This window comes from Phyllostomus hastatus, unplaced genomic scaffold (assembly GCF_019186645.2).
Source record: "Phyllostomus hastatus isolate PE091 unplaced genomic scaffold, TTU_PhHast_1.1 phas_scaffold_1674, whole genome shotgun sequence".
Lineage (NCBI taxonomy): Eukaryota > Metazoa > Chordata > Mammalia > Chiroptera > Phyllostomidae > Phyllostomus > Phyllostomus hastatus.
Window position 1 is genome coordinate 26506403 of NW_025334011.1, and position 288358 is coordinate 26794760.

Below are 288358 nucleotides of genomic sequence, written 5' to 3' on the forward strand. Positions count from 1 at the left end.
ACAGCTCTCTAATCAGATTCCTCACATTCAAATGGATGTGAGTTTTCCCTTCTTTGTGTACTTCCACGGTGGGAGAAACTGATGAGCAGTGAAATTGATAAGGCAAGGTCTTAGAAGATGGGAAGATGAGTAAGCTTTTTGAATAATTAGGAATTGGCTAAGGACCTTGATCTTGCACTGAAAGTTGTTTTGTGAGAACTAATGTTAAAAATTGTGATTTCAGCTGTTCTTTAAAGAGCTATAAACTCCTAAAAGGCAGCTCTGTGTGCTGTGCTTACCACACTCCTCAAAATACTGAGCTCTGGGTCTCATAAGTAGGGAACATTCATTCACCAAAGTAATGTTGAATAAAGAATGAATTAATATTATCATCACCACCAGTATTGGATTTCCATGTCATATTCCACAGATAAGTACAAGACACGATCTTATTAAGATAACATCAAGATTGTAAAAAATATTTCTGGCAGAGCTACATTTTTTCTATTTCTTTAGGACCCAGATTACTATGGATAGTAATAAGCTGAAAACAGATTAGAACGATTCCTTGACATAAAGAAGTGTTAGCATTATAGTAAAAACACGGAGTGTTCAGGAAAGTGCACAGACACTTAAAAAGATTTATGCCATTGGTTGCCAGAACATTTTTATGGTATTTTCTAATGGCACTTTATGTAAAAACCGAACTTTAAAGGAATTTTATAATTCACTTTAAACTTAATTTTGTGCATTCGTTATTAACTGAGAAGTATGCAACTGTGATCATGGAGCTTGTGCACGGCAGCTTTTGAGGGATTACTCGTACACCCACTCTGGTATTATGCAGTTGTTCTTTTGCATATTTCATTTCCTCGAGGGGAAAATATTATAATTTGTAATTTCCATATTGCCAGATTATCGAGAATTCTCCAATGATTACTCTCTCTATTTGTTTGGAATCTGTCAATTTCTGCACAATTTAATAAGACAATTTGACTTCCCAGACACCGGAAGAATCTCAGAGGGCTGTATTTCAATTGAAAATGGAAAAGCCTGCATTTTTTTCTCAGGAACACAAGCTCAGCATTACCGTTTATTAAGCTGCCTTCCTATTCCATCTCCCTCCCCCACTTTGAAGCTCGACTATTTGATTTCATCTTGTCACAATACCATTTCTAAGGATATAATCTTAAATACTATTTTTAAGTTGAAATAAGAATGTCTGAGGTGCAGTTATTATAGGTTTTCTATAGATTGCAATTGCATTTCAAATACACACAGATTTACATGAAGATGAGATACAGTGACTCTCTTGCAAAGATTCAAAAACAATTTCCACAGCATTTAATACAGCAACTGTATAAACAGTTTCAAAAATTATCAGGTTGAAGAAATTCTATTTGGCCTATACATTCTCCAGAGTTAACAGTGTTCTCCTAGCTGCTTCTCAGCCTGAAACCAAGATGCTCCGATACCTTTGTACTGCTCCTACATCAGCCCATTTAATTGTGCTTTGCTTCATCTAGTTGTTCCTCAAATAGATTTTCTAATTACTCCATGTTGTGTCAGTCACGGATATCTGCTGGTTTAATTCCATCCAGTCAGCAAGTTTTTATTGAATGCCCACTCAGAGTCAAATGATGAAAATACTTTTTTTTTTTCTTGGCATATTCTGAGCTGCTGGTTTGCTGGCTCCTCTAAAGACTTTTTTAAAAAAATTATTTCTTTATTTTTAAAGAGGGGAAGGGAGGGAGAAAAAGAGAGAGAAACATCAATGTGTGGTTGCCTCTCACGTGGCCCCCACTGGGGACATGGCCCGCAACCCAGGCATGTGCCCTGGCTGGGAACTGAACCTGCGATGCTTTGGTTCGCAGCCCGCACTCAATCCACTGAGCTACGCCAGCCAGGGCAAGACTTTTTTTTCAGGCTCCCTTTTTTAAAGTCTCAGTTCTTCAAACCAGAGAGCACAGATTGATGGGGCTTTTGTTAGTTTTATTTTTTGCATCCATTAGGGCTGTCATTGAGTCATTTTCATGTGATCCACACCGTGCTTAGGCACTGTACATATGTGTCATATAATAAATATTATACTATATACAAATTTGGAAGCTATCTATTAGATAGAATCTACATACTGATAGCATGATTTACTGACATCTGGTGTTTTAAGAAACAGTAGATGGAGGTCAAGTGCAAGAACTTGAAAGTTAGACTTAAGTCCTTGATCTGTCAGTTAGTAGTTAATGATTGTCAACTAGTTTATTTAGTCTCTTTCTCTGTCTCAGTTTACTCCTCTGTAAAATGGGAATAATAACAGAGAATGCCTCTTAAGGCTGTTGGAGGACTAAATGCTATACTCCATATAATGCACCATGTGAGGCAGCAAGTCTGGGTGCCCCAGAGTCTTTGTGGTGATCAGGCAGAGAGCTGGCTCTGGGGGGTCGAGGTAGTCCAGCAGAGGGAGAGCTGATTCAGTTGTTCATCTTCAGAGGCTCCCCCTTCCTAAAAAAAGAGCCATTCTCGTAATCCAGGAAGCTTCCAATGTTACATAGTCACATAAACCCCTGGGTCCCAGAACTATAAACGTGTGGGTTATGTTCAAGTCAGGGATTCCCTCTCTGCTTAAACACTGACTGGTGTACACAGTCCATTTATGCCCGATCAAAAGTGTGGATTAAGAACTCAGGAGATGGTGTGAGCTCTAATTCCTTTGCCTGTAAGTCACTTGTTTTGGTGATGTCAATAATGGTGATGATGATGTTTGAATTCTGGGTAGTAATATCTTAGTTCTGAGTTAGGGGATTAAGCTGCCATCCATAAAATCTGTAAAATTCAAACACACTTGGGAAACTTAAGCATATTCAATTATGCTGGGTATTGGTGAAAATGACATTATAAATTGCTTTTAGAAAAACAAATTGTCAGTATTGATCTTGTAAAGTGAAAATGTTACCCTATGTTTTTATTAAAAGTATATTGGACTAAAAATCAGGAGACTATATTCTATCCTCAGATAATGGATGTGATTTTTCCATTCAAGTGTGCATGCCTTGAGGTTCAAGGATTATGCTTTTTAATGTTTTAACCAAGAGAGTTCATGATATAATGTAAGCATTTATAATATATTGAATAAATGATTAAACATGTAAGTGGAATTTCTTCAATACAATCAGGTTTCCTATTGATGGGGTTTACATTTGCAGATTCAACCAACCATAGGTGGAAAACAGTATTTTTTCATTCCCAAACACAGATTCCCAAGTGAGGATCAAAAATACTGCTTTCTATCCACAGGTAGTTGAGTCCACAGATGTGAAAACTCATTGTAGAGTCAAAAGTTATGGCACTTTAGACTGTAGGGGAGTGGGCGCCCCTGATGCCTGCATTGTTCGAGGGTCTCCTATGCTGTGAGCCTGCGATGTGAGCACGGAGGAGGGAAACATCCCTCAGGCTGCACGTTTTAGAGAGTTGTTGTCAGGACTGGATGATATAATAAATGTAAAGAATCTGGCACTTGGTACCTGCTCCATAAATGTTAGTTCAATAACCCCCACCCTCATTTTCATTAGTCCTTGCTGCAAAGGACTCTCTCTACTGATAGAACATGAATTAAGCTGTTTTCTTAAGAGATGCTGGGTTTTTTTTAAGAACACTGATAAATGTGATTGTTGTAATGTTTCAGGATAGAAATAGCTCATGTTATATTAACTTTACCATATGCCTCCCAATGCAGTTAGATCATCCTGAAAATGGGGTGGAAACATCTTGCTACAAAAGGGCCTGTTTATTAATTCTAACATAGGCTCTTGTTCTCCTAGCTCATGGCTCTTGGAGATGTAAGAATATTCCAGACTTGGAGAGACTTGAGTTCTAATCCTAACACTCTTGACATGTAATCTTTCTGACTGTGGTCAAGTTTCTGTTTGAAACCTCATTTTCTACATCTGTAAATAAAGGTAAAGATAGTCCCCACCTCAAAGAATTTTTTGATAAGTCAGTACTATAATTCATGTAAAGATCTCACCTCATTTATTTATTCAACAAGTACTAATTGAATACCTACTCTGTACCACATTCTAAAGATATAGCAGAAAAGAACAGCAACAAAATTACCTGCCCTCAGGGAACTTACATTCTAGTGGGGGAGACAGAAAATAAATAAGTACAATATATAGTATACTAGCCAGTGATAAGAACTAGGAAGGAAAGCAGGGAAGAGAAAAATGAAAATTTAGGAAAGGAGTTGAAACCAGACAAGGCGCCTATCAAAGACCTGAGGGGCTAGTGCCTGGCACAGGCACATTTTTTATTTTTGCTCCACTTCTCTGGAATTGGATGTTGCAGCCAACACACCTTGTAGAAAACTGACTTTAGATGATGACTTGGAGCAGTCATGCCTTGCTCTCATGATTAGATTTAACTGTTTCACATTCACTAGTGAATGTGTTCCGGGCTCTTGCTACTGTCTCCCCCTCTTTCCTTATGCACATCTGAAAATCACATCAGAGGGTTCTTTTCTCAAAAACAAAACAAAGCCAAGACAAAAACAAGGAAAACAAACATTATCCCCTCTGAGATGACCTTGCCACCAGAGGACCAATAGAGTGTTTGCTTTTGCGTCTTTCATAGGATGGGTCCCCATGAAAGGACTACTTTGTTTTCACAATTGTTTCTCGGCAGATGCTAAGTGACATAAGAGGGTATAATGTTCAAAGTGAAACACAGGAGCCCCTTGCTCAAATGTGATTAGTGTTGCTAATGGGATTTGCACAGCTTGCTCTGAGGAGAGACCGTTATCTTGTCATAGAAGATGACATTTTAAATGACAGATTCCAGATAGAAATATTCAGCATGAATGTATGTGGTGACAGAGTTAACACCATACCACAATCTGAGAAGCCACTGGCACAGTTGAGTCTGTTGTCCATGTGGCTCTGGGGGAGATGAGAGCAAGGGTTCTCATCCATCTCTCCCAGCTCAACAAACTCCTGGATTCTAATGCAAGATTCTGCACTCTCTTTTTGCACCCTTTTCTCCCTTAAAAAATTACTTCCTAAGCTTTTAACCGTGTCCCTTCCAGCTTTAGTCAATAACTGCTAGATGTCCACAGTGTGGTCCCACTGTGCCAGTGCTGAGGGTGGGGGGCCAGGCTGTGTGATCTTGGGCAAGTCCTTCAATATGCCCAGGTCCCAGTTGCTTCTCCTGTGAAATGGGAATGAGGGCTCCTAACCTGATGTGACGTGGGGCTCTGTTGGAGGATTTTTGAGCTGACGAAAGATTCTTGGTAATAAAGGTGACACCAAGAACCAGTTCTCAAAGGGACTTCTTACATCACTGGAGAGATGACAATAACATGTGGATGAAGAGAAAACATGATATAACCAGTTGCTAAGGAATGAATAGTTCCAATAGAATAGTTTAATATTCTCTGCAATTCAGGGCAAGGTCTTTAACATGTCTACTCTCCCTGCCCCATTGCTCCACTCTAATTTCCCCATGTTCCTTCAGGTGCATTCCTTTGCACCTCAGCAAGGCTCTGTGTTGACCTGGCCTGGGGGTTCCTCTGCTCTCTCTAACCCGACCCTAACCTTCAGTGCAGAGCCCATCCAAATGCCTAGAAATCTCCCCAAAATATCTTGACAATTTGTTTCTTCCTTTCTCAGTAACTTCCACCCCTTGTTGACCATCATATACCGATTTTATGGTATTGATTACTTGTTCATCTTTATAATTTTGCCCTTAATTATACATCTGGGAGGATATATGATTCAATTTGCATGATTTTTCTTGTTTCCGAATTTTTATAGAAGCAGAACATAAAATATCTGTTTTGTTGTGTATAGCTTCTTTCACTGAATATTATTTTTTAAAATATTCATTCATGCTTTTGCATACAGATGTAGATGTATTTGATCAATTCTTATTGTTCTTTGGTATCCTATTATAGGAATATGCCCCAAATGATTTGTCTGTTCTCCTCATTAATGATGAACTAGTTGGGGCCATTACAAACAGTGCTTCTATGAACATTAGTGCACGTGTGTACTGGGGTCCATTACAATGCATTTCTGAGGGCACACTTCTAAAGAGTGGGTTATCTCATTTACTCTTTACAGCAATCAAATGACCTAAATGCTATTATCCCAAGTTTGCATATAATGAAGCAGGGGCACACACGTGTTTAAGTTACTTGCTCAAGTTACAGAATAGGGGTTCAAATCTCGTCAGCCTGACTCCAGGGTACCCACCCATTGCTTGTAGCACCTCCCGCCATGTCACATGTCCATCCCCCACTAGACTGAGTCTCAGAAAGAATGGTTGTATGGAAGGAATCTTGTTACTTAGGGCACTAGCATAGAGCCTTGAACAGAGTACTGCACATGCATGGATGCTTAACATGATAATTGAATGAGTAAATGCTGTTTCATATACATTACAAGAAAATGTATTAAAGGTTATTTTCCTGTCCTATAGCCTTGAAGAAAACACACATTTTAAGGGGAATAGAAACAATACAGAACTAAATTATTGATATTTTAAACCCAGAGCAATAAAAATGCCATGTTTTTACAACTTACTACCAGATGCTGTGGTTCAAGCTACCTTATCACTAGGAAAAATATAACATTTTAAATACCAGAAAAACACTTAAGAGACAAGAGAACAAACAATGTATGTGATCATTATCTAACAAATTCTGCAGCCTAAAGCGTGTATCTGAGTTCTTCAAGGATCTGACCCCTAGTGAAGCTCTCTTAAACTCACCATGTACTCTCAGTTCTCCTGATAGTTATTTCCTTGAACACCAGCAAGGCCCATGTATTACTCTATTATACCTCTCAATACACATAATAAATAGATGTTCAACTAATAAGGGAATCCTATCTCTAGCTTACAGGTACATTTTTCTGTTGGTACTTTTGTAGAAGTTGGCACATAATATCCACTTAGTTTAGAATAGCATTTTAGATTTTGTCCCACACTCAATTTGTGGAAAGTTTAAATACAAGATCTGTCTTCCAGAAGTGAAATGTTCAATCTCTTTGAGCCTTATTCTTCTCATATATCAAATGGCATCTAATAATGCTTAGTTATAGTGAAACTGGAAGCCTTACATCAGGTCATTTATATAAGTTCTTAGCAGAGAGCTTAGCACACCCTTGGTGCAAATTACTATAGGATAGAGAATTTAAAGTCCTCATCATCAAAATTCTCACAGAACTGATTGAGCTAGGTAAAAAAAAAAGAAAAAACAAATGAAAGATACCCAAAATTAAATAAAGAAAAATATTCAGGGAACCAACTGTGATAGGAAGGAAACCAGGACTCAAAGCAACAATTTGGAACAAAAGGAAAAAAAATAAACATCCAATCAGAAAGGAATGAAGAAACAAGAATTCAAAAAAGTAGAGACTTATAAACATCTGGGACAACCTGAAATGTTCCAATATCCGAATTATAGGGGTGCCAGAAGGTGATGAACAACAGCAAGAAATTGAAAACTTATTTGAACAAATAATGATGGAAAACTTCCCCAATGTGGTGAAGGAAATAGACTTCCAGGAAGTCCAGGAAGCTCAGAGAGTCCCAAAGAAATTGGACCCAAAAAGGAACACACCAAGGCACATCATCATTCAGTTACTCAAGATTAAAGATAAAAAGAAAATACTAAAAGAAGCAAGAGGAAAGAGGAGAGTTACCTACAAAGGAGTGCCCATAAGGCTATCAGCTGATTTCTGAAAAGGAACCTTGCAGGCAAGAAGGGGCTGGAAAGAAGTATTGAGTCATGAAAGGCAAGGACCTACATCCAAGAATACTCTATCCAGCAAAGCTATCATTTAGAATGGAAGGGCAGATAAAGTGCTTTCCAGATAAGGTCAAGTTAAAGGAGTTCATCATCACCAAGTCCTTATTATATGAAATGTTAAAGGGACTTATCTAAGAAAAAGAAGATAAAAAATATGAACAGTAAAATGACAACTCACAACTACCAATAAATGAACCTAAAAGCAAAGAAAAACAATGAAAACAAAAACTAAGCAAACAACTAGAACAGGAACAGAATCAGAGAAATGGAGATCACATGGAGGGATTTCAGTGGGGAGGGGGAAGGGAGGAATGGTGGGGAAAAAGAAGAGGGAAGAAATAAAATTAGTAGGCATAAAATAGGCGGGGAGAGATAAAAAATGGTATAGGAAACAGAGGACTCAAAGAACTTATATGTACAACCCATGGACGTGAACTAAGGTGGGGGTGATACTGGAGTGTTCGGGGGGAAGGGCGTAGGGCTTATGGGGGATAAAGGGAGAAAAATTGGGAAAACTGTAATAACATAGTCAATAGAACATACTGAAAAAAAGGATCCTACTTCCCATTTGACAGGTGAAGAAATGGGAAAGTAGAGAAAATTTACCTGATGCAAATCATAAAATTAAGAGCGGACTGAATCTGAAGGTTAGACTTGTATATTCTCATATCCAGCCTCTTCTCTCTCCTGGACTGAAATGGTGATGCCAGCTTGTACCTGTGCCAGAGACCCTTGCCTCAAAACCAAAACACACATGCACATATACATCCTGACATAGTAAAATAATATTGTGAGCACTTTCAATTTGACTTTGAACACTTACAAGTAAGCCTTTGAGTAGGAATTAATTCTGATATGTATTAACTACTGTCAAAATAGTTCAAAATTTGACTGCCTTGGAAAAAGTGATCACAAATCCCTTCAGTAAATGTCTCACATTTATGAGCAAATGTGTTGCCAGGTGGCAGGCTCCCCATTACGGTCTTTGCAGAATGAGCAAGGCAGAGATCCGGAACTCGCAGCATGGAATCTAGCTATGGATATTTTCCTTAGCCATCATCATCTTTAAAATGTTTTAATTTCTTGCCAACATTTAATAATTTGGAGATTTCACATAATGTTTACATGTCTGGTTCCCCTTGGAAAGTGAGAAGATGAGGCAACCATGGGCCCCGGTCTTACTGACAGCCAGCTGGAGGACAAGCCCCCGTGCAGGAAGGTGCGTCCTCTCCTGTTGCCCACCGTCCCCACCAGCTCGCTGCACTCATGTACGTTTACTGGGTGACCCCTGGAAGCTTTTAAATTCTCAGTCCCACTTTAAGGCCAGTAACAAGGGCTGGGGCCTTATACAGTGACCTGAAGAGCACAAACATTGCTTCTCTCCTTGGTCACAGCCTGAACCCGCATTGTATACACGTGAGCTCCAGTTTTCCCTTCAGCACGTGGTCTCCCTCCCTTCCAGGTGGCTTCTGCCCTTCCAAGCACAGCTAGCACAGTGCTGGTAATTTTCCTAATGGACTTAGCACCGTGCATCTGCTCAGCAGGTCTGAAATATTTTTGTTAGATGAATTAATGTTGTCTTAGGTTTCTTATAAGAAGAATTAGCTTCATATAAGCTTAAGTGTCTCATAAAGTGTTTCCATTTCAGTGCATTCATACAGATTATTGGGAAGGCATAGATTAACCTATTTGCATATTAAGGATACCCTTTTTCAAGTGAGTCGGTTGATAGGTGGCATGTAGCACAAATGTCTGTATTTTGAAGTGTCAGTACTTAATCATCCATGCCAACAGAGGGGAGAGAATGGATCACTCTGCTCAAATTGTGGGAGGGGAGTTATGAGCATCATTAGTGTATGGTATGGACCAATACAGGCCCAGTCTCCCCTTTACAGCACTCTAACTCCACACCTCTCAAGAGAGGGATTTCTGACAAGAAGTCAGAGGGGATAATATGCAAAGTAGTTTTTTTAAGCCATGAGGTTTTACTAAGAGTTAAAGTATGCAGAAGAGACATTTAGAAATGTCAACTAGCTGAGCATTTTGGGAATTGTAACTTAAATGAACCCCATGCCAATATGCATTTTCATATGTGTTAAAAATCTCATTTCTAAATAGCCTGAATAATGCAAAAGTTAGCTTCATTTTCAGAACATGCTCTAATACCACCTGCTGCTTGGAAAATTTTTTTTAAAGGTAGGTAATATCTGAAGACTTTTAATCAAGACGGCTCTGCAAGTTTAAACCTGGACATATCTCTTCTGTTCTAAACACAGAACAATGACAGATAAAAGAAAATCAATGAGGTATGGCTGAACTAAAAAATAAGGTGAACATCTCCAGTGACTAGAAAAACAACAGAAACACAAAGTGGTGAGAAAGGTTAAGGCCACAGGCTTGCTGGGTTCTGAAACAGGACCCCAACAGTTGTCACTGGGTGCTCTACTCTTGTGGAGTCATGTGCTCCATGAGAGACGGGCTGGGAGCTAGGTTCAGGGCTTGAAGCCAAGATTGGCGGATGCCTTATCCAATTGTAAAGCAAAACTGATCCTAGTGGATAGACTTGAAAAAGCAGGAGAGTGAAGACAGAGCTTAACCACAGGAAAGTGAAATAGCTGACTGTTGGCTCAGTGAGTGGACAAGCAACAGCCCCAATGCCACCTTGGGCTAGGAGTGCTCCGTCCCGAATGATATACAACCTGGCTCTGTTCAGTCTATGGGATGCACAGAACATGCAAAATCATTACTTCAATAAGCAGGAGAGGATAAAAAAATAAATACTTCCCACTCAAAGAAAACTACAATGCCAAAAGCATAAAAATCAGTTAATAATAAAAAAAAGAGTAAAAAATTCAGGATGGAAATTCCTTTTTGTTGAGTTCACTATAGATTCTGGATAGAATATTAATACATAAAAATCAATAGAGTTCTCAGTAATAGTGAACAAAACATTATAGAAAAAAGGTAGCTAAAATATATATAGGGAATATATTTTTAAAAATATGTATAAGACATCAAGCCCTTATTGAAGAAGTTATAAAAAACATGCATAAAAAAAAAGACTTACACCACCTTCTAAACAGAAAGATTCAACAAGATAAAAGAAGTCATGGTCTCTAAATTTTCCCATAAATTTCATGCATTTCCAATATCCTAACAGAGTTTCCTGTGGAATTCAACAGCTGTGCCTAAAATTCATAATGAAGAACAATATGCCAAATATAGCCAAAACAATTTTGAGTAAGAATAACATGGGGAGATTCCCCTTTCCAAGCAGCAAGGGTTATTATGAAGCCACAATACTTAGTGTGGTAATGGCAGAGGTACAGAAAAACAGATCAGTGAAACAGAATATAGAGCCAGACACAAACCTACACATACAGGTAAGACTAAAACATGACACAGGTGGAGTGACAGGTGAGCAGGGAAATGATAAATTCCTGGGTGATCGGAACAGAACAATTTAACTGCCCCATTCCATCCATTACTGTGCCATTTCTATACCCATCAGACCGGCAGTAATCAGACACACTGTCAAGTACCAGCATGTGAAACAGAGATGACTCTCACATGGCAGGAGTGTAAGACTGGAAATACCAACCAAAATATATGTATATTCTAGAGAGATTGAGAAAAGTAAAACTTACTAACTTTTAAAAGAAAACATAAGAGATCATACAGTGGAAGAATTCTCTCAAACAAGAGAATAAAAGCAATAACCATAAAGAGAGTAATATATTAAAATAAATTAAAATTAAGACATTTCTGAATTATAAAGGACAACATAAAGTAACAGAAAAAAACTAATGTAGAGAAACAAATTTGCAACACAAGCAGTTGGTATAGCATAAATGTCAAGTAGGTGAGTGGATAAAGAAGCTGTGGTACATTTATACAATGGACTACTACACAGCCGGAAAAAGGGAAGCTTCACATTTTGAGACAGCATGGATGGACCTGGGGTTTAGAGAACTGGATGAAAGAGGTGAAGGGATTAATTTTAAAAATATACATACATAACAGACAATGATGTAGTGAAAGCCAGAGGGAAAGGGGGTAGGGGGAGGGGGAGGTGGGCAAAGGGGAGAAAATGAGGATGGAAAGAAATTGTGGTTGTGACGACAGTTCATGATGCAGTACGCAGATGATGTTTTATCGAGTTGTACACTTGAAACCTGTATGGTTTTATGAACCCATTTCATGCCAATAAATTCAATTTTAAAAAGGTCCAACAGTAGGGAATGGACAAGTAAATCATAATATATTCCATGGAATTTATGCAGCAGTAAAAATAATGAGAGATACAAAATTAACATGTAAAAATCTCATAAAAATAATATTGAGCAAAAAGCAAACAGTACAAGTAGCTAACACTTCACTATCGTGTTAAAGACCCGCAAAGCTGCAGTGTACATTACTATGGTGATGTCACACCCAGAAATGAAAAACACTCGAATCAGAATCATTGTTACCCCTTGGGATGAGGGGTTGGGAAATAGAATCAGGAGTAAATACAGGGGGTTTCAACTACCGTATTTTTGGACTATAAGATGCACCCCCCCAATTTGGGAGGAATAATGGTTGTTAATGCTGCTGTGAGTTCTGTTTACATTTACATTGGTGAAATGTTATTTATGTTATTAAATATTTTACCACATTTTGCTTCAAAATTTTTTTCCTGTTTTCCTCTAAAACCTAGGTGGGTCTTATGGTCTGAAAAACACAGTACATTTGTAAGATCTTGTAAAATATATAAATCCCAAGTAAATATGGCAAAACATGAGCTTGGGCTGCGAACCAAAGTGTTACAGGTTCGATTCCCAGTCAGGGTACATGCCTGGGTTTCAGACCATGACCCCCAGCAACCGCACATTGATGTTTCTCTCTCTTTCTTTCTCCCTCCCTTCCCTCTCTAAAAATAATAAATAAATAAATAATCTTTGAAAAAAATATGGCAAAACATTGTTTTCAGAAACTGGGTGTAACATTTGTTATGTTGAATTATTTTTTAAAATTATGGAAACACTTAAAGTAAAAATATTAGACATATAAAAATACTAACTTCACCCCAGAGAACATGATTACAAACTAACTGTTAGTGGAAAAATTTTAGAGGCTACAAACTGCTTGATTTTAATACTGTGTTATAAACACACATGAAAATATGATCAAGTGGTAGTTGGAATAATGACATAATGAGGCAATTTAATAACTGCCCTTTGTTTTCCAAATTTTCTGAAATGAACACACGTTACTTCAATAACCAGAAAGAACATTTAAATTTGAATTTACAACCCATATCTTAAATTTAAAGATGATTCCTGCCACAAACCATCCCAATGACACAAGGCTGGTGGGTCTTCCACGCTTCGGATAACGACTGAATTTCACTAGAAAATTTTGTCATTGTTGTTTGCACATTGCATATGCGAGTGTAATAACAGTTGCCTCCCATCTCAGGTTAGTTCCCCAGAAAACAAGTTTACAAGCTGACTCTTCAGTGGTGGAATCCCAGGCTCAGGGAAGTTGGGTCTGGAAGTGGGGAAACTCAATGCAAATCACTTCATCTTAGAGCTGGCTGTGTTTGTACACACCATCGTATGTGGGGAAGCCCATCCAGGGGAGGACGGCAGAGGAGTTTATTTGCTGGCTACATCCTTGATCAAAGTTTGCCCACGGCACATGAACTTCCTAGCACTTCCAGGTTGTGTCACCTGAAGCAGTGACATTCCACAGTCCAGCATCTCCTCTGGGTCCAGAACAGTGGGAGGAATCAGAGGTTTGATGGGCCGGGTGCAATGGACTCTGAGTGCCAGGGTGCTTGTGGCTGACTCCATGGCAGGCGTTAGAGGGTGTAGGAGCTGGCCCTCACCCACGGGCCACCAGGATGGCTGGGGTGGTGGGAGAGGAGGTGACTGCGCAGTGGCCGGGGCCGTGCATGAAGGAGCCACAAGGCTGGGAGGCAGTGGATGCTGAGCAAACCTGCATTCACTGACTGAACACTGTCAATCCCTGTGCTGCTCAGATGGACTCACTTGCTTACTTGTGACCCAACTTTCCGATGCTGAGAACAAGATGCCTTTTTTTTTCCCCAAGAGGGGAAACATCAGTTCAATGTCCTGGCAAAATGTTTCTAAAAGGGAGCGACCCTATTTTTCACTTATATCCATTATACTTCCAGGCTTCTGACTGCTTTCTCAACTCAAGGCAAAGGACATTCTGGAATTTCCATCTTGTTCACTGTAGGCCAACATCTGGGGACCATCCCAGGCAATCCTCAGACTGGCTCTAAATCGTCCTTACAGGAATATTAAATCCCATGTTACAGGTAAATGCCCGATGTCCTGAATTTCCCATATCCAGTCTTCTGTCCTGCTTGGTCCAACAGCCTCATACACCACCACGTAGGTTCCCCTTTTGCCAGTGGACATTAGTCACTTCCTGTAATTCCCTTGGTATGTGGACTGTTCTTCCAAGACTGGGGGGCTCTATTAACCCCCAGGCTGGGCTGCAATCTCTCTCAATATTGTGAAAGCAGTGACGGGTGGGGGCACATCTGAAGAATAATGTCACTTTGCAAAGCCCCTGCACCAGACGACGTTGTTCTATGGTGTTCAGGTGAGGAAAATGCTGGAAAAGCATTTGATTACTTTATTATATATCCATCCTCTAAATTCCTTTGGCATCGAAGGTCTTCATTACAAATAGAAATACAGTGGTCGTACTAACTCAGCCACGCAACCCTTGAGCAATTTGCCTCCAGTATATTTGAGAAAGTAAGTAATATGCTTCCCATTTTTTGTCTGCCCTCTTGGGCTTTCCTCTTGTTATGAAAGCTTTACTAAGAGAAAAAGCTTCCATCATTAAAAATGAAACAAAAATTTCTATATGTAGAACTTACCAGCAAGGCAAAAGTATGTTAAGAGGCTTGAGAATGTGATTAGGAGAAACGTGCAGCATCGCTCCGCCTCATTTCCCTAAATGCCACCCCCCACCTTACTTCTGGCTCCAGGTCAGCTCACTGGAGTCTTTGGCAGGGGGGAAAGGGGCATGATCTGCCTCTGAGACCCCTGTGACAGGGCAGGGTGGCAAAGGGACCTCTTCCTTTTCCAGCTGAGATACCTAAGGCCCATTGGTGGCACTTGGAGGGCAATGATGAGTGCAAATGTGGTTATTTACTTATTACTCTTAAGGATATAAAGTAGTATTTCTACTAATGCACCAGGTAATCATAGAATAACTAAAGTCATTGAAAATGGAGAAGCTAGAAGTAATCATGTGAGGACAGAGAGTAATGTTTTAATAAAAAGAGTAAACACAAGTTCCTCAAATAAAATACTCCAGACCTAACTGGTGACTCTGAAAGGTAACACAGGACTTTGAGAGTCATGGTCATTAAAACTCTGTAACATGTTTTAGCATATGGCAAGGAAAAAAGAAAAAATCAATTCTAATGCAAACTCTAAAAATAGTTAATAACACAACACAAAAACAAAAACAACACCATTGAATTTATTTTTACTTTATTAACAATGTGGCTTACAATTCTTCAAGTAAAAAGGGATTTTTCATTTAGAATAAAAATTAAAATATAACTCTGATAAAGATTTTCATTTATTTACATGAAAACATATATACAGAAGACAGTCTTACAACAAACAAACCAATGACATGCCCTCGGCCTCACACATCTCAAAAGTAAAACCCCCCAATTTTCCCTTTTATGCACCAAAACATACACAAGATATATGAATCAAATTTCAATACAAACTATTCAAATTGGAATGCAAAACAGTAAAAGGGCTTTTGACATCCACAACTAGGGACAGTTTACACTTCCAGATATCATGCTAGCTCCCATTATGAACAGATGAGTATTTTTTCTGTCATTTAAAAAATTTTGTCTCCAGTTTCCCATCATAAGGTGATTTTCAGTTTGTTCCAAAACTTTACTTTTTCTTCAATGCCTCCTTCTCCCCGTCTGAAGCACCACTCTGCTTGGTTATGTGACAAGACCGACATACTCACTGGTACCAAATCCTGGCCATTTGAAACAAAAAGCAGATGGGAAGTCTACAACTCAGAACACTGGTTGAGTTATTTATCAACCAAAAGCCAAGGCAGCACCAGATGTCAGCAATTCCAGTTTTTTGGTAAGTGAACTAGGGCAAAACAGTCCAACTCGATTTTATCGTATCATGTTTTGGATGCTGGTAAACCAACTCTAGTGATAAAAGCTGTGAGAATCAATCAACTTAAAAATTAGACCAAGTTAAAGGGAGTACAGCGATTTCTAGAAATCCTGTGAGCAGAAAAGGGCAGTGGCTAAATAAAAGAATCATTGGACTGTAATAACTGCTAATTAGTTATTGCACCAAAGCAACATGGGCAGAATGTTTAGTCTCCAACAAGTTCATTCTTAAAAATGACCAACACCTTATAATTTAGTCTTTCCCTTCAAATAACTGCACACGCGATCACAGCTTTCTAAAGACAGAATAGAGCACTTGGAGCCTATGTTCACCATCTTAACCAAAAGCAACAGTGACATTTAGACCACGAGAAAGATTATAACACGACCATTTTTATAGTTCTATATACAGAAATACATGGGAATGGGTGTTGCACAAAAGAAGTATGAAAACCAACAGTGCGCCCACAACGAAGGGAGGAATGCTCTTAGAAAGGGTGACTGGTGTAGGATAAAAGGCAAATCTCAGAACCTGCCTGATGCAACACTCAAAGTTCTATGAGACAAGTTAGGAAACTGAGACTAGTCTTGAAAGTCTGACCAAAATCAACCTGGCAGAGATCGCAGTAAGGGTCGGAGGTGGCAGTGTTAGTTTTGAGTCATTTAACTTATCCGGGAACAAATCAAAGCAAACACAGGAAATCATCTTTCAGATATGATCAAATAGGGTGAAGGAGCCTCATAGATGTGCAGCTCAAACACCGTGTGCGAGTCAGACTTTGATCAGATGAACCTAATTTTAAAAGTAAGGAGTGAGTTCTCCATGCTCCCTAACTCCATGGCATAGGAAACTGGTCTTTGTCTTATTTTTTTTTTTTTTTGAAAAGCACGGAAGTTCTGTCATGCCAGTTGTACTCTGCCCTTTTTAGTTTCCTAGGTTTCCATTTTTGTGGAGTACTTTCCCAACACAGTACAAATGAAGTCAAGAAGTCAGGGACTGAAATGAGCTCCATCTGTTTCTGAGTGGGATTGAATGATGGTCTTTCATTATTGAAGATGAGGAGGCATTTCTACTTTTCACGTTATACACACATCCAGATTGTGAGGTGCCTGCTCAGCCAGGAGAGGGAAAGCACACTGTTTGGCTGTTCCAGGAGATAATGAGGAGCATGGTGTGTGCAGGGTCCAGGAACAGAGAGGGTGGGACTTTGGTCCCAGAGTATTATCAGGGAGACAGACAAACCATGGTTTGTGGAGAGCAGGAGGGAGGGCATCACCTGCAGGAATATTTTTACCAAGAAACACTTGACTTGGGGACTGTGATGGTTTGGGGGATGAGGTGGTTACAGGTACAAAATCAGTATTTCCTGCCCTAAGAGCCACAGTAACAATAAAGTAAAATATTCCTTGGAAATTGGCCCTATTTCTAAGACAGAAGCTGTTGAGAGGTGACTCCTGCAGAGAAATGAACACCACCTTACAATTCTGTAGCCCAGTTGCTCCTGGTGTGAAGTTATATCCACCATCACGGAAATTCCCAAAGAGCCCAAGTTTGGGAGTATGTTGGCAATTCTCAGAGTAAAAGTATCTTCTTGGCCCAAAAATGTATCTTGGCTCTCAGAATGGCCGGGAGATGGCAGGAGACCACCTTCATGGTGACCACCCAGAGCTGGCCGCCTTCTGCTTCTGGTGGCAGCCACCTCACGCACACAAAGTGCAAGCACAAAGAGAGGCCGAGGGTAAGGGGAGTCCCGGGTGTCCGGCCGAGGGGAGCAGGAAGCTTCACCAGCAATGGTGGCCAGGCCTTGTCTGGGCTGCAGGGCGGGAGCCTCCTTGCTCCTCCGGGAGCTCCAGAGAACGCCCTGGCGCAGAAGATCTATTTCAGTGTAGCATCTCTTCTTCTATGCTATTCTTTGAAAGGGCACCAGAAAGTGACATTCGTTCTATAAGCACGATGTTGTGCTGTATCTGCAACATGCCTTCATTCCCATTTCAAATGCAGCAGAGTTTGAAAAGGCCACAGTGAAGGATCGTAAATGAGTCAGCACAGGGAGAATGCCAAGATCTTGAAATGGATACCCTTTCCAACTTTTGGACGGAGTTTAACTGCACAAGACCGAGCATTTAAGGCCAAAAGCACATGGCTGAGAAGGCAAAGGTGCGAAACTGAGAGGGGTCAGAACTTTCACTTAGAAGAGAGAATGGACTGTGAGCCGAGCATGAATCGCCACAGATATTTCCTTCCTTACGACAGTGTCCACCAGCACAGCTTAGGACAGTGGTCCTTCCGTCAGGCGTCTCCAGGCAAATGCATTTGCCAAATGTTTAAAACTGGGCTGTAGAAATCAGCTACAGGCAGACAAAAATGTCTCCATTACAAAGTATTTGTTTTCCATTTTCATCTGGACCAGTGACAGAATGTTAGTACGGATTAGCATTAGTAATCAAATTTTTCCAAATCTGACATTCCTGCCTTGAAATGCAGCAGAAGCACGATAAGCTAATAAGCCCCCACTCCACACGGTATTACTGGGATTGTTGCGACTGATCACAGTGAAAAGATCAAGGTACTTACAGGACAAAAGTAACAGGGATGCAGCCTCTGCTCTTCGTGTTCACTCCTGAACAATTTGAAGAACTTGTTGCAAACAATTGGTTTCTTTGCATAAGTTTAAAAAGGTATTTGGGCCACCACGGTAACAGAATATAATAGGCCATTTGGGTTTAAATATATACATATGTTGGGTCACTCAGGGGCATGCACACATGGAGTGCTTGGTACAAAACCCAGCCCGTTCTCTGAGCCGTAGATCTTCCTGAAAATGACTTCACTGATTTGATGATCACTGCCCAAGAAGAGTCCTAAGAACCTCGAGGCCAGAGTGAGCAGTAGGAATGACAGAATTAAAGGCTGTGGTGACACACTCTTTTTCGTTTACCCTCTTACCCTCATTTTGGCTGATCCATCTGGGCTCTCCCTTCACAAGAGCAGGGCGGGGACAGGAACGTGCGCACACTGCTCGTGTCATAAGTGTTCCAACCTGTCACTTTGTGGGAAGGAGGTGCAGAGTGACTCTGAGTCACCCAAGATCACAGAGTCAGTCATTCGTCATGCCAGGAAAAGACCAGGCTGACTCCAGGCCCAGTGCTCACCCCACTGCACCCACCGGCCTACTGTAAATGAATGTTCCATGGCCGAACCAAATGCGAGTGGTGTTCAAAGGGAACCTGAGGGGAAGTTGGTGGTTTGTAAAAAGCTTATCTCAAATCTCTTCCTACTCCTGCTGTCTGAAATTAAACTTTTCCTTCAATATACAATGTCAACATTTCCTAAGAGACTACAGAATTCCCTCCCTGATGTGGTCACAATTAAATGAGAACATTAGAGATATTTGAGATTCCATCAAAGAACCTGCAAATTGAAGTCCTCTCTCGTCCATTACTCATGAAAAACTGTCTCACTGCAGTGACATGCCACCTTCCTTCACCCCCATACTTCCTAAAAGGCACCTCTGACAGGCGATGCAGGTTTAGCCCATCTTTCTATAACTGTATCCTGAAGCATCGCCCCCAGCTGTGTTTGAGAAATGAGTTGCCACCAAGATCGGAACTTCGGTGACAGCCACGCAGCCACAGCCACATGTGTATCAGTATGAAAGAAGCATGTACAGATGTGCCTGAGAATGAGTAAAACAAAAACTACCAGCCAGGCAACCTCCTTGGTCACATGGAAAAAGACATCAACTGTACCTGAAGGTGTTTTCAAAGAAACGTGGGCTGTGGTTTAGAGCCTTGTTCAAAGGAAGCTGCCTGGTGTGGGATGGGAGAAAAGCGAGATGTGGACATATAAAAAAGCTCTTCATATCCCACAGGGTCTGACAGAGAACTTTAATTTACACTCCCCAGAGGCCACCGTTGTGGTCCTGGTGTGTGCTTTAAAAACATGGAACTATGAAACACTGGTACAGGAAGCAGATCCTTCATGCTTCCTGCTTTCTGGTGACTGTGTATGAAGCATCTCGTGTGTCTGGGGAAAAATAAAAGTTCAGTCCCGAAAACCTTCCCAAGATGCTGTATCACCAAAAGGGTAGAGTCAGTTGGCATACTGGGCATAGAAAGCCACTTTAACTCTTTCGATCTGATGGCATAACTTGATGGCAGGCCCCAGCTTCAGCTCCATGCACTCCTGCACCGTCGGAAGAGTGAGCAGCAGGAGCGCCTGCCCGTCAATGTCCTGTTGGAAAATAAAGTAGGTTAGAGGCCAGGCAGTATGCACCAAGGCAACACGCTTGCCCCAGCAGCCTTTGCCCTGGGGCCAAGGGCATGAGGGCTGCTCTCCTTTCCTCCTAAGAGCTTGGACAAAGTAATTGGCTTGAGGGCTGTCTCATTTTTTTTGGTTAACACATTCTCTTTACAATAAAAATTTTTGGCTACTCTGAAATGTACATGCCTGGGCTGGTGGGGATGCAGAGTTGGAACAGGTGAGCTGCTACAGGAATTCCTCCCCAAGCTCACTGTCCCCACCCCCACCCCGCCAAGTCTATACTCTGCTGTGACTTACTTTGAGTACTAGAAAAGGGCTTTCTGGTAAAAGAAAAATCTCACTTCCCTACCAAGGTCTACCACTGCACCATCAGAATGGGTAAGAAGATGCTAGAAAAGTGTGCCAACGACACAGCACCATTTCCACAGAGGAAAGCTCGGGTGTTTAGACACACACGCATGCACACACCACACACATCTGCATCCATGTACCTACATTACCCAGGAGGAAGTGCTACCTGTACTTCTGTCTTATTTAGTCCTTCTCCGTCTGTACACGGGGCCCCACAGTGGTGATATTCATTAAATGACCATGAAATTGCACAGGCTTCAGGGAGAAGGGTACAAAGGCTTGCTTCAAAGCTTTAAGATCACCACTGGATATTTTTCCCCTTCACTCTCCTGTTCTATAAAAGTTGGGTTTAGTTCCGTAAATGTTTGTCTGGGTAACTGCAACCCCCCTTTCCATTCAGTAGGACGCTCTTCATATCCCAGAGGGAGTAACTGAGGCTCTGGGAGGCTGTAGGCCCAAGGTTGTGACAAAGCTCAGTGGCGGGATGAGAACGTCAATGCAACCCAGCCCGCCAGAAGTTCTACTACCTGGGGAAGTAGTGTGCCCAGGGCTCCCACAAGCTACAGAGACTCAGTGGATTTCATACAGGTACTCATTTTCTTAAACTAGTGTTTTATTTGGCTGTATTGAAAATGTCTACAGCAAAAAAAAGCCCAAAATGTGTATGAATGTTAGTTAGTCTTGGGAAGACTAATGTATAACATTATATGCAGGAGACTGAACCATTAGCTTTGATGAAATCAACAGAACAGGATAGAAGAGACCTGAACTTATTTTAGAAGATGGAAGCTTTTCTTAGAGATGGAAATGAATGCCAGAAAAGCTAGCTAGTTAGAGACAGCACTGGAACTAGAATCATAGTTTTCTGACATTAAACTTGGAAAGGAAAATTGTAGCTCCGCTTGTAACATCTACACTTAGTCATGATGGCCATCCTTGGACACGGAAAATCAATTACAATGGAAATCCAGCCCTAACATATAAATATAACCCTTTCCAGACAATTTCAGTTAAGGTGGCTGCCATATGTGGGCACCACATTTAAGTGGAGGATGTCACTCACTCAACAAGCATTTATTGAGCATCTACTAAATACCAGCACACTCTGATACTCTGAGGATATCATATTGAACAAAAGAAACATTACCCCCACCCTTCTATGAGACTCTACAAATCTCAAGGGAGGCAGGCAAATAAACAGACCATTACAATATAGAAGGATAAATGTATGGGCATAGAGCTACAAGTTCAAATACGACGATCAACCAAACTGATAAGAGTCAAGGACAGCTAAAGAGATTAGGTGATGCCTAAACTGAGGCCTAAGGGAACAGTAATTATTAAGGTAATAACTCCCTCATCAAGAATCAGAGAAATGCAAATTAGGCCCAAAATACAATATCATTTATACCCACAAAAATTAAGGTCTGACAATACTATGTTGACAGAGAAGTGTATTGAAAGGGAACTCCCCACACTACCAGTAGAAAAGCACACTGATGTACTACCTTGTAAAAATATACAAGAGAAAATCAACCACGAGCACAAGAAACACAAAATTCAGAATAGTATTTACAGTTGGTGGAAATCAAGGGGAATGTATCTGAAGTTTATAGGAGGTCTCTGTTTTGATGCCACAGTTGGGGGAACGGAAAAGTCCATCCCCCGTGGCCTGAATTTTGAATACGGGCAATCTGGATGGATAAAATCTAGAGCTCGTGTTGGAACTTCCCTCCTAAGGGCAGGCTAAATGTGTCTCATGGGTCTCCCAGTGCCCACAAGGAAGCCCCTGCACATCTGGGACTAACAACTGAGGAGAAACACAGCAGAACTCTGCCTGCAGAGACACTCCTAATGGCAGGAAGACGAAGATTACAGGGTGGGGGTGGATTAAGGCTAAACTATCTGATTCACCACAGTGATCCTTCACACCAGCTTTTTATCTGGGAAGCACAGACAACAGCTGGGCCTGACATCTGAGGTGGAGGAGTGGTTAACATGCGTGTTGTCGGTACTGAGCCACCTCATGGCCTCTGGCTGTCCTCTCTGGGTTCTCACCTCATTCTCCAGTTTCCCTGATGCGCTAACAGAGAACTCCAGCATGTTCTTGTTTTGAGAAGAATATGCTGCCAAGAATAAAGCCAGACCTCTGATTTCAAGACACCAGAGTGCCATGCTGCCTGCTGAAAGGCACAAGATTAGGGACCTGACCATCAGATTGTCACTGGTGTGGAAGAGCTACAGTGATGGCTCAGTGAGCTCAAATGTGGTTGAATGACATGTCTACCCCACCACTGTCACTCATGCTGCAGAGTGCATAACCAAGATCCCCACAGAGGATGGGAGGGAGAGATGGGTGAATGGAAGCAAAACTGGGCAAAATCCTAACATGCACCGAGTCAGGGAATGAGGGAGGGATTTCACTCTGCAGCTGGTCTCATATGCAGTTTTTGTTCTGGTTTGAAAGAGGCTATTTTTTTTCATTGATTTTGTAGTAACAGACCTCACAGTTAATTTAATTTTTACAAATATGCTTTCATATAATTCAGAACTGCTGGCAAATCACTTACCATGTTCAACATAGAATTACTATAAATGGACTACTAATTTTTAGGAAATGAAATACAATAAAATACACATCAAAGTTATACTTAACACATGGCAAAGTTAAATTTATTTTGTTAGATAGAGAGGTCAACATAAGACTTGGCAGTTCCTTAAGGGGAACATTCGGGTCTATAGAAATAGAAAGAGGAGGAAATACTCTAAATGTGAAGTAAACATGTAAATTATCTTGAAGTTTTTAAATTAAAATAAGTCACTAATCTGGGGACTTTATTATATGTCTCTGGTTCATACGAGGTGAGTGAGTAGGCAAAATTTCATGTGAGGGTTCTGGGTCTGTTTAGTCATAGATGCCTGGGTGTCACTGCATGCTGTGCACGCACACAGTGTGAAACTTGAGAGTGCAGATTGGCTTAAGCAGTTGCCATAATGTTTCAGAATTAAAAGGCATGTATTCCCATAATGGGAAGTTTATAATTTTTATAAATACTCCTGGTGATTATGACAGTCTCTGAATTTACAACACCCAGAGGAGCAAACTTATGGAGCTATTACCATTCCATGTCCTGGGATTTTTTTCACTTGCTGGTGAGTAAAGACCCCAGGCTCCTTCCAGTTCATCTGAAAACTCATGCAGCGCCTGGGCTGACCCACTGGAGACCTCACCCAGTCACTGCTGTGGCATTTGGGCTCAAAGATGATAGATCCAATTAGTGAAAGTTAGTAATTAAAGGTCTGAATGAACAGAAAGAGACTCAAGTGCCCACTACTTCAGATAGCACAGCAGGCAACAGCTTTTTATTACGACAGGTGAAACGGCCTGATGTGAAATTTAAAATTAAATAGGAAAAAAGATATCATCAGTTAAAGTCCACCTATGTTTCTCTCTACATGATAAATAATAGGTAAGTAGGACCAAGCTTTTAACTGATGCGAGAAGAGCAACGGAAGGGAGGGCCCTGCCCATTGCTTGGTTCTGGAAGTGGTAACATGCCGGGAACACTTCACTTCTTGGAAGCCTTGGCTTGGGAAGGCATGAAACTTTCTGAGATGTTGTTATAAACCAGGCTCAGAAGAACTAAATTGAGGAAGACTCAGCATAAGCAGTATTTTAGCCTTTTACCCAAATAAGCTTTGGTTTCACTTGCTTGCTTATTCACTTGCTTAGAAACTTGTAAAGGAAACCAACACAGGAGGCTGTGAACCCTCCACAGCACAAGTGGTCTCGAGCTCCCACAAATGACCCGGCACCTGGGCGGGAGAGGCTCTGTCCTCGGTTCTGTGACAGGGTCAACTGAAAAACACTTCTCAGTTAAAAGTGGGCCTAAATTCAGGCCTAAACCAAAACAAAAACAAGACTTCATACTAGTAACGAAAGCTGCCTTCCCCGAGTGCCTTCTTACTGCCGAAGCCCGGGCAGGAGCGTCATCAGCACCTGTGAGGCGCACATGCGCGCGGATGGGCGGATGCACACATGAAAGGGTGTCCTCAGCGCTTGTCCTGTATTTGAATGCAATGCTCCTGGCAAGATTTCAACGTTCTGCTGTATTTTCATTCTCAAGACACAGATGTAGCTTATAGCATATCTCAAATCACGCAAGTCCTCACATTTCTTGTAATTCTTTCTTTTCTGTTTGTGTGTTTTAAATGAAGAGATACATTACTTACCCAGGTTCCTTATGTCTAGCGAAGCTTCTCCCTAACTGTCTGCTCTAAGTGTTGGCCAGAGAAGACAGGCGGCCCGAGAGCCCTTCTCACCACCGTTAGTGCATTCTGGGTGCACTTACTGGTTGTCTAAGAGATTCTAATGGTCATTCGGAGCCCTCTGAATGTTAAGAACTACTCTCCCCTGGGAGGAGCTGGGAACCATATTAATTTGCTTTTCACAATTCATTACTACCTTAGTCTGAGAAATTCACTGGGAGCCTGGGAAATCAGAGGCCTTTCTTTTTTCTTCCTGATTTATTTCTTGTATTACCCTTTATCTAGACTATTGGTTTGTATAATCTAAGAAAAGACTGGATAGATGGACATATTTTTAATTTATTATATGGGAAACTTTTTTAAAAAGTACAGTGTCCTGAGAGACAGATTATTTACAACATTGTGACACAATGCAAGAAATTTCAGCAAATTAAGCAAACAGCAGAGCATGCCCCACAGGCTTAACCTTGAACTTTTTATGTGAGACTAGTGAGGCCTGCGAAGTGGCATGTGTGTAGAGAACAGCAATTTGTTTGCTTGTTAACTTGAGGGAGAATGTAAGTAAAAACCATCCTTTCCTATGTTTATCATGTCATGTCTTACATTTTAGCTGATTATAGTAATTTCTTCTGCTAAATTTAAAATTCCTGTAAGGTACAGATTATATCAACTCTTTTTGTATTTGTTCCTCATTAGCACAACACCTACCTAACCCACCAGAGGCTTTAAAATATTTTACAAACTCCGAGGGAGAAAGAAAAAAAAATGGTGATGAAAACAGCATGAAACAGAACAAAATGTACAAAAACTACTTCTGGGAAGACTGAGTCAGCATCCTTTTCCCTGTATCTCCCAGCAAAGGCCCTGCGTGTTATAAATCAAGCAAACTTAAGAAGAATTTGGAGGTGGCGTGAAGGCAGACCAGCGGGGACTCTGGGACCCGAGACATGACACGGTGCTGAGTGCTCTGAGTTTTCTGTTTGCCTCTATATGCAAGACATTGCTAAGGAAGCTAGGAGCCCAGAAATGCCAGTGGGCACAGCTCACAGGAGGCCCAACTGCGGCCTGCGCTCTCTAGCCAAAGGACTGGGAAAGGGGCAGCCGGGGGAGACAAAACCTTTTAGACAAGTACTGCTCCCCTGCAAGACAAAGCCGCCTACCCACCCTGCCAGCAGAGGTGGAGAGAGGGTCAAGTGGAGGGCCAGGACTTCTGTCTCCACTTGGCCACAAAGAGTCTCCCAAGAAGGTGCTGGTGGAGACCATATGTGTACCCCAGACTTCCGCTCCCCACCCACAGATGTGATGAGATGTCCCCTTCCCCTCCCAAAGCTGTGTCACAGGAAATCAGCTAAAACAGAAGGCTTAAGTAAAATCCAGAGTCTCATAATAAAAAAAGCAAGTATACCACAGAACCATCATACCTGTTCCTGAAATATTTTGGCCAAGGGGGCGCAGTCTGTCAGTTTAATGAACCTCACCACGTCAGTCACCGTCCACTCCAGTGGGTTGCTCTCCAGAATGAGTCTCTCTTCCTCCTCTTGCTTTACTTCCTGCAGAGATAAGGGAAGCAGGAGGTCCTTTTATCACTGCATGGTTGGTGGGACCCTCACTAAAACTGGAACCTCGAGGGGATGCCCCCCTAAAGTCTCTCATAAGACACCAGGACAAACCACAGGGACTTTGGCGTCTTGGGACTTTCTTAGCAGCTTATCTGGGTTACGACTTGGCCTCCGATGACTTGTGTGCCTTTGGAGGTAAAATATTTTTTAAAGGCACACTAATAGCAGTTGTGGAAGTCCAAGTTCAGGAAATCTTGGGTCTGCTTAATGAAGCATCCCTGAGTGAAGAGGAGAAATGAATGACAGGGGCATCTGTGAATGTACACAAGGGAGTGAGCTGTCCCCCCATTTGTTTTTGTGACGAGGGTGCCAGTGACCTTCCAGCTGGTCATCTAGCACCTGTGGGGTTAAGGGAGACCTGACAGGCCCATTTACTATTTTGCAGTATCACAGAGTAGCCTGGAAAAGGAGTCTAGTGTCCAATGGGACTTTGAGGACGTCTTCAGTCTGTGCTCCTTAAAGAATCCTTTGTGGTTTTAGAGTCTTCCATTAAAAGAGGTGCTATTGCTTCCCTGAGAGCTCCATTTTGACATCCACTGACCCACTGGTCAATGTACCTAGCCTTTGCCCTTGCCTTGGAATGAGGCTGGAGTAGCTGCTAGAATCTTTAGCATTTTAAATGGGTGTCCTGAAATCTAGCCTGCAAACTATAATGCGTTTTCTCTTTCAATACTCTGTTTTGACAAGCCAGTGCCAGAGCCCACGAGCTTTACCTGTCCTGCGTCCTTGTCCTGGCTGGCTGCCGGGCCCTTGTCGCCACCCTCAGCACAGGGGGTGGCCTGCACTCTCCGGCCCCGCCTTGCCCTTTCCACAGGCAGCCGGCGCTCAGGCTCAGAGCTGCTCCTCAGGGTGACGGCCCTCCGGGGCCTGGCAGAGGGGACCTCAGCCGAAGAGGTGTCTGTCTGGTCATCCCGCAGCTCAGAGCCGGTTTCCTCACTGCCAGTGTCATCATCCACGGCATCTGCATCCTCCTCTTCACTTTCCTATGAAGGAGGGACATGCATGGGATGGAGTAAAGTGAAAGGGACCTTTGTGAACACCAGAGGCTGGCCTCTAACCCTGATCTTTCCCCGCCCAGGTGGCCCTGTGAAAACCACTCAGTGAACCCTCTGAGGACTGATCTGAAGGTCCCAACCAGGGTCCCAATGGCAGCCTTTCTGTTGTGAGAGCAGCTGACAACGTTAAATCTGTTTTCAACAAATAATGAGGGGGTTCCTGGTATCTCGCGTGTGTAACCATTAAGCATCAAACTTTCACTGCGGCCTTCACCATCACACTCGCCAGCCAGGGCGCTGCGTCCCTGTGGAGTGTCGGAAGGTGCTTCGGTAGAGCGTACCTCCCCCGATCCTGCCACAAAGTCCACCGCAGAAGACCTCCGTTTCTTCTGCACAAAAATGGATTTTCGCCGCTTCCTACGCCTGGCTGGTTTAGAGTGTCCACTTTCAATGTTGCTTTCCCCAATTGGGGGCTTAATGATCTTCTTTCTCTTTCCATAATAATAGGCTACAAGGAAATAGAGAATTAAAAGCTTTTTAAAAAAAGGTTACACATGTATATATACATATAGCACAGAGACAAGAGGGACAGAGGAGGAGATTCCTGTGATTCCTCCATAAGTGACTGTGTGTGCAGAATGAAATGGGAATATACATATAAAATAGAAGGAAATTCACACTCTGAATAGTGTTTCAAGTATGTTCAGGTTCCTTGGTCTGATGCACAAACTGACAAATCCCAACTGGCCAGGGCCCACAGAACACCAAGTGTGCTTGTGGGGCCTGGCGATGCCCTGACAACTGGCTGGCACATGGGCTGGCAAAGCAAACTTCCAGGTCGTTGGGACAGGGGTGCAGGCACCCCTTGGCTGAGAGATAACCGAGGGGAGACGTAGAAAGAGCAGACGCCAGTTCTCAGACCTCACACTCTCCGCAGTGCAGAGTCTGGGAGTAGCTGATGCACAGAGGTGAGACCAGAACAAAGGCAGGGCAGGGCCCAGAGAGGCCAACAAGAAGAAGGGAGAGGTCACCAATGTGACGGGGAGATGGAAGAGGCAGGTGCTGGAAGAGAGAACATCCTACCAGGAAGAGGTCAAGGCAAAGGCGGTGTGGGTCATGGTAGCCACTCCTACCGCGGAGAAACAGAGACAGTCAAGAGCAAAGAAGGTAAAGAGTGCTTTGCACTATCAAACTACTCTACTTGAGAGAGAGTCTGAGTTAAGTGGTATACACAGGGGAGAAACTGATTGTGACAAGGAGGTTGCCGCCCCAGGGAAGGAACGGCAATGAGCCCTAGCTGGTGTGGCGCAGTGGACTGAATCCAAAGGGTTGCCAGTTCGATTCCCAGTCAGGGCACATCCCTGGGTTGTGGGCCAGGTCTCCAGTAGAGGGCGCATGAGAGCACATTGATGTTACTCTCCGCTTCCCCTCTGTCTAAAAATAAATAAATAAAATCTTAAAAAAAAAAAAGAAGGGCAATGAAAGACTTGTTATAATTCCTCAGTGTTGAAAGCCAAGAAGTAATTCTGGTTACTGGCCATTTCCAATAATCCACTTTGTTGTGCTCTTCCTTCAGCCACACAGTGTTCAGAATCAGCCAACCCCCTGAACTCAAGACGGCGCACACCTCCTCAGGCCAACGCCTACCAGTGAGAATTTGTCCTGAGTCTAGTCACCCCATCTGTTCCGCATAGCGAGCTAGAAAACGCAGAACTATCTGCCCTAGGAAATCTTACTTCCACACCAATTCCTATGAAAAACTACTCCAAAGGTTATTTTAAAAGCCACAAACACCATCTACATGACCCCGCAGTGCAGACCCTTGGACCAATGTTCTGTTCATTATTAGTACTCACTGTATTTGGTTTTGGTATGAATAGAGCAATTTTCTGGGCAGTTTTCAGAAACCAGCACAGGACTGAACAAATTTGGACAGCACTCCAGCTTGGCACAAACCCGTCTGCAGAAGTCTGCTACTTGGTCAGAAGTTCGTACAATCTTGGCCACAGCCCTGTATGTTTTGCCTCTGTACCTAGGAGGAAGAAAGGAAGGAAAGACGATGTCAAGAGCACAGAATTACTCAGGCCTATTCTGTACAGCGTATCCCAAAGTACCCCTTTATTTTCTAACAATAAAGCAGGCTTGGCGTGATTTCCATGTCATTTGTTTTTTTATTGTTCTTTATGTTCTCACAAAAATATTTTTCAGAAATGCCACAGTATATGTGATGGCAGTGCTAAAACAGAATCAGCACAATAAAGATTTCCATTTAGCAGATTCTCATGGCGGCATATGTAATTCTAGACACTCCTGGAATCTAGATATTATCATTTGTTGCTCATCACTTTTGAGGAAAAAAAACAAAAAACAAACAAAAAAAAACGTTCTCCTGCCCAAGAAGAAACATCTTCAGTGAAGCCACCAACATGAAACTGGAAACCAAACCAGATCTTCTGGAAAAGCAGGCTGGATTCTTGTTTTAAAAATAAGTCCTGCAGGCCTTGTCCACATATTTATGGCAATAGTAATGTAAATAATGCCTGGCTGAAAAGATGAGCATTTGGATGTAGGTTTGAATCACCTTTCAATATATTTTTTAAAAGTGTCATTGGTATAAAATAATGATAAACTTTTCAGTTGGCAACAGACCATAGGTCTTTATTTCCAGGTCACGCTCACTAAACTTAAACGTCCACTACAATGAGAACGCATCAAAACAGGGGCCTGTTGCACTATGCCCTCGGCGTGTGCCGTAACTGTCAAACTGGAATCTTGAACCAGAGCTCTTTACCAACGTGTTGTTCACACACATGTGTGCTCATGTCCCCAACAACCTGTCACACAACACAACAGGGACAGCCGGCAATTTGTGGAAACAGGAGTGTTACATGGGGAGATCATTACATTTGTATTTTGAGAATAAAATATTAAGTTCAAAACCTAGGTCTGGTTCACTAAAAAAATGATGATGGAAATAAATACAATAATAAACTGCTCCTGAATTTATTCCAACTTGGTTTATTTTTTGTCGTAAAGTATCTTCCCCCTAAAAATCATTGTTAAAGTATCAACCACAAAAACATTAAATTTTGACCTGGAAAAACTGGCTTTCTGTTCATTCACTGGCCTTTCATGTGCCAGTCCCTGTCCTCCTTTTTCTTCTGTCTCCAGAGGCCAAGCTTGACTTTCTGCATAGTAAGAACTAAAAGGAAATTCTTTGTAGATAAGATCACGTTTTAAGTCCCACAACCTTGTACAACTGTTGACTTTTCTAGGACCTCTATCAATCTGAGCTGTAGAAACGCCCCCTGCTCCTGAGGCATGGGGGGGTTGGGCGGGTGGCCTGATTCACTTGGGGTGGTTCTTGCTTACTGCTTCTGTTGTGTTTCACAACATACATACTGTTTATTGCATACCGTTAATGCTGATGGAAGCAGAGAATAAAAATGAGATTTTACTCTACATTTTCCCTTGCTGCATTTTTTCCACCACAATTTTGTGTTCCTGGGGCTGAAGAGTTCAATATCAAGGCTCTCAAAGTCCTTTTAAAATAGTAAAATAATAGAAGGTAAAAAAGCAAGAGAACCAGGAAGATAAGGTCAAAATTCAAACTGTGGAAGTAGGGACCAAAGACAGATAATTCTGTCCCCAGACTTTCAACAATTCTCAAGCAGACACTTCCAGAAACACACAAGAGGGAGGTAAGGAGGGGAAACAAATGCCATGGGAAATAAAAAATGGAAGTGTTTCAGTAAAACTCTTCACCATCAGGAAAAGCCAATCTACTTTCATGCAAATAGAATTACAGTATGGTTGGAAAGTAATGGACTCCTCTCCTCTTTCCTGCCCTTCTGGAACAATTCTGTCAAAAAGCCTTGGCAGTGGTAGTAAGGTGGGGGCACTGAGCAAGGCAGGAGTGCCGGCCGGGGAGGCAGGGGGCGCCCGCAGTGCCCTGACTCAGGGTGTGGTTACTGTGAATGCTGCCAGGACCTCCCCTCCCTGAAGACCTTGCTGTCCAGGGCGAGGAGGGCGTCAGTGTGCTGGGGAGAGCCCAGCATGGACTGCATGCCAGGACCAGGTGCTGAGTGTTGGTTCCCGAGTAGGGGGAAGGAAGAACCAAGTTACAAGAGACTGGTGCCACACCAGGGCCTGATCAAATACACAAACATACTGAAGGCAGAGAGGGTCAGGTTTCCCATTCACACTGGGACGCTGGGGCGTCGAGCCAACAACTTACTCTCAAATTAGTCTGGGGGAGGAACCGTCCTTTTATTCTGGACTTGCAATATTTCTACAATTCTTAGATTGTTTCAAAATCAACACTTAAAAATAACAAAAATAAATTGTGTTCTTGTATACATGACTGAAACTACACTAAGCTTAATATATATTTTCCAACAAATACTTAGTTTCTAGCACTATTGGTACAGGAATCATTTACAGTTATTATCACAAATGTGGAAGAAAAACTGTTTGGAACATCCAATTCCAGGCTGAACCAATAATGTGGCTTGTTTTGGAGGTGGTCAGCAAATTAGGGCAACTGTTCAAATAACTGTTTTTCACAAAGACATACGAAACACACAGAAATATTGACCTTCCAGGATACACAGGCAGAAGGCAGCTCTAAGGTTCTGACCAAAGGTGGGGTTGAATTAATACTGTCATTTCTATTTTCTTAAGGATGCTACCCATGTGATCATTATGTAACCTTCTGAGACAGAAGGAATGGCCAGGTGTCAGTACCCTCCCTGCCGACAGATATGCAGATATGGGAGGACAGTTGGGACCTTAGGCGGCACTCGAGGCATCCCGGTGAGCTGGGGAGCTATAGTCCTCATTGCCGCACTACTCTTTACCACAAGAGAAAAGAATAATCTGTTCTGTGGTTTTCCCTACCACAAAAGGCTTAAAAGCTGTATTCCAATGACATAATCTTGTAGGCAGGATATGTGAGGAGAAGAGTTCAAAAGCTTGGGATAATGCCTTTCCCTTTATCCTCTCATTGTAAACCTGGAGAGAAAAATACTGAGCCATATAATTTATTAAATGGCCCAGAAAAACTATTGTAAACACAAAGATAAGATTTTTTTCACAAGTTTTGTGAAAAAAGGAGAAAAATGTTGAAAGAAGCAAACAGGTTATTACATAGCAGAAAACTCCTTGGCATTGTAAATAATCTCAGAAAGAAGAATGGAAGCAAGTAGTGGAAGACCCTGGGTTGGAGCACAACAGGAGATGCTGAGATGACTCTGGTCTCGGATGCACACTTTGAAACAGTTTAGGAAGTCGGAGAACAACAGATGGACAGAGGAGGGATATTCTCCCTGGCTGCCAATGTGGGGACCCACTCAGAACCCCAGAGTTAATATAAAGATTATTTTAAGATGAACACATTTGAGATTCAACAGATGCAGAAAGAAGGCTTTCCGGAGCTTCCATTATCTGACGTAAAGCAGAGACTTCTGAGAAATGAAGACTCACTCCCATAAATTCCCTCTTTGAGGCAGCTTCTAATCACAGGAGAGAGACTGAGAGTAAATCTACCATAAATCCTCGCTCAGGGGAGTTCGATGGTCAAGACAGAAAGAAGGCTCGCAATGTGTAAACAAACACTATCACAAACTTTCTTATCTCTCATTTGTTCTCCTAAAAAATCATTTGTCTTCCCTAAAGAAACCCATCTCTTTCTTCCCCTAGAGGCCTTTCCTGCCTCCTCCTTTCCCCACACTAAGTTCAGTATAATGTAGGTGTAAGTTCCAAATTCTAACTGCCTGTCTGAATTACTCATCATGGAGCTCTCCTGCATGTATAAACATTGCACCTGTAAGTAAACTGCTTTTTTTGCTTGCTAATCTGTCTTCTGGGAGTTTAATTTGCAAACTCCCAGACACTGAACATAAGAAGTAGAGACAAAGTTTTTCCTCCTTCACATTAATAAAGAAGTGTGAGTGCCCTTCCAATATCTTTTGACCAACCAAAGCAGGGATTTATTTCCACGTGTGAATACACACGGCAGGATGGAGAAAGACAGATGAAGATGGAGAAGCAAGAGTGCTGGGAGAAAGGGTCTCTTCTCTTTCAGTCAAAAGACGAGAAAAATCAAAATGGATTTTGAGTCCAAAGAAATTCAGAGTAAAGAGACTGACACTGGCCTATCGGCCCATCCATAACCACCAGCATGGTCCAAGTAGGTAGGATGACTTCCACTTGGCCCACGTTTTATCATTTATCTTCAAGATGACTCACATCAGGACCTTTTCACAAATCTTCACAGGCAGTGAAAGGGGTGTGAGAATGGGGAGCAGGAAGGTCCCAGGCTGTCAAATGGAATTCACATCCTTGTTTATTATAGGAAGAATTAAAAGGGAAAACGGTGGACACCCCGATAACTCTGTAGAAATAGAGAAGCTTCACAAGCTGTGAGAAAATCAATCTTCTCTTCTGATTTCTTTCAAAATTGCATTGGTCACATCAGCTGAACTAGGGACAATATGTTGGTTTACTCACTGATTTTCAGTCTTATGATACTCAGCTCCTCAGAAATTTCTCCCTTCTTGATCCCTGCATTTCAAGTAAGGAGAGCTCTGTACAATACATGGGGTGTATGTTTATTTTAGGAATGCCTAACTCAGAACACCCCAAACTGGTCTGTGTTTGAACCAGAAACACCACACCCATAGCCTGATGAATCTGAGTATACACACAGAAATTCTGTCTTCTCTTCACATGCTGGCTCCCCTGCCTGCTTCATGTGATGTGTACAGTAGACATTTTCAGGAAGGCAAACTGCACAAATCTGAGCAAGGTAAAAATTAACAAATGAAGAAAAGAAATCTGTTTCAGCAAAAAGTCTTTCAGTTTTGGAATTTTTTTCACATAAATCTCCTTATAGCCAAATACTACATATTACTCTTCATAGAATATGGGCATGAATAAAAGGCCCCAAAAAGTAAAATAAATAAAAACACATACAAAATTAGTCATTGTTTCTGAAAACAAACTGAAATATTTTCCCCCATACAGCTGAGAATGGCTCACCTGAAAGTAAAGATTGGACTATGTTCTCGCTTCTGCCTAGTTGATACTGAAGTCTAATTCACTTGAAATTATATCAGGCTATATCCTCTTTAAATATTATGAATTACTGTAAGAAATGACTGGGAAAATTTATTAAGCCTTCACCTGGCTTTTTAAAAGATTATCACAAAAGTCATTCAAAAAAAAAGTTTCCCTTCTCCTCCCTAGAAGATACTGTAACATGTTGGAAAACATATTTAAATGTCCCTAGATGCATAAAATTGGAATTTCTTTTAATTCCTACTAAGTAGAGCCTAAATTCCTTTCAAAATAATGCAGGTCAATTTAGTACACTTAATTAATCAGAGAAAAGAACTTTCTCTGCCAGAGCAGCTGGAGGGAACTACAGCACAATCCACCCTCCCTTTGGCACTGCAGCCACTATGGTTTTGCCTTTCACACATGTTGAAGACATCTTATGACAGACTGCTTACATGATGCTCAAATATTACCACAGACTGCTTTAGCATAAAACTCTAATTTTTCGATAAACAGAAAAAAATAAAAATACTGAGGAACAACTGAAGGTAACAGTGTTAGTTCTTCTTTTGTTTACAAGTCAAACCTTCTCAGTGGCACCTCCATCCTGTTCAGTAAATGGGTCTTTAATCCTTAGAAGAAAAACCCATCAGAACCTCTAGATGCTCAGTGACAGCATTCACAGAGCCCTGTGGGGCATCTTATGCCCTTTCTTCCTGAAAACACTCTTTGTACTGTTATAAATCCATGACCACAACTAAGACAGCTGAATGCCTTAAATGCAGCAGGTCTCCCCTTGCTGAGTTAATTTATTCATGACAGTAACGTCAGCCTTTCAGGTCAATGGGCAGAAGCGAGCCCTCTCTCCTCCCATTTGCACCAAAGACGTAGCAAAGTTGTCGAGATCTAAAAAGTTGTAGTTTTACATCAGGAGGTAAGAGGTGACTCAACATGCAGTAGTAGAACAGGCACACTCCTGCTGACTGTAAATCTGTCATCATTAGCAGGTGCTGTGAGAGGCCGCTGTGATCCCGCACTCTTGAAAGCCAGGTCAGACAGACGTTTTCACCTAAGTTGCTGTGTAAGATGTTGCTCAGGAACTCACTGTTACGTCTGATATAACAGGAGCTACGTTGCCTTTACAACACAACAGGGCTGGGTCGCGGCGTGCCTGTTCTGATTGTACTGGGAACACAGGAATGAGTGCGAACACTGCACAGTGAGCACTCCCTGACATTTTGGGATCTGCAGCAAGTTCCTGACTTGCTTAGGAGCATGGGAGAATTTAATGGAATTTAAGTTATGTTTAAGTTTCACTAATTCCAAATCCATTAGGAATATTTTTGATGTATTGAATGACAGAAAATTTATTAAAAGAATTAACAAGGGTTTCTGTATAAATACTTGCTCATGTTTTCTGCCACCATTACTATGATGAACTGACCTTTATAATAAAAGTGTTTTAGTATTGCTGATGTTCACTTCCCTAAATAAAGTAGAAATATATAGAATATTATATAGGGAAAAAACCTGTTTTATATTTTTCTGGGATACATGTGAAGCTCATTTAAACATTTCTTGGGAAAGAAATGAAGGATGAGAAATGGTGCCCCCTTTCATTGGCATGCCATTTCTACAAGTGAATATTCTCCTTATTTATTTATGAGGGGGGGACCCAAAAAACAGAATTTATGTATAAAAATTGTGTGTTTATTCTTACATGTTTAAATTTCAGTCACTTTCAAAGCACTCTCCATTTGATGCAACATGCCCATTGAGATGTTTTTTCCACTGCTCAAAACAGTTTCTGAACTCATTGATTTTGATGCCTTTTAGTGCTTCCACCATTTTTTCTTGTTTCACCTCTTCCACATGGGTAAAATGTTTCCCTTTGAGGACTTCATTCATCCAGGAAAACAAAAAAAAAATGTAGCTTGGGGCGAGATCAAGTAAATAGGAACAGTGGGGCATACGATCATGTTTTTTTGATCAAAAATTACTGAACACTCAATGCAGTGTGGGCAGGTGCACTCATAAATCAGCCATCATGAAATGGGCAAACGTGTTGAAAGAATCTTCAAAAATAATTCACTGAAGTCAAATGTAGCCTCTCACAACAACACCAGCTGGTACACTGATACAGATGGGTTCCTAGAATACTTACCTAGTAGGGGAAGCCTGTACTACAAGGAACCTGCCCTCCAGAAGATAATTCTGTTTTTTTTTGGGGGGGGGTCCCTTCTCATATATTCCCTTTAACTTTTGTAATCTGGTAGAATATCAATAGACTATAAGTGACTTTTACTAAATCTAGAATCACACAGATATTCAAAAAAGACACTAGACAACAATGGTTGGATAACTGACAAAAATGTTGAAGAAAATTGCAGTATCTCAACAACTCTACTCAGTTCCAGTGTAAGTGAATTACAGAGTAATTATTGCTCATACAAATTACTTAATATTCCTCAACTTTCACTATGAATAAGATAAATACTTTCTTTAAAGAAGAGCTTGTAGATACATATGTTACCTGTTGAAAAGTGGTTCACTCTTTCCAAAAGCTTCATTTCCCAAATGTCAAATCTAAACGATGTTAGTTCACTTATACAAGAAGCTGACCAGTAAGATCTATTCCATTTGAAAAGCCTAACTAAATATTAAAAGCCCTCTTAGAACACCAAAGCAATTATTAAACATAAATTTAGCTAGAGAAATGGATCTTTTTCTATCTGTTTCCTAAGCAACAGAGTTCAAGCCTACTGACCCAATTGGTGTTCTCAAATTCAGAGTTCAAGAAACTTAAAGCAAAGCAAGACCAGCACCTTTCCAATTAGCCTATTTCCAAACACATGAGCAACTACATGTTAACCTGCAGACCATTCACCAAAACCAAACAGAGGTACTGTTTTTTGCTATCTTTTAAAAACTATCAACTCTCAGAGTAAAGAATGTTTGGATCTGGCTTAATTAAACCCTTTATAGTATCAAGTATTAAGAGCTGCTAATGAACAATGTATAACATAGATAAGTGATATCCTCTTTTTATAACAATGTCCCCCCCTTTGGATAAAGTAATCTCTTGGACCTGAACACAGTATGTTTTAATTCTGAATGTTTAACATGAAGTATTATTTGAGCAACCCTCTAGTTCACGTTAGGAATCCTAAACCTCCAGGCAACTCTGGAGAAAAATGCCAATATTCCATGTGCAGCACACAGAATTGCAGAATGACAGCCTTTCCTCTTGCTTCCATTTCTCTGTCAAAAGGAGGAACAACAAGTTTCATTGGAGCAGCCAACTATTACAAGAACCCTTGTTTCCCAGAATTGAAAACACTTACTTTGCCTTCAGCGTTTCCTCCTGAAAGTTCCAGTGTGGATCTTCCACCAGTTGTAATTCCCTCAATACCCTCCCAGGCTTATAAGCTGCATTGATTATCATGCTAAGAACCTGTTGGGAAAAAGAGAACCAGAATGAACTTGTATTGTACCCATTCCTGCTAACACAGGGATGCTTTGAAAGCCACCTTGCTGACACAAGAAGCATTTGCTTAACATTCCTTTGGGTAAAGGGCTCTGAAGACATTAGATAGGAGTTCCGCAGGCTCACCATCCATGGGAGAAAGCAGGTGGTACAATCCAATCCCTCTGCTGGTGAGTGGGGATGGTGGACTCTCACTAACATTTCTGGATGTGGAAAACCAAACCATTTCTTCCAATGTGTGTGTGTGTGTGTGTATGTTATGTGTCATTGAGTTGGCTCTGACACCTGGTAACCCTATGAATGAGTGACATCCACAATGCCGTGTCCTTGATAGCCTGGCTCAGCTCCTGTGGACCCACACCTACGGCTTCCAAAGAGCCACTGATTATTCTTCAACAGGGTTACTCTTCAGTAGGACTGGCTACTGAGAATTTCATTTTATTCTTAGAAGTAAATTTTCAAAAGGCATCAATAAGACAGAGACAACAGGTTCATAGTTAGACCTCAGATATGTGTAAAGTGGGTAACAATTACGTGAAAACCACCTGACACTGCCCCAGTTTATGGCTATTTAATACCAGGACAATTCTCTCTGAGATGGCAGTTTCAAAAGGAAGTATGGAACATCCAACACCATGCTATTTCCTCAAATTAACCCCTCATCCCAAATCACAAATCAAAGAAAATAAGCATGTTGTCTTTGCTGACTGCAACACCCCCAGAAGGATGAGACACTCCCCTTCGAAAGCACCGACTGCATGCTCTGAAGAGATGACATGTCCCTGTTAATCTTGATGCATTTCTCAGATGAAAAAGAACGAGGAATTTAGGGCCCTCACCTTTCCATGAGCAAATCATCATTAACAATGAACATTATTAACAAGTTCTGGCATGTTCATGAGTTGCTGTTCTTTGGATGGAGAACTGAAAGAATGTGAAGGCGCAGGGCCATGCAGAAAGGAATGGGAGACCAACCAGGAAGTGCCCCTTGGTCGGGATCTGCCGCATGCTGGCCCTAGGAGCACAGGCAGAATGCGACACGGCACCTGCCGCTCCTCAAGGCTCTCCCAGTCCAGAAGAGGAGGAAGCCAGGCACTGAGCTCACGTCTCATGTTTCAGAGAAAAATACCATTGAAAGAGTGATACAAGTATCTTACTGAGATGGCACACTGGCATCATTGCTGAAGCACCTGCTGTTTTTTGGAGACCAGCACAGTATCAATGGCAAAGAAGGAGACGTAAGTATGTTAAAAGAATTTTCATGTTTCTGATTGGTTCGTGAATGTAACTGGCATAGTTTGTGCCCTGATTTAATTCTGAAAAACAATACAGCTTTCTCATATTATAACTGAGGATTTGACCTGAAAACATTTTATACCATGCAGTCAGCATGGCAGGTACCTTTTCTTTCCTTGAATAGCATTTTGCTATGTTCCTGGTTCAGCCAAGGCGCTAAAAGGCCAGGACAAGCTGTTTTGGTGTACTTATGTTTTCTGCATTAGAATAATCATCTGATTTTATTGTTTACTGTCAGGACAATTTACAGAGACCCAGTTTAAAAATAAATCCAATTAGAACTGGCTGAAATAATGTGCAAAGCATTTATCAACAGACAATAAAAATTCAACTGATTCTTTTCATTGTGTTTCACTGAGAAAACCCCAGAGCTACCTGTTATTTGCTGTATATTGAAATGCATTTTGTGGCTGTGAAAAGAAAATGCCTTCCAGAGTTCAATTCAGTCTGGAAGCAGGCAGCAATCAAATTGTGACAAAGCATACAATATTGAATAATTTTCCCATGACTTTTCTCAATGTCACACCATTCATCTCTGAATTCAACAAGCTCCCCATAAAACTTTGGGAGTGTGAACTGATTTTTGTGTCCATGGCATCTTAGTGTATTGTAGTTATGTCCATGACAATAACTTAGTTGACAGCTGTTATTAATATCCAGAGTTAGACTGAATGACTGCACCTTGTAAAACATCGGAACTCAGTTCATTATGCTCTCAGTTAGAAAGTGGAACATGGGCCCTGCCTCCAATTAACAGGACATACTTCATGCTAGAGCAATGACTCACTCAGTTTCTTGGAGTTTATGAGATATTTCTTGAGAACATATTTCTATACAGAAGCACCCACAATGCATTATAGCAAAAAGGCAATATCCTTCGTAATTGTACAGATACCAGATCAAATCCCAGTTCCATCTTGCAGAAGCTATGGGTCCACAGGAAAGATACTTGATTAGATTTCCTCCTCTGTATAATGGGGGCATTGCCATTTATCTGGTTCATAACAAAGCAAATCAGAACATGCCACCTCAAAATATGCCACTTTGATGTTGGATTATTTTGCAATGAAAACAAGTGAGAAACAGCAGACAGAGAAGAGCTCTCTGCCCTCCCCCTTTCTGCCTAGAAGCAGGGCATAAATTTCCCTTTGTGAAGGTGTCCTTCCATCCCCTCTCTCCCATACCAGAAAGAGTATAACCCTTGTCACCGGAGAAAGACGTCACAGAAACAACTCAACAGAAACAAACCTTAGGAAAAGAACCCTTATCTTCCATTAGTTTTCCCTATGTATTTACCTTCCTGCAATACCAGCCTTAGAAGCTCAAACTACTTTTCCTTTGCCTTATCACCTCTCCATAATTTATTGCCTTTTGTTAAAATAGTATGTAAAAATCTTCCACTGCTTTTCTGTGAGGTCTGTGTATATTCAAAATAAACACTTGCCTGTCAATCTGTCTTTTGTCAGTTTAATTTGTAGGCCCCAGCCACGGAATTTGAGAGAGTAGTGGAAAAGATTCTCCTTTTCTACAACAGGGAAATTATGTGAAATAAAGGCAGTAACAACTTCCGATAACAAAATATTCAAAGACTACCCTCTTATTAATATCAACGCAGCCCTCCTCAACCCATAAAACAAACTCTCCTGTGCTTTAGCCTCTCTATGCCTATTGGTACATGTTTGTATTTGTCTTGCATCTTTGCAAAATAACTTTCCTTAGAAGTGCCTTGACTTTCTTATTACTGCTTCCTTTTTAGAACATTTTGTAAAAATAATTCATACTTTCAAATTATTTATCTTCATTTCAATTCTTAACATATCCAAATCTAGTTTCCTCTCTAGCCACCACACAAAGATGCTATGGGAAAGGGCGCCAAGGACCTAAGATCAAGTCCGGTGAGAGCACTCCATCCTCCTGGACCTCAGAGTGAGCAATTTGATAGTGTGCTTTGCTGCCAAGTCCTGCGGAGCTCCTTTGCTCTCCTATCTCTGCTCCACCAGGCACAAGAGTTTCTTTGCATACAGAGGATCCAGAGACACATGAAAAGATGTTCAATATCGCTAGCTATCAGAGAGATGCAGATTAAAACCACAATGAGATACCACTTCACACTGGTCAGAATGGCCATCATAAACAAAGCAACAAACAAGTGTTGGAGAGGTTGTGGAGAAAAGGGGACCCAGCCCTGGCTGGCGTAGCTCAGTGGATTGAGCACGAGCTGTGAACCAAAATGTCGCAGGTTCGATTCCCAGCCAGGGTACATGCCTGGGTTGCAGGCCATAACCTCCAGCAACCACACATTGATGTTTCTCTCTCTATCTATCTATCTCCCTCCCTCCCCTCTCTAAAAAATAAATAAATAAAATCTTAAAAAAAAAAAAAAGAAAAGGGGACCCTAGTGCACTGCTGGTGAGACTGCAGCCTGGTACAGTACTATGGAACTATGGAAAACATTACTGAACTTCCTCAGAAAACTAAAAATGGATCTTCCTGTTGGCCCAGCAATTCCTCTGCTGGGACTATATCCTAAGAACCCTGAAACACCAATCCAAAAGAACCTTTGCACCCCAATGTTCACAGCAGCACAATTTACAATAGCCAAGTGCTGGAAGCAACCTAGGTACCCATCAGTAAATGAATGGATCAAAAAACTATGGTACATTTACACAATGGAATTCTATGCAGCAGAAAGAAAGAAGGAGCTCCTACCCTTTCATGATAGCATGAATGGAACTGGAAAGCATTGTGCTAAGTGAAATAAGCCAGACGGTGAAAGACAAATACCATATGATCTCACCTTTAATAGGAACCTAAACAACAAAACAAAGAAACATGCAAAATATAGTCAAAGACACTGAAACAGAGGACAGGCTGACAGTGACCAGAGTGGGGAGAAGAGAGAATTTCAGGGGAGAATGGGAAGGGTTTACAGGAACAAGTATTAAGGGCACATGCATAAAAACTAGGGCGAGGGGTGGAAATGGGAGGGAGGGAGGGAGGGATGGGTGGGTGGGCTGAAATGGGAGTAAAAGGCAGAAAACTGTACTTGAACAATGATTAAAATAAAATAAAAGAGTTTGTTCAGAAAATGGTGAGTGGGTCAGGGTATGGGGAAGAGGAGAGGAATAATCAGAGGGAGGAAGAGACAAAGAGGAGAAAAGAATCTAAGTGCTATTATCAGGGAAAGGAGGAAACACTGAAATAGTGTTTGATACACAGGAGCTACTCCATGAATGTTAACACTCAAAGTGCATGGTAAATCAATGGGAACTTTTTTCTGTTCAGTTCATGAAATTATGTTATTCCATAATTTCCTCTCACATGTGAAAACTTATTCCATAATTTCCTGATCTTATGAAAATTTCTCCTCCCAAAACAAAAGTAATTTAGATAATTTCCAACCTCAACTGCATCTGAATTTAATGCAAAGTCAACAGATTCCCAACTTTAAAGGTTGATAGTGTGTTGAATTCTAGTGACCAGAGGGAGAGGCCTCTCTGGGGCAGACTCTTAGAGACAAACCGGCCCACAAGGATACATGAAGGAGAATGTTCTTTCTCTTGAAGGGTCAGAAAAAGACTACAGATGAAAAGGAGCCTTCCCTCATGAGTTCACTGTTCTAACAGACCTTTCTGCTTTGCAGTCTGTCCAAGGATCACGGTTATAATAGTTGGCTTTTTACAAAAACCAGAACCATCAAAAGCCCTCATAGCCTAAAAGATTTCTTCTTTTCAACTTCAAAAGCAGATGGAGTGGAGCTAATTTTATGAAGACTTTTTAAAAAAGTAAAATGACAAAAATTTTTTTTTTACTTAGCACTTTATCAATAGGGTTTTGCTCATGAACGAGATCTTACGTGGAAAATTTCAAAAGGATTAAAATGAGGAAAGATTCAGACTTCAGTATCTGGCCTTGTCGATATGATAGGAGGACAAGTGAATCGCAGAGCAAGACAAGCCCAGTCTTTAAGTGTTGGAACCAGAGTTCAATGGAGATTGTTAATTAAGACCTGCCTCCTTGGCTGAAGGAATTTGGGGTTTGGAAGAATTACAGCAGTTGCACTCCTTTTCCCAGAATTCTATCAAGCCTAGCCTCCACACCACAAGTGTGCACTGCATCAGCCATGATCAAGTGTCATCAAAAACTGGAAATCAGGAAGATGTGCTTGTATGAGAAGACAGGAGCCATGACAGTCTTCTCTTTAGTACAAACATAACCTTTTAATGAAGCCAGAGAAAAGCAGGAAACACTTTGAAAAGAAGACAAGGCAAGTAACTTTTTCAAGTTATTTACCTTTGAAAGTGGGTGTTTTCATTCTGTCTCTATGACATCTAATGCACTCACTGAAAAATTAATGATAAGTGTTCACCTCTCCTTTTGTTATTAGTTACAAACACTTTAATAAATAAACAGTAGTAATCGGACATTTGATCAGGTAGAGAACTCTACCGTTTTGGCCCAAACTAACCTCTACCTTTATTTAGATTCTTAACACAAGGCTGACCTCCCCTGGGCAATGCCCTGGAGAGAAGGTGCTCCCTCCCCGCACTATTTCCCTGGGACGCAGGCCCCCCCCTTCTCTCCGACTGCCCTCCCCCACCCCCGCACAAGAGGATATAATTTTCAGGAATTTTCTACCTCTCCCTGGAAGACCAACAGGAGAATTCCATCATGCTCTGTATCTTCAATCACCTCAGTCACCACAACACTTCTAGAACATTCTTTCTAGCCAAAAAATGATTCCCATTTGGCTCTGCATTTTCCCCTAGTTTGACCCAATCTCAAGCCCTTCCCTGTTCCCTAAACCTACCCATTATGCCCTCTGAACTCATTGTCCATCATCAGTAAAATATCATACACTGGAACTCTTTTCTTTTTTACCTTGCGGTTTTCTCTTCTGCTATAAATTGAATTGTGCCCCTCACCCCCACCAAATCATGTGTGAGACCACTAACTTCCCATGTGATAGTATTAGGAGATGGGGTTATGATAAAATAATACAGTAAAATGGCACTAAATGCATATCTATCAATAATCACCTTAAATGTAAATGGCTTAAATGCTCCAACCAAAAGACAAAGGGTAGCTGAATGGATAAGAAAACAAGACCTATATATATGCTGTCTACAAGAAACACATCTCAGATCAAAAGATACACAAAGACTAAAAGTAAAGGGCTGGAAAAAGATATCTCATGCAAATTGGAAAGGAAAAACAGCTAGGGTAGCAGTACTTACTTATATCTGACAGAATAGACTTTTAAAACAAAGCCTATACCAAGAGACAAAGAAGGACACTACATAATGGTAAAGGGAACATTCCAAAAAGAGGGTATTATCCTAGTAAACATTTACACGCCCAACATAGGAGCACCTAAATATGCGAAGCAAATTTTGATGGATGTAAAGGGAGAGATCAACAGAAATACAGTTGTAGTCAGGGATTTTAACACCCCATTGATTTCAATGGATAGATCTTCCAGGTAGAATATCAACAAGGAGACAGTGGCCTTAAAGGACACACTGGATCAAATAGATTTAATTGATATCTTCAGAGCATTGCACCCCAAAGCAAAGAATATACATATTTTTCAAGGGCACATAGAACATTTTCTAGGACAGATTGCATGTTAGGACAAAAAAACAAGTCTCAATACATTTAAGAAGACTGAAATCATATCAAACATCTTCTCTGACCACAATACTATGAAACTAGAAATCAACCATAAGGAGAACACTGACACTAGCTGGTGTGGCTCAGTGGACTGAATGCCAGCTTGCAAACCAGAGTCGCTGGTTCAATTCCCAGTCTAAGACACACGCCAGCGTTGCAGGCCAAGACCCCAGTCAGGGGTACAAGAGAGGCAACCACACATTGATGTTTCTCTTCCTCTCTTTCTACCTCCCTTACCCTCTCTCTAAAAAATAAATAAATAAAATCTTTAAAAAAAGAACACTGAAAAACACACAAAGACATGGAAGCTAAATAAAATATTATCAATAATGAATGGGTGGGTCAACAACAAAATCAAGGAAGAAATCAAAACGTATCTTGAAACAAATGAAAATGGACACAACAATCCAAAATCTGTGGGACACTTGGAGAGCAGTCCTAAGAGGAAAATTCATAGTATTACAGGCTTATCTCAAAAAAACAAAACCAAAAAAAAAAAACAAAACACAAGAAAAAGCTCAAATAAACAATCTAACTTCATACTTAAAGGAACTTGAAAAGGAACAACAAACAAAGCCCAATGTGAGTAGAACAAAGGAAATAATTAAGATCAAAAAGCAGAAGTAAATGAAATAGAGTCTAAAAAGCTGATACAAAAGATCAATGAATCTACAAGCTGGTTCTTTGAAAGGACAGACAAGATTGACAAACCTTTAACCAGACTCATCAAGAAAAAAGACAAAGGACCCAAAAATAAAAATCAGAAATGAAAGAGGAGAAATAACAACTGATACCAAAGAAATACAAAGTGTTGCAAGAAAATATGAACAACTATATACCAACAAATTGGACAACCTGGATGAAATGGATACATTCCTAGAAACATACAATGATCCAAAACTAAATCAGGAAGAATCAGAGACACTGAATACACAGGCTACACCTAATGAAACTGAAGCAATAATAAAAAAAATTCCACCAAACAAAAGTCCCAGACTAGATGGCTCCAGAGGTAAACTTTACCAAACAATCTGAGGAGAATTAACACCTCTCCTTCTCAAACTATTTCATAAAATTCAAGAGAAGGGAAGGGTCCAAAACTCATTTTATGAGGCTAGCATTATCCTAATTTCAAAACTAGATAAAGACATTACAAAGACAGAAAATTATAGGCTAATATCCCTAATGAACATAGACACTAAAATCCTCAACCAACCAAATATAGCAACGCATCAAAAAGATCATACACCATGATCAAGTGGGATTTATTCCAGGAATGTAAGTATGGTACAACATTTGCAAATCAATAAATGTTATACACCACATAAAAATGATAAATATCACATGATCATATCTATAGTATGTAGAAAAAACATTTTTTAAAATCTAGCCCATTTATGATAAAAACTCTCAGCAAAGTGGGTATAGAGGGACCATACCTAAACATAACAAAGGCCGTAAATGACAAACCCACTGCCAGCATCATACTCAATGGGCAAAAATGACAAGTGTTCACTTGAACATTGAGAATAAGACAGGGATGCCTACTTTCACCTCTTATTCAACATAGTACTGGAAGTCCTAGTCACAGCAATCAGCCAAGAAGAAATAAAGGCATCCAAATTGGAAAAGAAAAAGTAAAACTCTCTTTATTTGCAGATGACATGATATTGTACATAGAGAATCCCAAAGATTCCACCAGGCAACTACTAGAACTGATAAATGAATTCAGCAAGGTAGCATGATACAAAATTAATATTCAGAAGTGGGTTGCATTTTTATATGCCAATAATGAATTAAAAAAAGGGAAATTAAGAAATAATCTCATTCACAATTGCTTCAAAAAGATAAAATACCTAGGAATAAACCTAACCAAAGATGTAAAAGACCTATACTTGGAAAATTATAGGACACAAAGAAAGAAACTGAAGATGCAAATAAGTGGAAGCACATACCATGTTCACGAATAGGACAGATTAACATCATTAAAATATCCACACTACCCAAAGCAATCTACAGATTCAATGCAATTCCCATCAATATTCCAATGACTTATTTCACAGAATTAGAACAAATATTTCAAAAATTTATATGGAACCACAGAAGGTGCCACATGGCTACAGTGATCCTAAAAAAGAAGAAAAAAGTTGGAAGATTCATGCTACCTAATATCAAACTATACTACAGGGCTATAGCAATCAAAACAGCCTAGTACTGGCATAAAACCAGACATGTAGATCAATGGAGCAGAATAGAAAGCCCAGAAATAGACCCATTCCTTTATACTCAATTAATATTTGACAGAAGAAGCAAGCACATACAATAAGCTAAAGGTAGTTTATTCAATAAATGGTGTTGGGAAAACTGGACATATATGTGCAGAAAAATGAAACTAGACCACCTTCTTATACCACACACAAGAATAAATTCAAAATGGATCAAAAACTTAAATGTTAGACCCAAAACCACAAAAACCCTAGAAGAAAACATAGGCAGCAAAATCCTGAACACTGCTCATAGAAATTTTTTATCAGATATATTTCCCCAGGCAAGGGAAACAAAAAAAAAAATAAACAAATGGGAATTCATCAAACTAAAAAGTTTTTGCACAGCAAAGGAAATCATCAACAAAATAAATAAAGATAACCCACAGAATGGGAAAACATATTGGCCAATACATCTGATAAGGTGTTAAGATCCAAAAATTATAAAGCACTTAACAAAACTCAATGCCAAAAAAAACAAATAACCCAATTAAATAATGGGCAAAGGATCTGAATATATACTTGTCCAAAGAGGACATACAGATGGCCAATAGACATATGAAAAGATGCTCAATGTCTCAAATCACCAGAGAAATAGAAATAAAAAACCAATGAGACACCATCTCACACCTGTCAGAATGGCTATCATCAATAAACCAATAAACAACAAGTGCTGGTGAGGATGTGGAGAAAGGGAAACCCTTTTGCACTGTTGGTGGGAATGCAGACTGGTACAGCCACTGTGGAAAGCAGTATGGAGTTAAGAAATTAAAAATGGATCTGCCTTTACATCCAGCGATCCCACTTCTGGGAATATATGTGAAGGAACACAAAACACTAATTTGAAAGAACAAAAGCACCCCTATGTTCACTGCAGCATGATTTACAATTGCCAAGTTATGGAAGAAGGCCAAGTGTCTATCAATAGATGAGTGGATGTAACAACTATGGGACATTTACACAATAAAATTCTACTTGGCAGTAAAAGAGAAGGAAAATTTACCCTTTGCCATACTGTGGATGGACCTGGAGAACATTATGCTAAGTGAAATAAGCCAGTCAGAGAAAGACAAATACCATATGATTTCACTCATGTGTGGAATCTAATGAACAAACTGAACTAACAAGTAAAACCAAGACCGACTCATAGATGGAGAGCAGATGACAGGTAGTGGGTGAGGAGGGACTGAGGAAAAAGGAGGACTCATGGACATGGATAAAAGCAAGATAACTGTGGGGAGGGGGCATATAAGAGGACTAAATGGTAATGGAAAAATATAATAAAGATTATATATTTTTTTAAAAAGATTTAATCTTAAAAGCAGCAAGAGAAAAACAGATAATTACCTACAAAGAAGTTTCCATAAGACTGTCAGCTGATTATTCAAAAGAAACTGCAGACTTGGAGGGATTTGCAGAAAGTATTCAAAGTGATAAAAAGCAAGATTACTCTATGCAGCAAAATCATCATTTAGAATGGTAGGGCAGATAAAGTGCTTCCCAGACAAGGTAAATCTAAAGGAGTTCATCATCACCAAACCATTATTATAGGAAATATTAGCAGGAATTATATAAGAAAAAGAAGATCAAAACTATGAACATTAAAATGACAACAAATTCACAACCATCAACAACTGAATCTAAAAAACAAACTAAGCAAACAAGCAGAACAGGAACAGAATTATAGGTATGGAGAAGGGGGAGAACGGGGGGAAGATGCAGCAATTAAGTACAAATTGGTAGTTACAAAATAGATGGGGGGTGTTAAGAACTGTATAGGAAATGGAGAAGCCAAAGAACTTACATGCACGACCCATGGACATGAACTAACGAGGCAGGAGTGCTGGAGAGAATGTGGGTACTGGGTGGAGGGGGGCAAAGAGGGGAAATAGGGACAACTGCAATAGCATAAACAATAAATTTTTAAAAAAATTTAGTTCATTCCAAGAATTTATTTGATCCCATATAATTAATCTGAATGGAGGCCTAGGAGATAGCATTTGCTATTGATCTTTTCTCTGCTACAAAATCTTATCCTATGGTATGATGAGAAAGTCAACAAAAGTAGCTTATCTTCTTTACAAAGTGTAAAGATCTAACAACTGAAAATATTTGTGCATTTGCTTTGCCAGCCTCCCCAGACACCGTGTAGCATCCCGTCAGTTTCTGCATCACAGACTATGTGTGTGTGTGTTCGAGTGTGCACCCGCCCACGCGCTGGCTCATTGTTCTTAATGGGTTAATGTTCAGCATCAACTTAAAACACCAGCAACAAAAACATCTTCAATTTTGTTGACTGACTTAACTGGGTTTCACCCAGGCAAGATTTTTCCTCTGTCCATTATTACCTGAAAAGTGTAAGTCCTTGCTTTGAGGCAATATTTCCTGTGACCTCAACACCACCTTCTCTCAATTATACGGATAAACCCATGGACGCTTTGAAAAATAAAAGCTATCCTCTTTTTCAGTATCATTTATATATAGTTAAGGCAACTTTGGGTTTCTTCCTTTCTGAGTTCCCACATAAAGGCTGTCTTGTTTTTCAAAGTTGTGACAGGTAGCCCAGAAAAAATGGTCATGGATACATAACAAGGAGAAATTCAAAAAGGCATCACAAACTCCCAAATGGGGGACCTAAATTAAACACTGTAATCAAATCCAAGAAATTGAAGGAAATAGCTTAATGGGTCAACAATGTGGCAGAAATGCAAACTACAAGCAACAACTGAAGCCAAATTCTGAAGAGCTAGGTCCCACTAAAAACTTCCCAGACCAGGGGTGGGGGGGTGAGGGGGGTGGGGAGTGGTGTTGGGGAGGCAGTGGTCACTCTCCCTCTCTGGGCCACTCACATCACTATTTCACATGTCAGTAGAACAGAGAGAGCAGAGTCAGTGCAGGGCCCTGAACCCTCAGTGACAGCACATCTGCACACTCTCTTTCTGCTTTAGACTTGATGTTCAGTATTCCAACCTTCTGTTATAATGTTTGAAATCATACCTCACCTGATTGGCCTCTATTTGTCATACCTCATGGAAGAATCCCAAAGTCAGAGATTATCAGATGCTTGTATTAGGCAAATTTCCTCCCTTCCTATTAGCCAGTAAAAAAGGGTTGGGATGCAGGGTCTGGAGCACATGAAGCCAGTGAAAGAGGGACTGGAAGGGAGACCTCTGTAAGAGTCATCTTTTCATCCGATCTTACTGTCCAAGTGACAAACAGCACGGGCTTCCAGATTTAAAAGCCACCACATCCAATGCCCCCACTGACCCCAGATAACACAAAACTGGGGTGTTATTCTAACACAACCGGGCACAGACTCTGCCACTGTAATTGCACTTGTGTGGTCTTGTTACACTGAAGCGGGCCCAGAGTCAAGAAGAGAAGACAAGACTCCCTCCTGCCTGCAGGGGTTCTGTCAACTCCTGAGGCCCTCATCTCTTGCTCACCACAACTCTCCAGCTTCTAGCACAGTGCCCACCTGGTACATGGTTATGACTCATGAACTGTTCAGGGCTCAAAGGAGTGAATGGATGGATGATGTCTTATTCACTGCTGTGTACCCAGGGCTAGAAGGGTATGTGAGGTGGCAGATGCTCAGTAAACTTATCCTGAATGTTGAATAACTGAACACCTTGGTATTCAAAAGACCCTACAAAGATTGTGAATGGATGAAAATAAGTATACATGGACTGCAGCTGCACCGTGCAGTCCCCACATCATTACTTCTGCACTTTCTGAAGCCCCAGAAGCAGATTGAGGGGCATAAAAATTTTGTTTGAGGTGAACACTCCAGTCTCCTCTATGGTTCCCATGTGCCCTGGTGGCAACCTCAGGCTCCACATCCTCAGACCTGTGTGCATGGCTCTAATCATTTCTGCAGTCACTTTCTGCCAAGTTAAATTTATTATAACCTATTCATTTAATGGAAGAGTACCAAAGTGACTCTTTTAGATATGAAAGATAGATAGGATAAATGATGCAGAGATGATGAATGGATGGGTAAGTGACAGAGTGAAAGACAGATCAAAAGATGTAATGGATGGATGGATGGATGGATGGTAAAAAGATGGATAACAGGTAGGGTAGATGGGCGGGGTGGGGTGGGACTGTGTGGGTGCATTTGTATTTTACTTTGCCCATCAGTAACAACATTTCCGCCTTGGCAAGTGGAAGTTCCATCTAGTCTTACTTATTTTATCTCATCGCTCTACTGTATCATATGCAGACTGATCCCGGAGTTAGCCTGAGCACACGGGTCTCAAATCAGTCAGTGTCTTGGGGACTCTCAGCTAAGTGGGACAGAGAGTTCTGTTGGAGGAAAGAATAAGGCATGGAAGCTTAGCACTTGAGAAAGCTTCCCGAGTGTTCAGGATTCACGTTGCTTTCTCCAAAGGCTTCCATGAAGCATCAGACAGAAGAAAAAAGGGAGCAGAACATCAGTTGCTATGGTTTTAGCTTTTCATAGGAAATACCCAACTGTCGATTTTCCCTGTATAAAAGTTCATCCCTTAAATGACCAACCCATGATGCCAAAAAGCAGAAGGTAAAACACAGGTCATTTCTGCTGCTGAGCCAGCATATTCCACAGCAACTAGCAGCTTCACACATCAAAGGGTAACGGGCAAAATGTGAACAAGGACTCCTAGAGAGTTCTCCCTGCCCCCAGAAATGACAGGTTTCTCTTTTTTACTTAAAACAGAGGTCACATATTGGCAAATGACCAAATAATGCTTAAGAAAAACCATGGATGCTCCCCCATCTCTGCAATCCACCAGATACTTTATCCTGGAGTGCTGCCTTTACATTCACAGCCTGTAGAGTCTCAATAAAAGCAGGGCCTCCACCATTCTTCCTGAGCTGGTGTTTTCATGAGTCGTTTCTGCTCACAGGACTTGGTCAGTGTCTCCCATTGCATCATGTGCCTATCAGAAGATGGACTTTTCATGGCAGCACACAACATTATGAGTAAATATATCATTAGATATTCCACTCCCTCTTTTTCTATTGTACTCAGGCTCGCTCGCTCATTTAACATCTCTTGCACACAATAAGCATGCAACACCCATCTGCCTTAATTCATTGTATATAAAGTAAGTATCACAGATCTGGTGACTAAGGAGACTGCACATAAAGCATAAAGCAGAAATTTCCTGACACCTTTGTGAGTAACTGAGAAGAATGACACTAACAGTTTCTGAGGTATGGGCAGGCTTGTGATATCAAAACCTCATGTGTTTGCTGAGGGCCCATGGAGATATGCACTCTGTATATATTTGGGAGACCTTGGCATTACTGGGGGAGGCATGTGGGTGGAAGTATTTGGGATAGAAAAGGACAGTCCTAGTTGACAATGATCATACTGAGCACATGGGTTTGGGTGATGATAACCACCACCACTTACTGCCTGCACTTACAGGTCCTACCCTCCATGCAACAGGGTCCCCAGGTCCCAAAACAATGTCCCAGACACCAAGGGAGCATAAACAGACTGATAACCCCCACTCCTCCCTGACCCCAGGCTGTCTGCTCTGAGTTTCCTTATGTGGGATGACTGGACTTGACTGGAGTGTCTCCGTCTCTGGCTCTGGCTCCAGCTCCTCAGAGGTCGCCTGCCTCCCTTGGCTGGAGCCTTGTTGGGACCGAGGCCAGTCACAGCTCTTAGCCCCTCAAAACCTCGCTCAAGTCTAATGTTCAGCATGTTCACTGACCAGAAAGTGAATAAGCACACACATTAATAACCACTTCTGCCAAAAAACATAAAAATCACTTTTGCCAGAAACTGCTCTCTGGAACACCACTGCCCTCTCCGAGCTCAGGACCCATCTTCTCAGCCTGCACTAAGCCCTCCGCAGGCTGGCTCTGCATCCAAACCCACAGACGTTATCTGGTTCTAGCAGACTGGGCGGAGTTTACATTTTCCAAAGACATAAAAACCTGTAACTGCAAACACACTCTGTCTTTGCTCCAATTACCTCATTCTCTTGAAGCAAAATGAAATTTGAAACCATACAGAGGTTCTGGTGCTGAAGGGAGAGCATTAGCATAAATATTGGCTTGGCGGAACTTACATTTTTCTTGCACTGAACTGAAGTGCTTGCTTTTTTTTTTCTTCCTTCCTGCCTCATGCATTTTCTGAACATCAGCAAAAAACTAGTTTTGTCATCAGAAAACTGCTCTGGCCTGGCTTTTAAATCTAGCTGCTTGCACCTATCAGAGAACTGATCAGGGGTAACTACTTTTGACTAAAAAAAATCATGTAGTAAAATACCGACTCTGAAGAGAGCTGGAACCTAAGGTCACCGTGTCTGTGAACGGAGCCCGCAGGTGACTGGGATGTGCACTGTAAAAGGGTCTAGCAGGCAGCTTCAAAGAGTCTGTCAGTTCACCGTATTTTTATCAGCTTCCGTGTTCTGTTTTGATCACTTACAACAGAAACAAGCACAAATTCAGGCAGCCAACATCACCGCAGCAAAAATGCCCTCAGTCTGAAAGCACTGGAAGGCTGAAAAGTCACTCTTGGTCTAGGGGTCTTAATTTATATTGTGACAGAAATTCTTAGAGGTAATCCTGTTTTGAGTTCTTTGATTGAGTTTAACATCTGTAGGGATCTATGTCTGTGTCAGTTTATAGAGTTGGAGTTAACCAGTGGGCCTTACCACTTACCCACATCATGGCATCCTTTTAGAGGTAGTATCCTTGAAGGATGGCATTTTTTCTTTTCTAAAAATAACAGTCTTTTATACCTATGAATCATCCCCAGTCTAAGGACCTATCCTCTTCTCCGCCACACATGACCAACTTCTCCCAGGCACTACCTTGAACTTCCATCCGTGTGGTCTTATCCACGCTGTGGTTCAAGATCCTATACTCATTCTGCCTAAGCCAAAGCAAGTGTCACTTGCCACATACTTGTCACTTCCTCCTCTGAGCTCCCACAGCCCTTTGCTCCTATGTCTACTGTGTATTCACCGTAATGTACATCAAGCTCAGAATCATGCCATGTGCCCATCAGGAACATGAAAACCAAACAAGCAGAGGGCAGAGAATTTTTTTAACTACTGCTGCATGCAGTGCCTGGCTCCTCAAAGTTGCCCAACAAACAATTGTTCAATGGATAAAGGAATTGCTGTGCCCAAGGAATTACAACACATTCATCATAGTCCAGTAGCAATAGAGAAGATACATGTGTTGTCTTTTTACTTAAGAAAAAGCACTGATGTGTGTGAAAAAAGCAGACAGTTCAAGAGCAGTTTGGAAATGGTTCCAAAATTCCAACCTGTCTCTCAACACTGTCTGGGGCTAAGCTATAAAAATGTAATGGAGGAAACCCCCCACCAGCATGATTAGAATTCACCCTCAAAGGTGGGAAGAGAAATGAGAAATAACAGCATCAAAGCGATGAGCAGCTTAGGCTTTGCCTGGGTGCAGCCAGAACATCGACTTCACCCAGTGCCCGGAGACCATGGGAGCCTTCTTCACGCACCTCCTGCAGGCAGGCGCTGTGCCAGACGCTGCTCCTTATCCGCCTGAGTGTCCGTTTGTAATGACACGCTCCACCATCTCAGGAAGCCCTTTCTTTGACCCTTCCAGGCTTACTTACCTCTTCAGGAAAACCTTCACTTGCCAGCTCTCAACCCCTCACTCCACACAACTGGTCCTTCCTCTGTCTTCCTGAAGCTCTTTGTTCATGTCTAGTGCAACACCTCCTGTGACTCAGAGGACATACATCCCTCCTGCTTGACTGTAGGTCTCTCATGGGCACAGACACCATTTTCCAGCTTCGTATGACCATCTTCAGCCCACAGGATTGAGAGACAGGAGGTGCTTGGTAAATGTTACCTGAATTGATTCACATTTCTGTTTTCTCCGTCAGAAATTACACCTATACCTTAAGTACCCTGTGGGAATAAGCCAAATGCCATTCTGAGTGCAGCTTACCTCTTTAAGAACCAGCACACATTTGCCGGGTCCCACGGACTGAGGTAGCTCGGCAATTCTCCCCTTGTTTAGGTAAGGGCCTGAGAAACATCTGTGATTGATGAAGAGCTGAGGACAGCAGTATTTCCCGTTGACAGTACCTGTGGGGAAGAGCGACACAGCTGATGCTTCAGGAACCAACAAAAAGCTTGCTTCATCCACTTAGTTGGCAAAACTACCCAGAGGCACACAGTGTCTTAGTATCTTAACATTTTATAGACACAATAATATCTTAGAAATCTTGACTATTTTTCTACCATATAAAATAAATTGTTTATTGTGCAGTATTTAAGACACAGAACATGCAAAATTTAAGACAATGATAACTAAGGTTATCAGGATGAGGCTTAAGGGGAAAAAACCATGCAGAGCTGAGTCCTGGTGTGTCCAGCCCCAGAAACTCCTCCCAGAGGCAACCACTCCCTGGCACTGGTATTTATCATTCTCTGAATCCTACCACACACAGACACATGCATATGTTTAACGACAAGACAGATATATGTTAAGCCTTCCGTAAATGGTTTTTGGCAACATTCTGTTTGTCCAACATGAAGTTTCTGAGATCCACCCAAGTTGGTAAACAATTATCCCAAACACTCATTCATTTTTCACTTCTGTGTATTATTCCATTGTAGGAATAGATTACAATGGAGGTTTCCATTCTCTTTTTGATGGACATTAAGTTGCTTCCACCTTTTCAACGTTACCAACAGTGTTTTAATGAATACAACTGTAAAAATCTACTCCTGTTTATGGACCAGAGGTATATACACACACACACATGTGTGTGCACGTGTACACACACACACATATACTTGGACATATATATATGTCCAAGTATATAACAAGGAGTAAAGATACATAGCCATGGGGCCTGCGTATCTTTAGTTTTACTAGACGTGGCCAGACTGTTTTCCCAATGACTGCCCAAATTGATACTTGAATAAGCACCATGTAAGAGTTTCTCGTCTGCCACTAGGTATTGGGCTTCTTCATTCTGTCGATCTGATGGATGTGTAATGTCCCTAACACTGACTTAAATTTGCATTTCCCTCATTATTCTTTCAACTTAGAAAGTGAACAGGGCAAGTTGTTGGTCTCGCTGTATCTCCAGTTGCCACAGGGAAAAGGAGAATAACTAAATGGTATCACCCCAAAGCTCCTGGATACCTAAAAACACAGAATGAAGCTTCACTTTCAGCTGAGAGACTTACTCTCTCCCACTGCTGCTCCAAGCTAAGCTGCACTCTCTGTGGAATTTCTTTACAGAAACTGCTGTAATTATGATGGCAATTTAACAGTCCAAGAATTTTTGTTCTCATAGAACCTCAACTAAAAACCAGCAGGTAAGAAGGGAGAAATATAATTTTCTTCATATAAGAAGAAAGAAGTAAAATAATTATAGACTCTGAAAGAATAGCAGACGTGGCTCTTTTAAAGGCATTTTGAAGTTTCAATTCTATACAACAGGCAAAAAAATTAAATCTACCACTGCATTTACATGGAAATTTTTGGAAGGATTACTCTGCCCAAACATTAAGAAAAACAATTTTAGTAAACCTACTCATAAAACTGCTCTCTTTACAATGAGGATAACTTCAACTAATAGAATTTTTCCATAGCATATAGGTTTTAACCCCAGAATCCAGAGCAAGTTTCATTTTGACTAGAAAATACAATTGTTAATCAAATATATTACTTAATGTAACCAACTTGTCTATGATCAGACTTGTGGTCAAAGGGTAATTCCCTTTCATGTTTTCAAAGATCACTGCAAGATGTAGGATTTTGTATATTAAAAAACATATTATTCACAACCAGCTATTCAAACACAAAGGGTTTTAAGGAACAATTCTAAAGCCCACAGGGACTTAAGTATTAACCACCATTGTAAAAATGCAAGTGGAACTGGCATAAAATATTAAAAAACGAATACCTAAAAATGATTACTTTCAACTCCTTTTTCCACATTATTTTCCACAACACACAGACTTAACTGGGCTCAGAATTTCTCAGTAGTTCACGGGCCCTTTTCCTGCAGACCAAGAGAACTGTCTAGGGCTACAGACCAAGTAGTAGAAAACGAGAGGGACAAAGAATTTAGCTAAAAAAACCTTTTTCTAAAGTATAGGTATCCACTAATAAGTAGCAACAGAGTAAAAGAGAATAGGCGCAAAGCTGAGATATTCTTATGTCGACCTAAAATTGTGTGCATATCTCCACTCGTGGCAACAAACTGGGAAGTGACAGAGAGCCCTCAGTAGTTCATTTACCTGTGGTGTCCAGGGAAGGGAATAGACATAGGTCATGAGGTATTTTCTCGACAGGCACTGTGGATGGCAATCTGTTGATAAAGAAAATAAAACTTTCATGGGTCGCACACTGTAGGAGAAACCAGTACATTCCAAAGTCTTTTTATAATGTAAAGTGACTATTAGAGAAATCTAAGAGTCTAGTAAGACAGGATGTGTGCACTTGGGAGCAACATCTGTAGGAACACATAAAAAGATCACTTAGACAGGTTGTTCTCAATTCTCTAATAACACAAAGATATCTGATCCTCGTGCGGTCATCACTGATCAATGAGGTTCTTGTAGGTCATGGGCTGGTCTCTTGCTATAGAATTATAATAATGTCCTTAGTTGGATTTTGAGCATGCAGAAACATCAACTTACATTGACTTTAATTATATTCAGCTTTCTCTTTAATGTCTACATGAAAACCACTTTTTGGTGACCTTTGATTTCTGGGGACTGTGATTGTGTAGGACACAGCCACACCAAAAACAAGACTTTCGAAGAAAACCCATGAGCTGATGGTTCTTAAAATGTGAAGTAGGCTTATTCTAGGATAAAAGTCTACATTACATTTCAGTACAAAGTTGCTGAATAAATATAAAAAAAATATAATCTTAGGGGGAAAAAATAGAATGGGTTTCACAGGGGTATCCAGGTTGGCTGGGTAGAAATCACAATAGAAAAGCTACATAAAGTCGAAGTAAACCAATATGAGAGATATAGTTGGGTCATCTACAACACTGGTTCTCAAAGTTGCTTGGGAGCTTGTTCGGCATGCAGGTGCTCAGGCCCCACTTTAGACATGTCGAGTCAGAAGTTCTGGGGACAGGAGCCCAGCAACCTGTGTTTGACGAGTGGTATAGGTGACTGATCCATGGACTACAAGTTTAGGAGTTATAAATTCAAATTTGGATTCAATAATGAAACTACTTTATTACTTATTCTTTATGTCAATGTTATCCAGATAAAACTGGAATCAGATTGTTAACCTGATACACTGTTTAGGAATGAATGTGCAAGAAATAACCACAAAACTGTTACTCACACTCCAATGGCAATGCAGTTATTATTCAATTTCATTTTATTTAAATTTGGGTACATGAAAAAAATGCTGTTTTTAATTTCATTTCCATCAGTATATTAAGAAAACAGAAAGGCCTGGCAAGGGATATGTATTTTGGTATATTTCAGATATTTGCCAATATATAAAAATACTACCCACAGTTGCAAGTTTCCAAAAACATACTGCTGGCATCTATGCACACAGTCCTCATAAAGTTACAATACAACTGAAATGTGGGATAATCTGTATTTATTCAATAATGTAGGGCCTACAAATTTTACACATGGAATCTAATTTAGCTTTCCTAAACACCCCTGAGAAATAGGTATTTTACAAATGAGGGCATTGAGATGCAAAAACCTAAGCCAGCTTGCTAAAGTTCTCCCAGCTGGAAGTCTCTGACCCCCAGGCCTGGCCATGACCAGTGATGGGGGGCATGCTGGGTGGGGCTGCCTGGCCTCTCAGGCAGGACCACTGTCACAGAGAGCCATTGAGGATAATGTGTGAGACTTGGTGTCCTTCGGGTGTGCTGATGTGGAATCAAAGTGAGAAGTTATGATCTGGAATAGAAGTCCCTTCAGAAGAAGGCCCTGTGTTCTGTACAAAATACATGCACAATAAATCACGGTAGATATATTTTACTGTCATCTTCAACACCGTGCTGTGTGTTAACTCTCTGACAACAGCCACACTTCCCCTCCTCAGTAAAGACTCTCCACAGATTATTAGGAAGTTTCTGAAAACTGAACAACAAAAAAAGAAAAGAAAAACTTACTGTTTTTCTGGTTGCACAACTGCAACCTTTCTCTTCTTTTGTGCTGTAAAACAGGCAAAAAAAGAAAAAGGAAAAGAAAATCAACATGGCTAACTAGTTGGGCAAAAGCATTTTTAAAAATGGTTTGTGTAAAACCATCAGTTTTAAAGTAACAATTTAAATATGGAGAGTTATTTCATGCATGCCACATTTTATCTTAATTTCTTCTAGCATAAAATAGAATTCAACTTATCAGAAATGAGGTCTAAATAGAATTTAGTATTTAACCTTATCACTACACACTGTCTACTTCATTTTAAAATGTGATTTTAATACAAAAGAAAAACAGCACACATATCATACCTCACATGAACACACCTGATAAGATAAACTGTTGCAAGCACAATTACCCAGATGACTTTTTTCCCAAAGAAAGTGTGATAAGTCAAATAACATTACCATACTAGCTATTCCCAAATTAGGAGGAGAGGCATGTTTTTAAACTAAAACATTTTATTATTGAAAGGAGGACTGGTGCCTGGTAAATATGTCTGTCAAATATTAATATAAACCAGTCAATGATAATTTTTGGAAAAGACCATTTCCAGTTCATATTTATAACCGATTAGAACCATGTTAACAAAGAAGACCAGAGCTTTTGGCATCTATTAATTTTGGCACAGATATTCTTGCATCTTCCAACATAAGCATAAATTAATCCAACAAAACTTCTAAAGCTGTCAAGAGTTTAGTGGGTTTAGAGTTAGAGGGAAAAATTGAAAAAAGGATGCCTTGAGATTGAAATAATTATCCTGAGATCAAAATTTTAAAAATATTTTAAAGTGAGGGAAAGCTAATACTCTCACTAAATAGACTCATTGAGCAGCATGATACTTGTGAAAGAACAATCCCTTAAAATCCACCTTTGTCTACAATCAGAGCTACCTTCTTTATGCCACACAATGTCCCACCCTGCTCTTGAGGAATATCGAATAGGAGGACTCTAGGTTCCCTTCAAAATCTGCTGCCATCAGGGAATGAAAGGTCAACTGTGAGACGGAACTTTTTTTATAGCAATGTTCTGAGATTCTACATAAGAGTACCATATAGTATATTCAGTACGCACATAGTGTACACCCTGGTATACTGCTAGAAAGGAGTAAAGCTGGCATATAAATTACATTAAAAATATGGACAGCCTGTGGAATTCATGCTTTCTGCAAGATTGAAATCATGGCAGGTCCAGAAACTGATGCCCAATTCCAATTCACTGGTATCAAAAAATATTTCAACTCTTACACTCCCACAGGACGAATGAATTGTGTACTGGCTACATATGGAGGCATTGCTTTGCTGGTTTTATACTTTAAGTTAAAGCCTAAGAAAAATCCAGGTGTGAAAGCAGCATAAAAGGATTCTAAACTGTACCTCATCTGTAATTTCCCCTGCCTGGAGAAGCTAATGTCAACTCATCATGTGATACTCAATTTGTACAATATGAAAAAGATCCCTGGCCAGTGTGGCTCAGTTGGTTGGAACATCATCCTGTAGAACAAATGGTTCCAAGTTTGATTCTCAGTCAAGGCACATACCCAGATTGTGGGTTCAAACCCCATCAAGGTACATATGAGAGGGCAACCAACTGATGTTTCTCTCACATCAATGATTCATTCTCATTCTCATATTCTCTCTCTCTCTCTCTCTCTCTCTCTCTCTCTCTCTCTCTCTCTCTCCAAAAAAATGTCCTCAGGCAAGGATAAAAAAAAATACACGAGAAATATAATCTATTACATAAAAATTTAAAGCCCCTTAAGGACCCCAAATTTTAACTAGTATTTTTGATACACCTATAGTGGGATAATTAATGCCAAGATTTATTAGGTTTGAAGATTTTTAAATGGTACCTTTTCAAGATAGTGACCTATAAAACATGTTAGAACATACTATTGTATATATTTACATGTGTGGGATGTTGGCTGTTGGTTTGTTTAACCACTAGTATTTCCCCCCCTGCTCATATTGTTTTAAGTTGGTATTTTTGTTATCAGAAGGATGTGATGTAATGCTCTTTTCAAAGTACAGCTGAAATCTCACTGGTTAGTGTTAAGAGTAAGTAAGTGTTTGTATCTTTCACTACATTATTGGGACCAATTCTGACTCTTAGAGTAAACCTCATGAGAAAAACTAGTCCTTTCTCAGATGTGATAATACAAAAATATAATATTTAGTTTAATTTTTAAATCTACATAATGAATTGTATATAAGACAGAGTAAAAATTCCAGACATTATCTTTGCCTCTCTATGACATTCAATTGTCTCATCACTATTACTTAGTTTGTCAACTTGTGAAATGTTCATCTCATGCAAACAGGTAAAGGATAAATGGGATTTAAAAAATTGGTGCTCTGTGGGTAATCTAAAACCTTTTCCATTGTACAGCTTGACTATACTATCTCTACAAAACTGCATATTTGTTCACCCAACCCCAGAGGTTATCCATCTCAGCTCAACCTGGGTGATACTTACAGACTGTTTTGTGTGGTGTGGTCAAAGGGTAAGCATTCGCTTCACACCAGCCCACTGGGAAGATGTCCATGGACTCAACATCAACAATAAACTCTGGAGCAGGAGTCTGCAGACCTGCATTGAAAAGCCAAGAGGACAGGTATGAATAAGTTTAACCAAAAAAGGCAAGGGAAAAAGGAAGATACTGAGCATCCCTGAGACTGAGGAAACATTCTTCTGGATATTAAACACAAAACTGAAAAAAAAAAGCCTTAGAACAGATACAAATACCTAAAATATGAAACAGCAAGAGTAAAAGGGGTTCAAATAAAGTGGGGGTTTCAAAAAGAGAGGTACTTCCTACTGAAAATGGATGGAGGAAGTAACCTAGGAACCAGTCCCTCCCTTTCCCAAGAACAGCTTTGAAATTAAAGAAGTGTGGCTGAGCTTGGGGTCAGGGCCACAGGACACACATTTAAGCCACCAAGATATTCTTTATCCAACACCAAGCAAAGATCAACCTTTAATGAAAGTTAAACATGACTGTTAAAAAGAAATAGTAAGACTCCCTAACACCAATTACAAGCAGTGAACACAGAAGACACCATATCTCCAGGTAACATGTTCCCTTATAAGTTGGAGTTACTTCTTTTGAACTCAGTTTGTGGCCTGAAGACTTTAGCTATGTCACACAAAGTCATTTCTGTAGTATGGACCTTTTAGTGGGGAGCTGCCTACCTCCTGCTTCATAAGTATAATAATGCTCTGTGACAAATCAGCATCACAGCTGAGACTCTAGAAGAGAAGAGATCTGGATATAATACTAGCTAAAGTTTTAAGGAGCCCTACTACTGACAGAATAAATTTGGAACCCAGAAAACTAGGGAAAGAAGAAAATTCTACTCTGAACCAACAGGCCTTTAAAAAAACACTTTAAGAGAAGATATTCTTGAATCAAAAGATAAGGGCTCTATCAGTAGAGAGTGACTAATGGGCTCTGACCACTAAATCTTGCTTTGCTTTGGCTTCTTCACTGAGCACCACGATGAAAGCAACACAGTAGAGCCCCTCACACACCCACATCACCACAGAACATCTGATGAATTTTTAATCACAGCGCCTCAAAATATGTAACTTAACTTCAAAAAGCTGAACACCAGCAAACACACAAGGGTTCTAACCATTTTAACTCACATGTTAGCTACAGCTATATTGGCTCCTCACCTCTTAATTCTCATCCTAAAGTAGATATTGTGGAAACATTATGTTATCTGATAAATGTAGATTCCTAATTCAATGGTAAGCCAATATATTGGTGTGTATAAAGCGCCCTGAACACTCTCAATGCAGACTCTAATATATGTGTTGCTAAGGCAAGCACCTAATGCAGATTCTGATACACACATTATCATTGCCATTAGTCACTTTGAACTTTTGATTTGTTCTCGAAGAAAGCAATTACTGTGATTATCAATCTTAATGTACTGTTTACTTAATTCTCCTATAATTTAAAAGATATATAAGCTAAATAAATGCAACCATGTTTATAGGGATTATTTTTCAACATGGTTGAATGAACACAAATCATTTCTGTCTCATACAATTCAGTTGTGCAAATTAATAAACAGAAACCTCATTTAAATTTTTATTGGCTCTGACCAGTGTGGCTCAGTGGATTGCACATTGTCCCACAAAGCAAAGGGTCACAGGTCTGATTCCCGGTCAGGGCACATGCTTAGGTTGTGGGCTGGCTGGTCCCCAGTTGGGGTGTGTGCGAGAAGCAACTGATAGATGTTTCTCTCACACATCGATGTTTCTCTTCCTCTCTTTCTCCCTCCCTTCTCCTCTCTTTAAAAACAAATACAATAAATATAATTTTAATCAATTTTAGACAGAGAGAGGAAAGGAGGGGGGAGACAGCAAGAGAGAGAAACATCAATTTGTTGTTCGACTTGTTTATACATTAATTGGTTGGCTCTTATATGTGCCCTGACCAGGGATCAGACCCACAACCTTGGTGTATCTGGATGATGCTCTAAACAACTGAGCTACTGAGCCAGGATAAACAGAAACATCATTTAAAAGGGAGGATGGGAGAGAGAACTCTCACATGTGTCACTCAATATACACTGCTGACCCCAACAAGAAGACTCCAAAAGGAAGAGACTCCAAAAGGAAGAGATGTACCTTGCATCCCTGACAGGAAGTGGTACTACTCTACTACCTCAGAAGGAGAAGATTCTTCCTTGTCCTGCAATAGCTGAACCAATGAGAAGTCACTATACTTTGAACTTTTAGTTGCCTCCAATGAACTCGTCATTTACAACCCTTCCCAATTCTATAAAAGACTGTTACCTTTGTTTATGAGTGTCTGTGGTATGCCTAGACCACATATCCCAAATTGCAATTTTTTGTTGTCCTGAATAAACTCATTTAGATGGAGATACATCTGGTTGCACATTTAAGGTCAACACGATCAACAATTAACCTATTTGTCAAAGAAATCCTCAAATAAGTAAGAAGACACCCCAAACAAACAAAAGGTAAAAAAAACTTCCCAAGTAGCTTCCAATGCGGAAGTAAGTGATTGGTCTCGTGTGCAAAGGCACGCAGTTCTCCAGAGGGTGCAATGAAGAGAGTCTCTGGGCTGGTTCCCCGTACAAAGGGACAAAGATGCTCTCGTCTTCAGGATCACAAGAACAGCATGTGTTTCTAAGCTACTCGACAATTTTGCTAACAGGCTGAATTCATCTAGTAGACATATTTGTATTTCCAGATTTATGTTTAGGTACAAGTAAGATTTTCAAGGTCAAAGTAGTACTTCAAAAAGCAGTATAAACTGAACTTTATAGCTTATTCCTTCCTGAATTAGGACTTTTGTCTTCCAATGTTCTGCTAGTTCAAACATCACATCATATTAATACTTTAATATATACACTGTGTAACAATGTATACATTAATATATTTGTAAGATTGTCTTTCCAGTATTTTAAAATTCTTTGAGTATGATTTCCATTGAATTAAACACATATTTATGAGCTATAATATGTCAGTGACCATGTTCTCAAGTATAACCCTGCCTGTCTTCCACCCCCAAATCTAGCCCATTAATGTATGTGTTAAACAAGAACTAATGAAAAAGTGGGTTTTTTATTACTCAAGAAAGTTTTTCCCAATCCTGTTCTGAATGATGGGTACCACTTTTTAATTTCCTTTTATCAACCTTCATGAATCTGTATACATAAGGCTGGACTCAGAATAGTCTTTTAGAATATAACCCCTTATTTTCCAAGATTTGAGGCCTAGTAGCTTATAAAATAATCATTAAAAATGTATACCATATTCTTTCCTTAATTATCCCAGGATTGCCAAAACTAGCTCTGCAAAGCTAAATGTTGCACTAAGGAACATAAGGAGCATTTTTATCATTTCACAGAAAAATCTCTTATATATGATACAAGACCATGCTCAATATCTGACTTTATTTCATCTGCATGAAGTCAATATGGATTCTTCTTATTCACTGTTATCCAGAACTGGCATTGCAAAAACCATCAGGAAGCCTAAATCTATATCTATGGGGAAAAACTTAAATAAGTTATCGCACATCCATAAGATAGAATATTCTGATGCTATAAAAAAGTATAAGAAACCTCTTTATATACTTATATATAAAAACATGTATGTATAGTTGAATACACAGTGTTCGGCACCGTGCAGAACACTCTGTGTAGACAGCATGCTACCATCTGCTTAAAAAGGGGAAAAGGACATATGTTTATATGTGCATGAAATAAATCTGAAAGGAAAGCAAATTATGAATACAGTCGGTGTCTTCAGGGAAAAGAACTGAGTGACTGCAGGCTTAGGGGACAGGAGGGGGAGAGAGAATTTGACCAAAGATACTTTTGTGTATTTTGGGCCCTACTGAATGAATTGCTTATTTACAATGACAACTTCACCATCATCACAATAACAACACAACAAGAAATACTCAGAGAAGAAAGGAGGAGTCTCATACATGAATACAGTCTTGCTAAGGAGGATAATGGAGGATAAGTTAGTTTCCTTAAAAGAAAATAAAGCTAAACCATGAATTATTTCACTGCTAAGAGGAGACTTTCTATACTTACAAAGCAAAAGTACAAGCATATCAGTTTGTAAGGATCACTTTGGAACCTTAAAATAATATTGCTATTTGCTCTATCCTGAGACTGTGTCCTCAGACCAGCAGATACCATTCAGTTCTGCAAAGTTTCACTCACCCTTCTTATTAGGGAGACTGTGTCATGTTCTAATCCAGCAGATAACTCTGGGCACTGCAACAGAACATGGCCTGTTCTATTCAGAACATCAGCATGAAAGAATGAGATAGCTTGTGATGACGCTGAAATATCTTAGAAACACAACCCTATCACACTCCTAACACTACATAACTGCTTAATTCTCAGCCAATTATGGAAAAGAACAAGCATGGGCGAGTGCAGGAGCAGGAGAAGCTTCTGGGGGACTGGAGGTGAGAGGGATGTGAGAGAGGAGGCTAAGGGCCAACTGTGAGGAAGGTAATTGGTTTTTGTTGAGGCCAGTAAGAGAACTGGAATGACCCCTCCATCTCAGTTAAAAGCTGGGGAGGGAAGACGGGCAAGAGGTATTTGAGGAAACAGGTTAATCTAGCCAAGATGGAGGTGTAGGTACATACACTGTGCCTCTTTGCACAACCAAAAGAAGGACAACAACAAATTTAAAAAGTGAAAATAACCAGAACTGGAAGAAAATCAAACTGTATGGAAGTCTGACAACCAAAAAGTTAAAAAAAAGAAACAGTAGAAAATACACTGGGGGAGGTTAAGGATAGTATAGGAAATGTAGAAGCCCAAGAACTTATATGTGTAACCCATGGACATGAACTAAAGGGGGGGAATGAGGGTGGGAGGGTGTGTGCAGGGTAGAGGGAATAAAGGGGGAAAATAGTACAACTATAATAACGTAATAAAATATATTAAAAAAAGAAGAATAAACATTTATCTAGACCAGCAGGAAGGGTGGAGATGGAAAACCGGATGGAGAGGACGTGAGGCAAGGTGATGGCTGGCGGAGCAGGCACTCCCATATTTGTGTGCAGATAAACTGGGAGGAACAACGAGGGAGAGAGACAGATGACACAACTCAGGGTTCCAGTATGAGGAAAGAAAACCTCAAAACCTTTGACTGACAAAACCTGTGGGGGTTGAGGTGGCAGGAGAAATACCCAGCATCACAGGAGAGTTTGTTGGAGAGACTCACAGGGTCCTAGAACGTACACAAACCCACCCACCTGGGAATCAGCATCAGAAGGGCCCAACTTGCTTGTAGGTAGCAGAGAAAGTGACTGAAAGCCTCTCCAAGAGCTGAGCAAGTGGCACTGTTCCCTCTCTGATGCCTCACCCACATACAGCACCACAACACAGTGATGTGGGTTGCCCTGCCCAGGTGAATACCTAAGGCTCTACCCCTTATTATGTAACAGGCATACCAAGACAAAAAATATGGCTCAAATGAAAGAACAGATCAAAGCTCCAGAAAAAATACAACTAAGTAATGAAGAGATAGCCAACCTATCAGATGCAGAGTCCAAAGCACTCGTAATCAGAATGCTCACAGAAATGGTTGAGTATGGTCGCAAAATAGAGGAAAAAGTGAAGGCTATGAAAAGTGAAATAAAGGAAAATGTACAGGGAACCAACAGTGAAGGGAAGGAAACCGGAACTCAAATCAATGGTTTGGAGCAGAAGGAAGAAGGAAACATTCAACCAGAACAGAATGAAGAAACAAGAATTCTAAAAAATGAGGAGAGGCTCAGGAACCTCCGGGACAACTTTAAATGTTCCAATATCTGAATCATAGGGGTGCCAGAAGGAGAAGAGGACGAGGAAGAAATTGAAAACTTATATGAAAACATAATGAAGGAGAACTTCCCCAATCTGGCAAAGGAAATAGACTTCCAGGAAGTCCAGGAAGCTCAGAGAGTCCCAAAGAAGTTGGACCCAAGGAAGTACGCACCAAGGCACATCATTTATATTACCCAAGATTAAAAAGGAGAGAATCTTAATAGCAGTAAGAGAAAAGGAGACAGTTACCTACAAAGGAGTGCCCATTAGACTCTCAGCTGATTTCTCCAAAGAAACCTTGAAGGCAAGAAGGGGCTGGGAAGAAGTATTCCAAGTCATGAAAGACAAGGACCTATATCCCAGATTACTCTATCCAGCAAAGCTTTCATTTAGAATGGAAGGGCAGATAAAGTGCTTTCCAGATAAGGTCAAGTTAAAGGAGTTCATCATCACCAAGCCCTTATTATATGAAATGTTAAAGGGACTTATGTAAGAAAAGAAGATAAAAAATACAAACAATAAAATGACAACAAACTCACAACTATCAACAACTGAACCTGAAAAAACAAAACAAAACAAAAACAAACTAAGCAAACAACTAGAACAGGTACAGATTCACAGAAATGGAGATCTCATGGAGGGTTATCAGCAGGAAAGTGGAGGGGGGAGAACAGGGGTTAAGGTACAGGAAAGAAGACACATAAATGGTAGGTACAAAATAGATGGGGAGGTTAAGAATAGTATGGGAAATGTAGAAGCCAAAGAACTTATATATATGACCCATGGACATGAACTAAGGTGGGGCATGAAGGTGGGAGAGGGGGTACAGGGTAGAGGGAAATAAAGGGGAGAGAAAAATAGGACAACTGTAATAGCATAATCAAAAAATATTTTTTAAAAAGAAACAAGTTATCATTGTTCAGCACCCTCGTTAATGTAGTTAAAGGTCACACCTAATTCTGATGGGCTCAGTGTATGATTAAAAGGAAAAGCACTAGCCCTGACTGAATTGCTCAGCTGGTTAAAGCGTTGTCCCGTACACCAATGACTTGCAGGCTAGATCCCTGATCTGGGCATTTACAGGAGGCAACCATTCTGTTTCTGTCTCCCTGGTTCTCTCTCTAAAATCAATAAACATATCCTTGGGTAAAGATTTAAAAAAACAAAGAATTGGATGCTGGGAATCTTGTGGGTCACCTGTCATACTTCTTCCATCTACAAATGCCCATCTAGGAATAAGATTTTATAGTACACCTTTGTTAGCTCCAGAGCTAAATTCCTAAGAAATAAAGAGAAGAGGTGAACTGTGGCTAGCAAGATCCAGATATGATAGAAAACAGACAAATTAAAGAAACACCACAGAAATGGGATTACACGTGTGTGTGTGTGTGTGTGTGTGTGTGTGTGTGTGTGTGTGTGGAGACAGAGACATATACACTCACAGGTTGCAAATATTTACAGCACTTAATATAGGCCAGTCACTTTTCTAAGAGTTTAATCCTCAGAGACAGGGACTATTTTCACCCCCATTTTACAGATGAGTAAATGAAGGCACAGAAAAAGACCAAATAGCCAGTAAGTGGCAGATCCAGGATTTAAACCCAGGCAATCTAGCTCTAGAGCCTTAAAAAGCATGTGAGGTGGACAGTTCTCTCTCTGTCTTTCTCTGTCTCTGTCTCTGTCTCTGTCTTTCTTCAGTTTGTTGTTTCTAGTCTATTTAGCAAGTTTTAATTCCTCTTAGGGCCCCCTATCCTTTCTGCAGAATTCCACTAGGAGGTAGCCATTGCTGCCTACCGCAGAAGAAGAAGGTGCCAGATCTACCCTCTCTCTGCAGGCAGAGTTGGGCTCAGACCTCTTCAACAGAAACATGGTCAGTCAGAAGTCACATTCAGCACAGTGGCAGCTTGAAAGCTCAAACTCTGCTTTGGTTTCTGCTGCAAAGCCTCCTGTAGCATCCATCAAAAAGCCTCCCTCCCAAATTCCCATTTTGCTGGGACAGCCAGAGCCGGTTTTGTTCCTGGCCACCAAGCACCTGCTAGCTGAGCATCAGGTTTTGGGACAAAACAAATTCGGGAGTAATTAGGCTTGCTCCACAGATGGCTCCCATTGCTTGGCCACCTTCCCTGTGCAGGACACATTGCTCCTGTATCCTGATTTGCTGAAGCAGCTTCTCCCCAAAATACCTCATTGCAGCCCATAGCCTCTTTTTAAAGATTTTAAATTCATCCACACTGACTAGAAATGTAATGATTTTCATATTTGCATTTTCCTTTGTTTAATTTTTGCAGGTCTAAAGAAATGCTTATTAACCACCTGACTTTTTCACAAATTATGGGAAGGCTTAAGGGGCAGTTTTCTGCACCTGGTCTCCTAAACAGAACAGGTTGACTCACACACATTTCTTTGAACCACGCCACACTCTGGCCATTTGATCTCTGAGTCCTTTACAAACTCCAGTGTCCATACAAATCACCTGGGGAGGGAGACTTTAAAATGCAGATCCCCAGGCCCTGCTTCCAGGACTCGGAGGCACTGGGGTCTGTGGTAGCCCCAGGAATCTGAATTTTAGTAGGATTCTTGTTGATTATAATATGGAAGGTACTGAACCACGCATATAAGGCAATTGACCAAGGAGTTTTTAAATTCTAGCTTACAAGTATAAAATACCTCACGATTTCAAAATTCAGTTTGTGAAATAGTAGTTGTTAAGGGGTTGCTGTATCCTAAATTGCTTTCTCATTCGGGAACATATTTTACTTATTCCTCATGTGCATTCAACAAGCACTGAGTGAGCTGCACGTGCATGAACTCATGTACAAATACCACGCTGTGTGACAGGCCAGGATGGGAGCACAGCCCTGTGCGATGACTCTCAGCGCCGCTGGCAATACCGGGATGTTCTCAGACACCATGAGTGGCCTATTCAGGTGGAGCACAGGCTCCATGTGAGGAGGTAACGCTGCACTGAAGAGGCGCTGCTTCTCTCTTTGCTTGTCATCACCTCCCCTTACTGGATTCTGACTATTCTGTGCCAAACACAACTCTGAGCACTTTATAGACACTACTTCTCTCAGCCAATCTCCACAACCATCTTATAAGGTAGAACCAATTATTATATACATTGTATAGAGCTGTACGAATAAGAAAAAGGATTTTAAACTCAAAAAGTACTCATGCTCAAACATCTAGGAAGCATCTAGGAAGCAGTGCATAGACTGCAGGGGGGGTTGCAGAACTTGAATCTTAGCTCTGTAAGAAATACAGACTCCGCACCTGTTAGGAGGAAGGCAATGACTGTATTTACAAAGCAGCCACCTCTTAGAGCTATGTGAAGAGGTAGGGGAAAGCAGTTAGGAGACTCCTGAAATCCTAAGAGTAAGGGAGGGAGACCTAAACTGGGGTGTGGCAGTGAGAAGAGAGAGAGATGCGGAGGGGACACTGGGCTACCGCAGTGACTACCTGGTCATGGGAGCTGTGGGGTGCAAACAGACAAGAGTTATTCTAGCACTAACTCAGATGGCTTTGTGATTTCTAATTTAGGCAAAGTAATGGTGCCATCAGGTCAGACCAAAAACTGGAGGGGAGCAGATGCAGGTGTTACACAGTGAGGTCCGGTGGGAAGATACTGATGTGCACATGGATGTGCTTTGTAGGGAGATGGAAATGGGAGGTGTGACTGTTTGCTGTGACTGGCAGGTATATGGATGTGTGAGCACAGAATTGCTGTTTGAAGTCACAAAGGAAGACGAGATGGTATGGGCACCAGGGAAGAAAAGGACTTTGAAGAATTCTGACCTTAATGTGTGAGGAAAGCAGAGCAAAGGTGAAACCAGGAACCTCATCTAAGGAAAAGTCAGAGGGGAAGAGAAACCTGTCCAGCCAGTATTCTGGAAACCATGAGAGGAGGACTATGAAGGAGGGACCACTGTAGGTCAAAAGCTGCAAAGAGGAAGCAGGACAGAACCACCTCAGAGAAGGAGAATGACCAATGATTACAGGGAAACATACGTAAAAAGAAAACATCCTCCGTAAAAAACAAAAAACAACCAAAACAAGAGATGGAAAATGTGTATTAACCCTCCTCACAAGAGGAGAAGAGAAAACTGAATGTGCAGGGAAAATGAGGCCAGGAAAGGGAATTACTGGGAATGGAAAGGCATGACACCTGCCATGTCAGGGGCATGAAGTCGTTACAGAAATTGCCTCCCTTGCATCCACTGCTGCACCCAATATAAGAGCAGAGCTAACAAGGCATGTCTTGTTTCGTACTTAATGTTAAAGATGAAACTTAATGTTCATCAGCTAACTTGCCAATAAGAATAAGCCTCCATCACTTCATTATGTAATCTGAGATCTTGTAGATATGATTTCCACAAAACAAAGTTTTCTTTTAAGATTAAGTAGAATGAGGGAATACTGATTATGGCCGATTGGCTCTCAGCACCAAGTCCCCCTTCCTCTCTGCCTGCAGGGGATGGAGATCTAGAAAATTAAACTCCCAGACTCCCTTCCACGATAGAGTAGAGTTCAAAATCGGTTCCATCGCTGGCATCTACTCTTGTGGGCTTTGAAGGACAGAAAGGGGCACAGACCACCTTCCTGCTGTCATGACTACTGGCAAGCAAGGTCATGGAGTGTCGGCAGCTGGACTTGGTACGTCCATTTCCAGTCATAAACTTCAAGGGTCTCTGAGGCTGCTGGAGCACCTCCAACGTTTCCCCACAAGCTTCTCAGTTGTGAGCGGGACAGGAGCCAGTGGCAGGCCGCGGATTGCAGCTTCCTGCCCATGGGGTTCCACCGGGGCCTTAAAATAGAGTCTGTGTCAGCCTCATGATCTCTGTCTGGGCACCTCGTTTCCTGCCATAGTCTTTTCCTGCTTGAAATATCTATTGTGCTTTCTTGACTGACGCCAAGGCAGAAAGGATTATACCTCCAGTTTCTAAGTTCTATGGGTCCTCCAAGCTCATTTCATCTTACTATTAAATGCTGAAACTTACAGCCTGGCACTTATCTACTTATCAGAGTAAACTGCACTTTGCTGCCCCTGCATCCCAAGAAAATGTGAGTTCTGGGCCTAGGCAGACCTAAAGAACTTACTTTTGACCTATCCGAGCATCTAGAACAGTGCTGTTCAAAAGAACTTCCTGCGTGGGTGGAAATGTTCCGTGTCTGGGCTGTCCAAAATAGCAGCCACAAGCCTCACGTGACTACTGAACACTTCACTTCACAGAGTACAACTGAGGAACCGAAATTGTAACCTAATTTTAACTACTTTAAAATGATATGTAGCAACTTGTGACTAGGAGCCACCATGGTGCACAGCACAGATCTAAAATCCATTCATCTCCTGAGAATCTCTCCTGCAGGGATTGGATCTGGGGTCCATGAATTCCACAGAGATCCATTCAAGAATTGTTTTGAGGGGACTCGTGAATCATCTGAAATTGCACCAAAAATTGTATACACATGCAAGTACATTTTTCTGAGTGTTCACAGCTTTCATCAGAATCTCAAATGTCCTATAGAAAATGTAAAAAAAAATGTTCTGCGACTGCAGTCCATGCTAAGAATGCCGGCATTACTTAGCTCTAATAAGATAACCTGGTTCAAAGTAGACTTCATTTTTCAGGATATCTACATGGGAACCACCTAGGTCCTCTATCAAAATACTTTTCCATGTCCACCCTGGTTCTGGCCCTCATTCCTATGTCTGAAATGGAATCAATTTTGCCACAAGGGGCTCAGGCACAAAACTCCATTAACCATACTTAGTGTATTACCTCATTTATTCATTGATCAAATCATCAAATAGTTGAGAGTCAACCAAGTACAGAAGACAAGGAATGCAAGAAACAAGCCAATTCAGGCCACTGGACCCAAGAAAGACAGTGGCATTGGGGCAAAGGGTGGGGGAACCAAACAGAAAACACCAGCTGAAAGTCTAAGGAGCAGGGGGACCGCTCAATCCCCTGACAACTCTGCACAGCCAGGTCACACCGCCCCCCGGGGCTGATGGCTAGAGGTTTGCCCTCTAGGAAAGACGAACCAGAGTGACTTAGAGTTGGAAACACCAGGAGACATCCGAGAACAAGGAAAAAACAAGGGATAAAATAGGACTATGTGAAAGGCCATGCACCAAGAGTAAAAGGCCTGAACGTTTCCACCATCACTCCTAACAACACAGTTGTAAGCTGAGTTAGGACACTGCCAGTTGCAGGTGGAGGGGGTGAGGACAGCCCGGCCTGGTCAGGGAAGTGTCCTGCAAGGTGCTGTGCAGTGTTTCAGTCTTAAAGGACGTGGAGAAAAGGGAACCAGCAGAGGATCACACGCCAAGGTCTATTTCACCGCAGCCAAGAAGCTGAGAAAAAAAAAATCAGATACATCAAAACCCTGGCACTGGACAATTCCAAAGGGCATGCATTTCTTAAGAGGGAAAAAGGAGAGAGCATATCTGTCCTTGAATTGTCACTGCACCCTGTGTTTAAATACCTACACCAAAATTCTACAGAAGGCACACAGGCTTAAAGAGTCCCCGTGTTGCTGATGATGGCTGTCACCTCATGGAAACCAGGGGCCGTATTCGAACTGGGCCCTGGATATTCCAAGCTTGTCAATGTGGAATGTGAAGTTCACAGGGGAGGATGCAACTCCTGGATGCTAGAAAGCTACTGTCCGAACTACACAGCACACAAAGACACACAGACTGAAGTGCATACACCGTGGTACACAGACTGGGACTGAAAGTACTGGGTAACAAGCGCCTCGGGACGTCCTTCTCTCCCGACGTTCCCAGTGCAAAAACACTTGCTGGGAATCCCCTTTGTGTTCATTCATGACAGCGATCTCAACTTCAAAACCAGGTTTTGGTGCTCATGTTCTAAAGCTGTCTACCAAGGTTACTGTAGCGGCAACAATGAAAAGAACTACGTAACTTAGCAGAAATGAAGTCTGCTAGTCATCATGCCTTTTATGACATACCAGACACTTCTGCCTCAGCTGCAAGGAAAAAATACTTCATATTCAGGAATATGGAGCATATCACATCTCTTCTAAATGAGAAATCATATTAATAATAATGACCGTAAGAGAAACTAAGAAGGCAATGCAAAAATTTAAACTCTCAGAGAGTTCACACACTGTGAGGGTGAAGAGAACACCCTAACCCTATTTGCCCCTGAAGAAGATGATCTGAAATGTATGTGAAGTGACTTGTTTTGTACAATGCAAACTGTGTGGCCGCAATGCTGGAGGTATTAAAACTGAAGGCGATTTATATTATGTGGATAACGCTCGCTCATAACGGTACAGAGATTACCTAGAGGAGAACATTATTTTAAGAAAAAACATGACAATATCCTTCCCAAAACACAAAGCCCCATCCTAATAAATCGCCCTTGCTCATTGTCAGCAGCTTGAGAGAGCTTGAGATTCTATCCAAATATGCACCTAAAATAAGATTACACTGATCTCATATATTTTATTCATTGCTCCCCTTTCAACATCAGCTCCTTCGGACACTCAAAGGACTATCTGACTTCAAGAGAAGTGAAATATTAAATAAAAATCACCATTTTAATGACCTGAAAGTGGCCAATTAACCATGAGTTGAAAATACTTCAAATCAATTTAATGCACAAATATAACTGATAAATTGTTATGAAGTACTTCATAAATTTAAGTGCCAAATAAATGGTCTGTAATCAGAATCACCATCATCATAAAAACACTCTCACAGTCACAAACTGACCATAGTGAGTCTCTAATAGTTTATCCCCAGGACTGAGGAAAGACAACACCATAGACACAGAACTGAAATAATGAGAAGGAAGTGCCAGTAAACTTGCCATTATGTCAAATGGTAAATGTTCAAACAAGGGCCAAGAACAAAACAAACAAACCCCCCCAAAAAATTTAAGCCAGTTCAAGGAGACTGAGTGGACTTTTACTTTATTGAATGAGACAAATGCATATTTGTGACCAATAATTACAGATAGACAATATTCAACAGATCATTTAATTTTCTTTTCTTCAGCTGTGTAAGGTCTGGAGAAATGGACAATTTACTTTTTGACCTTCTTCCTAATGCTAAACTCACTGCCATTACTACAGAATGAAAGCACTCTGGAGAATGAGCAGAAGAGCTGGCATGAGCTGACATATTTCTTTGCTATAAATCCAGAAATTTATATCCAAAGAAAAACAGCAATAAGGCCCTGGCTGGTGTGGCTCAGTGGATTGAGTGACGGCCTGCAAACCAAAGGGTTGCCAGTTCAATTCCCAGTCTACGGCATATGCCTGGGTTGCAGGCCATGTCACTGGTTGGGGTGGGGGGGGCACGTGTGAGAGGCAACCACATTGATGTTTCTCTCCCTCAGTTTCTCCTTTCCTTCCCCTCTCTCTAAAAATAAATAAATAAAATCTTTTAGAAAACCAGCAGTAAGGAGAAAAGACTGACAAAAAATGTTAAGGAAACACTCAAAGTTAATCATCACTCTTTTACAAACTGGGAAGCTGTGGGGTCTAGTGAATTAAGCAACAAAGTTGTCGAGAGCAATGTAATCGAACCCTAGGCACATCTTAAGACTTAAGATGGTTTCTCTATCTACAGAAATTGGGGTAATCTTACTGCTGTCTGCATTAGGTAATTAACTTCTGTGATGCACTATGGAAGTACAAACTGTTAAATAAATTCTGACTACCAAAGAATTTTAACCAGAATGTGCTAAATAATAAGGATGACACATGGGTTCTGAACTTTACCATTTTTGTTTTCAAATTGATAATGCAAACAAGACTCCGACCTTAAAATTTGGCTTATAGTATTAGGTGGCATGTTCAACTAAGGCATTCAAAGTCGTCCTAGAGCTCCTGTTTCCCCCAGGGCAGTCGGCTCAGCTTCACGTGTAGTGAAGAAAATGAGGTCACATTCTATTCCTGTAGCTGCAGAAACATCACTATTATGCTGCCTGCATCTACATTTTGGCTAATTCCAACAAGAGGCCATTCTACTTGAAAATCTACTAAGCAATCAACTTTTTGAGAATTCCCTCTTATTTAAAATTGGAAATCCTAAACCACAGTAATGTTTTAAACCATTTTCTGGGAATTAACAACATTTATGACGTTCAGCTAAAATTACTGCTCTCTACCCTTCCCAGTCTCTTGAACGGTAATATTGATGAGATGCTGGGTGTAGCTAAAAACTTTCAATACTTTTTGACCTATTTACTGATGAAATAAAGATAAAGATATTAGCAGAAATTCTATGACCTCTCAAACTTTCTATTCCAATGGTAGTATGAATATGCTGTAAGATTCAAAATACAGACCAGGAAAGCTAATGTAACCTTATTATTCATATGTAGTCTTATTGCTTTTTCCATATACACTTGTAATAACTATTGAGTGCTATGAAACAGAAAAACAAACAAAAAAGAAGCAAAGTATTTTAAATCACAGAAAGATGGGAAAATCTTAAAGATCCAATCCATTTCAATTTTTTTCATTGAAAATATAACATCTAGAAAATATACTCTTCTATCTAAATCCAAAATCTGATCAAGATTTTACTTACAAACACACTGTTCTGTGAATTATCTGTACAACTGTAAATAAAAATGTAGCTATAAAGAACAGTTTAAACACCATTAAACAAACAAACCTAATTCCTGATTATACAGAGGTGGGCAAAAGTAGGTTTACGGGTCTAAGTGCCACATGGACTTTATTCTTGTATTATTATTTATTAATCATTGTATTATATATTTGTATCACAATTTTAAAACTCCTTTGGCCCACCCTTGTATGTTCGGGGAGAAAATCATCTCCAGTTACTCTTTTAAGGAAAAATTAAACATCTATGGAAGGAACCAAAGAAGGGTATTATTCACATTAAAATACACAGTTCTATCCTCATAAGAACCAAGACCTCAAATACTAGTTTTAGTGACTCATTAATTTGTGAAATTAGCTTTTATAATCAGAGATGTAAAAAACCACTGTGTTCAAAACAAAATTATTACTCCAGCATCTCATTTCATGAAATTCTTAAATTAAAATGTGAGCCTCCATACGGATTTGTGTTTGATTAGTTTCACTTATTTAAGAACACTGAATAATTTAAGATCTGTTTAAATAAAAGAAACACATGAAAAGGGCACTTCCAAGAAGTGCTGGAGACTTCAGCACTCTGTCATTTCTGGACCCTAAATTCTCCAGAATGATTATAAACTACACTTACCTTCCAGGTGAAGCCACATCAGCCTCCCCTTCACCCTCACAACAGAGGCCACACAGAGTTCTCTTGGATTCCTGGGGTTTACGGCTTCCAGCTTCATGTTCTTTGTGAAACCCCGACTGAATGATGTCTGAAAGAGAGAGCCGGCGCTGAGCCAGTAGATCCCACAACGAGATAGTGCGCAGCAGCAAGGCCGGCCAGCTGATGCGGCAGAAGTGCACATGCACACCCACGCACACAGACCTTATTCATAAGACAAACAGGTTGTTCACATGTTTGTCCTTCCCGCCACTTACGAGGAAAGAACCATGCCTTCTCCATGTGTATCCCAGAAATTAGAACTCTGCTTGGCATACAGCAGGTGCCTAATAACATGTGTTGAATGAGAGGATGAACACATTCTCTGTTTCCAGTCCCATATGCATGCTCACTTCTACTGAATCACTGAGACACACATAATTTCTTCTACTTCTCTGTATTCCTCACCCACATCAGATCTGGGCATATCTGGGGGCGTGAAAGGAGAGAGATCGAGTCTCTGCCTGGGATCATCTTCCTTTGGCCTGAAGAATATCCGTTAGCATTTCTTTTAGCACAGGTGTACTGGTGAGGAATTCCTCTCTCTGAAATGATCTTCATTTTATCTTTCTGCTTCTTGCTTATGTGTATTTACTTTCTAAATTCACATTTAAAAAATTTACATATAGGAAAATTCACTCTTTGTACACTGGTCCATGAGGGTAAGGCTGTTAGATAAATGCCTACAGCCGTATGGCCATAACCACAGTCAAGATACAGAGCAGTCCCTTCACCTCCAAAACACCCTTACACTGGCCTCTCGGTAATCAACTCCTCTCAGGCTCCCAGTTCCTGGACCACTGATCTGTTTTCTGTGCCTCTACTCCCACCTTTTCCATATGCCATATAGAAGGAATGATATACTATGGAGCCTGCAAGTCTGGCTTCTTTCCCTAAGCAAACTGTATTTGAGCATCATCCATGCTCGTGCATGACGAGTCAGTAGTTCATTCTGTTATACTGTTGAGTAGTTTATGTAGATGTACCACAGTCTGTCCCTCTGTTTACCAGTTGAAGGACATTTGGATTGTTTCCAATTTTTGGTGACTCTGAACAAAGTCATCATAAACACTTAAGCACAAGTTTTTGTACGAACATAAACACATTAGTCAGCGCCAGCTGCCAGACTAGGTGGCTTAAACAAGAGAAATGTCTCGCAGCTCTGGAGGTTGGAAGTCTGAGATGAGAGTGTCCGCAGATCCAGTGTCTTCTGAGGCCTCTCTCCTTGGTTTGTACACGGCTGTCTTCTCCTTGTGCCTCTACATGCCTTCTCCTCCGTGTATGTGGTGTGTATTTCTATCTCTTCTTCTTACAGGGACACCAGTCACACTGGACTAAGGCCCACCCATACGATCTCATTTTACCTTAATTACCTGTTTAAAGACTCTAATTCCAAATACAGCCACATTCAGAGGTTCTTGAGGTTAGGACCTTAAAACATGAATTTTGGAGGGACACAACTCAGCCTATAACTGTTTTATTTATAGCTTGTAACTGTTTTATTTCTCTAAAAAGAGAAGTGCTGGACCACATGGTAAAAGTATGTTTCTAAAACAACTGCTAAATTATTTTCTAATATATCATTTTGCATTCCCATCAGCAGTGTATAGGGTTCCAGTTGCTAAACATCCTCACCAATTGATATTGCCAGTTTTCAAATTTTAGCCATTCTTATAGGTAAGTGGTTTAAACTTGCATTTTCCCTATGGCTAATGACATTAAGCAATTTTTCACATTTGTCATTTATAAGTCTTTTTTGGTGAAGTGTCTATTTTTACCTTCATTCTTGAAATATGTTTTTACTGAATAAAGAATTAAGTTTTGTTTTCTTTGTAGTACTCTAAAGAAGTTGGTTCACTGTTTTTTGGCCTCCATTGATTCTGATGAGGAGTTTGTTATTATTCAAACTGTTATTCCTCTATTTGAAATGTATCATTTTTTTTCTGGATGTTTTCAAGATTTTTCTCTCCATGTCTGCATTTCAGTGATTTGACTATGTTGGGTTTCTTTGTATTTATGCTGCCTGGGACTCCCTGAGATTCCTGAACCTGTAAATTCAGATCTTTCAGCTACTTTGTTTAATTGGGGACCATTACTCCTTCATGCATTTTTTCCTTCCACACACTCTGTGCCCACTTCTTCTGAGTCTCTGATGACACACGAGATTGCCCCTCAGATCTCCAAGATTCTCTTCATCTCCTCCCAACCACCTGCCATTTTTTTCTCTGTTCTTCACATACAACAATTTCTATCTTCAATTTTATAAACTCTTTCCTCTCTCATCCCTATTCTGCTATTAAGCCCTTCCAATAAATTTACTTATTTCATATATTGTATTTGTATTTGTCAGGTTTAGAATTTCTCTTTTTTTGTATTTCTACTTCTATTCTGGCACTTCCTATCTTTTCATTCATTGGCAGAATCTCTTCCTTTATATGAATGTTTCTAAAATTTTAGAGTACATCAAAATCATTTGGAAAGCCTGTTAAAAACAGACTGCTAGGCTGCCTCCCAAAGTTTGTGATTCATTTTATTTAAAGTGAGGCCAAAGAATCAGAGAATCAGTATTTCCAACAAGTCCTCAGGTGATGCTGGAGGAGCTTGCCTTAGAGCCACACTTTGGTGACCAGTGCTTTCTACTAGTGAGCTTAGTTATAACAGGGGCTTTAAAATACTTGTCTACTACCAATATCTGGGTCATCTTGGGTTTGGTCTCTGCTGATTATCTCTTCCACTGAGAAGGAGTCTGAGTTTCCTATTTCTTCATGTGCTGATCAACAATAGATTGAAATCTGGATATTTTAAATGTTACATCATAGAAAATCTAGATTGTATTATATCCCTCCTAAGAGTGTTGATTCTTCTGTTTTAGCAAGCAATGAACTTCATTGGACTCAAACTATACACTCTTATCTGTTGAGAAGCAGCATAAACCTTAGTTCTGTTCTTTCATCCTTAGCTACTAGGTTGCGTGGAGTTTGCCTGTCAAATACGCGGTCCAGGGATCAGCCAGAGATTTAAGCAGAGTTTATGCACAGAATTCGTGGTTCCCCCTCCTGGCTTTTCCCTGTCTGTGACTTCCCTCACTTTCCAGTAGTTGTGGTTGCCCAAATTCGGCTATCAGGTCATATGCCCAGAAAGATCATAGATTTTATATCAGTGTTTTAGTCATCCTGCAAGTTGTCAACTGTGGCTAACTTCAGTCCACTTGTCTAAAAATTTGACGATGATCCCCCCATGGTCTTCCTTTCTTCCACACTCCTGCTCCCTCTGGCATCTGCCTGCTTTGGTTTACTCTCCACATCCCTCAGGGAGGTGTTTTTATTATGTCCGGTATTTAGTTGCCATCTGTGGGAGGGTCACTTCCCTATGAGCTTAGCCATTACTGAAAGCAACACTTCCTCCTAAGTAAATATAAAAATTTCCAAATTACCCACTACTGTAAATTTTAACCAGACATTACAATACAATATAAATATATCTATTTTGAAATATATAGACAGAGATAAGTGCCTATAAGTAATAGATTATATCTCTTTGTTACTCATGGAAGGAAACCAAGGTAATTCACACTTACATATCTTTTTATATACATTAGGTTCAAATGAAAGTCTATCTCTATGTAACAGAACAGAATTATCCAATGTACACTGAGAAATCAATTTGCTCTGTTCCTTTATGTTTCTTTGGAAACAGGAATGAAAGCTCCTCCAGGTGGGCCACTTTCCTGCACGTCATCTAAACATATCCACACATATTATGTACTGAGCTTCTTTCTGATAATACAGCTCAACAGGCTGCCTGAAAAGCCTCCAAGTAAGTTATAACGCATTTTATCCTATTATAATAAGGGAAAGCTACAACCACATGACCTATTTTAGTTTCCACTTACTGCTCGGGGGTAATTTATAAAGGATCAATGGCAACACTGTTACCTGTGAGTTTATTTTACTAAGCATTTGGCTGTGTCAATCTATTTCAGAACTGCCTGTGGTTGTTAAACATCCTCAGGGAAATGTCTTCCATGCATCCACTTCCAAACTACCTCTCCTGTGGTACACACAAGATTGGTGATTAAAAAAGAATTCATAATAAGCATTCCATTAAAGAACACTGTAGCAAGCTAATAAAATTCAGCAAAGTATCAATGATGCAATGCATACGTCAACAGGCAGATAACAATCCTGTCGATTAAATAAACAAAAAGCCAGAAACAAAGAGGGGCACATCTGTAACAAGTGCATCCCTAATGAATACGCCAGTGTATTTATCAGAACAGATTTAATCTAGGTAGTTAAATCCTAGAAGCTCAGAGGTCACCTGGGGATATGGCTACTTACTCCACTGTTAAAATAAAATCCATTTTGACAACAGCTGGCTGAATGGGAGCAGCAGTCAGCTAAAAAGATGCTTTGGTGGAACTATGCTATCACAGAAGAAACACGTCCTTAAATACAGAACTAGGGGAGATATGAGAGTTTTCTCTCCAAAGTTAAAGAATCAGGGGAAGATTTTTCTTCTTGTCAAGTAGAAAACACAAAGTAAAGGGGCTTGGGGAAGTGATGAAGTGTTCCTATGATCCAAAATGAAAGGCCATAAGGCCAGGAGATTCTGTCACAAGTGATTTCAACAGGGTAAAAAGTTTAATAAGACTGCACTGCACTTGATATGCTTTCAGTGGTAAGCAGCTGATATCCCCACGATGGTACAGTTACACAGCTGCCCCCTTCATACCACCTAAACTCTCGCCATACAGTTCTTTCAAAGCCACAGAAGAGCTGCCTTTGTGCAAAGGCAATGCCATCCAAGCAGAAAGTTCATTTCATCAGTTACAAAGCTTTGATTTCCACTCTGCCACTGATTTGTTTCTGTATTTAGGAGTACAAGTTGACCTAGTAATCAACCTACTTAATTCTTCAAAATCCATTTTTAACTTATGTTCAGTATTGAGTTTCTCTCTATGAAGTCAACCCTTTCCTCCTCTCAGTTCTCATATTCTGTTACCCTGCAGAACAAATTATAGGTGGGGTTGCAATGAATCAGCAGCAACAGGAACCCATGTCTAGAAAACAACTCTTTGATTTGAGAGAGCTTTGAATAGTAGTATTAGCAATCCCCAACTGGAAGACTTTTGTCTTGGCATAAAGATTACCTATCAACCTATCACGACTAAATGCATGTTCAACACACTAGGCTATACATTAATGCCTCATTCTTAAATCAGAGATAATAATCTCAGTCCCTTTTCATAGTTCCTAGGGTTGATGAAGTTTAAATGAATAATTTATGAACTACTTAATACAATGAACTCCTACAACTAAACAAGTACACACACATACAAACATACACACACGCGTTGCTATTTTATTTGTCACAAAAATCCTATTACTATGTCAGTAAGGTCTATTTGAACAAGGTAGAGGCTTAAAATAAGCAAAGGAAAGTACAAAATTGTTGGACTAGCATCCCACTAAAATAATCCAAGACAAAAAAGTAAAAATAAATATTTTAAGACTATTCTTATCAATATCACACTCCACAGCAAGTGCATAACTATTGGTGGCACAGGAGGCTAACTGTTCACCAAAGTTTATCCTCCTTCTTCCACAGCATGAAATTATGCTGAGGACCAGCAGGCCAGCCAGGACACGCCCACGCCTCACTCATGACCTGGGGTAGGGAATCATTCTCACCAATGAAAAGTGAGCAGAACAGTATGTGTCAATCAATACCAGCTACAGTGCTTAGAACTAAGACTATCTTCTCCTGGATTTCTTTCCCTATCTGTTCACCAAAACATATCTAGCCTAAGGCTCATCACAATGAGCCACCCGATAGTCAGAAACATCCTGGGCCCTTCCTTCCCTAAGTGAGAAGCACATTTATAACATGTTCAAGCCACATTATACATTCAGTAATCAGTTTGTTACAACATCTCAGAATTACTCTAATATACAAACTTGAAAGGAGAACTTTTCAAAAACTACGAAAATTTTAGGGTCCTACAGAACAAACCAGCATTCTAATCTTGCTCAATAAATAGAAAACAATTGGTAACATTTATAGTAAGCAACATCTATGATAAAAGAAATAACAAGAAACGAGTGTCTTACATTTTTGAAGCAGAACGGAGGGGCTTCTTCTGTTCCATGCTGCTTGTGATAATCTGCCCAGTCAAAGTCCTGGCCAGAGCACCCTGTGCGGGAAAGAACAGTGACAGAGCGTGAGTCAAGCTAAACCTCAGAGAAATGAACAGCTTTATGATGTGTCACTAATGAAAATAATAAGGGGTGCAAGGATAAGCCCCCAAAAGGTAAAGCCTTTTCTTAAGCCTGAGAGCACATCAGATTTTATGAGGGTCAAACAAAATATTTTGAAAAATGTGAAGTACTACATACAGATAAGGTATACCCTATTATCATAACATGGTGCCCAAAATCAGGGAAGAAGGTGGAATTTACCCACATCAGTGCACGACAGTGGGTAGATCTGCTTTGGGGAAGAACAGAAGATACTGAGGGAGGGGTTTAAGAAACAGTTATTCATATATGAGGTCTCTCTGGGAAAAGTCCAGCCAATGTTAATGTAATGAGAATGGTTTGCATGACATCAATGTAACCTGGCAGTCAAGGAGAATGGACTGGAATGCACATGTGTGAACAATGACAATTTCACTGTACTAGTCAGTGGAGGTGGTAGATGCCACTGAGTGTGAGCATGTGTACTGTGGGGCCGTCACATTCAAAATGACTAAGTAGAGCAATGAATCTGCATGAAATTTTGCATTAAGCTTGAACATTCCTCTGAGGAAAATGTCTGGATGATTCAGAAGGCCACAGCTATGGACAACTGAAGATTGGCAGCTTCATCACAACAACATGCCCACTCACGCATCATGTCTCGTGCAGAGTTTTTTTGTGAAACAGTGAATCACCTAGGTGACTCGGCCCCCTTACCGCCCAGATTTGGTACTCTGTGACTTCTGGCTTTTCCCAAAACTAAAGTCACCTTCAAAAAGGAAGAGATTCTAGACCATTGATAAGATTCAGGAAAATACGATGGGGCAGCTGATGGTGACTGAGAGAACTGTGTGAGGTGACAAGGTGTCTACTTTGAGGTGGACTGAGGCATCATTGTCCTGTGTACAATGTTTTTTTATCTTGTATCTTCTTCAGTACATGTCTCTATTTTTCATATTACATGGCTGGATGCCTTCTGGGCAGACCTTGTATACTAAATTTAATTAAATACAGATCTTACCAAAATGGGTTTTTCCTATCTTTATTCATTTCATTTGAGAGGGAAGGTGCAATTATGCAATATATATCCATCATAACTACAAGACACGGGAGAAGGTGAGAGAAGAAAACAGTTCTAAATTGTTAGAACAACATAGGGTATATGGCTTAACTAGACAGGAAAATACATTATATGAGTATTTGTGTTTTCTGTGAAAAAAGGATGGTGATGGAAATGAAAAATACAGTGGCTATTAGGATTCATTGACACTGTAACAAATGTCACTATACTCTTCACTTAGTGCTCTCTCTTTATTGTTTGGGTTATTGAACATACATGCAACTATATTTTTGATGCCAAAGAAACTGGAGAAATTTCTTTTCCTCCGCATTGTCCATAACCCTACACCCTCAAATTCAGTTCACATGGGGACTCTAGTCACTAAATCCCAAAGTTGCAGAGTAACTACAGAAATTCTTTATTAAAGAAACTCAAGACACTGGTTGCCTTCTACCTCCATCTGTACTCACAAGCACAAAACAATATTCTTTTCATTAAGTAAGCTCAATTTAACCAACTCTTCTTTAGAGCGGGGTATTATTCAAGAAAGCAGCTGTCCTCCTCTGGTCCAGGGACTGAGCCTTGATCCTCCCATCCCCTGCCACCCATCAGCAGCACAGGTAATCCCTTCTGCGTAAGATACCCGTCTCATTCTATAAAGACTGGCAGTTCCCCACTTCTTTCCAGAAAGGAGATAAGAAGTCTCAGAGTTGTGAGATGCTATGTACTCTTTCAAGCTGGTTCTGAAGAGGTCTTGTACATCTTCTACCTCCCCGCCTGCCTTGCAACACCGCTCTCTCCAGAGCTGTCCCTCCAGCCGGATGCTCTTGCATCAGAGGTTTCTGGAAGGAACCAAACCAACTTTCTCCCGAATATTCATAAAGTAAAACAAAATGTGTTTTAAATGAGGTAGTGCAAGTTTCTGTGCAATTACTATAACTTGCCACTTTAAGAGAATTAGTCTGTCTGAAACTGTTTGGGATCAAATACTCACATTAATGTATAAGAATAGGAGAATCCACCAAAAGACACCTAAAACTGGAGAGAAGTTATCTAACAGTACAAAGCGTACTGAACCTCAAGGTGGGACTGATTTTAGACCCAGTTCTACTAGGAACTAGATGGAATAAGGCAAAAGTCTTCTGTGCAACAGACTTTATCTACTAATTCACAAAACAAGATCTTTCAAGTCTCCTCTGGCTGCTGCGCTCCATGATTCAGAGCAGCCATCACTAATAGTGTACTGCTGCTGCTTAGGATTCTTCCCTTTCCCCTGTGGTTAATGGCCTTTTCTCCTCCTATGAAAAAAGTGTGAAAGGGTCGACAGAGGTTATGTAACAAGAAATCCCTAGTCGAGCTCTTGATTAAACAGCTGAAGGCAAGATGGCTCGCTGCAAAAGAAGGACCCTATTTGGTTAGGGGTGTCGCCAGCCCACAGTTAATCAAGGTCTCCCCCTGTTCCGTATCTCTTGCCTAGACCTCCACTACTTCCTTAGTTAATTTTGTGAGAAAATATTATCCACATCATGGGGGAAGGGAAAAAATAAGGGGAAAAAATGACCAATGAATAGTAAACTATGTTCTAATATGAAATTTAGGTTCTTTATGGTCAATGTTTGTTCAGATAAAACTTTTCAACTTAGAAGTCCCCTCTACTTCTATAGACAGGCATTCAGCAGGGTTTTCTATTATCAAGTCCATAATCACCAACCTCCAAAGGGCTTCGACCCACTCCATAAAATGTCATGCTCCACAGTTTCTTGGACTAACATTCAGTCCTGTCTATCCAGTTTTCAAGACTCTCTATGGGAAGCCATTTTTAATCTAATTATTCCAAGAGACAACCGAGTCTTGCTGAGTACGCTGGCAACAACTAATTATTCTGCCCCTAGAACTCTCTCCTTCCCCTGAACATTTGAACAGCCAAGACTTTTCTTCCTCCTCCTTCTCCTAGGGACCTTTATTCACTTAAAATTCTTTTCCTTCATGCTGATAATGAGCTCTCTTTGTAAGGCAGTTTTGTGACAGCTCAGAAAATAACGGCTACATAAAAACAAATTGCTGTGCCTTGTATAATAGAGACAACAGGGGTCAATTATATTCATTAATCAACAAAGACAGAACAAGGAGTTCTAAGGCTTAACTGCAGTCAGGAAAATATGTTTTAAACCTGGAAGAGAGGGAAATAGCAGAGGGGAAAAGAAAATAAAAGAAAATCAACCCCCCTTGGGCTATTAAAATTTGCAACAAGCTGCCATAGGAGACTGTTGAGCCACTACCACTAGACTTATTTCAGCTTTTATTAGTATTTATTCTGAATAAAGTTCCAACTGTTACAGGTCCAGAAAGGAACAGGTCGATGACCCATATCCATGTGACACAAATTAATTGACATAAAACAGCTCTACTTCCAAACATTGCTATTGGCAGTGTTAGTAGACAATTCTTTTAAAAAAACAATTTGGCAGTTAAAATGTTCATGGACTTTGACACAATTTCATTTCTAGGAATTTATCACATAAAAACAACCCTGAAGACCAAAAAAAGTGTTATATATTAAGATGCAACAACATTATTATTGATAATATGGGGGCCACTATGTCTCCAAATATAGCAAATTATATAAAACTTATTCAAGCCCATGAAAAGTCATACAGATATGAAATTGCATCTGGTTTTTAAAGATCATGAAAGATGATTGCTATTATTTTCAGGTACCTCCAACCTTTTGGTGTCTCTGGGCCACACTGAAAGAAGAGTTGTCTTGGGTCACACATTAAATACACAAACACTAATGAAAACTGATGAGCAAAAGAAAAGGTTTTAAGTAAACTTATGATTTTGTGTTGGGCTGTACTCATCGCTATCCTGGGCCGCATGCAGCCCAAGAACTGTGAGTTGGACAGCCCTGTTAGATGCAGTACACCAAGCAAGTGTGGTGTGCTGCACTTGCTTACACCAATCTTTGTGGTATAAGCAAGTGCAGCATTATCAATTTTATATTGAAAATATGCAAAGAAAAAGGCCAGAGGCAATGTAACAAAAACTTAACAGTAAATATCAAAATTATTATCTGGGAGGTAGGACTCCTAGATACTTTTTTCCTCTACTTATTTGCATTTTGCAAGCTTTCATTAATGATCATGTTTTATTTCAATAATAAAAATTATTTGAAAGCATAACATCTTTGCTCTATTTTAAAATACAATCAAGGCACTAGTCAATCCATCAAGGATCAATTCATCCCAGGGAAAACACCAGGATTGCCTCCCCATAGCTCTCCTCCCACCCCTGGTGTGCTCACGGATTCCTGACTGCACCTGGCTCCTCTCGTGAGTCAGCTCCCCGCTCACTGCCAGGAAATGAGCTCCACCACCCCGAGACAATCTTGGTGCGCAGGACCCTTGCCAGTGACTTGGGATGGAAAAAATATTTCCCTCTCTCATGAAAGAGACCACGGGAGTTAAGGAGCTGCTCTTCTATGCCGGGTGGATATAAAAAAAAAGGTACAGTCTAAATAAAAAACAAAAACAGCAGAAAAGTACCATGCTTGCCATCTCCTTGACTGGTAAAATGAGAACCAATGTGACCCCACCGCTGTGATGACTGCAGGGAGCAGATACTTTTACACATGGCTGGTTGTCATGTACCTGAGAAAACCACAGCAGACACCAATCTGGCAACATGTGTCTAAATTTTTAAGAAGGTATCTGCTTCTCTAACCTAGCCATTTGTTCATTTACATGTTCATTTGGAAATATTTAGTAAGTGCATGCTGTATGTTGAGGAGGGCCCTGATACTGGAGATACAGAAGTGAACAAAACCAACAAAAACCCTAACTTTCACAGAGCTTACATTTCAGTGAGAGGAGACAGATAATAACACAAATACAAAAAGTCAGGGGATCACACGCGCCGTGGAGAGGAAGCGGATGAGGGACAGGAGGGCTGCACGGAGGACGGCCTTAACGAGTTGGTGAACAGCAGGTGTCGTGGAAGCAGACTGCATGGCCACCCGGGGGAAGGGTGTGCCAGGAAGAGGGACCGCCAACTGCAACAGAAGAATTCTAGCAAAAGACAGCAAATTAGAAAGCTAACAAAATATCAGTTTTTCTAAATTGACCTATAAATCCAATGTCAATTAAAATCCAATGGACCTCTTTTAGAGCCATACAGATTGTCCAATTCATGCACAGTGATAACCAAGACAACTTGGAAAGGAAGAAAAAGTAGAGGGATTCACCTAATAGTTATCAAAACTTATTATAAAGTAAAATCATTTTTTAAAAGTGAGGCATTGGCACAGGGATGGACAGACAGACAGACGAGGCAGACTGACTGAGCACAAGACAAGGTTTACGCATGTAAAGGGGCTGGACGTGGGCCCCTGGGGGGCCGTGAACCAGGGAAGACACAGTAGACTGTTCAGCCAGTGATACTGAGACAACTGGTAAATCTGAAAATCCAATTCAATTCAAGCAAAAAAATTAAAATTAAAATTAAAATTTTCTGACCTCAGGGCATAGAAACATTTCAAGTATTAACAGCTAAACATGAAAAACAAAACTGCAAGGCTTTTAAGGAAAATACGGAAGAACATCAGTGGGATGACTATCTAAAGACATGCAAACAACAATTAACTTTTTTTAAAAAGACATGCAAACAATTCATAAAGAAGGATGGATTCTGACTATATTATAATATATAATTAAATTATAATTTAATGTTTCAACAGAACATAAAACACCAATGAAAAAGGAAAAAAGACAAGCCACAGGCTAGACTATTGTATTTGCGAAGTGCATTGTTGAGAGAGAAGTCACATTAGCCTATGTAAATACTTATATAATTTTTTAAAATAGCAAAAAATATAATTGACAACTCAGAGGAAATGCAAGTTGCTAACAAGCATGCAATGACCTGCTCAATGGTGCTAGCAGTCACGGCTCCCAAGTGAAACGGCGAGACCCACTTCACTCCCATCAGAGTGGCAGTGTCCAACAAGTTTGAGAGTGTTGCACAGCAGTCAAGATAATGCAGAATGGGAATGCTCAAACCCTACTGTCAAAATATAAACTAGTACAACGTGGTGGGCATTTGGCAACATCTAGGGAATGCCAGCAGTTCCACATTTAAGTAAATCCCCTAAAGGACCTCACACACTTGGGTACATGTACAAAGATGTACATTTGAGTGTTGTCTTTCAAAAAAGAAAACTGAAAATACCTAAAATGTCTAGCAACGAAATATGGATTTCAAAAATTATACTACATTCATAAAGCAGGTAAAATAAACAACCTACATGCACCAACATCAAAAAATATGAAGGGATACTAATGAATAAAAGTTAAAAAAAGACACATAGCATGATAACATTTACGGTACATATCAAATAAAATCTATTGCATGGTGACTGTAATAAAAATGAGAGACTGATGCAGAGGTAGATTGAGAAACTAAAGTGGCCACACAGTAAAGCATAAAGTCTTTAGAAGGTGTCAGATGGGTCTAAAGGGTTAAGGAGAGAGGAAGGGAGGGGACAGAATGGGAGCAGGACTTGAATCCCTTCAACACTCAAGGGATCTTTACCAGTAGCCACACACTATTCTAGTTACTGGAGAAGAACAGAGAACAAGATAGAAACCTCTGCTTTCACAGATCTTTCATTTCAGTGGAGACTGATTTTTTAAAAAAGACAAAGAAGTAACATATATATCACTTATTTGCATTTTACATGACACAGAAGTTCAGTGGAGGAAAGCCAGATAAGGAAGGCAGTAAAATCATTGGGGGTGGCGATTTGCGATTGATATTAAATAGGACAACCAAAATAGAGCACCTCAAAATGTGATGCCTGAGTCAGGACTAAGGAAGGGGAAGAGTGGGCCAAGCAGAAGGAACAGTGAAGGCTGATGCCATACAGAGGGGACATGGGCCATGTTCCAGGAAGGCCAAGGAGGCCGGTGTGATGGAGCTGACTAGAGGCATCTTAGTAGATGAGGCTGGACAGGGAACTGGTGGGTATTGCAGGCCATCATCATAACAGGGCCTTGACCACTGAGTGAGATCTGAGTGGGCAGAGGAGGGACCAGTGTGACTGACATTTTAACAAGATCCATCTGACTGCTGTGTTGGGAGTAAACTGAGGAAAGCAGGAGGCCACTGCAAGGACCCAAGTGAGATTTAAAGGAGACCTGGACCAGGTGGTCGTGATGAGGCATAGTCAGATCCCGAAAATGTTGACAGGATTCATGGTGGATTAGATATAGTCAGGAATAGGGTCAAGGATGACTCAGTCTTTGATTGTATCCATAATACTTTATTTCATTTAAAAAACATCTGAATCAAATATGGCAAAATGTTAGCAACTGGTCTATCAAGGTGGCAGGTCCATGAGTATGTGTTTATTTTCAGCCCCCTCTGGTCTGCAGGAAATATAGTAAATCCAAAAAAATGGGCTGAGTTCATCAGCCAGTGTCTAGGAAAAGGGAATACCAATTAGGGTCCACTACTTTGCATCTTGATAATAATTAAAATACACCTTACTTCCTAAATTGTGTTCACAGTTTGTGTGTCAATTAAGGTGGCCAACTAGTAGAGACAAAGCTAAAATAGGCAATTTAGTTCAGTCTTCACTCAGTTATCTTACAACAGAAATTAAAGGCTACACATTTTCGACAAAGATCCCCCTGAGTGGGATGTTTCTCTAATATCTCTTCGACTAATCTTGGACGTAATTTGCCATGGATGTTAGTAAAATAGTTTAAAAATAGCAAGTCAAGGTGGATACCCTATACATATTTTTGCCTAGTTGATTTATTCGTTTGATGGCTTTTTGTGCCTCGCACATTGAATTGTTGTTTACTGGGTTTAAACTAATGGGGTAAAACCTCTGCAGCTCTGGCCCTGGCCTAACAGAAGAGCATCTGCTCACACAAAGATAGCACTGGAAAAATTCCTCCCCATTCTAGCTTACACTGCTTGTCCATAAAGCCTGGGGACAGACTTTTTAAAAAACAGGAGTTCAAACCATATAAGTAAGGGTCTATATTTCTGCACATCTCCTAGACCACTGGTTGTCTTTTATTTCATTGCCAGCTGCTTCCCACTGACTAGAGAATGAATGGGGTGTTGTTCTGCCATTGGGTAACACATAATTGTAAAGCAGTGTTTATACTACTAACAGAAATCTAAATAATGTATTACACTCATGGAAAACATACACACAAGAAAACATCTAAACACTTCCCAGCATGTATAATAAATCTGACATACTCTCTTTATAAAGCTCAAAATTTAAGTTAAAAATAATAAACTTATTTTAAAGACAGTGTATACTTTCATACAGTAATAAAGCAAAGGATGGTGTTTGAGGAAACTCTACAGCACAGTTCCCAGCCCTGGTGTGACACAGGAGACATGTAACAAATTACCTCAAAAGAAAACCATCAAATTACCATTAGGGAAATCACCACCACCTCCTCTAAACTGTAATTTATTTTAATTACAAATATAAACATATTCCACTCTCACAAAATGGTAAGGGAGCTCAATAAATGAAGTCATGACTTTGTTTTATCTGCAAACACTTAGAAAATTATACCCGAGAATTGAAATTCTCCAAATGCTCTGACATCTAACCTAACCATTTCAGTCACAGAAAAGTCATGGTCAACTGACATCAGCTAACGCTCCACAAGGCCACTGAAATGCCCCAGAATTCCTGAGGATGGCTTTTGTGAAGACTCCAGTGAGAAACAACAGCAGTAAAGCGTGGATTTGGTTATTTTTTTAAAAGCACTAAGTGCCCATCAGTAAATGAGTGGATCAAAAAATTACAGTACATTTACACAATTGAATACTACCCAGCAGAAAGAACTCCTACCCTTTGCGACAGCATGGATGGAACTGGAGAGCATTATGCTAAGTGAAATACACCAGGTGGTGAGAGAAATACACCATATGATTTCACCTATAAGTGGAGCCTAATCAACAAAACAAACAAGCAAGCAAAATACAGCCAGAGACATTGAAATTAAGAACAAACTGAGAGTAACCAGAGGGGAGGGAGGTGGGAAGGGATAATGGAAGGAAAGGAGGGAAGGGTTTTCAGAAACATGTATAAAGGAGACACGGACAAAACCAAAGGGAGATAGGATCGAGAGTGGGAGGTGGAGATGGCTGGGGTGGAGGCAGGGGTCAGGGGAAATGGAGACAACTGTACTTGAACAACAACAAGAACCAAAAAAAGCACTAGACTTGGGATCTTAAGACAGGGATTTTAAGCCAACTTCTACTTCAGGACTTGAAAACTTCAATACAACTGAGCCTCTGAAATGATTAGAGCTGGTGAGATAATCTTTAAGATCCCCTTTAGTTATAAAAACCCTCTACTTTTAATAATAGATGTTTATTTTTAATAGATAATAATTTAGATCAAAGAGAAAAAATAAAAATATTTTAAAGTATTCTGTTCAAAGGCTCACTCCCATCCTCACCTCCATCTGTCCTGCTCACCACCTCCATACTCTGAACCTCCACAGAAAATTCTGTTTTATTAGTTTCTCGTGTAACTTTCTGAGTTTCTTCACAGAAATGTGATCAAACACTAATTTAACTCTTTTCTAACAAAAAGGCATCTCACTATAACCTGCTGATCTTTATCACAGTTCATCTTGAGTGCTTTCCATATCAGCACACAGAGATTTATTTCCCCATTCTTTTTAACGACTGCGCAGTTTTCATTATACGGTGTCTGAAATCTATTTAACCCACACAGATAGGCACTTAGATTTTTCCCAGTGCTTTGGTATTATACATCCTGCTGCAAAGAACAAACTTTTAGGCATATTATCTGTATAGTGCATCTTTAGGAGAAATTTCCAGAAATAAAACTGCTGAGTCAATGGGTAAAATCCATTTATAATTAAAATCTGCCAAAATGCCTTGGACACTGTTTGCACCTACCGGCATTCTCACCAGCAAATCTGAGAATTCTTGTTCCTCCACATGCTCATCAAAGCATAATTTCTTTTCCTTCTCTTTTGAATTTCTACTTCATCTTGCAAATACATGCCATCTCAGTAGGATTTTAACTCGCATTTCTCTTACTATGATGACTTTGCCTAAGAATCCTTGTGTTACTTTGGACTATCTGTTGATATTTGGAAACCTTTTTCTGTAAGTTGCTGGTCTTTTTCTTACTGGCTTATCAATAAAATCTCTACTATTTCAAGATAACAGTCTTGTGGCCAAACACAACCCTTACAGATTGCCAATGGATCCTTGACTAATGATATTGACCATTTCTTGAATGCTTTGTTAAAGAAAAGGGGTGGGGGGTTATCACTCAGATTTTCTTATTGGAAGATACTAACCACTATACTCAATATTCTACATCTAATATATAATATTTATGAAAAAAATTTTCTGTGATTTTGCAACAGATATGCTTAATTTTCAATAGGAGAAGAAAATAGTTTGGAAACCTCATGAAGATAGTTTTATTTCATCAAATATCACAAACACTTGAGAGACAGAGAAGAAAAAGTAATTATCACTAAATGCTAAGTATGAAAAAGCTTAATATATTAAAACATTTAATATCCTAAATACATTGGTATAGTCATTTCATTGCACATTTTAAGAGTTCAGTACACTAATGTACAATTTTCTTAGTATCATGGAATGTAATCACCTAAACAAGCACACACATTTTCCTAGTAAATATTCAAGCAATGCCAAAAATCTCATTTCTAAAAAATATTTTTATGAGTTTCAATTCATGAGTATATTTAAAAATTCTAAAAATGCTGGTAAACATTAAACTTCTGCCATAATGAAATAATCAAGCAGCCAAAATGCACATATTAATACTTTCCCTTTTTTTCATTATGTAAGGAAATATCCAACCAATTTTTAAAAAAATTCTTAAATAGATTTTATTACTAATTACAAATTTGCAAATTCCTATTAAAGCACATTTTAGATACCTAGAAAAGGACTTCCTTCAATGACGTGAAGCCCATCTGTGCACACAGTTTGATCATAGCCGTTAAACAGAAACCGAGGTGGCCCGAGGGGCTTTCAAACTCTGCTAGTGAGCTAATGCTAAAATTTACAATAGGAACAGACTTCTCTTATCTACCTCCACTATAGATTTTATCATGTAACACCTGTAGAGTCACTTTAAGGGATTATAAGAATACTTATGCATTTTTCCTTTTTTTAACTAAATTTTATTGGGGTGACATTGGTTAACAAGATTATACAGGTTTCAAGTGTACATTCCTAAGATACATGATCTGTATATTGCATTACATGCCCACCACCCAAAGTCAAATCATTTTCTGTCACCATATATTTCATTAGACTTTTGCCATTTCTTTGATTTTGCCAAGTACCTGTGGAATGCCACAGGTGTACCCCTTTGAAGGCCCTGATATCTGAGGCACAGGGATTTAGCTAGGCATCATGAGTGCCGCAACGGAGGCAACAACCTCGGCATCACACACAGGAGTGCTCTCATCACCACGGGGAACCGGAAGGCTGGGCTTCCTGCCTGTGACTCTTTGTGAGTGGCTTTGGGCCAGTTACATAAACTCTTTGTGACCACGTTTCCTCATAGGGCAGTCCTTGTTTTGAGGATTAAATGAGTTAGGCACTTAAAACAACATAAACAGTGTTACATAAGAAGTTCACCATGTTCTAATTAGACCTCATTCCATTACTGCAAACCTGCATACGAAGAATCAACAGACGAAACAGAAATATCCAAAAGCACCTCCTCCATGGGGATGAGCATGAAGGAAAAGCGAGGATAGAAGCTTAAGACACCCATGTCGGTGGAGTACAGGCATGCATGGAGGAGCTGGCAGTAATACAAGTTAAAGCTGGCACAGAGTACATGACGGCCACCAGGAAAACTGGAACTTATCCTGTGGGTGTCAGTTATCTCCCAGTATGATCAACACGACACGTAAACCAGACCCTGGTGAGCTGAAAGGTTATCACAAAACCCCTGTAATTATTTGTGGTTATCTGTCAAAATCCCTCCATGAGTTTACTTTTCTAATCTCTTCCGATTTTCTCTTCTATTATTCCCTTTATTTTCTCCCCATCTTTTCTCCTTTTGCCTTGATACTTTCTTCCCTGACTAAACCTTAGACCTAAGGGACAACAAATCATGTTATTAAACTCACAGTGTGGTACATGGATCTCAATGTAAAAATTATTTTAGTGTAACCTGGTTCCCAATTTAATTATTTTAATGTATTACAGCATCAAATTGTTGAGTATCTGGGAGCAACTGGATTCTGAGGATATTTTAATTTATTGTAAATAAAAATATGAAGGAATTATTTATAAAAACTTTATCGTATTTTTCAAAGCCACTTCATAGACACTCTCAAGTGTTTAACCTCGGTCACTTAGCAACACTGCACCCTCTATCACTCACAGCAGCAGCAAGGCCGCTGATCGTTCGATCGCCGAAGGGGACTGCACTTGACAGAAGTGGACTGAGAACCTCGAGGTCACATGACCCACCATGGAAGGGAGCTATACCTGACTCCGGCAGGAAGCTAACCATGAAACACACTATTTTTCCACTACTTCTGAATTATTTACAATATAACTTTCTTTAGAGACAACTGGACACCCTCCAGAATCACCCCAACCCTGCACATTTTCACAGAATACAAACCTTTGGGAGGTGTGAGATTGACTCCATTTTTAAGGCACCACTGTACTGGTAAAATCCCCAAGGAATCTGCATGGCACAGCATTGAGAGTTTACTAGGTTCTGGTCTTAGGTCATCAATAGTCACTTGAAAAAAATGATTATTAAAAACCTGAAAGAGAAAACCAACACAGGCAGTGGTAAGTTCCCTAGGATTATATACAAGGCTAGTAATGAAATACTGGCACAGCTTCCAAACATAATCAATACATTTCATCAAAATGATTTGACCACAAACTGGCATTCCAATGTGTATTACTACACTGATCCAGTTGCTGAAAGTTAGAGTAGATCACTGTAGTCACATTAATGAAAAGTAAACAAGTAAGAATACACAGGAGAGAGAGAGAGTGACATGTAAACCAATAGTCATAGCCAAAGGACAAACACACTGCTGAAGACGGACAAAGCCTGGCCTAGGCAAAGCCAAGATGGGCACTGAAAGGTCCGACTGGTTTCTCCACATCCACAGCAGCGACACAAGTTCTCTCACCCGGTCATTCAAGAACCTCCAAGGTCTGGCCTGGAGATTCCTTGTCTCCTCTAGTCTCATGTATCACTCACCTTATTACTGCCCCACTGCTCCACCCTCCAGCCCAAGAGGAAATCATTCATGCCAGACCTGCCCTTACCCGGCGCTCTCACAATCTAACAGCCAACTCCATTGTCAGTCTGTCAACTCACAGTGTATTATCTTAGGCCCATCCTGAAAGTCACGTTTTCCCAACCATTCCAAGGGAACACAGGGCCCTTGCTCTGTGCCCCCAAATCATCAGGCTCATATCTCTGAACTGAAAACCTATCTGCCCCACTGTGGATGGACACCACATCTGTGTCCCCCAATAGATCCCAAGTGCCTTGGGGACTGTGGCCTCTTCGTCCCTCATCAAAGTATTCCCACCATGCAGAGAAAATGCCTTGTACACAGAAAGTGGATAATCACCCACTGGATATAAGAGGAAAAAGAAGTCCATGAAGCAATAGGAACAAAGCATGCTAACAGAAAAAGCAGGATGCAAAAATCAGGTGAACCCCAACAGTGAAAAGCATGACGGAACTTAAGAACCAAGTATGTAAAACACATGTGGGGTAGGGGGAGAGCAGAGGGTCAACAGCACTTTCCCAACCCAACAGAAGTCAGCCACAGTCTTTCTTAGGAAACCTTGACACTCTTCCTGAGCTCTGATTCCTGGTTCCTTCATTTACAAAATATTTACTGAAAGCAATCTAGTTCAAAGATAAGCAGAAGGGTAAACTCACTTAAGTAGTTCTTGATGTTAATTCCAGTAAATAGTTAGAATTCTGCTGCCTGAGTTTTGCAAAGGATCAAACATCACCCTCCCAGGGAGGCTTTCCCTGACAACCCTATGTAAAATTGCACCTTCCCTTCTTCCGCCAACACTCCATTAGTCCCTTCCTGATGCATCTTTCTCCTTTTCATGTTACATGTAACATACTATATTTGTTTACTTATTACTTCAGAGAAAAGCTAAATGATTCAAAAACACTGGTCCATCTGGAAAACACACAGGTCTTGAACTGAAGTCTGGAGCATTTAACCAACTTGCCCAAGACTGTGCAGCTCAGAGCTAACAGAAACAGAAACAGAACCAAGACTTCTAATTCCAGTATACTTTGCTCTGAACGATGCAATATATTCCACACAGATGATATTTTCATCAGCACCATCATCTGTTAATATGTCACTGTTTTGGAGCACCAAAAGCATAATCCCACTGTATGAGGGTTGGTCATACAATACTGGATTTGCTACATGTATATCTGTTTTCTTGTCTATTTGCTTTAATGTTATTTATTTCTTCAACAGTTATGCCAACAAGAAAAAGCCCCAAGGAAAATAAAAATGAAAGTTTCATTATGATGAATAATAACAGCATAGTGCATTATATACTCAAACATTTTTCCAGGATTCAGAGAAACATATTTACTTATAAATACCTTCTACGTGAAGATTATTCTGATACTTTGCTACATGTAGATAAGTGCTGAACCTGGGGAGGTGCTCATCCAAGTTCATGCATTACATAACACACAGCCAATAGGGAAGGGGGTAAGGAAGAATGATTTCAGTATTTTATCTTTGGCACAAAGAGTGAGAAATACAAAAATGAAAATGTATCTTAAAAATCAGAAAAAATACCCTCCCACCCCTCAGCTCCAAGAAAATTTACTTAGGGAGCAACGTGCTTTATTGCGGAAACCAAACTACTGACACTGGAAGTCTTCCAACAGGACAAAGATATTCAGGCTCAAACTAATTATAATTAGTATGTCACATCCTAGTGTTATTTTTATATATATAAACATATACATATATGCATTTATATGTGTGTATATATGCACATGTGTGTATATGTGTGCATGTGTGTACACACACACATACATATATATATAAAACTACTTAAAGTCACAAAAATGTGAGAGTCCACCCCAGAAAGGCTAAGCACATCTGCATCTCTGTTTGGCTTTAAAAAAAAATTAATTCCAAGTGCCAGCTGACACCATAGCCTCTTAGAATGAGGACAAGGCGCAATATATATCCTGATAAATAGGCGGCTGGCATCACTATATCACCTGCTGCTTGAACAAAGGGAAATTCTGGTCAGGTTTCAACGAGATTTCACTCCTTAGTTTTCCACAAATGTGCAACAATCAGAATGCATGATAAAGAACCCCGAAGGCTGTTTCAAATAAAGAGGTTTTTAATGGATGGTGTATGAACATGACAGCATGCATTTCAACCCTGAGATGATCACTCAAAGAGGAAATCAATATTTTTCTCATATGTAGTTATTCTTTAAATAAATTACTGTAACAGTTGCAGAAATAATTTATGTTCATTAAAAGAAAAATACTTCAGGAAAAAAAGACATTTCATTATCATAACCATTTTCCATATTCTGTAATACACTGTCACTACTATATTTGTCAAATTTTAACAAATCATAAATGTTAAAAGAGTACAACTCAAATAACTTTAAAACACTCATCACTTCATTAACAAATCCAGTCTCAGAAAGAGGAAATTAAAATGAAATTAACTTTTCTTAATGTTTTCAACTTGATAAAATTTAGAAATCATTCTGTGATACCCAAAAGGATCACATTCCAGGACCACACATCTGGAGATCACACGTTTCACATCATTGTCCTCTGGTTGAAAAGCCCTGCTCCATCTTGCTTCTGGGGTGCCTCAGGCATGTGACAGCTACGAGGCCACTGAGGACACGTATGATCACACCCCAACCACAAATTGAGTCGCTCTGCCACGTGAAGTAACATCAAAGACACATCTTTGTTTTTACTTCCAAGGTCAAATATATTCTTGTGTTAGGGACAGAAAGAATAAATAGACCCAATTAATTTCTTTATAATAATTATGTGACTATTTCTTTGGAAAAGTACTTCACTGATCAAGACTCTCAGAAAAAAAAATGCACAAAGTAGTCCTTTCTTTGAGCTGCCCGCAATAATGAAATGCAGAAGTCCACAGCAGATAAACAATCAAGTTTTTTAAATAATTCCAAATCAAAATACAATTTTTTATCTCTTCCTTTTGGATCACAGATTTTGAGATAGACCATTTATTTCTCCATAGGAACCAAATGCAGTCTGATCAGCACAGGTGGTAAATGTTTCCAAAATAGAAAGGCAAATAAAAGATGACAATAAATGTACAATTAGAGGTATCCTGTTGGATCAGGAAAGCATCCCTTTCAGCTTCAGAATGACTGACATCCCGAATCACTGCAGTCTACCTTCATCATCCTTTTCACACAATATTTTCATTTTGGAAGTTGTATATGCACAGGAAGCCCATGGAAAACTCAGCAACATGCACGGCTTTAAAGGGAAAATGACAGACACACTTCCTTTCTCTCTTTTGTGGTTACGTTGAAAATATAGTGTGTTGAATGGTTCACTGGGTTTTTGATTCCAGTTGGAGGACTGGCCCTTGCTAAAATGGGTGATGTGTATCTTCCATTAACCACCACAGCACTTAGTAAGAAACAAACTTAAAATTCAGTTCTAAAACAACCAGGTATTATGTTTCACCAGCTAACAAGGTAAGATAACTCAATAGTTCCCTTGGACTCCCAGATGCCTGTGGAATGCTTGTTTCCAGGAAGGTAACTGATATACAGCACTCATAAATGGGACCAAAGGTCTGGGTGAACGTAGGTAATATTTACTGAGCATTCACATGTGCCATGCACTGTGCCAGGCACTTCATACATGATCCCTCACTTCTTTCAATGACATGAAGTGGACAATATAGCACCTACTGTATAGGTATAAAAACTAAGGCTCTTAAAATATGAGTAATTTACTAAGCTAGTGACTAGCAAAACTGGTTGGGATTTATCTGCAAAGTCATTTGTTTAGACTAAAACATTATGCCCCCAAGGAATTAAAGCATTAAACATTACTTTGCTGAGACTTGGGTTTGAATCCATGGAATTGACTTTTGAACCATTAACTACATTTCCCATGAAATTTGTCAAAGGTCATTAAATAAAATAGACATTGTTTAAGAGTGCTAAATTTGTTGGTTTCTTCCACCATTTATGAGACATACTTAAGGTAAAAACACATACTCCAGATATTACCATAGCTGGCTTCATTGAGATTTCTTTGATGGAGAAAGGAAATTATAATCGTAAAAGCCTATCAGACCATAATAAAAATCACTTTATATGAAAAAGTAATTTCATTTTAAATCTACAAATCTCAGAAGCACAATTTTCCCTGTAGTCAATGAAAGCAGATGTTTACAAGGAAGTAGCCAGGCTGACACACTGGCACTGAGAATTTGCTGTTCACCATTTTCAGGTATTTCTGAACTATAAATAGATCATATTAACTACTATCAGGCAGGAGGGACAAGAGCAGTGCAAATTCACAGCCATGCAGTCCCTCACGGGCACGAGTGTCCACATAGTGTACTGTCGGAAGACAAGTGAAACTTACCCGTCCATCATAGGAGGGAACATCTGATTAGACCCACTCTATGCTACCAGTGACGAGGAGAGAGCTTCAAATAGCACTGGCCATGGGAGAAGGCAATCCACCTTAGGTTTACTTGGCAGAGTGGCATGTCCTTGTGCAAGCATATTTCATCTGGTTGGCTTTGAGCAGAAAGACTTATTTGATCCACTCTGGAGGCTGAGGTGAGGCGCAAGGGAAGGAAACTCACCTTGGTCACTGATGCAGGACAGATATGAAAGGGTTCACTCATATTCACTGTTTCTAGCTTCATCCCAACTGTGAAGAAATGGCTTCGTAAATCTGCATGATCCTGCAGGGAAAGGGGTACAAATATTCAATGTGCCGGTACTGTAAATTAGCTCAGTGACTGTCTGAATGCTACCCTTGAACATTTAATTGGGCAACCGAAATCGGACTGAAATAATTAACCCTCCCCATTTCAAATTTCTAATCATTACGAGACACTGTGGATTTAATTATTTTTCTGCAAGCTAAATTGCTTTTCCAAGAGAGGAAACAAGCCTTTGTGGTCATGCTTAAATTTACACGAAGCGAAAAAAAATTCACGTTGCACTGCTTTGATCTTGTTCGGCACTATAAACGAAGCACAGCAGAGCAAGAGAGGCAATCAGTCATCTGAAGCACAGCAGGAGCATCTTCAGAAGATGTGGCCTCTGGTCACTGGGCTTACTTCACAGGGCTTCAGTGCATACCTCGTGTGTGACACTGCTTGTCTCCGTGTCCCATGTGTAAGAGCACACAGCTTACCAATCACTGGTGGTGAGCTGCTGATCTTGGAGACGTGTGCACACGAGGGTCCAAAAGAGCCCTGCAGACAATCAGACCCTGACTCTTGCTCAGTAAAGATGAGCGAGGCCCCAGCTGAATAGGTGTCTGGCAGTTTTATAACCCACTCACAGCCACCTTATGTGTGCGAGGTGGAGCTTTCCTGCTTTCTCAAGAAAAGAAATTTCAATACCCACTTCAGCTATACAGCATTAGATGAAGCTGGTTGGATTCTGGATACCAGGATTTATCTTGCTGAGATGGAGGTCACCTCATAACTCACAGTCTGTATAAACAGTAGTGGCCAAATAAATGAATGTACTGAAGACTGCCCTCAGGAAATAATCGCTGCAAATAAATCCCTCTATTTCCAAGTACATCAATTGGGTGAGAAGTACCAAAATACCTGGGGATCTACCGCTTTCTTTTATCTGCAAATCTAAAGTGGTTCTTTAATTAATTCAATGATGCATTCTACATCTGATGATTGTTAAGAGCCCCACCAGGCTGTGCCTGCTCCCCTGGCAAAAGCTAGCCAATGCAGCGGGTGCACAAGAAGACTGGAGAAAAGGAATTGCTTACACAATTCTCCACCACTCTGCTGCTTTACAGAATGCGACCACCTACAGAACCACAAAGACCCTCTCATTTCTCATGTCACCACAGCAGCCTGCAAAGGTCTCGTAACCAAAGTGTTGGGTGTGGCTGAAGCAAATAGCACCACATCCAGAATGAGAAGGGTTGTGGTCGAAGTGCAATGCCTCATATGACAAAAACTCACTGAAAGAACTGGCCCAATCTAAACCTTTATCGATTCCTTAAGAATTTACAGTCATCACTATAAAAATTTTACACATAAGGAAAAACACAAGGAAATATTATTCTTAGCTGCAGGAGATGATTTTAATTGAAAAATAGAGCATTTATTTTTAAAGGGGAAGCTGGGTCCAGAAAACAAATTAAAAAAGAAACGGTATAGAGAGTTCAATGTATATTAATACACATCAACCTTAATGCTAAGGTAAAGCCAGAAATCACCGGTGTTGAGACCAAAGTAGTACATTGCAAATGACCGACTGACTGACTTCTGTATTAAAGAGTTGAAAGTTGACATTCCTATCAGACATCAGTGCCTCCCAGCATCTCACTATCAGTGGAAATTGAGGCACATTAGTGGATTTTGCAGATATTTTTCTCTTTTAAGCACAACACCCTTTAACCTTTTGAAAAGACAAATTATTATACAACTATAATGCAATAAAACTTTGTCTGAATATACTCAACACATTTAAGCAGTCATTATACTTTTTCACAATACAGAAATGTCCTCATGTACTAATGATACATTTCTAACTAAATAAACTGCCCAGATGAATGTAATATTTTCACAGACATTCTTCTGTTCCCTTCTCTGCTGCAGTGGAAGTACCCTCTCACTACTCACAGCTACAAGGCTACACATTCTTGGGATGTGGTTCACCAATAACAGAAAACTTGTAAGTGCTTCCATCACCAGAGCTGCCCTTGCAATTTCCATCTCCCACCTGTTCTCCTGTTGGCTTCTCCTTTGTGTTTTTGTAAGGGTGTCCTGACAGTAGCAGGGTTGACCCCATGACCCCCAGACACCCTCTACATCTCAGGTTTTCAGTTTGACCTTGACCACTGACTTGAAGCTTTCAGCCAAATCTACAACTATCTTATATCTGTGCTCAGAGCCCCACAGAAAGGTCTCTCAATTACAGCTCCCAATGCTGTGCTGAAAATTCTGAGGCACCCAGGAATGAGGCACCCAGGAATCCTGCACTAATAGTTGTCCTTTAACTGCTGCCTTATTTTATTCTAAGTTGTCTAGTGGGACCAGGTAATAGCTGCCTTTCCTTTGAAATAAAGCATAAAGGCTTGGGATAGCAATTTGCTTCTTAGGTAATCTCCTTTCAGGGCTGTAGATTATATTATAAACACTTGTTATTAACAATTTCACTATATTCTGCATCAAACAGTATCTCTAGGTTAGGAGGGGATCACTTTGTGCAGATATCACATGCTCTCTTCCTTCTTTCCTAGAGGGTGTGTGTGTTTGTTTTGTCAACCACTGAACATCTCCCCCTCTCTGCTCATCCATAAAAAATACCTTTCACATCAAAATAATACATGGCCATAGGTGGGATGAAAATAAAATATTAACAACATTAAAAGTTTTAAACAGTATAGATAGCCCTAGCTGGTGTGGCTCAGTGGATTGAGTGCTGGCCTGCAAACCAAAGGGTCACCAGTTCGATTCCCAGTCAGAGCACATGCCTGGGTCAGGTTCCCAGTAAGGGGTGCACAAAAAGCAACCATACATTGATGTTTCTCTTTCTTCCTCCCTTCTCCTCTCTAAAAATAAGTAAATAAAAGTTTTAAAAAATAAATAAACAGTATAGATATTGTTGACAATATTTTGTCCTGATATTAAAATATTTTTAAATAACTTAAAAATAATGCTTAGTGAGCAAGATTAGGAAGAACCTTCCTTTTGTCAATTATGGCTCAGATTTCCAAGATCTTAAATTATTTCTACTAGGTTTCCATTGCAAGCACAGAAACTTCTTACTTGTGGAAATGCATCTGTTTTAGTCCCAAACTATGTGAAAACTCAACCCTGCTTGTTTAATACACTGGAAAAAAGAAGTCAGGCATTTTTGAGAGGCAGCTGCATCCAAACATAGGTACTTATATTCTAGCCTCAAATATTCATATCTAGCTATAATTTCTTATTAAATTTGAATTCCAAATAACAGAAATGATTTTGGAAACTATAAAATACATTCCTGTATCCTCAGCACTAACATCCACTTCCCTAAGGGCACTTTTTAAATATGCATTAAAAAAAACAAAGAAAGAAAAATCCTACTATTTAGAAATCCCACCAGTTTCAAAGGTAAGTCAAAATAATGGAATTTTTTAAATTTAGGAGCAAAGACACATAATAATGATGACTACCCTATTTTAATGCTTATGTTTTTTATGAACAATGATATCAGAAACTTTTTACTACAGAGACAACATAGTATTTTCTAAAATGGCTTGCCATTGAATCCTCTGGCTTTTGAAGATCTTTAAAAAGCATTACAGGGAGTCATGTAGTACGTGCAATACTTTCTGGTCAATGCTAAACACTCTCATTGATATTAGGCAGTTTATCCAAGAAAGATCCCAATAAATATTTATGGAGTTAAGTTGAAGAAACTTAATAACTGGGTAATTGACATCCATTCCAGTTCTATGTTCTATCATTCATAGAAGTATTCATTAGAAAACCAGTGAGGTACCACACAGTAGGCTGCGGCGAGATGAAGCACAGAAAACACACACACACACACACACACACACACACACACACACACACTACTGCATTTGTTAAAGAAAGAAGGACAAGACAAAGAACAGCTATAGAAGATCCAGGCTTAGAGGAAATTTCAGAACAAATATTTTTCCTTGTCACATATAAAAATGATCACTCTGATGATGGCAGTCCAAGCATTTACAGGAGTGAACCTTAATTTGAACTATGAAAAGCATGTGATTTAGAATGATAAGGATTCTGGGAAGGTAGCAGAGTAATTTTATTAGGGAGGCTAGGTTTTAAATATGATCGATGAATTTGCATCTGATCTAAAAGGCAAACAAACTTATTTAGACACTCCTAAGAATATGGTTTCCGATAATAAGTAAAGAATTCCACATCAGTGAATTTCCAAATAGGCCAGTACACAGACCTTCTGAACTGTGTGTGCATATACATCCAAATTAGTACGTGAGAAAAGGTACAGATATTCTCAGTGAAAAACAAATTTAACCACCTCCAGACCATTTACCATGGGGCTGTGAATGCAGTCAGAGAATATGCATTCATTTACACAAACACCAGCTCATCATTCTCTACGTTAAGCACAGAGAGTTCCTGGCCCCTGAAGATGATTCACAAAACCAATTATCTACTGAGAGATAATGGAAAATTCACTGTGGTTTGAAAGATACATTTTGGCCTTTGCAAAAGCTCTAGAGAATCATTCACACCTCACAATGACTGGATCAAGAATGATGTTATTCTTAAAATCAGGGGGGATTACTAAATCCCTGTACACTTACCAATATGCCTGTCACATTTAGGAAATACTGTTTATTTGCATATTCTGGAGTCCATTTAAATTGCTTATAGAAAAGACTCCTTTCATTTAAGAAATGCTGGCAATGTCGTTCCCATCTACATTCATCACTACACATTTTATCTTTGCCTTAAAGTAGTTTTATATTGATCAAAAGTAAAATACCATTTATTTCATTGGAGGAAGGTCTTAGCAGCCTCCCTTAAAAATAGTTCTTCAGGGAACCTTATTTTTGGTCGAAGGACAATGTAAAGGAGTTGATGGGTACATCAACTACTGTTTTCCACTCAGGTTTCATCAGCTTTATTCTCTCCTGAACCCAAGCAGCTCTCATGCTCCCCTAAGACCCAGTGACTGCACCGAGAGTAAGTCGGATGGGTGTACAGAAACAGTAACAGTGGGCATACTGTAAATACTTATAAGCTCTTTCTTTGTAATATCATTTTCTTCTCACAACTGACTGAACATCTTGCAGGAAAGAAGTCAAGACACAGAGAGGTGGAGTTACCTACGCAAGGACACAGAGCTAACAAGAGGAGCCAGGACTCACATCCCAGTGGTCTCAGTCCATGATTAGCTAGCATGTTACAGAACACGCTGGAAAGCAAAGATCAAAAAGAAGCTTTTATTTTTTTCTTGCTAATTAGTAAACAAATAAAACTCTTACAATCTACAGTCTCCAAACTTTTATTTCAAAGATAGATATCACCAAGTTAAAAGTGATGACTATTGAAATTGATCCTTTATAAAAACCTCCAATTGTTGCTGTTAATTCATAACACTTTTCAATGGCTGATGAAAAAATATGTCCAAGACCATTTATTTTGATGCTAAAAATTGCACCCAAAATGTTTAGTCAGTCGCAGTCTTCATCAACAATGGATGAATAATTTTTACTAACTGCTTTTGTATGTCCTTGAAGCAATGAAGGTTGATAAATTCATGCAACATTATGCCTATGGTGCATTTTTAAGTTGCCTTTTCTCATAACATTATCAGTGTTAACCCAGACAGGTTAATTGGATAAATTCAGTTAATTTAGTAAACATTCCTGGCTGCGAAGTCCACACAAATCTCAACCTGTCCGTGGTTTTGTAAACACTATGGGTTAAGCACTAATGTATGTGATTGAAGAGAAAAGTGAATGATGTGGTTCCTGACATGAGAAGCTTGAAATTTAGAAAATGACTAAGGAGTGATAAATACGAAGTACAATACTGGAAAAGAAATGTGGAAAAACTGCAATATATTTGGTTGTTTTGGCTGCCACCTCACTTTATTTCACCTATTAAACAGAGGAGTCAAGTAGATGAGACCCCCTCAGAGCATTCCCTGGGTACACACCGGTGACCTACCGCTCTAAACATTAGCCCCTGATGCAGCCTTTGAAGGGATTACCATGCCTGGAAAGAGGTGCTAGCTGATTCTGGGAGAATCAGATGTAGCCGTTAAAGGAACACTACTACACAGAGTTGCCTTAGAATTAGTCATCCGAGAGTAAGCACCAACCCAAACTTCTCTAGCAGAGTGACAAATCTCCAGGGTGAACACTTTATAAAAGAGACTATGACGATGAACATTAATCTAAGGAAGGAGGTGAAGAATAGTGCTAATGGAGAAACAGAAGAAAGAAAAGGGAAAAAAGAAGAACATTCAATCATTTTATTTAGGTCGCATACTGTCTGACATGGCTTGAACATAACGCCCCTCTCTACACACACTTTCGGGGCTTGAAGAACTGGAGGTTGTGCTGTTGTAATTGAGTATGTGGCTATCACAGACTCCCCAAATAGCCAATGCTTCCTGTCATCCCTGCTTCATTAGATAAATACACCTCTCATGATGTAAAAATATGAGGAATGTGGCACAGGGGAGAATGAGTTCAAACTAATTACCACCACACAATCCAAATGCACTTGCTGAGGATTTTAGTGTTAAGAAGAGCAGTGAATCATTCCCTGTGCAGAAACCAAAGTCTTAACCTGAGTCCCACAATCAATGGCTACAGGAAATTTCCTTCACTGGTGACAGTCTGAGTGTCAACTTTAATTCTCTGGTTCTTCCTTTCTGCTTATGTTGTTACAGAGTAAGATGAACAAAGAGATATGCAGCTCAGTCCCCTTCACATCTTTTAAGTACCGAGCTCATTCACGGTGTCTTACTTACACAAAAATACTGCACAGTATATAATTTTGTCTGTTCCGGCACACCAGCTTTTGGTCCACAAGGAACTCAAACATTGCATATGCATCTTTCAGGCCTCAATTAATTTGCATAATTTCTAAGAATAGGCTTCAGTGAAGTTAAAGGAAGGTTTTAATTAGTATTACATTCAAATTGATATATAATGAACTACGTTTTAATTCATTTACTTATATCAACATGTCATGCTAAAAATAGACCCAGTGCAATTCATCATATTGTTCCTTTTTGTTTTAACAATGATTTAGTGCTCGTGTTCATTAGAAAATTACTCTCATGTTCATTTCATCTAAAGCTGGACATTAGGATGCCAGCATTTATTAAGTCAATAGCATTATTACATTTCAATTCCACTGCACTGAATTAAATTTAGCCAATGAAATATTTATAACGAATGTAATAAAAGCTCTGTAAGCTGAACACTCATAAGCATTTCCATTTTTTACTTACAGTTGTAAATAGCAGTTTGATCTACTAGTCATGCGTTAAATCAAGTTAAAAAATAGTAATGAGGAAATGTAGTGTTATATACTTCGACCTGAACCACAAGATTTGTAACAGGTGATTATAGTAGGCCTATTTTATGGGAAGTACAAAAACTGGTACACTAGGTTGTTTTTTAAAAAATAGGGGCAATGAGAATGCTTCTCATTGATTAACATTTAGCACCATAAAAGCATTTGTAAGTGGCAAGAAATTCCACCTTATTTACAGCACCGTTATGAAAAAACAAGGCTGATTTTGTACGTGTAGGTCACACGGTGATTACTCTGTCTTTTCTCACGCTTAGTTAACTCTCTCCCAATAAGCGAGGGCATCTTGTTATGTTTCCACAGCAACACTTTAGGTAGTCTGAGAGCTGCTGGCTGAAGAGGAGCACAGTGGACACTGTGAGGGTCAGCCTCCCTCCCAGCCTCACATCCCACTGACAGGCTGTGGTTGGCAAAATTATTGCTAGGCATCCCTTCCACTGAGAGCCCTAAATGCAACTAAACTGTTGTCATGGAAATATGACCAACCAATGGCCCTACACTGTCTCCACTCAGGTAGATACCACCCTTCAGAGAAAGAAGGCAGAGCCAGGGATGAGCGAACTTCCCCATAAGGCAGACTGACTGTTTTCGCCTATTAGACACAGACAGCAGCCACGGGAACACAGGGAGCCGACACCTGCCAGGATTCCAAACTGGAAAGTGCCCAAATGTAAGATGAGGTCTCAAGCACCTCCCTAAAATCCTGGCTGCCCTCATCTGGTGTGGTTCCAGGTGAGAGAAGTATTGTCCTCTAGGCCAGGGTTTCTCTATCTTGGCACTGTTGCAATGCTGGGATATGGCCTGTGCACTGTGGGATATTTAGCCACATCTCTGACCTCTACCCACTAGATGTCAGTGGCACCTCCAGCTGTGACCACCAAGACGCCTACAGACATTGCCCAGTGTGTCCTAATGGGCAAATTCAACCCCGCTGAGAACCACAAGCTCAAAACGCCACCAGAGCCTCTACCAAAGACAAGTGAACAATGAGTGAGTCACTGAGCATCTTCCAGTTCATGTGTGACACTTGGTCGGCAACTCGTGCTCTCAGGAGTCATTTTCTGGTTCTCTGTTACACAATACTTGGCTTAAATATTCAAGTTTTCTTCTAAAATCTGTATAAACACAGCAGGAAAAAAAAAACACTTGAACTTGGGATTCAGACAGATTTGCATTTGGCCCCTGGTTCCACCACAGGCTCTCTATGAAGTAGGGCAGCAGATAACTCTTCGAAGCCTTGAGTTCCTTCAAGTGTGTGGTATGACTAGTAATACCACTGTGCAGGTTTTTGTGAGGATAATGAGACTACATATGGAGAGTGCCTGCTACAATTTCTCATCCTGCAGGTGCTCCGGAATCAAAATCTACCATCAGTACGACTAAAACACAGTCCACTGGAGAAAGACGTTGGAGTTCACATGAAGTGTCCATGGCTTTTTTGAGTTTTTTAACTCTGTGCCCCTGTACACTACCATGAAGGGTCTGAAAGGGTAAATATATATTCTAAAAACATACCATAGATATGTAAATTATTACAGGAGAATAAGGACTTATAACACATTGGCCATGCCTTGCTCCTCGTCCCCTCACTGATGCACTGCCAGTCTCTCAGAATCATTGGAAGCTCAGAAACAGTGGAGGTCTAGTGAGTGGCCTAATTTGTACAAAATCACAAGTGAAGTGACTAAATTTGCCCAATTGTTTTGCAAACTGGTGGCATGTGTGCTGTGTATGCATGCATTTCCTTTAAGAGAAATCAAAATGCTAGGGAAAAAAATGAATCCTGTTGGGGTCTAGTATCTTGCCAGCAACTACAAGAGTGACATCTTTTTAAACATTAATTAGTTTTAAGTCACGTTTCTACTATTCTAAATGTATTCATTCCTTCTTATAGTGTTAAACTCACAACATTATCTAGCCACATAAAAGTTTGTATGATTTGTTTATGTCCGTGTTTATGGTTATAAATGGGGCTGGAGATGAAACTGGAGGCTGATCTTATTCTTATCCTTAACCTAATGTCATCAGAACAAGGACACTCAGAGTAGAGTGGCTGTCCGAGGACATGGAGAAAGAAGACACAGGACTGAAGCCTTCCCACACTTCCGTTTCCATCCACAGTGCACACCTGCCCCCTCAGGCTGCTTTTCTCAGGGGAAGAGTGTATGCACTGAAGGTCAGGGTTCATAAGAGAATCATTGGTGTGCTGGGCCCCCCTCACACGTTGTCCTCATTTCCCACTAGACCTTAAACCTCTGAAGACCTAAAGGACTTAAAGTTCTCCTTATGTCAGTTTCCCTACATTAGATACTGTGATTTGCAACTGCCAGTTCACAGGAGGCACCATGGAGCTTAGAGTGTGACCTAGCCCACGAGGATCTGTGCCTGTTCCTGAAGGAAAAACTGCCTCCATACAATTTATATCTACTACCACGTGCTCCACAGGAGAAGGAACTATAATCAATTTTAATTATTCTCATTAATGGAGAGTGGCATGGAAAATCTGAAAAAAAAAATTAAAATATGACACCATGACCACTTTGAAATGATTGTTTTATAAATCAGAGATTTATAGCTCTTCCCCATATCCTAACACCAATTACTTTAAGTTCATGCTAATATTATCTTGCCTTGCCTGAAACTGCGGGAACTGGCGAGAGCCAGAATAATCAGAGGCAAACAGAAGCCACCGGGGAATGATAACTCACAGAGTAGATAAGCAAAAGTGGACTATATTCTTACATTCTTAATGTTCAGCATTAAAAGCAAGTCACTATCTAGCAGACTGCAGGCAGCAGCGCTCGGGGCCCTGCGATCAAGTGACTGTTAGGGCGAACTCTACTTACCTGGGGGTTGCGATTTTTATAGTTACATTTATTGTTTGACCAAAGGTGCCCTCTTTATATGTCTCTTATAAGATTTTCTTCAATACTTGTAAAAACGAGATGGCCCCCACGGTGCTTTTTGAGCGATGCAATTCATGGGTTTCAATTCAAGAACCCAGAATACAGGAAAATAACCATACACGAGCTCTCCCTCGGCTTTCTCTAAATCGCGAAGGACAGACATTACATAAACTCAACTTCTCTGTGATTTACCATCCCAGAGAGACTCTGCTGAACAAACCTCTCCGAGTCGGTAGAGAAGTGAGGGCGGCGAAGGAGAGGATGTGGCACAAGCCCGGCAGGGCCTGTGCTCTCAGGCCCAGATGTGCAGAGGGACCCTGAGTAAGACAGCCTGGCACCGGCCACAGAAGCCAGGTCAACGACACTGGCAGGTTTCCAGGGGAACGCCATCAGTTTGAGAACAACAAGACCCACTGCCTGAGACAGGCTTTCTTGGAAAGAACCATTTGGGTCTAACTCAATGACAAGGAAATAGCAACCACGCGCCTCACAAACATTTTTTGCTAAATTATGTGGTATCAGACACTGCCAGGTGGGACAGGGAATGTCAGCTCAAAAAAAATCAAGTGTTTTTCCTACAAATCTGAGAGAATTTAAGTATCCCACCTGAAGGCCAACTTAGCTGTGAGTTTTTTATTGTTGCTGTATTTAGCTGCTGAACAAGAGAAAAGGAAATCGGTCACCATGGAAACCGCAACATCACAATTTATCCTAACAGAATAGCTCACATCCTTTCTTACCCCTTTGGCTGTACCAGATGGAAAAAGAAAAGAAAGCTTTTCTCTCTTTGCCACACTTCATAGTCTCTCTCCGGCCTTTCACCGAGGTCTCAGGTGCTACAGTACAGAGAAGATTCCCTCCTAAGGGTTAAATGTACAACCACACTGACAGGTACACAATTCGAAGCCGGAAAGAACTAAGGAAATAACAAGAGGTGGATCTGCAGCATATTACCAGCACAGAATGAACACTTAACAGAGAAGAAATACGTGCAAGGAATGCCTTTCTTTCTTTAAGTTTACTTGTGTTCAAAAAAGAAAACAATTATGGCTGTGTACAGCACCTCTGAGTTACCAGTTAGCCTTTCCTCAGCTGCCTGTTCCCTTGTTTGCGGAAGGACTAAGTTACAGGGGAAGGGACATGGAGTGAACGAAGTATGACGGGCAGGGCTTGGGACCAAACCAAACTTACTGCTTCACTCACTGTTTTGACATCACTGAAAGCCCTTTATTGACAGATTTCAAGCATGACTTTTAACTGGTATCAGGTATGTATATATAATTCTGGATCATTTAGTAGTTATCTACGTCACAGACAAGAAAAACTGAGCTATAGGAGGGACAGAGAGCTGGGCGTTTAATCCAAGTTCTAGACTGGGAACATTTGTAACCCTGAGTCCTGATGAAGTTAAAAAAAAAAGAAAGAAAAAACCCTCAGTTGACATAACTTCAGCTCCCTTTAACATCCACGATAGCCACCGATGTTGACTGGGAATTGGTCAGGGAAGCAGTAACAGAATTGATCAAAGCAAGCAACCTGGATGTACACATCCCATCGAAAAACACCTCTCTCCTTTGCTTCCAATAAAACAGAAATACAGAAATAACCTGGACGCATTGGGTTGTCACTGCCCAACCACATCGCACTTACTCATAGTTACACATATCCAAGGAACATGGTTGTGATATTCGTAAAAGCAACACAGTGGAGTGGAAAACCAGACCAACCAGAAGGAGAAACAGCCACTTAGGGCCAGCTCGATTGCTGAACTGAAGTGTTCTCATTCCTCAAACTCATTGTATCTCCATTATATATGAGGAAGTAACATATTACACCATAACATCTTAGAATACGTTATTATAAAGACCCAGAGAGATCACAGACGGGGGCCAGACGTGCTGAAAACAGTCCCACATGCAGTACAGGTGAGACAATAATCAGCCTACTCTGTGATCATTTTCAGCAAGAAGCAAACATTGACATGGCAAGTTCATGAGCAATGGGACTTCAGAGAACTTGGGTATTTTTAATGCTGAGATGTTTTCTTAATTTCAGTTCACCCTAATATTCTTCTCAGTGCTCTCAACTACTTCCCCTTCTTAGCCACAAGCTTATCTGGGGCACTTTTAGCTGATTGTGAAAATACCAGCTTAGTTATGAACTCATGGCACTATAACAATCTCTTTGCTCTCTCAGTCACCCAACTATACACAGATTTACTTTACTGAGGTAATACTGGTGACTTCTCCAGGGTTTTTATTCTTCTAAGTTGATCTTTTTACTTGTCTCTTCGCTAATCCATTCAATAATTTTTATTGAGTGCTTACTGTGTGCCAGGCAGTGTCCAAGACACTGGGGATGAGGTAGTCATAAAATAAACAATCTGTATTTAGCTTACACTCCAGCTAAGAGAAACAGATATGATAAAAAAAGCAAATTAATACAAACTATGTATGAGGAGATGGCAGGAGGGTGGTGGAGGGTGCTATTTGTTGTTAAGCAGAGACCTGGAGAAACCAGGGAAAGGCGCTTCTGAGGCTGAGCACACCACTGCACAGGCCTGAGCAAGGCACCTTAGTGTTGGAGGGATAGTGTTGGAAGCAAAGCACACAAGGGCCTGGAGCAGCAGACGGACTCAGGGAGCAGGCGGCGAGCTGGCAGGACCCCTGAGTGGACAAGATGCCACTGGAAAGTTACATATCAAAGAATGACATGATGTGAATTCTGGCTCCAAAGGTTCACCATGGCTGCTCTCTGAAGAATACACTCTAGGCAAGCAATAATTAGAAGCCAGGAAAGAAGTTCTAAAACAAATGCCACAGTACAGGAGAGGAAGGCAGCTTGGGCTAGGGTCATCGTGATGGTCGAACAGAGGAGTGATGAATTTGGGATAGATTTTGAAGGTAGAGCCAATGGGCTTTGTCAATGGATCGAACGCAGGTGTGCACTAAGAGTTAACAAAGCAAGTTTGAGATTGCAACACTTAGAAAAAGCCCACTCGCTGCGTTAGCTGACCCAGGCCCCGGGCTGACATCTGAGAATACCACTGATAAACAGTACCCTACATCTAAGAGTGGCTCACTGTAATGAGAGTGTTTGCACAAACAATACAGTTTATACTCTAGTTTCCTTCTGGGAGTATGGAACGTGGGCACGTGTCAGGCAGAGGGTGCCTACATGATCAGACCCCAGTAAACACCCTGGGCACTGAATCTCCAGTGAGCTTCCCCAGCAGACAACAGTGAGCATGTGTTGTTGCAGAAAATTAAGAAAGGCATGAGGAGTCTCCTGTGGGACACTCCAGGAGAGGGCTCTTAGAAGCACGTGTGTGGATTCCAGAGATCACCCCATGGGGCTCTCTCCTTTGCTGGTTTTGTCTTATATCCTTGTGCTGTGATAAACCGTAACTGTGAGTGCAACAACACCTGAACCCTGCGAGCCCTGGGGAACAACCGGCCTGGGATAAATAAACCCAGGGACCCCTGATGCAGAGGTCTGAGAGAGGCTTCAAGGAGAAGGCCACAGTTTCTGGCCACTAGTCTCAGTCCTTTATACTTCCTTTCACTTTACTGCAAATCTCTAAAATAGCTTATTTGTAACTTCAAACACACTGAGACCTTTAACTTTTTTAAAATGACAAATAAAAGTTCAAACAATATGTGGGACAGAGGATGAATGGGTGGAGCATAGAGGATTTTATGGGAGTGAAACTGCTCTGTACGATGAGAATGGTGGACACCTGTCATTGCACAGTTGTCCAAAACCATGGAATAGACAACACCAAGACTGGACCAGATGTAACTACGGACTCTGGGTGAAAATGATGTGTCAGTGTAGCATCATCAGTTCTTGCCAAGGTTCAGCCTCGGCAGGGGAGTGAGGGAGGCTATGCATGTGGTAGGGGCAGGGCTATATGGAGAGTCTCTGCACCTTCCCCTCAATTTTTCTGTGAACCTAAAATTGCTCTAAAAAATAAAGCCTGTGCTTTATATAGTTCAAACAATTTCACTTCTTCAATAAATAAAAAATGGATAAAGGTTTTTAGCAACCTTTCAAATAATGTTCTTTCCTTGAAATTCAAGGTGTGGTCTGGAACAAAGTGAGCTGGAGAGCACATTTCCCCAGGCTACATGTTCCCCCACAGGGAAAATACTTTGTTCCAAGTCACTGGCAAATTGGAACTGCTGTTTCATATTTGAAGATCTTTTAAATGTATATATGAATTGTTAGTGAAATGTCTATAATTTAACATTTGCAAACAAGTGGAGTCACAAATGTAGATTACAATTTGCAAGAACTGCAGAGAACGAAAAGTAACAGTACTTACAGAAGGCTTATGAATGAGTGAAACATGAAATATTAGATTAATTATAATTAGTTAGGCTCTTAATTTTGAGTCTCCCTTGGCCCTATTTTAAAAACCTCAGTAAATTCTCAAAAGCCCATGCTTTGTATCTTAGTGAATACTTAGTGAATTAGCAACCTGAACCAGTACAGAAATTGCTGGCTAAAAAACTGAATTAACCCTGTAATCACTTCATTTTTTGAGGATAGAAACAAACTCTGAGAGAAAACTGTCCTAGTAGTTCTTTATAAAGCAAAAGTAAAAAGCTTTTGTTGAGACTAGGGCCTTTCACTTTGACAATGGGGCATATGTGTCATAAGTCAATCACATGATATCTTGCAAAGGGTACATAATAAGTAAATAAGCTAACCAGGGAAAGACCATACTGACCTGCAGTGCAGTAACCTCTACATACTTATTATTTTTTAAGAGTAAATTAGCATTAATTTATGAATTGTTTAAGCAATCTTTTACATCTCTTAATAATGAAGCTGGCTTTCAGATAAGAAAATTTTATTTCATTATTTATGTGTCAATAAAATTCATATTTTGTCTTTCAACTTAATGTACATTTCGAAGATTATCTGTATTTTCTTAATAGGAGAAGTCAGAATCTCTGATAAAATATGTTTTCCAAGAGCTAATCCAACTGTTCTCTCAAGTTACGGGTAAAAACAGTAGAAATACTAATAACTGAGAGCTTGCCTTTACACTGCTACTGTTTGTGTTCGGACAGAAAGGATACTCAGGGCACTAACTCTGTCAGGTTGCATCTACAGACATAGACACACAGGTCCCAATGCAGACGGCTGCACACACTGTGCATAATGACGAACACTGCAGCACGATGAGATTCATCCCACCTAAACACCATTTCATCTAAAGCATAAAAACAATGAAAAAGAACTGCTTTGAAATACTGCTCATCTCTGTCCATTAAATGTGCTTATTAGCTTTGACTTATGTCTCAAAACAGCTGCGCACTCTGGCAATTTTCTATAACAACATGCATCTAGGATGATTCTCAGATGAATTCAAACATACATACTTTTACCATAATGAAAGCAATAAAAATAAGTTTGCTTGCTGAGATACAGTGATAATCAAACAGCGGTAAAGGGAAATATACATATATTTTAAGTTCTGTTTTTGCATCCTGGATAATACTGCTCACAGAAACTTCCAAAAACTTGAGAGAGCCCTTGCCAGTGTGGCTCAGTTGGTTGGACCATCATCCCTATACCAAAAGGCTGGGGTTCAATACCCGGTCAGGGCATGTACCTAGATTGCAGGTTCAATCTCCAGTTGGGGTGAATACAGGAAGCAACCAGTCAATGTTTCTCTCTCTCTAGAATCAATAAACATTTTTTAAAAATAAAAAATTGAGAGAGAAAGAAAATTTCTCTCGTTTTTATAAAGTGAAGCAACTGCTAGGATAGTTTGAACCTCCTCCCATGACCCCCTTGTGCAATGTCTTTGGACTTTATTAGCTCTGTGTAAGTACAATACTCAGTAGAGAATATCACATGATTTCTCAAACTATTGTACATATATGAAATGTGGTTGTAGCACTGGGTTAAACAGTGTCCCCTGAAAACTCACATCCGCTCAGAACCAGTGCGTGTAGCCTGACTTGGTAATGAGTCTTCGCCGACGCAGTCAAGTTAAAGTGAGGTCCTACTGCAATGCCATGGCCCCAAATTGAATGATCGGTCTCAACAAAGTGGAGGGAAACTTGGACAGACACATACAGGCCACGTGAACATAAAGGCAGAGATCAGAGTATGCGCCACACCCCCAGAGAAGCCGAGGACCACAGGCCACCACCAAAAGCTAGGACAGACGCAAGGGAGGGCTTCTCCCTCAGCCTTCAGAGGAAGCAGGGCCCTCCCGACACCTCTATTTTGACTTCTCACCTCCAAAACTATGTCAGAAGAAATTTCCATTGTTTTAAGCAACCTGGTTTGTGGCGAATTATTACATCATCCTTAAGAGACGAATACAATGATTATTCTCATAATTTCAAAATTAAATGTGTAAATATTCTGTCCATATGAAGCAAGGTTAAGAAAGTAAAACTGCCCATTTGTTTTCCATCAAATGAAAAGAAGAGAGAACACTTATAAAAGTACCTAAAAAGCTTTAAGGAAACAATTTTCAACTCAACCAATTTTTTGTGACGTGCCTGTTCCATATGTCCTTCTGGTGGTGGGTTCTGTGAAAAATAAACACAACACTGAGCATCTACTCTCCCGACAACTATCAGTTTTGAACAAAATATTGGTTATGATGATAATGTGCAGATACTCCATCAAAATAGTGGTCTAAGCTCTAATAGAAAAACATTAAAATAAGGAAAGTAACTGTATTTTGGAATATGTAAGCAAATTATTAAACCATGGAATCCAGTCTGCAGTCTTTTGTGCAGAGTAGCTGCTCAATGTTTAATGAATAAATACATTGTTAATTAAAAATATATTAGGATTATTGATGTTTATGACTTTTAAATCTTTGTATTTATAGTTCTAAATAAGTCTACAAAGTCAAGTAATCTACATTAGCTCAAAAAAATTTTTTTTAGAGAGAGGGAAAGGGAGGGAGGAAGAGAGGGAGAGAAACAGCAATGTTGAACACCCCCTATGGGGACCTGGCCTGCAACCCAGGTCTGTGCCCTGACTGGGAATCAAACCTGTGACCCTTTGGTTTGCCGGCTGGCACTCAATTCACTGAGCCATGCCAGCCAGGGCTAGCTCAAATTTTTTTATTTCAAGGAGTTAAGTACATATGTCCATTCAAGAGTTAGTACATTTATTTGACAAATATTTGTTGAGTACTACTACAGCCAAGGAGTTACATTTGGTTGAATGATTCAACAATGAACAACAAAAAGACATGATCCTTGCCTTCTCAGAGCTTCAAAGTTAGGCAAAAGGAGATGGATGTTACACAACTGTGAACTGGTGATGAGGCAGAGCTGAAGGCACTCAGTGCAGCCCCATCTCATCCTGGATAGGGACTGAGGCCAGAGGGCCAGTGAGGAGCCTTTTCAGAATATTTGTATTTGCAGTTGCGAGATGAGTAGGAAGGTACAAAGGTACAAAGGACATCTGAAGAACAGAGAGAAGGCCAGCGTGTGTGCATGCAGCCCAGCCCACCAGTCTTGATGGCCTTGGGCGGACGTGGGAGCCGTACCCTTTCGTCCAAACTACAAGATTTTTAAAATGCGAGGGCCAGAATAAGATAGCTGACTAAAACTCCACACTCATTTAACTTTTCCTAAACTCTAACCAAAATTACAACAGAGATTTAAAAACAAAAACACAAACCTGTTCAACATCAATAAAGGTACGAAAGCTGAAGTTCAAACAAATAAGAAGTAACTAACTTTGTATTTGCAATATGGTCAAAACCCAAGCCGTCAGGAGAAAAGCTGAGAACCCACCTAGTGAAGACCTCAGAATACTCAGAAACTAGTAACTCCAAACATGTGCATAACCGGAAGTGAATGGAAGTGGATAAAATAAGAAGTCTGGGAAACTCTTTGGGAAGCAGCTGGGCCTCTGGGTCACGACCTCCCCTGGACTCCTCTAAAGAGGATGAAACAGACGGTCCTTGACCGTGCATCTGGCACATAAGCACTCAGTGCACAACCCCAGGGCCCTCTTCTCACAACTCAGAACACCAGCAGCTGGACCCTGAACCTCAGGGAAAAAGCTGACCCCCCACCCCTGGCTAGAAAAAAAGCTAAAGCAAAAAACCATCACACAAAGACATAGCCCTCCAAGGTGACCTTCAGTGTCCAGCCCTGCCCACAGTTCTCTTACCCCCACTCTGACCCAAGAACAGACAGTCAAGGGTTTTCAGGTATCTGAGGAAAGCCTGTAACAAGAACAACAGAAACCCAAAGCAAGGTGGAGCAAACACATCATTCAGGGAGAGAAAAACTTTTATCAATAATTCCAGCAACATAAACTCATGTTTCCATGTCAGGAGAACAGGAGGCTATATAAGCAATTCATTCAGAGACAAAATGCCAAACGAGCTCATAAAACACGCCAGCACAAAGAAGATGGGAAAACTTCTGATGGAGGTGTGAACAGAAAAAGGTATTTACAAAGAAAAGAATTGAGGAAAAAAATTCTAAATCCAGTGTAGGAGTACCATACCCATACAGGCACAGATTAAAAAAGCAAAAGAAAGAGAGGCAGAAGATAGCATTTAAAAAAAATATATCCCAAAATGAAAGGCATGCGTTGTAGATATCAGAAGTAAACCAGCATTACAGAGGAAATTAGATGCCCACCAAAGCATGCCATTGTGAAATCCTAGAACAGTGACAAAAAGAGAATATAAGATTCCAGAGGAGGAAAGGAAAAAAATGGGGGGAATGCCTGCAAATTCAAACCTAGAATTCTGTATCCAAGCAAACCATCAGTGAAGTGTGAGGACAGAAAGAGCCATTTTCTTTTAATGGAAGTAAGAAAAAATATTGTGGGCCATCACTAAGGTGTCTTGTCACATTTTATCGACTTTGTAACCTGAGGATCGAATGCCAGACCAAGACTGTTAACATCTGGCTCCTTCTGGCCCCTTCTGACCACAAAGCTCCCTGTCCCTGCTCTAGGCCCAGTTTCCTGGAGCAGATGAGAACACTCAGTCCATAGAAATGTTGGGCTTGGGTCTATTCCTGAGCTGCATGATCCACAAAAGCAGAAAGTATTAACCAGCGATTCCTGTTCATACTCTTGTCTAGTAACTGGAGCTCATGCTACAACTTTGGCATATGACCCAACTATGGTACCTAATTTTCTTAAGATTATCTCATGACTTTACCTACTCAGTTTTCTTGTACATTCTGAGGAAAAGTGAAGCCAGCTGAAAGCAGCCTCTCCGAAACAATTAGGATTGTGCCTGCTTCCTAGTTTGTCAAAGGTAAATAATACCACGTTCAGGAAACATACACAGCTGTAACACCACCAAGTGGAGCAAGGAGATGGTGACCCTGGCAGAGCTGGGAGAGAGGATCAAGCAGGGGCGGTGGATGGCTGTCAGCGCACTGGCAGCCTCCCATGCCCACACTGAGGGGCAGGTCTTTGTACTTTCATTATGGTACTCGTTAAACTCCTCACATGTGTATGGCATGCCACAGGATAAAATTTACTTTTCAAGGATGAGGGACGGGATCAGATTTGTACGTCTAAATGTTGCTAAGGCCACTGTAAAGAGAGTGGGTATGAACTGTGGAGGTCGAGGGGTGAGAAGGACAGGATGGACGGAGAAGAGGCAGTGGAGCCAGACAGGTTACGATAGAGAAATGCTGTTCTTCATCATCATTATTATTATTGTTGTTGTTGTTGTTGTTGTTGTTGTTGTTGTTATTATTATTATTTGCAGGGGAAGAATATTATCAGAAAAGACAGAGAGAGAAAGGAAAGTGAGAAGGAGAGACATATGAAGTATTTGGTCAGCCCAAAACAAAAACAAACAAACAAAAAAACCCCAAAATAATGTTCATGGTCAGTGATCACTATTGCTAACGACATGTTATATTTATACTGTTCCTCTAGCACAATAGGCTCAAGATACTGTAAAGGTCATCATTCAATTAAATTTCAGGAAAAAATCATATAACTAGTTTCAAAAGAGGCCTTAGAAGTCCAATGTTACTGACAACACAAGTGCTACCAGGAGGGCTTGTTATTTGCCATGACGGGCTAAAATCCTGAGGCAGGACTTCAGTATAAATAAAGTTCAGGATGCCACTGCCACAGTCCAAGCCTTGGCTCTTGCTGCATGTGGTACCTAAACACCATTTTAATTTCGTTTTCCGTAAGGAACTCCACGGCGCTGCAGAGATGTGCCCTTTTGGAACGGAAAACCAAGCCTCTGCCAGTCTTCTGCACACACTTAGTGTTCGAACAGAGAGTGCCGCGGTGCAGCTTTCTCACACATGTAGGTTCCAAGTAAGAAGAGCTTGTTTTATGATTTCCTCGGAGCTAAACAGATCATCCCTGCCCAGAACTTAATATTCCACTTCATATAAGCTTTAGGCATGACTTTAAAAGTGTTGAGAACCTGATGATCCATCTCAGCTGCCGTATCTTCCTTTCGCACTGTTAGCACCTCAGAGAGGGCCTACCATCTCTTGGGTGGGCGTGTGAGTTTCTTGAGCTATCAAGGAAACTGAACCACCAAGACAAGCATTGTTTTCTATTATCTTCACCAAACAAATGTCTAAAATAGACTTGCTCTATTTTATTTTCTTTTCTTGGTAAGGAGTGTGGAAGTGAAAATGAGATTTCTACAATAATACATTATGGAGAAAAACAGTAAACCTGAAAAATTTTAATCCATATCTTATAATATGAATCTTTGTGAAGATTACAAAACAAAGCAAAAGAGACTAGATAACATTTTAAACATTTAAAATGGAAACTGGCTAAGATGGTAACTTTTTAAATAATGAGAAGTAATTTGACACAGCAAGCTTTTTACCCAGTTTATTCTTGACAAGAGTGGACAAATTGCCGTGAATCCACCACATCTTACCTTAAAAACTTCCATTGGAAGAGGAAACTTTGCAGCATCAATAAGGGATTTTTCCAGAGCATATTTCCATTCAGAGGTCATCTTCAAAGGATAAATTTCTGTATCAACAGCAAACCACACAAGAGTTAAAGGACTAAAATGTTCAAACGAGAGGTTTTTTTCTTGAATTTAATCTTCCCAGGATTTCATAATAAGCCAGTACGCTCAGCAACCGTAAGAATTCACACCCTGCCCGCCATAAAAGGCCACCTGCTAAAGGGATTTTCTGAAGTTAAATAGCAACTTGGGATTCTGCTTTCAGAGATGAAGAATAAACTTAATAGGGCTCTTCTTCAGGGAACATTTGCATGCATTCTGTTGGCATTCTGTAAGTAATTTAATGGTATAAATCACATTAGCAACATCTTCAGTCATCCACTGCCCCAAATTTCGTATATTACCTGGGAAGCAATATCCAGTGATGAAGAACTTATTATCCGATAAATGGCTAAAGTGGAAACGACTCTTGCCTGGCATTTGCAGTTATTACAGCATATTTTTCACTAAATCTCTAAGCTCTCACATGCTAAAAATAGTCCATGTAAGTCAGAACATTATTAAAAGGTAAATTAAAATTTACCAACCAAGTTTAATATTTACACTTGAAATGTTGCTAACACGCCACATGTTGCCCACCATGTTCCCCAGGCAGTGGTGAGAGAGGGATTTACAAATGGAGGTTTCACTGTCTGAATGCAAAATTAAAAGGAAAAAACGGTGGAGCACTGTTTGTTGTTCACTGATTGCTGAAACTGCAGGGGAATTTTATGACCTGATCTCAAAAGATTTAAGACCTTATCAAAACTGGATTTGCAGAAGCACTCAGTTGAAGTAGATATGTTTATATCTTCCCTATATCAACCTTGGCTACCTCAGACAGACAGTTAGGGTATGAATATGAATCTAAGCACAGTTAAAAGGCAACATTAAAGCTTTGGGGCTATATTTTTAATTTCTTGCATGTCTGCTTTTTAGCATGGAGCCATATATTTTGATTCTCACCCTTTCTGAATTCACCTTGAGCCAGAAGCCCCTGTGTTTTAGCCATCTAGTTAGTCTTTCCAGACCACCATAATTTTGGTAGGCGAAAGACGCTGCCCAAACTAGTTGAGTTACCAAGGCTCTGCCCACTTCACTCACTGTCAGTACACAAAGGCACAGAAAGGGGTATTGATGACTAAATAGGTTCCATTGTGTGTCTTGTCTAGAATCCTTTTCAGCATTTCATTTATACTCTTCTACCTCTGAGATTCCCCCCGACCCCAATTTTACATTTCTATGTCAGAAAAAAAAAACAGAATGTGATTCTTCTGAGGAGTATCTAACATATTTGGGGGAAAATAGTCAGGCTCCCATAATACCTCTGCAGAGAATGAATAAATTGTTCCTCTGGCCTCCCAAGTGAGAAGGGGGTGCTATGTGAGAAATCCTTTATCACGGGGTTCCACAAAAAAGAAAGAAGGATGAGGTCACAGAGACCCATCAATAGTCCCATGAGAAGTGGAAGGACCCATTACAGTACCCAGTGGTCCCGCTCAAGAGGATGACATCAAAATTTTAGTGAAGAGGGTGAGGTCTGCACAGGACAAAGCCCAGAGGACACAACTGCAGCTATTCAATAGGTCAGCAATGAGCAAGAGGCTGGACCTCCTGAGGAGGCAAGAACAGATTCCCTTTTCCTGGGATCTGGAAGCAGGCGATAGGGAGTTCCACCTCAGCATGGTAATAAAAGGGGACCCGAGTCACAAGAAGGGATGGCAATTTCCAAAGACAAGACCCAAGGAAGGGTGTGCAGACATAAAGGCTGAGAAGAAGGGAAGAAAAGGTCCACTGCGGAGTTGCCCTGAGCTCCCACAGTCTATTACTGAAGTCTCTATGGTACGGGGAAGACATGGAGAAGAGGGTAAAAGAGGAGTGGTTAAAAAAATTACTCAGCGTTGGAATAATGAAAACCTGAAATGTCCAGGGTTAGATCGAACTATGAAAACAAAAGGAAGTGATGTGCAGACTCCAAGTCATCCCAGATGCTCACCACGTCATTCAGAAAGCGGAGCCCGTGGTCACCAGATGCCACCTCTCTCCCACCAAACCAGAGACAAATGTTACAAGAAGCCCAGTACAATGCACTGAATGTTTGCCACCCCCCTCCACCAGATCCCTGTGTTGAATGTCATAACCCCCAATGTGATGGCATTCAGAGATGGAGCCTTTGGGATATTATCAGCTTGTGCAGATAAAGTTCTCATGATGGGATTAGTGCTCTAAAACACACACACAAAAAAACCCAGAGAGCTCCCTAACCCCTTCCACCAGGTGAGGACATAAGGAGGGGACAGCCATCTATGAACTAGGGAGAAAAGCTCACCAGACACCAAATCTGCCTGTTCCTTTATCTGGGACTTCCAGCCTCCAGGATTGGGAGAAATGAATGTTTATAAACCACCTAATCTGTGGTATTCTGTTACAGCAGAAAGAAGGGACTAAGACACCCAGGTTCGATGTGATTTCTGTCTCTGTCCTACAGTCTTACACTTTGTCCTCTTTCGGTGGATATTAATTCCTAACATGGAATTTAACCCCATGGTAAGGCACACTTCTTCTCTTAAAAGGTGACAATCAACTTCATTTTGTCAGTATGCTCAACCATCTGCAAAAGCTAAACACCTCATGGTTTCAATAAGCAAAGAACAGTATTCCATGTGTGTGTTTCATTAGACAAGAGGCACGTGGTTACATTGGCAAGTTTATGGACAATAAATAGCACCGTTAAAAGAACATAAAACATTTTCTTAAAATGATCATGTTGTAGGTAATTTAACAGAGTGTATCGTGACAATTTCTGTTTGCAGGGAAGCCATAAGCAATTAAAATCCCTACTGATTCATCTTTAACTAGAAGCCTAAGTGAAAAGGAGGCGATCTCCCTTTGTCAAGCATTTGGCAGGCTGCTTCGCACTGAGTGCTGCAGGGTGCCGGAGCGCACAAGATCACCACCTCACGGCCTCAGAGTAAGGAAGGCCTCAAGGGGCGATTCCTTCCTTTCACACACCCCGAAACCTCCACTTCTTCCTTTTCCTCCAGGTTCTGACCAGTGAGGGAAGACTAAGCTAGAGTTATTAACAGACATTGGAAAATGTTATGGACTGAATCTTTGTATCTTCTCAAAAATCCTAACCCCCAATGTGATGGTGTTTGGAGGTGGGCCTTTGGGAGATGACTGGGTTAAATGAGGTGATGAGCATGGCGCCCCACAACAGCATTAGGGCCTTTTAAAAGAAAAGGCCAGTAGTCTTCTCTCTCTTCTGCACTGCTCCCCCACCCCCCACACATGCACAAAAGAGAAGTCACGTGAGGAGAGACCAAGAAGAAGGCCATCTACAAGCCTCGAAATGAACCCTCACCAGACCCAACCAGGCCGACACCCTAATCTTTGACTTCCATCCTCCGAAACTGGGAGAAAATAATTTGTGTTCTTTCAGCCACTTGTGTTGTTGCTGCCACCAGTCTATGGCCTTTTGTTATGGCGGCTGAGCTGACACAGAGAGCAACAGCTCTCTTTAGACTAAGAAAAGGTTCAGACAGGAAGCATTTAAGTTAGATGCAGAAATTTGCTGACTCTAGGATCTATCTAAAATAAGAAAGAAAAAATTCTTTAAAATTGACAAAGATTTTGAAGGAAAAAATATGGAAAAAAATAAGGAATAGATTAAAAAAGTTTCATCTCCTTAGCTTCTACAAGAACATGCATGACACTCTCTTGCTGTTGAAACATCTGGCGGAGCATCCAAATGACCCAGACTCAATGACTTAAATTTCTTGGAGAACCAAGATATAACCATAATACCCTGACCACAGATCGAATGCCTAGAAAACACCATCACTCGGGGTACCTATAACATTCTGCAAGACAGCAAACATATAATTATCTCCATTTTACAGATGAGGACACTGAGATTTAAAGAAGTAGAATCACTTGCCCAGGGGTCCTGTAGCTAGTGATAAAAGCAAAAAGCAAAGCTAACTTGGACCTTGATTCCAAGTTCATGTTCTTTCTGCTTTGCCAGGTTTCTCCAGCTTGAGTCACACAGGGACTTCTTTATAAGAGCAAAGACTTTCATGAACCTCACGGACCATATTCCTGTGAATCTCTCATGTCCCAGAGCCACCTTAGCAGCTAAACAAGAGATCCCATCAACAAAGGGCACCACTCCTTGCTCTGACCCTGTTTTCAAAACCTCCGCTAACATATCAGGAGAAAAGAAGACACTTTGGGAATGTCTTCACTCTGGGTCCTCCCCTCCAAATTCCTTTCAAAGTCCTGCCAATTATTTTGGACTACAAGGTGGACTTGGCTGGTTCTTTCCTTCCCTATAGACATACCTGGCATTTTATTCAGTCAATTCCTATCAAATATGCCAGGTACCTACTATGTGCCAGCCACTGTGCCAGCTACTGGGGAGAGAGCAGTGCAGAAGGTACAGACTTGCAGTTAGAGTGGGTGGGAAAACCCTCTTGTAGTCTGAATGAAGTGAAGGAGTGGGCCACACCAACAGCATTCCAAAAAGGGATGTGCTTGCAAGCCCATGGAACTGAGGAGACCAACTGCTGAAAAATAAATGAGTGGAGCCTGTTGGGGATATGAGGCTGGCGGATCCCTACAGCTTGCCTTCCATTCAGCACAGAAGAGAGGGCACTGCCAGGACTGCCAGTCTTCTCTTCACAAAGGCTTCACTTTGGACCCTAGAAAGCCAATGCCCCCTTCCATGACCATCTGCCTTTTACCACCTTCTTGTCCCTTACAACTGTGTTCACTGAGGCTGCCTTCAGTCCACTCCATCAGCACCTGCATGACACCTGCATGACACCTGCATTGACAGCGCTATGTGAGTGAAGTGGAGCGGCTTCTTTGACTCTTTCTATCCTTCCCACCCCAGGCTATTTCCTCTGATTTGCAGCAGAGAAAAAAAGGCAGAGTGACTACAGGGTTCTCACTGGTGGACAGAGTAAAAGCAAGCCCCTCTTCCTCAAGTTTTGAAGACTACCTTCCTAGCTACTTTCTACTAGCTATTTCTCTTACCTCTATTAGCACTCAGCAGTTGACAATTATTGTGCCCTTTAAAAAGTAGAAAGAATAAATGAAATTAAAGGAAGAGCTATGATTATTTTTGGCAATGGTGGTAGTGTTACTGGGGTGCATGGCAAAGACTGCATCAAGAGCAGAGAGACCCACAAGGGCTTATCTCAAAGTGTAGCCTCCCCCACCCCTTCCAACTTTGCTCCTCACCATCAGTTAATGCTGAACACTCTTCATTTATTTAAGGGTGTTGGGAATTTTTTAAACAGTAGCCTCATATTTTCTATGCAAGACTGAAATTTTATTGCTATCTCTATTTTGGTCAAGGAAATAGCACTGCCATACAAGTTTTACAAGTCACACCGGGACTTGAAATTAATTTCAACAGACCCAGGGCACCAGGTTCTGGTCCCATGTGTGAGACACAGCAACAGCTGCTTCCCGGGGTGCTGCTCTGCTGAATAAGGTGACCGAACCCAGTTTTTGTCTCGTAACTACTGCATTTCAAAAGCTAAAAGTCGCATTTTGAATGGCATTTCACTTTTTTTTCTTCTTCACATACATAGCCTTTCTTGCTGACAATTTAAATGTTGGGAAAATAACTTCTTATTGAGAAATGCCTCAAAGTCTTTAGAGACACACAAATTCTTCAATGAAATGGATAACTCACATCCAGAAAATTACTAAGACAAACAAACATAATTTATCCTTATAAAGATATCAAGTTACGTGAAAGAGGAGGGTTCTCATATGCAAGTATTTCCAGATTTCTACCTCGACACTTCCCATTTTCCATTCATGCTTTAAGTACTGCATCTACGATTTCACAGGGAAGAAACATTTCAGAGAACCTAAGGAGCTACTAGTGATCCTTTGCTTTGCTATAAATTTTTACACTGGCAAATATATGTTTCCCCTAAAATTTATAAAGCAATTAGATACTAAGCTAAGATTTATACACCCAGCTTTCCACACAAAGTAAATTTCTCCTGCAGCGTTATGAATCCCAAGGCAAACGTGAGCTTAGCTCTCTCCTCAGAAGCCGACAAGCCCTTTGTTTGTCATCAAAGTCCAAAATTACTCAGGGTGTAAATGGATTTTTTGGCTGCTTCTCAAAATGTTGACAACAATAATACTAATAAAGTTCCATGCTACATGTCCACATGCCTGTCAAATTCAACGCAAATGCAAACGCATGAGAAACAGAACGAGTAAGTTTTTTTCAATTAAAGCCCTTGAGTGACAGAAAAAGGAAACGCAACTCCTCAGCTTCATTTCATTTACTCAGGACTAACAGCGACAACTAATTCGGGAAGGAAATCTCTGGCAATTTTAATAAAACAAAGAGCCAATTCCTTGCTTCCAGTAAACCTGCAGAATTCACCAGTGTGAAGATCAGCATTTCTAGAAGAAACGTGTATTTCTTCCTTTGCATCCTTAATTCCATAAGAATCCAACATTTTTGTTCTGAGGCTATCCATCCAAAGTTTGGTGAGGCTAGTAAGGGGAAGCAGGGGGAAGAGAATGGGCAAAGGACCTGGGATTTAATTATAGTGCATCCCCCATTTAATAAGCTGGGTCACCCTGGACAAGAAGATTAAACCCAGTCTCAATTTTCTGTGCTGTAAAAGGAAATATTCACACCAAACATGTAGTACTTTTCTGGAATCAAAATAAACAACATAGCAGATGTAAAATCACCTGGAACATAGTAAACATTTAAGAATTATTATTTTATAAACACTAAGATTACTGCCCAGTTAGGTATGTCAGAAAGCATAAAGCACCATTCTATCCAATTAAGGCTAGGGAAAGTCACTTGGCAGTACATTTGAAGCTAATTAAAATCTTTGATATGTCAGGGGGAAAAGCATGGTGATTCTTCTCTTTTCTATTTCCAGGTCAGAACAGATTACACAATGATAAGCATTTGGTTTGGATATTCAGAGGGATGAATGGATAGATGGAGGATGGATGGATGGACGGATGGACAGATGGATGGTGGGTGGACGGATGGATGAATGGATGGATTCATGTATGTGTGCATGAATGGATGGACAAATGGAGATTTAGGAACCTCCTTGCAAGACTATCAAAATCCCCAAAGAAAAGGGGAGAATATAACCAATTCCAATCCATTGTCTTTCATTTTTGAACCAGTGATTCCAGAGGAACTAGATCCACTTTGTCACAGCCTCCAACACAATTTTCTCCTTTTAGAACACTATTAATTGAGGTTTTATGTTTTAGTCTCCATAGAAAGTATTCTTAAGTTAAAATGCTTAATATTCACATACTCAGATGTACAAGATACCACAGAGCTCATAAATTTTCCAGAGACACATACAGAAAAAAACATATCTTTTTCTCAAATAATTCATGGCAGCAAAAGCTTCAGCCCTTACCTGAAGGTGGGTCCATTCTGTACTTATTCTCTTGACACCAACCAACTGGTCGAAGTCTGTAATCCAAGTAAAACAACCACTGGTCATAGGATTCAGTGTCCTCCAATCCCACATAGCGAAGGCGTAATCTTCCTCCAACATTTTCAATCACACTAACTATCCAGTACTGAAAAGGGTTCTGAGAATCCTGAAGTTCTATTAAGGAATCAACTGTAATGAGGTCTATAGGGCCTTTCCCTCGCAGAGGCTGTTTAAACAGAAGCAAAACTCCTTATTTTAAACTTTATTTTAAGGTTCTCATGGAAACAGATGACAGCAGAAGATAATATTTTTTCACACCATCATCCAAGCTATTGGCAAACAATCTGGTGTTCCCCTCCACCCCCATCCTTCCCACAGACTCGCCCCCGCCCCTTCCCTCCCCGCCCACACACACTTCCATATCCCCAACTCTGTATCCGACAACAAAAATCACAAGTCAATAGGAAATAACAGTTCGTGCTCATTCTCGCCAAACAAATCACCCTTCCCAGACAAAATTGCATTTGTTAGAAATGAGAATGCTTTTAAGAAGAGTTATACCCAAATTTGCCTTGAGCTGGAAAGGGTGTAGTAGCAGAACATCTGCTTTTCAAATAGACAGATATAACAAACACAGAGCTACAAGTTTAAACCAGGGCTCAGCAGACATGTGCCTTATGACGGCCACTGCTGTAATGACCAAGCTCTTCTCTCACACTTTGGTTACGTGCATAAGGCATGAATATGTGTAGATGGCATGTTTAATGCACATTAATGATATACACAAAATTAAGATTACTATGTAAACTTATTTCAACATTTAACTTGATAGTTGGCTTAGAGAATATATGTAATTACTGCTCTATCTAAGCAAGCTTCTTAGCATGTGTTAGCATATGAAAAGGGTGTTTGTTCAGCCAGGCTTGTAAGCAAATATATTAAAAAAAAAAACCTAAAAGAGTACAACAACTTGTCCTTTTAAAAGGGTGAAAAACCATCATTATGATTTGTTAACCAAACAATTACATTAGTAGCCATTAAGATAAACAAATACACCAGGCAAAATCTTCACAACACCAAACCCTGTAACCCAATGTATTAGATAGTGGTGTTCCAAAATATCAACATCTTTTATGAGAGAAGGGAAATTTATGGAAGGTTATGAGAATAATGGCATTGTCAAAATCTATACTGTATTCCTTGTCATTCATTGTGTTTCCCCTTTTTTCAGGAGCATTCTTCAAACAGATTTGTTAATTCAATAATTGTTTATAACACAATACATCTCTTCCTGTTATATAATATACAGTAAAAGTAAAATGTTTCATCATAAAATTATTTTCAAATTAACCATAAAGATATCAGATTAAACTATTTTTTCAGTATGTTGTTACCTTAATCACACTTAAATATGGTTAGCCATTAATTATCTTGTTTTTATACGAGAAGTTAATTCAATCATTATTTAATACATGTATTTAAATCTTAGGGCTATGCATCCAGAATGGAATAGTTAATGGTACCATTAATCAATATATTCAGAGACTATACTAGAGCTTATATATGCTTAGTTTCACCTACACAGAATGGTTATTCTACAGGATTTGATTTACATTCATTAACATAGGGTCAGGGCTTAAAGAAACAGGATAGTGAGAAGATAGTCTAACATTATTATTTAAAAATGTGTTCACATAGAAGCAACTTTTCCATTTATTGATTGTACCACAGATAAAAAAATGTTCAATGCCATTAGAATCGGTAACCTGAGTAACTTAAAAAAAAACACAGGAAATTAGGCTCTTTGGACATAGATACCTGTGTGTACACATGTACCTGCAGAAGGATATATGCAAAGGTGCTGTTAGGTTTGAGCTCAAGTAACTGTGAAGCTTCAGACATAGAATAGCTGTAAACAATAATACATACACCTTCCAGGAGGTTAGCGGGGGCTGTCCGGGAGCCAGTCAAGTCACGAATGAGAAATTCTGTCCAGTCTGTGTACTTTTCTTTGATTGCTGGTGAGACAAAAGAGAAAAAACATTCTTCAACACCATTCTAGTATTGAATAAACTTAAAAGCACAGCACTTGGTTGCAGATGTGTTATTTCAATATTTCTCTTTCAAGCACCAATTCTTAAGTACTAAAATCACAATAATAAATCTGTCAACAATGGGTGACTTCATACCTACCAGGTGCCTCGATCTTGCTGGGCAGGAAGGAGGTTTAATAGGTGCTACTGAAGTCTTACAACCTATTTAGAAACTTCTGTGAATACCAGTTATTATAAAGCATATAATTCAGTTGGTTCCAAGAAGGAAGAGACCGATGAGGGCTACAAGAATCAGAGAAAGTTTGTTTCCCAGGTGAGAAAATAAAACCAGGCTCTGAATTATATAAAAGGTGTATGAAGGCAGAGAAAAGGAAGTTGAGATTTTCAGACCAAGAGGAACACCACATGCCAGTGAGAGTGACAAAGTGAGGGAGGAAAGGGAGAAAGGCAGCGGGGTCCCTGCCAGACCCGGCAGTCTGCGCACAGGACCCTGGGAAACAATGTTAGGTGGTGGAGTGTCACTGTGGACAGCCAAAACATGTCAACAAGTATGTTCAATAGGAGGAAATCTTTGCATAAAATAAGTCTAACCAATTAAAAAAAATGCTTGAATGGAAACAAACTAATGGCAGAAAAAGCAAGAGAGAAGCTACTGCAGATGGAAACTAAGTACAAGTGACAGGACCCAAAAGAGGGGTGACAGCTCAGTGAAAAGGAAGAAATGTATTAAAGGCATCTTTTGAAAAAAAGAAATATCAGCCCTGGCTGGTGTGGCTCAGTGGATTGAGTGCCAGCCTGCAAACCAAAGGGTAGCTAGTTTGATTCCCAGTCAGGATACATGCCTGGGTTCGGGGTGGGGTCCCCAGGAGGGGGCACGCAAGAAGCAACCACACACGTTGATGTTTATTTCCCTCTCTCCCACCCTTTCTTCTCCCTCCCTTCCCCTTTCTAAAAATAAATAAATAAATAAATAAACAAATAAATAAATATCAGATCTTCAAGGCCAAAATATTCTACAAGTGCTTAGAAACCAAGACCTGAGCAAAATGTAACTCCCTGACTAATCTCCCAAGCTGCAGATCTCCAAAGCCTTCAGCAGGTCACATTCACACCCAGGAAGGCCCTGAGCCTTCCAGGGGCACCACAAAACCAGCAACGGGTGATTAGCACTCCCTGATTCCCATTCGCCCCACACAAGGATCCTGACCTTCACATCACACCAAGAGCCCATGGGCCTGGGTACTGCCTGGATACTGCCTGGGTACATCCAATACTTAGCATTTCTGAGAGGTTCAAGACTCAAGTGGTGTGTACATTGTTTAGGTGCTTCAAAGGCATGATTCCTAGGTCAAAACTAAAGGAACAGAGTTGTTACAAAAGGACACCATGGTATTGATGTGGGAAAAGCAAAGTCATGGTGTGGGCAGGATCTGGGCTCCAGGGTGGGCTCCGCCATCCTTATAATGTTGAGTAACTCATTCAAATTTCTTGTATGCTGTGTACTCATCAGTATAATAGTGTTTACAACATTTTGTTTATAGGATGCTATTAGAATTAAAAAAGACACATATGTCCACAAAATATAACCACATATATGCCATATATAAACACGGGGGGGGCACGGGGCTGGGGCTAGAACCAGGAAGTGTTCTGACTACAGGCATCCTGCTAAGCCCTGGGATTCCCAGCCCCACAAGGGAGTCCGACCCTCCTGGCATTCAAAGTCCCAAGCCTCTGAGGGACCCCCCCCTCAGTGGAAGTTCCCACAACATTTTAGCAGTCACCAAGACTCCCTCAGGTTCCAGGCTGCCAGAAACATTTTGAAATTTCTGTGCTGGTCCCTCTTGAATTCCTTCTGGTTGTTGGTTATGGTTTGTTGTTGTTGTTGTTCCTTCACTATCACCCTAAGGGAGTATCTGGAGGAAGAAGAGAGAAATGCGAGTGCTCAGTCCACTGAGCCTCCTAACGCACCAGAGAACTGGGCTCACAACAAGATGTGAGGCAGCAGCCTTTGACTTAGCAGGAAAGTACTTTTAATACTGACTTTGTTAAAGAAAAGAGGCAGGAGTGAATCTTAAATTATAAATGGAAGCACTTACACATTTACTATTAAGAATAAAAGACTACAGAGTTCCTTCCCTTGGACATTTTTAAAAGAGAATCTACATTCATTTTTCAGAGGGTTCAAATTAAATTGTCCCTACAAACAGAAGGATATACGATAAAAGTATTCAACAGGATTGATAAGTTTCTACTCTGTGCAGTGGATCCCATTACATACTACTGGGGTTCAAGCACATAGACATAAGTATTTCTGTCCTTAATCATAAATACAACCCAGGTGAAGATGAAACTTATGAAGAATGTTATAAAAATTACACACAGACACACACAGATTCCTAGGCACCTGTCATAACTAGATTAGAGGGAAAGTTTCATTTCAGCTTTTTAGGACTCTTTCAGTTAGGTTAAAATAAGGCTAACATTAGGTTAAAGTAAGAAAAATAAGTGGCAAGAACCTCAGAATATTCCCCATAATTAGAACATTTAATAAAACCTTGGACAGTATTTATGCAAGCCCTTACAAAGAAAGAGCTTCGCTATTTAACGTTCTACACATCATTACAGGGTTGTGTGTGACTCTTAATGGGGACTCCTTCATTGGGCGGTTCTAAGGATTAAATGAGAAAATAGATATAAGCTTCCCAGTAGCTAGAATGTGGGTGTACAGTATCAAGCAACCCTTGTAAAAAGTGAAGCGTTCTTTGATAATGCAACCGATCATTCCTTCTTTAATGCATTCAACTACTTATACAACATGCTATCTTTCCTTTTCAGGAGAACATATATGAAATATCCAAAATGATGTTGTAATTATAAACTACAACTCCTTGCAACCCAAATTTAGTAATACATTTAATAACCTTGTAGATCGGATCATGGATACAAAATGATGGCCATGGATATAAAAAAATCACAATATGTTATTAACTTGAAAAACTATAATTAGAATAAAAGTTCCAACATATCAATGGCACTTTTAGTCTTCTAATCTCTTAATTTCCCTTCCCTAGTTTGCTAATTTTGCCATCATTATGGTATCTTGAAACACTGACAAACCGGTACCCCCCCTCCCCCCACACACACACACAAACTACCTTATTAAAAAGAATTCCTAATGTAAACTGTTAGGGAAATCCAATTCATTTTTAGCTTCTATTCCTGTTTCTTCAGATTATTATAAAATTGATCCCCTATTATTATAGAACAATACAATGCAATCCCTCTGGCTAAACTTAGTAATATCTTAACACAATGCACAAAGGGTATTATTCCAAGTCACTTGTTGATGATTTTTATGAGATCAAGATCAATAGGGAAGAGATGATACACAACGCTTACATTAATATGAATGTTTACATACACATCTATTTATACTTAATTTGTAACTGACACTGCAGAGCATACTATAGCTCCTGTAATCTACATTTCCTCCACATCCAAATCAAACTCCTGTCCTTAATGTTACACAGAGAAACAAGAAAAATAGCGCTGTTGTGACAGTAATCGTAAAACTCAGAGTTCAAACCAGATTCATCACACTTACATTCCAATCTGGCTTAAGCAGTTGCTTTACAACTTTACTTTTCATCACTAAGTTATTCCTACAATTCACACAAGTCACATCTTACTGACAAATGAATTTATTCTAATAAGCTCTTAGTGTATTTTATTATGCCTATTTAAATAAGGCAAATACCTCAGTAAATATCTGTTTGCAGTAATGTATTGTTGAAAGGGTTTTTAGAAATTACATAGTATTTTTTTATTGGCTCCTCCAAACAGCATCCAGTGCCATCTAGGGGAGTAGCGGCAAGGAGTGTCCCCATCGGGGACACACAAGAGGTGAAGTGGCACTTGCCTGAAGGTGCTACTCCTGCCTCCATGACTGTTCTCCTTAAAAACCACCAGCTCCCAATCTTGCTGCCCAGGCCCAGTGACCTTCCTGTCCTCTGCTCTCCCACCCTCCCCACTGCTGCCTCATTCGGCCTCCCATCTGTGCCCCTGGGAAACTAGAGCAACCAATAACTGCAGCACAAAGAAAAAACTCTGGGCCAAACCACCACATACATTTTAGAACCACTTTTCCTTTTTTAAAAAATCTCCCTTGAACACTTTTTTCTAACAAGTTTCTACTCTATCTCTTTGCTCCCCTCCAAAACCAAGCATAAGCAAAGAAGACTTATCTCCCCATGGCCCCCCCATTCAACCCAGTCTCTAGAGCTGCCACACCACTGAACTACACTGGACTGACTCAAAAGACCTGCACATCCCTACACAAATGCCTCCTGGAGCCTCACTTTCATATTCGACACAACTGAGCACACCCTCTCTTCACACTGTCCCCTGTGGACCTCCCCTCCTCAACTTCCAGTGATTCAGTGCTGCTTAGAAATCGGTCCCGGGCTGGCTCTCCTTTCTTCTCACTCTGTGGTCTTTCCATGGATAATTTTATCCATTCCCATGACCTGAATCACATCAATACCAACAACGGCCAATTTCCCTCTACAAACCAGACCTCTCTTCTGAGCCTCAGAATCACAGTTTCAACTGCCTGGTTATCAGTGGGATCTAGAATCATGACATTATGACAATTCACATTTCTTTTCTGGAAACTTACTATTCATACCCCTTGTTCGTTTTTCTATGCACATATCCTTTTTTAAAAATGTTGATTTACAGGAGCTCCTTATATATTAGATATTATTTATTTGCTAAACATAGCAAAGCTCTTAACATCTTATATAATATTCAGCATGAGCCTTTATTCATTTATTTTTAATTTTATTTACTTTTAGGGAGGGGGAGGGAGGGAGAAAGAAAGGGAGAGAAACATGCATGGATTTATAAATTATAACTGTTTCACTAATCTTTCGTTGAAATAAAAATTATTGAACTCAGATGAGGAACCACTGTTACTATAGATACTACATAGACCTTTCAATAAAATACAATTTAACTCAATAGCACACTACCAGCATTCACAAATGAACTGTCATTTCTTTTTGTTTTTTTTCTCTTATTTGCTTTATTTCATGTATTTGTATGATATAAGTTATCACTGAAGATTTTAGTTCCAGCATACATAATCTAGAGAGCCAGAGACCTGCCCATTTAATAGAGATGGCATCAAATGTGTTATGTGGTAGGACAGGTATTTAATATTTCTCTGGAGTTCTCCTTCTAAGTGAGTACACAATATGAGTCCATTAGGCAACACTGATACTGTTCATTTCAGACTAGAACATCACCCAGAGATTCAAGAACTACAAGGAAGGTCCTGCACATCCATACCGTATCCCTAAAGGACCATTTGCTTTCTCTGAAGCTTTCCAGAACCTCTTAGTGCTAGAAACACACAAGACTTACAAAACAAAAGCCATACAAATTATAACTATTTATGACATCTTCAAGGCACAACTCATATTACTCTCCAACTTATCTTTCAGAGCCTAGAAGATCAACAGCCTCTAAAACTATTAGAATAAATCAAAACCCTTACCATTATTCCCTGCTAAGAGATATTTAACCAATAGAATATGGAATTTCTCTCATTTTTGCAATTCTCTCTAATTCTTCTCTAACAACTAATATCTCACTTTATAGACATTTCTGCTATTGCTTTAAATATTTTCCTGCTTTAAAAAATAACCTTCCAAGCCCTGGCTGGCATAGCTCAGTGGATTGAGCGCAGGCTGGGAACCAAAGTGTCCCAGGTTCGATTCCCAGCCAGGGTACATGCCTGGGTTGCAGGCCATAACCCCCAGCAACCACACATTGATGTTTCTCTCTCTCTGTCTATCTCCCTCCCTTCCCTCTCTAAGAAAATAAATAAATAAAATCTTAAAAAAAATAACCTTCCAAAGAATATGCTATTCATTATTCTCCACTAGGAGAAACTTCCTACAGGTCTTTATTAGCTTGCACTGCAGCAAAACTGTCAAGCCTGAACTGACATATCACAAAGGTCCAGGGCTCTCTCTAAAGTCCCATGGAATAAGACACTTGCTTTTTTTAAAGATTTTATTCTCATAAGTGTCTCTCTCATACACACATACTTGACTTATTTCTTCCTGTAGAGTTACTTTCACTCTTACTGCAAAATTACTTACATTCAAATTTTTCCTAATGCTCCCCCCCTTAGGTAGATGTTTTAAAAAGAATGAAACAAGTTTGCACAAAATTTACATTAACATGCCCTTTGTATATATCCAATTACATGAATAGGCTTATTTTTCAAAATTTTTCACATTACTGTCTGTGATGGTTTGTGTGTGAGCTCAACTGGGCCACAGCACCCGATGTTTAGTCAAACACCACCCTGGGTGTTTCTGTGAGGGTGTTCTGGGTGTGATTCACATTCACAGTGGTAGACTGTGACAAAGCAGACTGCCCTCCCAACCTGGGTGGGCCTCACCCAACGAGTTGAAATACACAAGAACAAAAGAGTGACCTTCCCAGAGAAAGAGGTAATTATGACAAAATCAAAAAAAAATATTACGTAAAGACAGCCACATTCCACAATCATGGATAGAAAGACTCAATATTATCAAGAGGTCATTTCTTCCAGTCTTGATCTACAGATTCGCTGCAATGCTAATCAAAATCTCAGCAAGTGAGTTGGTGGATATTGACAAGCTGATTCTAAAGTTTACATGGAGAAGTAAAAGATCCAGAATAGCCAATACAATACTGAAGGAGGAGAACAAAGTGAGAGGACTGACACTACTGTCAAGAGGACTTGACAGACATCAAGATTTACTATAAAACTACAGGAATCAAGTCACTGTGGTGACGGCGAAAGAAGAGACAAACAGATCAGAGGAACAAAAGGAGACCCAAGAGACAGACTACATATATACTGTTGACTGGTCTTTGATGAAGGAGCAAAGGCAAGACAATGAAGCAATGACAGTCTTTTCAACAAATGGTTCTGGAGACTGGATATCCATAAGCAAAAAGAAGAAGAAGAAGAACCTACACACAGATTGAACACAAAAATTACTCTTCTCAAAAAAAAAATAACTCAAAATGAATCACAGACCTAAATGTAAAACGCAAAAATATAAAAACTCCTAGAAGAAAACACAAGACAAAACCTAGGTGACCTTGGGTATGGTGATACCCTTTAAACTACAACGCCAAAGGCATGATGTATGAAAAAAATAATAAGTTGAAGTTCATTAAAATTAAACACTTCTGCTCTGTGAAAGACAATGTAAAAAGAATGAGAAAAATATCTGCAAACGACTCATCTAATAAAGAACTTTATCCAAAATGTTTTAAAAAACCTCTTAAAACTCAACAAAAGGGAAAAAAATTATTTTAAAAAGGGCCAGGACTTCCGGCCAAGATGGAGGCATAAGTGGACACACTGTGCCTCCTCGTACAACCAAAATTAAGGACAATAAAAATTTAGAAACAAAAACACCAGAACAGACAGAAAATTGAACTGTATGGAAGTCCCAACAACCATTCATCCAGACTGGTAAAAGGGGCAGAGTCAGCGGCCCCTGGTGGAGAGGGGTCACAGCAAGAAAAAGCAATGGCTGGCAGACTCCAGTTGCAGACCCCGGGAGCAGGCACAGGCGCAGGCAGGCAACGAACAGACCCAGTGAGGCGCGCATGGCAGCTGGCTATCCACAAACATTCTCGCACAGATAAACCCGGTGAAAACGGGCAGCAAGACAGACCACACAACCAAGGGCCCCAGCGCCAGGAAATAAAGCCTAAAAGCACTGATTGAAAGAAAACACTTGTGGAGGTTGAGGTGCTGGGAGAGACTCCCAGCCTCAAAGGAGAGTTTGTTGGAGAGACCCATAGGGTCCTAGAACATACACAAGCCCACCCACACCAGAACCCTGGTGAACACCTAAGGCTCTGCCCCTCATAACAGATACGACCAGACCAAAAAAAAAAAAGGGCCTAAATGGAAGAATGGATCAAAGCTCCAGAGAAAATACAACTAAGTGACCAAGAGACAGCCAACCTACCAGATGCACAGTTCAAAGCATTGGTGATCAGGATGCTCACAGAATTGGTTGATTTTGGTCACAAATTAGATGAAAAATGAATGCTACACTAAGTGAAATGAAGAAAAATGCACAGGGAACCAATAGTGATGGGAAGAAAACTGGGTCTCAAATTAATGGTGTGGACCAGAAGGAAGAAAGAAAACATACAATCAGAAAAGAATGAAGAAATAAGAATTCAAAAAAATGAGGAGAGGCTTAGGAACTTCCAGGACATCTTTAAATGTTCCAATATCCAAATTATAGGGGTACCAGAAGAAAAGGAAGAGCAACAAGTGGGAAAGTTATTTGAATAAATAATAAAGGAGAACTTCCCCAATCTGGCAAAGGGAATAGACTTCCAGGAAGTCCAGGAAGCTCAGAGAGTCCCAAAGAACTTGAACCCAAGGAGGAACACACCAAGGCACATCATAATTACATTAGCCAAGGTAAAAATGAAGGAGAGAATCCTAGAAGCAGCAAGAGATAAGGGGACAGTCATCTACAAAGGAGTTCCCATCAGACTGTCAGCTGATTTCTCAAAAGAGACCTTACAGGCAAGAAGGGTCTGGAAAGAAGTATTCCAAGTCATGAAAGGCAAGGACCTACATCCAAGACTGCTCTATCCAGCAAAGCTTTCATTTAGAATGGGAGGGCAGATAAAGTGCTTCCCAGATAAGGTCAAGTTAAAGGAGTTCATCACCAAGCCCATATTTTATGAAATGTTAAAGGGACTTGTGTAAGAAAAAGAAGATAAAAAACATGTACAGTGAAAAGACAGCAAACTCACAGTTGTTAACAATCACACTTAAAAGCAAACTAAGCAAACAGCTAGAACAGGAACAGAACCACAGAAATGGAGATCACATGGAGGGTTAGCAGCAGGGGAGTGGGAGGAGGAGAGCGGGGGAAAGGTACAGAGAATATGTAGCATAGATGGTAGGGAGAAAATAGGGGGAGGGCAAGAATAGTATAGGAAATGTAGAAGCTAAAGAACTTATGACATGTGGACATGAACTAAAGGGGGGAATGTGGGTGGGAGGGGTGTGCGGGGGGGAAATGGGACAACTGTAATAGCATAATCAATAAAATATATTTAAAAAATAAAAAATAAATAAAAAGGGCCAAACACCTTAACAGACTCCTCACAAGAAGAGATATGCAGATGACAACAGCACACGGTGCATCAGACGCCATCAGGGAAAAGCAGATTAAAACAACCACCAAGAGATGCCAGTTCACACCTATTAGAATGGCCAAAATCCAGAACACCGACACCACCAAATCTGGGCAGCCCCGTGAAGAAGAAGTAAGAGCCCTCCATCACAGCTGGTGAGGATGAGACATGGACAATCTCTTAAGGAGGCAGTCTGGTAGCTTCTCTGTACAGCTAAACATAGTCTCACCATACAATCAGCAATTGTGCTCCTTGGTATTTACTCAGAGCAGTTGAAAATTTATGTCTACACAAAAAGTTGCACACATTGTTTACAACACAGCTTTACTCATAATTGCCAAATCTTGAAGCAACCAAGATGTCCTTCAGTAAAATGGATCAATAAACTGAGGCACATCCAGACAATGAAATATTATTCTGCACTAAAAAAATGAGCTATCAAGGCACAGAAAGACACAGAAAGGCATTAAATCCATGTTACAAGTGAAAAAAAGTCAATCTGAAAAGGTTACATGCTGTATGATTACAACTATATGATGTTCTAGAAAATGCCAAGGAGTTAGTGGGGAAGGAGGGATGAACAGGGGGAATACACAGCATTTTTAGGGCAGTGAAACTACTCTGTATGATAACAGAATGGTGGATACATGTCACTATACATTTGTCCAAGCCCACAGAATGCACAACACCAAGAGTGAGCCCTCATGTAGACTAGAGACAATGTGTGATGATGACGTGTTGATGCAGGGCGGTCAACTACAACAAAGGTACCATCTGGTGGAGGGTGCTGATAATGGGGGATCTTGCCCATATGGGGGAAGGATATATCCAGGAACTTTCTATACCTTCCTCTCAATCTTGCTGTGAACCTAAACCTCAGACTGTAAATTCCTTACGGACAACATGCTCTATCTTATCATCATTGTTTATCCTGGTGCCTAGCATAGAGGGTCCCAATAAATGTTCCCCAATAGCTTTCAGAAGTGAAGCAATTTATCATCCTACCCCTAATCCAACAGATTTTAGACACCACAATTCTGATTAGAAAAAAATCTGAGTGTTCAGGATGTACCAACTATTGAGCCAAGCACTTCCATACACAGCATCTCAGCTATGTATGAGCTGTTTAAACCCGATGAACTGTTTATCCTCATCCTCATTCAACCAATATTACCCAAAGAGACAGACAGACTTAAGACAGTTTGTAACAGGTATACTAGAGAGTGTATGTGCAAACATATGTATTGTGTAGTTAAGGAAATAAATCAGATAAAAAACACAAATTATTTCAGAAATCTAGGACATAAACACAATTATTCAACAACACCTTAGATTGTCAGCTTTCTTAAATCTACTGGTTGTCTACTTGTAAAGATTTACATTGCTAGGTGGGAAAATTTTAAATAATTTAAAATAAAAACTCCTGTTTGTCCCAAGAGCTACAAGTCATGAAATGTTATTTCCCTTAGAATGACATTTTAAGAATACTTTGCAAAAATACATAACTGAAGGTTACTTTCTTAATAGATACAAATCTGATTAACATGCTCATCACAATAATTAAAGGCATCTTTAAATACACTTTAAATTGAAGGAGGTTCACACTGAATATGAAAAGCAACATGAGGGAAGAAATGGAATGATTCTCAGTAAACATCCCACTTGAGATTGGACATATATGATATGCAATGAAATTCCTCTTATTAAAGTGAAGTCCAAGAAAATCCAAAACATGTTCTCTAAGACAATCTGTCCGGTCCAGCTGTGAGCACCCGTGTCTTGCAGGCATTCTGCAAGTAATGGACAAACTCACTGACCTCACAGTCATGTCTGAACATGACACGTGACTCCAAATGTGGTAGAAGTTTTCACACTGCAATGTTTATGAATACTAGTGAAACACAAACTCTCTTCTATCAAACAGTCCCATAAAAACACTACGATTCTGTATGTGAATTGCCCAAAAAGGGAACTTCTTGGCAAAATGGAGACCCCAGAGAATAATCTTCTGACTGTAGCACTTATTATCCAATTATTGTAGATCAAAATCTTTTCCAACACTACTTTTGACTAGAACATTTTTATTGACCTTTAATTTTTTAAAACATTTTAGTAGAAATGTGTTAGTGACCTGTAAGTTTTTAAAAAAATATCATAATAGCCTTGGCCAGGTAGCTCAGTTTGTTAGAGCATTGTCTTGTTACGCTAAGGTTGCAGGTTCAACCCCCAGTCAGGGCCCATAAAGAATCAACCAATGGATGCACAAATGAGTAGAACAACAAACTGACATGTATCTCAAAAAATCAATAAAAAGAATCAAGACAATTTTGCACGTCTGAGTTATAGCAGTCACTAGCAACTCAGAATTACAGGGGTAGAATGATATCTAAATGACAGGTCTGCAAACTGGAGAATAATCCAAACCTTATGCCCTCACTCCTTCACACACATCTTCTCTTAGGAAATTTCTGCTCTGAGAACTGTATATGGCAAAATTCACAAATCAATTTCTCTGTCAAATCCAAGGGCACAGGCTACAACAGGTGCCATGGCACGATTATTTGGAAGCAAGCTGGGCAAGTACTATGAACCAAGTGGGGCTCAACCTACGCAGTACCAGACGGAGTGGAAAAGATTAAGCAGGCAGTAGGGTAAGATCACCAATGAGTTTCACATTGCGAAATCCCATAGTCAATTCCCAGTTGTACACTTATTTGGCATAATAACAGCATTCAATATGTCAGATCACTCTCTCCTTCTTCAAATAGATCACCCTCTCCTTGAAACATTCTTCATTTAGTGTTATCAATTAAGTGTTTCTCCCCCAAAATTCTTATGCTGAAATCCTAATCCATAGTGTGCTGGTATATAGAAGTGGGGCTCTTGGGAGGTACTTGGGTCATGAAGGTGAAGCTCTCATGATGAGATTAGTGCCCTTTTAAAAGAGGCCCCAGAGAGCTGTCTCGCTCTTTCCAACCAATAAGGACACAATGGGAAGTTGGCAGTCGGCAGCCCAGGAGAGAACCTTTACCAGAACCCAACCATGCTGGGTTCCTGGTCTCAAACTCTAGCCTCCACGTGCCCCTCACTGATACATCAAGCATGCTCCCGCCTAAGGACATTTGCACTGATTGTTGCCTCTGCTCAAGACACTCTTCCCCCAATTATAACCGAGGCTTGGCTCTTCCCTTCATTCACACCTCTGCTCAGATGTCACTTCGGGGACTAGCTCCTATTCTCCCACATACACCGTGTAAAATCACATCTCTTGTACAGACAATCAACACCACACCCAAGCCAATTTGCCTCTCCTTCTTTTTTCCAGAGTGCTTATTTCCATGACCAACAGAATACTTAAATATTTATTGTCTTCCTCTGCTTCCTTCTGAGGCTGCTTAAGGAGAGGAGAATATAACTAAGTGACCCTACAGTGTCAAAGGGAAAAATTTATTGGTTTAGAATTATTTTAAAAATCAGGCCAAGAGTAGGGACTTCAAGAGTTAACCTAGTATACATATCTGGTCTAAAACCTCCACTGACCACGAGGAACTGAGAAGAGGAGGAGTGAGGGAACAGTAAAGATTTTCACGGGACATGGTCCCAGGGAGTAAGTTTCAAGTGGAAGAATACATGACCTACTCAAAAACAAAACAAGACTTCTGGCAAGGTAATCTCATGCAGGTTTGTGACTTGCTTCCATTTCTCCCCTGTCAGGAAGAACCTTCTTATTTTTAACCTAAATCTTCCTGACTGAAGATTCAGCCTACCTCCCTCTTTTCCAAAGCCCTTATAACCTCCATCCAGATAAGTTACTTGTCTGCTAATAAAAACTCCAGACACCCTCCCTCTTCTATTCAAGCAGTTGAAATATTTCAGTAATAAGTTCAGCTCTTATAGTTTGAATCCATCTTCAAATTTTTAATATGACCCCAGTCACAGTATTCCCACAGGTAAGAATGCTGTGGGAATTAATTATAACCACAGGCTAAGTGGCCGAGTAGAAGCTCATAGCTCTGAAGTTGACTGGGACATTGGACCTTGACCCTTGGTGTAACCCAGGTGAAGTTTCTGAACATGACAAACTGGTGTTTCAATGACTGTACCAAATACAGAGATACACAGGCAATTAGCTGGCTTGATTTTCATTGGTATGAGAAAATCTAAGGAAAATGATCAATTACAAGGAATATTCCAAAGTGGTAGAATCATGATTCAAAACCATAACTCAGTTTGTTATTAAAGGAAGACTATTCAGAAAGAACAAAAATTAGGCATGCCTTTCCCTCCCCAGTGCAGGAAAAGCTGAGCAGTCACAATGCCTCTTTCTCTCAGTAACTAAACAGGAAATTTCAAAAAAAATTCCTAAGGTTTTGTCCTCTGTGATTCTTAAAACCAACCAACCAATCAAAAATGCTGCAATAGCATATTACAAAATCTATCAAGAAAAACTTTGCAAAAGGATCACAATATGCAAAAGAACATGCTGCTCCTGTAGCTGTCAGTAATTCACTCTGAGTGCTTACTATAAATTCTGCCTGCTTTGTTACATAAACAGATTTCATTTGGATGGTTACATGTGGCAGTTCTCTTTTAAGAACTCATCTGTAAACAGAGACTGAACAAATTTCCTGAATTTTCTTCTATCAATTACGTGAGATCAAATTATGTTTCGAAAAATGAAACTTTACTAGTAACAATTATTTCTAAGCAATGCAGTGGAACAGATATTAACTTACAGTTTTCTTTCTGTTATCACTAAGACCATATTAGATGAGATTTATGGTTGTTTAATAAAACAAAAACTATTATGTCAGCCTTGGAAGCAGCAATTCGTCAACTCATGTGAGGCGAACAATTTATGCCAGATAAGTGGAAAGGAATAAATTTCCGGCTCATTTTGCAACCATTTTTCCTTCCAATAGGGGAAGATAGGGTAATCTGAGATGTTAAAATAGGGGAGTATATAATAAAACAGTAACTTATTTAGACATTAACTCTCACCACAACCTGGAATTGACTTGTGAAAAAATCACAAGCTCTTAGTGATTTTTGTCACCTTATCTAATATTTCAATAACCCCAATGCAATAAAATGCTGAGATTTACAACCAGACCTGAATAGGATTAATTTGGAAACATGTCTCTTTTTTATAACCATTCTGAGTTAACAATTCTTTCTTCAAGAATATTTCTGTATGAATTAAAAAGGGAAAAGAAGTACTTTCAGTGCCATTATCTCAGGGTGATTTTATAAACTGTTAAAAAAAACATAGTGTCAGAGAAATAGCTGAATAGGAACCTATCTTGTCTGACTTCAGTAGGAGGAGTAAGATTACATGAGAATGTAGAAAAGCAAAATTAGTACATTGTCCTCTCATCTCATGCTCCTGTCTGCATGTTACTGGGGGTCCTGCACCCCTAGCAAGGAGTGCTGGGAAACTGCAGGTAGGTCACGCTCAGTCCTATCTTCTTTCCATGGAGGAATGGGGACTTCAGAAACCGCTCTTCTACTGCTGGGGGCCAATGAGCAAAAGAGCCCAGACAAATCCCTCATTAAAATCCCCAAGTTACAAGCTGGTTTTGTTCCAAAGGCCCATTAATAAATGCCATTTCAGAACTCCCTAACACATTCTGAGAATCAGCCACATAACTGTGAGGAATGGCTTGCCAGGCCAACCCTTGAGTCAGTATGTACCTTATACACTGAAGAGTTATTTAAATGGGACTAAATATCATGCAAGCACCATTCATTGCCAAGGACATTTTTATTCTATAATTCAAGTCAAAATGAATTCAGAAGAGGAGAAGGTGTGGAGAAGCTAAAGGGGACAATCACTAAGGGCTGCTCCATTATTGAAACATGATTCTAAGTAGAGTTTGAAAGAGATTAGCCTTCAGCATTATATATACCTTTGATATATTTCATGCATTTACTAAGTGATAAGTATAACAGACCAACTTAAAATTGATTCATTTCCAAGCTAAATTAGAAAGTCTATGTAAATTGATTAAAAACTGGTATTTTCATAAAGGTCACTGGAATTTTTATTAAAACATACCTATATCGAAAATGTCACAAAGATGCAAATTAGAATCAATTTGGGGTCAACAAGAAGCCACTAAAAACATGAGTAGTCCCCAACAATTCCAAGGACTAAGCCCAGTGTCACAGACATATACAAGATGCTACAGAGAGGCTGGGCCACCTACGTCCCATAGGACAAACCCTTCCCCGCTCATGTTTTCACTGCCCACAATCCAAGAATGAATTTTATATCTTTAAATGCTGGAAAAGTCAATAGTTGAGGACATATGAAAATTACAAGAAATTCAAATATTAGTGTCCATCAGTGAGTTTAACTGGAACACAACCAAGCTCATTCTTCAGGCATCGCAACAACCAATTAACTGCGTAGCTGCACCAGAGGACAGGCGGCCCTCACCGCCTACTCCAGTTACTGCCTGGCCTTTCCTGGCTGGTGTGCTGACTCCTGCTGCTGAGCCCCAGGAGAAGCAGGTATTTGAGGGGTAGGAAGTGAGGGGTCAGAAAAAGCTTGTGATTCATTCAGTTAAGGAATGCTTTAAAATAAGTATTATTGTAACTAATAATAGCCCTCTACTAACACATGTCAATAGTAGTGACAAACAGCAAAAAACAAATAAAAGATCTAGAAAGCGAATCCCCCCAAAAAGGAAGAGAAAGTAATGACAAAAGAAAAGAGAAAATACCGTGACTGCTTCAGGACATATCGTGTGATGCTCTCAACTGCTAGACTGGCATTGACAGCACTGTTTCCCTGGTTAAAGTAAAAGTGCAATATGTGGTGTTTAGTGGGGAAGGGGTGGGGGGAATAACTGAAATGGCCAGCCCTACCTCTTCATTCTAAAGTACCTCTAATGAATAATGAGTAGTGAATATAGCACATCCTATGGCAAAATTTTTTTAAACCTCACAATTTATATTAAAAATATTCGTGGAAACCTCACTTTCTACTCCATTACACATCTATATGCAGTTGAATGTAATATAAAAATAATGCTTCATATTATTTGCTCTCCTTTGAAGCTCCAGAGAGATGTGCGGTGACTCGGGCATCTCTTTGAGCACGATTGCTCCCCAGCTTTGTCCTGTCGGAGAATTCAACAACTTAAGAGTTGGCTGCTCCCCTTTAAAGACTCATTTGCACACTCAAAAAGTAGTTACAAACATGTGTTTACAAAGCTTTGGAAAAGATAACTTGACTATCGTGCTGAAAACAACTAAAGATTCTATTCATTAATATCACTCAGATGAGTTAAATGTACTAATGAGCTGACAAAAAGAGTACTGAGAACCCCAAATTCACTGACAGCACAATTGTAAGTGGGCAGAGGTCAGGGCGGAAGCCACTGATCCCTGGAGGGCGCTGGTCCCCTGCATTGGAACCGGACCTGGGGCGACAGCATGGAGGCATCAAGTGAAAGGGGAGAAGGACCAAGGCCCACACGTGGCGTGGATTCTAACAGAAGACTCTCCCAAGACATGCACTTCCAAGGCTACATCCTAGGTGGAAGGGAGAACAAGAAATAACCACCTTGTCCCAGGGCCTGCAAGAAAACCATTGTTAGCAAAACCTTGGCCCTGACTGTGATGGAACGTGTGAGTAAGTGGGTAAGGAAGCACCCTGAGAGCTCTTAACCACAAACCCTCACACACGTCAAAACCCCTTCAAGGTGAAAATTTTATTTATTTCTTTATTTTTCAATTATAGTTGGCATTTAATGTTATTTTACATTCATTTCAGGTGTACAGATATGGACATTGAAAATTTAATTAAATTGAGTTATCTACCCATAGGTTCCCGACAGAAGCAAACACAAATCTTTTTTGGGAGACTCTATCTTCAGTCCAGCATCTGAAGAAATCTCACAGATAAAGTGCAAAAAAAATCACTATCAATAATCACAAAACAGAGATCACTATTATTATTTTCATTATTACAACAGGTAACACTTATGAAGAGCTTATTATGAACCAGTCACCATTCAAAGTGTATGACATGAACTCATCTGGTTAACCCTCACAATAGTAAAGGCAGCACCAACATTGCTTCTACTGACTGACCAGGAAAGGTGCAAAATATACAAGAAAGGCACAAGATATGCAAGGAACAATAGGAAAAGACAGAATAAACAGAAAACAATCAGACCTTACAGATTTCAGACATTGGTATATACTTAATATGTTTATGGAAATAGAAGAAATTTAAATTGTGTGAGGAACAACAGTAATGACAAAACGATCAAGGAAAGTAAAAAATAGAAATTGTAAGTCAAAAACAATGATTTTATTTAAAAATCCAATGCCAAGTTAACAGCACACTATGAACAGAAACGTGCACTAGAAGATGGATACAAAGAAATTATACAAAATGCAGCACAGATAGAAGATGAAAACAGAAAGGAAACTTAAGAAACAGGGTGGATAAGGTCTATGGTAAGTCTGTCTGGAATGCTAAAAACAGACGAAGGAACACAGAAGAGCTGATATTAGAGGATATGATGACAAACATTGTCAAAACTGGCCATAGTCAATAACCCACAAACTTAATAAACCCAAAAGACCACAATCAGAGTAAATAAATATAAACCTAAGTTTAGAAATATTATAGTGAAACTACAGAACACCAAAAACAAAGAGAATCTTATAAACAGCCAGAGGGAAAGAGACTGATCTTCAAAGGAATGACAATTAGTCTGACAAGTGATTTTTCAGCAACAATGAAAGCCAAACAGAACGGGATTATATTGTCAGTGTGCTGCTATGAAATACCTGTCCACCCAGCATTATGCACACAGCAAAAATACCTTTCAGTCATATAAAATAAATGAAGATATTTTGAGACAAACAAAAACTGAGCTTAGCCACAGCAGTCCCCCACTACAGGAAACTCCAAAGGATGTACTTCATACAAAACAAAAGTGATCCCAGAAGGAAGATCTAAGATTGTAAGAATGACTTACAAAAAAATAAAGTGGTAGGAATATGAAATACCATAAATGAACACTCACATGGCCTTATGAAGCTGACAGAGTTTTTCTGGGGGCAGCAGGGGGAACAACAGTATTTCACTCCACTTTTTAAAAAGTAGAATCCCATGACACCACCTGTGCAATTACACACAGGATGAAGCTCTTCTTCCCAGTCCATCAACTACCCCAATTATTAAGAACATAATTGTCTTCTTTGCATTTAACTCAATGAATCTTGAGATAACACTTCCAGTGGCGACTTCTTGGTAGTTTATCTTTTACTGTGACACCCAGTTAGCTGCACTCTACTTTGCAAACTAACAGATTCTTCCATTAATGGCAACTCATTCTTCTATTTGTAAATCCACCTGCTAAGAACGTAAAGTGATTTTTAAAAGAGAATTTGGCTAATAAATCCATCACATCCTCCAAGAGTGACTAACCCACCTAGGTTTATCTTGATGGACTCACAGCCCTGCCAGCAGTCACTCAGCTACACGGAGCAATAAACCATCTCCTCGAAAGCTGCTATGATTAATCACCACCCTTCAGTTAAAGTCAATATCCCACTCACATCATGTTGACAACAAGAAAAATTTGGTAAGAAGAAATGGCTTTGCTTTATCTAGGCGGAAGATATATAAATTACAATCAGATTATGCAGATAAAATACATGAGCTAAATTTGTCCACAGTAACTACACTTGTCACAGCAGTTTTTAATGCCTCTGAAAAAGGATTTATGTAGGTGCTGGAGTGAGCGGACAGTTGAAGAAAGGCTGTAAAACAACCTTTGAAAGGCTCATTTGTAACCCATTCAAATTACTTCTTTTCATTGCAGAAATCATTAACTAACATCTTTTCATTCCCCTGACCCAGGGTTTGTTTATTAAAACCACTTACAGAACTTAGACTATCCCTCAGGCATAAACCATAAGCAAACTACACTATTTCTTCTGTTCACTGAAGTAGCAACCATGAAAACGGGGCCCTGGTGGTCCAGAGGAGCCACAGCCGCTGTCCAGCCTACTCCCAGAGCAGGGCACAAAAGCATGTGAGGGATCCAGGAGATCATTACTGTGCATACTTTCACAAGATATAAAGGACAATTGAGCAGCAAAGATTATGATGAACAGAACTGTTGAAGTTGGAAGTAAAAAGATTAAAAGGAGGAAAGAATAATGCAGGGACCCAAAAATTGTGTCCTTAGATCCTACATACTGGACAACAAGGCAGAAACAGCCTGGCCGCTCAGACTCAGGGGCTTCAGCTACACACACGTAAAACCCATGGATAATTAGTAAATGAGTAGACTGGGACTGCTCTGATGCTCCCGTTCTCAGTGTAATGGTCCGCTGAATTTATAGCTGGTAACTGTTTCCCTAAGAGGCTGTCAACATATCACAGTGAGATTTACTGAACCTCACACAGTAGAAAGTGAAGCTGGGGTTATTTTCCCCCATGGTTAATTATAAAGTAAAGGTGCTATATAACCTAACTTCAGAAGAAGAGAGACAGCATTAACACGATAGAACGAAAAACTGCCTAGACTTATTGAAATTTGGAGAATGTTCCCAAGTGTGGCCATGTCCAATGGCTAAAATGGGAGCATGCAGAGCCCTCTGCCCACGTTTGGGGAACTAAAGGAAATAAAACACTGAATTGTGTTGCCAAACAGACAGGAAGCCTATCTACCCGAAAGAATTGCGCTCATGTGAACCATTCACACCACCTCCCTGCAAAGTGCAGAACTGATCAGCTTAGAAGTCATTAAGAAAATAAATTTTAAATGCAGTCTGACACAAGTATTTTTATTGAAACACCATGGATGATAGAGAAAAGCAGAGCAAATACTAAATGTTAGTTAATTAAAGGATGCAAGCCACCTACCCATCCTGCCCAAGGAGCTTGGTCTGGTGCCTAGGACGCTAAGAGGACCATGATTTGCTCAAGTAAAACATAGTCTCAGGGCCACAGTTTCCTCATTTAAGTTGCTAATTTAAAATATCTTCATGAGAATATCTTTATAAAATAGAATAAGATCTAAAAAATGTACATCTTTCAGCAGCTCATTCAGAGAAGTTTGATATAGAAGAGGAACGTTGACTTTCACTTTTATGTTATATACTTATCTACTGTTTTCATTTTTATTACTTTTGTCACTGTTAAAAATAATGAAAATTTCAGTTGAACCCAACTGAAATCACTACACAGGTTCAAATATACGTGTGTCAGAACCTTTAGTAAAAGCCTAATGTGGAATCAGTCTGTTCATTAAGTTTTGTTGTTAATTCCAAACTAATTAACCTTCAACAGAAAATAAAAAAAAGGACAAGTCCTTAAATGAAAGGCAGATCACAGGGGACTAATCAAAATATAATAACACTAAGCAGTTTTAGTAGTTTCCACTTGCTCAGTTGCAAAATTATTTCATTATCTACTAGCATATTTATTTATGGTGAAAGAAGATTAGTTGCAACAAGGCTTCATTTGCATTATTGTTACTTAATGGCAAACCCATAGCGCTAACCCTTTGGGCAACTATACAAACCACATAAGAAACATTTCTTTTTTTAATTAATTTATTTTTTATGGTTTACAGTTGTTCCAATGATTTCCGCCTTTGCCCCCATCTACCCAGCCTGGCCCCGCTTCCATAGTCAATCCCCACCCCATTATCCATGTTCTTGGTTCCTTCATATTTGTTCCTTGACTCTAATCGCTTTACTTTCTTTCAAACTGCCTTCCCTCCCTCTTCCCCTCTTACCACTGTCAGTCTGTTCCATGTTTCCATGCCTCTGGTTCTATTTTCCTGACTTCTGTTCATTAGATGCTTCTTTTAAGTGAGATCATATGGTATTTGTATTTAGTTGTATGGCTTATTTCACTTAGCATAATGCTTTCCAGTTCCATCCATGCTGTCCCAAAAGGTAGGAGCTCCTTCTTTCTTTCTGCTGTATAGTATTCCATTGTGTAAATGTACCACAGTGTTTTGATTCACTCGTTTACTGTTGGGTACTTGGGCTGTTTGCAACTCTTGGCTATTGTAAACAGCACTGCTATGAACACAGGAGTGCATAGGTTCTCTTGAATTGATGTTTTGGGATTTTTAGGGTATAATCCCAGCAGTGGAATCACTGGGTCAAAAGTTAGACCCTTCTTAAGAATGAACAAACACTACCTATAATGATTATATCACTTCTGGGATTTATATCTCCAGCACTCTTGGTGTAAGATGTGAGTGTATTATCCCAGCCTTTCTGTGACTAGAGCTCTCTAAAAAGGCAAGGGCCCTTTACCTAACAATGTGTAGAATCAGACCCAATTTGCCAACACAGAGAAATAAAATGTCATGGTACACTGTGACAGTTCATTTCATGTGCCAACTGGACTAGGGCCCATGGTAGCCAGACATTTGTCAAATATTATACTGGGTGTGTGTGTGTGAAGTTCTAGACTTCAACATAGGAATTTTGAAAAGACACAAATCAGCTCAGAACACAGTGTAAAAGTACCTTCTAAGGGTGAGTATTATTTTGTAAAATATTTGTATTGTGTGTGCGGGTGTGTACTGAGTCACAGTCAAAAAGTCTACAAATCAGTCTACCAGACTGAACAACCGTTTAATGTCTACATTTGATAATCCACCCCCCACTTCAACGATCAGTGTTAATTGAATAACTACTCCTTTTATACCTGTTAACCACTAAAGAGTTCTTCTTTACATTGTCCCCAAATCTGACTCCCAATTCCCAGTAACTCCTACCTTTTAGTCCAAATTCTAGCCTTTGAAGTCAAATAACTTTTTCTTTTCCTTTGAAAAGAAAAAACAGTTATTATGCCCTCCCCTTATGTTATCCATTCTCCTATTATTAAACATCTGTAATTCTAATGATTATGATCTAGTTATGTGCATTGCTATGGGAGGAGGTATTTGTTAGTTGTTTGGGTACATTTGAAGATTGACTGTCTGGAAGGCAGTCAGTGTCATACATGATTCTACAACCCTCCCATCCCTTCCTTGAAAACTACAACTCCAAAAGCTATCATTCCTAACACATTCTTAAGAATAAACCATTTTTCGATCTTCATCCTACTATATAGCCATTTAGCAGAGTGCTGCCGATTCTCATGAATATAGATGTTGCTCTTCCAAAAACAAAAGTTAACCATTTCAAAATCAGAGGAGATGAGAAACCAATGCAAAGGAACAGCAGTTACTAGAAGCCTGTTTACTGAAGAGCAGCCTTGCATTTGGAAGGCACAGAAAAAGCAGCATTCACTCGCCAATAATCTGGAAACACGAGAAATTCCACAGCCTCCTGATGGCTGTGGTGCTGAGCTGCTGAGCTGTGGCTGAGGGAGCCAAGCAGTCCCAGGGCCGGGTTGCCAGCAGAGTACACATACATGGAGAGTTTAAACAAACAAGAGTATGTGGGTGCAGTCATGAGGCCCCATCACTAAACACCAAAATAAAAATGTACATTGTAAGCAGTATCATATCTTCATGGCCAAGCTGACACTGTCCACAGAGGAGCATACAGAAGATCAGAGTCAGAACCCTGTGGAAACCAACTGTATAAGAAAAGTACTAATTGGTATATCAAAATCACATCAAATGTTAAGTTTCAAATTCTAATAAATTATCAAGAAAAACTATGGAGGCCCCTGGTGAGAAGACAAAATCTATCTTTGGATGAAAAAGATACTTGATTTTGGTATAAACTCCTGAGGCTCAGGGCAGAACACTAACCTACCCATGGGTGGGCCTGTAGCACCTGCCTCAGTAAAGCAATTCCACCCTCAAAATTTAATTAATTAATTTCTGAGGCTCAACAACTAAGTCAAAGAATACCATGATGTGGTATTGGCCTAACCACAGCTACAAGAAAATACAGAAGATTAGCATTATATTACAAAAATATGCACCATTTTCAGAAAAGAGGTTTCTATAGTATTTACAATGATTATAGAATAGATAAGAATTTGTTTAACGTAAGTGTATACTAGTCGTGTTACAGGTAGCTGTGGCTATCAAATTCTGCCTAACGCTGGGCAGATATACCCACTACAGCAAATTTATGGCAACATATCAGCACTCTGTCAGAAACATCTGGTCTGTTCTCAATGACTGGTCCACTGTGCCTACAAAACAGTTTTTTTTAACATTATCACCCCCTGAAAAAGCCATTTTAGACATTTTTTCCAAATCACCCCCTTATGGTACTTCAAAACCACAGGTATAGTGTGTGTGTGTATCTTTATGTATTCTTTGTGTATCTGTTCTTTACACACTTAAAAAATATGATTTTTTACCACTCACGTAGAAATGCCTAAGGACAGGACAGTCAATGGCCAGGCAGTCACTGTGAATGCTATGGCTTAAATGAGCTCAATAACATTTACTTTTTATTAGCAGAAGTCTAACACAATGACTGTTAAATATGTCTTGCACCATTAATATGACATATCGATCCAAGAATGCCTAGTCGATCTTTCCTTCTGTAAATAAACAGCCGAGGAGCTTAGGGAACTGCAGTAGCCAAAACTGTGAAAGCTCTTGTCTTCATGCTCTACTTACATTTTAGGTTGGGGGAGAGGAACAGTCAGGTGGCAAATACGTTGAACGTCAGATAATGTAAATGCTAAAAGAAGAAATAAATCTGCCAGAGTGGGCCAAATTATAGACACTGGAGGAAGAGCTCATTGAAAAGGTGACATGTTACAGTGACTATAAGGAAGTGAGAGTAAATAATGCAATTATCTGGGTGAAAGGTGTTCCAGGCAAAAGGTACAACCTGTACAAAGGCCCTGGAGTGTAAATGAACTCGGCATGTCTTTAGAAGGGTGAAGAAGCTGAACCAACTGAAGCAGAGTCATGCAGATAAATCTGAGAAAGCAAATCGGAGAGATGGGAGGTAGAGTACCCATGGTGAATTCCTTAACATCGTACAGAGAAAAACATTTTCACACCATGTGTCTCGTTGAACCTATACATAGCTTTGGGTAATATGGACATTTAAAAATATTAGTTTTCCAGTCCATGGACATGGGATATCTTTCCACTTGTTTGTGTCTTCTTCGATTTCTTTCATCAAAGTCTAATAGTTTTCACTGCAGCTCTTCTACTTCCTTGGCTAAATTCATTTCTAAGTATTTTATTGTTTTTGATGCTATTATGAATGGGATTATTTGCTTTATTTCTTTTTCAGATGTTTTTCTAGTATACAGAAACACACCTGAATTTTTGTATGTTGACTCTGTATCTTACAACTTTACTAAGTGTGTCGATTAGTTCTAGCAGATTTCTGGTGGAGTCTTTAGACTTTCTCTATACAAGATCATGTACTCTGCAAACAAAGACAACTTAACTTCTTCCTTTCCTACTTGGATGCTTTTTATTTCTTTTTGTTTCCTGACTGCTCTGGCTAGGACTTCCAGTATAGGTTGAATAGGAGTGGTGAGAGTAGGCACCCTTGTCTTGTTCTGGATCTTAGAGGAAAAGCTTTCAACCTTTTGCCATTGAGTATGTTTGCTGTGGGTCTGTAATATAGCCTTTAATCAGGTTGAGGTAGGTCCCTTCTATATATGATTTGCTGGGCATTTTTTATCATGAAAGGATATATTTTGTCAAATGCTTTTCCTGAATCTATTGAGATGATCATGGTTTTTATCTTTAATTCTGTTAATGTGGCCTATCACATTTGTTGATTTCTTATGGCGAACCATCCAAGAAACCATGTGCCACAGAATTTTGAGGCCAAGCAATCAATATGTGAATGAAAAACCTAAGCCTGCTTGTAAAATTCTTACTGAACCAAAACCATCAAGCTCACTCACGTAGTCCTCTAGTAAGAATGCAGAGCTAGGAACTGTACAAAATCTAGCAGCCATTATTTCGTCTGGATCTACAAAAGCATTATTTTTTCTCATTCAGGTGAGATAAATCCACAGTATAAAATTGAAGACCGTCACACAATGCTGTTAACAAGGCCTTGGATAGAACTCAAACCATAAAGGAAACAAATCTGTTCTGTATTTGACCATGACTTGGGAAAAATAAACGTTTTTCATGAAGGGTAACTTGTTTCTGGATATCTCAAGAAATCCCAGGAGTCATAAGCATCCAGTTATAATACATACCTTTAAGTTTTGTTTTATTTCTGTTGTTGCTTTATTTTTGTGTAATATATACACTACAGGAATTAAATTAGGTGCTGGGGGGGGAGGAGTAGAGAGAGAAAGAGAAATCAAAGCTTGACAACACCAAGTTGGCAAGATGAATTGCCCTCATTACTTTAACGTGCTGTCACACATGCCAGGCAATTTAAATTCACTGAACTTGTTTTCCTTTCCCATCATACTAGATGCCTCCATGTGCAGCTTGACTCTTAACAATTAATTAATGAGTCACTTTTTTTTTCGTTCTTCCTCAAAGGACTTCAAATAGTTTTTGTAAGTATTCTTGAGTACCTTGCCCCATGGTGTTAAGTGAAACAAACTGATGGGCCAGAGGGCTGCAGCCACTTGCTCCTCAGGTCCAACAATAACACATGAGACTCTACGGATGCGAACTGCCTGTTATGAAAGTTGGCAATGCCCACTGGCAGCACAGCAGACCTGCCACGCATGTAGTGCCTCCACTGTTTGTCAACAGCAATGACAAAAAATAAAAGAAATAGCCTAAAAGACACTCTTATTCAAACTTCCATTGGATGTTCTCCATAACCGATTACCCTGAGGACCCGCGTATGTGTTCTTTTTAATTAATAATATGGTAAGTTCCATTACAGGATTACACATATATAAAACAAATTAACAATCTTTCTGGGAGGGAAGAGAAGGGAAGCTCTCATTTGCAAAAGAACATGAGTGTCTCTACTTCTAAAAGGAGGGGTTACCCAAAGTTTCACTAAAGCATTTGTGAACATCATGATAGTCACAAGGGTAAAACAGTGTCAGTGATAGAATGTCCAACCTAGGGTGCACGATGGAGATATCTGCCAAGTCTTTAAGTTACCTGACACATAGGGTATGGCCTTTTCTCCCTTTGAGTTCTCTGTTTAACACAAGAATCTGTATATTTCTTGAGGTAATCACAATATTTTACCTTCAATATTTTGTGACCTGATCTGTCCATTTCCAAAGATGTGAAGTAACTCTCCCAAGGTAGGATTTTATTACTTATGTGGATGTTTATAACACTTGGGATTGAGTATGGACAATTAAAACAGAAATTATTACATTTACAATGCATTTTTTAAAATCCTCACCTGAGGATACATTCATTGGTTTTAGAGAAAGACAAGGGAAGAGACAGAGGAACCTTGATATGAGAGAAACATTGGTTGGTTGCCTCCCATACATGCCCCAACCAGGGATCAAACCCCAACCGAGGTATGTGCCCTGACCAGGAATCTAAGCACAACCTTTTGTTGTTTGGGACAGTGCTCCAATCAGCTGAGCCACTCAGCTAGGGCTGCAGTGCATTTTTAAATGTAAACTGAATTTATATCATAATGATTTCAACTCCCCAGTAAATAATAAATTCTATGAAACTCCAATCAAAATTCCAGTGCGTAATTTCAGGAAATCTGACAAATCTGGCCTCTAAATTTCTGTGGCATGTCGAAGGATTATGGATAGCCAGTACTAGTACTTCCCAAATGTTTCCTCACTGTGGCTCATGTGAAAAATGACCATATCTGTACTCATGCTGTACTATAGAAGGAAGCTTCCAGTTGAAAGCCGTCAGTCTTGAACACACCAGCCCTATATCCCCTCAGCAGTGCCAAAGCCGAGCAGACAATCAAGTAGCCCAGCGAGCCTGGAACCCAATGTGACACCTCACTAAGAAATACTGCCTAGGGCAGCTGTAAAGAGGAAAAAGACAGGAGCCTGAGGAAAGACTTTGTATATGAAGCAGCAGTACTGAGATATGTGACCAGTGTAGGGAAATGAAGAAAGACCACTGGAACAGAAGAGGAAGCCTAAAGATACTCCCTACCCCCTGCATACAGAAAAACTATTTATGACAGAGAAAGAACCGCGTATCATTGGGGAAAAGTGGTTATCATCACAGAAATGACAGAACAACCTCGCACCCTACAGAAGCATCAATTCCAGATGGATTAAAGACCTTTAATAATAGAAATTCTGAAAGAAATACATGAGAATGCAGACTGGTGCAGCCACTGTGGAAAAAAGTATGGATTTTCCTCAAAAAACTAAAAATAGCACTGCTTTTTGACCCAGCAATTCTACTATTGGGATTTACCCTAAGAATCCTGAAACACCAGTTCAAAAGAACCTATGCACCCCAATGTTCATAGCAGCACAATTTGCAACAGCCAAGTGTTAGATACAACCTAAGTACCCATCAGTAAATGAGTGGATCACAAAACTGTGGTCATTTACACAATGGAATACTACACAGCAGAAAGAAAGAAGGAACTCCTATGTTTCCCAAGAGCATGGATGGAACTGGAGAGCATTATGCTAAGTGAAATAAGCCAGGTGGTGAAAGACAAATACCATATGATCTCACCTATAAGTGGAACCTTATCAACAAAACAAAAAAATCAAGCAAAATATAACAAGAGACATTGAAATTAAGAACAAACTGAGAGTAACCAGAGGGGAGAAGGCAGGGGGATAATGGGGGAAAGAAGGGGAAGGTCTTCAAGGAACATGTATGAAGGACCCATGGACAAAACCAAAGGAGGTTCGGATGAGGGTGGGAGGTGGGGTGGGTGAGGTGGGGGAAAGTGGTGGTGGTCAAATGGAGACGATTATACTTGAACAATAAAAGAAATTTTAAAAATTAAAAAGAAAAAGAAAAAATAAATAAATAAAAGAACTATATGAGAACAATTTGGAATAAAGATACCAAAAAGCATGAACAGCAAAGGAAAGGTCTGATAAACAGACTATATTCAAATGGTGGAGAGGAAAATGCTCAAAGGAAACCCTAATGGCCAATGAATAAAGGAAGGGATGCAGAACTGTATAGCAATCAGGGAAATATAGATAAAAACCACAAAAAGATAGCATTTCACATCTAAGAGGCAAAAACTATTGACAAAGGCATGTGCTACTGGTTACAGTGTAACAAACAAAACAGTCTTCTCTCAATTTATGGAGTAGTTACATTCCTGAAAAATTCAGACTCTTTTAAAACTACACAAACTACAAAAAACAACTTACAGTTGGGCTTAGGTTCCAGGCTCCTTTAATTACATACACATGTCTCACCTTTATGTCTAGGAGGACATTCCAACATCACCGGACAAATCTTCATTGTATGGGACTGACTTGTGTGCTACAGGACATGTGGCATCTTTGCTCCTGCCCATGAAGTGCTGGTGGCATTTCCCCATCAATAACTCCCACTCATGGCCAAATGTTCCCAAGCTGCCAGCAGGCACCCATCAGAAGCACTGACTGAGAACTCTTGTTCAACAGCTACAGCTCTGAATTCATATCTGCAATCAGCTCAGGCAACTATGGTTTGGAAGACCCAGAACACTTCTGACATCTCATGTAAATATTGTTATTAGTATGAATACCAATGATAACCAATTGCATTGTCTCAGAGTACATATTTCCTCAAATCTCAAGGACTATCCAGTTTACCCTTTAATTTTCTAAGCAGTGCATGGTAATTTAATTGTATGAAACTGATTAGCCTCAATTTTGAACTGTGCAGTTAAATCTCTACCAAGTGCATCGAAAAATAAAAATTTCAAATCTCTGCTTCTTTGGAATCACTTGAAGTCAAGCTTTCGTTTCCTGATCCCAAAGTAATCTCCAAGTTTGTCCTTAAAATCAAATGATATTCCCTTTTTGTGTATGTGGAGGAAAGAGGTGTGGGCATTCTAACTTCTCCATGCATTTCTTTGGGTGATATTTTAGAAAGTCCGTATTTTAAAAAAAGACAGTCTTAGAGATGTCACCATGTTCCCATAACCACCATGAAGAGAAGTGTCACCTCCCTGCAACTGATCACACCAGGGGGTTTTGCCAACCTGTGTTCTTCTTCACTTCTCTCATCTGGGAGGCCAACTGCCAGGGAGTAACCAGGTTTCCTTGCAAAGAACTGTTCTTATCCCTCTCTTACAACAACAAAGAAGTTATGAGGATTGCTTCCTTAATTTTTTTCTTCTATAAAATTGACCTTTTGAGGTACATAGTTCTATGAATTTGAAGACAGGTACAGATTCCCATTACCACAACCACAAGCAGGATACAGAACACTTACATCATCCCCCCAAAGTTCTTCCTTTACCCCTTTATAGGCACATCCTCCCTCTGCCCAGACCCCTGGCATATACTGACATTCTCTGCCACTATAGTTTCATCTTGTAAATAACTCCAGAGAAATGCAACCAAACAGTACAAAACCTTTGAGACTAGTATTTTCACCAAGCCAAAGGCCTCTAAGGTTCTTCCAGGTAACCGCATATATTGATCAATAGTCTATTCTATTATATCTCTGAACAACATTCCATTATATGGATGTAGCAGTTTGTTTATCCATTCATATCTTCAAAGACATCTGGGTTGTTTCCAGTTTGGGGCAACTATGAACTGTAAACATTTGTACACAGATCTCATGTGAGCATAAGTTTTCATTTCTCTGGGGTAAATACTTAGGAGTACGACTGCTAGGTCATATGAAGTGTATGTTTAAATGTGTAAGAAACTACCACATTGTTTTCCAGAATGCTTCCTCATTTTGCATGTCTGCCAGCAATGTACGAGAGTTCCAGTTGCTCCACATCCTCTGTAGCCAACATTCTGTATTGTCAGTAATCTTTTATTTTAGCAATTTTAATAGGAGTGCAGTGATATCTCACTGTTGTTTTAATCTGCATTTCTCTAATGGCTAATACAATACCAAATACCTTCGGAGGTGCTTATCTGCCATCTCATGACTGGTGAAATAATTTTTGACCCATTTTCTAACTGGACTATTTGATTTTTTCCCTGTTGAATTTTGAGAGTCTTTTTCATCCTGGATACAAGTCCTCTGGCAGGTATATAATTTTAAATATTTCTCCAAGTCTGTAGCTTGTCTTTTTCTTCATGTGGGAGTGTTGTTCACACGAAAAGTTAACTTTGAAATTCACTGTCCATCTGTTTTTAGTCTTATGTATATAAACCCCAAGTCATGAAGAATTTCTCCTATGTTCTCTTTTAACAATTTTATAGTTGTACTTTTCATATATAAGCCTTTTGTTTTTAACTTTTATGTGTGGTTTATATTAAAATTTAAATTTCAATTCTAAGTATTTGGCTCTCCTATTGGAGGATTCTGAACAAAACCATTTCCATTTGATAAAGTAAAGGCTAAAATCCTAATTGTCCCAGACAAAACCACTTTCCTGGGTTGTCCTTTCTTTTAAGCTTCAAAGACAAAAGCTGTTCTGTGTATAAAAACACTTTCTCTCTAAAAAACATCTTGTTGATAAGAACAAAGAGACTACACAGAGCTTACACTTGCCACCCCAAAGTTCCTATCCTCTTCTCCTAATAAAGAGAAAAAGGCTGCCTTCTCTGAGGGTTTGAACTTGGGCTTAACTGTGTCTACACATTTACCATGAAAACAGACAAATGATTATGAGCTTTGAAAAACGTTACAGCTTGTATCATCTCATTTCTGGCCAAACTCAGCTTTCTCCTGAATGTACACTAGGCCAACAGGCATCTAACCTTCACTGCTGTTAATCTGGCAGACACAGAGGGCTAGCTGACCTCTGGTCCACAATAACTGGGACCCTGGCTGGGAGACTCTAAGGCTGGAGCTCATCTCATGGCTGGCTGGGGCTGGGGTAGGGGTCACTTGGAGCTTCGTTCAATCCCATGCCCAGTGCCTGGCTAGGACAAATGGAAAACTGGGAATGCAGACCAGAGCACCTAGATGTGGCCTCTTCAAGTGACCTGGAGTCCTCACAACATGAGAGTCACACTTCTTTCATGGTGGCTTGAGGTTCCAAGGGCTGGTGTTCCAGCAAATGCAGTGGTAGCTCCATCACCTATCAGCCCTTGGCCTTAGACATTTTAATCACTCAGCCTTAGAAGTGCCGTGTTGTCCCTTTGTCTGTATTTTACTGGTCCAAACAGTCACAAACCCACCCAGATTTCAGGGAAGGGAACACAGACCCCCACTCTCAGGAGAAATGTCCAAGAAATCTAGAGTCATAGTTAAGAACCACTGGAAATGCCAACTGGCTAAGAGATGGAGAAGACCCTGCAAACACGTCTCTCAGGGTTTCAGAAAAGTGGCCCCAAGGAAATCTTTCCTTTCCCCAAGACCCTCCATGGTGGCACCAGGTACAGCCAGCAACATCTAGAAATTTCTTTTTCTGGCCAAAAATGCTTTGTGAAAGGGTTTTAGCCAATGGAGCTATCTCTGTTATCCCTCTTACCACTCTGCAGCAGCCTATTTCTCAAGATTTTGCTTTTGAACAATATGAAAGATAAATCAATACCTTCAGTTAACTTTATAACATTTCTCATTACTTTTTAAAAATAATTAGCACAGCAACTTCCAAGACTGTTATTTTGGGACTGCTTATGTAAGGCCAACTCTCTTTAGAACAACCCCACTGTTAATTTGCGTCAAATTATCTGACTTCTTAGGATCAAACATTAATTAATCTCTTTTGTCCCACATGAAAATATGTAAGCTGAGTAAATCAGCACCCAGTGGCCTGACGGACAGACATCACACATCCTTTCATCCATTTATAATGGATGACATTTATGGATGTCGTGAATTTGCACGACATCCATAGTCGTGCAAATATAGCTCAGGGTTACCCCACAAGATGCCTCACTCTGTAAGTAGAACCTGTTAATGATAATCACTATACTTAACTAATCATTTTTTCTTAATTAATCAAGAAAAACTCCAGCATGAGGATGGACACCACACTCACACAATCTGATAGCAATCAAGACCAGGAGGGGCCACATAATACATTCAAGGGACACTTGGAGCACCCAGCTCAAGTAGTCAAGGAGGCTGTGCCACTGGGTCTCACGGGGCATCTACTACCTAAGGTCACCCTACAAACACTGGGAGTCATAGCAGATCTACCTAATTCACAGAAACAAACACAAAAATAAAAGCCAAAATGAAGAGACAAGGACACCTGCCACAAAGGGAAGAACAGAAGAAATCTTTTAAAAAAATGAAATAGAGGCATGTAATTTATCAGATATAGAGTTAAAAAATTAGTTATAAGAATGCTTAAGGAATTTGGTGAGAACTACAACAGCATGAAGAAAAATAACATAGAAACCATAAAAAAGAATGAGTCAGAAATGAAGAATACAACATCTGAAATGAAAAATACCCTACAAGGAATAAATAATAGGTTGCACGAAGCAAGCATTGAATCAGCAGTTTGGAAGAAAGGGTAGCAGAAAACACTCAATCAAAGCAACAGAAAAAAAAGAACTAAAAAAAATGAGGATAGTTTACTTCAATACAACATGAAGCATAAAAACATCCACGTAATAGGAATACCAGAAGGAGAAAAAGAGAGAGCAAGGGATCGAAAACCTACTTGAAGAAATAATGATTGAAAACTTCCCTACCCTGGGGAAGAAAAAAGAAACACAAGTCCAGAAAGCACAGTGAATCCCAAATAAGATGAACCCAAAGAGGCCCACACCAAGACCCATCACAATTAAAATGGCAAAAGTTAAAAGACAGAGAGAATCTTGAAAGCAGCAGGAGAGTTTCCTACAAGGGAGCTCCCATAACATTTTCAACTGATTTCTCAGCAGAACCATTTCAGGCCAGAAGAAATTGGCATAAAATACCCAAAGTGATGAAAGCAAGGACCTAAAATCAAGAAAAAACAAACAAACAAAAAAACACCCAGAAAAATAAAAGAGCTTCCCAGACCAAAAAAAAAAAAAAGCTAAAGGAGTTTATTAACACTAAACCAGTATTACAAGAAATGTTAAAGGGTTGCTTTAAGAAGTAAAAACAGAAAAAGAGGAACAGAACTTAAAGATAAAATGACAATAAATACACACCTATAACAATCACTTTAAATGTAAATGCTTAAACACTCCAATCAAAAGACATAGGGTAGGTGAAAGGATAAGAAACAAAAACATATTGATAAGCTCTCTACAAAAGACCCATATCAGAATGAAAGACACATACAGACTAAAAGTAAAGGGATGGAAAAAGATATTTCATGCAAATGGAAATTTTTTTAAGAAGCTGGGGTAGTAATACTTATATCTCATAAAGTAAACTTTAAAACAAAGGATATACAGTAAGACACAAAGAAGGACACCACATAACGATAAAGGAAACAAGAGGATATGCACCCTGCAACATAGGAGCACCTAAAAATATAAAGCAAACCTTGATGGACATAGAGAGATTGACAGTAATACAGTCACAGTAGGGGATTTTAACACCCCATTGACATCAATATACAGATATCCCAGACAGAAAATCAAAATGGAAAGAGTCGCCTTAAATGACACACTTGATCAGATGGATTTTATTGATATGTTCAGAGCCCTGCACCCCAAAATACCAGAATATACATTCTTTTCAAGTGCACATGGAATATTTTCTAGGATACACCATGTGTGAAAACACAAAACAAGTCTCAACGAATCTAAGAAGATTGAAATCATATCAAGCTTCTTAAACCACAATGGTATGGAACCAGAAATTAATCACAAGAAAAAAAATGAAAAACACACCAAGACATGGAGGCTAAATGACATGCTATTAAACAATGAATGGGTTAACAATGAGATCAAGGAGACACCAAAAGATACCTTGAAGCAAATGCAAATAAGAACACAATAACCCAAATCAATGGGAAATGGCAAAAGCAGTCCTAAAAGGGAAATTCATAGCATTACAGGCCTATCTCAAGAAATAAGAAAAATCTCAAATAAACAACCTAACTTTATACTTAAGTGAACTTGAAAATGAACAACAAATAAAGCCCTGAGTAGGAAAAAGGAAATAATAAAGATCAAAGTAAAAATAAACAAAATAGAGTCTAAAAAATATACAGAAGATCAGTGTAACCAAGAGCTGGTTCTCTGGAAAGATAAACAAGATTGACAAACTTCTCAAGAAAAACAGAGAGAGCACCCAAATAAAATCAGAAATGAAAGAGGAGAAGTAAGTCACACCATGGAAATATGAAGGACTGTAAGAAAATATTACAAATAACTACATGCCAATAAATTGAACAATCTGGACAAAAATGGACAAACTCCTAGAAATATACAATCTTCCAAAACTGAAGCAGGAAGAATCAGAGAATCTGAATAGGCAGATTACAACTGATGAAATTGAAGCAGTAGTTTAAAAAAAATGAAGAAACACATCAAACAAAAGCCCTGGACCAGATTGTTTCACAAGTGAATTTTACTAAACATTCAAAGAACTAACACCTCTTCTTATCAAACTATTCCATAAAATTCAAGAGGAGGGAAGACTTCCAAGATCAGTTTACGAAACCAGCATTATCCTATTTCTAAAACCAGATAGACACTATAAAGAAAGAAAATTATAAGCCAATATCTTTGATAAACAAAATCTTCAACAAAATATAAGAAAACTGGATCCAGCAAGACATTAAAAAAATCATATACTATGATTAAGTGGGATTAATTCAGCTGGTGCAAAGTTAATACAATATCCACAAATCAATGTGATACAAAAACAATACAAAACAAAAAGCTCAGACAGTCAATAGTACAGTGATTGTCAGAGGGAAAGGGGGTGGGGGTAGGTAAGAAGGGTAAAGGGGGGATAAATGGTGAGGGAAGGAGACAACCTGGAGTGGTGAACACACAATATAATATGCAGATGATATACCACATAAAAAATGAAAAACAAAAATCACATGATCATATTTATAGGATGTAGAAAAAGCATTTTATTAAATCCAGCACCCATTTATGATAAAAACTCTAAGCAAAGTGGAAATAGAGGGAACATGTTTCAACATAATAAAGGCCATATATAACAAACCCACAGCCAACATCATACTCAATAGGTAAAAGCTCCAAGTGTTTCCCTTAAGATCAGGAATAAAACAGAGATGTCTGTTTTTACCACTCTCATTCAACATAGTACTAAAAATCTTACCCTCAGCAATCACACAAGAAGAAGAAATAAAGGGCATCCAAACTGGAAAGGAAGAAGTAAAATTGTCTTTATCTGCATATGACATGATACTGTATATAGAGAACCCAAATGATTCCAATAAAACTACTAGAAGTGATAAATGAATTCGGTAAAGTAGCAGAATACAAAATTAATATTCAGAAATTAGTGGCATTTTAATATACCAATAATGAACTATCAGAAGAGAAAACAATCTCATTTACAATTGCAACAAAAAAATACCCAGGAATAAATATAACCAAGGATGTAAAAGATCTTTACTTGGAAAATTATAAAACACTGATGAGAGAAACTGAAGAAAATACAAATAAGTTAAAATATATACTGTGTTCATGGACAGGAAGGATTAACATCATTAAAATGTCCATACCACCCAAAGCAACCTGTAGATTCAATGCAATTCTTATCAAGATACCAATGATTTATTTCACATAACTAGAATATTCCAAAAATTTATGTGGGACCACAAAAGACCCCAAATAGCCACAGCAATCTTGATAAAGAAGAACAAAGTTGGAGGAATCACACTACCTGACATCAATATACCAAATGCCATAGTAATCAAAACAGCATGGTACTGGCATGAAAACAGACATGTAGATCAATGGAACAGAACAGACAGCCCAGAAATAAACCCATGCCTTAATGGTCAATTAAGATTTAACAAAGGAAGCAAGAACATACAACAGGATAAAGACAATCTATTCAATAAATGGTGTTAGGAAAATTGGAAAAATACATGAAAAAAGTGAAACCAGACCACTTTCTTACACCAAGAAGGATAAACTCAAATAGATTAAAGACTTAAATGTTAGACTCAAAACCATAAAAACCCTAGAAGAAAACATAGGCAGTAAAATCTTGGACATAACCCATAGCAATATTTTTTCTGATGTCTTTCCTTCAGCAAAGGAAATAAAAGAAAAAATAAATGGGACTACATCAAACTAAAAAGTTTTTGCACAGCAAAAGAAACCATGAACAAAACAAAAGACAACTCAATGAATGGTAGAACATATCTGCCCATAATACATACCCAAAATTATTAAAGAAACTATGCAACCCAACACACACAAAAAAATCAAATTAAAAAATGAGGAAAGGGCCTGAATAGACACTTCTCCAAAGAGGACATACAGATGGCCAACAGACATATGAAAAGATATTCAATGTCCCTGGCTGGCGTAGCTCAGTGGATTGAGCAAACCAAAGTGTTGCAGGTTTGATTCCCAGTCAGGGCACATGCCTGGGTTGCAGGCCACGGCCCCCAGCAACCGCACATTGATGTTTCTCTCTCTCTCTCTTTCTCCCTCCCTTCCCTCTCTAAAAATAAATAAATAAAATCTTTAAAAAAAAAGAAAAAAACCAAAAGATATTTAATGTTATGAATCATCAGAGAAATGCAAATTGAAACCACAATGAGATATTACCTCACACCTGTCAGAACAGCTACCACCAATAAATCAACAAACAAGTCTTGCTGAGGATGTGGACAAAAGGAAACCCTTGTGCACTGTTAGTGAGAATGCAGTTTGGTGCAGCCACTGTGGAAAGCAATATGGAGTCTTCAAAAAATTAAAAATGGAATTGCCTTATGACTCAGCAATTATACTTCTGGGAATAAAGCAGAAAAAACTAAAACATTAATTCAAAAGAATATTTGCACCCCTATGTTCATTACAGCATTTATAATAGCTAAGACTTGGAAGCAGCTCAACTGCCGATCAGCAGATGAGTGGGTAAAAAAGCTGTGGTTCATTTACACAATGGGATATTACTCAGCCATAAAAAAGAAGGAAATCTTACCTTTTGCAACAGCATGGATGGATCTGGAGAACATTATACTAAGTGAAAATAAACCAGTCAGAGAAAATACAATATGATTTCTTTCATATGTTGAATCTAATGAACAAAATAAGATAACAAACAAAATAGAAACAGACTCATAGATACAAAGAACAGACTGACAGCTGTCAGAGGGGAGGGGGCTGTGTGAAAAAGGTGAAGAGATTAAAAACAAAACAAAACAAAACAAAAAGCTCAGACAGTCAATAGTACAGTGATTGTCAGAGGCAAAGGGGGTGGGGGTAGGTAAGAAGGGTAGAGGGGGGATAAATGGTGAGGGAAGGAGACAACCTGGTGTGATAAACACACAATATAATATACAGATGATGTATTATAGAACTGTATACCTGAAACCTATGTAATTTTATTAACCAGTGTCACCTCAATAAGGTCAATCAAAAATTTAATTTAAAAAAAGAAGAAAAATTCCATCAAGCTCACCCACCTCAGCTAAAGTGTGTCTGTGTCCTCCAATCCCCACTTCTCCCTCTTCTTCTCCCCCAGTCCTCACATAAAGCATGCCCTCTGCCCAGTCAGATGTACTTATTTAATTTTGGTCCTTCTACAAAACCAATCTGTGACAAAAACACCTCTTTGCTGCTGTAGGAAACAGGAAAAAAGGGTTCTGGTGCCTTCTTCCTGCATCTGATTCATTCCATGCAAAGCCCTCTGCTGCAGAGTGGCTATGAGCAGTGTGACATCAACCCCTTTACTGTGCAAACTCCAGTCCAGAGGCTGTGGAGGGCACAGAACAGGAGCCCCTGCCTCACCACAGTTCTGCCCAGCACAACTTTTTTCTTAAAGTCCTTGTCAGTTAATGCTCCTGTGACTTCTTTGGCTCTCATATTCTGACACAAGTACTCCAGGATACCAAATCTTTATTATAAACCATGTTACTGTATAGAAATAAAAACTGTATTATGAGCTATACCTAATAAATTCCCCATATGCTAAGGTTTTCTCCCTACCTTCTATCACACTGCAGCACATGTAATTAATTCTGACAATACTGTCTAACCATGAATCTGGATGTGGGTGTTTTTAAATAGGAAGAGAATTCTCACTATCCATTTGGACAGGAAAACTAGGTGAAAACCGTGACCATTACAATATCTTGAAAAACAATCTCTAAACCTATCTTTCCAAAGTGAGCTCTATTTGGGAGATCCCTAGGATTAAAAGGCACTTAGAAGCTTGCTGTATAGCGTTGTTCCGAACATCTCTGCCCAGAGGGACATGGCGAACTGAAGGCTGTTTGAGCATCTCATACAGCCCTTTCCACTATTAGAAACTTCTCCACAGAAACTCATATCCCCTTCAATGCAATAGGAGAAAAAGATATGCCCTATCCCTACCTTCCTTCCTTCCTTCCTCCCTTCCCTCCCTCCCTCCTTCCTTTCTTTCTTTTTCTTTCTCTCTCTGTCTCATCTTTCTTTAAGACTGACCGAAAGGAAAGAAATGAGTGTGGAACAAATAATTAAATATAATCTGGGAATAGCACTGACCTGCAGGACTCTACACTTCATGGCTTATTTGGGGAAACCCCGTATTTAAAAATGTGTTTTGTTTAGTGGTTCACACAAAGGGGAGAGTAGAAACTTTTGGCGTCTTATGCTACCATTTTATCGGCAGATCCTGAAAGCATATGGTTTACTTCAGGCAACAATACTTTTAATTGATGTCTATGGGATCAGCATAATGATGTATAATGAGGGGGAAAAAAACAAGTGTATTTCACAGCTGGCCCCGAAACGCACTGTCACATACACCTGGCAAGGATAAGCAGGATCAGGCATTCACTGAAAGAGCTCAGGGGCCTCGCAGCCCCCCACCCTCCACAATAACAAAATCAAACCACAGCCGGAAACCTGACCCTTAGACTCACAATGAGCCTTGCTCTGCGCTGCCTCACATTTTCAAAGTAGCTGCATTTTTCATTAGCTCCTTCTCACAGCTAATAAAACTTCTGTTTGGAATTACTTCCCAGTTTTTACTGTACCAAAATGAAATCACAGAGTAATGCAGAAGCACCACTGAAATCCCATAAACCAGACTAGAACAGCATCTTCCTGAGGGTTCCCAGTCATTTGCAGACCATAAAATTGAGCTGCTAATGAAAAGCATGACCCATAACCAATACCGACTTTAAGTTAAAGCATTATTCTATCAGTGGCGGGATAAAAGGATTTCCACGGCTCTTCATAAATACAATTACACTGATTCAACTTAGCTTAAAAAGTACTGTCCTCTCTTTACCATTTTCTATCATCTGAAATTGTAATTCAGGTGCTTCTGGGTTGCCTCACAGAGTTCAGTTTGCTCTGTTCACCACCCTCTGTGCCCTGCACCTCATCTCACACACTCTGTGAAATGTCAGGAATACAAGAAGCAAAACCTAGAACCTGCCATCAGGGAGTTTACCAGGGAAATAAACACAGATGCAAACCTGAACCAGAATAGAAGTGTCCCTCTAACCAGACCAAAGCTATGAAAGAACTAAGGAAGCAACATAATCCACCAAGTTATTTTACTATGAAAGGAAAAAAAGAGAGAATCTATTTGGGGATTTAGGCAAAGTTTAGAAGAAAGTAATTCTTACCTGGAGTTGCCAAATTCACAAAGACAGAAAGTAGACAGCGGCTGCAGGGCTGGGGAGAGTGAGCAGCTGATGTATAATGGGGACAGAACAGCAGCACAGAAAAATGAGGACGTTCTGGTGATGGACAGTGGTTGTTAATGCCTACGAACTGTGCATTTAAAAATAATTAAAATGGTGAATTTTATATTAGGTAGGTTTTACAATTTTAAAAAATAAAAAAATAAAACTGACCCAGTGTCTTGCAATCCAACAATGTCACACTGCCTTAGGAGGCATAAGACAAGCATAGCTCAGTGGTAAAAATCTGTAGGACATCACTGCTGGTGACCCCAACTGCCAGCTTTTGCATAAGCCCCCACTTCCTAGTTGCTAGGCCACCACAATTGAAGAATCAAATACATATCTTCTGTTTCTCAGAACAGTAACTGCCTTGAAAGCATACTCAGGAATACACACTGCGTAGAGCATTTCACATTAACTTAGAAAAAGAATCATCCGGCTGGTTCTGTTGTGCAGAACTTATGCTTATAAATGAGCTAAAATCTAATCCAAGTTGCAAAGGACACTTTTTGCATATCATGCAAAAGATGCTACATTCTTTATACTATAAAGCATTAAAAGGTTAAAACTGAAAGCAACTAGCCAGAGGTTGTATGTCACAACCCTCTAACCTGATTTTCAGATTACTGCCTCTGTATTCAAAACATTCTTGGTTTGTGATGGCCATTCTGGCCTGTGTGAAGTGTTATCTCATTGTGGCTTTAATTTGCACCTCTCTGATGGCTAGTGACACTGAGTATCTTTTCATATGTCTCTGAATCCTCTGTATGTCCTCCTTGGAGAAGTGTCTGTTCAAGTCCTTTGCCCATTTTTTGATTGGGTGGCTTGTCTTCTTAGAGTGGAGTCATGTGAGTTCTTTGTATATTTTGGAGATCAAACCCTTGTCTGAGGTTATCCCTGGCAAATATGTTTTTCCATAGGGTTAGTTCTCTTTTCATTTTAATGCTGTTTTCTTTAGCCATGCAGAAGCTTTTTATTTTGATGAGATCCCATTTGTTTATTCTTTCCTTTATGTCCCTTGCTCTAGGAGACATATCAGTGAAAATACTGCTGCATGGAATATTTGAGATTTTCCTACCTATGGTCAGAATGGCCATCATAAATAAAGCAACAAACAACAAATGCTGAAGAGGTTGTGGAGAAAAGGGAACCCTAGTACACTGTTGGTGGGATTGCAGACTAGCGCAACTACTAAGGAAACAGTATGGAATTTCCTCAGAAAACTAAAAATTGAACTGCCTTTCGATCCAGCAATTGCACTGCTAGGATTATATACTAAGAACCCTGAAACACCAATCCAAAAGAACCTACGCACCCCAATGTTCATAGCAGCACAATTTATAATAGCCAAGTGCTGGAAGCAATCTAAGTGCCTATCAGTAAATGAATGGATCAAAAAACTATGGTACATTTACATGATAGAATACTACACAGTAGAAAGAAAGAAGGAGCTCCTACCCTTTGCGACAGCATGGATGGAACTGGAGAGTATTATGCTAAGTGAAATAAGCCAGGTGGTGAAAGACAAAGACCATATGATCTCACCATTAACAGGACCCTAATCAACAAGCAAGCAAAGTATAGCCAAAGACATTGAAATTGAGAGCAGGCTGACTGTGACCAGACGGGAGAGGGTAGGGGATAATGGGGGGGAAAGGTGAAGGGTTTACAAGAACAATTACAAAGGACATATTGACAATAACAAGGTGGGGGCAAGTAAAAACAGGGGAGGAAGGTGGGGAGGGCTGGGGTGGTGGGGAGGGATGGGGGAAAAGGCAGAAAGCTGTACTTGAACAACAATAAAAAAAAATTCTTGGCTATCATGCCTTATGACGTAGTGCAAAGCTTTTCCAATAGACTGAATAACTGTTTTTCAGTCTCACACACACACACACACACACGCACACACACACACACCTAAAAGGGAGGACAAACACTTCTTAAAGAGTATTTCATTTGCTAATATAACATATCAGGCAAACACATACATACAAATTGAAGTAATAATTCAACCCATCTTAACTCACTCAATTCCAACAACTGTAAAATATCCTAAATCATTTATGAATAAAATCTTGCCTCAAAAATCATAAAAGTGTTAAATACATTCATGAAGTCATAAAAGCCTATTTTCCTACATAATAAGCCTATTTTCTCCTCACTAATCTCTTTACAATTAGCTAGAATTCTGTCTGAATACAATAGCAATTCTTGGCTCATTACAAGAGTTTTACAAATCAGTAAAAGCCCAGACCTGAACATAAGCATGACCAACCAGCCAGGCCATACAGAATTTTGCCAGGAAAAAAGAATTATTGCTTGTGGTGATAATGGAAGAGCCATGTCCTCACACTTCAAAGCTATTTTGGAGAATACTATATTTTATTTTGTCTTGTGTTACATTAACAAATTAAAACAGTGGTGCCATTAGGCAGGAAGGTGAGGAACAACTGGAAGTCAGACATAAAGAACAACCAGGAGACTAAGGATCAGGGAACTGAAAAAGTTAAGATGAAAGAAGGAGGGGGAAACAAATGACAAATGCAACAGATTTGTAAGAAGGTTCACAGAAAAGACCACCGAATTTGGCAATAAGTACAATTTTAGCAAACAAAAGTGGGTGAAGAGGATATGGAAATAGACAGTGTTAGATAAGAAAAATTCAGGGAATAAAGAAAGACAAAACTGTTACATCCAACTGTTTGCAATATTAATTTCTGGGGTATTTCCTATATATAAAATCTGTCAAAAAATTCAGCCATTGTTAATATAATGAGAATGGTTTGCACATCATTAATGTAACTTGGGAACTAAGGAGAGGACTGGAATGCACACATGTGAACAATGATGACTTACTGTACTAGTCAGTGGGGGTGGTAGATGCCATTGAGTGAGCAAGTGTACTGTGCTGCTATTGCATTCAAAATGACTGAGTGAGTAGAGCAATGAATCTGTGTCAAATTTTGTGTTAAGCTTGAACATTCCTCCGCAAAAACTATTCAGATGATTCAGAAGGCTGTGGCTATGGGCAACTGGTAATGGGCAGCTTCATCACAATGTACCCACTTGTGCAGAGTTTTTTGGTAAAATATCAAATCATCTAGGTGAAAGAGGTGGGCTCAGCCCACCTACAGCCCAGATTTAGCACCCTGTGACTTCTGGCTTTTCCAAAAACTAAAATCACCTTTGAAAGGGAAGAGATTTCACACCACTGATGAAATTCAGGAAAATGTGACAGGGCAGCTGATGGTGTCAGGAAGAACTGTGTAAGGTCCCAAGGTGCTTACTTTGAAGAGGACTGAGGTGTCATTGTCCTGTGTGCAATGTTTCTTGTATCTTGTATCTTCTTCAATAAATGTCTCTATTTTTCATATGGCATGGCTGAATACCTTCTGGACAGATCTAAGTATAATTAGATTTAACCCAATGAAAAAGATAAAATAGTCCATTTCTTTTCATTGATAACATGCCATTACTTCATAAGTACATTGTATTGATGTAATATGTGGACTGATGTGGAAATGCAGCCTCTCTATTCCTCATTAAATTTCTAGTTCATAGCAAAGTTTGTAAATATGCAAATAGACATGTGTCCTCTCAACTGTATGAGTATCTATTTACAACTGCTTTTACTAGGCTGTTTTCTTTCCTGAGAAAGGGTTTCTTTGCCAGGACATCACTTTATTTCATTCAAGGTCCAGTGTCCAGGGTCGTCAGAGCTGCACTGCCCCCTTCAGCCCTGTGTTGGGTCCTGGAAACGCTGGCAGACAAAAGATGGCAGATTTCAATCAAGGATCACAATCACTCCTGTATTCAGTCCATTTCAAGTTCTACCTTGCAACGGTTTCTGGAATACAAACCCTTGCCAGCCCGGATCTCCAAACACAGCTTTTTCTCATCTCAAGGTTTAAGACCACAGCAAACTCCAATGCACTGTCCATCAACTCAAGAGTTTTCCACTCAAGTTTTTAATACTTTTGTGATCGTTTATGCACATTAACCCGAGTTCTCCACACATACACCGCCCTAAACCAATTTCTTCCATTGCCTCCCATGGTTGGCAACGACAGCAGTTCATAAACAATGATGGTAATGAAAATAAAATAAATCAAAAAATTTAAACCTGGCTTATCTGGCTCAGGGCTCACCAGTGAGGAAATCTACCAAGTGGGAAAATGAATTCACCTCAAAGATGTCATTTACCCCAAGAGAATCATTTCTGCAATACTTTGAAACTCACTGAGGCGTGCAGAAACCACACTGGAATTACTTGTTGGTAACATGTTAACAGCTAGCTTTCTGCTCTGTTCAATTCCTGACTGACACAGCCTAGCTCCACTCCTCTTACATGTACTCTTTGCTAGTCACTGTGTCCCTCAGTCACACAGGCAACAGGATACTCGAGGTGCCATTTGATTGACGCTGTTCAAGTTCAGTGATATTTGCATAATTTTAAATTTTCTGTAAAGACTGAATTGACTGTTTGTTTCATACTCTCTCAAATCATTTCCATGCAAAGGAGTATGATCCTTTCTTTGTTAAATCTCTTCAGGGTAAAGAAAGAAATGACTATGTTGTTAACCTTAAAAAAATTTCTGAAAGTTCAATAAGACATTTATTTTCTCCTATTTCAAAGCAACCACAATTTGAGTTTAGGATCAAATTTCTTCCAGCTCCAACTTACTTTTTGATAGGCACAAAGGGTAGGGTTCTCTCTAGAGCTCCAAAACCTGGTCTAGTTTCGAGTTGTTAGGCTCCTTATGCTCACCCCTTATCTCTTACTCTCCACCAATTAGACTGAATCCTCAGGAGTCATCAGATAGCAGAGATTTCATAGAAACTGATGTCAGCGATGGAATTTCCTGCCAAGGTACCCAAGTTGCCTTTAAGCAGGAAAACTTCATCGTTCAGATGGAGCACTGAATAATTCTCTTACATTAATGTAACATGCTTCGTGGCAATTCACAGCCAGAAATAAGCCTTCAAGAATCCTCTGTGCTTGCAGAGTTCCTCTCATAACGCTGTCTGCATCCACCTCGCCCCTTTCCCATAGCAAGGCCCCAATGTGAGAGTGCTCAGCAGCGACCCAGGGAGGCCCAGTGGCATGATGAGTGTTGTGTCTAAGGTAAGGCTCCCATCGTCAGATGACTTGGACACTGATGATTATGACAGTTATACCCTGTAGTTTACCACATATCTAGACAGGACACTGTAGTTATAGGTTAAAGTCAAGTGGGTTCCTTGCAGAGAAAAGGCAGGTAGGATGAGACACAGTAAGTTATTAAAAATAATGACAATAACATTTTTAACAAAGTGATTGGGACAGAACTGCAAGGATTCTTTGACGACTGTTCTAGCAGAAAAACAAAATTCATGCAGATACCTGCAGCCCTCTACATTTCCAAGCCTGTATGAAGAAATCAACGCACCTTCTTAAGGCTAACTTCTGAACACCACAAGGCAACTCCATGCTTTCCATGCCTCCAAGTTCTCTAAAGGAGAAGCAATTCAAACAGTAACCCCAATACTAACCATAATAAATTTGCTCTGGAATTTGGAAGCTCATCCCATGGCAATGAGTGGACTTCGGGGCTCACTGATACGGGGCTCACTGATACGGGGCACTGATTCGGGGCTCACTAGGTCTCTCCAGCATCAGGGCCAAGATGTTCCCACTGCGTGCACTACGGATTGGTCCTAACCTTACTGGACTTTTGAAAATTCAAAACATGGAAACACAATGCCCATTCAGTAACACAAAGCCATTTTCACCACAACAGTTCAACTCAAATCTACTATTTAAATCTATTATTCATTCTGGATTAAACAAGGAAAGAAAAATTCTCAGTTCCTAAGCTGTCATTTAACATATAATAAAAATGGCATTGTTTGGGGGGGGGGGTTGGGAGGGCAGTGCTGATATTTTAGTTTTTATTCACTGAAATTAGGGGGAGGTAGAAGATATACTGCATTTTACACAAACAAAAAGTCTTCCCTTAAAATACCACAGCTTCTCAATTATTCTGTATGAGCACATGCAGAATTATCTTTAGAGACACTTATTGAAATACCCAAAGATGAAATGATATGGTATCTAGGATTTGCTTCCAAACAATACAGAGCAGGGAAATGGGTGAGAGTATTGATTAAATATGGTTGCCCTTGAATTGATCATGACTGACGTTAGATAATGAGCATGTGTGGATTCTCTATATATCCCATCTATTTTTAGATATAATTGAATTTCCCACAACAAAAAAGTCTTAAGAGCAGGATGGGAGGAGCCTTTTGCCATTCGTTGGGAAAAAAGAAAGCTGCGAACTACAGCAAATTTAATTACTAGAGCTCCAGGGTTTACCCAAACATGCCAGTGTAGAGATGAGGAGTCGAAGAGTTTGAGCATTAATTCTTGTTCTTAAATCTGTCTTCTTAAACAGCTTGCTGCCTCATTAAAATGGATCCACTGTGTGTTCATTGTGGAGGTGCCACAGTCTCCAGAACTCCAAGGGAAAGAACTGAGGCCATGACAAACTGGTATTGACCTAAAGGAACTCCCATGCATATGAGTTGTTATACAAGGAGCCTGTGATATCGGGCATTCAGATCGCATGGATCAGCCTCCTACCAGCATGTCAGGCACACACACAGATGTGTACAACCGAGCAAATTCCACTTTGTGTATTAAATGCAGTGGGAAAACCAGAATAGCCTTCTAGAATATTCTGAATGGGAATAGAAGACTACAAGATTATCTTATCACAGAAAAATGAACCTTTCAATAGAAAATAAGTTTATTTACATAACTCCAATTTTTAAAAAGTAATCACTAATGTCCCTACTTCCTTTGTTTTACCCAAAACTATCATGAAATGATTGCTTAAGGAACCCAAAACATAATTTACTTTGACACAAATTAAAAACAAAAGCAACATCGCTAACAATAAAATGTCATCTGAAGAACTGGATTAGCCTTTTGAGCAGGGTAAAAAGAGACATATGTGTCACAGGAGTAAAAATAAAAAACATTATGCCAGGAACATTTTTCTACAAGAAAACCAATATTGATGTAGGCAGAATGAGCTCATAAATCCTACTTAGAGACATACCATTAACACCATGAGGACTTTCAGGTGAAGGGGGTAGAAAACATGACTCTATCATCACAACATCTGCATGTTCTTGGCAGGTTTGTTGGGTGATGTGTCCTGAGGTCAGTGAGGTGCAAGGAGAAAAGGTGCATCCTCTATATTATCCTCATCCACTGACCCAAATATCATTCACCAATTCACGATTATTCACATGCTTCCAATAAGCAGTTACTGTGTATTCTAATTTAACTAAATTAGTCAAGGGCTCTTTCTTGCCTCGTTGGTGTAATCCCTTGTAGTATTTGTGTATGCCTTGATCTGCCTGCCTCATGCTAGAGGAGGGAAAATGTTTTGTTTGTGATCTTACCTCCCCAATACACATGTCTTAGGAATTTTTGCGTTTTATGGATTAGGAACATGAGTTCGATATATGAATGCGCCATCTTGAAAAAAAAGAGAGAACAAAGAAAGTTTTCATTGCGGTGTTTTATCTGGAATTCATAATTGTTAAGGACATATGGCACATAAAAGAAGATTTGTAAAAGTTGTGAAGTGACGTCAGGCAAAGAGAGGACCCACAGAGAGAGTGAAGGAACACGGCAGAGGGCTGGTCAGAGAGAGGTGGGTCCAGGAGACTGAGGGGGGCAGACACTGACTGCCACTGTGAGAACCAAAGGCGGAGACTCCCACCGCCTGCCCGTGCAGACTGGGTGAACTTACAAGAGACAAAATGCAGAGCTTGTAGATTCAAAAGACCTTTTTAAGAGTCATTCAAGTTCCTTTACTACTGCTCTAAATAGGTAATTATCTCCTACCAAAAAAAGGAAAGTTTAACATAAACTAGAAATTCCAAAAATCTTTTTTCCATCGTTCATTCCATGGCCAAGCCTACAGCTACAAAACTGTTTGAGTATTAACAAGAAACCAAAGACAGGGGGGCATCCGGGCTTCCCCATCTTCTCACACACCAGATTTACCATCTGTTGTAGGGTTCAATCACTTCTGTAAATGGCATGCACCCTTCATCCATGTCTCACAGGAACACATCATAGCTAGAACATAAATCTTATGGGTAGAGACTTCATCTGTGTAGTTCACCATTCTACTTCTAGCCCAGAAATGGCCCGGACACTGTTAAACACCGAATGAATGTCCACTGTCTACCTGAGCACTAAACTCCTGCCGTGTTTAAGGCCAAAACGCAGGCACTGAACACCTGACCTCTGTTGTCTTCACATCCCCAACTTCCCTCATTCTGACTGACTTCGAGACTCATGTCTGAAGTGGTAGAGCTGCCGGCCTCATTTTGAGCATAATGTTTGACTACACGCATCACACAAAACACATCTCCACTAACTTTTGCTTTCGTCCCTTTGTGCAAAGTAATTATATCAAAGTACTTTAATCGACAACCTTGTATGTAGTTGATTTTTCCCCCCGTTCTAGATACTTGTAGGATCTTCCTGTCCCCAGTATTCTAAAATTGTACAATGCTGTGTCTTGCTGAGGGGAGTTTTTGGTCCCATATACTCATCTTACCCTCCAGAAAGAGGGTATTTTTCAGAGTGTGAGCAAAACACTGTTTATTTTTAAAACAAGCAACTTAGAACTATTTGTCTCTTGAAAGTATTTCATAATTATTAACTTACAAACTCATGTTTTTTAAAAAAGAATTTGAAAATAAAAAAATTAACCTAAGCCAAATATAATGTTTACATATAGAGAAACATAGTAATGTAATAAGTGACTTTATATACTGTTCCAGGTATCCTACAACTCAAAAAGCACAGTGCAAAGTATGGCTGGAGAATCCTAACTGTTAGAAAAGCAATCACGTTGATGGACATTAATCTCTTTAAAAGTTAATACAGAAAAAAGTATATATCCTATTCAATCAATACCAAATATTGCAACTTAGAAACTGAATTTACTCTGTCCAGTATAGAAAATGCATTTTGACTCCCAAGTGAAGAAAATAAGTCATTTGTTTGGTTTTATATCTCAAGCATTTTTACATTTTCCTTGGTATGTTCCCCAAGATAAAATAGTTACCTTAAAAAGTTTTTTTCTTAGCTAAATGAGTTGGGGTAGACACCACTAACTGTCGCCAAGGGCCTCTTCCCCACTTCTTTCTTTCGGTAAAAGAAGCCTCCTCACCCTGGAAGTTTTGGCTATGAAGAGGGGCCTGCTGCAACAGAACGCATTTCCCATCCCCCCTTGCAGCTCAGCTCTGACCCAGGGAAAGTGATCAGGTGGCCCTGGACTCTCTCTCACTTTCCCTCTTTCTTGCTGGGGATGAAAAGGAAAATAAAGGTTCTACCACGCAGATGCAGAAAACAGCCAATGCTGCAGAGCAAAATGGAAAGAACCCAGTATGCCTGAAGGTCCTAATGGAATAGAGGTACCACCCTGAACCGCAGATCTCTGGCCTGTTGCAGGAATGAGCAATAAACTTCTAACTAAATTGTGCCACAGTCTCTTAGGGTCTTTTTGTAATAGGCTTAAGTTGGATCCTAATATATAAACCACACAATCAAGGCCCTCAAATGAGCGGTAGGCTACAAACCCTTGGGAAAAAGGATGTTGAAAGAGAAAAATAGAAAGAGGGTCTAGGACAAAAAAAGAAAGGGTACCATGAAATTCAGGGGGGAAAACACAAAAATAACCAAATCTCTTTGCTTCTAAAAACCACTTAAAAATCTTTATAATACTTGAGTACGCAATATTTCTAGGAAGTCAGAGTCGGTCTACTCTTTGAAATGTAAAGAGGTTTTTATGACAGATGAGCTAAACTGGGAAACTAGGCAGACAAGCATTTTGAAAAAAACTTAATTTAATCTAAACATACTATACTTAAATATTTGTTAAAGGACTGCTGCTTGCTATGTTAATAGAATTTGTAATTGACGTTTATTTGCTAGTTGTTTATTTATGTGAACATCCTCCCTGCATAAATGCTTCACAGAAATCCAGCCTGGAAGGGCAGATCCATAAATACATACACTTAACTGAAAGAACCATTAACCAGACATATAAATCTAAAGCTCTACGTACAGTAGGAATCCAAAATTAATTTTGATGGCTAACAAATTACACATTACATGTACAAACGAAGAATATAAAGAGTGTTGTTTTCTTCATTTCACAAAACAAATCTCTGATTAAACATTACTCTGAATAACACTAAATATAAGGCATGCAAATAATCCTTTGATCACTACAGGACAATAAAACATTGAAACCAGAAATTAAGCCTTAAATAAATTTTATTTTCTCTGGAGATTACTGAGGACTTGGTTGTGCTTACGTTCGGAGGTACAGAGCGAGAGCTAGTGGGGGCTGAGAATTGTTTTATGGTGGTCTTGAAAGACACTCATCAGATAATTTTCTAAGAAATAAGCTGAATAGATGCTAATGACTTGACACAACTGCCTAGTGTGAAAAAACAGTTACAGATTATTTTAATGGCTATAACTTGTTTTCATAATCCACAACAGGCTTTTGGGAGCTATTAGTCACCATTGTATAAATATGTCATTATGGGCTTTTTAAAAATTCTGCATTGTTTAATCAACTATGCTTAATATCTCTGTCAATTATTAGGAGATAATCAGAGAAATAATTGCGAAAACCCTGAAAACTGTATTTCTATAACACCTCCTTCTGATTAAACCTATCTAGAAATATAAAATTTTTAGTAGTTGGCAACTGTAAGTTCTCACAGAATTGTCTAAGAACATTTAAAAATAAAAACAGTTGGGCCTCATTTTGTGTAACCATTCTATCCTCAAACCTTTTGTAACTGGATGTGTGCTAATCTTTGGAAAGCAGGCAAATTTTTCAAAAATACTTGACATGAATTTTTTTGAAGGAAAGGCCACTTGTAAAACCCACAGGCTGTTTTGGGCGATTCTGCATGTGAGCTCCCAGATGCATTCACGCATTCGTGCACAGCAGCACAGCAGAGGAGGTTATTTCTCCAGCATCTGGACCTTTAAGTGTGTGGAGTGACATTCACCGTGATAAAGATGAGACACCCACAGAGATGACTGAAGTGAGGTGAAGTGAAGCGAAGCGAAAGAAAGCGCTGGACAGTCACAAAAAGACATGCAGGAAACTTAAGTGCATATTACTAAGTTATAGAAACCAGTCTGAAAAGGCTACGAACTGTGTGGTTCCAACTATGTGACACTCTGGAAAAAGGAAAACTCTGAAGACAGTGAACAGACCGGTGGTCGCCAGGAGTTAGGAGGGAGGGAGAGATGAACAGGAGAAGCACAGAGGATTTAGGAGGCAGTGAAATGACTATGCACAACACCATCATGATGGATACATGTTATTATACCTTTGTCAAACCCACTGACCATACACCACTAACAATGAACCCTAACGGAGACTGTGGACTTCAGGTGATTGTGACGTGTCAATGCAAGTTCACCAGCTGTAACAAAGGTACCACTCCAGTGAGCAATGTTGATCGTAGAGGAGGATGTGCATGTATGGGAGCATGGGGTATATGGAAACTCTGCACTTTCCTCTCAATTTTGCTTTGAACTTAAAACTGCTCTAAAAAATAGTCTGTCGCTCTGGCAGGTGGATCAGTTGGTTAGAACATCGTCCTCTATACCAAAAGGTTGTGGTTGCAAGAACCTAGATGGCAGTTATGAGAAACAGCGATCTATGTTTCTCACATCAATGTTTCTCTCTCCCCCCCACAACCCCCTACTTCTCTATATAAAATCAATGAAATTTCCTTGGGTGAGAATATGAAAATAAAATAAAAATGTAGTCTATTAAAAACCAACACGGGACACCAGAGATCCCTGGTCCAGGGGTGCTCACTCATCTCTTCCCCACTTTTCTAATTCCCAGCTTTGCCTCTGACCCTAAAGTATTAAGAATCTATATGTATGACCCTCTCTCTCCATCCCTAAACCCCCTCCATGAAGTCACAACAACCAACAGAATCACAGACCTCTTCCTTACATATCACCAAAGTGAAAACCATCTAAAACAAGGTGACACTAAGTCAATAAACACTAGTGTGGCTCCATTTCCAAATGTTATGGGGTGGCAAGTATGACGGAAAACTCAGCACCACCCCTTAAAGTGATCATATGACCCTGTAGCCCCGACAGTTAAATCCCAGAAACAGCCCAGGTTTGGTTCCAGGACCATCATCCAGGGTCCAAAGCAGATAGAACGACTCACTGGCCCCAGAGAATGCTGCTCAGAATCTCATTACTTTCAGTCGCTGCCTCTTCACTCACCTTCTGCTTTCCCCAGACCCTCAAGTTGAGTACACTGATTTCCACTCTCTGCCAACCATCAATATGGGACACCTGTGTTTTAAGGACTGCTGCCACCAAGCAGAAATCACCCAGTTCCTAAGATGCCTCTTTGAGGCAGTCACTTCTCAAAGAGATAATTAGATGGTATCACCAGCTCAGCAGCTACTCAGCCCCAGGACGCAGGGAGCCCAAGGGTAGTGCCTGGAGCACACGCACCTGCCCCTGTCTAAACTCATTTCATCCAGGTCATCCGTTCAAGGCTCCAGAGGCAGTGCACGGCCCCATTTCACAGCTTCCTCTCCCTGCCCCAGTCTACCCTGTCAGGGAGGTCAGGTCATACCCTGATCCTTAGGGCTCTTTCCTAGTCCAGTGCCCAATTCTACCATATGGCCCATCCCACCAACCAGGTCTTGCTTTGTTCTGGCCAGTCCTGTAGGTTCCCCAGCCCTGGAACACGGGACCTGGATTTGCCATCTAGGTACACTTTCCACTTGACAGGACCTTAATACATCATCTCAGAAAATCGATCTTAACAGACAGCTAAACAATCAGAGTTTTCCTCCACTTTGGACCCACCCAGCTATGGCCCAGAACAGCCCGATTCTCAGCCATGGCCATTACTCCAGCATGGGTGCCCACCACAAACCCCACCTCAGCACTGTCTTGCTTCTTCATCGGCTGCATGCCTACCCCACATGTCCTTCAGCTGACCAACATGGCTTGGTACATCTCGAAATACAAAAATCATTCAAATCTGTTACTTGTGTACCAAGCCAATGCTTCGAGGCTGTTTTGAAGGTTTTGGTTTTACCATGTTTAAGTGGCCAGAATGAGAACTGCTTGATACTCAAAGGCTTGGTATAGAAGAGATCTACCATAGATACAATAATAGTTTGTGAATACATTCAACCCACAAACTACCTGTCTGTCAAAGTCCTAGTTCTTTACAATCTTTATTTCTCCACACCACATCCCTCTGAGTTTAACCTTTTCTGTTGCCACCTACTTAGTAGATACAAAATAGAGGTATAACCTTTTTAAGGACTGAGAATGGAATAAATCAATTATCTGGCTTTCTCATATAATAGCTAACATCTCACTGTGTGATAACCCCACACCCTGCAGACCTAGTGACAAGATTATTTGCTCCTCCAGTAAATGGCATGAGATTGCTCTTACACCGCTATCCACTTCTCCTAGGTTCTCTATCTCTTCCCTTGCAGTTGGGCTGTCGGTCATCATTTATCTGTGAAACAAGTGTGTATGACTAACAGCCCTCTTCCCCTGCTCCTAACCACTGTTTCCAACATGCCCCAGGCCTCAAAATCCGAGTGTGGCCAGTATGGATGAGTGTGGTCAGATTTTAAAGGCTCTTCAGTAAAACTACACATACACTACTACCCATTAGTCTTTGCTGTTGTTATTTTTTTAATTAGCTCAAAGCTTCGTTCTTAACCACTTAACAACTACTGAGCTTTAAATGCAAGGCTTAAAATATAAAAAGGTGTTATAATTACAACTATATAACATCCTGCAAAAAAGGCAAAACTATGGAAACAGTAAACGGATCAGTGGTTGCCAAGGGGAAAGGGAGGAGTGAAAAGTGAAGCTCAGAATTTTTAGGGAGGAAAAGTACACTGTATGACACTACAGTGGTGGGTGTGTGTCCAAACCCACAGGACTGGGTTAATGGGAGGGCTGGGATGGGAGTAAAAGACAGAAAACTGCACTTGAACAACAATTAAAATAAAATAAATTAAATTAAATTAAAAAAAAACAGTGGTCCAAACCCACAGCATGCACAACACCAATAGTGAGCCCTAATATAAGCCACGGACCCTAGGTGATGAGGTGTCAGTGTAGGTTCCTAAGTTGTAACAAATACACATTCTACGGAGAACACTGACAATCAGGGAGGCCGGGCAAGTGTGGGGGCTGGAGGGTTATGGGAAATCTCTGCACTTTCTCCTCAATTTTGCTGTGAGCCTAAAACTGCTCTAAAAAATAGTCTTTGAAATAATTAATAAATAAATTGGTAAAGTTTAAAAGTGAGTAAAAACCATTCTTAGAAGAATGAATAAATAGCATTTCTTCATTTCTTCCTAATACATTTTAAACATTGGTCTGAGGAGCTGATACAAACTCCATTTAACACACAAAACACCCCTATAAGGCAGCTGTCATTATCCCCAGGTCACAGATGGGAATACTGAAGGTGACAAAGTTTAAAAATGAGGTACCTAGTCCAAGTTCACATATGTGATGGCATTAGGATCCAAAATACTTATTTCTGATTACACAGGCTCACAAAGCTTTACTTTTTTAGTAAAATGGGTATGATTATGTATCCATAAATAATTATAACACAGGGCAAAAATAACTGCAAAAAGGTATATCCAAAATTCTGATTACAGGAGGTAAAAAGGTAACCATAAGTGCCAGGGCACTGAACACAGTGGGGTGAGGGGCTGCCAGCTAAGTGAGCCTCTGCTGATCCTTTGGAGCTGCATTTCTGAGCTCCCCATCCCAGATGCAAGCACTTCCTCACTCACACCTCCCCAGACCCCGCCTATGGATCGGCCCGCCTATGGATCGAGGACCAGTAGGGCCTCTTCCAGTTAAAGAGAAGAAGGAAAAATGTGATAGTGAGCATTCTCCCCACTTTGCAGCACCCTACAGGTTACAGAGAGCTTTTGCATCTACCATCCAAGTTGGCACTGACAATACCACTGAGAGGGAGCAAGGTCAGGTATTAATTAGCCATTTTAAAGATGAGGAGAGTGTGAAATGCAAAGAGGTTAAGTGACTTTTTTCCAAGGTTCCATTAATGGAGAGGCACAGATGAGCCACTAACCAGGTCACCTGACTCAGGTCAATGCCCTCCAGTCCTTTGTTAGGGCCTGAAGAGCATTTTCACTGTGCAACAGTCAGCTCCAGACACTCCAATTCATTTTATTTAAATACCAGCAGAATACAGACCAGAGGAACCTTTCCATTTGGCTGCCAGAGGACCCCACAGAAGTTTCGGGGTCAGGGTGCCATTACCAGTCAGGTTAGCCTCCAGCTCTTGTAAATTTCCACTACAGGTGTTTAACCAACCTTGAAAAACACTTAGCATATAAAAGACAAATTTTAAAACTTCAGATGAAGTGCTGTCTCAGAGAAGTTCCCACCAGGACAAGAAGACTGCACTTGAACAACTTAGTATCTGGGTGATACTAAGATATCACCCAGTTTCCAAAGATTAGAATTTCAAATTAACTTCTGATACTTCTTAGCAAGACAAGAGTAAAATCTTCAGGAGTAAACAGTCAAAGCAGAAATGACCGACAAATAAGTACATTGGCAGTTTCCATATAAAACATCCATTTCCAAAAATAAGTTCTTCTGAGTGCATGCCAAGGGCCAAAAGCTGACTGCATTATGAATGTGCTTCATATAAATACTTAGTATTAACCATCTTGTATAATCCCACCAGAAAAACATCTGGCTCATAGTAAAATTTCAATAAATAATCCTTCATAGATTGACATAAAATTTTTTCCATGTCTATGGCAATCGTACTGTCCTTTATGGACCAAACCAGCTGCTGGTACCCATGAGCGGGCTCTTCCCCATCATCCCAAGATCTCCCTTCGGCTGGCTCTAAGTTTTCCATCAGCAAAGAAGCTGGAGGAAGAATTGCTCATGTATTACTACAGGAATACAATAACTTAAAGAGAAACTCTGTAAAAGTCCAATTATGATAAATCCTTTCAAAGCCCTGAGAATTTCTAAATACCAAAATTGTATGAAAACCTGTCTTAATGAAGGAACAAGAAGGGCTGTAGGAAAAGCACCACCTTTAAAAACCCAGAGTTAGGGAGTGCAAGGGACCAGTGATGGGTATAGGGCAAGTCACAGCTCATCCCATGCAGGATGGACATGGGGGCTTACTTAAAATATTTACACGCCACAAGGCTCAGGTAACGACTGCTCTGGGCAAATGTATGCCTTCCAGATTTTCATCATGGCCAAGTATTTGCCCAGGTAAGGAGGATTAATCAGCTTTTCAGAATGGCTTTTCATCTAACATGGCTGTCTATATCACTATTCTTTAAATTTAGGGGCTCACATATACCCCTTTCAAATGATTTTGAAAAACTAATATTCCCCCTTATGTTTTTAATTTGGTATTATAAAAGTTTGCATTCCTTTAAATAGTTGCAAAGAATGTCACTTCCTATGTACTAGACATATGACATTTTGAATAAAATGACTACATTGCTCCCATTAATATATTCAATACAAAGATCTGCGCCCTTCCACCATGCATTTTCATGCAGGCATGTATAAGCACTACTCCGTCCATTGGTATAATGTTCCTTTTTCTCCCTAAAATAATAGAGCCATTCCACAGCCCTTGGGCTCACACCCTAAGGTAGTATCTTTTTATTCCCATCAGTTTTTCATTGCTCATCCCACCCTACTCTGTGGCAACAAGTTTGCACAGTGACAGATGATTATTACTAGACACAGTGTGGTACCTGTAGTGTAAGGTATATAAAAATCTAATAACTGTATTGTACACCTGGAACTAATATAATATTGTATGCCAACTACATGTAAATAAATAATGTAATACATAGTTAACTTTTAAAAATGTCTCTATTATATAAAAATGTTCTTTTTTTGCTTAGATTATTAAAATTATTTTAGTCCTAATCAAAACAATTAAAATAGCAATATAAAGTTTGCTGATTAAACATAGGCGGTATAGTAGCCCCCTATCCCAGGGTCCTGCATTTGAAGACCCTCAGTGAGTGCCTGCAACCGCGGGTAGTACCAAACTCTATGTATACCATGGGTTTTCCTACATACACATTCCTGTGATAAAGTCTGACTTATAAATTAGGCACAGTAAGAGATGAACAATAATGGCTAATAATAAAACAGCATAATTATAACAGTACTGTAATAAAAGTCACATGAAATGCTGTCCCTCTGGTAGCCCGTCTGATCACCGAAACAACCACTAAGTGACTGACAAGCAGGGCATGTCCACAGTCAGGAGACGCTGGACAAAGGGGTGATTCACGCCCCAGGTGAGGGAGAGCTGGAAGGGGGGAAGATTTCAGCCCATTACTCAGAACAGTGCACAATGTAAAAATTAGACATTTTTTTACTTCTGAGATTTTCCATTTCTCATTTTCAGAGCAGGGCTGAATGTGGGTGACGGAAATTGTGGACAGTGAGACAGTGGGTAAGGGGGGACCACTGTGATTTGTTTTGTAATGTTATGGCTGGAAGGATGGTATGAGGCTTGACCCAATGAGGCTTCACTTAAAACACCGATATTTCAGGTTCAGTGTCCCAAAGGCGATGTGCCACAGTGACATTCTTCTCTCAAGTGGACAGGAAAGGACACCAATGGTCCATTTCAGGGAAGAGACAGAAGATGAGGGATCTGGAAACTGAGCCCCTAAGCAGACAGGCCACTGACCTGTGGAAAGGCATCCAGTCCACAGGGGACATGAGAAATCTGCTGTGAAAACCTTGAACAGGCCCACCCATAGCAGGTACAGGGCCTGGGCAAGAGTATAAATGCAGGTCCACATACCGCATGTGGAAACATCTTAAAGTTACTCATCAAGCTAACAGGTTGTGGAGCAAAGTACACCCTATCCTCCTATACTCACAAATATAGCTTCATAATGCCAGAATCAAAAAGTACATAAAAAGCTATAGTTTACATATGACTGTAAGTTGGCAAAATGCCAGAGATCACTAAATTTAATTGTGACCCATGTCTAGGTGTTCTGTTGATGGGCTGGCAATGTTTGGATGAGTCATAAAATAATGACTTGAATAATTCATATTTTTTTACATATTTATCCCATAAAATTTCTTTCCTTGCTTTCATTTCAGAAAAATCATTAACTATCTAGTTTTAAGAAATCCAAGGTTTTCCCATAATCTATATTTTATTCTATAGAATAGACAAGCAGGGCATGTCCACAGTCAGGAGACGCTGGACAAAGGGGTGATTCATAGGTCCCCCAGAATAGCTATATTCTATTCTATAGAATATAGATTCTACAGAAATCATCAGAAATTAAAACATAAAATATAATTATAGCTAGTCTATATAATCTTGATAATTTTAATCAAAAATATAAAGTGCAAATATTAAAATTTACAATTTTTGTCTTACAAAGTTACTTTCTAAGTATTCTAAATTAGCTACTAAAATTAACATTAAAACTACAAATTATAACTAGTGAATATCAAATTTTTTATCTAAAATATTTAAATAAAATTAAATATATTTTTGAGATTGTAATCTTTTTACAAATCCTCACCTGAGGATATGGATATTGATCTTAGAGTGACAGGAAGGGAGGACAGAGGGAGAGGGAGAGAGAGAGAGAAACACTGATGTGAGAGAGAGACACTGATGTGAGAGAGAGACACTGATGTGAGAGAGAGACACTGAACGGGTGCCTCCATAGGTTCCCCGAGCAGGGACTGAACCCAAAATCTAGGATTGTGCCCTGACCAGTAATCAAACCTGCAAACTTTTGGTACTTGGGATGACATTCCAACCAACAGAACCACCCATCTGGTGCTTGAGATTTTAATCTTATTAAATGTGTTTATAGCAATAAAACTATCCACAGTTCTAGCATTCAGTATCTATTCAGTTGCCAATGTGATACGTTAATGTCACACTTCATACGTCATGTCTAAAACTATATGTGTGTGAGAGCATGAATTTATATTGTAAAATATTTTGTTTCATTTTGTGAAACAAAAAGAAATTTGTTTAATATTGTAATATATTCCTCAGCCACTGTGTATAACGGTTGAAAATTCTGCATGGAACAGGAGCACTGTCCCAGAAGGTCAGTAGACTGTAGAAAGAAGGCTCGCCCTGGACAGTCAGCATGGCTTGAAAGGAAGGCATGGCCCTGGAACAGAGGCAAGCCTTGAATGCACACATAGCCCTGGGAATGGAAGCGTGCGTCTGGAATGAAAGCATGACCCTGACTGAAGGCACAGCCCTGAGAGGTCAGCATGGCTCTGAAAGGTCAGCATTGCCCTGGAATGAAGGCACACCTCCAGACTGAAGATAAGGCCCTAGAATAAAGGCAGAACCTGGCAGGTCAGCACAGCCCTAAAACCTGGAGCCGTGTCAGAGACAGTAAGACCCAGCAGGAAATAAGGCTTACTCAAGAGCCCAGAGCAAGAAGAGATGCAGGAGAAGCTTACCAGTCCAACAGGCTAGAGGACAGTCAGAGGCATGATGGAGAGTGGACAGATGGCACTAAGGGCTACTGACTCAGGGTAGGAAAACAGGGGAGGTCGATGAGGCAGGGTCAGGGCTGGAGACAGCAGAGGTCCAAGAGGGCAAGCTGTGCCAAGGAAGACGTGCCTGTGCAAAAGCAACTCCAGGCTGCTCTCACAGGCTCTACACCACTCACCCATTTGGGGTATTAAATTGCCCAACCAGCTCTGGCTGGGTGGGCTCAGGTGGTTGGAGTGTCACCCTGTGCACCAAAAGTTGAGGGTTCAATCCCCGGCCAGGGCACATGCAGGAGGTAACCGATCAACTGATCAATGTTTCTCTCTCACATACATGTCTCTCTCTCTCTCTCTCTCTCTCTCTCTCTCTCTCTCTCTCTCTCTCTCTCTCTCTCTCTCTCAACGTATCTTCCAGTGAGGATTTAAGAAAGGCGGTGAGGGGAGCAAAGGGGGAAAATTGGGACAACTGTAATAGTATAAATGATTTTTTAAAATATGAAAAAACGGGTCCATGACGCAGGACAAGAACTGGGGCTGATGCGAGCTGAGTCCCTGTGAACATAAGGCCATTGTCATTTGAGCTGAGTGGGAAGCAGCCCAGACCAGGATCTCCAGATAGGGAAGTGGAGGCAGGAGGGAGGCCAGCAGACACATGAGAAGGGGCTCTGACAGTTGAGGAGAGGAAGGATTAACAATGAGGAAGAGTTAGACAAGAGATCAAGAATCCACAGAACCAACTCCCTCCCACATTTCACACAGAATTGAACACATGCTTGATTTTAAGTACACATGCTGCTGGATTAAGAAGAGAAAATAAATTCATTTATGACTAACACCAAAAAGGAAAATCTTATAGTACTGCTTTGTGCTTACAGTTTTCATGTAGTGCAGAAAAACCCAAATAGCATCTGATTCAATTTACATAACTTTACATAATCTCATGATTACCATTTGTCAGGGAAGCTGCAGACCTAATCTCTTCCATTTATTTGCCTCCAAAACTGACAAAATGGAAAACATTCTGGACAAGTAACTTTCCGCCCTCTTCTTAAAAATCACAAGGAGTCAAATTCTATAACTTTTCTAAGTAATATGTTTCCAATATTTCAAGTCTGAACATTCTGAAGTCTTACTGACACAAGAAGTCAATAAACAAATATTTACTGACCCCTGCTACTTTCAAAGCACTGATTTCAAAACTGGGGGGAAATTTGTGCCCTTAGCTTAAAATCTACTTCAAGTTTACTGACCTGGAGACAAATTATTTACCCTTTCCAACACACATTTTTTTTCAAATGTAAAATAAGAATATTACCAGACAGTTTATAAGGTCGTTCTGAGGTACACGGTATGCACACAATAAAACTATTTGTTGGGTGAGAGAAACTGTTTTCAGTTGGAGAGCCATGGCACAAACATGCTAAAATTCATGATTCATTTATACCCTGGGCAAGAAAATGATAAAGGGTTATGTAGTATATAGTGAGTTTCAAAAGACAAATACAAATACCAAACAGGGATCTATAAGAGAAAAAGACTATAATTTTCTACTGCTAAACAAATAGTTGTACCTCACCACCTGTACAAAGGTTTTTGATTTACAGAGGACCAGTTGGTCTGCCTTCATTTTTTTGGTCTTTGTTTTATTTTCCCTTCCACAGACTTAAACAAAAACACATTTTCTTAGAGTTATGTTTATGAAGTGCACTTATTCAGAGCTCCTTCTAAGTCTCATTCATTGCTCTTTGGATTCTTTAATTCAGAATATTTTTGAGCTGAAGGAAAACTTAACAATATCTAGTCAATTGGTATTTTAAGATAGAGCCTCAGGAACTTGAGGTCACACACTCAGAGGCTCTCCTGCTCCACGTCCCACATTCGAGGTATTAGCGCAGATGCCCATGCAGCCCCAGCAGATAAGAGGGCCCAGGCAGGGACTAGAAGGTCTGGAGAGCAAGCAAATGACCACTGAAGAGGCAAATGCTCCACTAAGGGCTGTCCTGTGGAATGCAGGTCCAACATGTCTGCTTCATCTAAGTTTTCAAGAGACGAGGATAACTCAGACTTTTAAATTAAGTGATTTGTAAACAGCAAATACCAAAATTATTTCAAAATACCGGTTAGGTCAAAACATACACATAGCGTCTCATGTAAATATACAAACACATGCTCATCCACACATGCAAGTGCACACGCATGTTCAGATACAAATGCACATGCGCACATGTGTCCACATGTGCCTGCAAACACATACATGTTCACACATGTTTGTGCACACATACACAGATCTATGCTCATCACACACACACACATCTGAAAACCAAGTTCATTCTGGTCTACACCATGATGAACCTGTACACAGGCTCCCGCCTGATCAGACAGGACTCAAAACCACCTGTATTGTTTTAAAAGGGCCATTAGGTGCCTAGAGAAAAGGACCACTCTATTTCCTAACTGAATATTTCTTCCTTCACACACCATTATCAAAAGTGGCTTTTTGACAATAGGATACTAACTCAGTTTTTTAAATATATGTCTATCACTTTTAGTTTATTTGCTGTCATACTTATGAAATACTTTGTTGGCCAAAAAGTTCATTTGTTTTTTTCCATAAGATGGCTCTAGTAGTGCTTAGTTATCTTTAACTTCATTTGAAAGAATTTTTTTAGATGTATGTGACAGTTATCATATCAGTGTGCATTTAAAAAAACTTATCAAAACTGATGAATTTTTGTATGGACGTTTTAATATTGAAGATGGAAGAAAATAAGCAACATTTTCAGTATATTATGCTTTATTATTTCAAGAAAAGTGAAAATGCAACTGAAACACAAAAAGAGATTTGTCCAGTGTATGGAGAACGTTCTGTGACTGAGTGAACATGTCAGAAGTGGTTTGCAAAGTTTTTTGCTGGAGATTTCTCACTGGATGATGCTTCATGGCCGGGTAGACCAGTTGAAGTTGATAGTGATCAAATCGCGACATTGATTGAGAACAATCAACATTATACCACATGGAAGACAGCTGACATACTCAAAATATCCAAATCAATAAAATTGTTGGTGAAAATGAAGAATGTGTCTCTTATTTCACAGAAAAAACTAAATGAACTTTTTGGCCAACACAACACATCCTACCCCCCTTACAGCAGTGTGCTGTTTTCTGTCTATGTTAAATTATCTACCAACCAGTGAGTTTATCCCTGTGCTTCTCTCAACTCCGCTTTGGATTAACTTTGCTCTTTGAGTTTTTAGCATAGATACTTAGTTCTCTTCTAATACACAAATGAAAACAATGCAATTGTGTAGGTTTCATTAGTGTTACTAAAATATCACATTAAATAATAAAAAACAAATTGTGAACACTGATAGTCTCACATAGCACAATCAAAGTATACTGCTCAGAGTCTGCAGTTAAACAATGGTAATGGACTAGTAAGGGCTGCCATCCAATCGCTTTCCAGTCCTGTGAGCCACCTGCCAGCATCGCTTACTGTACCATCAGCAACAGTAAAAACAGCAGTCCCCAAAACAGTCCCAGCACCAGGCTTCAGAACCTGGCAGGATCTACTCCCATAACATAAGGCCATATTCACACTTTTTCCTAACGCTTCATGAATAAACATCCCTTTATTCAAATAAGTTAAATAATAACTAACTCCAGTAATTTTGATTCAACTTTGAATGGTAAATAGAGTCATTCTGGCAAGACTGCAGAGTTTGCAATTCAAATTACAGAATTTTCATAATGGGGAAAATAAAAATTAGTGACATGATTCCTAAGGCACCTAATTCCAATACTTTTACTGCAACAGTAGAATGCACGCATCAATACTTCTCAGTGTGTAAGCCAAGAAGTCTGCGGACTGGCACCACCACACACGTTCACCTGCAAGCTGACAGCGCTCCTTTTAGGGCCCCAGCAGATACCTGCTGCAACTCCAGAGCTCCCCAACCCCAGACATCAACAGGCACTGCTGCTCGTTCCCAATATATGGCAGCGCAATGATACTGGATTAAATGACTTTCTTACATTATCACCATAAACAATGATTATTTGTCAGCTGCCCTTTGTGAGCTTTGCATGTGCTTATGAATAAATCAAGCCTTATTGATTTACTAAGCCAAAACATTTTACATTTTACAACTCTAATAAGAGCTAATCCTGCACTGCACTTAGTGGTGCTTTAATGTAGTATGTTTCTTAATACTTTTAATATGAAAGATTAATGCCAATTAGCTCAGGAGCAGGAACACTGCTCTTGGAAGGACCAGCTGGCCAATAAGCCCAGGTCTCTCTAAACACGTCCTCGTTAGTGGTGTTCTGTCTGCTGCCATGCTGTTTCCTTCTCGTAACATTTGATGTAACAATGATGGTTTGTATTAATTCAAAGATTAAGTTCATTTAAAAGAGCAAGGAAGGAAAATAAGGGACCATAAAGAATGTTACAGGCATGGTAAAGCTATCATTGGAAATAATGAGTCTCTTTCAATGTGATGATTTCAGAAGACATAAAACCACTCTGGACCATCCCAAACATCCTAAAGGATCTTGAGCACTGCAACCTTAGTCTGACCACCCAGGGCAATGCTCTCCCTTCTGCCCAAACCTCCCCAAGCTCCCATTGTCTCATCAGCCCAACCGTATTTTGAAGCTGTCGCGTCCATAACAAATGACTCAAGTCCAGTTGCACTGATCTTTCTCACTCAGGTGAGGTTACAGCTGGTTCCCCAGGTTCCACAGGGAAACCAGAGTCCACAACCCTTACTGAGCTAAATTACACCCATTGCCAATAATGATGGACCCTTCCCCACCTAGTGTGTCCTTCAACCTGTTGAAACTTCATCATCCCCAATAGTAACCTAGGAATTTTACTTCTGTGCCTGCACAGATGTCTGGACTAGGTTTCCATAGACCCAAATTTCAAAACAAATTCCATTGCTAGTGCATACAGTAGCAAAGTAGCACCTTCTTCCTCCTCCTTTCTTTGATAAGGATCACAAACCAGGACATGTCAGATTGGAAAGCTCTTAAGAGATTATAGTACCCTATAACCTCCTCATTTCCTAGATGCGAAAATTAAGGGGGCCTCACCCATGCAGCTAAACTAATGGCAGAGGCAAGATAAGAACCCCACATCCTGGCTCTTCCCTTTATGCAACCCCCACCCACCCCGAGTCCTGGGATGAATAAGAAATCTCTCTACCACCATGGAACATTCCAAGCAAAACCATTATGTGTCATGGATTGCTTTAATTCATGTGCATATTCCACGATGCCTTTCAAGTTTAACCACCAGAAAGATCAAGCAGGTACATTTGTGGAACTTACAATCATATTAGCTCTCTAAAACAGAAAACCACAGAAACAAGAATCCTTGTTCAAAAATAGATTCTACAATCCCCAGTGGAACAAGTGCTGTCTGGCTACAAAGCAATAATTATCCTGTTCTACAGCAATCAATAAAACCTTTTGCCCCATGAACCTGCTATTTCCTGACTTTGTTCTCTGCACTGAAGAATTCCAAATCATATTGACTACCTACTAAATTTTTTTAAGTTCTTTAAAATGAACAATGAAGACATTCTCAAAATTAGTATAGCTTGTTACAGTGTGAAGAGCCTTCCAATCTTCAGTCGCATGAGCGGTTTCCCTCCACATAGGGTTTTCCCAGTCTTCACTTTGACTTTGTCATTTTTAAGTGTGCCTGTGTCTTGCCTAATAGCATGAAGTCAGTAGGAAACAAATTTGACAGTGTTTCTCAAACTGTGACTGCAGCACATTTTTCATCCAAGTGAGAAAAACTTGATGAACAAACTATGCCCTCTTTCTCAAGCCACAGCATGGATTTTTACAAAGTGAACCAAATGGCTCTTAACAGTGTTAAAATTCAGTACCCTGGAACTTCTTTCTAAAACTATTCACTAAATAATCTATAAAGTAAAACCATCTTACATCCTTTCCAAGGGCGTTTAGCTACTAGTGTCCAACTTTAAGAGGGAGTCCTGCATGAATGAGGTAAGCAAGCACAGTGAAAAGCAAGGCTGCAGCCAGGAGCGGAGACCTGCCTCTCGGTCTCCTGCTGCGTCCCCCTCTCATAGTGCTCCCAGGTGTGCATCGGCTCCCTGGAATTACCACATATCTGCCTGTACCCTCTCCCTCTCAGCTGAGTGTAGGTCTATCTATGTGACCTTTGTGTGTAGAGCCGGGCAAATGGGACTTAGTCTAATTTTCTAACTAGAACAGTTATTTTCACAATAGTCCATCAGTACAACTCACCCATCAAGGCCGGTTTAGTCTATGACAGATCAAGAATCATAGATGAATTAAATAACTGTATGTTATATATTCTTGCCTCAGTGGCTGTTTTCAATCAAAGTCCAATGGAATATTATTCAGGCTTTAAAAAGAAGGAAATCCTGTTACATGCTACCACATGGACAAACCTTGAGGACATTTTGTTAAGTGAAATAAACCAGTCACAAAAGGACAAACACTACATGATTCTACTTATTTGAGGCATCTGATGCTGTCAAACTCATTTTAGCAGAGAGCAGAATGGTGGAGACCATAAGGAGTTATTGTTCTGTTGGTACAAAGCTCAGTTATGCAGGATGAAAAAGTTCTAGAAATCTGCTGTACAGCACTGTAGTTACCAATAACGTACTATATACACTTAAAATTTTGCAAAAAGGGTAAACATAAATAAATTAAAATGTCACTTAAGGCACAACTTAGGCTGGTCCTGGGACTAAAAGAAGTGAGCATTACCACAGGCATTATGGCATTGTGTTCACCCAACTACTGGCTCTTGCAGAACTAGAACAGGAGTTAAAAATAAAGCCTCTCAGGCTGGCCAGTGTGGCTCAGCTGGTTGAAGCATCATCCCGTAAACCACAAAGCTGTGGGCTTCATCCCCTCCTGGTCAGCGCACATATCCAGGTTGCACATCTGGACCCCAGTCAGGGTGTATGTGAGAAGGCAACCAATCGATGCTCCTCTCTCACATCGATGTCATCAATGTCTGTCTGTCTGTCTCTCTCTCTCTAAAAGTAATCTTTAAAAAATCTCCTCAGGTGAGAATAAATAAATAAAATAAAGCCTAACACAATGACAACTATTCTCCAGCACTCACCTGAAAAGGACCCCTCAACAGAGATTAGAAATAAAGACTCACACTTCTATGAAGACACAACCAATACGGGGAGTGGGGGTGAGGGGATAAGTCCTTTATACAAATATTCTAAGAACTGCATGGTTCAAAGTACAGTTGCACCCAGATGTGCATCCATGAGCAAAGGGACAGACAAAATGTGATCTATCCATACAATGGCATATGATACAACTATAAAAAGGAATAAAGTCCTGACATGCTACAACAGGGGTGTCTTTGAACAAAATATGCTAAGTAAAAGGAAATAAACACAAAAAGCCACATACTCTATGATTCCATGTGTGAGAAATGTCCAGAATAAACAAGTCTATAGAAGCAGAAAGTAGCTTAGTGGTTGCTGCCAGGGCCTGGGGGGAAGGGAGAATGGAGAGTGACTGTGAATGGGTACAGGGTTTATCTATGGGATGATGGAAATGCTCTGGAATTAGACAGTGATAGTAGCTGCACAACCTGGTGAATTCGGGGCACAGTTGCAAACATGATCAACATTGAGGGTACACAAGATCCTGTGAGGAAAGATAGGGTTTGACTGCAGTTGCCTGAGGAAGTAGTCAAATAAACTGCCAGCTGGAGGAGGAAGAGATTTGGGAGGGCATCTAAGTAGAGGAGAGAGCAGGTGCAAAGACCCAAAGCAAGCAGAAAAAGAAAGAAGGGCCTTTCTCTCTTCTGACAAATTAAGGGTCAAGATGTTAGCTCAGGCCAAGGCAATAAATTCAATTCTTACACATGTCCCATAAATGCAACTCAAACTCCATGCATGTATTATGACCCCACTACTTAGCAGGCTCTCAATTATTTATAAAAAGGGTGGTAAAAAAACTGTGGACCATTTCCAACTATCAGAAAAAACATATATCAGAACTTAAAAAAAGATAAAATTCAATTGTTCTGAAAAGCAAAAGCAATTGTAAATATGGTGTACACCCTGGATTTCAGTTCTAAAACTGCATGTGTCTCTTCCAAATAAAAATACCCATGCAAAGCTAAAAGTGGCAGCCAGATGCTAAGAGAACATTATACATGCTTGAGAATTAGCATCAAAAGTCTTCAAGTGTAACTGCTGCCACCATCATGTAATAAAACACAGAGGACGGGGTGTTGAGGTTGAAATATTTGGTGACTCAGTTTTTTCACTCACAGGATCAGATGAGTTCCTTTAATGCATTTGTAACAGGCTGTACCATTCTTTTACAGCAGGGTTTCTCAACTATGACAGCTTGAGCCTAATAATTCTTTGTTGGGGGCATTGTCCTCTGCATTGTAGGATGTTTAGCAGCATCTTGGCCTCCTCCCACCAGATGCCAAGAGCTTCTCCCCCCTTTCCCTCTCACAGTCGAAAAATCTTTCAGATGTTACCATATGTGCCCTGGGAAGTAAAATGGCCATGGTTTTCTAGCCACTGAATGGATTTTATCTATACAAGCTTTGACAATTCCCTTAAGAGTAATGTCACGTCTCCTCATCTGTCTGGTTTTCTACATGCATCACACCTTGACAGTCTCCCCACAACAAGAGAGATTAAAACTAGAGAGACCTGTTTCTGAAGCCCTACGGCACTATACAAAATGTCAAGTCTCCAAAGCAAAAGAAAAGCAACATAATCAATCAGTAACAGAAAACAAGACCTCAATCTCAGCCTCTCTTCCGCCTCCTTTGCTACCTCCAAAATCAGGCTCCAGAGCTTTTGTCTCCTAAAGGCCATGCTTGGTTCAGTTGTCAGAATAAGTTTGGACATCCAAAAATGCACGTAAGTTCCCTCTCACTCTGGCACCACTAAGCTAATGAAACTCAGGAAGCACTTTTTAAGCTGCTAGACCTTCCCACTAAATCGGTTATAGAATCTCTGCAAGGTTTTCCCTGCAAGCATCATGAATAAGGATAGCCTGTAAACCCAAAGTCCCCGAAATGTGGGTCAGCAGGGAGCTTACCATCCGGGGGCATCAAGGCCTTGTTGTTCTGAGTGCACCACCCCACGGGGTGCAGATCAGCTATCACCACATCACACCAGAAGTCAGCCCTGCGGTCCTCCCCATAACCACAGTAGCGCAGAAGCAGCAGCTGCCCACAGGTAGTGATAACAGTGGCCACCCAGTATGTGTCCGGGTTGTTCTTATTGGCCACTTCCAATTTCATCCCGGGCTGGAAGTTGCTCTGAATGCTGATTTCAACCTTAAAGAACCAGAAACATAGGAAACCCGTTATTGTACTAGACATACACATCCAGAAAATTACCAGAATTGTTTAAAAACACAGCACATAAAAATGGAATTTCTGTTGCTCTAAAAGAGCAATAAGAGAAATATGAGAGCCACAAATGTGATGCTGAATTTCCCAGTAGCCACATTAAATAGATAAAACAGATAAAATTAACTTTAATATTTTCTCTAACTCAAATATCCCAAATGTCACCACTTCAAGATATGGCATAAAGTATATTAACGAGAACTTTTACATTCTCCTTTTCCGATCTGAAACCCGGTGTGCGCTCTACACTTGCAGCACACAATGTGGACGACAGTCTTCCCACGTGCTCAAAAGCTCCAGGTGGCTGATGGCAGCTTGTGAGTAGTACAGCCTTGGATGGATTTTCTTTTTATTAATGAAGGATTAGAGTCTGTTAATATTTCCCAGCCCTCCTCCCCAAGAGAAAGTTTTCCAGCCCAGGAGACATTCCAACACTAAAGAATCTGATGTCCAGGAACAGCAGCTGCTTAAAGAGAGGATAGAATTACGAATGGCTTGTTCATGGGGCCAAGGATGCTTCTCCTTGACAATTGGCACACAGGTCCCGGGACACTCTGCTTCCTGAGCTATTGTGATTAAAAGGAAGATGGGAGGACTGACCCAATTAAAAAGAATTAGAGTTACTCCATACGGAGAGGTATTGATAATTTTATCGGTAAAATAGAAAAGGAAAAAGTTGTCACTCAATATCTTTTTCCTAAACTGCCTGAAGGGACATAAACAAGTCATCTAAGAATCATAAGAAGCTTTGCGGGATCGTACCCTCGCTCTTTGCCAGGTGAGCTGTAGTTCTGTTATGTTTTAATATTTACCTCTTGGTTTCACTAAATGGCCAAAACCACATTCATAATAAACTAGTAGTAATTACAGTATTACAAACATTAGTATAAAAAGAGGATTGGGAATGTGATTGACTTTTACAAGGTCATGCAAACTTAATAAGGCCTTAAATTTCTTTTCAAAAGAACACTTCATCTCCAAAAACAATAAAAATGTAGCATTAAAATAAAGAATCAAAGTTCTGGCTCGCTAATTCAGCAAGAGAGCCAAAAACAAGAACAGGTTGAGAAAATGCCCCAACTTGTTAATGGCACTCAGGCTGAATCTTTGCCCTGGGTAGCCCAGTGAAAAAAGAATGTTTCTCAGAATTAAATTTTTCTGTCCAGCAAAGCAATAGTAATGCCAAAAAACTTAGATCCTGGAAATTTAGCCTTTCCTTGTTAACAATATATATTGACAAAATCTCAAATAGAAGCAAAAACCTGAAAAAAGCTCAATTTTTAATTTCCTGGGACTTTCACTCTGCTGGGCAGGCTATTTGCATTATTCAAAGAAATCATTGTTAAGAATGATTTTTTTTGGCTCGATCCAAATGTTTTCTGAATATTTATAGTATTTCCTCTAATTTGACTCATCTGCTCACAAAAGACTGTAAGATTTTTATGTGTCCTTTCAAAATAAAAACATCAATCCATAATAAAAATATACAGCCATTACACCTCGTAAGAAGACATTACACACTACACCTACTTACCTAGCTGGCTGGCTTTTATTTATTCTAATCAATCTTACCTGTGTCAAGCCGTGTGTAAGGGCCACATCTGTCAAACAGGGCATTTTGAGGTACAGACAAGGGTAAAACTACACATCGTTTCTCCCCCACTGAGCACCCACCCTGGGCCCAGCCCCGTGTTCAGTGAGATAAGTGGTAAGGGCCAAGTCCACCTTACCAAGAGCACCTTACCTTTCACAGCTGTCTGTGAAAAGCAAAAAAACTTTCCCATCCCTTCTTTATTTCTAAGAAATCTTAGCTATACTCCCAAATGCAGACCAGAAAGAGAAGGAAGGTTACGTACATGTTTGAACGACGTGTGAGGAGCCGCACTGGCACCGGTTTCTTCCAAGTACTCCCCCCAATTAAAGCCGCTTTCCTCCAAGCTCGAACCTTCTTCTGCTGAAAGGCCAAAACCAAAGAAACAAAAAACACAGAACATCAACACTAGAGTGAAGAATGGAAGGGTATTGGCCTCCAATGAAGACCACAACATCCTTAATTCAAGAGAAATAAATTCAATGGTTTTGGAGGACACTGTCAAATTCGTTTCATAGCTTTAGTTTGCTGATTTTGGAGACAGGAGACTGAAGAAAGGAAACACTAAAGAAACTCTGCTGGGATACCCTAACAAAATCAAGGATAATATTAAATGCTCTTAGGCAAATGAAGTGAGATTTGTCTCACAGCATATTTGCTGCATGTTAGTTTATCAGTCTGGAACTGGCCACTATGGACACTCCATTCTTTGGGGAGACAGGAAGACAAGGTGAAAAAAACATCAGAAATCAAGTAATTCCCCAAACATTCAAGACGGTATATGTAAAATATAATCTGTGTAGTTGAAAAACACCAAATGACACTTTTCAAAAGTACAGTACAGATAACATAAATGTTACATCATGATTTCAAATGGAAAGAACTAATCAGCTGTAAACATTACTTTAGCTGATTTGCAAGACCATTGTAACGTAAGAACACACAGCAGTAAGGGCTGTCCAAACATGAAGGTAAGAACAGCTTCAAAAGTTTTTATTCTCTTTTCTTGCCATAATGTCCAACCATGTATCTTCTGCTAGCAAGAGGCTATCTCACTGGCCAAGAACAAATACTAGCAGGTGGGCCACAGGGATTTGCAACGGGAGGGTCTAAGAAAGAAAGCCTTGTTCTTGGAGGCTATCACTACTCACTCCTACAAAAGATTTTTAAATTAGAAGTTGGAAAAGTAATTTTCTTGTCATACTCTGCATAGTCTCAGAAAATTAAAATGATAGGAGGAACTAATTTTTGTAAAGTCAGAAGATACCAAGTTGAAAGGCAGTTATATTCAGTTTTGTCTTCTAAATCAAAGTTGCTTAAAACCATCTCCTCAAATTCTACTCCCATCAAGTGGCTTACATTCAAATATCCAAAAAAACAAAACACTACCCACAGATCCTACACCAGGTCACCTGGACAAATAAATAGCACTGCTGTGATGTCTCTGGCTAGTGGATCAAACAACAAATGTGGTGGTCGGTGTCCAGTGCAGTTTGGGGCAACAGATCTGTGGACGGAGTTGGGAGGTGACACCCAGATGAGTTTTCCAGAACATGACTGCTTTCTCTTTGTGTTTGCCTTACTGTGTCTTCTTGGCTGAAAACAGCCTGGCACCCTTATTAGCTGGAAGCTGCAGGAGCCGCTGGCTCTTTTCAGGGAAACATTTCTGATACGGGGTATTCAGTGCCTGGGTGAAGCAGAATGTTGGGAGAGGCACGAGAGGAGGGCTCCCTGAGCAGTGGTGAGAGTAAGACCACAGCCTCACTTCCTCAGCTTCAACTGAGACCATTCCTTGCAGATCTTTACTATTCATAAAATTCTGACCCAGGCTATTAGCATTTACCCAAAATGTTTGTTTCCACCAAATTTTAATCCATGACAAACTATGTTTCCAATCTCTTCCCCCAATATGATAGGTAATAGATACTTTCACGTTCACTCGGGTATTCATTCATTTATTCATTCAAGTTAACCAAGGGAGGAAAAGGTACCACTGTGACTCCCGAGGGTGTGTCACTAAGTACAGTGCGAAAGAAAGCTGTTACTCTCTGCTTTCTACAAAAATACTTTAATAAGCACCCCAAAAGTCAGACCTAGAATTCTATTAAAAACACTTAAAAACCTTTATGCCCAGCAGCTGGTAACGTGAAGTGTGCTGATTTAACAATAAAATCTGATACAAAATATAGGGTTCCTCACAATACAGCCTTTTCAGATCTGTAATTTATTAACACTTCCTCCACAGCATGTGCCCTAAGCAGCCGATTCTCTAAAGACATTTCAATGAGCAATAGATAAACACACACGATGTTTATGAGTGGAGGTCTCATAAACCCAGAGCAAATATTTACTGCTGATTCATAAACCTGTTAAACCCATAAACATTTTATCAAGGAAACTCTGACAATCTCCCTCCACTGCAAACAAACTAGTTGGAGGCATTGCCCCATGATGTAATGAAAACAGACTATGAAAAGCTACTAGAAAATTTCACAATTTAAAAGAAAACAGGCTTGTTCATTAGTGGCATTCTACTTTTAGAAAACAAAAAGCTATTTATGTGACCAGAATATTTCATAGCAAGTAGAAAAAGAATACCTCACAAAAGCTGAAGTGCAAGCTACTTAATAGTGAAAAACATAACGAACAAATGATTCATACACCTTTTTTTAAGTCGTAAAATCTTGGGTTGTACACTTTCACAACATGAAATAAGGCTAACTTTGCAAAGTTGAATATAAAGCCCAGAATCACTACCCAATTATAAAAACATGGAGAATCGGCAGGTTTGAAATGAACAAAATCTTACAGAGCCACTACCGATGTGCTAGATATTTTTCTAATGTGGAAAGAGAAAGGAAAAATATAAATATTTGTTATTTTCACTGCTGACAGTCCATTCATACTATCATAAGGTGTAGAAAAAAGTTGCACTGCACATATGTTAAACGGACACCCCATTGGAATGAAAGTCAGACAGGACTGGCCAAGTCGGACCCCTGGTCGGAGTTCATGGCTTCAGGACCACATCAGGGAGGAGGGGCAGTCAGCAGAGCACAGAGGTCCTCACGGCTATCGCAGCTACCCAGACTTCCAGAGTCTTTCCAGAAAGAAAGAAAATGACCCAATCTCCTAGCTAGGGCAGGCAAGGACTACCTAAAGGAGGGGACTTTTTAGAAAGGGAATAGAACGGAGTTACATAAAACTAGTTCCTTCCCAGCATGAACAGTCAGAGATCCCAACTTCTCTAAGAAGAATGCTGATTCATTTCCTTCCTGAACACAAAAGTCCATGGCACTCCAGTTGATATATCCTAATACTGCCCCACCAAAAATACCAAGCCCACATTTCCAGAATAATTCTTTTTACTCAGGATTGCCCACTGTAAATATGCAACAATACTTCACCTACAGACTTCATCAGGAAATTACATTCAGTCATCCTGGAAAAATTATGCCCAGGAATCTATCCACCACTGTGTCAGCATAACATTTTGCTTGCTTGTATCAGGGCAACGGGGGAAGCCCAGAGTTGCAGAAATCCAGCTCCGATCCATGTCCTTCTATGTGCTCCCATTTCATCTGTGGGAAAGGCCTTCAGTCCCTCTGTCCCTGCTCATCCCAGTGGCGCCCCGGGAGGAGCAGTCATTTCACATCATGCCTATTTCATCCCTGGGACTCAGTGTCAGTTGTTAACCCCAACTACTTGAGCTCTCCTTAGGGAGAGAGGCAAAACTAAACATGAAAAAACTGTTCATGAGACTGAGAGTCCTTGTTTTAAGTGGAAGCCTTCGTTTCAGAGGGACAGATTATCAGTGCCAGGATCGCAACAGCTGAACGCAGGAACGGAGGAAGCAAAGACACAGAAACCAAAACACGGGAAGCAACCAGGTTGGATATCCATCCTCTGGCCCCATGATTTGATCCAAGAAGAGCTGTAGGCACTTACGTATGGTCAGTTGTCAGGGAGATGGAGTCATGTGTCTTACAACACACGGGCAGAGGGGATGGGAGACAAGTGGAGGGGAGGACCAGAAAGAATCTGACTGGCCCTGTATCTCACAGAGTGAGTGGGTGTCGGGTGTGTGGGGTGTGTGTGGTGTGTGTGCGCGTGTCTCCCAGCACAAGGTCCCAAGCCCTCCGGATGCCCAAGATGAAACCCTGGCTTGCATACAAGAGCCAAGTGACTCCACCTTCTTGTCTAATTTCACCTGCTGTTTCACTGGGTTGCGGAAGAAGTAAACAACGCAGCCCATAAAGTACTTAAGAGTGCCTGCTGTGAACACAGGTCATGTACCTACTGGCCCTCATTTGAGACTCAGTGTACTCCTAGGTGACGAAAGCTCAGTTTGCCTTCTGCTTATCTGACATGGACATCTCGTCTGAACGCTTCCAGGAAAAGGTCTAGGACACTATCCACCCTTAAGCACGTCACAGCCGGTCCCAGAACCAAAAAGCCACACAACTGACGGCAGACAAGATATTTTGTGTATTAACAGGTGAAATGGGAACTACTTGGGAAAACAAACTACTTGACAACTCCTACTTGGGTATGTTCTTAACAGTCTAAATGTTCAAAACTAGATCTGAGTTACTAGAAGTCAGCCTCTGCCCTCTACAAGTGTTTAGATCCTACTTTAAATTCGTTTCCTCTTTAGAAAAGTCTGTCTTTGTGGCACCATCTAAAAGTCTCCTCACCACACAAGTATAAATGGAAATTCCAAGGAGAAAGAACAGATTAGCCATATAGGAAAAAAAATGTCAGGACCAATATCTGAAAAATGATAAGATACTTTAGAGCTATTTAGAACTGTTAGTTCTATTAAAGACCTTCACCTCTCAGATGATCCATGGCTCCCACCACACAAGAGCAAGAACTAACCAAGAGGTGAGCATGCCCGTAGGCACTGGGCAGGGAGCAGCCCAGCCAGGGGCAGGATGCTGCACTCACACCTCCCCATTCCTGGGGCCAACCACAAGGACACGCAGCACAAATAAGTTTCAGAATCTGCTTCAGCTGAAGAGATACACTGCAGCTGCCTGAAAATAAAAAGTCAACAACACGGCTGCCGTTTACACAGTTTTGAAAACATACCACGGAAAATAATGCAGTCACAGACATCAGATGTGTGTAGGACAAAAATATGGTGAAAATCAGGGACTCCAAAGTGAAAACATGACCTCATTCAGCAAACAAAACAAAGACTTTTTAAAGGCATATTTGTACTTAAATAAAAGTAGAATAACTAGACTGAACTTTCAGTCTATGGGAGTATGCTCTCTCAGAAACAGAGTTTCCATATTTCTCCTGGGAGAACAAAAGAGTCAACTCAGCTTTTAGAACTTTTCTCACTCTTACTTTATATAGAAAAATAGCTGACAGGGGAGAATGAGCTGATTTTGAAAGAGATACTAACATATTTCAGGCAATTATTTCAGGGGTTTCCACATTTTTTTCAGGTAAAGATATAATGTAAGAAACATAATCTAGTAAATTCAATGACATCAAGCAATCTGTAATTCCGTCACTAACTAGTCTCACCAAAATGTGAAAACGAACCCCACGCCTCCTTCAGACAACTGTCAAATCTTCACCACAGCAATGTTTATGTTTCTGCAAGTTAAACTGTCCTCATCTAATCTGCTCCTAGGCAATAGTGCAATCCTTCAAAAAAACTTTTTAAAATAAACTCTTTCTTGTGCAAGTATTTAGAAAAAGATGCATTTACAGATTCATTGTTTAAATATCAAAATTCAAAGACTGGTTTGATTTTGTTTGTTTTGTGATTTCTTAAAGGTGGAGGACTTTGCCACAAATTCACATGACCTAAATTTCTTTCACATTATGCAGCTTTCTGAAAGTCGTGCTGAAGGTTTCAGAGAGAGTCTCAGAACGTGGCATCTAGTGCTTGGGCATGTTTTGCCATCCTTGCTTTCTGGGCACACACCAGAGAATTCAGTTTCCGTGCCTCCCTAGACTTGCTCAGGTCAAGAAGTTCCGAGCGTCGGGGCAGGGAGTGCGGCATGAGAGTGGTACTGGGTGAAAGGTGAAGGAATTAAGAACTACAAATTGGTAGTTACAGAATAGTCACGGGAATATAAGGTGCAGCATAGGAAATATAGTCAAAAATATTCAACTATGTAAGGTGCCAGCTGGGTATTTAAAAATATTGAGGGGGAACGCTTCGTAAAGTATACGTCCATTCTCTGTGTTATACACCTAAACTAATACAAAATAATATTGAATGTAAACTGTAGTTTAAAAAAAATGTTTAAAGAGGTTCTAAGCAAGAACGGTACCTGTCTCTTCTGAACAAGACCATTTATTTGCTGATTCAAGACCCTGCAGCTCTCCTTCCCGTACAACGGCGAGCCTGAGGCAGCCGCTGAGGCGCGGCGTGGTGCGGGGGAGGGACGCAGTGGAAGGAGTGCCCACGGACTCTGTCTGAACTGCGCAGTGTGAATAACTATAAACATGTATGTGGTAAGCCACTGAGATTTTGAAGTGATTTGTCACCTATCACCTAGCCCGCTCTGTCTAGTATATAGGGAATATTAATTTGGAACCAAATTCTGCCCAAATTTCAAGTTGCTATATGCTTATAAATATGATAGCAAATCCTAGGGATAGGCATCATTTGAGATCTAGAAACGATGCTCTACTGCTTCCTGAACATTTTCAGAAAGATATTGGTCAACACATCAAAGGATCAGATGGATCTAGAAAGCAAAATGGTACCTGAATCGAGATCTGCATTGCCGTTCGCTGAGCTCGGGTGCTTCTCCAAGGGAGACGATGAGGGGTCTGGCATGTTGGTGACGGACAAACTCTCCATTCCTAAAGAACAAGGGTCTTCCCTTAATTCATCCTGCAGGAACAATTACCTAAGGGCAACCAACAAAGAAAAAAGAATCAGACTTACTCTAATCTCAAACTCTCCAAAAATAACAGCATCCTATCCAGGCTGCTACTATTTCATTTAGAATGTGCAGGATGCAATGTAATAACAACAGAAAACACCAAGAATCAAGACTAAGGTGTACATATATATATAAGGTCAACAACAAAGGTCACAGCTGAGCAAAGCCATCAATTTTCTACAAGTTATGATCAACACTAAAATGGACACATTTTTCATCAAGAAATAAAATCTATGTTTCAATACCTAAACGTCCCTGGTAATGTTGGCAAGACACTCCACCCTCCCCCAACTGTTTCCTCCTCTCTCGCTCCATGCCACGAGGCACCAAGCATGCCTCAGCCTCAGCATCCCCTCACACAGGTAAGATGTACGGTGTCTCCCGGGCAATGGTTAGCGAAACCAGGTAAGGTACCAACATTTGCAAACATGAGGCTTTGTAACCAATCAGACTTTTGCTATAATAGCATGACTATTCCACACTTGCTTTCTGACATGACTAGTGGTAAGACAAGCAAAATTATGCTCAGTGTTCACAGAACCCTATAATCTAGTTCAGCATGTCACGTCCCATAAGACACCCAGGCGCAGTCATTACTGAGGGTCAGCCATTTACAGCGTTGGAGGGTGGACACAGTCATATGTGGGGTGTTTTAATCTTTCATTCATTCAATGTTCGCTTTTATTTCACATGTAGATAAAAGTTAAAATCAGGAAAAGGACAAAGATATATGAAGGAAAAGAACAGTACATCAGTATTTACATAAATGGAATATTTTGTCACTTATATACTGGTCAAGTATCTTTTAAGAATAGCGTGCCCTTCTTAACACACACACACACACACACACACACACACACACACCTCATTTTGGTGTGCTTCAGATTACTCCCCTGAAAAATATTTTGAGGTTTTGTCAAAATTAAGGGAATGATTCAAGCCTAAATAGAAACCAGGTGTTTTTTTTAAATAATTCAAAGTTGTCTCCTATCACTAGTGAACTACTTGATAAGCTTAGTTTCTAAAATCTTTGATGGAAATAACAACAAATGCAGGAACCCATTTAATGGACAAACGGGTTCTAAAATTATTTAAAATGGATGATACTCGCACACCCGGTGTCGGAATGTTGAGGCTGGCTAATTTTACCACGTGGACATCAGTCTGCCAAAGTGCCCCCATGACAAGGGGCAGAACTGCATACCCCTAAGTGCATTTCTTCACCATTCCGATTGCAATGCAGACACACGAATCTGTGGAAAGCTTTGCTCTTGGAGATATCTTCCACATGGGGCTACACACAGGAGCAGGAGAGGCCGCCAGGGCAGTGGCAAAGCTCGTGACCCGTGCCAGGACTTCACAGAGGACAGCAGCACTCACCACTTTATTGCGACTGCCACTGGTACCTCAGGAGCAACGGCGGATGTAATCTGCAGGAAAACCACCTCATGATGAGCAAGTGGCCATCCAACCACACACCCAACAACCAACAAGCGTCCACTGAGAGGCTACTCAGGGGACAGCGTAACGGTAAAACCCACCCCACAACAAGAGGCGTGACTGCGAGTCTATGGATTACTCTGTCACTGAAGCAGGGAAACAACACCTGCTGACCCCAGGGGACACAAGATGGCCTGGGCGAAGAAAGAGGAAGGAGGCAGCACACTCTGGAGAACTCTGCCTTGCACTGCTCTCCTCAGGGGAACCCAGGAATTACAGAGAACTTGAAGGGGAGAAGGACAGGCCAGTGAAGAAAATGGATCAAAGGTGAAATACTTGGCACAAACAAAATACACAGACTGCCCTAAGAGAGAGTGTATCCTAACTGGGGAAAGCACTCATGAGAGTTGGTAAACTATATAATACATTAGAAGACAGTAAGTGCTGCAGGAAAAACTAAAGATGGAGAGAAGATGCAGATAAACAAGGCAAAGGGCCATGGCCATTTAGATGGTGGCCAGGTAAGGCCTGAGAAAGTGATATTTGAACAAAGACTTGAGGATGCAAACAGGGAGGTACGCAGAACCCAGATGAGCAAAGTTTGCCAAAACAAGGACCTGACCCAAATTTCACTCTGCAGGCTTTCATTCCATGAAGTGAAATGATCAGATTTGTTTCAGAAAAATCACTCTAGTAACTGCATGCCAGAGAGGTGACAGATAGGAGCGAGACCAAATGGAAACAGAGACTAAAAACGACATGCAGGGAAGGTCTCGATTTAAACAGTAGAAGAGGAAAGAAGGAAACAGGTCGTTATGTATTTGGAAGGTACAATCCATAGAACACAGTGGGAACAGCCCAACAGTCTCCCAATATTAACAAAATGCAATCTTTTCAAAGCAGGTGGTCAGTTCCTAGAATAAATTACTTCACTCACCATAGCTAGCTCTCAACTAACAGAACCCATGCAGTGACTACAGAAATAAATAATTCTGGGAGAAAGTATATTAAATATAAGAATGACAATCCATTTCACAGAAATTTGCTTTCACTGGAATTGCGGGGAAGTAAATCTTACTGATTACAAGTGACCCATAAGCTTTGCAAATAAAAACAGGATTTTAAAAAGCAAAACCTTTTCCTAACTACAGTGCCTACCCTAAGCCACCCCCCAGAAAAGGCTATTTTTAAAAGGAAGCAAATTTCCTTTTGATTCTTAAAAGTACATGTAATTTCAATACTGAAGGTAAAAGTGTCTGTTCATGAAAGCTGCATATCTTTCCCAAAGACATGAAAACAAGGCTCAGAAGACTGGGTTTTTAAAGGGTCATTTCCTGTTTTATACAATACACTTTGTGGCCTTGTGTAAAGTTAATTCATTATAACTGGCTCCTCTTGTCTCTAAAGTTGTTGAACAACAGAATTATAGTACTAGACCCTCTTTAAAAAGTGGTCTTGGCCCAGTGACAAGAACAGTGAGCTTAGAGAATAAGGAGTAACAAGGCCGCTAGCTGTGTGACTTAGGCAAACTACTTAAAACCTCTGTTCCTCAAACTTCTCATTAGTTCAATAAGAAGGTTTAATTATATGCAATCAATGGTCCTTTTCAAATCTAAAGTTCTATGAATCTGCCAAGGCTTTTTAGTATTACTTGCATATTTTCTGCATTCAGATTATCTGTTTATCTGAACTAAATAAAATAAGCACCTGCTTCCTATCATTTGAGGAGTATTCAAAGAAAACTCTTTTAGCATAGGCTAGACAAGGCCTTGTTAAGAAGGAAATGTGTGACAAAGAACACTCATTAGATAATTCTAAAACAAATAAAAAATTATTGGGGGCTTATCATCTCTTTTGAATTATCTCTAGGCCAGCAAGATCCAATAGAACTTTCTATACCTGCACAGTCCAATTAGGTAGCCACTCATGGCTACTGAGCCCTTGGAATGTAGATTGTGTGAATGGGGATCTCAGTTTTAATTTTAGTTAATTTAAATTTAGAAGGCCCATATGGATAGTGGTCGCCTATTGGACAGCACAGCTGGACCACTGCACAGGTAAGCCAGAGTTTACTGTATCTAAATTTGGAGCATGTCCTAAACAACCATCAATTCTCGGCTCTCTTAAAAGTTGTAATTTAATAATAGCAAACTAGTTAAAAAGAATATAGGAATTTTTAAACCTAAAAAACTTCATGGTTTCCCAATAATACTCCACAAATCTTTCACAGCAAACTTCCTAAAGCAGTAGGTTTGTATTGAACATGCTGCCTTTTTGTATCAATACAATTTCAAAGAAGCAATCTCAGAAGCTAAATTATGTGCATCATATTAAGATAATTTTCTTTTTTCATTCAACAATAAAGTCAAGAAAATCATTCCACCTCAAACATAATTAGTTGAAGTATGTTTCTGTAAAGGGGAAAAAAGACTCCATGATTGTTATTAATGTCAAGTAACAATGGCTTATCTGACACTACTAAAGGGGGGGAAGTTTGCTAAAATTTTTATGACTCCTCAGTAATTCAACTCTCTTTCTTTGCCTCTAACTGGAGAGGCAACTGTAACCAGGGACTGTAAAATAAGACATCGATTTAAGTGAACCAAATCAATCATTTTAAAGAGAACTCAAAGGTAACAATATAAAAAACAAACAGAAAGCCACCTGAATGAGTGGCAAAGTTAAGCCTCACATTATTCAGCATGAGGACAAGTGACAAGGCATTGTCCCAGATGGCTGTAAAATTTATTTTGACAAATGACACGTCACACTTTTACTTTTTCAACAATGTTCACCTTTTTCCGTTCCATAAAAGGTATATACACTTTCTGTAGAACTCTTAAGGAATAAAAGTATACAGGAACAAATATAAATCACTCGTAATTCTGACATCCAGGGAAAGCCACTTCTATGTTTATAGTAACTCCTCCTAATAGCTTCTCTGCTTCTCTGTAGAGTTTTTTGAGTTCATATAGAATTTAGAATTTTAATTCATTTTTCATTTAACATTACATGGAAAGCATTTCCCCACATCATTAAAATCCTTTGAAAACATGACTTGAAATGGTTGGGTGATTTTTATTATAATATGAATAAGGTGATTTATTTACCATTCCATTACTGCTGACCATTAAGTTTTCTTTTCTTTCACTATCATAAATAGTGCTGTAGTGATCATCCTCAGCCATAAATTCTATTACATCAGGGATGTTTCTTTTGTATAGAATCCCAGAAGTTAGAGGTAAGGGGCCAAATGTAGGAGTTTAAGCCTCATGATATACATAGTACGAAAATGCTGTCCAGCCTGCTGTCCTCACTTACTAAGTGACCAGCAGTGGATGATACAATCCATCTGCACCCAGTCTCCTCCTCGGCCATGCATAATGTTCTGTCAACTTTTTCAACTTGATATTCAAAACAACAGTATCCTGCTACTGCAAACAGAGTCTTCATGTGAAAACACTACCTCTGTTCACATCCTTCCCACATTTTAACCTCTGCTGGTATTCTGTACAATTTTTAAAGAGCTCTTCATATTTTACCTTTCAAAACTATTGAAAGGTATTTTCCCAAATTTGCACTTCACTGGTTCCTTTTAATAAACAGAATGCTAGTTGTTGTTTTTTTTTAACTTAGTCCAATCTATCAGTTCCCTTTATTTCCTCTAAAAAAATATATTCCTAAAATGTCCTCCCCCAGCCAAGGACAGGTTTCAAGTTTTACATTTAACACAGAGGGAACTTATGCAACTGTGAACTGATCACCCCCACCCCGAGCACACACACAGTTAATAATCCAGTCCTACTCCATCGGGGTTCCATCCTGTCTTTATCGTATATTAAATTCTCACATGTACAAGACTATGTTTCAGGGCACCAAACCTTAATTTTGAGAAGAAGGTGAAATGGAAACTAGGACTACTGTTCATATATCCCTGACTCAGTTCAGCAATCATTAATCTTGCAGTCACTTAAGGCAGGTCTATACAGGGATGACGGTGATTTTGCCTGGCTTGGGAACCCAGTCTGTTATGACAAGGACCCTCACAAGGCATTCTGCTGTGGGCGGAATGTATCTGAAAGTGAAAGCAGGCAGAAATTACTGTGCATCAGAAACTGACAAATATCCCTCTCCCAAACCCAACATCCAGTTTCCCACTTGTCTACAACAAGGAGTGACTGGTTAACCAAAATGAACACTGCTTGGCTGTCCTTGTAAGTTAGATGTGGCTGCACCACTGTGTTCTGTACAGTGGGAAGTTTGCGGAATGAATGTGTTCAACCACAAGGTTGCAGCCTGTAGTGGAAGGGGCATGCCTTGCATTTACCCCCAGAGCCACCAGGGATCACGTAAGCCCCACAAATACTGAAACAAATGAGAAGGGAGCTTGGTTCTACCGTCAGCTCCAGACTACAACACATAAGAGAGAAATTAGCTTGTTCTATCTTGTTTATACCACTCAACTGGGGCTCCTGATACACACTCAATCCCAAATCTCCACAAATACATGCTAGAAGGACTGTGCTCCTTTTCAATAAGCATGTAATTATAATGCTTAGATTGTTACTGCTCAACTCAGTTTTTATCCAAAAGACTCTCTTTTGCTCTAAGTTTTATCAAAAGACTATTGATAATGTCAAATGCTGTCTTTGGTCTGTTTCAAAAAATCACAGTGCACATTAAAGGAGACCAAGGTGTGTATCCCTGGAGAATGAGGCCCATGGGGAAATGAAAGAGGTCCCCTTTCCTGTGGGAAGTCTAGACTGAGCCCAACACTTAAAGTGGGGTCACCATTGCCTATAATGTCATCAACTATTCTGGCAGTTCCCGCCCTTTAAGGTATAGCAGAATTACCATCTGCAGGACTTGTCAAAATTCAGCCTGCTGGGCTCCACCCTGGAGTCTCTGACTCAGTAGATCCAGGGTGGTACCTAGTCATCTGTATTTGTAACAAGTTCCCAGGTGATGTTCATGCTGCCGATCTCCGGACTGCACTCTGACAGCAATTGCTTTATGCCAAAGAGATTTTTGTGTGGCTTGCTTAGAAAGATAAAATTCATTCTTCATCAAAAGATAGCTATCGCAGGTGTACTAGAAAACACAGTACTTCTGCAAAGTCCTTTAAGTGTGGAGAGAGGAAGGCTGGTTTTTCTAGAAACAGTTTTGTGTTCAGCAGCATTCATTCAACAGTCTTCGTGTCCCTGGCCTGCTGAGATCTTGTTTTCTTCCTCCTTTTGATGGAGCATGTTCTCCAACAGGCTCCTGAGAGGAGCCTGAGGTGGAAAATGTCTGTAACCTACTCTCACATTTTAACCAACAGTTTAGGAAGGTTAAAAAAATATTCTAAGTTGGAAAAACATCCTCTCTCAGAATGCTGACGGTTTCCCACTGTCTTCTGGCTTCCATTGTTGAGAGGTCTGATGCCATCAGTGATTACCGGGTGTTTGGATATTCTGAAATGCACCGTGCTTTGTCTCGTGGCAGTCTGCTCGTGGCTTCAGGGCCCTGAATGACTTCTTTCAAGATTAAAATTCTTTCAATATTGAAAACTGTTCTTAGTTCTAGGGTATTTTCTTCTTCTTCTTTTTAATTTATTCATTTTCAGAGAGAGAGGAGTGGAGAGAGAGAAACACTGATTTGTTCTTCCACTTATTTATGCATTCATTGGTTGATTCGTATACGTGCCCTGACCAGGGGTCAAACTCACAACCTTGGCGTAGTGGGAGGATGCTCTAACCAACTGAGCTACCAGCCAGGGCTGGGATATTTTCTTGAATTATTGCTAATTTCCTCATCTCTGTTTTCTCTGTTGTTTTATTCTAATAGTCACTCAAATGCTAGATCTCCTTAATTTCCTTAATATTCCCTTTTACTTTCTTCCAATTATTTTTTTAAATCTACCTCCTGGGATATTTCTTCAACTTCTTCTAACTCTTTTATAGTTTTACAACTTAATTTCAAGAATCTCTTTCTAAGGACCTACAGTCAAAAAGCAGAATAGGTAAGCACTGTACTCACTTCCTCCCACAATCACATCAAAATTACAACTAAACTACAGAACAGCCATCACTGAGAACTGCCTGAAATCTAGCTGACAGCAGCCCTATAATGAAGGAAATACAGAAGCCACCACACAGAGACAGGTAGCACAGACAGAGATAAGAACTGAGGTGGTCCCACACCCACCTGTGGTGGTTACGAACTGGGAGATGTATCTCGGCGGCAGAGGGGTCCCCCATGAAGAACGAAAGGTCCCAGCCCCACACCAGGCTCCCCAACCTGGAGCACCAGAGCTGAGAAGAGTCCCCCCACACCCCCCTCCAAAAAAAAACAGGTGGCTGTGAAAATCACAGGGACTCAGTCCAGGTGGGAATGAGGGCTTCTAGAGTCACAGGCACTTCTTAACGAGCCAACACACACACACTCATTCACTGACAAGCACTTGCCCTAAGCTCCAGAGAAGGATCAACCGCTTAAAAAGGGTCAACAGCTTGTGTTCCTGACAGGCACAAACTGGCAGGAACTGAATTGCCTGGCTTCAGAGTGAAGGCTAGAGAGACATCTCTGTCCCAGATAACACTGCAAAATTGTTCCTTCGTTGAACCCACCCCCACTACAGCCAGGAAGTGCTGGTAGGTAGAAGTGCCAGGCCAGTGCCACTGTTCCTTTGCTGAGCCCTCCTCCATCTCAAGTCTCCACCACAGCTCACCCCACCCTGAGACACTGCCCCACCCAACTCATGCCCCAGTCTGATCTTTCAGCAGCTATTCCACAGGAGAAGCTAGCCTCTGCCTGCACTACAGACTTTCCCAAAAGGTCTACAAACACCAAACAAACAACATCTGGTCTTGACATGCCCTGTACCTCTTGTTAAGTACCTCTTGTACCCCCAAGCCCGGCACTAGTGCAAACCAGCCTCACTTAGCAGCATAGCCTCTCCCAGGTGCCTCCAAACCTAGCACAGGCAGCTACCAACTGCAGACCACTTTATAGCTCCTACCCCCAGGAAGCCCCAGGACACAAAGAGGCAGCAGCTGACCTAGGTCTTCCCCAGAGTCCCCCCACACCCACCAAGAGACTCTAACACCAACATACCCAGTGGCTGAATTCAGACCACAACAGAGCACCACCCAATTAGCTCCACAAACAACACACCCAAAGGGTGAACTTGGTCATCAACAGAGCCCTGCTAAAGCAAATCCCACCCAGTGGGGTCAGCCCCCACGCAACAACCTGTCTAATGTGGTCATGGCTGGTCCTCACCTCGATCAGGCTGAGGGTCAATCCCACCCAATAACGTGCCGGCAACAATCAAGGCTCAACTGCAACAGGAGGGCACACACAACCCAGGGACACCCAGCTCGGGTGATGAGGGAGAATGCACCCATGGGTCCCACAGGACGCTTGATGTAGAAGGTATTTAGACAGACATGAGCAGAGAAAGGATGACAGGGCAGGTACAAAAGGTAACAGGGCAGAAAGTTCTGGGTACCTAGCAATGGGCAAAACCAGGAAAACAAGGACTTCACCACCAGGGTAACATTTCCCCCACTAGAACATCGCTGATCAAGTGGTTTAGACCCCCAACCTTTCCTCCCCTGGCTTGTTGCTAGTCATGCAGGTGAGACCCCAGGAGGTCAGAAAATAGCCCTGAAACATTAAGCCCCAGGACAGTAAGTTTCTGATTACATCAAACACATGTAGGCCTCAGTTGTGTCTCAGCTCCAGGCCCAGAACCAGACAAGTGATGCCATGGCTGACATCAGGACCAGGTGCACTGACTAATGACCCCTGGCACCAACCAATCAGTGGAGACCACAGCCCTGAAAGGATACAGCTGGAAAGCTGAAATACATTCTATTGAGATCCTCCCCTGTGAACCTCCCCTATAATCCCCACCCTTAAAAGTCCTTAGGTCAGAGAACCCAACGGCTCTCTCTGCAGAGCATGCCCCTGCTTTTCCCCACCTTTTTCCCCCAGGCAGGTTTTCCTAGACTCTCTTTTCTTCCTAAGTTCTAAGGACCCTTCTTTTGCTTCTGTAACTTTTTTTCCTGAGCCCTTTTCTTCCTCAGTTCACTTCTACCTCTGTGACTTTCTAAATAAACTTTCTCTTATAGTTTGAGTCTTGGCTCTGAATTCTTTCTTAGTCAGAAGTCAAGAACCAAGGTTGCTGAAGCAGGGTCCAGTCTGACTCCACTGGGCTAACCCCTGGTACCGTCTTGCCACCAACACTGCCACACAAGGCTGCCCTGCCAAGACTGGGATACACAGCACAACTACCTAATATACAGCAACAAACACAGGGAGGCAGCCGAAATGAGGAGACAAACCTGTCCCAAATAAAGAACAGGACAAAACTCCACAAAAAGAACTAAACAAAATGGAGGAAGCAAGTTACCAGATATACAGTTCAAGACGCTGGTGATAAGGATGCTCAATAAACTTAAAGTAAGAATAGATGAAATCAGTGAAAACTTACACAAAAAGATAAAGTCACAAAAAAGAACCAGTCAGAAATAAGAATATAATAATTGAAGGAAGAATACATGTGATGACATCAATATCAGATTTGATGAAGCAGAGGATCAAGTCTGTGATCAGGAAGACAAAGTAACAAAAAACAAAAAGGAAAAAAAATTTCATGAGGATAGTCTAAGGGGCATCCGGGACAACACCAAGTGTAACATTTGCATCACAGGGGTACCAGAAGGAAAAGAGACAGAGTGAGGTATTGAAAACCTAATTAAAGAAATAGTGAGAGAAAACTTTGCTCACCTGGTGAAAGAAAGACATACAAAACCAGGAAGCACAAAGAATCTGAAGCAAGAGGCCCTCACCAAGACACACAATTAATTAAAAAGCCAAAGATTAAAGGCAAAGAGAGAATCTTAAAATCAGCAAGAGGAAAGGAGTTAGTTACTAACAAGGGAGCTCTCAGTAAAGTGTCAGCTGATTTCTCAACAGAAACTTTGCAGGCCAGAAGGGATTGGCACAAAATACTCAAAGTGATGGAAAAAGGAATCTTGGTTGTAACCAAGATTACTCTACCCAGCAAGGCTATCATTTAGAATAGAAGGAGAGATAAAGAGCTTCCCAGAAAAGAAAAAGGTAAAGGAATGCATCACTACTAAACCAGTATTATAAGAAATGTTAAAGAGACTTTTTTAAATAAAATAAAAAAGGACAAAAATATGAATAAAATGGCAATAACTACATACTTATCAGTAATTGCTTTAAGTGTAAATGGATTAAATTCTCCAATCAAAAGACACAGAGTGGCTAAAGGGGCAAGAAAACAAGACCCATACATATGTTTTCAGATCAAAAAATAGACTGAAAGTAAAGGCATAGAAAAAAAGATTTCATGTAAATGGAAACAAAAAATAAGCTGGGGTAGCAATACTTATATCAGGCAAAATAGACTTTAAGACAAATGCTCTAACAAGAGTCAAAAATGGATATTTCACCATGATGAAAGATCAATCCAGCAATAGGATATAACCCTTGTAAACATTTACACGCTCAACATAAGCACACCTAAGTATATAAAGCAAACAACATATAAAGCAGCACTATTTAAGATAGCTAAGATACAGAAATGACTTAAGTATCCATCAACGGATGACTGGATAAAGAACATGTGGACATACGTACAATGGAATATACTCAGTCATAAAAGAAGAATGAAATCTTACCATTTGCTATAACATGGATGGACCTAGAGGCTATAATGCTAAGGAAAATCAGTCAGACAGAGAAAGACAAATAGCACATGATTTCACTTATATGTGCAATCTAAAGAACAACGTAAAGGAACAAACAAAACAGAAACAGACTCATAGATTCAGAGAACAAACTGATGGTTGCCAGATGGGAGTGGGGTTCAGAGGCTGGGTGAAAAAGTTGAAGGGAGTAAGAAGTACAAATTGGCAGTTATAAAACAGTCATGGGCATGTAAATACAGCATTGGGAATATTTGCAATAATAGTGTAATAACTATGTATGGTGCCAGGTGGGTACTTGAAGTATCAGGGAGATTACTTAGTACATTATTTAAATGTCTAACCATTGTGCTGTACACCTGAAATTAATATACTGAGTGTCAAATGTAAATGAAATATTTTTAATTAAAAATTATTTTTAAAAAGCTCTTTGTAATTCTCATAATATTCCCTTTCTGTCCTATCCTGTTCTTGTTACATGAATGTGAAACCTTCTATTATATCCTGGAGACAGCTGACCATTTTTTAAGACTTTTTCCCTCCCTCATAAAAGAAGGTATTTTTCCCTCTTCATAACTTCACTCTCTACTTTTTATATTAGCAGCCTTCCTCAGCACCCCGATTTCTCACATGGGAGAGCGGGGGATTAAATTGCTGGCTGGCATCTCTGAGCACAGGGGGGAGGCTGCTGATGGCGGAGACCACTGTGAGCAGAAGACCTGCTGGGTCACTCCTGGAGGAAGCCCCAGTGTGAGCGTCTGTAAGTCTGTGCTCTAAGGCTACTCAAATTACGCAGGAAAGAATTTCCCATCTTCCAACATGGAAGGGTAGGAGGTATCTGCCTACTATCACTGGTTTAGAATTGAGCATCCAAAGCAGAAACAATCAATTTCTTCCCTGAGTTTAGGCAAGTGTAGACTCTAAGACAGATCTCCCTCTCATATCCAAAGCAATCAAGACACATCCAGCTCCAACTTCAAATGTCCAGTTGTGAGTCAGTTAATTATTTCCTTCCTTATGCCAGTGCTGATACACAAAGTTTTCACCTTAATTTTGTTTTACTAAGCATGATAAATATTAAGCTCTCACTGTGTACCCAGAGTTTGAAACAAATTATCCAAACTCAGGAGAAAAACAAAAGGAACTTCATACTCTAATACTTCATACTCTAATAACAAAACTTCATACTCTAATAACAAAGCTACCTTAACATTAGAAATTATTCTTATCTCCCTTTATTAAAATGTACATTACCAAATGTTTACTACTTAGAAGGGCACACTCTAGTAAGCCTTATATAATAGTGATAAAATAAATACTGAATTTATTTTAAAGTTACCCAATTATCTAGACCTTTCAAATTGCTTTCCCTTAAAGGAGCTCAAAAAAACTAGCAATTTTACTAATAACATACTCACAACTTCAAGCTTGCTATTCTAACATAGGAAAAGGTTTGATGTTGTTTGTTGTTGTTGTCGTTTTTTAACATGACTCAGAAAAGGGAATATTCTCCAACAGAAGATAAAATGTGATGGTCTAAAACTAAAAGCTTATGAAATTCCAGACATGCTCTAGCTGCCCCTGGAAATCTAGCTTGTCTAAATCACAGAGAAAACTGCCTCATTTCACACTCCAGGAATTTCAAAATAAGCACAGGACATCTAATCTAAGCTAAAACCTTTCAAAATATTCCACTGAAAATGGAAAATCTCAGAGCATCCTGAAGGATGCACAACTAAATTTTTTCCCAACACCTGATCTCTGACGAATCACTTCTTCCATCTTCCTAAAATGCAACATGCAAACAGCAGCCTTGGATCACAAGAGTATCTGCAAAAATCATATTTGTAAATGGCTTTAAAGATGAAAAGCAGTGTCAAGTGCCAGGCGCTCTTATCAAGGAGAGCTTCCTTCTATTTCTATCCACCCTGTCAGCCCGATCACTCTACTTGCTAATAATGCCTGACTAAGCCCATCTCCTCCCCACTCTTACTGGGCAACTCAAGACTGTCTTAAGAGACAGCCCCTGCCTGATTCCATCACCAAGGAGAGGAACTGATTCTTTGGGGCAGCAAGCTCATGGAAATTTGCCATCCCCCATATGCTCGAGCTTGATTTACCTTGATTAGGACAGCAATTTACCAGCCATTTTTTCAGCCAGGCTTCATTGGTTTTCACTCTAAATAGATTGAAATCTGACACAAATTGCTGCCCCAGCATAAGAAATGCTAATTTTTTACAATCAGGTCCATACCTCAGTACTGGGAAATATGATATGTTGGGGGTAATAGGCAGTCAAAGAGTAAATTCCAGCACTGGCAGCAGTCTACTGTCCCACAAAAAATGTTCTGTGTCTTCTAATTCATGGTTTTAACTGTCACCCCTAACCTCCCAATCAAACAGCACGGGTTACTGGAAAGTAGAGGAGCTAAATCAGTTGTTCAATATGGGCATGAAAAAAATAAGAGCTTTCCATGTTCTGTGCTCAAAAGAGAAAACCCGCCCTGCTCGGTGTGGCTTGGTTGGTTGGAGAGTTGTGCCATAAACCAAAAGGGCACAGATTCAATTCCCTGTCAGGGCAAGTACCCAGGTTGCGGGTTGGATCCCCAGTTGGAGAAGGCAACCAATCAGTGTTTCTCTCTCATGCTGATGTTTCTCTATTCTCTGTTTATTTCTCTCTCTCTCTCTCTCTCTCCCCCTCCCTTCCTCCCTCCCTACTTTCTTCCCTCTCTAAAAGCAATGAAAAAATGGTCTCAAGTGAACATAAAAAAAAGTAAATGCAGGCAAGCTGTGTACCATCTTGGAAGTTCATGTATGTATTTACTATTTATCTACAAATTATTTACGTATTTATTAACTACTTACTTACAATAAAGAAGGATGAGATCCCCAAATACCCAACTAAATCCTTTCAGGTGTTTAAGTCATAGATATACCCATAAAACTGGGCATAAATCAAATTTTACAAATCATATCATTTAACTGCATAAAAGAAGTTTACTCTGTTGGAGTCCAACCACCAATCATGCAAAGTCAATTAAGCACCCTAATTTACTCTGGTTAGTGAAGAACATAGGACATGTAACCAACCCAGCAGGGGGTGGCAGAAAACCAGCATTCATACAATATTATAGTATAGCTATTGCCTACAGAATCTGCTCTTGGCCTTCTAACCACCACAAGCAACACTGTTCTCATCTGAAAACCACAGCGACTGCTGTTCTGCAAGCCTCCTGAAGTCACACCTCCCACGCAAACATTGCTGGGAATTGGGTTTTCACTGACCTTCTTTGTTAAAACTAAGTGTGTACTACAGGGGAGAATAATATAGCATCCACTCACATGGAAGAGACTTGAAAAAGAAAACGTTAGAATGGTCTGAGCTGCATCCTAACAGCTTTCACGAAAGAGGTGAGTTAGGCCCAAAATGTCTTCCTGGCCATTCAAAGACTTATCAAATAAACTACACAGAGCCACTGTAGTTCAGAGCAGCAGAGGCGGAAAAGGGGAAGGCAGCATCCTGTACTTTACAGCTAGCTGGGAGGAAGAAAGGATATTTAAGTTAGTTTTCAAGACAAAGAATGGCAAGGGCCAAAACTCCAGGCTCTGAATCCTGTTACTCCCCCTGGAGCCCTTCTCTTGCCACAACCCAGAACTTCAGCTGGAGAACCACCACTGTGATGTCTGATTCCAGAGCTGGCTGTTTTTCAGGAATGGTGCTATAGAGAACGGACCAGGGGAGAGGCAAGCAGAGAAACACTAAAGTTGCTCCACGTCTATCAGCTTTTATTTAAACGTTGGCATTCAACTATTGACATCTCCTTACCTAAAATCAGAGTAGCGCACTTGGTAGGGATTGGTTACACCAGTTGTGAGACCCGAAACATCTCAGAAAAGTCAGCTTCACTAACCATCACCAGCTGCATTCTGCCTCCTTTATTTTTCTATTTAATTAGTACCTGGATGCTAATGCTTCTCGAAACACTGTGGGCCTGACTTAAAGCCTCCTCCCTGCCCTCCGCTCACCTAGGAAAGCTCCTTGCCAAGGAAACAAATGAATAAAGACCAATTCCTGCAGAATCTCACCTGCCATCAAATAAGTACCTGAAAAATCACCTACAAAAACAAAAATTTAAAAACCTGGGAGAGAAGCCTCTCAAACATATATTTTTACATACTTAGAACTTTAAAAACCTCTTCATTGGGCCAAGTGAAAAATGAAGGCTGTGAATGCAAAGAAGATGGACCAGGACAAAACATGCAGGATGAGCACTGCAGTGTTCAAGGACTGCAGTCAGGTTGCATGCCAGCAGAAATCTCAGCAAATCAACCTTAGCCCCAGTGAGCAAAGTGGGTGCATCCTGCAGCCTTCAACATACAGCTGGAGTAATGATTGTACATCTGCAGCTTGTTCATTGACAAATAAAAGACTACTGACGGAAGAATAAATATGATCAAAAGCAGATGAAGTTTAACTGAACAAGTTAATATCAACAATGATAGTAATTCTTAAAACAAGTAAACTGTCTAGAAAAGTAAAACTTTGCCCTCAGGATTTGTCATTGTCCTCATGACCTCTGTCCTCCCGTTCCCGCACATGCAGCTGAACTATTCTCTCCAGATAAATTCTCCTCCTCCTCCCAGCCATCTCCATTCCAAAATGCCCCTTGCTCATTCCTCTGCCCTCAGAAAAGCAAATCCAGCTTCTTCCCTGGAGAAGTGAATGCGGACACTTCAGTAATCCAACCTGAGTTTCAGCAGCAGGCTGTTCCCTCCATCCCCCTTGACGTTTCCTGTCCCTGTCTCCACTCATTTCATGGAACGCTCTCCAAGCTCTCTGCAACGCTTGAGAAGCAATGCATCTCTTTCAGACAGAGCACCAGCTGGAAGGCTGTTTAGGACAGTCTTGTATGAATCTCTGTCTTTTTTAATTGAAAAACTCCAACCTGTGCCATGCACCAAGAAGCATCTATTTATATCAAATGACAGATCGCCTTTTCTGAAGCATGTCCGGTGAGTGTTTTTGCTTCGTACATAGACAAAGTGACTATTACTGAGTATGTAACATTAAAAAGGCAAAAAAAAAAACCAAACAAAAAAACACCCAGAGGGAAACATCCTTTCCAATGTGGAGACGGGGAAAAAAGAAAAATGACTGCAAACACAAATGCTTCCTCTGCAACTCGTAAGCAAGTACCATATACAAGTGAGAGATAGTAAAGTAAACATGTCTTTTACCTTTTAAAGCAGGTTTTTAAGATACATTTGTACCCAGCAACAATTCTATCCTGCCATTCAACAGAGGAAAACTCAGAACAGGAGGCTGATGCCTGAAGGAAAATGACTCAGCCAAGGCCCCTGGAAACACTGCGCCACGGGTTCCCTCTAACCATCAGACTAGAGCTTACCAACCCTTCACTCAATGCACTTTCTAAAGTAATGCCAAAGCCAATTTCTGTAAAAAGTCAGCTACTTCGATGTGGCAAAACTTTTTTCTCCTGTGCTTTAAAGGAAGTGAGATTAATTTCTGCTTATATGGAGTAAAAAATATCTGACTTGCCAGCTTTAAGATTCACTAGAGGAGTCTACAACCAGTTCATGAACCCAAAGTGAGCACCGGAAACAGACAGTGCTTATTTAGGGGTCCCATAAAGGGCAGCTTTTTTTGGGGGGGGGGTCTGTGGTTTTCTACAACAGAAGAAAATAATCTAATGAAAGACCAAAATCTTAAGATAAATCTAGAAGACTATATGTTCTTCAGTGGCCAAAATTATCTAGAAGGGAAAAGCCTAGCTCTCCTCCCCAGCTTTCTACAGTATCTTTTAGATTCTCACTCTCCACTTCTTTCCACAACTTGAGGACATTTTTATTTAAATTATATTTTATTGCTTATGCTATTACATTTGTATCAATTTCCCTTCTTTGCCCCCTCCCTTCAGCACTGCCCAATTATTCTTTAATCAAGATGAAATTTCATAAATTTGACACTTTCCAAATCTTTAATGGTCAATTTACCATTGACAGTGAACAACTTTCCAGTCCAACCCTGGCACACCAAGTAGTTTCATTTCCGCATTTAATAACAGTGATTTAAGCTGCCTTTAAAAGCTATCTTGTCCCATGGCCATCTGAACTGAATGCAAAAAGAAAATACTCTAGTCTATATTTTAAATCAAATACAAAGAAAACCCTTACATGTATGATCTGGTGTAACCTCTCCAAAGACTCAATCCCCTTTGCAACAAATTAAGGATAACAGCACTCACCTATAGAGATTCAGTAAGAGAACGCGCTTTCCAGCGGCCAGCACAGTGCCGCACACACAGCGAATGACCACTACACTACAGGGATACAGTTTTTACATAATATAACCAAGGGGGAGGGTGCAAGCAAGGGAAGAGGGGGGCTGGCTGGGGTGGGGAGAGTGGTGGGGGGAAAATGCAGACAACTCTAATTGAACAACAATTTTTTTAAAAAAATTCTACAAACAAAAAAAAGATAATGTAAGACTAGACATTACATTGGGCTTTCTGAAGTCTCATTCTCCTTATGTGTAAAGTGGGGGTGATAACACTCTCATCAAGTAGGTGAAATACAAAACAAGGAAAATGACTGGCAAACAGTAGATGTTTAAATAAGTAATTATTTTTAATTTTAACACTATTCACAGTAAACAGATAACTCCAAATCCAATTAATTCCACAATCCTTTCACCGTTAACCCCTAGACCCACTCATCCAAGGGTCCAGTTTTTAAATGAGCATCTCTTTCAATTACACTGAAAATGAAACTTCGTGAAAACTTGCACTTGGAATTTCAGACTCTTGTATTATCTCTTAAATTGCTGCTGTTCATACTTCAGTTTTGACTAAAATGGAAAGCAACAGCAGCAGCAGCTTGCCAAATTTAGAAGAAAGTAGAGAAGGCGTATTTGAATAAGTCTTTATAAGACCTTTTCTTGGCCAATAAAACTTCAGGGGGGGAAAAATCACAGGATAAAAATCTGTTTCATTTTCCCATCTCCCACCAATTCCAAATCCTTCTTCCGTAGGCACAACTGCTGACATCACTTGCCCTGCTTTACAGAATTCACCAAATGCTTTAATAAGAACTGTATCTACCAAAATGTGTTATTTCTGTTTTTAATAAAATTGAAAAGAATGAAACCAAAAAGCACCATGGATTCTTTCTTTAATCAGTGTCAAGGACATCTATCTTATCACAGGAATGGAAACTTAAGAGACAAGAAAGTAAAACTTTCTGATTAGTGAGCATCATCTTATCAGTAACACAAAGGACCCTAACTCTCAATGAATGGTGAACTATCACCACTCAGAAATTCACTACTGCTAACCCGATGGGGAGTTTGACGGCAGCATCTTCTCATCAGAACACTGCTGAACTGTTATTCAAAGCCAATCCTTAAGAATTTTATCTGGTAGTTTCATATAAATCATGCAACATCCTTTGTTATACTGCAAGTTCTAAATCAACTATCTTCCTGTATTTCCATTACATGGTCCTGTCCATAAACATCTTGTTTACACTAACTGCAACACAGCCAACACCTGTTTTAGCCACAAAGATCATTTTCTTCTTATGAATTGTCCCAGGAAATTTTTAGTCTCACAAAGAGAGGAAATACTGCCTAGTGGCCCCATGCAAAGAGGGGATGGAAAAACGGAAGGTCAGATCTGAGTCTTTCACTCCCTGCGTTACCGGGAGGCTGCAGTCTTCAGCCACAGCACACATACTAGTGGATGAGGTCCCCTCGCTCACCCTGTCAGGAACACTGCAGTACAGATAGCTATTTGGAATAGGCCTTTCTAGGAATTATTAGAGCAAGCTCAGTCAGGCATCCTTTATGGTCTGTATTCAAAGACATGCTGCCCATGCCATGACTGGGGTGTTTGTGAAGGCCACATGTGCGTACGCCTCAATCTTCTCTATGCCTGCCCTTTTCCAGAGCAGGAATGAATACATGACCCTATGTGGAGCTTAAGTCACTCAACGATAACAGCACTTCAACCCACTATTTCACAAATATCATCTCAACCCAGTGTTAACCAAGGCGAGTAGTGTTTTCACTATACTTTGTAGACATGAGTCCAAAAGATGAATCACTTGGTCATGCCTGCACAGATGTGTTAAATCACTGATTTTTTTTCCCCCAATAGAAGCATGGAGATCTTTGAATGAGATTCCAATACAATGCATTTCTTTTGTAGATAAGGAAGATGAGGCTCAGAAAGCTAACATAGCTGGTCCATCATCACACAGCTAGACAGAAACAATCTCTGAAACCAGAAGCCATGCCTGCTGATTCTGTATTCTCTCCTCCTCCGTCAGGAATCTCCCTTTCAAAATAGAGTTGTTAAATCCTGGATCAGCACACTGAATGCACACGTTGACCTTCTGTTTGTTGCAACAAATTCCCCTAATTTTTTTTATTTGTAAAATGGGGACAGTAAGTTGTGTGGACCCTGAGAAAGAAGACATCTACTAAGAAGGGCTCCTGATGGCTAGCTGGGCTCAAATTTAAAAAAAAAAAAAAACAGAGCCCAGCCCTGACCGGTGTGGCTCACTTGGTTGGGCACTGTCCTGAAAAGCAAAGGGTCTATTCCCAATTGGGGTGAGTACAAGAGACAACAGACTGGTGTTTCTCTCTTACATCACGTTTCTCTCCTTCTCTTTCTCCTGTCTAAATGTGTGTGTATGTGTGTGTGTGTGCATATATATATATATATATATATATATATATATATAATTTTTTTTAAGAGTCCAGCAGCCATTTCTACACAGGAGCTTCTCACTTAAACTGCACTTCAGGGAGAAGCCTGCACTGAACTACCTGCCTCTGCACTGTACTCACTGCACCTAAGCCAGCCCATATAAAGGAGTTCCAGGAATTTTATTTCAACCAGTAGGTAGCCATACAGCTCTATCTTCATCAGCTCCTTTACCAACCAATCAGAGCAGCTTTGTTCTGAGCAATCAGGACAGTGCCTTTTGTACCAATCAAAACATTGATGATTTGGAGTCCTCATTTGCATTAGAATGGACCGATCAAGGGGGGGGGGCATGGACTTCTGTCTACATAAGTCAGCTACCCCCTGGATCTGCCAGCACCCTTCTCTTCCCACCTTCAACTAGTTTAGGCTGAGCTGAAGCACCAAGGTTATCTCGCTGACTAGGAACAAAGCAGACTAGACCACCGAGGTGCAGAGCAGAGACGTCTAGCCAGATAGTGGTCTGGCTCCAGGGTTGCCTCACAACTGGCGGTGAACTGTTCCACAGACAGCCTTACTGTGTCACAATTGAGCTGTTTTGCTATGAGTAAAGTTTCCTTCTTCACTGCAACCCAAATTGGGGATTCCTGTTCGTGCCAACAGTTGCTACAGGGTGATATAGATGTAGAACAGTTGGAAAAAACACAAAATGTGTATTGAGTTTCAGATTCTAATTTCATTTTGGTATAAGAACCTCTTAGAGGTTCTTCATGATCACTGCACCATTAAGTGAAATCCAAATATTCCAGATAGTGAAATGCTAAGAGAGAAATGTCCAAACTCAGAATATGAGAACTGGAGTTAATTTAAATCCCACAATAGACCATGTTTGTTCAAATTATTGACAAAAAATGCTTTTAATTTAATATCCTGACAAAAACTTTTAGTCTTAAGTGTAGGCCATGATGAGTCTGCATTTTCATGCACAAGCTTCTTAAATCCCGAAAGCACAGCATCAATTAAATGGAACCTTCATTCACCTACTGCTCTGAGCAATGTTCCCATCACCCAGCATTTCTTCTCAGGTTGGACAAGTCCTATGGGGACATTGATATGTAGAGAAAGGTGGAAAATGCCACCTCTACTAGAGTGGCAGAAATGGGGTTTATAAAATGGTTTAGCACTCCCAGGGCAGCAAAGGAGGGTCAGGGACAAAAGGGAACAGACAGGAGAGGCTGTCGTCTCCTGAGGTCACTAAGGCTTTCCACTTTCTTTGGGAACTTATGCAAGATTTTTTTCATTAACTGAAGAATCATGAAGCTGGTTGTTTATAACTAACATTTTTTTAAAATTTAGTCCATAATTTCAGCAAGAAAACAAAAAGAGGAAAAGCCCTATCACAAATGACTCCTATCATTATTCAAACTTGAAATTTGTGTCCCAGAAAGATAGCCTGCTTGAGGTTCAAGGTGCCGGTATTCTAATGGGAAATTAGTTCTCAACTCAGCAGGTCTCAGCTGTCACTTCTAAAGCAACAAGCTTCAAGACAGGGCGGTGATGGTACTCCTCTCTGGAGTAGGGGCCGCTGAAAAGCCCTGCCACAGGGCAGTGGTTTACACTGGCCGGGGAAGGGATTCTGCGCACACAACAAACTTTGGTAGGGCACAGGAGGGTGTTCGGTGTGCGTCCTTGTCTCCCCCAACCCTTTTTGAAGCAGGCAGCTTAGTCCCAGCAATGAGCTAAGATAAAGATCTGGGACAGTATTTATTTAAGAGAGAGAGGAAGTAGAGTGTGTGCAAATTTAATGCTTAGCAGGGAGAAAGTAGCAGACCTCCTATCTCAAAGGAAAGCCTGGCCAACAACTCCTTTTGACCACCAAGGCCTCCTCCCTCCCCCACTTAATCTGCTCAATCTCTCTCCCCACCCACTACCGCCTCCCCAGGAAAAGAGGCAGAAATTAAGTCTGTTTTTGCGTTTCCTCTGATCTGGAAACACATGAATACATTTGCTTGGTATAGACACACCAATCACTGTCGTAGGTCCCTAGGATACGGTGCAAGGCGGGAGGAGGGCAGAAAGTGCAGGGCAGTGGCGATGGATTCGGATTTAGGTAAGGTCTACCCTAATCGAAATCGGTTTCCCACCAATAGGTTTGGATCCACCGCGGCAGCGCCGCCGAAGCCGACAAAAGACAAAACACAGTGCAGGGTCTACAGTCTCCACGCTTGAGGACCGGAGCCCGAGACCTCCAATGCACCCGCAGGGTCCAAGGAGGCAAAGCAAGGGATGCCCGGGTAGGTGGGAAGTCTGACTACCGCGCCGAAAGGAGAAGGAGAATATGAACGGCCAACCCTTGGCTCCCTGCCCTTCCCGGAATCCCACCCAATTCTAGAAATCCACAGATCCCGAAAATTCAGAAAGCGAAACTGCAAGCAGGTCTCCAGAAGTTTGAGAACCGTCGTCTCCCAGGCTTCCCGGCATCGTCTCTGCACCACAAATGCCTTCAAAGACAGGAGCCCCTGGGGTGGCAATCGCTCCCGCACAGCCACCCTCTACGTCCCCAGGGCACTTCCCTCCGTTTTTTACCGTAAAGGTCCCCAGCCCCGGGCCGCCGGAGTCGCCCGAGTCTCCCCGCCCCGGAATACAGAGCGGTGGTCTACTGGGTTCCTCCTGCTCCTCCCCACAATAAAGGGAAACTTGGGCCCGACGAAAATCCTGTGGAATGTTCTTTGTAATCTGTTGTACGTTCACTTCCACGACAAAGCTCGGTACAAAATCGCGGGGTCCGAGGCGCCGGAGGAACTGTAAGCTTGTCAACGGCTACGTCAGGAGGAGGAGGGGAGGGGTTCCCGGCTGAAACTGCAGTTTACAAGCACAGAGCCATTTTAGCCTGGTTTCCACTTCAGCGAAGCCCACGAGAGAGCTGTCCCCAAGAGGACATACCGGTAGCGCAGACTGCAAGCTCCGTGGACGCGCCGCGCGCTCCGCCCCGGGAGGCGGAAGGAGTCTTAGCTGAAGTGTCGCCCATTGCTCATCCTCGCCTCCAGAGTGAGAAGGAAAATCTGCCGCAGGGTCTCCAATTCCAGTGACACTTACCCCCGACCCCCGCCCACGGGACTCCGCGAGGGGAAGGCTTCTCAGCCAGCACGGAGTCTAAGTGGGAAGGACAAGATGATCCTATCGATCCTCACCCCCGCCCTCCCCAGGCCTCTGCAAATGCCCAAAGACCACATGACTGCGTTAACCACAAACCTAACTGTGTCGGTGCACTTGGCAGACGTGCCATCAGGTTCACCAGCCCAGGGAAGGTCCCCTGGACAAGCCATCCCAGGCCCCAGGAACCGTGCGTGGCGGCCGCATGGCCCCTGTCCCCCGGGTCCCTCTCGCAGCAGTCGCGCAACCTCCGCTGGGCTGCAGCATCCTGGCCACTGGCGACCCCTGTTGGGGACCCCTGTCCACAACTAATCGAGCTCGTGTTTGCTGGCTTTCCCTCGGGCTCCCCTTTCAGGCTCCGACTTTGCCCCTCAACTCCAGTCCCAGACCCTCCCCGACCCCGGATGCCAGCCTTCCCCACCCCCGCACCTTGCCACGCACTCAAACCACAAGGCGACAGCCCCGCCCATTAGCTGGGAGGACGCCAGTCTCCTATCGAGCCCTCTAGGAGCAGGACCTGGACCGGAGACACTTTCTTCTCAGAACGCTTTCCCCATCCCCCACCTTCCTTACAGCGCAACTCCAAAGCAACTCCTCGCCTCGACCCTACATGCTTTTTGGCGGAGGTCCGAGTGTCCCCGCTTTTCTGCGGTTCCACTGCCACCTTTCCCACGCTTCAACCGCGGGGCCCCCATCTCCCACCCCACCGCCGCGCGAAGGGTAGCAGGAGCCACCGCTAAGTGCAGCCAGCCCCCGTGCATGCACACACAAAACCCCACAGGCGCCTGCAGCCCTATTGCACCCAATACCCTGGATGTTTTAATAAGTCCTTTTCAATAGCACCTCCTCGCTTCACCTACTCCGGGCTTTATCGCACAGGATCCAGCATACAGAAAGAGAAAGCTAGAGCGAGAACTCCTCGCACAAAAATACGAAATAAATCATTCCTTCTGCCCTCGTATTTTGCACCACGTGTCAGCAGTTTGTCACGTCAAATCATGGCAGGGTCTGGTTCCAAGATGCACCCGTATACACACTGGGGCGGATATCTCTGACATCCACGCCGCCCCCTCAACTGCACACACAGGTATATACTCTGACCCAAAAGCACACAGCCGTTGTGCTTGGATGCCCCAGTCCGGGCCGGCGGCGCCCCTTTCCCCTCCAGCAATGGACTGGACACGCAGACTTTAACCACGGAAAAAACGAGGGCACCTCATTTCCTCTCCTTTTTCCCACTTAATTCGCTAAAGCAGCTCCTGGAGTAGGCAAAGAAAGTCGAAAGTAAGGGATGGCAACTCCAGCGGGGTTTTTTCCCACTTCAAAACCTTTATTTTCAGTTTTTAAAAGCCACCTTAGCCCGCCATATTGGAACTGGCACGGTTTCTAAATACTCCTTCCCCACAGTTGTAGAGCTTCCAAGAAAACACAAGTACCGACCAGGCTCTGGATATGTGTCCGGCCACCGCGAATCAACCACTTCCCACTCCACTCCCAAGTCTTCCCCTTTCCCGTCTTAATCCCCTCTGCCAGTCCGGGTCAAAATCCGTAAGTATATCTAGCAGTTCCTACAGTTGGTTTGTTGTGGGGTTTTTTTTTTTCCTGGCAGATTTTTTACACACACACACACTAAAAAATAACTCCAAAACCAGATTAGATTAGTAATTCTGAAAGGAGGTCATATGAGAGTAGACAACAGGAAAGGCCCAAGTGACAGTATTTTACTTTAAAAAAAAAGAAAAGAAAAGAAGAACAAAAAGACCATCCTTGCCGGAGCACGCTCCGAAACTACTACTGACAATTTCATTTCAGCTGCACAGGCAAATGTTTCCAAGGGGGCGATTCCGAATGTATCTGTGCACCGATTTTTCACCCCCTAGATGCTTGGTCTCCATTCCTCACCCCTCCCCAAAATACACACACACCAAAAAAGAAAGAGCGAGGAGAGAGGGGAGCGCGGGGTAGCACGAGCGAGTGCGTCGCTAAAAGGAGCGCAAACGAGGAAGGTGGGCGGCGGGAGGGGGGACAGCTTGCACTCAGGGAGGAGGGCACTTCGCAACTCCGGACTGACTCCCGGAAGGCCGGGCTTTTCAAAGCAGAGGGACGAAGGGGAAGGGGACATAGGAAGCAAAAATGACAACCGGGAGCGCAGAACGTAGTTTGGGGCTCTGCTCAAGTGCTGTCGCTTTCTCCTCCTGCCTTTCTCTTTCGCTCCTCTCCCTCAGCACCCCCTCCTCCAGTCCCCAACCCCGCGTCGCCTCGAGCTTCCCTTTTTTTCCTAAACTGAAAAAAAAAAAAGAAAGAAAGAAAGAAAACTGACCGGCGCACTCAACCTGCGGGTCGGAGGTCTGCTGGCGGAGCGGTCTGGGCGTGGGGACAGCGGACGGCGTGGTGCCGTACCTGGTGAAGTTCGTCCTCCCCTCCGCGTGGACCAAGGCCCCAGGCGCCACCCGCGAGAACGTCGGCCTCGCTCGCAGGCTCTGCCTAGCTCCCGCTCGCTCTGCCTCGCTTGCTCCCCGCCCGCCGCCTCCCTCGCGCGCCCGCTCGGGTCCTCCGACTCCCACTACAGCCTCATTCCAATATGGCATCCTCTCTGTGCGCATGCCCGGCACTCTTTTTTAAGATTATTATTTTGCGTGTGTGCAGCGAACTCCTTCAACGACCTTTTCCAGCGCTTGCAGAATGTCTTAAACCAATTAGCCTGCGGGATGTTATCGACTCCTTCCACGGCCCCCGAGCCTGAGCACACACATACATACTGGCACATTTCACGCTCACACGGCCCCCTCCCCGGCCCACTCCCCTTCCCCCTTCCCTTGAGCTCCCTCCATACACAACCTACAGAAAGTTCACATCACAGGCTTTTTCCGCAAACCCATCTGCAGGAAAATCTGGGCATATTCCGCATCTCACTGGACACTTTGTTTTCTCGATTTGCAAGTCCTCGGTCGACCAAGGGCACAAACTTGCGCTTTATCCGCCCATGACTCTTTTGGACCAAAGAGAAAATCAATACTCTGAGCCACCTTTGCCCCACCCCCTGCGCCCCACCCTGCACTTAAATTGAGTCTTTTCTATTGAGATTAAAATATTTCTTGCCCCCGTAGGGATGGCAGGAGGGTGCCAGGGAGAGATTTTCCAGGGAAACGTGTCCCAAGGGGAAGAAAATTAAGTTGGGGCTGCTTGGGCGAGCTTTGCTGCTGCTATCTGCCAGGGCTGGGAAGAACGAAGTTTACAAGGGTGGCCACGGCGTCTCCTGGGGCAATGGCCAGGCCTGGGTGCCCAAAGAGGTCAGCTATTGTTGGGAAGGAAAAGAACCCTGCCCGAGTTATCGTGGTCCTCGGCAACTGTTTGAATAAAAGGCAGCGCAGCCGGGAGCCCGGCAGGGTGACTGCCGGCCTGTGCGGGTCCGCGGGCTTCTTGCCCCGAGCGTGGGAGGAGGACAAAGAGGAGCTCCCCCGGCCTAAAGCGCAATGGCTGGGCAGAGACTGAACGAAATATCCCTAATTCGGAAAAGCTGGTGATGCCCAAGTGGGCAAGAACGAGAACTTCCGAAGGTAGGCTTCGCTGTACTGAAGATCGAGAAGATGCTGGGGGTTTTAATTTATTTCCCAGGGAAAGAGAAAACAGATACTTTTCTTTAGGGTTTTTGCTCTCTTGCCACAGGGGATGCAATTCCTCCGAGTTTCCCAATTCTGTGACAACCGCTTTCTACGAACCCCTCACGAAGTACCGGGAGTTTCAAGAGGACTGCGCGTCCCTCTGCGTCCCTTTGCGTTCACAGTTCCTCCCACCCTCCCGCGCCCCGCCACCCCCACACGTGGACCCTGGAGCTCCGGGCCCGCAAGTGAGATCCACGGAGGAGAGGAGGACACTTGAAAGGGCTTCGAACAGGACAGGGACCCAGGGATGGAATCAGCAAGGCAGTATGACCGAGCACAGGACGGGGTGGGGGGGCGGGGGCTGCCACGTGGATTCTTTTCCCGACGTAGGGGCCGGAGCTGATCTGGAAGAGCTGTGGGAGGGAGGTGCCCGGAAACGGCTCTAGCCAAGCCACGGTGTCGGGGGATTGATCCACCGCACGAATCGCGGAGCTCGGAGATCCTCGGTGGGCGTCCGACGCGGTGAGACCCCGCGCACAGAGGAAATCGTATTTCCTTGTATCTCGGAGAGCACTTTACGACGTATAAAATGCCTTCCTGTCACATCTCTATCTGAGGTGCCACCTTGAAACCCAGAAAAATCAAGCAACTCACACAGTTCAAACTCTGGCCCAAGAAGGCTTCCCCTCCAGCTCCCCTGTCCCCTCCTCTTGGAAATTCCGTGCCAGTGTTCCGAGCCCTTTAATTTGAAGGCCACCGAAGGCTGAGACTTCTTAAACCAACTATACTCCGTCTCTGCATATTAACCCTCTCACCCGCAGCCCCAAGCTGCCGCCGTCTGTGTCCTGGGACCGCTCCAAAGTGAGTGCGATGGACGAACTGCGGCTCAGAGGAACCCAAAATGTGGACTCCAGGGACTCCCTGGCTCTACCTAACCCTGGGTCTCACACACCCAAGTCACCTCTTCTCGCTTCTTCAACACGCAACGTGGCTGGGAGGAGGGAGAGGGACTTACAGCGAGGAGACCCAACCCTAGCATCGTTCCCCTCGATGGGGTCACCAGCTCCAATTCTGCGGAAACTCTGAGAGTGCGGCAGCCCAAAGGCTATGAGCGCGGATGCTCCTCCAGCCAGTCCAGCTCCGAGCCCACGCTGCTCCCGCAGCGGTGGCGGTGACCCTGCTGGCGGACGCTGTCCCCACCCTCCCACATGCGATCCAGAACTCGCAGCTCCTCTCAACCTCTGAGGGGACAGAGGGTCTCTCTTCGTACCCACTACCCCGTAGAACTTCCGGCCGGTTCCCATTTAAAGAACTCGTACTCCCCTCTCCACAAGCTGTGGCTACAAGAAGGCAGCCAGCCATTGCGCCGTCTCCAGGCTTGTTTGCAGGTTGTAAGTCATTATTATGCACGGAACGCTATTTCATCAAAATAAAAAAAAAACAAATGCAAAAGAACACTAGCCCTTAACTTGATGACGATGTATACATTATGTTCCTATTCCTCTAAAGTAACTGAATCTCTTTATGTTTGGGGGACACAGATCTCTGTACAATTTTGTCCACGTGTCTAAAAAAGTGGGAGGAGTTGGATTTTTGGTACCTACTGAGATAAAGAAATAAAATCGTGAAGCCAGTGTACACACAATTGTTATCACAAAGAATTTCAATATTGTCCATGGTGAAACTTCTCAAAGTGCGCCAAACTTCTGCTTTTGTGTTGTTTTTTCTACATGACTTCTTAAAAGTTTCTTAGCTTTCTTTTTTGTATTCTCCCTCCATTCTCCTTTACCCAAGGACACCAATGAGGCAAATGAAAATTGGTTAGAAGACTCCCTGGGGCAATTAAAGCGGCCCCTTTATCCCACTCCAATACCTTCCAACTTTCGTTTTTATTTCAGAACCAGACACTTCAGGGATATGGGTATCCAGATGTAGAATCCACCCTAAATCAATTAAAGATAAAGAAAAAAAATAGTAATTTTAGTCAGGAATAAAGACCATAACAACCGGATGTTTCAAAGAAAAAGAGGCATAATACATTCCAACTCAGAGAAATTCATCCATGTAAATCTCATGACTGACACTCAAGATTTCTCCATACATGTTTAATATTTACTTAAGATCTTGGTAAAAATAAGCTTTTGATCATACCAACTAACTGTAACTGTTATGTCAGTTCTAAACAATGGTTAAATCATGAATCCCATCACTTGTAAAATAAACCTGCACATCTAAGTTATGCCTTCAACAGGACTTTAGAATTCTTTCATATGATTGAGGATAAATTATATAAAATATTAAAATTATATTTCTTTGTTTGAAAACACTTAGATGCTACTTCTATTTGCCTGATGATACAGAACAAATTAGAAATAAAAAATAACTTGAAAAATTTTTCTCTCATGTTACGTGTGTTCCTAAGTATCACTTTACAAAAATTATTTTAGAAGAGTCAAAATTATGTACATATTATTTATTGTACTTATGTTAAAGATACATGGTTACTTAAATTTTGATGCAATGATCTTAATGCCAAAAGAAATGTTGCTCAAGTTTCTCATAATTACTCAATATTTAACCTATTATTTCCCAGGAAAGGAAATGCCCTAAAGAAGATGAACCATTGTTTTCTTCATAGAAGAAACCTCTAATGAGATATTAGACATAACTTTCTTAACACAAAAACAGAAGGGGAAAAATGTCCCCACAACACCCTGAAATAACCAAATATTTGAGAAATGTGTGCAATATTTTTTTTTACTAGAGCAGTGATTTTCAACTGGTGTGCTGCAAGAATTTTTAAAACATGCAATACCTGACTATTTAGTCAGGGATACTGACCTTTTTTCCCTCAGATGATCAGATAAAAAAAAAATGACAACATCCAACACAATAATGGCCATCTGGTGTAAATGCCCTGTCTTGAACCATTAACATACATGTCATATATTTTAATGACATCTTATTGGACATGTGGCATAAGATTGCATCTGGCTGGTTAATTCTTGGTACCGGAAATGCTTATATATAAGTATAGGTACCAGAAGTGACTTTTTAAAAGTCACTTTGGAGCAAAAAAGTAAGTGATTACTATTATTATTATTTTTTGTAAATTAACCAAAATTATACCTATTCTTGTCTGTTGGCAAAAAATGTATTTTAGTTGTGCCGCAGAATTTCAGTAATCAGTTTATGTGTGCCATGAGATGAAAAAGGTTGAAAATGCTGTGCTAGTGGCTTGAAACCTAAAGGCGTTGTCTCTTAGGCCATGTAAGATAGTGTTTTCCATCACCTTTGTGAGGTCACTAAGAGTGAACTCTTAAGACCCTACTTTATTTTTTCCACCCTTTCCCCTATTCCCAGTTCAAGCACTTGCTTGTATATTGACAGTCAAATGACCTCATCATTGCCTCATCACTAATTTCTGTGTGACCTGGGTAAGTCAAGTGACCTCTCTAAGCCACTCTTTTCTCATGGATAAAATGAGGGGATTAGACTGGATGTTCTGTAAGATTCTTTCAAATGCTAAAGAGTGCTTATCAATCTACCCAACCCCTAAGCCACAAATTGCTTTCCATAATATTCTAATGCATCTCTGCCATTTTAAAACAGCAAGAGTGCAAACTCCAGGGTCACAAAGAGAGGAAACAATGGAGTAAACAGAAGTAGGAGAAGAGCAGAAGGAGCTTCTCTGCTCTACTGCCCTGTAGGAAGCTACTGTTCAAGTCATATTTCTGCCTCATTCAGATGACGGTTGTGTTTTTGTATTTACTGTATGGATTTGAGTTGCCCATAAAAGTGGCTGGGGTTGAGGCGAGAGTATCTATGACAGTCAATCTGAGAAGAACCTGGGGTAATCGAGATCACCATTTAAACGTGTCAAGAGTACTAAATGAGTGTGGTGATGAGTAGTAGTCTGCAAAGATATCACCTGTCAGAGCTCTTCCTCCTACATTTCTAGACATTTCAGGAACCCACTGTTGCTTCTTTACAACTTGATGGAGTTTCAGGCTTCCTTGACAACAGGAGAAAAAAAAATGACAGTGCCTGGGGCATGTGAAAAAGTGTAAAAAGTCTGGACTCCATGACATTTCTTTAAAGAGCAGATATGGGTTACTTGCGGAAGTGCCAGTTTTGACGGATGGCTTCTTTCTCTACCAGCCTGAGGGTGCCTAGTATCACTTATGTTACTTGTGAATCTTATTTTATATTAGGTGGAATATTTTAGATCTTGCAGCCTTGCTTCCAGCCCTTTTGAGAGGCAAGGAAGCTGGAGTCCAGGAAGTGAAATGACAGAGGTCTCACACATAGTGTCAGAGCAGGGCCTGGCTCTCCATAATCTAACCCTCATTCCGCCACTCCAGTAGAGACAAGAAAGGGGAGGGAGGATTTATTTAGTACCTTTTTTGTGCCAGACACTCTTCTAGGTGTTTTGACACACACAACAGCATTTAAATATGCTCTAGTCTATAGCATGTACAATGTCTCTTTGAAATGGTTTTAAAATATGTTTTAAACATATATTTGTTTTTACAAAGCTGGATCCAGATCCACTGTCACTATGCACGTGTCATATTTTTTTTGGGGGGGGGGTTGTTTGTTTGTTTTTGTCATGAGCTGAAGTTGTCTGGAATCCTCTATATTCTTATGACCAAGGGTGTTTATTGACCAACACACACACAGACAAACACACACACATACACAACAGCACAAATCAGGGGTGTGGTCTATAATGCTGGAACAGTTTTGCCTCTGTGCATTAACTGGCCTCAGTGAATGGATTTGGCATAGAGAGTCCCATTGGACTTATCATATAAAACAGACTAAACAAATTAAAACTGGCAGCCCAAATCCCACAAGAAAAAGTGGGTTTCATGTATAAGCAAGCAAACAATTTTTGCTATACACACCTGCTCCCTTCATAAATGCCCAGCTGTGACATGTAAAGAAGAAATATTGGTGCTGGGATGCTGTACAATCTGGCTATGTTATAGCTTCAAAAATTCCCAACCTTTTTTGTTTCCACTGTATATGTCTCTATAGATAATATCACTGCAGAATAAATAACTATTATTGTGATCAAAGAATAGTTAGCCTTATAAAGACTTGATTTGCAGTGCCATCTACTGGAAACAAATATTGACTTGCTTTCAGATTTTGTATATAGGTGCGCATGTTTGTATATATGTATTTATTTAGGTATTTAGAGAGCATTGGGAATACAGATATCATAGGCAAGGAAAGAATTAGGTCCTCACTTTATTTGATTACAGATAATGACTTGGAAGCTCCAGTTTTAAATAAACTGAAATACATTCATATCAATCTATTCATACTTTGAATAACATATAGAGTACTTGCATGTTTCTTTGAAAAATTAAATCTCTTCTATTTTTTAAAATGGTCATTACAAGTAGGTTTTTAATGGGGCACTATGATTTTTTCATATACTTTTAAATATTGATTTTTATACTCATAAATTGTCTCTGAAATACAGTTCATGAGTTTTTGGAGGATTTCGTTTTAATTTCATACTTGTGGGTAAGGGACTCAAGGATTTTTCCAGGTTTCTCAAACCAAGTTCTTGAAGAGGTAAATGTTCTGGGAGTTAGATATAGAAAATAAATTAACTAAAGATAAATACAAACAAAACTCTGCTTACATTTCTTCATTCAACAAATATTTATTGAGTACTTACTATGTGCTCTGTTCAAGGATCTGAAAATACAATGAACCGAACAGACAAAGCTTTGTTCCATCGTATTTCTTTTCATCAAGAAGAGCTCAACAATAAATACAAGACAATGTAACATGCCGTGTGGAAGTCAGTACAGTGGGAAAGGCACACAAAGGAACAAGTGAGTCAAGGAGAGGGTGACATTTTATATGGGAGGGTCAAGGAAGAGTTCTCTGATAAGGTGACATTTGAGCACACTCTTGAATAAAGGCCCTGAGGTTGTCTTGGCTCCATTTCAAAGAATAAATTATGCAAAAGTTTGATGATATTTAACAGCATAAGCATAAGCTATTAACTTGTAGTCTCTGAATTAAGTAAGGACTACTGGTATTTCCAGATGAGAAACCCTCTTCCTAGCTAGCTTCTATTATCTTTATCCTTGCTCCACTACTCAATAGTTTCATATTCCTGAAAATATGAATGAAATATTTCAAAACAGGAATGTGGCTAGCAAATGATTCATATGACAGTGAAAGAATTTGATGATATTTTTCTCATTGGAAACAAAGCCTTCATGTATACCAATGCTATATTACTTTTGTGAAACTTTTTCAACCATCTAACAAAACATCTAACAAATAGTAATGCCCAATTTGAAAAGCAGACAGTAGACTGATGGCCTGTTTATAGACAAATCATTTTAGATTCGCATGACAAGAGCAGTCATGGAATAACTGCAGAACAAAGTAGTGAAACGAAAAGGTCCAAGAAATGAAGAGACTTGGATTTGAATCCCAATGGTGTCCCTTAAAAGATTCTTTACAAGTCAGTGAATTTTTCTGAGCCTCAGATTTCCAGCACTAAACCAGACATCATAACTTCCTACCTCATAGTGTTGAGAAAATTTAGGGAGGCGCAATATAGCTGGTGGTTGCTAAAAAAGCTTTTACTTGGTTGCTAAAAATGATCAATTTCCTCCTATCATTTTTTCTTTTCTTTTGGTTCTTTCTTTTTTCTTTTTTTGCTTTGTAATAAACTAAATTTTCAAGCTCAAACCATGAGTCAGAGGAAACCATAGAAGCAGGCATGTTGTAAGGCAATGCTATAATCCAAATCATTGTGAGTTATTTTCTGTTTCATGCCATGCATTGTGGTAGGCACTATTTGCTTTCATATTATGTACTCTTGTTTCACACTGCTTTGTACTCCTATGAAGGACAGAGGTACAAAAATTGTATGTATGGCTGGTATTTCTTGGGAGTCTTTTGTTGGCGTGCCTTTAGCTGCTAAAAAGAAAGAAAGGAAATCTGTAAAACCAGGAAACTCTTCAAGACAGAAATATATCCACCTTTTTCCTCCTGATTCTCAGTAGCATAAATCACACTGAAAGAGCCAATGTTTTTCTAGTTTAAAAAAATACCAGGTTTTTGTCTTCATTCCACTTGTCAACTAAAGGACAACTTTTGACAAAATTTTAGTATTGAAAAAAATATATGTTTAAAGATAAAAACCTGAATCTGACAATTTGTACACAGAAGGAGCTCAGCAAATGTTTGTGGAATTTGGTTTTGGCCTTGGACTGACCTAAATGTACTATGCAGTGATGGGCCTCCCTTCTTTAAAATAAATGTGATATCATCTTACATACACTTTTGGAAAGATCAAAAGTCATTTCTAGTTTTTTAGCTTCTTAGAAGAAAAGGGACAATAAGAATTTTGGTTTGCTGAAAGCAAAGATTGTTTACATAGGTTTTGAGGGACTGATATGCTCCTCAAACCCACTCTTTGGGTTTATTTCCTTTGTGCTTTGTTCTTCTGGAAAGGAGGAGATATTGTGCTAGGTAGAAACCCCAGAAATGGTCTGCTGATGCTTTTAATAAAAAGCTATTTTTCCAAACCAAATGTTAGTGACATAACAATTTGGGGGTGCAGGGATCTGCGGTGTGGACTGTACTTGTTAAAAGCTATTGATAATATGACTCAAACTAGAGAACCCTAGAACTTTGACTAAAGACCTTAGCATCTTAATCATAAGCAAGCTGCTAAAGCACTTCACCAGTTTCAAAGAAAGATGCAAAAAAAAATTTAAGGATTTTATTTATTTACTTTTAGAGAGGGAGAGAGGGAGGGAGGAGAGGGAGAGAAACATCAAAGTGTGAGAGAAATATGGATTGGTTGCCTCTCACACATCCCCAACTGGGAACACAGGCCACAACCCAGTCATGTGCCCCCATGGGGAGGGGGAATTGAACCAGTGAACTTGTGGTTTGCAGGTCAGTGCCCAACCCACTGAACCATGCAGGTCAGGGCAGAATGATGTAAACTTGAGCCATCAGTAATGTTGGTGTTATTTTGTCTTGAGCCTCAGTCCTAGGCTCTTGGGAGAAGACTTCCTAGTGTACTGGTTTCTTGGATCTCAATGCCACCTTGACTGGCACTCTTCACAACAGCTAATAGTTCAGAGGTATGGACTTTCCTACCTACCCAAAACATAGAATGGATTTCTGTGTTTTTCCTGGAGGAGGCAGTGAAAGGTAAACTTTCATTTACTGGTATATGTTTTTTATGGAGGCATTCTTTAACTTTCACCTGACATTCAGTGCCATGGCCCTAGGCCAGGAAATTTTAAAGGTAAAAAAGTCACATGTAGTCATTGTTGAGAGGAGGAGAGTTAAGTTTCACAGTTCATTATGGGAGAAGTACAACACTCACTTATTCACTTAGAAAAGAAGCATATTTTTAGACCACCAGCTTAGGGGTACAACCAGGGGGCAAATAAGTGGCACTGGCAGTGTTACCCCTGTACTCCTCAACTTCTCTCGTTTGCAAAAGTGTGAGTGTATGGAGGTTGGGGATGGGGGCTATGATGGTTAATTTTATGTGTCAGTTTGTCATGGCTATGGTACCCAGATATTCAATAGAACATTATTTTGGACGTTTCTGTGAATGAATGTTTTCGATGAGATTAATGTTTAACTTAAAGGGTGTTGAGTAAAATTATCCTCCATAATGTGAATGTGTCTCATCTAATCAGTTGTAGGCCTTAACAGGCCAAAGTTTGGCCTCTCCCAAGCAAGGGGGAATTCTTCAAGGGAAAGTCTTTGGACCTTCCACAACTGTGTGAGCCAGTTCCTTAAAAGACACACACACACACACACACACACACACACACACACACCCTGTCAATGCTGTTTGTCTGGAGAACCCTGACTTAGAACCCAGGGTTATAAGGAATGCTTTATAATGTCACTTTCCTCTAGTTTTTTTGCAGCTATGAGCATGGTACACCACCCCCATTTCTTTGCTCCTGTTCTGGGCTCACACTGTGCTCTGTGTTTGGCCTCCTTTACTGCAGAAGGCGCACCAGGAACCAGGCAGCAGACAGGAGAAGCTGAAATGACCCAGGTTTGGTGCCATGGGCCTGGAGAAGGTGCCATTGCCATGACTGGCCATTCCTTGACCCATCTGCTTCCAATTTTCTGCTCTATTCATTTGTAGCATTTTATCACACTATATTATTTTATTATCTATCGCTAAAGATAGGTGGATTTTTAAAAAATCAATCAGCATATTGATAAACTGTCATGTCACTGATAACTACAGTTTAGTGACAGTTTCTGACACTTTCATATTTTGCTGAATACATTTTACTTTTGTTTCAGTAAACATGCAGCAGAATGCTTTGACCCCACCTTCAAAATATGTGCTGTATTTGACCATCACCTCCCTCCCTTCCTGGCCCATGCCACTGGGTTCACCTGGCTTCCCAGTGAGCTCTTAAAGAGTAAATTAAGTCACCCTATTCCCTGCTTGTGACTTGCCAGTGGTGTCCCATCTGAAGTTCTCATATAGTCCTTTTGCCTCCCACTCCCACCTACCTTTCTGGTTTGTCCACTCAGTTCCCTTCTTTGCTGGGTCTGGGGCTCAATCAGGTAATTCTTGAACAGACTGAGCATACCCTTTTCTGAGGGCCTTTGGTGCTGGAGATAAACAGTCCCTACCTCTTCTGGCCCTGGGAAAGCAATAAGGATTCTATCCCTTTTCCTCCTGCATATAAACCATAATGTACCTCTCTTCCATGGGGGGCGGGGGGGGTGGAGACAAATGGATTATTTCTATATTCATGCTCAGTTTCCTTCAAATCTCAATTTTACATGCAGATCTTTTGCCCAGCAATTGAAGTTCTAAAGGTAAATTCTAAGAAAAGAAGATGATTACACAAATATAATGCACAAAGACATCCATCACAAAATTGTTGAAAATACTGCTCCACAGAGGACGATTATACATACAGTATATGAGGTATACACATACAGTAAAATGTAACACAGACATTAAAAGTTATGTTGTGGGTTTATAGTTATTGCCATAGAAAGTATTTTTAAAATATTTTAAAATATCATATATTCCACGATCTCGTTTTTATTAAAAAAATACATGTATGTACACTAAGCCTGAAGGAATCTGGAAACAGAAATATTAAAATATTAAGAGCATGGTGGCATTATACATAATTTTATTTTCTACTTTATAACTCTATATATCATATAATGTGTATTTCAATCTGAATCTATTAATTTAGAAAAATACACAGTTTTAAAAGATAATATTTACACATGGTACAAAATTTAAAGGGACAAAAGAGTAAGCAATAAAAATTAAGGCTCCCTCCCTCTCTTGTCCCCTCCCAGATGACAGTTCTGACACCTAATTTTCCCAAAGGTTTGTGCTTTTCCACAGATTGTTTTTATGATCAGAGAAGCAATACTACCTGTTCTATCCTGAAAAAAGTAATTTCATGAAGATTAAAATTAAGTCTTTGGGAGTTAAATGAAATGCAGGAGTGAAGCAATAATAGTAATATAACTACTTGGATTTTCTTTTCTTTGCAATAGAGAAGTGGACAGGAAATATTGACCATCATTTCCCAACTCTGTAAAAGTAATAAGCCTTCTTTGTTAGATGACATTTACTTAAGTATATGTCTTTTTCTCCCATTAGACTGTACTTTTTTTGAGGGCAGAATTGGTGTCATGCAATTTCTGTGTCTTCCACAGTGCTGACACACAGTAAAGTTAATTAATTAATATTTAAGTATAATATCTAAAATTTACCAAGATTTTATAAATCATGAGTCTGTATTAATACCAGTGATTACCATGACTGCTAAATAATAGTTTGTTTACAACAAGCAGGAAATACATATTTACTTAAGAAATACATTAATACAACTAGTCTGAAACAAGATTTAACAGTTTGATCTTGAGGGACAATGTGGGCAAATACTCACTTAATCTTCTTAACAGTCTTATGAAAAATTTCCCCCATTTTACAGATAAGGGAAACAAGGCCAAGGAAGAATAAGAAACTCACCCAAGATTGTCCTATGGGCTTGAGGTGGGGATGGGGTCACTTACATTAGTAAGCCAGTACTTTTCAACTAAGCCTCTTGAAATATTTTATAGCAGATAACTGGAAATAAACCCAATACTTTAATAAAGCACTTAAAGGTTGTTTTTTGTTGTTATGCCTAAGGATAATTATCTCAATTTCAGTGACAGGGCTGAGAACTCTCAATCTTCAGCCTCTAGTCTGACAGCCTCTAGTAGACAGACCTCATTCCCTCACCTGAAAACTGAGAGTTTGCAGGTGATGTCCACAGTCCAAGCAAATGAAAGGAAGCATAGTGAATATTTGTCATTTCATGAGGTGTTAACAGAATATTCAAAGAACATTAAAAGGTATAAAAGAGGAGGTGACTGGAGAGTGAGGTCACTGTATCAATCGACCTCAAAGGGTCTGAGGTCTTCAACTTAGGGAAGTGAATTTAGTCTTTTCCCAGCCTGTAGTTATTATTAAAACTTGACTACATCCAGCATCTCAGAGAGACTTCAAAGAGACACTATAAATAATTAGAAGGAAAATCTCTGCTGACAGACAATTCAAGCAACATAATGACAAAAGCAGGAATTCTTGGGTCACCTAAAGAAATATCTTACAGACATGAGCCCTGGCTGGTGTGGCTCAGTGGATGGAGCGCAGGCCTGCAAATGGAAAGGTCACTGGTTAGATTCCCGGTCAGGGAGCGGGGCACATGCCTGCGTTGGGAGCTCGGTTGGGGGCATGCGAGAGGCAGTAAATATCTTACAGAGATGCAAGGAAACATATAAATTATTATCATTGCCAAAAACGTTTTCCTTGGACCAGCATCACTTTTGAACTGTGTGGAAGAGTCAACTCTCAGACCCACTCCGGAAACCTCCTGACCGTTCAAATGCACATTAAAGTTTGAGAAATACTGATCTAGTTTAATCCCGTTATTTTACAGATGAAATAATGGGAGTGCTTCAAAGGAGCCTAAATCTCGTGGTTAATTCTTGATATAGACAAGATTTAAATCCAAAAATAGAGAGGGACAAAAAATGGGAAAATAGAGAGGGACTACTTCAAAATTGTTTTACACATTGAGTTGCAAACTGGCCGTTACATGTATTAATAATATTTGAGGTTATAATTGAGAGTTATCAGAGGTGCTGAAATGGGGAGTAAATGCATTGTTTATGTAACCAGTTAAACTCCATAATCATTATACCTCCAGCCACTCTTCTCTGTACAAATTCTTAGTATTTCCTTGGCAAAATGTATTTTCATAGTGAGGGTGATTTTCCTACCATCGGTTTTTTCCCCAGTCCTCAGGTGCAAAAGCAAAATAATATTTTTAGAATGTCTCCTCCATGCTATGATCATTACTACCATATTTAAAATGTAATTTTCTAAAAATATAAATGTTAAATGCAACATCTTAGCTATACACTATGAGTATCCATCATTTCAATTTCTCAATTGATTTTCAAATAGTATCAAATCAGCTAGGTATTTATTAGATTTTTTTCTCTTTTCCTTTGGAGAAAAGAAACATTTATATTTTCATCCATGGGAAAGATAAAGCAATTATAGATCATTTAAATATGCTTTGTCCCAATTCTATCTTCTTCGGAGAAGTTAATGATTAATTAGGATTTAGAAGCAGATTAAAAACTGAAATAGTTTCTAAATGCTTAGAGATAGTAATGGGGTACAATAGTTAGTCTTAAAAAAAGTGACATGTTATATTTTAACAAACCTGAATAAAATAATTGTGGTTCACCTCTTAGTTCAGGTTGCCATAACAAAAATACCATAGACTGGGTGACTTCAACATTTATTTCTCACAGTTCTGGTGGCTGACAGTCTGAGATCAAGGTACCAACAGAACCAATATCTGATGAGGATCTGCATTATGGCTTGGAGGCAGCTACCTTCCTCTGATGTCTTCACATGGCCCAGAGAGAGCAGAAAGAGAGAGAGTGAACTAATCCCATTCACGGAAGCTCTATCCTCATGGTCTAATCACCACCCCAACTCCAAATACCATCACTTTGGGGGATAGGGTTTCAACAATTGCATTTGGGGGAGGGGACACAAACATTCAGACCATAACAACTTCCAACTCTAGTAACCTGAATTCATATCCAGATTGTATAAGAAAATCTTTTGGGATTTGTCCGTATTCCATAGTAGCAACATCCATCACTTTTCTCAACACATTTTCTTCTGTGCAAAAGATTCAACTGGGATGTTTTAAGCTCTTACTATGTAGCCAACACTGTAGTAGAAACTTCCACTTACATTGTCATGCTGACTCTTCATTCTGAGCTTGCCTCTTAAATTGGCCATGAATTTAAATTTCTAAAATGATAATCATCATCTGGGATTTATTCCAGAGAAACTTTTCCTTCTCATTCAAGTGACTTATGATTTGAGAATTCTTAATATCCTATGGTTAAAAGTGATCAACACTACTGGAAAATAATGCAAGACCTGATGTACTTGTAGGACTACCTAGTCCCATCAGACCAAGTCTTCCCGTTGACTCGCCATGCAATTCTCTGTGCAGAGGATGGTGGTCATCAGGGAGAAAATTACCATAGAAGCTGGAATTATCATCTAGGAGCCTAATTCCTAAGGTCCTTTTTAGAAAGAACCTTTTGGTTTCAGTTATTTTACCCTTGACCAAATGAATATTTATTTCCCAAAGCTTTGCAAAAGTTTGATGCTTTCTGAATAAAGTGGAATGTGTATTAATAAAAATATCAAGATATTTTTGCAAGTGAGAACTCTCAGGCACAAAGAGAAGGGGCAGAAGTTTCATTTAAATTGAGGTTACATTGACAACCATGTATATGCAATGTTTCTCTTACGCATCTACCACCCTTTACCCCTCTCCCCACTAAGCAAAGACACGGAAGCAGGGAGTGAGAGAGGAAGAGAGAGATGAATTACACCTGTATTCCTTAATTACCTGGCTCTTCAGGTCTACAAGGAAGGAGGGAAATATCTGAATCAATAATGAAGCATGAATAATAGCACAGAGAAGAGGTATTAGAGGTTCAAAGTAAACAGGGGTCACGAAAGAGTTTGGGGGATGACTGGAAGCCTTCCCTTTAGGTTTCAATTGAATTGATCTCATTTCATTCCATCTCTTAGATCATATTTGATTTAGAATTTTTATAGTATGAGTCTAAGTCATTACACCAATAACATGGTACCTAATTCCCTGAAGTCTTCATCAAACTCCTTTTTAATATGTCTTTCCTCACTGTATTATAGTCTGTCTGGTGAAATGTCTTTCTAAAGATAATTATATCCCTCTGGTATTTTTTTATTCTGTAATAACTTTCACAGTATTTGAAATATACAGTCTTTGCTCTTTTATCTTGTAAGGCACAAGATTTTCCCTCATGAAGAGTTCTTTTATAAGGAGATCTTAAAATTCTTTACAAATGTTAATTAATTCTCTCACCAGGAAATGACCCTCCCTATTTGGCATCTTGGGAAACTGAGACAGAAAGTGAAGTGACCTACTGAAGTCATGTAAAAACTGAACACTAGAGCTTAAATTACTATGCAGCGGATAAAGTCTCAGTGTTCTCTTCAGAAATAAATTTTGTTTTGAGCTTGAGATAAATAACAATGTTCAAAAAATCAAATAATAAATTAGAAGATACCTGCATAATTTCACCTCACTGATATAAAAACCCAAAGAACAACTTACTTTTAATGAAGATTTAGCCACTGTGACTTAGAGTGAAACTCATATTACAAGGTTTTATTACCATACGCATATACACACACAGCAGGCCTTTTAGTATCCTACGACGAAATGTTATTTGAAATCATTAAAACTAAGCTGCACCTGTCAAAATAAATCAACCAATACATTTAGTAATTCAGAATCCATGAATCTTTATCTTTCCTATACACTCATTAATTCTTAATATTCTTTCCCATCATCGGTGTTTAATGTCTAAGTATTCCTGTCCTATAAAAATAGTGCATGAAAATGAAGTTGGGTATTTGATGCATGATTCTGTCTGTGGATTCCTCTGGGTTGAGCTTTGTCACACAGTATGTGCTTACAGTACTGCTATATGGTTTTTTCTTCTATAAAAATGTTTTTACAGCTTTATGTTGTAAAAGCCAATCCAGCTGACAAATCTTGGCTGTCACCTTTATGTATGTCTATTTGATTTAACATGCTTCTGATTAACAATGGAGCTTCCTGATGCTGTCAAAATAAGTAAGGTACAAATACCTTTCCAGAAATGACTGTTTTTAAAAGAGAGATTAAGTAAACAAGCCATTCCTGCTGGTAAAATAATGGATTATGTTGCTGACTATTTAATATTATGTTTAGTCAGAATTCCCTGGGGACACTTTATTATAATAGCATAAACAAAGGGAGAACTGAAGAACTGGAGGCAACGGAGCTCCATGAGGGAAGCCAATGAGGAGAGGCCACAAGACGTGTGTTCAAAAAGAACAAATGCTTTCTTTGTTGAAGTAACCAACCAGATTGCATGAAAACATGTACATGAACTCAAGTGTTCCAAGTTTACCCATGTCATATTTAAAAGGGACCTAAATATTTTATAAATCATTCTTAACAGCTCTACAATGAAGTATGCAATTAAGAAAATGCTTCCATTTATAAAGTTGACAATCCTGAATTTAGCAGGTAAGACTCTAGCTGGTTTTAGTCTTTATTTTGCTTCATAACAGTCCTGTTTTATTTCCACATTCTGATTACATGCAGGAAAATCTATTAACCTATTTTCCTTCAGTAGAAGTGTCAGAAAGAGAAATTGATCCACTCTCCAAGGTTCCCTTGCTGAGTTAGGCATGAAATATATTACTTAAAGATACTAGGTGAGCCACTACATGGTATTATGCTTATATCTGCATAATCTGAGATGGCTGTGTGATTTTTTCAAGCATGTTCTTATTTGGAGATTAGGAAACATTTTTTTTCCTGCTATGTTGGATCTTGATAAGGAAAAAAGAAACTAAATACGTGTTTAAAATCTCCTATGTCTTCCTTTTCTAATGGTGAAAGCTAGAAGTTTTCACAAGCATTCTCTTCTTGAATTCTCCCCTGAACCAGGTGGGGTAGTTATTGTCTAGATCTGTACAGTGGAAGAAACCAAGACTGAGAGAGGTTCAGTAATTTACTCAGGGCCACACAGATAGTAAAAGGCATTGCTGGGTGTACTTGAGTCTTGTTGATGGCAAAGCCCTGGGTATTTCCGAGCTTCAGCACTCACACATTTCTCTCCTTGGCACCCGGGTGGGAAGGAGGTGGGAGAGAAGGCTGAACGTGGCATGGCCAACAATGGCCGGAGCCAGCCTGCTAAGCAGCCCTCACACCCCCGTCATGCCGTTCCCTTCACAGTCTGTTCAGATGATTTTCTAACATTTATTGGCAGCACTGCAACCACTCCAATTCCTCCCATTTTCAGAAGGATAGCTGGCTGAACGAAAGTGTTAAGAGAACTGTCTTAATTTAAAGGCCAAGTTGATTCACTTAAAATAGAAATATAGGTTTAAGGGTTGATGTAATAATAATAGTGAATAAAGAGACTGATACTAATTCTTTCTCTTCCAGATATCAAAGTGTATTTTTTAATTAAAAGATAAGACATTTCCCCTTATTCTTTATTCCTGGTCCATTATACATTTGCCAATAGAAACATCTTCTCCCTTAAACTGTAACTCATAATAGCTCCCACCAGTGGGATCACATCTGTATGAGTTGTTTTTTTCCTCACCCTCCAGGACCCCAAGCATATAGGAAGAATTGATGAGGTGGAGACCCTGGGCCAGAAGTACCATGAAGGATTCAGCCAGTATATCTTGTTTTCTGTGCTCTGTGGGGTGTGGTTTTAACAGCATGGATTTGGAAATCAGAAAGGCTTGTGTTTATATGTCAATTAAGTAATTAGGTAAATACATGAATTCAAAATTCAGATTCTGGCTCCAAGACTAGCTAGGTGGCCTTGAACTTCATTTTTTAAATACTTAGCTTCTGTTCCTCATCTATAAAATGGGGAGAGTATTTCCAGTCCTGCTGAGTTGTGGAGGTTTCTCCAAATCACAAGACTGTGACAAAGAGCAGGTATGGTGGGACCTGCAGGACAGCTTCTGGTTAACAGAGTAGATGAGACTGGAGTGTGGGCGGTGGGGAGGGAAGCAGGTAAATCAGGAGTAGGGGTTTGGATGAGGGAACAGTGGGTTAGACGATCTGAGAAGAGGCACTTTCATAGTGGGGAAGACAACATGTATGTCAAATGCACGTGGGCAAGGCATGCTCCAAAAATGAGCTTAAGTAGAGAAACAAGGACAGAAGAAGGTATGTTATTGCTGGCACCACTGCAGAGTCTGTCGGCAGACCATAGGCAGTTGGAAGAATTAAATGAGATAATATGAAGGACCCTCGCTTGGAGCTTTATAGTGGACTCCCAATTCTTCCTTCCATGTTCCCCCCATTTTTTTCCTTCTCATATACTGTGACTGAGGAAGCCTATCTTTTAAGGAGATGGATATTTAAATGATTTTTAATCCTGATGACATTTTCTGAATCTCAGCTTATATCATGAAAAAAAAAACCAGAATTAAATTGTACAATTGAAGTTGACCTGAACAATATTCTTTTGCCCTATTTTTAACTTACGTGCAACCATTTATCTCAACATTATCCTACAGGCTATTAATCTATTCTCGCCTTCCTCTAATACTGGAGACTACTACCCAAGACTGGAGACTATTTTTCTGAGAACTTGGCACCAAGTTTCTTTAATATAACCACTAATAAGCAGTGCTTGTGTGAATGAGCCTCTTCACTTGCTCCAGGTGAAAGGATATCCATGGAATAGCTTTACTGTATCCCTGGGAAGGGCTCAGGGATGCCTCTAGGTGGCCACAAGCGTAGGTTGAGACAGAAAAGGTGGGAAATGACCAGATATTTACAGCATGAACTCCACTTCTTCCAAACCTAACACATGCCTCTGAGGGGTTAGAGATGCACAGCCCTAGCTTTCAAGGCCAGTTTTGAAACATATCGGTGACTTTCCTTATTTAGCTAGTTTTCTCATTTGTACTGGGAGATAATAACAATAACTATGCGTAATTTTGTAAGGATTAATTAAGATAGCGCATAAAAGTGTCCGTCACATAGTACTTACCTAATAACTAGTAAGTACAGGCATAATAGCTAATATTTATGAAGAATTTAATTTACTCCAGGCACAGTAATAAGTATTTTATGGGCACTATTCCCTCTAACAACCTTAGGAACTAAGCATTACTATACTTCTTTTACTAACAAGGAGATGGACACGTAGAGCTTTTGTGGTCATTCAGGGTTTCACAGATGGTAAGGAGTGAAAGGAGGATGCAAATTCTGGTTTGTATGAGCCCACTACAGTTTAGTTAGATGTGTTATGAGTAAACCGATGGAAACCATGAGTTTGTAGATGGTCTAGAGCTTCACAGAAAAAGCTTCCATATGATTATTTTTAATTAAAGAGAAAATATTTTTATATATGAACAAAGTGGCATTAATGAGAATTATAAAAAGCCAGTGGGGTTTATCAGAATATATTTTTCTAAACCCTATTAATTCCAATTTTAGTAAAGTGTATCCCAGTATCAAAATAAAGTGTGGTGAGTAGAGGTAGCTTGGAAAGAAAATAATAATGCATGGGATAAGTGCCAGAACATAGTTGGGGCGGTAAACTTTATTTGGATCATTAACCATTGACTATCATCCAAAAAAACACTTACTACTTGCATGTAGCACTTGAATTCAATCTCCAGCTAGCTTTGGAGTGGTTGTTGTCAGGTTCTTCCTAGAGAAATCACACTTCATGAGAGTAATGTGGTGGGCGTTTTTCTGTGTATTTCTAAAAGAAAAAAATAGCCTAAGCAACCTGAGTAGGGCCTGTGACTATTGCAGACCAAGAGGGAGACATCATATCAAATAGAAGAGAGAGAGCTTCCTGCAAAAAATGTGAAGTTTAATGAGATGAAAGTAGAATAACTGTGATGAAAAGCAGCCTGAGGTTAAGGGTTTGGGGAAGGGTGTTTCCCTTGTCTGGGTGTTTGAAGGCGTTAAGTAGTATTATCATTAATTGCATTCCTGTAATGTCCTGACCACTGGGGCCTAATGTCCACTCTAAGCACTATCTCAAGCTAGAGCAATTGAAAGATAATAAAAGGAAAATGAGTAATGAATCCTTTTTATTGTATGTTGTAAATGGCCTCCATTGAAACAGTCTGTGTTTAGACTGGTAATAAAATGAGTGATGAAGGCAGACGTTTAACATGGGAATTGATTCAGGCAAGGAACATATTTTCTATTAAAAAAAGAAACTTGTGAATAATTTAGGTTATTGAGAAATTCTTTGCTTGGAAACTTTCTGCAACTACTGTACAGTTTTTATAAGCCTTGGCCAGGGGTGTGTGAAGTTTTTTGTTTGTTTTGTATTTTTTGTGGCTTGAAACACTGGCAAGGACTATGACAGTAGCTGAGGACACAGGACTTTATTTGTGGATTTGTCAGCAAGTAGACCATTCTGTCTCTGTTGGGCAAACACAGGAGTCTAGGAACAATGACGTTCATAAACGTCATGTTCATGACGTCACGTTCATGACGTTCATGTGTGGCAATTCTTAGGTTTCAGGGACACTGCTAAGGTGAAAATCTGTTATACAAATATTCACATTGAAGCCTCATCTAGATCCTGAAATCACTAATCCAAAAATGTATCAGCTCTCCCTTCTTGTGTGCCCTCCCCCTGAAAGAAAATAAATCTGATTCACTACATTCTTACACACCACAATGGAAGCCTCTGAACACTGGAACAGCTCATTCTTTGAGAACTTATGTGCCTGGCATCCTGAACACAATCCTGATAGCACCCCAGTAAGCTGGGGACTGTTACCCTCATTTTGGGGATCAGAAAATTAAGGCTCAGAGAAGCCCAATGACTTGTCCACTGGTAAGTAACAGAGCCTGGAATTCCAAGCCAAGATAGATGGCCCGCATTCTTCCCACTACACTGCAATGCCTCTCAGAGCAGCATGCTGCCCAAGTGAGGACAGTGCACAGCAGGCACCTACGACAACAATAATGAACCACCTCTAGGCCTATAAGCTGTGTCACTACCTTAGCAGTAGCTGGGAGAACAACTGTACTCACATATACACACAATCCTCGGTCTCCTTAGTTTTTTAAATTTTTTCAGACCTTTGGTTTTTTCCAGTTGTGCTCTGTTCTCTAAAGCCAGTTCCCTGGCTTGCTTTTGCAGTGAAAAGGCATCCCCAGCAATTGTAGAGGAAACTGTGATTAGGAAGTTAGGGAAGAATTAGTGAAATGAAATTAGGACAGAGACTGGGAAAAGGAAACTGTAGGGTGCCTTGGTCCATGCCCCCTGCCACTTGCTGGGCATCTGAGCACTTTACTGTGGTGGAACCCAAAAGATCCTAAAGTCACTTAAACATCTACAGACCGAGCATGGGTTCCTTACATTCTGAAAATGGCACTCTCTCCAGGAACCTCTGTAACAGGCAAAATATTAATATTCCATAAACTGGAAATGGAATATAACTGCATCTGGGGACCACCAAATTGTTTTTTATACCCAAGCAGCAAGCCTGCAAGAAGATTTATTGAGGACGATTATAGTGGGCCTTTAAGAAATAGCAGTGTGAAAATGGAACACTTCATTTGGCCCCCCAGCTGGCTAACCAACAGCCAAAAGGAAAACCTAGGCACACTTCTTTGCAATCTCATTGGTACTAAGCATAGTGGATATCACACATCTGGAGACTGCCCCACATTGGAGGTGGTGGAATCAGTGTCTGGCTTAAAGAGAGCTTCGTGATTGTGTTACCATTCAGCATTGCCGCCCAGCCTCCAGGCCCAGGGAGGGACAGGAGCTCCATTTACTCAGATTCTCTAAATGAAAATATATGTTTGGTTTTGCACGCATGTGTTTCCCTTCTTTATGGGATGTGTAGCTTTTCTTGAACTAGTCAACCAGTTTGCAGCTCTAGGTCACACCTGGACTTAGGAGGTGATGGAGGACAGGTTGTGGGGAGCAGGAAGTTAACAGCTGAGGGTATCAAATGATGGGGAGCCCAGTCTGAAAATCAAAACTTTTCCTGGGAAATTCAACAAGTCAAAATAATGAGGATCAGACTGGAGAGGAGTTCAGTGCATCAACACACAGTGGAGGAAGTATCTGAGGCCTAGCTGTGCTCTTACAGCAAAGCATAAATCATGCCCTGTGGACAGCCTACTCTGCTGTGCGGCCATCCACATGCTGTGCATGTTCCACGGCTACGCAGTTCATCATTCATTTTCTCAGCATAGCCCGAGGGAGAATTCAGTATAAAAATACTCTGTTCAACAAACAAGTCAAATGACTACTAAGTAAGATAAATGAAAGCCCAGGCATACCCGGTGGGTTGGACAAACTATTTGCAAACTCAACAATCCATAGACTCAGTCCTCCGCAGACGTGTAAGGCTTCAGCTGGCTATACTCCAGAGTGGTAGAAAGAAAGGAGGGAATAAGACCACCATTGGGGACCTCCCTAATCCAGAAAAAGAATCATTAAAAAAAAGTATAAGTGATTACATAGCTATGCAATCTAGAATTTAAAATTTTATCATTCTCATTCTTATTCTTTAAATGCTTATACTCATAACTTGCATCGAGTCTCTCTTTTTACACCCCTTGGACTCAACTTTCATTGTGTTTCCTTGTTCTTTTCCTCAATAAAAATATTCATAACACTGGAGTAGGTTATGGAGATACTGGTGCTGTCACAATAGCCAGTGTTTCCTTCCAACTCAATGTCACCTTGTAAGTGAGTAGTAGCAAGTTGCAGAAACAATGATTTAAACTCTAGATTCTAAAGTAGTAGTTTCCAAAATTTTTCTTGCATCGTGCTTCTACTTGTAAAAGGGCAAATAAAAAATAATTGAGCCTGAACTCTTTATTAAGTGCATAATCATTAACTTATAGAATATGACTATGTACTAATATATTATTACTAATAATATATTTCTATTTAATATTATCTTAGATACAGTATAAAAAATGATAAGGGGGAGAGGAACTTAAAGGATGAAAGGAAAATAAACTTAATTAGAAGTTCTCAGTTTTCTTTTCACACACCATTAGATTGTCTCCCATACCTCATTTTGGGAAATCATTGATCTAGTAAAGAGGAAAGATGACTTAATACAGATATTTGTGATTAACAAAGTGGCTTTTTTAATGGTACTTATTGAAAATAAATAAAGAACTGAAAAAACCCAGAACTGTTTTCTAAGAAGCCAACTGCAGTATATCTATCCTAAAATATACTTAACCCTGCAATGTTGCTGCAAGTTCATTTTCTGTGGCAGAGAAAACCGTCTTGGTTTACACAGGTTTTGTCCTCATTGACTTCTCTGTAGGACAGGGTTGGAGTTGCTTTGCACCATCCGTTTCTAAGGAGATTCTGCCTGTGCTTGAATACACACTGCCATCTCTCTTTTCCCCAATTCATCTCTGCCTAATTGAACTGCCGTTAGCTCTGTTCCAGCCCAGTCCTGTTTCAGCTACTGATAAAAAATAGTCTTTCCTTTTCTAGTTTTAGAGCTAAATGAACCCCTGGAAAGAACCACTGTTCATCTTAACTGTGTCCCCAGCGCACAGACCAGCGCATCAGGCAAGGTAATCAATGTGATTTCACAGCAAACTGGCAGAGTTCAGCAATTATTTGCTGGAACATCAGAAACCCAGATATGCAGTGGCTTTTCCCCAGAATCACCTGAGAACCTTTTCTGAAGTTTTAAGGAAAAGAACTTGGGTTATATTCTCGCATCTTGCTGAAGTTCAGGTTCTAATAAAACAACTATGTATCCATGGATAATATGGGAAACGAGAAACATGTGTTTAATGTGTGTTTCTGTGCTCATATGCCCCCAGAAATCAAAGTAAGAAAAGTTGAGAGAGCCAAGATTTCCACGGATAATCAAAACCCAGACTCAGATTTACAGGAGCGAAGTCGAACAGACTGGGTTGGGCCTCCCGGGGAAAATGAATTGGTATGAGGCTAGTTACACAAAAACAGAAATTTTAAAAAGCATAAATGTAGAATGTGCTGCTTGCATATTTTTTTGTTTTGGATTGTCCTTTTTTAAAATTACATAATCTTAAAGGGATAAACAACCTTAGCCATCAGCCAACATTTCACAAAAGAAGCCCAAATAGGAAAATATATCATGTAAAGTTAGATACTAGCTAGTATAAAGCAAAGGCAAACAACCCTGACTCTGGATCTCCAGACCAATGTTCCTTTTCTAAAATGCTGTTACAGTTTGAACAAGAGATTCTTTTTTTCTACTAGAATGATAGTTCACCCTCACCTGAGAGCAAAAGTTCATTTATGTTTTCTCAAAGTCTTTATGACTAGGGGCTCTCACTTTAGATCAGCAAAAATCATTAGGTGGACAACTGAAAAAGAAGGTCTGCTTAAATTTATCAGCATTTTGAGGTTATCAGTAGATTCTGCAACACGTACTGTCAATAAATTCATTGTGTCATTTGCTCATTCATTTACACATCGCCTCTCCTATGCAAAGGGCACTGTGATGGACCCTAAGAATATCCAAAAGAGTTTATGACAGGGTCTGTGGTACAACACCAGTATACATTAGTTGGTAGCAAATATTGCTCACTGCCCTATTTCATAGCATAATGATAACTTACTGTGTTTATTTTATTAAAAATAACATGGCCCTTGATTTTAAGAAATTCACACAATAGTATGGTTTAAAATAAAAACCAACTCCCTGACATCCCAGACTCTTATTCTCACTGAACAATTTCCTGTGCACCTCCTGAATATTGTTATGTAGACATACATCCATAGGTCTTTTTTTGTTATATACAAATGGAGATACAATTTATATTATTCTGTATCTTGATTTTTACTCTTGGCAATATAACTTGGTAATTTTTTAATATCAGCATACAGCCGTATTAATTTCCTTCTAGCTAGGAGTATTCCATTGAAGTGATATATTGTACAATTTTAACCACCCCCTACTGTGGATATTAAAGTTATTTTCAGTTTTTATTCTTGCAAACAATACAGCAATGGTTACACTTTTGCATGCATCCTTATGTACATTTTCAGCAAATTTGTAGAGTAAATTACTGGAGCTGAAATTGCTGGGTCAAAGGGTATGTTAATTTTCCATTTCTGTTAGATATAACCAAATAACATTCTAAGATAACATGAAACAAACATACCTAAGGCGGCTGTGCTCATTTACACCCCATCCACAGCGTGTGTGAGTGCCAGTTCTCCAGACCTGCTAGCACCTGGCTTTGTCAGGGTGACAAGCAAAGAGAGTATCTCAGTCCAATTTGTAGTTCTTCATTTTCAGTGAGTGTGAGCATCTTTTCATACTGGTACTCTATTTATGGTGGTTTTTATGTTATGTTACCTGCCTTTCCATGTTTATTACTTATTTATCAAATATTTTAAATATATTTTTTGAAATAATCTTTATCTTCGGTGTTGCAAATATTCTCTCAGTCTGTCATCTGTCTGGGATATTTTACTCTGCTACAGAGTAAGGGGAGATATATAGAAAGATCTATATATATGCATAGATATAACATATCTATGTATATAACATATCTATGTATATAACATATACATATATTTGCAGAGAGAGAGAGGAAGATATTAAATCATTTTCTTTATGACTTCTGAGATTTTGAGGTTTGGATCTTGCTGTGAAAGGACTTTTTCCCTTTCAAATTATAAAATAAATTATTCCATGTTTTTTTCTGGTAATTTTATGGTTTTACTTTTTAAAACTGTAAATGTTTGATTCTGACTTCCACTTCAGATTAGAATGTGGAGGACATGAAAACCCTTTGTTTGCATGGTAACACCAAGAAAAACCCAGACCTATAAACACCCTACTTTCTCAAGGGGCTAACATAGACAGGGACAAAGAAAGTCTTAATGAACTGAATTTTAGAGAATGAGTCCTTCACTGGTAAAGGGGAAGTCAGAACATCCTCTACTCCTGGGAAGCATTTCTGGTCTTGGTATAGCGAAGCTGTCCTAGAGATACTCTGCCTGGAAGAGGAGAAATAAGCTGAGCTAGAGAGCTGAACTAGAATATGAAAATGTCCCAGCTACAAAAATAAATTGGCCCAAAAACTCTTACGCCCTCATCCCTACCTTCAAACTTTGACAAAAATATCATCGGTGAAGAAAGGGATAAAATGCAGAGCAAAATCTCAAAGACCCCTGCATTCCCACAGTGCTTGAATTACAGGGCTCTGTTGAGTTAAATCCAAACCAAGTAAAATATATTTAAAACAAAATCCCATCAGCTCAAATGTTGATAATTTCAAAAAGACAGCAGTGGTGTGGGAGTTTGAGGGTCAGCCTAAGCATAGGTCATCTCAATCTGATTAGAACTTTAGCCCAGAGCCAGTTTCACTGGACTCTAGAAGGAATCTGAATAATCATCTGTTCACCCTGTCAGACAGAAGGAAAAGGCCTGCATTTTCTGTGAAGTAAAATCTAAACATTATTATACTTCAATCTTCACTGTCTTTGTATACACTAAAAACTTCATTTTCCTAATACAGTAAAAAATATGAGGCATGCAAACAAACAGGAGTCACTGACCAATAATCAAGAGAAAACAGTCAACATTGCAGATCTGCAGTTAACCCCAGTTACTGAAATTAGCATCAACACTTTAAAAATTATTATAAATACTTTTAAGAATTTATAAAAGGTAGCTCTGGCCAAGATGGAGGCATAGGTAGAAATGCTTTGCTTCCTCACACAACCAAAAGAAGGATAACAACCAATTTAAAAACAATAAATAACCAGAAGTACCAGAAAATCAAACTGCATGGAATTCCAACAACCAAAGAGTTAATGAAACAGTCATCCAAACTGGTAGGGCAGAGACAGGCAGCCAGTGGGGGTGGGGAGAGGACACTGGCAAGGCAGTGGATAGTGCTGGCCAGGCAGGACTAGCTGAAAGGGAAATTCACCTCAAAACTTCTAGCTGTAAAGTACTGTGGGGATAGCGACGCTGGGAGAAACCCCCAGTCTCACAGGAGAGTTTGTTGGAAAGTGAGGCTAAAGCTGAGCAGCGGCATTGTTCCTGCTGGGGCCCCTCCCCAACAGACAGCACAACAACACAGCCATGAGGGCTGCCCAGCCCTGGCAAATACTTAACACTCCGCTGCCTTACTACATAACAGGTGCACCAAGAAGAAGAAATATGGCCCAAATGAAAAAAACAGATCAAAACTCCAGAAAATGAGCTAAGCAGTAAGGAGATAGACAACCTATCTGATGCAGAGTTCAAAACACTGGTCATCGGGATGCTCACAGAATTGATTGAGCACAGCTGCAAAATGAAGGAAAAAAAGAAGGTTACACAAAATGAAATAAAGCAAAATATACAGGCAACCAACAGTGAAGGGAAGTGAACCGGGACTCAGATCAATGATTTGGAGCAAGAGGAAGAAATAAATATCCAACTGTAACAGAATGAAGAAACAAGAATCCAAAAATATGAGGAGAAGATTAGGCACCTCTGGGACAACTTTAAACATTCCAACATCTGAATCATAGAGGTGCCAAAAGGAGAAAAACAAGAGCAAGAAATTGAAAGCTTATTTGAACAAATAATGAAGGAAAACTTCCCCAATATGGTGAAGGAAATAGACTTCCCAGAAGTCCAGGAAACCCAGAAAGTCCCAAAGAAATTAGACCCAAGGAGGAACACACCAAGGCACCCATAATTAAGTTACCCAAGATTAAAGATAAAGAGAGAATCTTAAAAGCAACAAGAGAAAAGAAGACAGTTACCTACAAAGGAGGTCCCGTAAAACTATCAGCTGCTTTCTCCAAAGAAATCTTAAGGCAAGAAGGGGCTTAAAAGAAGTATTCAAAGTCATGAAAGGCAAGGACCCGCATCCAAGATTGCTCTATCCAGCAAAGCTATCATTTAGAATGGAAGGGCAGATAAAGTGCTTCCCCAAGAAGGTCAAGTTAAAGGAATTCAATATCACCAAGCTCTTACTATCTGAAATGTGAATGGGACTTATCTAAGAAATAGAGGATCAAAAATGAACAGTAAAATGACAACAAACTCATAACTATCAACAACTGAACCTAAAAAACAAAAACTAAGCAAACAACTAAAACAGGAACAGAATCACAGAAATAGAGATCACCTGAAAGGTTTTCAGTGGGAAGGGGGTGGGGGAAAAGTGGGGGAAAGGCACAGGGACTAAGAGGCATAAATGATAGGTACAAAATAGAGGTTAATCGTAGTAAACAGAGAAGCCAAAGAACTTATATGTACAACCCATGGACAGGAACTAAGGTTGGGGGGAATGCTGGAGGGTGAGGGGTTCAGGGGAGGGGGAGATGGGTAAGGGGGGATTGGGACAACTGTAATAGCATAATCAATAAAATATAATTTAATAAATAAATAAATAAATAAATAAAATCTTGGCCGAAAAGAAAAGAATTTATGAAACATGAATGGAATGGAAAGAGATGGGGTATTTCAGGAGAGAAAAGAGAACTCTAAAAAATAACAAAATGGAAATTCTGGGACTATGAAATGCAATGCCTAAAATAAAAAAAGTATTCACTGGATGAAATTAACAGCAGTTTGAATCTTCAAAAGAACACATTAATGAATTTTAATTTAGGCTGATAGAAATTATGAAGTTGAGTCAGAGATTAACAAGAGATTTTTTTCTGAATCTTTATGTGTGCTTCATTCAGATGCCAGCGATCTGAGAATACAGTGGGTATGTACCTAAAAACTATCTTAACATCTCAAAAGAGATTTTCTAAATGCAGTGTCAACAACAAAGACAGACTTCTCATCAGAAATAATGCAAACCAGAAGACAATGAAATAATGTTAAAGTGCTGAAAGAAAACACACCGTGAACCTACAATTCTATATATATAGTGAAACTGTCTTTCAGAGGTAGCAGATGGACAACCAGATTTAAAAGAAAAAGTCACAAGTGTTACAATCATGAGTAGGGAGTGACAGATGTCTGATTCTGAGGGCACAAAGATATCTGGTCCCAAGAGCTCTTGTCATTAATGCTGGTACTGTGTCCTAATTGATATGAAGCCATTGTTGCTGGTTTTTTCTCTTGAATATTCAGTGACCGTGCAGTCACTGATGTAGTTTCCTGATTCTTTTTATTTCTTTCTTTTTAAAAAGATTTTATTTCTTTATTTTTAGAGAGAAGTGAATGGAGTGAGAAAGAGAGGGAGAAAAACATTGATGTGTGAGAGAAGCATCAATCAGCTGCCACTTGCACACCCCCAACTGGGGACCTGGCCCACAACCCAGGCGTGTGTTCTGACCTGGAATCAAACTGGTGACCTTTTGGTCACTGGCCAGAGCTCAATCCTCTGAGCCCCACCAACCAGGGCTCCTTTTCTGTCATCCTCCCTCCCTCCCTTCATTCCTTCTTTCCTTCCTGCCTTGCTTCCTTCCACCTTCCCACCCTCCCTTCCCCCTTTCCTTCCTCTTCCTCCCTCCCTCCCTGCTTCCTTCCTTTCTTTCTATTTCTTTGGTTCACAGGCCAGCATTAGGTCCACTGAGCCACGCCAGCTAGGGCATTTCTTTCTATTTCTTAATGACAAGTCATCGCTCAAAGTAAGAGAAAGTCTCTATTCTTTGCAACCTGAATGAAGCAAATTAATATAATTCCTCACGACAAGAGGTTTCTCATCTAAGTTGTTGGTACCTGTCACAAACATTTTATATTAAAGTGCAGTTCTGGCTGGTGTGGCTCAGTGGATTAAGCACTGGCCTACAAACAAAAGGGTCACTGGTTCAATTCCCAGTCAGGGCACATGCCTGGGTTGTAGGCCAGGTCCCCAGTTGGAGTATATAAGAGGCAACTACACATTGATGTTTCTCTCCCTTTCTTTCTCCCTCCCTTTCCCTCTCTCTAAAAATAAATAAATAAAATCTTTTAAAAAAATAAAGTGCATAGAAGAAGCCAGCATGTCAGAAAAAAAGAGCACAAGACTGCTTCCCAGGGTCCCAGACTTTCTCTAAGCAACCGTTACCTTATTACACATGAGGACTAATATCTTTCAATTAAAATTATGTAAATTTTCACAAACCCTCTTCAGAGAAAATGCAAAGAGGGAATGAAATACTACCCATTGATTTACAAAAAATCAAAGAGAACAGATTGTTAACTTTGATGAGACAGTCCAAATTTTTAATGAAGAAAGTAGACGAGTGTCTGGGGAAAAATCTACAAATAGCTCTCAGGAGAGGAGCAGTAAAGAGCTTTTCACTGGTTCGTGCAGCCTAAGCCAGAATGAGTTCATGAGAGCCTTTTCTAAATTACTATAATTATAATAAACTTTCCCTTGGCAATGTCGTTTAGCAATGTGTTTTATCTACAGCTTGTATTTAACAAATAGCAGTTTAGCTATGACTGGGAGAACTTACATTATCGGAAACATTACCCACCATCCTTCCCCCGTGGTGGGATGTCCCCAGCTGTTTGTAGGGCAGTTCTTTCTAAAAGGTTGTCGGGCCTCGACTCTGTGTGAGGAGATGGTCCAAAAATGAACATCCTTCTTTTGGCTCTCAAACCTTCAATTTACAGACTCTTGGAAGGGCTCCTTGGTAGTAAGTTAATAAAGGTGTTAACGGGATGAATAAAATTTGGTATTCACAAACTACCATCAGCAGTTTCTACTGTTTTATTAAAGATTCTGGCTCAGAATTTTTCTAAAGAGCCTGACAGCTCTTCCAGTGCTTGCTCCTGTCGCACAGCCTCCCTCAGGGAGCAATCACTCTAGATGTGTCACTGCATCAGGAAGGTTTGGCAACGAATAACAGAAACCTGACTCAAGTGGCGTCTGCATAACAAGATGTTTGAAGTTGGAGCTCTGTTTCTTTGAGGTTGCCTTGGCTTTCCCCCTGTCTGCATCAGTTTTGTCCCCGGGCTAGCACTCTCAAGGTTGCAGCTGGAGGAGGCATTTCCAGGCATTACATTCTGACACAGCAGTGTTCACAAGAAGAGCTTTTGTCACTTGCCCCTTGACTAACACAATCATCAGCGAGAAGAATTGGACTTACACAGACGGTCTAAAATCTGCCAGGTAAAGCTAGGGATGAGCTAGCCTCTCTTAATGCTATTGGCTATGTGGAAGAGAGTACATTCCTCAACAGTTTTCGGGCTCTGTTAGGAAGGAGGAAGGAAGAAGGATGAATGAATATTAGGTGACGTGGGGGATTCTGCCTAAGTTATATTTTTCAGTTCCTAGTATTGTTGCTTTTAACCACAAATTACAGTTTCTTTAGTTTCATTATTATTGATTTAGTTTGTCGGGAATTGTTTTGCTAAGGTGACAATGTGTAGTGATGCACAGTTAAATTTAAAGACACGTGGACTCTGGTAACCACGAATAAACTATTCACATCCCATTGCCAAAGTAGGTAATTCCATAACCCCCAACAACCCCAACTTGCTTCTCCAGAGACCACTGTTACTAGAGATTTTCCTATAAAAAGAGTAAAAAAAGTGAATTATGTGTGTGTTTGGGGGTATGTCTTTCTGCCTCAGTGGGCTCTGCTTGGAAGGTCTGAGAATCTCTGCTTTGGATAGCAATGTCCTGTTAGCTTTTCTCATTTCTCTTTTCCATGATGATAGAAGGAGATAGAGCCTGTCTCTTACTATCATATATGCTTACCTTTGTCTCAGAGCCTGGAGATCCACCTTCTCCTCAGTCTCTTCTATCTGGAATTGGCAGAAACCAGATCACTTTATTCAGGTGACCTTCTCTGCTTCTTTTATAAAGTAAAAATATCAAGGCACAGGAACTAAAAATACAACTATTCTGGCTGGAGTAATTCCAAGTTCATTACTATTGTCATTAGACATTAAATTAAAAATATTGGCACTTACATTATACACACTACAAAGGTCAGACCTTCAGCACATCTCACTTAGATTAATCCAATTGCTTCTTATTTGATCTCTTTGACTCTTCCAATGCCTCTTGAGCACTGTTCTGGATGGATCTTTCAAAATCACCAAGCTGGTCATGTCATTTTCTTTCCTAAAATCTTTAAAATTATTTTCACAGGTGCCTTATTCCATTCAGGTTGCTGTAACGGAATATCACCGGCTGGGTGGCATATCACAGCACATTTATTTCTCACAGTTCTGGAAAGTCCAAGATCAAGCACCAGCAGATTCAGTGTCCAGGGAGGCTGTGTCCTAGTTTCTTGAATTCTTGGCACACGGCAAGATCATCCAGGAATGCTTAGGGTACATAGTGGATTCCTCTCTCAAAAGCCTTGGACACATTATTTAACCTCTTAGTACCCCACTTTCCTTGTCTCTTAAGTTGGGAAAATAATGGGACCTGCATCATAGGGATAATGTAGGGGTTAAAAGAGTTAATAATGTTCAGCTCTTAGACCAGCTCCTAGTCCAGAATAAATGATCAGGAAGTGTTAGTTGTTATTATTATATTAATAACTCTCCAATTTGCTCCTGTCCTACAATTTACATGTTTTATTGGTAGCTTTTATCACATCTCATGTTAAGTATATGTTTACACATTTTTCTTCTCCACTGGCCTAAGTGCTCCTTGAGATTCATTCATCCTCAGATCCCAGAATCCAGCCCAGGGTGGGCAACTATTTGTGAATGGAGGAATACATGAACAGTCTTCCTGTGTATCAAATAATGTGATCTCTGCAAAATCCTCTCTCTATACCATTGATCAAATTTGAAGACTCCAAACTCTTTAATACTTTGGGGGCAAAGGTGGTTCTCTTTTATGTAATACTGTTTCTAACAGAATTACATGGAATGGCGATAATGCCACACAGACAAGAAAATTAAGTAATTTCTCTCATAGATGAAAAACCATCTATTTTTATCTGCTTCCATTTCCATACAACGAGAATGATAATAGTGTCTAGAGATAATGTCGTAGCATTTTGGGGGGGTTAAATGGGTTAATGTGTGTAAAATGCTTAGGATAGCACTTAACACATACTACATGTTATGTTAGCTATTGATTCATCCTTAAATCCTGTATCCTATTGTATCCTGTCATAGGAAATCATGGCTAGAGGTGTTTCAACCACTTGTGATGCAGAAGAGAAAACACAAATTTAGTTTTTGCTGTTATTGCTTTATTTCAGAGCACAGTAATATGTGGGACAGGATTCAGATGGTCATTGTTCCATCACCTGCTGCCCAAGAAATAAGCTGGGTCAACCCATGGAGTCTGGACGTGTGGCACTGGCTCGGCCCAATGGGCCTCCTCTGGTCGGAGAGAAGCAGCCAAAAGAGGTGAGCCAGCACCCATCACAGATTCTGGTTGGTGACTGCCACTCGAACAATTTCTGAAGAATGAATAAAGGAAAGAATGAAGAATGGAAAAGTCACTGAAACTGTTTAATATGGTCACTGTTTCACACACCTGGTAGGAATGCCATCCCCCCTACACACCTGGTAGGAATGCCACACCCTCACAGATGCACCCAGAAATAATGTTTAATCTGGGCACCCTGCAGCTCACTCAAGTTAACAGGTAAAATTAACCATCATCGATATGTATAATTTTTTGTGTGTATATATCATATATATGTGTACCGCATTTTTCAGACTTCTTTTCTGAAATAAACTGGACTTTAGATATAATGTCAAATTCTTTTAGTTGAGTTTTCTGAAGTTAAGGTCTTTCATCCAGCAGCTTTGACTGTACAAACCTGGCTTTAAAAAAAAGAAAAAGGCTTCCCTGTCATGTGGCACCATGAGCTGTTTTGTTAGTTAGAAAATGTAGCCTTTTAATCGGTATGTGGATTACTGGCCCCCAGAGTATAATAAATAGCCAAAGCCCCTCTCACCCTAGAAACGTTAGAACTCAGAAACGAGTATGGCCCTGCGGGTGAGACCAGATTGACTACAGGTCTGTGTTTTCCTTGGGTTTCACAAGAGGACCTGTGTTTCTTCTCCCACAGTCTACCCAGAGCAGGGATTTAACCCACAGCTGCTGCCCGCATTTGCTCACCTCTGACGACACACACCTGCCTGGCTGGCCTGCGAGCTGCAGAATAAACACACTTCTCTGAGGGAAGAGAAAGATAATAAAAAGATGCGATGAACAGAAAGGGGAGTTCAACAAGTATAGAGCATTTGAGTGAACATTCTTGACTCGGTGCTAACTCCGAGTGCCTTGTATTAATCAGGGTTCTCCAGGGAAATAGAACCAATAGGAGACAGATAGATAGATCCATATTTATGAAGAGATTTATTCTGAGGAACTGGCTTGTGTGTTCATGGAAACTAAGAAGTCTCACAATCTGCCATCTGCAAGCTGGAGGCCCAGGAAAGACAGTGGTATAGTTCCAGTTCGAGTCCAAACCCCTGAGAACCAGCAATGAGGGTGGAAGTCCTGGCCCAAGGGCAGCTCAGCAGGTAGGTAGGAAGCAAAAGGAGTGAACACCCTTCTACTTTTTTGGTTGGATAATGGATTGCACAAGGCCAATCCACTTTTGGGAAGGCAATCTTCTTTACTGAATCCACTGATTCAAATACTAATCTCATCCAGAAACACCCTCACAGATGCACCCAGAAATAATGTTTAATCTGGACACCCTGCAGCTCACTCAAGTTAACAGGTAAAATGAACCATCATAGATATGTATAATTTTTTGTGTGTATATATCATATATATGTGTACTGTATTTTTCAGACTATTAGACGCACCCCCCCCCAAATCTGGGAGGAATAATGGTTGTTAATGCTGCTGTTGAGTTCTGTTTACATTTACATTGGTGAAATATTATGTTATTTATGTTATTAAATATTTTACCACATTTTTTGCTTCAAAATTTTTTTTCCTATTTTTCTCCTCTAAAACCTCGGTGAGTCTTATGTTCTGAAAAATACAGTATACATATTTACAGGCAAATATAATATATGCATGTATATGTTATTTTTACATGCAAATATAATATATATACATTATATACAAACACACACATATTTACATGAAAGATTCTTTAAAAAATATATAATCAGCTACTTAGCTTAAGCAGCCTTACAATATTGTAACTACTTTAATATTTTTCACATCAAGAAGCTAACGTGTCCAAAATCACATACCTAGTCAAGAGCGGACCCACACTTAGCTCTCAGATGTCCTGCCTCCCAGTCTAAATCACTTGCCACACTGGACCGTGGTTGCTCTCCCGTGTTCCTCAGCAGTAATTAGTCCATGGAATCATTTGCATCTGAAAGAGCCTATATATAAGAACTCAAGCTCACTTTCAAAAGAAAAAGTAGAGTATCCATTAAGTACTGGATTTTTAGAGAACTCTCACAAGTTTAGACAAGGAGATGAAACACTGTTCCCCCAATCCCTTTTCCTCTTCTTTGGCACGGAGGAAGGCTAGATTCCTAAACTTCCAGTGCAGTTAGGTGCAGACACTCGCAGACCTGCTATTCCCCACCACCAGGCTGGGTCATCCCACATCCTGTGCCCTTGTCCACAGCCTCCCTCTTCCCTGCCTGCGGGGCTGTGAGCAGAGGCTCTGAGGTGTGAAGACTGCACCAGGGATAGACGTAAGATTTGAAGGGAAGCTACCCTGTCCAGGAAAGCCACCTGGCCCACAAAGGAGTGTACATGAGCACAAAGGAAAAATTAAATCTAGGTAAGCCACTGCAATTTCAGAGCTGACTATTACTGAAGTGTATCAAGCTCTGTCTGTGCCCCACCCCATTCCCTGGGTCTTCCCACAGGTCTCCTGAAGCTGCAGTCTGGGGCATCCTTACTCATTGACCCAGGTATCTCTACCTTAGGGCTTTCTTTGGCCATATGGGATTGCTTGTTCTGGGTTTGCAACAGGAGAGAAGTGCTAGGAAGTTGAATGCCTTCAGAAGCAAGCCTACCCAATAAGGGTGGTGTGTAGACGTCTCAGGTTTCTTGTCTTTTGGGGAGGCAGTTGCAAGGTATACTCTCCATAGTCTCTCACACAGGACTGAGCCCTAGGAGCCCACAGTGGCAACCCTCTCACTATTACAGATTGATTGCCTTCCCTTTCTTGCCATCTCACTTCCCCACTCCCTCACCATCTTCTAGGATCACTTCCCAAATAAAGTACGTACACCCGAATCCTTGCTTCAGAGCTCTGCTTTGGGTCAGGCCAAACTAATAAAAGGCAACTAGCATAACTTCCTTCATAAAAGGAATAGAGTTGAGTGAGTAAAATATGTATTCTCATATTTTTAGGATTATGAGTTCTATTTCAGCCTATGATTCCAGTGCATGAACCAGGCATTAGGGTAGTCTTACTTACCTGACACTTAAGAAAAGTGATAAGGAATAATTAACAATCCTGAAGTTTCATACAGTTGTTAAATATTATTTATATTTTTGTAAGATTTTTTATCTATTTTTAGAGAGAGAGGAAGGGAGGGACAAACAGAGGGAGAGAAACATCAATGTGTGGTTGTCTCTCTTGCACCCCCCTACTGGGGACCTGGCCCACAACCCAGGCATGTGCCCTGACTGGGAATCAAACCGGTTAGATTCCCCTGGGAATCAAACCCTTTGGTTCGCAGGCCGGCACTCAAGCCACTGAGACATACCAGCCAGGGATAAATACTATTTTTGAAGTAATTAGAAAATATATAGTTTACAAAGTGTTTTCTGGTCACAAAAGCAAAACACACTCCAGTGTATAAAATTTGGAAAATACATAAACACCTAAAGAGGAAAATAAAATGCCCTCCATTATCCCATGGTGGCTTATAAAATTTGGGTGCACAGCCTTTTGCTACTGTTTCTATGCATGTATATTTTAACAAAATAAGGTCATTTTGCATAAATAGTTTTGTAACTTGCTTTTCTCATGTATTGGAAAGCAGACGTGTAGCCTTCCATGGTACTCCAGGTATTTCAGGAAATGGGTAAATGCCATCAGTCTGTGGGTACAAAGTGATAAATTGTGCCAGTATCATATTTTAGTCCACCCCAGGCCCACTGAACACACTAAAATAAAAATGTGCAAAGATCAGGAAGAATTCAAATTTACTTAGCACTCTCCAGGAGATCACAGGTTTTTCCTTTTCCATTTTGTTATCTCTGGAGTCTAGAATAATGCTTGACACAACAAACTTTCAATAAAAATCTCTTAAATAAAGAAAGGAATAAGCAAAGCATCTGACACCACCTTCCTGATTGGATTAAGACCACTGCAGTCAGTGTGAGGCAGCAGTCAGCATGGAAGTGCTTTATCAATGTCAGGCTTCTGGGCAGATTGCTTATTTCACTTTGCCTACTTTATTCTTTTATTTGTATGTCAGTCTCTCCATGTATCAACACCTGCTCTTCCATAACCACCCAACACCCCAGAGGAGGAGTCAGGTTTCCCACTGGTGGGACACAACTCATTCCTCCTATGAGAACTTTCCCTTTTCTACAATATCATCTCCTTGTAAATCATTCACACAACGTTACATTTGTCAAGAAAAATGATTGAGAGCATTTTACCATGCTATAAACAGAGATTTTTACCTCTGTTACCAATTTGCAATCTTCAATAATGTGGCTGCATGCCTGCCATCCTACAGGGGCCGTGGACAAAGAGCTTATGGTCCAAAGTGTTACTGAGATTTAATATCCTAAGATCATCAGAGGTGCTGAAAACAACCTCGGGCAGGTTCTGAGTCCTCCCCCTGTCCAGGCAAGATCTTCACGATCTATCCTAACATTCCTGCCTCTGGGGGCTTTTAGAGCCTTGAGAGGTGTTGAAGTAGCCTGAGAGGCTTGTCTCCATGGCCAGTCAGATGTCATTGTCACCATCCAGTTTTTGGTGATTTCAGATGTTGCCTGGCTGAGTAACATTGAAAATGCTACTCTGAGAGGTATGTTAGCTGTGTTTGAACTTTGAGCACGAGCAGGTGTCTGGGAAGCTGGCTGCCAGGTGCAGTATGCCACACCAATGGTGCATTTCAATCCCTTACCACCCCTCCGGGCAGAGGGAGACACAGACCCAGAGGCTTGCGGCCCTCATTCCAGACTTCCTGTGCTACAATGTGCCGTCCATTTTTAGATGATACCCTAGGTTTCCTTCCCTGAAAAACTAGCTCCACGGCAGAAACTTCCAGTAGTAATCCATGGGAACAACAGAGGAGAACCATTTAGGAAAACATATCAGTGACCTTGTCAACGATGTCATCCGCATTACCTGCACCTTCGTATTTCCTAAAGCCATGAGCACAGTGGGCATCACAGAACCAGGAACACAGTGGATGTCCATTCAAAGTGAATTAAGTTGAGCCAAAGAAGATAGGCCATCAATTGACGTATCTTCATGGTTGGGTTTTTACTGTTTTTGAATAAATGTAGCCCACTATCACAACCCTGAAGAAGCAGAAGGAAATAGCAATTCCTGTCCTAATTACAGAGAAAGGTGCTTAGTAATTAAACACATGAACTAATAGATATAGTCAGGTTTTATAGATATAGATATAGATATAGATATAGATATAGATATAGATATAGAATGTTTTATGCAGATCATTCATTGGCAGTGATTAGAATACAAATAGCCCCCGGTTTGAGTGAACACAGCCACAGTGTAGGTGCAAGAGAAGGCCTGGAATGAGACCGAACAGACAGTTCGATGGGCTGGGAAGCTTTCTCTGTTCATTGAGAAATGATTGTGCTCATTCATAAAGTAACCTTTAAAGATTAGGAAAGATAGAGGAAAAGTGAATTTTTAATATGACATTTCATCAAAAATATTTTCACATTTACATTATAATTTGAGGTTAATAGCTAACATAAATGAAATGCCAGAAAGTTACAAATGATCTTCAGTATACTAAAAAGTGGACTTAATGTTTTTAAGTTATTTATGGTCTACTTTTCTGCAAAGAGTAACAGAGAAAACTTCCATCTAAATATCTCAGTGAGAGAGTTTCGGGTGAATGACTGCCAGTGGCATACAACGCGTAGTACATGAGCACAGAGCAACACGGAAGTGCCCCTGAATTCTCCCAGTTTACCAGCTTCTGGGCTAGTTCTCTCAGCTAAGGGTCAAGAGGATCAGAGTGGAGATTCTGTCTTTACACGGGGAAGGCTAGGACTTTAAAACAAGTAATCAACCCCTTTGCCTAAAAGTTACCCAGTAGAAAGAAAACACTATCTTCACGTGCCCTCTAAGTTTCACAGATTCTGGTTTAGGAGAGAGGAGGGCTGGGCTGATCCTTCAATAAACGTTTATTCGGCAGCCCTTAGGTGCCTGGAGCTACAGGAAGCCCCGTGTCATAGAACTGAGAAAAGGGTCCACAGTTCAGAGTGAGACTGACAAGTAAATGACCCAAAAGCTCCGCATGGCAGTAAGTGGCAGAGAGGTAAATACAAGGTAATCTAGTAGCTTATGGTTTGGGTTTTTTTTTTCACAGAAATTAGTTTAGGAGAAGCTACCACCATGCAGGGGAGGACAAATAGAACATGGGGTGGGGTAGGGGTGAGTGTTACCTATTTAGAACAATTTCCAGGTAGAGAGTGCTCTAAGACTGGATGCCCCTCCACCTCATTTGCAACTTTGGGCACATTTTACCACCCTCCTGGATAAAATAAGTTGGATGAATAAAATAATCACTTTAGATATGAATTTATGAAAAATTCTAGCATATTCTTCATGTCTCTCCTTTTAATAACTATTTCATTAGATTGGTCTTGCTTTTCAGGCACTGAATATGTGATCATTTGCAGTATTTACTTTAAAATTTAAAGTTAGAATTGACAAGGGAAGACTTAGTGGGAGGGGTTGGGAATTAAGTGCGGATGTAAAACAATAAAAAATTATGAAGTTATCAGAGTATAGAGTATGTTGTTTATGTAAGGACATTACATTTTAAAACCTTGCTTAACTTCATACCACCAGGGCATCTTGTCATAATCAGCCAAAATGTTGGTAAAGCAACTCTGGGGAAATGTGTAATACAAATTCCAAGGACATTCTGATACAAATTAGAAAATTTTACACAATGCATTATCTGTTGGGAATGGATTGTTTTGTGCTTCAATGTTTTGCAAGTTACAGCCTTGACTTGAAAAAAAATCTTGAAAAATATATCAAAGATGTAGCAAAAAAGAGGTGAAAATTGCTGAAGTTGAAACTGTGTTGTAAGGCTGTGTTGAGGAACATGGGGCTAATTTGTCCTATTTCTTTCCTCAACATCTCATTTTTACTTTTTAAACCTCCTTTTTCCATTTCCCATTGCAAGCCTTTTTGGAGGTAGAGGCAACAAAAGGAGAAGAGTAGGACATGTCGAAAAAGAGACTAGAGAGGGTGGATGGCAAAACAGAAGTGTGTAGAAGAGAGTTGAGGAAGAGGGCAATTTAGAAAAGGAAGGAGGGGATTAGGACTATCATTGGAATACCAAAATACTGAAAAGAAGACTACAAATAATTTGGGCTTCGTGTTTTTAATATGTGTTTTTGCTTAAGAGTAGAGCAAAGGCACCAATATGAGTGCCAGGGATAGAGTCGATATGCTTCCACAGCTGAGTTGTATCAGATGACATGTGTATTCTTGGGCCCTGAAGTGTCTTTACAGAAGGGGTGTGTGATGATCTCCACGGTACCACCACAGTTAAAAATCTGCATTGGGCTTCGGTCCCTTGGCAAAGCGCAGAGCTCTTCACTCTTTCCCGCATAAATGGGAAATACATTTCTCTTTCACCTGAGTGCTCTGGAGCAGAGAGGGTAGAGGGGATTTGCTGAACTTCAAACATCTCTTCAATGTGCACACTTTGTATTCCTGCTTCCATCGAACAGCATTCTAAAATCTTTATCAGAACTCTCCTCCTTTTTAATGGGAGATAAACATTATTTCTTTTCCTCACTTAACCTTGACCTGCTGCAAGCCTGTTCAGCAAAAGTGTTAAGTTTCAGTAAGTGAATGAAAAACACTTGAAACTCCTGAATGTGCACTCCAGTGCTCCATATGGCTTCCTGATCTTTATTTTGAAGGAGTTTCCTTGCCTGAAGCTCTTTATTGAGTACCCAAGAAACTAGGAGATACTATAAATTTAGACCACATTATTCCCAGAAGGTCAAATTCTTACCCTTGATCCCCTGCAAAGAGATGTTATAGATATGAATCATTCTTATCATTATCCCATGTGGCAAAAGGTGTACCAGAGCAAGCATATTGCAGTTAAATAGCTTTTCATCTATGGTTATTTATCATCACATTAATATATTTGGTTTTAGACTTTTTTCATTCAAGTCATTTTTATCATTTACCCCATCTATGACTCTTATTTTCTTATCCAATTTCAGTAGAGATTTTAACAAAATAATTCAGGCATTCAAAAAGATAGAGAGAGTAATATAATAAACACTGCTAACTCACCACTGAATTTAAAAATGAAGACATTTTAGAAATCAAAGCCCCTGCATTCCCCTTATAGATCCATCTTTGACCGAATACCACTCTCCTCAGTTTGCTGTTTATCATTTTCTTCACAATTTTTTTATTTATAAATGGATATTTGTTAGAATAAAGATAAAACTTCTATAGCAACAAAACCTCAAAATATAGCAGCTTACATAAAATAGAAATGTATTTCCACTACAATAGTTCTTGAGATACCTTCCATTTTTTTCATGGTACTCCCTATTGCGTTATTCTTGTTTGCAAGGTTAAAGATGAACAGATTTTCATTCCTATTCTCAAAGGATACAATCATTTACCAGGCTTCCTGTCCCCTTCCAGAGTAACCACTGCTCTCACAACTATTTTCCCCTCAGTCCAACTGCCTTGTACTTTGCTGTTTCTAGAGAGCAATGCCCACGCCCAGCCCTTATTATTTTAAGCCTCTTCTGCTCGTCTCTGTAGAGAAAGAGAAGTGGGCATCTAAAATAACAAATGTGGAGCAGCTACAAGTGTTCCAAAACCTCACAAAATTATTTAGGTTGGCTTTGAGTTTCAGGAAGCAAAAAACATTCTTACCTTTTCCAGTAACCTTGTTTTACTTGTTATTTTACTTTTTAAGAATGCTGGTTGTGAATAACAACATTGATTTCATATTCCCACTGACGGTGTCTAATCCCACAGCTTGAAAGTGCTGGTCTACTAGCTCCTGACTCTCTTAAATGACACCTAAAGTTGTCATGTCTTCCTAATTCCTTCATGCTCAAAGATTGCTATCATTGCTGAAACTATCTCCACTGGACCATTGGCCTTTCCTCCAAGAACATCCCTTTCCAGCTCTAGACTTGGAGAACCTTTTGGCAAATGAGTAGTAAGTGGGACACAGCAGGGCAGCTAAGCATGCCTTAGGCCCATGTAGATTAGTTTAAACCTCAAGGGAACACCAGGCCACTTTATTTCATGTGGGGGGCACTACCCCAAAGATAAGAAATAATCTCACTACACCTTATCATATGAACAAGAAGAATTTGAGTGATATCTGACTGAGACTGGGGAGAACATCTGTGGTCATTGAACTACATCTTATCCTGGACTTTGAGTGCCATGCTCTATCCTAGACAATTAAGCAGCCCAGAAAAATGCTTAGATAGCAAATTCCCCAAACCCAACTAATTTGCTGCTGTTTAGTACCCTGAGAACACATGTCAGAGTCACCTGCATGACCCTTGCTAAGCAGGCACATACTGGAGACATTGCTTTAGAACTCAAGGCTGTCACAGTGGGCAAGAGAGTGTGCATGGACTGGAAGAGTATTAAGATGGTGATATTCCCCAAATTGACCTTTAGATTCAACAAAATTCCTAGCAAAACCCAAGCCACCTTCATTTTGAAGAAATTTACACACTGGTCCTAAAAGTCATATAGAAATACAAGGAGCCAAAATAAGTAGGACAATCTTGAAGAAAAAAAAAAGAACAAAGTGGAAAGACTCATGCTTCACAATTTCAAAATTTGATACAAAGTGACAATAATCAAGATACTGTGATACTGCCATAAGGGTAGGTGTATAGGTCAGTGAAATAGACTTGAGAGTCCAAAAATAAACCCTAGTGCTAGTGATCAATTGATTTAAACCCTAGAATTAATGATCGATTGCGTTTCAGTAAGTGTGGCAAGAACTTGATGGGGAAAGTATAGTCTTTTCAACAAATGGTGCTGAAACAACTGGACATCCACATGCAGAGGAATGACTTGGAGGCTCTATTGCCCATCACACATACACATGAACTCAAAAGGGATCAGAGACCTAACTGTAAGGGCTAACACTGTGACACTCTTAGAAGGAAACATAGGCATATATCTTCATGACCTGAGATTAGGCAATGGTTTCTTCCCCCCAGAAACAGTATGGTTGACCTTCAAAGATTCTGTTTCATACAGCTCTTGAGATCTGTTACAAAGTCTGTGCATCACTCTTGTAGTTAGAGTTCCAGATGCTGTCACTGGAATGCAGCTAATGGTGCAACAGAATGTGTGTGTGTCTCCTTAGATGGTGCATGCACACATGCATACACACACAGAAGATTTGTCCCTTGCCACTCACAGAGCCTTGATCGGGCTCTTCAAAGTTTGGGCTCCAAAAGAAAATCCTGCACATACTTCAGTCTAGGCAGGAGAAGCAAGTAGTCATTGGAAAAGGCAATTTCCCTGAGTAGGCCATGCTGGTCTGGAAATGGCTTTAAATATAGCCTGGAGTATTTTAACCTCCACAGACAGAAATGAAACTGGATATAAAGAACTACCAAGACCAGATGGCACAAAATGTTCTGATCATCTCTCCAGAGACGTTAAAAGAGGCACAAGAGAGAGATTCCTTCCTGGGGGAGTGTGTGCAGCTGCTGGAGAGTGCTGGGACTTGCCCTGAGCACTGCAAACACTTCACAGCTGGGCAGCTTCTGCTGGGCTGTGTGTGCTGAAAACGGCCACTTTCTGGATTTTTAAGCAGTCAGTATGACTGTGGCAGCAGCACTCTTGAAACAGAAACTAGAGTTCTCACCATATTTCTAGCTCTATGTGCAAAAAAGCATGTTTGCTGGAATGTCCAACAGCATTATATGAATTAGCTACAATGTGTTGAGTGTTCATCATGGACCAAATACTGTTCCAGGAATGTTGCCTGTATAACTCACTTAATCTTTAAATGTATTAACTCATTTTATTCTCATAAGGATTAAATGGATCCTTATGAGATGAATGTGCATTTTACCAAAATATGTATGTTCATACCCAAGAAAGTTAAGTAATGTGCCAAATTCATGGAGCCACCATGGGGGTTTAAACTCAGGCCGTGTGACTCCAGAGCCTGGGTGGTCAACCATCATTTTCTTTTGCCAAACTGCCCAAATAAAAGAAACTGCAAAATGAAATTGTCCTTTCCTGGGTCTATTAGTTTTCAATTGCTTCTGTAACAAGTTACCACAAATTTAGCAACTTAAACAACACATATTTATTGTCTTACTTTTCTGGAAATGAGGAGTCAGAAATGGATGTTATGGACTAAAATACAAGGGCTTGCACAGCTGTGATCCTTCTAGAGGCTCCAGGGAAGAGTCCAGTTCCTTATCTTTTCCAGATTCTAGAAGCTACCTGCATTCCTTAGTATGTGGCCCTTTTTCCATCTTCAGAATACATCATTGCCTCCAACCTCTGCTTTATTGTCATATGTCCTCTCATCCTGAGACTCCTGCCTTCCTCTTATAAGGACTCTTTGTGATTGCATGGGGCCCACTGGATAATCCAAGATAATCTTCCCATCTCCAGCTTCTTAACTCAATCACAACAAAAAGTCCCTTTGCCTGTGCAGTAACATATTTGCAGGTTTCAGGGATTAGAATGGGACATCTTTGGAGGGCCATTATTCTAACACAAACGGGAGCTAATAAGCCCACAGATTTGTCTACATCATATACATGGTTTTTTAAAAACGAAAAGGAGAGGAACAATTGCATGCCAACAATTTTTTTTCATTTTTTATTATTTGTAATTGTGGTAAAATACACATAATACATAACTAACCATCCTGTTTTTAAGTGTATGCTTCCTTAAATACATTCACATTGTTGTGAACAATCCCACTTTAGAAATGGGCAAATAGTTTAAATAGATGTTTCTCCAAAAATGATTTACAATGATTGATAAGCAGATGAAAAGGTGCTCAACATTGGTAGCCATAAATGAAATGCAAATTGCACCGCCATGGGTTCTCACTTCACATCCACAAGACTAACATCAAAGAAACAGAAAAGGAGTGTTGATGAGGATATGGAGGAGTTGGAACCCTCAGATGTTGCTGGTGGGAATCTAAAATAATACTACCAGTTTGTGAAATAGTTTGGCAGTTCCTCAAAGAGTTAAACATAAAATTACCATAATGATCTAATAATTCCACTCCTAAATATATACCCAAGGAAACTGAAAACATATGTGTTCATACAAAAACTTGTCCATGATGTTCATAGCAGGATTATCCATAAGAGGCAAAAAGTGGAGATAACCCAAATGTCCATCAGTGGATAAATGGATAAACAAATGTGGTATATGCACACAATGGAATATTATTCACCCATTAAAAGGAATGAAGTATTGATTCATGTTACAACATGGATGAACTTTGAATACACCAAGCTAAGTGAAAGAAGTTAGACCCAAAAGGCCACGTTGTAAGGTATGTATCTATACATGCCATGTCCAGAAGAGGAAAATCAATTGGACAGAATAGATTAGTGCTTATCAGGGATTGAGATGGGTTGGGAATGGGGAGTGATTGCTTCATACTACAGAATTCTTTTTGGGGGGTTGATGGGTCAGTTCTAGACTTAGACTGAGGTGACAGTTGTACAATTTTGTGAGCATACTAAACACCACTGAACTGTATGCCTTAAAATAGTTAAAATATGAATATTATAAGAATTGTATTTCCATAAAATAATTTTTTAATAAATGTTAAAAACCTTGTGAAGTATGCGTTTCTGGTCTAGTGGCAACCCTAGACTCCATTCCACCCCCTTGCCTTTTTTTTTTCACCCTATTGCTGCTCTTCTCAGTCTACAAGTGTAGACTGTCCCTTTCCTGGAGCCAGGTAGAGGGTACATTATCCAAACATATTTGCGATCTTACCCCTCTGACATTCTTTGAAATGTGAGTTGTGACAGTAAATGTGAGTGGAAGTGGCACGAACGTCCAGCCAGGTAGTTTGAAGGGTAAATATGTGCATCCCCACATTGCCTCTGGCTCAGAGAGGGCCTGGGTTCCTCAGCAGAGGACACTGGCTAACCTGTGTTGGCCAAGTGTGACTCTGTGACTCTGTGACTCTGGACTCAAGTGATAAAGAAACCTTTGCTGTTTTAAACCACTGAGATTTGGGGCATTGTTTTTTTTTTTTATCATGGCATCATCTAGTCTGGGCTGCCTAACAGAGGGTAGTAGTTCCAGATAACCCTGGGCATTCTCCCATATCTCAGGGATGCTGATAATTTATTATGGCTGCTCCTTCTTCTTGTGCTTAGGAAATTTTGCTGCAAATTCTTTTAAATTATCTTAGGACAAGCAATAGCTGACTGGTCCTGATAAACCTAGGGCACCTCTAATTTGAATGGCTTCTCTTTCCCCCTCCCAGGGGCAGGAGCTTAAAGAAGAATGTGGTTTGAGATTGTCAGCAGTGCACCAAGGCCACTCCCTACTGAGTTCCTCTTATCAGCCTTTGGTCTCCACAGGACTGAGTCTTACTACTAAATCTCCCTGGTCCCACTGAGAGGGACCCTCAAAATTATCTGGTTTAGAAGATGGCCTTTGTTCTGTATTTCCTCTATTTCCCTCAGCCCTGCCACTGACCCTCTATTCCACTCTGTTTCCCCTATTCTGCCCTCCCAGCCTAACCCTGAATCAAACTGATAATGTCTTTTAAAAAACTTGGTTGTAAGAATAGTGGAATGTTGTTTTCACATAGCTTGCCTTATGTTCTGAAATTTCTGTATATCCCTAGTATTTACACTGTTAAACTGTTGAATAGAACATCATCTAAAAGTCTTTTCCAACAGCTTTCTTTCTTGCTGCTTCTTGCCCCAGAGACTGGAAAGCTCTGCCTACAGGGTCTGACACCTCCCCTGCAGCTCTGGAGACTTGGTGAGTGGGCCTTCATCAATAAAATAAATGTGGCCCTGGCCACATAGCTCAGTTGGTTGGAGCATCATCTTGTACACCAAAAGGTTGGGGATTCAAGTTCCGATCAGGGCACGTACCTAGGCTATGGGTTTGATCCCTAGTTAGGTCACAATATGGGAGGCAACTGATTGATGTTTCTGTCTCTCTCTGTCCGTCTCTCTCTTTTTCCCCACCTCCTCTTTCTCTAAAATCAGTAAACATATTTTATAAAATTTAAGCAATAAGATAAATGTGGAAGTGTATTGCAGATGACTCTGCATGCTTTTGCTTCCCTTATAAAAAGAAATAGACTTGACCAGTGGGCTCTCTCCCCTTCCTCAGTCCCCCTGCCTCAAAGGCAGACATGATAGCGAGAGGGGAAGTCCAAGAGAATTGCAGAGTCTGCACTCCTAACCAAAGCCTGCCACTGCCTACTGCTGGGCTGATTTTCATGTGAGAAAAAGAAATCCCTCTCTAATAGTTTTCTGTTACTTGGATTTTCTGATATTTAGAGCCCAAAGTATACCAAATGGAAAGATGTCCCAATAACTAGTCTTTCCTTAGACTCAGATCTCTTTTAACTTGACCAACTAATAATGTGGGATAAACTGAAGTTACTTCTCCTAATCCTCTGATGTTGAATATATATTTTCATTGCAGTCAAGAAAGGTAAAATCTACTGTTATCTAGATTCCAAATGCTAATGGAAAAAATGTTTACTTGGTTTTTGTAATTCTGTCCATAAACCATTGTATGTTTAATGTTGCTTAGCAATCCTTATCTTAACCTCTGGTTAACTCCTTATCTCATTTCCTGCAGTGACTATTCTAATATTTTCTAATATCTTCAAGCCTCTAATCACAGCCTCATTCTTAGAAAATGACACTGAGATTTCTCAGATTACTTCCCAGTTATTTCAAGATTGTCTCAGTTTTTCCTACCTGTCTTCATGTAACAAACTGAAGATTTGGGGGGAAAATCTTTTTCTTAAGATGAACTCTTCTTATATACATGCTTAAAAAGTTTTTTTATTAAATGTATCATGTAGGAAGGAGAATATAGAAGCATATATAGACAGTTAAAAATAATAAATGCCTATGTACCCCTACCTAGATTAAGAAGATAATTATTATCATAAGAATCCCTATAATCCCCCAGAATGGAAGACTCCTTCTCTTCCTCGACCCTAGATATAAACACTGTCCTTGCTTTTTGTTCACTATTCTCTGCTTTCCTTTATACGTTACTAAGTGTGTGTTCCTAAGCAATACACAAGCTGAGTTCTGTAATAAAATGACTTCCCCAGTAGAAGATAAACTGAACAGTCTCTGGATCATCTCAAGCTTCTCTGTGGACTTACAAGAGTTCCTTTGAGGAAATTCACGGGCAATTTCATATTGAGTCTTTGGAAACAAAGATCTCAACAGATTTGGATCATCTAACTGAGCTGAAATGTGAACCAGGTTTGATACAACAGCAGAAATACGGCTGGAGCTGCTTTTAATTTTCAGCTTCTTCTTGCCTCTGGAACAAATTCCAACTTCCTTAGTGTTTTGTTAATTGTACTTTATAATCCCTACTGCTTACTTATCAGAATGGACTTCCTACCACCTCCTGCAGACCATGGTTTGACCTACCCAGCAGACAAACCATTAACACTACCAGATGTACATTATACTCTTCCCCTTGCCTGTGTCTGCACCACTCTGGCCTCCGGTCATCCTCCCTTCTCTCCATGCCTCCATGAACTCTTTCCATCTTCAAGCTCCCACTACAATGATACCTCCATGAAACCTCTTGGGATTTCTTTGCCCTCTTACGCCTCCCTACAGTTCCCACCCACACCCTCTACCACTTCCATTCCTCCCTCCATGGACATGTGTATCCCTATTAGTGAGTATTTATTACAAGTTTTCTCACATTGATTAACTGACTCTACATTTGTTGAATCATTCCTACTGGATAGGAAGCTATTGAAGACAGGCATCTTAGTATGCCCATTATGCCAAATATGCTTTGCAATGTACTCGCTACAAATATAGGTTAAGTGAGATGGAACACATATACTGTAGGCTTAAACTAGGCAGCAAAATATGAGAACATGAAGTCTCAGTTGCAGCCAAATCCAAGCAGTGTGTACTAGTAGTACGTTTCAGCAACATAGTCATTAACTACCCTTCCCTGGCTCCTCTGAACCTAATTAGCCAAGAGTCCAGCTGGGTGCTAAAGGCACTAACTACATACAGGAAATATAACTGTGGACTCTACCTGTGTAGCAACAGGTTAAAACTGCTGATTTATGACTCTTGTCAGGAACAACTGGCCCCGTGCCTGGTACACCACAATGAAAGCCAAGCGGCCCCTCAGTGATCTCTGTAACCCACCCCAGCCCACCTCACCGCCCCCCCACCACCACAAGTTCTGTGCCCCAGGTTTCCACCTGATCTGGGTTTGTATCAAGTGAGGTAGTCAGAAACTCCAGAGATTAGCCATGAAGATGAAGGGCACTTCATGGGAACAGCCAAGGCCCGTCCTGAGTTAAGCCAATGCTTTGCTATTTTGCTTCTGAATCTTTATGGCCCCAGCCTCTCTTGCCCAGTGTAGTTTCCTGCCAAGTGTCTAGTGCCTTCCTGCTGATCCCAGCTGTTTCTTCCTAGAGGCGGCCTGGCAACCATTCAAATCTCTGACTCTTTTCTTTCAAAGGCCCACCAGGCTCTCTCCTTCCCTAAGGCCCTGGAAGGGGACTGCATGGCATATCCTGATAAAATTTTTCACACTAAAGTGTTTATGGTTAAATGCATTCCCCTCCCAGGGATGTTTGCATTTAACTGCTGGCTTCTGGACCTGCCTGACCCCAAAGAAGTGAATCTTTAATGGTTGTGTATTTTCTGGGAAGAATGGGGTGGAAGTAGGAGCTTTTGGCATCTCTTAAAAATTCATTTTGAAGTAAACATTATTATAAAGTAAAGCCTTTCTAGCTGGCAAACTGTGAAATGTATGTTGGGAGTTCTTACAAAGCTGATCTTCAGGGTAGTATGGGCAAGTGAGGGAGTTGGAGAGAAAAGTGTGTTTTCAAACAATAACTTAATTAGTTCCTAAGAGAAAGAGTCTTATCCCAAGTATGAGAACATTTTTAAATTCTCCTCTTCTGAAATTACACACTTTTTCAGTGTTTTCTGGTTTAGTAACTTTAATAGATACATTAAAGTTCTAAGAACATACCAGAATAGAAATGCAAAACAGTACTGCCACTTTGGGAGACAGTTAGGCATCTTCCTATAAAACTAAGCAGCACTCTTATCATTCAGTCCAGCAATTACACTCTTTAGTATTTGCCCAAATGACTTGAGTTTGCCCAAACTATGTCCACAAGAAACTACACACAGATGTTTGTAACAGCTTTATTCATAATTGCTAAAGCTTAGATACAGCCAAGGTATCCTTCAGTAGGTGAGTGGATAAATAAACTGGGGTCCATCCAGACAAGAGAATATTATTCAGCGCTAAAAAGAAATGCACCACCAAGTCATTGAGAAGACATGGAGAAAGCTTATGTGCATAGTACTAATGGAAAGAAGCCTATCTTAAAAGGCTACATACTGTATGATTCCAACTACATGACATTCTGGAAAAGGCAAAACTTGGGAGACAATAAAAAGATTAGTGGTTGCCAGGGAATGAGGGGTGGGTGGGGAGAGGGAAGGATAAATAGGTGGAACACAGTGTTTTTAGGGCAGTAAACCAACACTGTGATACTACGATGGAGCATACAGGTCATTGTACATTGTCCAAGCCCACAGAACCTACAACACTGAGAATGAGACCTAACATGAACTATAAACTCTCTGGGTTGACGAAATACCAATGTAGGTTCATCAATTGTAACAAATGTGCCAGTCTAGTGGGCCATGCTGATGATGGGGGAGGATGTACCTGTGTGGGAATGTGGGGTTTAGGGGAAATGTGTGCTTCCCTCTCAATTTAGCTTTGAGCCTAAGACTGCTCTAAAAAGAAAAAAAGTTAAGAAAAATACTACCAGTATTGTTAATTTTCTTTTAGAGTAAATATATTCTTAAATGTTCACTGTCACATCCACCAGAGTAGAAACAATTTTTAAAAACAAAAGGATTTCTTGCTTGAGACACTCACCATGATATTGTTGTTGTCCAGCTTTTAAATAGTGTTTCATTAATATGGATAATTATCCTTCCATAAGGATTTCCTTTTTTAGGATTCTAAGCTCTTTTATTCATTTAAAATTTGTATGCCCTTATTTTATTTGTTTTTATTTATTAAAATGAATATTTTCTTTATTATTTACATCATACTAGTTTACTACAGGAAATTAAGAGAACATAAATCTTAAAAAAGAAAATATAAATATTCCATGATTCCACCACCAGAGATTCCTCTAGTAATTTTTTCTATACACATTCATTTTTCAGAATTGGAATCATACTATACTTAGTTTAATCTTTTTTACATCTAGTACAGTGTGAATATTTTTTTATACCATTAAACATTCTTCTACATAATAGACATGCCAGGAATTGTTACCAGACAAGGGTCCTGGCCCTGAGCAGGTCTGCCTAAGGCCAGCTGTAGTAGGTGGGTTCTTGGCTTCATGTAGGAAAGATTTCACAACACAAGTGAAATCTCCAGGTGACTATGAAGATCTATTTATTAGAACAGAAGACAGTGAAACAAGGAAGGGCTTAGCAAAAAAGGAG

The 288358-nt window shown here is 40.3% G+C and overlaps 2 protein-coding genes across 10 annotated transcripts; one reads left to right on the forward strand and one right to left on the reverse strand.

Moving 5' to 3' along the window:
- Positions 1 to 15312: 15312 nt before the first annotated feature.
- Positions 15313 to 236289, reverse strand: SFMBT2 (Scm like with four mbt domains 2). Of its 9 annotated transcripts, XM_045858045.1 has the most exons (22): positions 234577 to 234625; positions 212070 to 212119; positions 210508 to 210653; positions 204035 to 204132; positions 201863 to 202103; positions 133019 to 133107; positions 131069 to 131315; positions 123552 to 123649; positions 102291 to 102392; positions 97037 to 97184; positions 84147 to 84229; positions 77959 to 78085; positions 61873 to 61986; positions 59367 to 59409; positions 57505 to 57575; positions 55193 to 55332; positions 37879 to 37988; positions 29332 to 29507; positions 27817 to 27983; positions 27194 to 27463; positions 26283 to 26411; positions 15313 to 20211 (listed from the first exon to the last, which is right to left on the reverse strand). In XM_045858045.1, the coding sequence occupies exons 3-22, from the start codon at positions 210602 to 210604 to the stop codon at positions 20071 to 20073; spliced, it is 2691 nt and encodes an 896-aa protein (XP_045714001.1). In that variant the 5' UTR covers positions 210605 to 210653; positions 212070 to 212119; positions 234577 to 234625; the 3' UTR covers positions 15313 to 20070. The 9 variants fall into 9 exon arrangements, with proteins under 9 accessions (XP_045714001.1, XP_045713995.1, XP_045714002.1 ...); XM_045858039.1 differs by lacking the exons at positions 212070 to 212119; positions 234577 to 234625 and adding an exon at positions 236134 to 236289; XM_045858046.1 differs by lacking the exons at positions 212070 to 212119; positions 234577 to 234625 and adding an exon at positions 236054 to 236289 and having other exon boundaries at positions 204035 to 204129.
- Positions 60546 to 60843, forward strand: LOC123831234 (ATP synthase membrane subunit K, mitochondrial-like). Its single transcript, XM_045858048.1, has one exon. It carries the CDS (start codon positions 60579 to 60581, stop codon positions 60753 to 60755), a length of 177 nt encoding a protein of 58 aa, XP_045714004.1. The 5' UTR covers positions 60546 to 60578; the 3' UTR covers positions 60756 to 60843.
- Positions 236290 to 288358: the final 52069 nt, after the last annotated feature.

What these genes read in the sequence shown, in the direction of transcription:
- LOC123831234 (XM_045858048.1), top strand. Translation starts at nt 60,579, where the DNA reads ATGGCAGGTCCAGAAACTGATGCCCAATTCCAATTCACTGGTATCAAA.
- SFMBT2 (XM_045858039.1), bottom strand. Translation starts at nt 210,604, where the DNA reads ATGGAGAGTTTGTCCGTCACCAACATGCCAGACCCCTCATCGTCTCCC. An exon ending in TTCCAATGGAAGTTTTTAAG is followed by an intron (nt 102,393 to 123,551) that starts GTAAGATGTGGT and finishes CTTTCCCTGCAG; the next exon opens with GATCATGCAGATTTACGAAG. An exon ending in GATGTGGCTTCACCTGGAAG is followed by an intron (nt 61,987 to 77,958) that starts GTAAGTGTAGTT and finishes TTTTCAATGCAG; the next exon opens with GTCTGCAGACTCCTGCTCCA.